The sequence below is a fragment of the Canis aureus genome, chromosome 5 (assembly GCF_053574225.1).
Source record: "Canis aureus isolate CA01 chromosome 5, VMU_Caureus_v.1.0, whole genome shotgun sequence".
NCBI classification, from domain to species: Eukaryota; Metazoa; Chordata; class Mammalia; order Carnivora; family Canidae; genus Canis; species Canis aureus.
The window spans coordinates 1,696,001-1,948,425 of NC_135615.1; the positions used below are offsets into that span (position 1 = coordinate 1,696,001).

General features: G+C 38.8%; 1 protein-coding gene and 1 long non-coding RNA gene across 31 annotated transcripts; both read right to left on the minus strand.

Moving 5' to 3' along the window:
* Nucleotides 1–91,608: 91,608 nt before the first annotated feature.
* Nucleotides 91,609–242,963, minus strand: LOC144313604 (uncharacterized). 30 transcript variants are annotated; one of them, XM_077896570.1, is made up of 14 exons: nucleotides 242,903–242,963; nucleotides 241,063–241,155; nucleotides 210,084–210,150; nucleotides 198,787–198,876; nucleotides 191,532–191,652; nucleotides 190,094–190,166; nucleotides 187,053–187,147; nucleotides 154,973–155,068; nucleotides 154,762–154,817; nucleotides 152,285–152,383; nucleotides 125,476–125,510; nucleotides 107,011–107,129; nucleotides 102,911–103,025; nucleotides 91,609–94,118 (listed from the first exon to the last, which is right to left on the minus strand). In XM_077896570.1, exons 7-12 carry the CDS (start codon nucleotides 187,063–187,065, stop codon nucleotides 107,060–107,062), a joined length of 369 nt encoding a protein of 122 aa, XP_077752696.1. In that variant the 5' UTR covers nucleotides 187,066–187,147; nucleotides 190,094–190,166; nucleotides 191,532–191,652; nucleotides 198,787–198,876; nucleotides 210,084–210,150; nucleotides 241,063–241,155; nucleotides 242,903–242,963; the 3' UTR covers nucleotides 91,609–94,118; nucleotides 102,911–103,025; nucleotides 107,011–107,059. The 30 variants fall into 30 exon arrangements, 17 of the variants coding, with proteins under 17 accessions (XP_077752696.1, XP_077752697.1, XP_077752689.1 ...); XM_077896571.1 differs by lacking the exon at nucleotides 198,787–198,876; XM_077896563.1 differs by lacking the exons at nucleotides 187,053–187,147; nucleotides 190,094–190,166 and adding an exon at nucleotides 165,156–165,262.
* LOC144313606 (uncharacterized) lies at nucleotides 224,816–240,238 on the minus strand. The gene is made up of 2 exons (XR_013379212.1): nucleotides 239,631–240,238; nucleotides 224,816–225,130 (listed from the first exon to the last, which is right to left on the minus strand). It is a non-coding gene; the product is annotated as an uncharacterized LOC144313606 (long non-coding RNA).
* Nucleotides 242,964–252,425: the final 9,462 nt, after the last annotated feature.

Here is a 252,425-nt window from a genome sequence, read left to right on the forward strand (position 1 = left end):
AAATAATTTCCAGTTTTTCAAGTTACAGGTTTGCTGGGTCTATCTGAGCATTTGCTCCCTGGAAAAGTTGTACTGTAATGGATCTGGCATCTAGACAACCATGTTAGAATGGATGTGTGACAACCCCTGTTGGTGGCATAATGACAGAAAACCAGACAAAGAGAGTCAAGGTGTACCAGTGAACCAAGGAGCTCTTATCTTTGCATTCAGCATGTATTCATTGAACTCTTTCCATAGTCTATCTCTGTGCTAAGTACATGCAATATAGAAATGGAAAATTCCAGCCTTCCAAAGGTTCAAAAACTCACACGGGAGAGATACACATAATCATCAAATACAATAGGATATAAATAAGTATTATGATGGCAGCAAGTACATAGTGTTGTCCATGTACAGAGGATCTCTGATTCATCCCCACGGTGGTAATGGGGTGAGATGGCTAAAGAAGGTCCTGAATGAGGTAAAGACTGAGATGGATCTTAAAGGTGAAATAAGAGGTAGAATAGACAGAGGTAGGGGAGAGGATTGTGCCAGGTAGGATGACTCACAGGAAAAAGCAAGTGGCACTTTGCCAAGCTGCCAGAAGTTTGCTATGGTAGGGATATAGGACCTGTGTGTGAGGTGGCAGGAAGTGAGGGCTGCAGAGAGAGGCAAGAGCCAAGCAAGATAGTTATCAATGGGCTTGACACAGGCCAATGACATGACGAGAAAGACAGAAGTAGGGGAATATCTTGTTGCATGTTGAGAGTATTTGCTTGCCAACCAAGAAAGTGAAATCATGGAGGCCACTGCACTGTGTTTTAGAGATTATATTTATATCTATATATAATATAGATATAGATATATGCATATATATCTATATATAGAAATTTGTATTCCTCTAAATTCACTAATCACTGAACCTTGATCTTTTTTGTTTAGCAAAATAGATATGCATATATCTATAATATTAATATATAATAATATAGATATATGCATATATACATAACCATCTATTACATTTATATATATAACAATCAAATTGTTCTTCCTGAGTCTAGACTACTCTTTGGGCACTGGCTACAAAGAGACTTTCCCTCAAATGTCAGTTTAAAAACAGAGTTATCATCTGTCAGTTTATCACCCATAGATCCATCCTCCACACTGACCCATAGCAGCTGGGTGGTAGACTTAATGGAGAACATGGGGGCTTATATCTCTTCTTCCTTAGGGTGCTTTGAACTCCTCAGATGGGTCCTCATCCACGTGCCTTATTTCTACAGTAAGGGTGAGATAGAGTAAGAGATTGGAAAATAGTGAAGGAGATTTAAACCATGATATGGGAGCTGCAGCTGAAGAATCTGAAAAGGTTTCACTGGGATACATGAAGTCTCACAAGAGACACTGCTATTTTTAGTATTGGAAAGATTTTCCATGTAAGAGGAAGGATTAGACTTTTCCTGTATAGCAGTAAAGTATGGGTTATCCAATTGGGCGATGCGATAGGATAAATTGATTTGATGCACAATAAAAATTATGGTGCCTATTATTTGGTGAGTGACTTAAACATCCAGGGATTCTGCTAGGATCTCTAATCCTTTCAACAACCCTATAAGGTATATGCTTTTATCCTTATTGTGCAGATGAGGAGTCTCAGATGCATTCGAGATTTAAACCTATCTGTCTGACTCTCTCTTTCCATTGCATCAAAGTTCTCTTGGGAAAAGCTATTGTACTAGGTATTATTCCCCTCCCCCCCACTGGGGTAATCAGAGGCAAAATGGACTATGTGCCAGGTGGACGGTTCCTTTTCTATCCAGTGATCACTGCCGTGGATCACATAACAGGGATTAAAAAAGCACTTGGGCTGTTGGAACATGTGGCTGTTACAGCCCTGTTTAAATGAGAGCTTCTGGGATCCCTGGGTGACGCAGCGGTTTGGCGCCTACCTTTGGCCCAGGGCGCGATCCTGGAGACCCGGATCGAATCCCACGTCGGGCTCCCAGTGCATGGGGCCTGCTTCTCCCTCTGCCTGTGCCTCTGCCTCTCTCTCTCTCTCTCTGTGTGACTATCATAAATAAATAAAAAAAATTTATAAAAAAAATAAATAAAAAAAATAAATGAGAGCTTCTAGGGTTCTGTGCCAGTCTATAAGCAAGTTGAATGCTGACATTATATGGGGCATGTATTAGTTTCCTGTTGCTGCTGTGACAAATTGCTATAGACTCAGTGGCTTAAAATAACACAATTATTCTCTTAAAGTTATGGGAGTCAGAATGTACTTTCATGGGGCTAAAGTCAAGATGTCAGCAGGGCTGGCTCCTTCTGGTGGCTGTAAGGTGAGAATTGGTTTCCTTGTCTTTTTTACTTCTAGTGGCTGTCTCTATTCTCTGGCTTGTGGCTTCTTCCATCTTTAAAGAGTATCACCCCACTCTGAATTTTTAAAAAAGATTTACTTATTTAAGGGGGGAGGGGCAGAGCAAGAGAGAGAATTTCAAGCAGACTCCCTGCTGAGCATGGAGCCTGGCACAGGGCTCCATCTCACGACCCTGAGATCATGACCTGAGCCAAAATTAAGACTCAGACACTTAACTGGCTGAACCACCCAAGTGCCCCTGCACTCTCTGCTTTTATTATTACATCACCTCATCCTCTTCTGTCATCAAATCTCCCTCCACTTACCCTCTTCTAAGGACTCCTGTGATTACACTGGGCCGGCCTGGACAATGCAGGATAATCTCCCCAACTCAGAATCCTTAACTCGATCATAACTGCAAAGACCCTTTTGTCACATAAGGTAACTTTCATAGGTTCTGGGAATCAGAACATGAACATCTTGGAAGGTGGGGGCAGAGACTGTTACTCTGCCTACCATAGCATGCAAAGGCAAAAGAATGGGTATAACCAGGATGGTGCAGTTTTCTCAGACTGAGGAAAATTCACTGAGGAAAGAATACGAATCTGCATATGTCCTTCAGACACTCAGAACAGATCCCATTAAAGCTGTTCTCTAGCACATGCATTACTGATAAAACAAAGAACAGTTCCACAGGGGAACCAAAAAGCACTTTTACTTATCTTTTCTCACAAAGGATGGTAGCATTTTAAAATTCAGATAAATAAAATATGTGCCTAGCATCAAAATCTCGAGAGGCAGATGAAATGCTAAAGTACGAAAATAACCAAGAAAAACTAATCACAAATCAGACAAAGACCAAGCACTACCATTGTTTTTCATTATTTAAAAGTGTCAACCCATTGGACTTAAGGGATCTGGGGAAGGATACACATAGAGATAGAGAATTTAATATTAACACTAGAGATGGGCTAGCCACATTGCTGATCCAACCGGCAAAGTGGTATATCTTAGAGTCCAACACCTGATAATAAAGTATTACCTTATGCTGATGCCAGTCTCCCTAAACCTATTTTAGGCTGACTTCTCCAGGGAGCTTTTTGAGTTCTCAAATTCACCATACAGGAATCTCTGAAAATAGCATTCAAGCAACAGGAGTTTGTTGAGTACCTCAGTTTGTTGAGTACCTCAGTATGCATTCCTTTAAGAGAGATGTAAAAATAAGACAAAACCCTGTCCCTGAAGAATTTGAGGTATATAAAAAGCTCCCTCAAACAACTCAAATAACAGTGGCTCATAATATCATCTTGATTTCTGTGTGCTAAGAATCTACTCCTAATTGTAGTTTATGCATCACACTGATAAAGCCATTCACAAATAAAGGCATTTGTTGGCCAATTTTTATTCATCTACTATAGAGAAGATGAAGAAAAGAAAAATGAACTGATTGAGCACTGGAGCAAAACAGACAAACAACAAACCACTTGTTGGGCTTTTTCTGTGAGCAAAACCTTGTGCCAAGCCCCGGGTTTGCATGAACAAATAGAGCTTCAAGGCCCTGCAGAACATTCTCTACCACGGAGGGGATTATAATCCAGCTGGAAAGGCTGAAAATAGGAGTGAAACTATTAAGCAAAATTAAAGAGTAAGCTATGGGTACCGAATGGAACATTTTATGAATAGACTCTTAATATTGATGAAAGATGTCCCTAGATGTTTATAAATCCTCTAGATTTGGAAATACTCTTTATAAAATACATTTCCTCTCCTTTCTAAACGTCAATAAAATATAATTGAAAAATACAGGGTCCCATTCAAAACTTAAAACTGTGTAGGTGTAGAACTAAAAACTATACTACATTATTTAAATAAATCCTACAACTAAAATGAAACTTTGACTATATTATGTATATAGAAATAGATGCATAATAGCAATACTTATGAACTTCTCTCAATATGAAAGAGAAGAAGTTTTCAGTCATTTTAAGTAACTGATAAATACAGCACAATAAAATTAGCCTTATTGGAAGTTATCTGGTTTTATTAACTAGCTTAGTTATGCCTCAATCAAATCACAAGCTATCTTAGAGTGTGGGCCTTCTAAATAGTTCATAAAATGACTAAGCTATGAATGTGACATTTCCATTTGCCTGAGATCTACAGTGCTTGAGAAATTCAAAGGAGAAGTGAAGGTGCAAGGGTTGGAAGTTGGTGAAGCCTTTGCCAAGGACAAGGGAGTTGAGATCAAGCTCAAAGGATTTACAAAGGCTATTGGATATAGTGTGGGGCACAGACGCTTGGCTTTCTAACTGAACCAAAGTTTTTTTTTTTTTTTTTTTTTTTATTTATTTATTTATTTATTTTTTTAAAGCATAGAGAGGTTCATTCTTTTTTTTTTTAATATTTTTTTCTTTATTTACTTATGATAGTCACACAGAGAGAGAGAGAGAGAGAGAGAGGCAGAGACATAGGCAGAGGGAGAAGCAGGCTCCGTGCACCGGGAGCCCGACGTGGGATTCGATCCCGGGTCTCCAGGATCGCGCCCTGGGCCAAAGGCAGGTGCCAAACCACTGCGCCACCCAGGGATCCCTGAACCAAAGTTTTTATTTTGGTAAATAGTTGGAAATAATGTTGGACTGTCATCAAGCTAATATAGGTGGGCAGAGCTTTGGCACAACTCCCATCTGTCTCAAATACCAAGAAATGATTAAATGTTAAATGGGAAAATTACAATAGCTAGGCTGAAGTACTATTAAGCATTTCCATGGACCAAAAATGAAACAAAATACAAAGTGGTGAGTCGTGTCAAACCTGTGGGTGGATGGAGTCCAGGTCAGGTAGTAGGCAATGGGAGTTAAGTTCCTACAGGGTAAAGGAGATTAAAACAAACAAACAAACAAACAATTAAATTTTAGGAGATGGGGACCAGACCCAGGGGGTCTCTATGCTTTCAAAAGGATATAGAAAAATTGTTATCAACCTCTGCCTAGGGGCTACAGATGATAGCAATTGGAAATTCAGGAAGGTAAGAGATAGAGGCACAGTCTTAGGAGCAGGAACTCCATCTGTGATGTCTCTCCTCTCTCCAAAGCACCACGGCCCCAAAAGACCATTATATAGTCCGGTTCTACACTTGGGACACAGGGGAAGGTGGAAGCAGATACAAAATGATTGGACTAGGAAGGGTAAGGATGTAAGGGAAAGCAAGAGAGAAAGAAACCAATCAAATAGGATGAACCAGCAAAACAAAATTCTAAACTATATGGAGAAACCTAGTGGTAAGAAAGGCAGTAGACCAAAACAAACAAACAAAAACCTGAGCAAGAAATTAGCATGGATGAAGTCTAGACAATGACTTATATTTATGGTACTTAAAGAGATAAATGAAATCATACAGATATAAAATACAATTAGGAAACAAAATGCAAAAATAAAACTAAAATGGGTAGATATGGAAAAGAATCATTCCTAAAATTTTGGGATTGAGGAATAATCCCAATTTATTTTAGTTAAATAAAAATGAAAATTCAAAATACAGGATAAACTCAATACTGTGGAAGAGCATATCACAGAGTTGGAAGACATTGCTAAGATACAACGTAGTCACCGTGGAACAAATGGGATGGGTGTGGAGAATGGTTTAAGAGCTTCAGTATGCATCTAATAAGAGTTCCAGGAGAGGAGGATGGAGAAGAGAGGTGGGAAGAAAGGACTGTCATGAGTATTCAGATTGAAAGTACGTTCTGTGTATCCAGAAAGAGAAATAAAAACAAATCTATAACTATTTACTTCATAATACTTGTAGATATTAAAGATAAAGAGCAAAAGCCCACCACTCAGAAAAGATAGATTATCCAGAACAAAATGGCAGATAAACAAATAGCTGAAGAAAAATAATTGTCAGCATGATTTAAAAACCGGTTAAACTACAAGGATGAGATCAAAATAAAAACATTTAAAAGCACATTAAAAACTAAATGCACTGGGTAAGTTAAAAGCAATTATAACAGAATTTGATTAAAAGATATTTATTTATTTATTTATTTATTTATTTATTTATTTATTTTTACCATGAAATAACTATAAAGTGTAAAACACAATCTAATCAATAGCCATAAGACAAGGAGAGGAGGTCATTCTTCATTAGGTGTTAAATCATACTATGTGGTTGTCATGGTGAAGAAAATGATAAAAGTATCAACGGATACAATATATATGTTAAAACAAATAAGGGTTGGCACTAAAAGAATGGAAACACGAACTACAATTACCAAAGAAGTGGAGGAAAACAAATATACAAACAAAAAATGTAGAAACGTTTTATCACAGGAAAAGGCAAAGGTGAAAAAAGTCAAGGAAAAGACAGTGAAAATTAGTACAAATATACAGTTACTCTCAATAAAAGTAAAAGAAAAGAATTAAGCATCTATTGAAAGAGAGAGAGAGATCATTCAATTAGGTATCATGAACATCTAAGTGTAGATTTCTTAAAACAGACAATTTAAAACCACACAGAAAGAGTTACAGGCAAAGATAATTTTTTTGAAAAGCCCATACAAATATTTACCAAAAGAAATTTAGTTTGGTAATACTAATCATACAAATTAGAATTTAAGGCACAAATGTTAATGGGGCAAAAATAGGACATTACATAATGCTTAAAAGAACGAGGCTGCCAGAGCAATCATGCACTGTATACATCTAACAATAAACATTGTAACACAGAAAGCAAAGATTGCTGGAAATCAGGTAGGGAGTACCCAACAGCGGTCCACCTCTAAATTTAGGAGGTGTGGTTTCTTTTGGTATATAGGTCAAATGAAGCCCTGGTACAACCTTGAGCAAGAGAGGATGCTCTAAGATCAGGGTTTGGGGAAGTTAATGTGATGGCCCAAGAATATAGGCAGGAGTAAGGAAACATGAGGTGCCACGGTACCTATCCACCAGATAGGCAGGTAATCTAGGAGTAAGTTGATGAAACACTGACCTAAGGTGGCAAGGGGTAAAAGAATTAAAAATGAAAAAAAAAAGGTCTAAAAAGCAATGACAGACAGGGTATCAGGGATAAGGAAGGGAGACCAGCCCCAAGTCCTTAGTAAACTCAAGAATGGCTGCATCCTAGTGGGGGGAAATGGAATAGAGAGAAAGTGAGCCAACTTTTGGGGAAGTGGAGGAAAACAAATATACAAACAAAAAATGTAGAAACGTTTTATCAGAGGAAAAGGCTGAGTTGAAAAAAGTCAAGGAAAAGAATGATAACTAAGATGGTGAAAATTAGTCCAAATATAAGATTACTCTCAATAAAAGTAAATGAATTAAACATCTATTGAAAGAGAGAGAGATCATTCAGTTTTTGAGTTACTGACTTTTGAGCAATGTCCATGAGATTATTGTTCATCTGACATGGAAACTTACCAGCTGTTTGCAATGGGGACCCAGAAAGCCAATCTCTGCTGCCTTCTGCTTTATCGAGGGAGCCCCCTAAAGCTCTGGCGAGGCAGGGATTCTTATTTAGTTTTGCTTAGACTGTTAGTGGCACCAAGAGTGCTTAGGAAAGAAAGGAGGTTAGGAAAGGAATTCCAGCAGCCCATGGCTTTTTATTGAGAAAGTTCTAGTATCTGTGAGACTGAAGGTAGGAAGATGACCACATGCTTTTTGGTTCATCCACCTGCAGAAAGATTGTTCAGAGCTTTCTATTCACTTGTTACTCTGGCTGGCATTGTCATTTAAAGTCTTCATTATAGGATTTTTTTTTTTTTTTGTTTTGTTCTGAATATATTTGTCACATAACTTGACCACTTTAAAAATTTTCCTGGTCTATTCTAGAAGTGACAGTTTGGGATGGATGAGAAATACTATTTCCCTAAAAGTCCAGTCATGTGATTGAAGTTTTATCCTCTGAGCAAGTTCCTGAAAATTTGAGCAATGCCCAAGCTAAATCTGATGGCCAATCTGCAAAGAGGAGGGAGGGAGAAGGGCAGGTCCTACAATGATCACAGAGGGTGATGGGGTGGGAGGTAAGAAAAGCTGTGGGAGCTGCAGAGAAAATCAGGGCTTGTGCAGAATGTCATGGAAGAGTCAGATTCCATCATAATGCAAAGTGCTTCTTCAAGCAGGAGCAGCTAGCAAAAGCCAGGGAAGAGATATACAAGCGACCTCATGAGGGTCATTGCTGCTTGAAGAAAAAAGAAGGAAGAAGGCAAAATAGCAAGGATGGGGAAACATTTGGCTGTAGAAGTTGAATTTTCTGGCATGGGTAGAATTAGTCAATTCCTCTCAAGTTTCAGAAGAAACCAGCTGACCGAGGGAAGAGCAGGCGAATCACGGGAGCTGGAAGCTGAGTCATCATCAGTACAAGGGTTGAAGAAGAAGTCAGTGTCTGCCTACATCAGTCCTGGGAACTTTCATTATTAAAACTCCGGTCATGACTCACAAACATTTTAGCTGTGATTCAGATTCCAGAGTTGAGAGTACAGAGTCAGCTTTAGCAGTGGAGCGGTTTCTGACTTCTTCTGGAGGATAAGATGAACGCTGGCTTGGTTGCGTTACCGATACCTAAGCCAAGGAGAGAAGCTGTTAGTATGTCCTTGAGGGATCACATTTACTAATGGTGACAGAGTTGGATGGACAGAAAGAAGGCACCGTTGTAGATTCCTGAACTGTTGTGGGGGTATGTGTGACAAAGGGAAACCGAAATGAATGTTCTGAAATAATTTTCTGGGAAGGGGGGGGGGAATATCTACAGGCAGGATGCATAGCTGTATTTATACATTGTGCATATTCAGAGAACAATTTATTTTTAATAATTTGCTGAGACTCACATGGTCCAAGTGTGAACACCTGGTCTAGTGGTACCCCGGGTGAAATGCTGCTTTGTGATCTCATGTGGCAGGGAAAGCTGTATTTACTTATGTTGACCAGAGTCTGAGAAGACCAGGTCTGTAAGGAAAGGACTAAAGATAGAAGAAAAAGTAGAAGTCATCTTCCCAAGGCATAACCTCACTTTCTCGGAATTGCCAAATTCTAAAAAGTGTACATCCATCAAAGATAATAAAAATATATGCATAGTTTCCAGATAAGAAAACCATAGCTGAGGAATTTTAAGTCATATCTAATACATCTGATAAATAACAAACATGTATTTTTAGTTACTAAGAAAGTGATGCCAGAGGTCCTAGTTCCCAGGAGAGCATATAAGTCTCTGATGACCCACTTTGCATTAGTAAAACTGCAAACACAAGAGGCACATTTACCTTGGGCACTAACTCTTATCCCAAAAGCAGAAGCCACTTGGATCTGGATGGTCCCAGCAGGGGACCCCAGTGGGGTTCTGGGTAACAAGTATTAGAATACATGTCCAATCACTCAACAGAGAAAAATGGGGAGAGAATTAGAATTGGAATTACACTTACAGATGTCTCTTGAAGCTTAAAGGGTAGGAAAAACAGTCAATCATGATGCTCTAAAATGACTAGAACAGGACTCAAAGAGACAGGCAGGAGCTTAACCCATTAGAGAGAAGCTAAGGATGGTGCTGGAGAAATGAATTAAAACATGCAGCATCAGCAAACTATATAATAACAAAGAACTTGACTGGGGACAATATAAAAAAGAAGGAATAATATGTAATACAGAAGGATGATGTGAAATATGTTGTACAGTTGGGAAGCTCATTGTTGAGCATTCCAATGCTCAAATGCCCCAGAGTCTTTGAAAAGAGAAAGAATTACACTTTTAATTTGTGGCCAATGAACTCAGATTCTGTTGAAACATTCTTTGAATTAGATAGCGCTCTGAGGACAGGGGAATGCTAGATGCATCTCTGGGTCAGGAATGACTCAAAAATCTAGTCTCAGATTTTCTTCCAAGAATCAAAGTCTCCTTAATCAACGCAAGATGGGTGCAAACCCTTGATTGTCTAAAATCAGGATCTATGACAGCAGATACAAAAGTAGAGCATAATGTCTTGGAATGAAAAGGGAGAGATGATCTGAGGGACCAATGAGGTTCCATGTGTTATTTGGCACTTGAAATAAGAATAAACATGCGACAGATTTCTACTTATAACAAATTGATAACAGGGAGATGCCTGTAAGAAGGGAGGAAGCAAATCTCATGGAAAAACTAGAAGAAAATGCCAATGTAAATGTCAGCCAGGTAGCCAGCACATGGAAGGCAATATTAGGGGCATAAGGAATGTGCTTTTTCTGTGGATGTCTGTTTGTTCTGTACTTTATGGGTAATGGAATTCCTTGGGCATTTTCGTTTAGAGTTACGAACTTTGGAAATCTGTCCTAACCCCCCTACCCCCCAAAGAGCATTGATATTATAGGATAAAATAAGCAAATGTCTTCATTAGACCTTTCTGTTCTAAAGCTTTCATCTAATTTTGGATAGCCATAAAGGGTGACCCATACAACTGGGTCAATTTTGTTTAAGCTCAAAGGCAGGTGAAGAATGAGAACGATCTAAGACTAAAATAAGACAAAGGCAATAAAGAATATGAGCAGTGGAAAGTACTTTAGGAAGTAGCAGTGGCAGCTTTCAGAATGACACACGGGAGGCCCTAAACTGTACAATAAAAGAAAGCAGGCTAGCAGATGGCTTAGTCAGCTCAGCAGTACCAGTAGGGCAGAACCAAGTTCCTGAGCAAGTACTTCTGATAATTAGCAAATAATTTTTGTCCACATGGAGGATATCATTTCAATACAGACACAGTGCTGGCTAGGAAGAAGCGTTGCATCTAACGAGGAAAGAGGTGACACCTAATATAAACATACAGGTCCAGGTTGTGAGTGGAGTGTCAAAAATGGTTAACTTACTGAGTCTGAATCAAAAGGAGGCATATGCATCAGAAGAGACGAATACCCACCATTTGCTTCAACGTGGATGGAACTGGAGGGTGTTATGCTGAGTGAAGTAAGTCAATTGGAGAAGGACAAATATTATATGGTTTCATTCATTCAGGGAATATAAAAAATAGTGAAAGGGATTCAAGGGGAAAGGAGAGAAAATGAGTGGAAACTGTCAGAGAGGGTGACAGAACACGAGAGACTCCTAACTGCAAAACAAACAAGGGGTAGTGGAAGGGGATGTGGGCAGGGGGATGGGGTGACAGGTGATGGGCACTGAGGGGGGGCACTTGATGTGATAAGCACGGGTGTTATACTACATGTTGGCAAATTGAACTCCAATAAAAAAATATACAAAAAAGGGATCCCTGGGAGGCACAGCGGTTTAGCGCCTGCCTTTGGCCCAGGGCGCGATCCTGGAGACCCGGGATCGAATCCCACGTCGGGCTCCCGGTGCATGGAGCCTGCTTCTCCCTCTGCCTGTGTCTCTGCCTCTCTCTCTCTCTCTGTGTGTGACTATCATAAATAATAAATAAAAAAAAAATTAAAAAAATATACAAAAAAAAAAAACAACTAAAAGGAGGCATATGACAGAAAAAGGCATTTCCCTCCCAACCTCCCAAGCTATGTTAGTTGCTATTAAAGTGTGTACATATGAGAAAGAGGGAGAGAGAGAAAGATACGGAGAAAAAAAGAGAGAATTGTATGGACATAAATATGGATGGATAGATGGATGGACAAATGGAGAGATATATACATAGACATAATTAATTTTATGATTAATAGTCATTAGCATTCTAATATCAATTGAGTGAATGGGAAATTTATAGGGGAACATAGATCTAAATCCTCTGAATTCATCACCTAGCTAATGTGCAAGATATCCTTAGTAGGGAAATCAGGTGGACACTTAAGGTCAGTACAAGATAGAGACACTGAAGGGGAGGAGAGAATGTATCAACTCAGGTTGTGCACCTTTGGATAACTCAATAAGACAGTTGTCAGAGAATAAGATGGAAGATTCTCAAAAATAGATGCTGCTGCTCTTGGTGTCTAAAGTCCGTTACTTAAAAGGGACTGTGTAAGTTTGAGAATGAAGAACATGAGAATGAAAAGAAATACTATGGATGAGGGACCTGTTGGCATGCTTGGGGGGCATTAGATCCAAACTGGGAAAGGATATTTATTATCCAAAGCATGTGGATACTAGCCCAGGACCCAACATGTGCATAGCATTGGGCCCAGTTTGCGTGTAAGATCTTCTCATGCCCCTGCACCTACCAACTGAACTCCTCCACTCTCTGTGCAGTAGTCTCCAGACCTTGTGCTTGCATTCCTACACGAGTGCTATAGAGCATAGCTCAGTCCACAGTCAACCTTGCTATATTCCATTTACACCACATGGAGAAATAAAATGTATTTCTAATTGGCTTTCTAATAAGTACTAATTAGTTCAGGCCTTTGTGATCCATAAAGAAATAAAGGGTGAGTTTGCATCCTTCCATCAAAGCGCTAAAGCTGCAGCTGGCAAAGCGTCCTGCTGCTTCCCCTGCCTGTCTTGGGGAAGAAATTGAAATTACCCCAATGAAAAATCTCATTTAGATTTTGCTAATATGTATTAAAATCTAAGAGGTGAAACAGTGCAAGCAACTGTGACAGAGTCCCCAGGAATGGTCTGAGGGGACCAGCTTGGAGCAACATTAAGACAATAACTGATTCTTCCAGGAAGTAACATTTAAACTGAGTGTTCAGTTGTGACAGGTGTATAGCATCAGCAATTTCAATGCATCTTTGTCCTGAAGGTGATACCTAAAAGTTGAAAGTCAAAGGGAGAAAGTACAAGCATCATGATGATTATTGTGGGATAGATGAACTGGTTTAAGATGGACTGAAGGAAATATAGGTCTTCATTGCTATAAGATTCAAAAGGATTTTCCAGCTGAAGAGTTAGTGTAAACACCCCAGAGGAGGTGTCTGGAACCAAGGGAAAGATTTCAGAAAGCAGGCTGTTGGTTCCACTGTCCTCATACTTATATTAGGCACCAATCCAACTCTACCAAAGTTAGATCAGTCCCAAGGTCTCAAGTACCTTCTCCATTAAGTGAGCCATGGAAACACTCTTGTGGTTTTTAGTGCATGAAAACTCCCTGGGAAGCAGCTGAGACTATCTTTCTCTTGCTTCTGCTTTTACCTGGGTCTTAGGAAATGTCCCATGCAATCCCCAATAGCAGTTTCCATAACACAACATTTCCTCAAGGCTATTCTAGGGCTGTCCCACTTCCCACTTCCTGTACAAGGTCTCGAAGTGTTCTTAAAGAAATCATAACAATAATGCCTTGTGGCATTGCTTGCTGTGATTCAAAACAAGAAGTGTTTAGAGAGGAAGGAAAAATAAAATAAATAAAAACAGAGAGGCAGGCAAACTATAAGAGACTCTATAGTTAAGGGAACAAAAAGGGTTGCTGGAGCAGAGGTGGGTGGGGGAATGGGCTAAATGAGTGGTTGGCATTAAGGAGGTACTTGCTGGGATGAGCACTGGGTGTTAAATGTAAGTGATAAATCACTAAATTCTACTCCTGAAACCAATACTACACTATATGTTAACTAACTTGAACTTAGATTTAAAAAAGACGTGTTTAGAAATCATTTGTTATATAGGAACAAAATCTAGTGCATCTTTGTTATTTGCAACCAAACTGTATAATATAGTACTCAAGCTTTAAGTCAAATGTGTTAAAATGAAACAAATCTACAAGTTAAAAGATATTGTACCAGGCTGCTTATGAGAGCCAGTTGCTGATGCAGGGCAGGAATGAAAGGTGGCTGAGGGTGAGATAAAAGGGAAGATCACACAAATATTGTGAAATACTGAATTGTATGTGAAAAATGGAAAAAAACCTCGATCTGGAAATCAAAGAGAACAGATAAATGAATAGAGTACATCTATGGAAGTGGGGGACATAGGAAAGTGGGTTGAGAAAATAAAATACCTCGGTAGTAAAATTTTAGATTCCTTGGAATAAAAAGAGAGAAGCAAGGGAGTTAGGAAGGTAGGAAGCTGGGGTTGCATACAGGTTGAGCAGGAAATTGTTTCAGCCTAAACTAAAGTCCGAGTGGAAGTGAGAAAGCACTCACTTTGTAAGATTTCTGTTCAGGAAGTGGAGCGACGGTCCCATGGGAATGAAATGTGGCCAGGGGAGGAAATGGAGGAATAATACATGATTATAAGCCCCTGAGTTTGGGAAGCGGGGAGGTGTTATTGACAGTCAAGAAGGGAAAGAAGGTGTCTTAAAAAGGAAACAAACAGGGTTCATTTTTAGGTTGGTTATTTGATGTATGAGGAGAAACATTTAAAAGTCAAGACCAGAGGGAGGACGTGTCAAGGAAATAGGGGGTAGAGGGGATTGCAACACCCAGGGCATGACTCACTCCACAAAATTTAGAAGAAAGGTCTTCAGGGTCAAATTTAGCAAGAGGTGAAAACATGAAAAACATGACCACGATTGGCTGAGAGTTTATGAGATGGCTTCATTGTCCAGATTTTATTGCTTTCTGCGCACCTACATCTGTGTACCTTCCAGTGCATTTATCTGAATCACAGAGCTTGGAGAATCTGCTTTCTTGTAGATTGAAAGAATGGATCTTTGTTGATTACAATAAAGAGAAGACAGAGGGGGAATGGTAAAACTATTAGATAAAGCAAAGGATAAAAGTCAACATTTTTATGTAGCAAGTATGATAAAACTTTATAAATAGCTAGAAGGAAGGCGGATAAGATTTTAACAAGACAAACACAAAACTGATTTGGAAAGTACAGAGGACAGGCCGTGAAGGAACAGGAGAGTGGGTGGTAAGGGACAGTGTTCTGGAAGAAACTGGGGAAACGTCTGGGAAATCAGAGGCAAATGTTTAGGATAAATGACACCCAGATGGCCAGGGCCACCTGTCTTTTTCCTAGAAAAATAAAAGCACCCCCCCCAATCCCTTTATTCTCAGCAGTTAAAAGCAGAATTAGTGGGTGAAGATTCCACAAGACAGGAAGTTTCTGATGCTGACTTCTGGTTCACCAGGGCTAAAGGTTAAGATGAGCGGGGAATTGATAAAGGAAGTGGTCAATAACCCAGAAGCAAACACAATGCATGACTTGAAGAGCCAGAGATGCTCAAAGCTGTTGCTGAGAATGCATCAAAATTTTTGAGATTGAAGAAAAGAACCCTCTGGGACTCAAGATGAGGGCTTGGGGGATCTGGGATCTAAGTGGTTGTAGTGGATACTGATCAAGAGAAAAAGGCAAGTTTTGAAGAACATAGAAGCACACACACACACACACACACATATACGCAACAGGGAAAAGATTAGAAGGTGGTTATCTCTAGATGGTGATTTCTTGAATAGTATTCATTTTCTACTTTTGTACTTTTTCATGATGTTACACTTAAATTACTTTGTAATCAGAAAATTATATATTTGGTTTTGGGATTAAGAAAGCCAGCTGACTGAAAATCAAGCCAAATGGAGGATTGGCCATCTTAATGCCCAAGTATGTAAAGCACTTAATCCTTTAAAAAATCCTTTTTCATGTAGTTCCACGAAAGAGGTGTGGCATTTTTGCCAGTAGGTAAGAACTTTAAGGCAATGTGATTTCAAACACTAAGAACAATTACCATTTATTGTTATAGTGCTCGATAGTTACTTGTTGGACAGAGTGGATTGTGAATAGAATTGAGTTGTGCATGTACATAGTGTACAGAGGTAAGATCTGGTCTCTGCTACTAGAAAGTCTCACGGAAGCTCTTCTCCTTAGGTGGGAGTTAATGGTTCGTGGAGGTCAGTCTCTATGACAAATTCCTGTTTAGGAAGGTCTCTGTGTGTGACCTCTTTGAGCAAACATACCTTCTGGTTTTCCAGGCCAGACTCAATTTTAAACATATTATCAAATCATCCCACAAACCATAGGAATGTCCCGGCAATTTCAACACTTCTGACTTTTGAACTGTCTATGACTCAGAGTGCTCCGAGAATCTGGGAGCAACACCCAAGTCCTCTGCAGATTGTGTGTTTGAAGTTCTGGTTGGACAATGTGGCAGCTGGAGTTACATATCCCATATCATCTTAGTCTCCTGGCTCCCACACCTGCTTCTGTAGACTCAGAGCAGGGTGAGATGGAACCCTTGCAGTTGTTACTGGTACCTTATGCAGAGGTTATAAAAGGCTCTGTCTTTCAGAATGACATCTTGCCATCAACACCAACATGGATGGGCCTAGAGGGTATAACGTTAAATGAAGTAAGTCAGGCAGAGAAAGACAAACACCATATGAATTCATTTGTATATGGAATTTAAGAAGCAACATAAATGGACAAAGAAAGAAAAAAAAGAGACAAACACAAAACTAGACTCTTGAATACAGAGAAAGAGCTTGTGGCTGCCAGAGGGGAGGTGGGTGGGTGGGGGAATGGTGAAATATGGGAAGGGGATTAAGAGTACACTTACCTTGATGAACATTGAGGAATGTATAGACTTGCCAACTCATTATATTATACACCTGAAACTAATATAGCACTATATGTTAATTATGCTTCAACTAAAAAGAAAAAAAAAAAAAAAACAGGCTGCTGGCTTCTGGCTGATGACTGGGCAGATTACTTTTGCCTGGGTAAAGAACCCAGGAGAGCTGGATCAAAATGGCAGAGGTGTGGAGCACCTCTTCTCACTCACCAGAACAGTATTTGGAAGGGGCGCAGAACCTCTGACGGGCACCTCCCATTTCTTTGACATTCTGCATGACTGAATGGGCTTCCTTCCTGCTCCAGGGACTGGGGGGCACCGGTGTCACCAGGAAAACACTCCCATGGATGTCTAGTTCTATACACACCACGTGCATGTGTGAGCTACAGTAAGGCAGCCCTGGTCTCGCTGCAGTAGTCTCTGTCCTATACCTGTATATTTTTCTTCCCTTGTGTGTGTGTGTCTTTTCCTGCTCATTTCCATAAATAAAATGTTCTTTCTCAGCCATGTAGCTGCTTCCCCTGATTAATTCCTACCGTGGCCTCTCTGTAATGGTGTTTCTTCTTTTGCTTAAAACAGCAGGCATCTGCTTTTTGAGTTGAGTTAATGGGGGATGGAAGGGAGTTAGCCTAGTCTCCATAGGCTCTCTGAGAATCCCCACAACCCCTTTACAAATGGCTTACTTTTCAGCTGATTTCTCTTGATTTTGTTTATTCCTCACCAAGGTGGAATATTTTATATGCCACTCAGAATTTCATGAAACAGCCCACACTGGGTTGGATTTTAAGTAATACCTTCTCGGGAATTCAGCAGCCTCCAGTTATCTTTCCTGCCATCAGAGCCTGGTTGGTCCTCTGCCATCATCATAAGAACAAAGCATTACATCTGCTTTCCTTGCCTCACAAGGCGGCTCTCCCAATTTCACTCGGCGCTTTATTATCCAGTGGTCTTCCTCTAATGCCTTATGCACAATAGGTTGCATCTATTTAAGTATCTAGATCCCTTTGGAAACAAGGCCTTCTTCTGACACACACAAAAAGGATTTTCAGGCAGCAAATCTGCAGGTAGTAATTTTAATAGCCACTAATGTGAATTAATAATTCTAATAACCCCATTTCAGATGTGTTATCGGGACACTGGAGAGGGTTGCCATGGCTGCTGTATTTTATTGCTCACAGCTGTGCAAACTCATTCTGGCCAGAAAATTTTCCTGTCTAACCTCTCCTTTCAATGGTTTGCATAATCTCAGCATGGATTAAAACAACAATAACAACAATAAGGATTTAAGGAAAAGTTGTGTTCCCAAAACGAAATAAATGGCATTGATAAGTGACAATAAGGGATCCTCATGCTTTTGAAAAGAGTCACGCAGTTATATTATTCATGAAATTAAATCATTGCTTTGGCATATTTATCAATATCAGTGTCCAAATGGTAATTTGCCAGTAAGTCTAAAGCACCACTTTAAGTGCTTTGAGGAATGAATAATATTTCTTAATAAACTATCTTAGGTATCATTGTTTCCTGCAAGAGTCCACAAATTACATTAATTCATTCACAATCTCAGGCCCCTAACCAAAAACAGACCAGTAAATGTTTAGCTAAGGGTATGGAGCATGTGCCTGAGTACTGCATGAGTATTGGGCAATCCATGAAATCCCACCTAGCCTTGTTTTATGGGAGCTCACAACTGGGCAGGTAAGATTTGTTCTGAAACAACCATAACAGGGTCCTAAACAGAACTTGATCTGTTAAGCACCTATTAATTCCCTGGTATATGATAATATTTCACATTTTCTCACTTAATCCTCACAGTGTTCTATAAGGTTGTATTGGTGGCTTTAAAACATGGCCACACATTCTTTGATACCCTGTTTTTAAATTCTCTGATACCCTTATTGAGAGGTGGGGTCTATATCCTCTCTCCTTGAACCTAGGTAGGCTTGAGACTGCTTCGACTAGTAGAGTACAGCAATAGTGACAAAATGTCTTAAAAGGCCAGGCATCTTCTGTCTTGGCCTCTGGAACATCTGCTTTTGGAGCCCAGAGCCACCATGTAAGAAGTACCCCATGAGGCCGTCACGCTGTGGGGAAGCCCATGGCTCATCTAGGTGCTCTGGGTGCCAGTCCTAGCTGAGCCAGCCTCCGATTTATCCCAACTCAGATATGAATAAAACTTCCAGGTGATTCCATTTGCCTGTAGATTCCATCTTCCAGGCAACATTGTAAAGCAAAGCTGAGCCATCCCTGCTGTGGCTTGACTGAATTCCTGATCTACAGAATCCATGAGCATAATAAAATGGCTGTTGCCTTATCCCTAAGTTCAGGGGTACTTTGCCATACTGCAATAGATAGCCAAAACACTAGAGAAACTTAGAAGTTAAGGAACTTGGGGCATCTGTGTCTTTCTGTTGGTTAAACGGCAGACTCTTGATTTCAGCTCAGGTCATGATCTCAGGGTCTTGTCAGACTCTGTGCTAAGTGGGGAGTCTGCTTGAGGATTTCTCTCTCTCCTCTCCCTCTGTCCCTCTCCTTGATCACACTCTCTCTTTTTCAAATAAATAAATAAATAAATAAATAAATAAGTTTTTCTTTTTTTTTTTTTTTAATAAGTTAAGCAACTTGTCTGATGTCACATGATGAGTAGCATACCTGGGATTCAAAACCCAGTCTGTCTGATGCTACATGTCAAGTCTTCTTATCATAAATCTATAAGTGCCATAAGAGAAGCCTATAAATGCTATTATAAAAACACGAGGCACAAGTAGTTTTCTTTCTGTCCATGGTCATTAGTGTGGACTCCTCACGGGCTTGCCAATCCTAAACATAGAAAAACTGTGGAAAACATGTTGTGATCTTTAATTAAAGTATATTTTTTAAACCCGCCCCTGTGTTCCTACCAAATCTTCATGTATCTGATTTGAAAAGTAGCCAACTCATTGACTTTAACTTTCATCTGAACCCATATGGCGATCTGGAACTCAATATGAAACCTCCAAGTTCTGTTCGGCTCCGGTTGCTCCATTGGAAGCCAATCACGGGGATGGCATAACAGCTTCCCTTCTTTGTTGCCATTTAAATACTGTCTTCTTGTTTCATTTAAAGAAAAAAAAAGTTCTAAACTTTTACAAACCTTGGCTGTTGAGATTCAGGACTGTGAAAGAAATGCAGATCTGAAGGAGTCAGACCATTTTACCATCCTCTCTGGGAGGAAAAGTCCCTGTCCACAGTGAGGCCCCTTCAGAAAGTTGTGGTCCAATAAACTCAAGGCTCATTCTCTCGGCACTCCTTCTGCCTCGGCCCCATACAGGCCCATGAATAAAAAGTAAGGCGCACATTATATTCACTTAGAGGTTTGCAGGACTCAGGAAAATGCTTGATGAAATGGAGATAATTTAATAAAAGCCTCAAACCTCATTGGAACTGAGCTCTAGGCAACATACGTCTGCACTCTGAAAACTCTTATAAGCAGGACTGGAATTTTACATCAACCCCATTTTCCTGGAACACATGCACTAACTTTGTGAAGCCTTTTTTTAATAATGAGAGGTCTCAATGCAAGGTCACAGGTGACAAAATTGCTTATGCAATTAGTCACTAAATGCATCTAGAAGCCTTTGGGAATAAAGGACTTTCCTTGCTGAGGAGACTTATTTATTGTTAATTATAATTTCTCTTATCAGCTTCTCTGTGGATTTGGTGCCTACAAAGAAAAAGTGAGTAGAAAAAATGATGAGGTTTCTGGAAAACAGACGTTCCACCAGTTAACCGTGCCCTGTTGGCAGTAGCATCCAGAAATCGCAGATGGAGTAGCAAAACAGGTGCACTCTGTCCACTGTGCGTGCTCAGCACCTCCTTGGGAGGGGACACCCAGATGAATCGCACCATCCTTTGGAGGGGCCACTCACATGTTGTCCCGTGGAAATGGTGAATGAAAACTCCAGCACACCAAAAAGCTTCTCTGGAGCCCCACGTTCTGCATCCTACCTTACAGTCTACACATCATATTTCATATTTCACTCGAACGTCCCATTTCTTGAACTGCCCTGGTCAGGGTGAGGGGTGACCATGGATCATGTTGGCCTGTCTCCAACACAGTAGGTTCTAGGACACCAGCAACTAACGTGACATTGAAATGTAATCTGCCGGGACGGACCCAAAGATCATGTGATGTCATCCTTGTCAGGATGACAGGTTGGCTTCCTTTAGGTGTGGAAGGGGGCTGTGCGCGCATAACACTTCTTAACCGACCTTGTGGTTCTTATGAGGCAGTTTTCATATAGAAAAAAACAAATGCCACTGTGCTTTATAAAATATCGAGCATGATATTAAATATTGCCAGTTTAATTTTTTTTTTTTTCCTGTAGGGCTGTCTTCTTCATGGGGTTTGTGGTATAATTCTTTGCAGGTTATAAAAGTATGTAATCACTTTTGACAAATACAGATACACATATTTTCCCACTAGCAATAAGTGGATTAGATGATATTTCAGATCTAGACAACCCTAATTAAATTACATCTAACTTTACTGGCCTCTATGGATTGATCTCTCCTTGACCTTCATAGCCATCAGAATAAATGAAAATAAAGCATTCTAATATTTTTTTCACATTTAAACTTTAACACAAACCTTCATATCTGTATAATACATATATATATCAGCCACAACCAGCAAATATTTGCTTGCTCTTTATGTGTTTCTTTAAAAACCCTATAGTATTATAAATTAGCATTATGTCAGGAAATATATACATTAGGTTACTACAAAGAAAGGTCATTTAAGTTATATTTTTCATGTTTCCACATTCATTTGAGGGAGAAAAAATATTTTTTTACATAAACATCCTTTCTTAAAACAGGAGTGTGTTTTTATCTTTTTAACAGGACAGGATAAAAGTACTGTCCAGCATTGTGAACAAAAGACATTTTCTTTAAATGGGCAAGTAGTAAACATTTTCTTTACTACACCATGTTCTAGAAATTATCTCTCATGTGAAAGGAAACTTTTTTGCTATTTATAAGGTGTCTTTGTAGTAAACACTGTTAAGAGAACATTTTTGGCATTTGCAAAAAGACATTTATGTTACACTGTTTCTTAAAAATCGTTGGATAGGGATCCCTGGGTGGCGCAGCGGTTTGGCGCCTGCCTTTGGCCCAGGGCGCGATCCTGGAGATCCAGGATCGAATCCCACGTCGGGCTCCCGGTGCATGGAGCCTGCTTCTCCCTCTGCCTGTGTCTCTGCCTCTCTCTCTCTCACTGTGTGCCTATCATGAATAAAAAAAAAAAAAAAATCGTTGGATATATTTGCTGTTTGTGTAAAAACTCAAATTGCACTACAAGATAACAGGTGTGCTCTCTTGTAAAGAAGTATAAAATTCAAAACTTACAAGTAATGTGGACTTTGGATCTGCCAGAAGTTTTTGTTTTCTTTTTCTTTCATTCTCTGCCCTTCCTTTGCTTTGCTTTCTGTAAAATAATTGGTGATTCTTAAATTAGAAGCTCTTCTTGAACATTTAAAATATAATACCGTTTGTGAATATTTACATACAAACTCTTCAGGATTACGTAAATTATGTAATTCCAAATACTCCCACCATGGGAATAATACTTCAAAGTTGTCATCTGATAAAAGTATCCATACATTTTAAGAAGCCAGAAGCAGGATTTATGTTTCATCCAGTTTGTGCGTGTGAGTGTGTGTGAGTGTTTGTGCCTTCCACAGTGGCTAAGATTAAGTCTTCCACACAGGAAATACTCAATAAACATTTGAGCTAACTTGGACCAACATATTGACCAATATGAGGGGTAATTGGTACTTTTTGTTTATAATAATAAACACAATGCAAAACATTAAATGATGGCCTTTTGCTAAGTTATGTTGTTTTGCTGAGTAAATCAGAGCAATATACATCTACCTGATGAGTTACATGGTGGATAGGCTTTTTTGATTCAGATAGACAACCAGCTTGATCATTACTTAATGGTACCTACTATCCACAGGTATTTTGATGGGGCTTTTGGCATCACCATTAGGTACTGGATCTCTTTATCTTTAGTCTTTTTTTTTTTAAGATTTTATTTATTTATTCATGAGAGACACACACAGAGGCAGAGACATAGCCAGAGAGAGAAGCAGGCTCCATGCAGGGAGCCTGAGGTGGGACTCAATCCCAGGTCTCCAGGATCATGCCCTGGGCCAAAGGCAGGTGGTCAACCGCTGAGCCACCCAGGGATCCCTCTTTAGTCTTTTTTAAAGGTACTTCTCCTAATCCCATTTTTTTCTGTCTGCTAGAGGTCTTTTTGCCATGCGCACACAGACATATACCACCGAAAATTTCTTAAGATTGTCCATTTTCAATGTCAACTATTTTTTAATTGGTATGCTTTCTTTTTGTAATTATTATTTTTGATTCAGTTATAATTCTTAAAGTGATTCTACACAGGATGAAGATTGATTGTACAAGGAAAGACATATTTTGTTTTCTGATGTTTTGATTTGGCATTCTTACATCATGCTAATTCTTGAAGAAGAATCAAATTCTTCAAAATTAATTGCAGGAAAGAAACATTTCCCTGCCCTTTGGCTCCTTCCCAAGATTCATAGTTTCTGATGTCTTGCATTTTTTCCATGATTAAGGTGGACTCTGCTGAAAAGGATAGAACATTTCACATAGAGTCAAAGAAGCTGGCAACCAGAGAGATTAAATAACAATTGTTATAAAACTGCAAAGTCAGAGTCAATGGATTTATTTTTTTCCAGTAGCTTTCTACTTATCCATGAAGAGAAATAAGTTTTATAACAGAAATAATCATTCTTACCCTAATAATAATCTTGATGTACTAGTAATTTTGCAATCCTTCCCTTTCTCCCAAAATATGATTTTCAGTTACTCTGGACTTGTGGCTAGAAGAACCAAACCAAAATAAAAGCTAAAGTACTTAACTTTTTGTATTATATACTTGTCCCCAAATTACATTCTGAAGATCATTCAAATACTCACCTCACCTTTGAAAAAATTAAATTCCAGAACTCCTTCACTACCTTTTCTTTTTCTTTCTGTCTTGTATTATACCTTGTGTAGTTCATTCAATTCTGTCTCTTTTTATTCTCTTCCTAACCAGGGAGCCTGGGCTGTCTGCTACAACCTCCTCTTTCCCCCTCTGAAAAGCAACTGAAAACATCTTTGCTTGCTGCTCAGAGGGAATTTATCCATTTAACATAAAATTACATAGGAATTCCCCAAATATAAAACGACTCCCATGATGTCAAGGAAATAGTTTCTATAGATGGTGCCCAAACTCAGGTGGTGTGTACTACGGATTTGAAGGCCGTGCAAGCTCCCCATTCAGTATACTTTTCTTGCAAAGATAATTCCACTGCTCACTCTTGTCTATCCCCTCATTCACTTGAATAATCACTAGCAGCAGAAGAAGAATAATTATCCACATCATCCACTCTGTGCTGAAATCAAGGATAAGAACGGCACAATTCATTCCTTGTGAATTCATTGCCTTCTTAATGATAACTGATGCAAACAGCATCTTATGAATGGAATTTCTGAGCAAAGGCTGGGAGCTTATGAAGTTAGCCCTGGCCTCACCTCAGTGGCGAGGATCACCTGCCCTTCTCCACTTCCTGTCAAGCTGCCAATGGGGCCTGGGGCTGACTTCTTCAAAATGCGCCTCAGGGTTGTTCACACCATATGGCAGGACTGAGAATGTCACCCGATGCTCTAGGGTATTTATTTTCCCCCATAGCTTACACAAATTGTAAATTATTATCCATAAAATAATGGTAAAGAGAGACAAGGGCAGTGAAAGGATCTGCTGTAAAGCCTCCATTAGCAAATGAGATTGGCTTTCTTATTCATGTGAAAAGTTCAAGGAGGCAATCTTGTTAAACAGCCATTTTGCATAAAGAAATAATATGCCATAATGGACCTTTTCAAATAACTTTGATGTTTTCCAGAACAATTTATTAAAACCATGCTTTGGAGGAGTAAGGGATGAAGTCTCACTGGAGGATAAAATTGGCGTGTGGTGGGCAGTTGGTCACGGCTCAGCACATTGCAGAGCTGCCTGAAACACATTCTGGTCCTCTGCTAGAAGCGAATTACTGCACGGTCCCCCCTCCCCTGCTGCACCCCTACCCTGTCTTGGCATTGTTTACATCAGAGCAGCACAATCCACTGGGGAGGAAGGGGCAGAAAGGGAGAAAGAGTGATGGAGGTATGTCCCAGTTTTACATGAGGTAGGTAGATAATTTATCTATCAGAAGTGGATGGCACAAGTAAGACCCACAATTTAGCTTCTTGGTAGGATATGTACCTCTTACACACACCTGTGTGCTGAGCTCACCCAAACTACTGCTTATCAAAATCCTTTGTAGAATTTTCCCAGTGATGCCTGCTTCTAACTACCACACAGCTTTCTGTCCCCCTCTCCTCAGGAGCTTACATGAAATAAAATGCCTCTCAAGTGCATTCAGTTTCTCTGTGTTTTGGGTGCATTGTCAGAAGTGATTACTCCTTGTTATATTAATACCATATTTATATAAGCACATTCTGCAGAGCAGTCGTTTAGTAGGTTGTTATAGAGGTCCCTTGCAAAACAAATTTGGGAAACCCTGGAAAAAAAATCAAACAGTTTCCTTACCATGGAAATGCAATATATTACAGATCTTTTAGTATGTTATTTGTTTTGTGACGGTCCTCTAGAGTTACATAGTTTGCTACTTTCTCAAACTTACTTGAATTTCGTCAAGGAGCATCTTCAGTCAAACATGTTTTGTACACTATGGTACACCACCAGGAGTTACAGAAGGAGAAGAATTGACACCCCCCCCCCCCCCCCATGATCTAAGGTGGCTTGAAAACCAGTAAATATGCTAGGAATGAGAGGGTGAAAGCTTTACATAGTAGAGATCTGCTGCCTTACCAGCTTTGATGAAGCAAACTGCCATTTTGGAGAGGGCCACTTAGCAAGGCACTGAGAAACACCTCTCCCAACAGCCAGCAAAAAACCTCAAGCCAATCACCCGGTAGGGCTGGCATCTTGCCAACAACCCTATAAAGGATCCTTCCCTAGCTGATATTTCAGATGAAGCTTCAGACCCTGGAATGACACTGACTGTGATCTGTGAGAGACCATGAAGACAAGGGAGCTAAATCATTACCTCAATTCCTGACCCACAAAAACTGTGAGGTAATAAAAATTTTAAGCCACTAAGCCTTGGGGGTAATTTACTATGCAGCAATAGGTAACTAATACAGATTTTGATCTAGAGTCTACAATAGTGTGAACCTATATCTCAGTGGAATTAATCTAAAAAGTTATAATAAAAGATATAAATTCTACAGAGTTTTGAAGGAGAAAAACATGTTACTTTTCTTAGGATAAGACAGCATATTCCAATTACATAGAAAATAATGTTAAAAAAGAAAGAAAGAAAAGAATGCTCAAGGACATATAATGTCCATCACTGCAGAGAATATTTCCTGAGAAATATTCTCAGGAAATATTCTTTTTTTAAGAGATTTTTTATTTATTTGAGGAGAAAGAAAGAGAGAGAGAGAGATAGAAAGAGAGAAAACGAGAAGCAGGGAGGGCCAAAGGGAGAGGGAGAGAGAGAAAAGCAGACTCTCTGCTGAGCAAGAAGCTCAATGTAGGAATGTAGGACTCGATTCCAGGATCCCAGAATCATGACCTGAGCCAAAGGCAGATGCTTAACCTACTGAGCCACCCAGGCACCCCTGAGAAATATTCTTATTTATTATGTACATGGCACTACAGGGAGTAGGAGAGGGAATTAGTTTTTCTTGTCCTCAAGGAACTTTATCTCTAGAAAAGAGGCAAATAAACAACTGAGCATCAATTTTCAAAAGCAGAAGTAAAATAAAAGTACAAAGTGCTGTAGTAGCTGCACTTCCATATGTGCATATGGGAGAGATTAGTTCCAACAGAGTGGAAGGAGAAAACTAAGGACATTTACTTGGAGGAAATGCCGATTGAATTGGCCTTGAGGAATAGGAAATAAAATAGTAGTATTTTAACAGATGGCAGGGGTGTACAAAGACATTCCTGGGGGAGAACATAAGAAAAGATTCAGAATAGAAGAAAGATTCAGGGTGTGTTCAGCAAATATGTGTGGGACATTGAATAGGGTACCTTAAGGAAAGAACTAAAACCAAAATTGAACACTTTTTTCCAGGTCAGATGATTTTAGTATGTACTGCGTGGATTTTTCTTTCAACAAATTATATTGAGGAAACAAGTTGGTTACCAGAATGAAAGAGCAGTCTCAATTTCAATCCTTTTGGTTCCAACTCTATGTTGACATGAGGAATAAACATCGCCTTTCAGATAAAGCCTGAGCACCCCTTTTATAAATGACCTTAAGAGGTCCACAAGTTTAAGCCTAGGGGTTGAGATAAGATGAAACTGAAACCATCCAAGCCAAAGACCATCAAACCGCAAATCACCTCCAAATAAGATTCCACATTGTCCCTTGGAAACTTCTTCTATCTGACAAGTTTAACAGCCAGACTCCTCCTCCTGATTTCATGTTTCCTACTGGTTAATTGCTCACTTTGAAATTGTGAAGATACTTAAGTCTTCTCTGAAAAGTTCTGAGTTTCTTTGACCTTTCTTTATAGGTCTTTTTTCCAAGTCATTAATAATTGTCACGTTGTCCTCTGGACCTAGTCCAAACTTCTCATGTCTCTTTAGTAGTAAAGACCCCATCTTGGCAGGGCACATTAATACTGGGCCTAACATATGATAGGGAGGGTTAAATAGTGGCTTCGCTTTCACATTTCATATTCCATGCACATGACATCATGTGATGTTTACTTCCTAATGTCAGGGCCATGTCATGGGCTCACATTTGTTCTGCCCATCATGACTCCAGAGCTAAGAGAAGTTTTGGCTCTATGAACAGCTCACTAAAGTTTTCTTCAGGGTCATAAAATTTAGGAGTTATTACCCTTCAAATGGGTTATATTATAACAAATATCCAACGTGATTAGAATTTTAATGTTTGAACCACTGGAAATGTTGCCTCCTGTTGGTAAAATGGTATGAACTTAGCTAAGCACCTTCATAAGCTTTATCACTGAAGGTCTCACAAACATCCTGCTGGGGATGTTGAATAAGATTCCTTATTCTATCATTGTTTTTCCATTGATCAATTAAGATTTAGATATGGTAATTTATTATTATGTAAGTAAATTGTGAATGGTGAACTCCTAAAACTCTAACCTAAACCAAAAAGACCTTTATGGCCCCTTTATGGACACCTGCCCCTTCAAACAAATGCTTTACCTCCAAATTCCTCCATAAATTGTTAAAACATATGAGCCCTAAATCACAAATAATAAAATGCAACTTAGATGTGGGATAGTAACTAAAATTTAGGCCAAGTTTGCCTGTATTGAGTTATTAGTTTATGACTGAAGGGATTGATGAGTGGTTTTCTTGCACATGTAGCACAGCCAGCAAGTACCTGGCCACGATCGGTGAGGTCCATGAGGATACTTGGGAGCATCATAAAAGAAGGGGCCTGGCAGAATTGCTGTCTCTTTCCTGAACAGGTAAAGCCATCGCCCTCTTGGAAGTGGTGGAATCCTGTCCCCTAATACCTAATAGTGTGTATTACACTTGGTACTGAGTGAAGACATCTGCAAGCCTACTCTCTTAAAGTGAGGAAACCTCCTTTTCACCAACTGGGCAAATATTTGACAGTAAATAATAATGCATCTTGCTGTATATCAATCACTCCATTATCTATTTATTACCTATGTATCATCTATCTATCTATCTATCTATCTATCTATCTATCTATCTATCTATTTATCTATCTCATCTGCCTACATTCTCCCAGGTCTGTGTTCTTGGTGGTAAGGTTCTACTTTGCCAGAAAGACCTGTTTTTATCTCCACCTTTAGAAATCTTAACTCCAGGGTTCTTTTTATTAAACCGCACAGTTGGTAGTGAAAATCCACTGGGAACTCTGGTGCTTGGGAGTCACATTACTATATGATTATCCTGTTTTGTAATCGTAAAATTATGTACGTCATTGAGTAGCAGGAAATCAGGAATTGCACGAAACCAGTCAGCAAATTATATTCTAAGTATTCCCTTTGGAATCAATTAAAGAACATCTTTAACAAATTAGTTCTTTTGTTTCATCATTAGAAAGGAATACATAAACAGAATATTTTAGGCAATGAAATATTTTTCATTCACATTAATTATGGCAAATTAGCTGGAGAATCCGTAATAAATTGCAAAGTTTGACACCTTATGAACTTATTAAAGTGAAAGCTCTCCTCATAGCCTTAAATTATTCATTTTCATGGCCTAAAATGATAATTTAATAGTTTTATTGGCATGTGGTAATTTTTAAATTATAAGAATATAGTTATCTCACTAGTTTTTATATATAGCTGAAAATTACCTACAGCATTTTAATAGCAATATAAAATAATGATCAAATGCTCAAGTCCAATTGGTCACATAACTTTGTAGCTCTTTTGCAAAACAAGTAAAAATTCTTTCCCCAAATGAACCACTAATTTATTTCTAAGACAATCATTTTATTGCTCCTGTTTGATATTGTGAAAATTTACTATGTATTAATTTTTTTCTTTTCCTCATTCTTTCACTTGAGCCAAACTCTTGATTTCTTCCCTGACAAAATGAGAAAACAAAGAATGCATTCTGCATGATTTGTTTAATTCCTTAATACTCCTTCATAGCAATACTTCTTGAAAGAATTTTCTATAGTAATACTCCACTTTCCATCACATTTCAGAACTCAACTTTCTCCAATCAGGTTCCTATTCCCATCATCCTCTGAAATTGCTCTTTTTGGTCACTAATGGTCATTTCTTTTTCCTTTTCTCACTTGACTTTTTAATATCTTTCAAAATACATAAATATTCCCTACTTTGTAAAACAGTTTCTGCACTTGGTTTCTTTGACACCATACTCTTCCTCCACTTTGGCAATCACTTCATATTGGTCTCCTTCCCCGAGTCCTCTTTCTCTGCTTAATATCCAAATCATAATCCCAGGCTCCTTCTCTTTCCTCGGTAATTTTAGCAAGCCCCATTGCTATAGCTATCATCTATATGATAATGAACTCAAATTTATTACTCTGTCCTGATCTCTGGTTATTTGATTTCTAAATGACTCACAGGCTTTCCACTTGATGTTTGAAACAGAATTCTTGATTTCTTACCAACAATATATTCTGATCCTATCCTTGCCAGACAAAATATCCCAGCATATACCAGTTGCTCAAGCCAAGAACCTAGGTGTCACTCTTGACTTCTTTTATTCCCCCATTTTCAGTCCTTCACAAGACCTCTGTCAACTTGACTTCCAGATCATATGCCAAACCATCTACTTCCATTTACCTCTCACTGCCACATGTCTTTATAAGCTATCATCATTTCTCACCTGAAATGCTGCTGGACCCTCTTAAGTGGTCTCCTTGATTCTACTCTTGCCCCCTCTCTTCAATCCATTCCTACACAGCAGTCAGAGTAACCTGGTAAATATAACCTCATTCCTCTTTATAAAATTCTCCATTGGAAAAAAATAATTATCCATTTGATTCCATCACACTGAAAATAAAATAGAGAATCTGTACCTTGGCTTTCAAAGATCATCTGATTTGATCTATGTTTACCTTTCTGAACTCCTCTTGTACCATTTTTTCTCTACTCTGCACACGGAACCTCCTGGTGGAGGGGGCTCCACCAGTCTTTGTGTGTGAGTGCACGGGGGGAAAAGCCCCCAGGAGCTCTATGATAAACATGTTATAATCTACCAAGATTGTGAGGTTGTTCATTTTTACAGCCTAGCCTGCCTATTTTAGCTGGTACAGGAAATCTTTTCCATTTTCATTCATAAAATACATATTTCTTGGGTATGTAGTATATGTTGGATGTTATCTTTAGAATAATGAATATAGCTGGGATAGACAAAGCCCCTGTTCTCAAGAGGTTTATAGTCTAATGAGGATGAATAAAATAAATAAGTAAAGAAATAAATGAATAAGATAACTTTTTTGCACAATGAAAATGAGCAAGGCATATCCCAACCTTTCTTCAAACTCAACCTGAGGATTACAAATCAGGTTGTGACAAGGAGGTATCATAAACAATGCAAAGCTAAGAAAGATGGTCACAAAATGTATCCAAAACAACTATGGAGTTCAAATTCTTTGAAAGAAAGATGCTAGGGACACCTGGGTGGCTCAGCAGTTGAGCATCTGCCTTTGGCTCAGAGTATGATCCAGGGTCCGGGATAAGGTCCTGTATCAGGCTCCTTACAGGGAGTAACAGTTTCACAGTATAAAGAAAAGGAATTTGAATATAGATCTATTTTTTTTAAATCTACCTAGCTGTTATTTAAATGCAAGGGTAAAATAAGAAAATTTGTAGACATTTTATAACATTAACATTAAATGTTTGATCATATTCTGGAAGTACTTTGGAGGAAATAAATGAGGAATTAGAGAAAGGAATCAAGGAGAAAGCAATGAGATATTGGAAACTGGCAAGAGAAGGGGAGAGTTCTAGTATTAACAAAAAAAATTCACAAGATATTAACAGGAAAAAAATTAACTCTATTGAAGAATATTAAATACCTAAACAAATGGAAAAATGCCACATGTTTTAAGATGGGAAGACAACATTTTGCAGATGGTAATTTTCCCTTAATTAATGTATATGCTTAATATTATTTCCATCAAAGTTCCCAGCAGGAGCTTTGATAGAATTAGACCACTGTTTAAAATTTATGTAGAAAAATAAAGGCTAACTAAGCTAAGAATATTCTTAAAAAGAAAATCTTCATGAGGATATCAATCCACCATATATTAAGACTTGTTTCAAATTCATAATACTAAAATAATTTAATGCTGAGAAATGATCAGAAAACTAGAGCAATAGATTAGAAACAGATTTATGTATATGGAAACTTAATATATAATAGTAGAGAAATGTAAAACTATTGGGAAATATCAACATTTAAATAAATGGTTCTGAGGAAATTAGTTCATCATATGTAGAAAAATCAAGAATTTTGTTATATCCCTATCTTACAATATATACCAAAATACATCCCCAATGGTTTTAGGTTTTAAGCATGAAAAGCAAAATACACATATATTAGAAAACAAAGTAGGAGCATATTTTTGGGACACTGTTTTGGGGAATTGTTTCTCTAAAAAACATGCAAAACTTGGGACACCTATATGGTTCAGAGGGCTTAGCCTCTGCTTTAAGCTGAGGTCATGATCTCAAAGTCCTGGGGTTGAGCACTATGCTGGGAATCCCTGCTCAGTGGGGAGTCTGCTCTCTCTCTCCCTCTCCCCTTCCTACTCATGCTCTCTCTCTCTCAAATAAAAAAAATCTTAAAAAAAAAATGAACATACAAAAATCACAATCACAAAATGAAACTGATGGAATATATTGAATAAATATAAATTATCTTTACTTAACAAATGTGATAGGAGACAGACTGATGTTTCCTATTTATATTACTATTAAAGGATTAATATATGAGATATACATAAAACTCTGTAAGTCTAAAAATACATAACTCAATAGAAGTAGAAAGTCAAATGGCTTATGAGAAAGTCTTATTATGAGGCAGTGAAATGCAAATTAAGGCAACAGTAAGATCTACTTAATAAGCATTAGAATAGTAAAAATGTATAAACTGGATGATATCAATTGTCAACAGAAGACAAAGAGAATTAAGACAGAGATGAACCTTGGCCCCCTTGCTGTAGAGACATAAACTTTACAGTGTTTCAGAGAGCAATTTCAAAGAGTTTTACAAATTTAAGTGTGTGCCCTCCACCAACTCAGTGGTTCTACTCTTCAGTATATATCTCCATAAAGCAGTCAGAGATTCACAAAAAGCCATATATGTGGACATTCACAATGTTGTTCGGGGTAACAGTTTTGGAATAAAACTTTAATGGTCATGAATAATAGAATGGATAAATATGAGAGACATGTAAATAATGAAATACTACATAACGGTTAAAATGAATAAAGTAGATCCATGTATATCTCTATATAAAGTCTCAAAAGCATATGTTAAGTAAAAATAAGAAAAGGAAGACAGAATATGTAGCACAATATATCACATGGATGGATGCCTTTGAAGGAATTGGGGATAAGCAAGAAGGCAAAAAGAGAGAAGAAAAGAAAGAAAAGAAAAGAAAAGAAAAAAGAAAAGAAAAGAAAAGGAAAAGAAAGAAAAGAAAAGAAAAGAAAAGAAAAGAAAGAAAAGAAAAGAAAAGAAAAGAAAAGAAAAGAAAAGAAAAGAAAAGAAAAGAAAAGAAAAAAGACAAGTCAGCCTATGAATGAACTAATGATGATAGATGATCACGAACTCATGACTGATTGTGTGTGTTTGGTCCTGAGTTGGGCATTGGCAGGCAGTGCAGGGTGGAAAGTAAAGCAAAGGAAACTGGATAATGGAATATGAGTTAAGCCTGGTGAAAAGTGGGTAGGAAGGGTGGTCAGGAAGGGTGGTCAGGAAGATCTCTTTGAGGTAATATATATGCTGCAACATGGTGATGAGCCACCAGTAACCTTAGGAACTGGCAGGTGGCTAAATTGCCAAGACAGGAAAAGATAGATGTATTGAGCCATGAGAGACAGAAGAGTAGGTCAGGGTGGGCACTGGATGGAAAATGAGGGTTTGAGAAATTAATGAGACTGATGGAACTGTGAGGGTCTTTGAAGACCAATGGGAAGGTTTGGAATCTGTTTTAAATTCAATGGGAATTAATAGGAGACCTTTAAGCAGAGAATAATATGATTTGATTTATGTCTTCAAAAGCTCAAGTTTGAGCAAAGAATGCATTAAAAGGAAAATAATGAAATAGGAGAGAAAATAGATTTGAGGCAGGCAAAACATTTGGGGTTAGATATGACCACAGTGATACTTAATTTAAGAATATGGTGGAGCAATATAAAACAAGAGATCTGAAGAAAAGAAAATGTGAGCCAAGAAAGTAGACAAAATTATACCCAGAAAAACTGTACTTCAAGTTTAAAGGCAAGAGAGATATATATCTTGAAAAATATTAGATTTAGGGAATATATCTCTTATGAACCCTTCTTGAAAAATCTAGGAAAAGATGAAATCTAGCCAAGAAAGAGAGGTGCCAAATAGGGAATTAAGGAATAGAGAAACTGTAGTAAAAATAAACAAACCAAACCATACCAAAACAAAACAAAACAAAACAAAAGCCAAAATATTCTATTTAAATATAAAACTACATTTGGATGACAAGAGAATTATGAATGTAGGCCAGAATGTAAATGTTATAATGGTATCTCAAGACTGAGGAGAAAAAGAAGGGAGGAGAGGTTTGACTATGCTAAGTTCTCCATTTTTATAGTAGGAAATCAGTCACATCAATAAATGTGACTTTGCCTTATTAATCTTTTTTTAAAAAAATATTTTTACTTTAATGTAACTTCATGTGGAACATTTAAGAACTAAGATCTTTTTTGGTGAAAAAATATTATCTGAAGTTCACCAATTTCTCCAGTTTTATTTCAACACATTTTTCTTTATTAAATTTTAGTCAGATTGGCTTTATTATTTGTTTAATGACTCATTCTCTGTTGGCATGTATGTGAATATATATGCATGTGTATATGCATATTCATCTGTCTATCATCTATCTCTAAACATGTGTGTCTAAAAAAATAAATAAAAAAATAAACATGTGTGTCTAGAATGGCATTAATGAGGCTAGTTTTGGATAGTAGATTGGGAAATTTTTTTCTCTTCTTATTCCTAGTCTATAATTTCTCAAATTAGAATTTTTTTACTTCTATTGAAAAAGATCTCAACTCTTATTTTTATAAGAGTAAATGAAAAGGAGGAAAAAAACTAGATATAAAAATACTGAGTTTATATCATTTTCTCAATGAAAATGACACATGTCAAATTTTAGGACAATGTCTTTTATTTAGTGGGTGTTTAATGAGAGGTTGCAATGATCTCCAGGATTATTTTTTCCCAGACTTCCAAGGAGAGAGCCATCTGCTGCCTCTTTCAATTTCTTTACCACAGTCTCCAAAGAATACTTGGACAATGTTTTTGCTCACCTACTAATGGAACAGGAAGGGAGAGAAAGGGACAGAAATGAGCAGACATCTTTGTTATTCCTGAAGTTTTTGGATAGGACAGGAATAAAACAAAAGGCAAAGATAAAGCAGGGTACTTAATTTCTAAAAACCACAATGCTTGAGAACATGCATTTTTTTTTAAAAAAAGAATATACATTCTTAATGTGATTTTTACAAGTTCTGTTTAAGCTTTCAAAACTAATTATCCAGGTTTCCTTTCTTTTCTGTTTTTCCGGTACAATGTTTCAATGATTTTTTTATAATCCCTATGTAAGTCTGGTTAGGTAGCTATGACAAAATACCATTGACTCATTGGTTTAGACAACAGAGATTATTTTCTCATAGTTCTGGAGGCTGGAAGTCTGGAATCAAGGTGACAGCATGGTTGGTTTCTAGTGAGATCATTCTTCTTAGCCTGTAGACAACTGCCCTCTCCCTGTGTGTTCACATAGCCTTTCCTCAAGTGCATGCACAAGGAGAGAGCAAGAGAGCTCGTTTCTCTTTTCCTTATAAGGACACTGATCAAATCTGATAAGGGCTCTACCCCATGACCTCATTTAACATTGATTACTTCTAGAAAGAACCTCTTCAGTCATAGTAGGGATTAGGGCTTCAACACATGAATTTTGTTGGAGGGGGTGCAAAATTTAGTTCATAGCATTCCCCAACTTTTTAGAAGTTGTGTTTGTTTTCTTATTAAATTAATATTCCCAGATATTAGCTTAATTTTTAAAATCTTTTCTTTTCTATTAAAATAAGAGTATAATTCTTAAATGGGTACTGTTGACGGAAAGCTTATTTTGTCACCTTATATTTTTTTATTCAGTTGTTCTTCTCTCAATCTATACCACTCTATAGTGGGAGATTTCTATTTTATTTATTTTCTTTTTTATGTATTTTTATTGAAATTCTAGTTTATATACAGTGCAAAGTTAGCTTCTGGTGTACAATATAGTGATTTTATACTTCCATACAGTACCTGGTGCTCATCACACCTCTTTAATACCCCATAAAAGACACCTGAAATGATGATTCCAACCACAGGCTCCTGCGTGGCCAACGTCAGCATTTAACCTGCTAATGTTCCTTTCTGATATCCAATCAAACTTATCCACTTTGAATTACTGATACAGAAAAAAAAAATCATCAACTCATTCTTTTAGGATCTTGCCATATTCAAAGTACTGGCATATACATCTTTTGTTTGATCAGTTCAATATCCTGAGAAGCAGGTGAGAAGATCTGGTTTTAATTTTATACAGAAGTAGGACATTAAGTAACAACAAGCCAGAGACAGAGTCAGCAATAAAACCATTTTTTTTTTTTTTTAACAGTTGGTTAGTGAGCTTTCCTTTCTTTTCTGTTTTTCTGGTACAATGTTTCAACAGTTAAAAACTGTAAGAAGATGTTGAGGAATGTACTGTAAGAGAAAAAGATGAGTAAGACATGTTTTCTCTTCCCTCAGAAAGTACATGACCCTCCAAGGTATTTCCCACAATCCAAACAAATTCCTACTGCATGAAGGCAGCCATGACTTTTGAGTCCTCCTTAAATCAATTTTCTCTGTGAGCATCCCATAATTTTGAATTATGGGTTAATGTTCATTTATTGTTAGGATTATGATTAAAGTACAGTTAGTCTCTGATATCATAGTCTCTGATAAAACTGTGTCTATACTTATTCACTAAATCAAAAATTTTGAGGATACATTTTACTTTTATGACTTCTTTAATAACTAACTTCTGGTTAATCAACAAGTACTGCAATAAATCCATGTCACTCATTGATGTTAACATTAGATTGACTTTTCTTTATAGTATTTTAAGTCAAGACATGATTTTGATATTCATATCCACTCCAATATTTTAGTGCTTATAGCACCACTCTGATTAATAAAATATTTTGGAAAACATTTAAAATATAGCTCACAACAAATCAGTATTCCACTTTTTCGTAGTTTATCCAATGCTTTACCTTTCTCGTCTCCAATGACTGAGTCTTTTCTCTTCAAATTACTTTTCAAAATATTTACTGAAACATTTCTTAAAGATTTTTTTCTTTCAAGGAAACTCATAAAAATCCATTTATGTCCACTGATACAAGCTATTTTCAGTCTAAGACCTTACCATTTGGGGAGCAAACTATGGAATCACTAACATTCCTCTTCATAACATCTAAATTACAGATTACTTGGCTTCAATATATCTTTAATGATAGAAATCACATATGCACTAGGTTTAAAATTTCCAAGAATAGTTTTGAAGACTATAGTACATTTGGTCATAAAAGGGTCTGAAAATATCAGATTGACTCAGATTTGATGAATTTGGATCACTGGGTTTCATTACAGTGTAGGTGCAGAAACTTCTCCAACTTCAAATGCCCTTGCTCAGATGTGGAGAACTAACTGCTTCAGGCCATTCAAAGTCAGTAAGATGATGGTTATACTTGAATTAAATAAAATAATCAACAAGGATTGCAAGAAACCCTATCTAAGTAGAGTTTGAAAATCTTTAATATAGAATTCTTAAAAGGAGACTATCCTTCCCACAAACAACTTGCTCCATGACTAGTAATGCTTGAATCAATTTGGAAGCAATTTGGTCATTGCTTCACCAACATGTCTGTGCCATTGCATTGATACATAGAAAGTTCTGGATGGTCTGCAATGATTTTCCTAACTTGTGCAAAGCCCATCTGGCCATGCCCAGTCAGCCCTACCTATCTACAAATGTTCAGGCTTCCACATATGGACTGCACAGCACATACAGAGCAATCAAAATCTGTTAGTCGTAGGATAATCTGTCTGGTATTTTCAGCCATCTTAATAATTAATTAGATAGCATCTGAATCAATAATGCAATGATTCAATTTGGTCAGTAATGTAACCAGGCTTTCCTGATAATTGTTCTAGGTATTTTGATTTCTAGGACTTTGTCACAGAAATAGTGAGGTTTTGACTAGGTTCTCAAAAATATTTATATGTCACAGCTATATGGAAATAATTCATACAAATATAACTGTGCCAGTGATAGGAGTGAGGATCCAATAAAACAACAATTAAGTGATTTGTTATTCATATGTATTACTTATGCACTGATTATGCCATTCCCAATTAAGATTTTTATACTATATACATCTATCTATCATCTGTCTATATCATCTATCTATCTAATGAGGGAGAGAAAGGAAGGTATACAAGGATCTTTAACACGAGGCTAACATTTTGATAGAGTTTGGAGAAAATGTTTTTGTTTTGTAAATAAGAGTAAGAGTTTTCATAAAGAAGAGCAGTGTTTATTAACATGTATATGTAATATATAATTCAGCTGTAAATATATTTATCTAAAAAATATTATACTCCCCAGTTTCACTCCTCCCCACCACCACTTTGCAGCCTAACAGAGCTAGACCTGGAGAAGTCAAATAATAAAATTTATATCAATGGGAATTAATGTACATATATATGTACATATATGTAATTACATAATTACATTTTTATTTTGAAATGCTTGAGAATAATTAGAGTTTAAAAAGAAATGTAGAGTATAAAATCCTCTAAAATAAAAAGATCAGCAAGAACATTGTGAAATTATTATTGTATTATAAAATAGTTTTTGAATGCTTTTTATTCTATGAGATTTTTCATCCGACAAAAGGTTTAGGCACCTCTTCTTGAAATACTTGAAGATAAATATCTACCACTGGCCTTTAAACAATGGTTGTCATGTTTGTCATTTATGAAACAGACTCATACATAAATTAAGTTTTCCTAAACTGTAGCTATGAATTAGAGTCCCATGAAATGTGCTATTGCTAACACACTGGTGGGATGTTGCTATCAGTTCAATTGTTTTAATGATAAATTTCCTTTAGAAAATAGAAGGATCTGTTGACAGACAAAAACGGGAACTAACAATGGACTATTTAGACTTGCAAATGATGGAACATTTAATTATTCCAAAATAGCATTCCCCAGTTAGGGTACGATCATTAAATCCATCATCCTTCAGTTTATATGCATGAAACATTTATCATGTCTTCCTCAAACAGGAGTCAGTCATCTAAATATAGATTTTTGGACCATCCATTTCAGCATGACATTTCATCGAAAGGCTGGAATTTCATTTATTTTCTGTAACAGAGATAAAGTGTTTGTAAACGATATGATAAGACCATAAAGAGAAAGTAAGTGAAATCCAGCTTCATACAGAGATAAATACAAACTCTACTAAAGACACTACCATACAAAGAGAAAAATGAGAGATAATATGTCAATAACAATATCCTAGGTAAGAGTCAATGTTCTCTAAACATGTTTTCTTTTTTTAAACGTGTAGACCGTTCTAGTACTCTGAATTTGTTTGCAAATTAATTTACGTTCAGACTCATGACAGAGGCAGTAAGAACAAGACAAAGTAAACCTAAATATGCCTGAATTCTTTCTTTCAACTTTTGGATACTGAAAATATGTTTCTCTCTCATTTGAGAGATGTCTCAGAAAACAATATTTTATGAAATTCAGATTTTATTTTTTTCTGAAGGCCCTCCTTTTTTAGGTTATATATTGTAGCTAGGTAAGTATTCTTTTAAGTCTGATTGGAGACCTGGACAAACATTTCATGGGAAGAGAAGTACAAATAAAAACCAAGTAATTTTCCTGGATGTTTCCTTCTCTTCTCCTTCTTTTTTTTTTTTTAAAGATTTATTTCTTTATTCATGAGAGTCACAGACAGAGAGAGAGGCAGAGACATAGGCAGAGGGAGAAGCAGTCTCTTCACAGGGAGCCTGATGTGGGACTCGGTGCTGGATCCTGGGATCAGGCCCTGAGCTGAAGGCAGATGCTCAATCGCTGAGCCACCCAAGTGTCTTGGTTTCCTTCTCTTCTCATGAAATGCTTGCAGCGTGAGAGGTGACAGGAGCAACTGAAAGGCAATTTTCCCTAAAGGACCTTGAAATGAAGGTTATTTTTTGGTCCAACATCACTAACTACTCTCCTTGGCTAGAGGTTTTCTCTCTACCATCATTTTACAGCCCAGCACACCAAGGCCTAGAGAAGGTAATCGAGAGGCCGAAAGCTACATGCTGATGTCAAAGCCAGGACTTCTGTTCATGTTTCCTGATACTTAATAAAATGTTATTTTAATTCACTCTTCTGCCAATGGGTTATGTGTGTTTGTGCATGTGGTGGCATACATGCCACCAAAAGGGTATCTGTGAAATTTCAACCACACTATGAAATTGGGAGCTAAGTGTCTAAGAGCCTACCGTAAATAATTGAACCAACTTTAGAAAAAAATCTGACTGGCTTTTATAAATAGTTTTAAAATACTTTTGAGAAAGATACTGAAAGTCTTCATCTTTCCTTTAAAATACTTGTGAAACATCTATATGTACAAAAAGGAAGAGAATGAGAGAGAGATAATATTCAAGAGACTCTAATTTAAAGTACTTTCAAAAACTGCAATTAGTATAGCTCACCACATGGATGCTTCCCTATCCTCCACCTACCCAGAAAGACTTAACTATTTTTTTCTGATTCTCTTTCCCACCCATCTTGTCTCTGACCTTGGTTGACTCCTACACATTTGAGGTCAGCTCTGTGTCAACAATAGCAGAAAATGAGAAAAGAGAAAATGTTTAAGATACCAAATGGTGGAACTGATACTGACTCTATTTAACTTTTTTCCTCTTGAACCTATAACATAGAAATAGGCAATCACAGGCCAATGGAACTTTCTTTAGGATTTAACTAACGGATATGTGACCTTGCTAATGGTCAGTAAATGCCTCTTTCTGATTTATTCTCTTCATCCTGGCAGAAAAGGCCTTGTTCTTTATTTTTGAGAAAATAAACTGGTAAGTAGCTCCACTGTTGTCCTGGTAGAGATAGAGAAATAGAAGATATATCTTCTTCCTTACAAAGGAGTTGAAATTAATATAGATAGATGGCATGAACTTCAAGGTACTGTGGTGATTTAGCTGACTGATCCTTAAAGAAAGGATATAAATAATTATCATTAGTGACATAAGCATAGCCCACCCATTTTCTCATAAATAGGCCAGCAAAGCCGAGAAGGCAGTAGGAGAAGATTTAAAACTAGAAAGTCAGGGAGAATGCTACCAGAAGCCACAACTGACTTTATAATGTATCCTGTTTATGAAGCAGCTACAGAGGTAAATAAATATCAATTGTGTACAATATTGCTATGTCTACAAAAGCAGAATCCTATCATTTTGATCAGTGTTTTGCATACATATGGACTGCAAGATCAAACTTGATGTGTGTGATTTCTTACAATAATCAGTACATGAATCTTCCTTTGGTTGGCATGCAGCACTCTGAAAAATGTTACATTTAGACTCTGCCTTACGTAAAATGTGTGCAATGCCTATGCCTAACTTCCAGCACCTGCCTCAGCTTTCTTTTCTCTGCCAAGTTAAAATATCTTCTAACAATGTCCTCATGTTTACCATTTTTTTTCACTCATAGAATTTCGAAAGTTTTGAAGGAAAAATCCTGTGCATGATGAAAGCTGCTTGTAGCAAACCTACACATCTACCAAAACACTTGTTTGGAAAAAGAAACAAAAAAGTACCACCAGACTTTTCACAGAACTAAGTCCTAAAATGGACAAAATCTGGTCTTAGCAAAACATGATTTTCTTCTGTGAAAAAAATCCTATCACATCTAGCTCTCTAATTCCTTTAATGATGTATCTTCTTTCATTTTTTTCACCAATTCCTCAATCTCTTCCCCTTCAATTGACTCAACTTTCAGTTTTCTGTCATTTCTCTGTAAGATGTTTAGAATCTATTCTATTGCTTCCCATAATTCCTACCCAGTTCAATTTCCACACCATTTTCCTGACACTCACATCCCTCTCTGACCCCAGTTTGTGGCAAAAGGTCACAGTCAAGGCATGATGGCAGCTTCTACCTGGATATATTCCAGTGTTTTTATTCTTTCAGTTTTCTCTACCTCCTTGGCCTCTTGATTACATTCATTCAGCTACATGTTCCCCAAAGAGGAAAAATGGGCACTCTCAGTGTGCCACTACTGCGCAGTCAGAAAAAGAAATGGGAAGTTGAAACAGATTTAGTGAAGACATTTGGGAAACTGAAAGACAAATTGTCATGATGGTGATTGGCCCTCTCAGCATCAACACACACGGGGAGGTCAAATTAAAAATCAAAGAAGTAGCTACTGTCAATGTTCAGAAGCAGGTACAGTGCTGTGAGCCATGCCAAGTGTAGGTTGAGGTTACACAAAGGATACACAGCTGGAGAGCGGCCAGTTCAGGTACCAAGGATGGCCAAACCTGCAAATGTTTTAGAACTAAAGAGGCACTGTGAGATTCTTGAGGTAGGTTATAGCCTTGTAAATTGAAGCATGAAGGACTAATTTGGGAGACTACGTTCTGATCAGGTTTCCAGAAAGAGGATGGCAGAGAGAGTCAGTGGCTTAAGGAAGGCTCTCCTGTTTATCACTTCAAGGCTGCGTCTTTGGCTTCAATGAGGGAAAAATAACTAGTATATCATAAAAATCTCATGGAAGTAGAAAGAAATAAAACCAAGGAGGAAAAAAAACACTTCCCTTTAAAAACTGATATATGGAAAATGTACAAGAATTCACATGATTTTCTTTATCTTTCTTTTAAAAACCATTAGTTTGAGTACTAAAAAAAATATTTTTAGACTACTATGTGGAAGACATATATTTTCAGCTGATAACTCATGGTGGTAAATAAGCCTTGTGGATGTATCTTCCAAATATGGGGGTATGCATTTAGCCACCACTATCAATAATGTTTGTTTCATTCAGTCTAATAGTCTTCAAAACACAGACTTGTGTTTATAGACTAAGATTAAATCAAGGAGGGACTTGGGTAATTGTTAGGCCATAATGACCTCTCTTTTTCCTGAAAAAGAAATAAATCTAACAGGCATTCCTTTTAACTAAGCCCTTGAGAGAAATGTTACATTAGTGTTTGCAGTGATTGTTAAACTGGAGCAAGAATTAGCTATTTGTTTCTGGGTTATTTTACTGTAATATTTTAATGGTGCTATAAATTTTGTAGCTAATTAACATAAGAAAATGTTCCAACCAGTTTCCTTAAACATTTTGGGACATTTTATGAAAAGTTTCAGAAAATCTTCAGATTCATGTTTTAAAACATGTCTAGTTTATATCAGAAGAACTCATGATTACCAATAATATCACCTTCCACCCAGAATTACCTCTGGCCAAGATAGAGTAAAAGGAACTAAATTTACCCTCTTGCCTGAAACAACCAAAAAACAAAAATAAAAATAGAGGAAACACACAAAACAAAAGTTTTCAAGACCTTGGACATCAGACAACAAAGGATAGTGATCCCTGAGGGATGGCAGACCAATGAGGTAAACCCTGGGATAGCCCCAGCTACTTCCCCAGATTACTTACAAGCCACTTTGTAGGAAAGGGGGAACTCAAGCAGAGTCTGGTAGTCTCATTTTATTGAGGAAATGGAACTGAAAGTCCAGGGAGATCAAGGCAGCTAGAATTCACAGGAAACCATATTGTAAGGAGAGAGCAGAAGAGAGAGAGAAAGAGAAAGAGATTGAGAGATAATTCTAGAGGTATGCAGAGGATCTCCCTCTATTATCTATCTGAATTTTGATCAGATTATGCATATGAGGAAATTTCCTGAAGCTGGGGAAGGATGGGGGGAACACCTAAAATAATTAGAAGATATGAATTGGAATTATTTTAAAAAGTGAAGTTCATCAAAAGCATAAAAAGAAGCATAAAAAGCATAAAAAGAAGGAAAAGGAAAAAAAGAACAGATGGGAAAAATAGAAAAAAAATAGCAAGATTATAGATCTACATATATCCATATTGATATTTACATCAAATGTAAATAGCAAAAATATCTTACTTAAAAGGCAAAGGCCATTGTATTACTAAAAGAATAAGACCCAACTAAATGCTGCCTATAAGAAACATGTTTTAAATATAAATGTACGGATAGTTTAAAAGTTAAAAAAAATCCACAAAAGTATATTGTGCATAAATGAATTTTCAAAGAGTTAGAGTAGCTATACTAGTATTAGGGAATGTGTATTTCAAGGCACAGGACATTAACAGGATAGAAAAAGAATTTTTCTTATAATAACAGGATTATTTAATCCAGAGGACATGGTAATTCTAAACATTAATGTATTTAATAGAGGAACTTCAAAATTAATGAAGCAAAAACTGATAAGGGTACAGGAGAAATAGATAAGCCTACATTTATAATCAGAGATTTTTATGATCTTCTCTTAATAATCAGTAAAACAAGTAGACAGAAAACTAGTTAAGATATAGAAGATTTGAAAGACACCATTACCAATTGATCTAACTGACATCTACAGAACACTTCAGCAAACAATTTAAATAACTTTTTCAATTGCACATGGTGTATTTACCAAGATAAACTATATTCTCTCATAAAAAAGGCTCAATACATTTAAAAGGATCTAAGTAACATAAAGTATGCTCTCTACTATTAAAAAAATTAGAAACCAATAATAAAAAGATTGGAAAGTAGTCAGATCATTGGAAACTAAATATATCTATTAAAGAAATTGAAAGTGTTGTTTAAAACTTTTAACAAAGAAAGCTCCAGGGTCGGATGGTTTTATTTGTAATTCTACCAAATATTTAAGGGAGAAATAATACTAATTCTATCCAAAGTCTTTCAGAAAAGGAGAGAATACTTTCCAACTTATCTTATGAGGCCAGGATTACCCTGACACCAAAAGCAAACAAAGACATTCTGAGAAAAGCTGTATAACATCCCTAAAGAATATACATGTGAAATTCTCAAGAGAATTTTAGCAAATCAGATCCAATCATATATAGAAGTAATTTTGTATAAAATTATAATAAATATGTGTTTATACGTAATATGTAACACATAAAAATATAATGGCCAAGTGGGGTTTATCCCAGGTTTGCTTACTTAACAATAAAAAAATTTCAGAATGCCTGGGTGGCTCAGTGGTTGAGAATCTGCTTTCTGCTTGGGTCATGATCCCAGAATCCTGGGATCGAGTCCTGCATTGGGCTCCCCACAGGGAGCCTGCTTCTCTCTGCCGCTCTATGTCTCTCATGAGTAAATAAATAAAATATTTTTTAAATATTAAAAATAATCGATGTGATTCATCATATTAATAAAGTAAGAAAAAAAAAACAATGATCTCAATGGACACAAAAACAGCACTTGACAAAAATCCAACATCTAGTCTTGATTAAAAACAAAAACAAAATACAAACTCTCAGCAAACTAATACTGGAAGGGAACTTTTCCCTTGAAAAGGGCATTTTCAAGAAACCTATAGTTAATATCTTTCTTCAAAAAATATTTTAAAATTTAATGAGAGATCAGTGTGAACTGGGACCCCAGGACAGGGTCTTTCAAGAAGTAGGACTGAAGATAGTTGCCTGATTTTTGGTTTTGTTCCAACTAAATTTTTTAGTGTCTAGCATCGTGATTTATGAGATCCTTTATCTGGTGTAATTGGCACTTTGAGCTGCTAGTCTGCATCTACTACCTGCAGTCAGCACCACCCTTTACTTGGCTGGTTCTGCGGAGGCTCTCTCTCCTCAGGCTGACTGCTGGGATTTGGCTTCGGAGGCAACAAGAGACAAAGCTTTTTGGGCTTCTTTTTATTAATTGTTTTCTAAATTATCAATAGGAATGCAGTTTAATTTTTATTGCCATGGATGACTTGGGATACAGTCATGCTAAACCCATAAATCCTTAGAATCTGAATCATTGTGGGAATTGGTTTGACTGTTTTCAGACATAATCTAACTAGAATCCTGAATTTGGGCTCCTGAGTCATCACTCCTAAATTTCTGAGCTAATATGAATTTTGTAACAATAGTAGTTATAATTGTGGACTTAATAAAGGCCCCTTCATCATCTTTTTTAAAAAAGGTTTATTTATTTATTCATGAGAGACAGAGAGAGAGGGCAGAGATGTAGGCAGAGGGAGAAGCAGGCTCCCTGCGGGGAGCCGGAAGTGGGACTCAATCCCAGGACCTTAGGACCATGACCTGGGCCAAAGGCAGACCCTCAACCACTGAGCCACCAAGGTGCCACGCCCCTACATCTTCATAGTGCTTGACAAACACTAACTAATTAGCCTTCCAGTCCTCAAGAAAAATATTTCTGCCCCTTTTCAAACATGAGAAGTAATGGGGAAAATGAAATTTATGGCTTATAATGTTGTAGCAAGAGTCTGGGAGAATTAAACCTAAAATGCGTTCTAGTCATGTGGGTTTGGGTAACATCCTTTCCCCAGAGAACTTCACAGAAATCATGAACCTAAGTGATTTTTTTTCCCCACAAGGAATGTGTGTTGGACATGCTGTTGCTTTCAAGTGAGGATTTCTTTTCGTGTACTGAATATTCCCTCTACCCAAAGAATTATCCTCCAGATCTTGAGTCACACTTATGTAGTATTGACCTTGTATTTTAACGAGGCTTCTGGTGCTTATGCCAAAACAAGAATATATATACACAGTCAGTATTGTGTCAGTGACAAGAAGCGCATTAAATTACAGTGCCTACAGATGTCTAGCTGCAAGCCTTGGACTCAGACCATTGCACAGTAAGAAATGGAGGTTATCTGCATGCCTGATCCAACTCTGCCAAAGGTCCTTTTATTTGTTAAGCCTAAATTTAATAACCCCTTGCCTTCAAATTAACTTTCCCTAACAACCTGGAATGTCTTTTACTTATGCTGCCTTCTTTATGAATAAACCTGGCAATCACAAGTGAAAAGCTAGTATTATTACTGCCTTTGTGTAAAATTTCAGAAAAAAAAATGCTGTCAACAGAGTATTTTCTAACCAGTGCAATCACGAGCTTATAACTGGGAAGGATATCTGGTAACTTCTTGTATTAATTTGCTTACTTTTCTAAACATGGCAATAATTGTGCCCATTATTGAGAATAAAGCATGTGGAACAGAGGTATCCACTGATTCATGCAAACAGCAGCTCAAATTTGTCTGACTCTGGCCTTGAATGCATTTGGTGACTTCCTTCCCTACTAGCAGTAAATTTCAGTGCTTGCAACAAATGACCGTTAATGACATCACCGCAATAAAGGCAGCCCATTTTGTGCTGTGAAGCTAGACCCAGGTCTTATTTAAAATGGGCCACCTTCACTAGGAGCATTTATCTCACTATTTCAAAGTGCTCAGTAAATATTGAAGAGCTTCTTCAATGGCTTTGAAAGGCATCAGAACAATGGTTAAGAACAAAGCTATTAGATGGGAAATATGAATCAGAAATCTCCTACTGAAGTCAAAATAATTAGCAGCCAATAAGATGTGTGCCTGGTGTTTATTCATTTACATATTCAGCACATATTCATCATACTATCATATTATACAGTACAGACTGTATAATCCCCTCTCTCTTAGAGTTTGCAGCTTATGAGTATATGAGAATACCCAAGCAATTATAAACAATGCAAAAGCCCCATTAGAATAAAGAATAGGGCACCTAATTAAATGCAGTTGGAGATCAGCTAGGTATAGAAACAGGCTGAACAGGGTATGTGAAAGCCTGAAAGCAAACAAGAATGTGGAATGATCTGGGAGTTAAAAGATTTTCACTCTAACAAAATAGGGTAGGAGTAGAGAGACAAGTCTATAGATATGTTGGAACCAAATTTTGCTGATTCTGAAAATGCTTTTAAGGACTTTGAACTTTTTTACTGAGAATACTGGGGAAAACTTTGAAGGATTTAAACAATAGCATATCATGAGTGGTTTGGCATTTTAAAAAATATCACTTGGAGAGCAGAGTGGAGAAATGATTGATGAGACCAGAGGCATAGGCCATTTAGGAGGTTGCTGTTATAATCCGGACATGTGATCATGGCCTAGATTAGGAAAGGAGACTTGGGGATGGGGGAAAGGAGATGGATTTATAGAAAATACAAGAGTTAGGACTTCTGGATTGTTTGAAAAGGGCAAGTAAAGGAAGCCGAGGTGTCAAGTGGCTCACAGATTCTAGCTGCTGGTTGTTGATGTTGGCACCATCTGTTGATATTAGAAGTGCAAGGAAGAGTTGAGGGAGTGGGGGATGAGGATGAGAAATGGAGATATTATTCAGCACCATGGCCTAAAGTCTATTTGAGATGACCAGTAGCAGCAGCTGGCAATATTGGTATGAACTCTAGGAGAGAGATCTAAACTGCAGATATAAGTTTGAGAATCTTTACTACAAAATGGTAGATGAACCAAGAGAATTGCACAGGGTGGAGTACATAGAGGGAGATGAGAGATCCAAGGGGATAAAAACCCCTAAGAACACTATCATTCAAGGGATATAGAGGTCTTGAAGGAAGACTAAGAAGTGGCCAGAGAAATACAAAGGAAACCAAGACAGAAAAATATCACAGAAGCTACGGAAACTGTGTTTCAAGAAGGAGGAAGAGAAAGTGGGTAAATAAAGAATTGAAATGTATAAATTAGATTTAAGAACAAAGTTGTTCAAGTCTTTGGTGAGGACACCCATTTCAGTGATGGTTATAATAGAAATCATATTTCTGTGAAATCAAGAGTGAATAGAAGGTGAGAAAATATGAACAATATGTAGAGCACAGTCGAGGAATTGAGAAGAGCAAAAGAATAGAGTAGTGTCAGAAAGTTGAGAAGGGTTGAGTAGATTGGAATTTTACAATGTAAAAGACTTATGGGTATTTAATTGGTTAGAGAACGGAACCAGGAGAAAGGGAAAAGAAAGGTGCAGGGTGGCAGTACAAGGTTTATGGAGCAAGCGGGACTTAGTTTTAGAGGCCTTTCCCAACCTCAGCTCAAACATAAAAATGTGCCCACAGCTCACATTAAGTACATTTTTTTTCCATTGAAGTATAATTAACACAGTGTTATATTAGTTTCAGGTGTACAATATAGTGATTCAGCAATTTTATACATTGCTCAGTGTTCATCAAGATAAGTGATCTCTTAATCCCCTTTCCCTGTTTAACCCATTCCCCACCCACCTCCCTTCTGATAACCATCAGCTTGTTCTCTGTATTTAAGTCTGTTTTATTGTTTGTCTTTTTTCTTTGTTCTTTATTTTCTCTTTTTTTTTCGTTGTTTGTTCATTTGTTTTGTTTCTTAAATTCTGCCTATGAGTGGAATCATATACTATTTGTCTTTCTATGACTTATTTCACTTAGCATTATACCTTCTAGGTCCTTTCATGTTGCAAATGGCAAGATTTCATTCTTTTTCAAAGCTGAGTTATATTCTATTTTATACATATACTACTTCTTTTTTAAATTAATCAATTTTGAGAGAGAGTGAAAGTGGGTGTGGGGGAGGGGCAGAGGGAGCCGGAGAGAGGGAATCCCAAGCAGGCTCATGCTCAACACGGAGTGGGATGCAGGGTTCGATCCCACAACCCTGAGATGATGACCTAAGTGACCTAAGCCAAAATTAAGAGTCAGGTGCTTAACCAACTGATGTACCCAGGCGCCCCACCACTTTTTTATCTCTGGGATGGACATGTGGGTTCCTTCCATATCTTGGCTACTATAACTAATGCTACAATAAACATATGAGTGAATGTGTCTTTTGAATTAGTGTTGAATTTTGAATTAATGTTTTTGGGTTTTTTTTTTAGGTAAATACCTAGTGGTACAATTACCAGATTATATGGTAATTCTATTTTTAATATTTTACTGGAGCTCCAGTGATATGAAAAACAGCATACTGTTTTTCACAGTGGCTAAACCAATTTACTGTCCCAACAAGAGTGCTTAAGGGTTCCTTTTACTCTACATCCTTGCCAATACTTGTTATTTTTTGTGTTTTTGACTTTAGCTATCTGACAAGTGAAAAGTGATACCTCATTATACTTTGATTTTGTATTTCCCTGATAATTAGTGAAGTTGAACATCTTTTCATGTGTCTGTTGGCCATCCATGTGTATATCTTCTTTGGAAAAATGTCTATCTTCTTTGGAAAAAATGTTTCTCTGCCATTTTTAATTGGATTTGTGGTATTTTTGGTGTTGAATTATAGAAGATTTTTATATATTTTGAATAGTAACCACTTCTTGGATATATCATTTACAAATATCTTCCCCCTTTCAGTAGGTTGCCTTGTCATTAAAAAAAATTATTCAAATTTCTGTTAGCTAACATACATTGTTATATTAGAGTCAGGTGCAATATAGTGATTGAACACTTCTACCATTGCTTGGTGCTCATCACAGCAGGTACACTCCTTAAACCCCATCACTTATTTAATCTATCCCCCCCATATGAAAGAAATCATATGGTAATTGTCTTTCTCTGACTGAATTATATCACTTAGCATAATACTCCAGCTTCATACATGTCACTGCAAATGGCAGAATTTCACTCTTTTTGTGGTGAAATAATATTCAATTATATAATTATATATTATTATATATTATATATTAATATAACACATGTAAATATAAGTATATAATATATATAACTATATATGTTTTTTAAGATTTTATTTATTTATTCATGAGAGACACAGAAAGAGAGGCAGAGACACAGGCAGGGTGTGGAGAAGCAGGCTCCATCTAAGGAGCCCGATGTGGGACTCAATTTCACAATCCGGGATCAGGTCCTCAGCCAAAGGCAAATGCTTAACCACTGAGCCACCCAGGCAACCTGATATATAACATATAATTATATATTATACAATTATATGTTATAAAATTAAATAGATAGAGGTGTATATTACATCTTCTTTATCCATTCATTAGTCAGTGCAACTTAGGCTGTATCCACAATTTGGCTATTGTAGATAAGGCTGCTATAAGTATCGAGGTGCATGTATCCCTTTGAATGAATACTTTTGTATTCTTTGGGTAAATACCTAGTAGTGCAATTGCTGGATTATAGGGTTATTCTATTTTTAACTTTTTGAGAGACTCCATCTTGTTTTCCACAGTGGCTGCACCAATTTGCATTCCCACTAACAGTACAAGAGGGTTCTTATTTCTCACATCCTCACTGATACCTGTTGTTTTTTGTGTTACTTTTAGCGATTCTGAGAGGTGTGAGATGATATCTCATTGTAGCTTTGATTTGTATTTCCCTGATGATGAGTGATGTTGAGCATCTTTTCATATATCTTTTGGGACGATTGATGTCTTCTGCCCTTTTTTAACTGGATTATTCATTTTTAAGTTTTGAATTTTGTAAGTTCATTTTTTTTTTGGATACTTATCCGTTATCAGATATGTCATTTGCAGTATCTTCTCCCATTCTATAAGTTGCCTGGCAGTTTTGTTGATTGTCTCTTTCCATGTGCAGAAGCTTTTTATTTTGATCTTGTCTCAATCATTTGTTTTTGCCTTTATTTCCCTCGCCTCAGGAGACATATCTAGAAAAAAGTTGCTACAGCCACTGTCAAAGAGGTTACTGCCTGAGTTTTCTTCTAGGATTTTTATGGTGTCAGGTCTCACATTTAGGTCGTTAATCCATCTTGAATTTATTTTTGTGTATTGTGTAAGAAAATGGTCCCATTTCATTCTTCTGCATGGTGCGATCCAGTTTCCCAAACACCATTTTTTTTAAGAGATTGTCTTTTTCTTATTGAACATTATTTCCTGCTTTGTGGAAGATTAATTGACCATATAATTGTGGGTTCATTTCTGTTTTTTTTTATTCAGTTCCATTGATCTATTGTGTCTATTTATGTGGCAGTACCATAGTGTTTTGATCACTACAGCTTTGTAATATAACTTGAAGTCGAAAATTGTGATGCTTCCAGCTTTGTTTATCTTTTTCAAGGTTGCTTTGGCTATTCAGAGTCTTTTGTGGTTCCATACAAATTTTAGGATTACCTGTCCTAGCTCTGTGAAAAATGCTGGTGGTATTTTCACAGGAATTGCAATACTTGTGCAGATTGCTTTGGGTAGGATAGACATTTTTTTTTAAATTTTTATTTATTTATGACAGTCACACACAGAGAGAGAGAGAGGCAGAGACATAGGCAGAGGGAGAAGCAGCTCCATGCACAGGGAGCCCGACGTGGGATTTGATCTCAGGTGTCCAGGATCGTGCCCTGGGCCAAAGGCAGGCGCTAAACTGCTGCGCCACCCAAGGATCCCTAGGATAGACATTTTAACAATATTTTCCCTTCTAATCCATGAACATAGACTATTTTTCCATTTCTTTGTCTCATCTTCAATTTCTTTCATCAGTGTTTCATAGTTTTCAGAGTACAGGTCTTTCATCTCCTTGGTTAAATTTATTCCTAAGTATTTAATTGTTTTGGGTGCAACTGTAAATGGGATTATTTTCTTAGTTTCTCTTTTTGTTGCTTTATTATTGGTGTATAGCAATGCAACAGATTTCTGTAGGTTGATCTTGTGACTTTATTGAGCTTATCTATTAGCTTCAGAATTTTTTTGGTGGAATCTTTCAAGTCTGTGTATAGTATCATCTCATCTTCAAATAGTGAAGGCTTTCCTTCTTCCTTGCTGATTTGGATGCCTTTTATTTCTTTTTGTTGTCTGATTGCTGTGGCTAAGACTTCCAGTATTATGGTGAGAGTGGACATCTCTGTCTTCTTCTTGACCATAGAGGAGAAGCTCTGTTTTTCCCCATTGAGCATGATATTAGCTGTGACTTTTTTATATACGGCCTTTACAATTGTGAGGCATGTTCCTTCCTATTTTGTTGAGGGTTTTTATTACAATGAATGTTATACTTTGTCAATGTTTTTTCTGCATCTTTGAAATGGTCAAATTGTTCTGACCTTTTCTTTAAATTGATGTGTCACATTGACTGATTTGCAAATTTTGAACCATCTCCTGCACCCAGGAATAAATCCCACTTGATTGTGGTGAATGATTACTGTAAGGTATTGTTGGATTCAGTATGTTAGCATTTCATTGATAATTTTTGCATTTATTTTCATCAGGAATATTAGCCTGTAGTTCTCCCTTATAGTGTTTTTTTTCTAGTTTTGGTATCAGAGTAACGCTAACATCATGTAATAAATTTGGGAGTTTTCCTTCCTTTGCAAGTTTTTTGGAATAGTTTGATAAGAATAAGTATTAATTCTTCTTTAGTTATTTGGGAGAAGTCCTCCTAGGAAACCATCCATCTCTGGACTTTTGTTTCTTGAAAGTTTTTTGATTACTAGTTCAAAAAAAAATCAAATTCTAATACTAAGAATTACTAATTCTTTGCTGGCTATTGGACTGTTCAAGTATTCTATTTCTTCCTAGTTCAGTTTTGGTAATTTATACATTTCTAGTAAGTTATCCATTTCTTCTAGGTTGTACATTTATTGTTATATAGTTTTTCATAATATTTGCTTTTAATTGTTTGTATTTCTGTGGTATTGATTGTGATCTCTCTCCTCATGCATGATTTTATTTATTTGGGTCTTTTTTCTTTTTTCTAAGTCTGGCTAGAAGTTTATTATTTAATAATTTTTCAAAGAATTTATTTCATTGATCTGTTTTAATTGTTTTTTTGTGTGTGTGAGTGTGTTTTTTTAGTTTTAGTATAATTTATTTATGCTCTAATCTTTATCATTTTATTCTTTCTGCTTGCTTTAGGCTTCATTTTTTTTTCTAGTTCTTTTAGGTGTAAGGTTAGGTTGTTTATTTGAGATTTTTCTTGCTTTTTTATATATAAGTATATACCTGTATTGGTATATACTTTCCTATTAGGATTATTTTGCTGTATCCCAATGTCTTGGGGCCATTGTAATTTAATTTTCATTTGTTTCCATGGTTTTTTTTTTTTTTTTTTTCTTTGATTTCCTGGTTGATCCATTCATTCTTTAGTAGTTTGTTGTTTAACCTACATGTATTTGTGGTCTTTCCAGATTTTTTCTTGTGGTTGATTTCTAATTTCATAGTGTTGTGGTACATAGTATTACTTCAATCTTTCTGTATTTGTTGAGGCTTGTTTCATGACCTAACATGCACTCTATACTCTAACATGGAGAATGTTCCATGTGCACTTGGAAAGAATGGGTATTCTGCTGTTTTAGGATGGAATATTCTGAAAGTCTATTAAGTCCATCTGGTCCAGTATGTCATTCAAAGCCATTGTTTGCTTGGTTATTTTGTGTTTAGACAATCTGTCTATTGCTGTAAGTGGGGTATGAAAATCCTCTAGTATTATTGTACTATTATCAATTAGTTCCTTTATGTTTGTTACTGTTTTATATATTTGGGTGCTCCCATATTGGGTGCATAAATATTTAAAATTGTTATTTCTTCTTGTGGGTTGTCTCCTTTATGATTATATGGTCTCCTTTGTCTCTTGTTAAAGTCTTTGTTTTAAAGTCTAGCTTGTCTGATATAAGTATTACTACTTTGGTTTTCTTTTGACATCCATTTTTGTGATAAATGTTTCTCCATCCCCTCACTTTTAATCTGCACGTGTCTTTAAGTTTAAAAAGAGTCTCCTGTAGGCAGCATATGAATGGGTCTTTTTTTTTCCCCCCCAAACACTATATCTTTTGATTGGAACATTTAGTCCCTTTATATTCAAAGTAATTATTGATAGGTATGTATTTATTGCCATTTCATTACTGGTTTTATGGTTATTTCTGGAGATTTTTAAGTTATTTCTTATCTTTCTCTCGTGTTTTGCTGATTTTGTTTAGTGATATATTTGGATTTCTTTCTCTTTATTCTTTGCATGGTTATTCGTGGTTTTTGATATATGGTTACCATTAGGTTCATATATAATACTTCTGCAAATAGCAATCTATATTATGTTGATAGTGGTTCAAATTTGAAAGCATTCTTTTCTTGTCTCCTCCCCATGTTTTAGGTATATGTTATTATATTTTGTATCTTTCCTTGTGTGAGTTTCTTGACTGATTTTTACAGAAATATTCATTTTTACTGTCTTTGTGCTTTCTGCATTTATACGGTCTTTTCTGGTCTCTCCTGTCCACTCAAAGAGTCTCCTTTAATATTTCTTACAGAACTAGTTTAGTGATAATGAACTCCTTTAGTTATTGTTTGTCTGGGAAACTCTTTATCTTTCTTTCTATTCTGAATGATAGCCTTGCCAGGTAGATTATTCTTGGCTGCAGATTTTCCCTATTCAACACTTTTAATATATCATGCTACTCCATTCTAGGCTTCCAAGTTTCTAGAGAGAAATATCCAGCTAAGCTTATGGGTTTTTCCCTTATAAGTTAATGACTTCTTTTGTTTTGCTGTTTTTAAGATTTTTTTTCTTTATTGCTATATTTTTGCAAAATTTTAAAAAAGATTTTATTTATTCATTTGAGAGAACGAGAGAGAGAGAGAGAGAGAGAGAGCAAGTATGCACACAGAGTGGAAGGGAGAAGCGGATTCCTGCTGAGCAGGAAGCCTGATGCAGGGCTTGATCTCAGGACCCTAGGGTCATGACCTGTACCCGAAGGCAGTTGTTTGACCAATTGAGCTACCCAGGAGCCTCTGCAAATTTAATGACAATGTCTCTTGCTGTTGGCCTTCTTTTGTGGATTTTGATGGGAGTTCTTTGTGCCTCCTGGATCTGGATGTCTTTCCTTTCCCAGATTAGGAAAGTTTTTAGCTATGATTTCTTCAAAAACATTTTCTATTCCTTTTTCTCTCTTCTTCTTCTGAGACTCCTATATTACCCATGTTATTACTTTTGATGGAGTCACTAAGTTCCCTAAGTCTATTCTCATTTTGCATAATTCTTTTTCTCTTTTGTTCTACTCCATTGCTTTTCATTCCTCTGTCTTCTGAGTCATTAATTCATTCCTCTGCTTCTTCCAGCCTGCTATTAAATGCATCAAACAGGGCGGAAGAGTAGGGTCTCCAAATCACCTGTCTCCACCAAACTACCTAGAAAACCTTCAAATTATCCTGAAAATCTATGAATTCGGCCTGAGATTTAAAGAGAGACCAGCTGGAATGCTACAGTGAGAAGAGTTCGCGCATCTATCAAGGTAGGAAGACGGGGAAAAAGAAATAAAGGAACAAAGGCCTCCAAGGGGGAGGGGCCCCGCGAGGAGCCGGGCTGAGGCCGGGGCGAGTGTCCCCAGGACAGGAGAGCCCCGTCCCGGAGACGCAGGAGCTGCACCGACCTTCCCGGGGGAAAGGGGCTCGCAGGGAGGTGGAGCAGGACCCAGGAGGGCGAGGATGCCCTCGGGCTCCCGGGGACAGTAACAGCAACTGCGCGCCCAGGAGAGTGCGCCGAGCTCCCTAAGGGCTGCAGCGCGCACGGCGGGACCCCGGGACCCGGAGCAGCTCGGGGGGCTCGGGCGGCGGCTCCGCGGAGGGGGCTGCGCGGCCCCGGGAGCAGCTCGGAGGGGCTCGGGCAGAGGAAGAGGCTCCGTGCAGAGGGGCCTGCGCGGTTCCAGGAGCAGCTCGGAGGGGCTCGGGGGCGGCTCCGCGGAGGGGGTTGCGCGGCCTGGGAGCGCGAATCCACCAGCGCAGGCTCCGGAGCACAGGGCGCCGGGACACAGCCCAGGATCCGGCCTCCCCCGGGACAGGCAGAGGCCGGGAGGGCCCAGGACAGCGAGGACGCTCCTGCCCCAGCTGAGCAGAGCAGCGGCCCCGCCCCGGAGCCTCCAGGCCCTGCAGACGGAGTTCCTGCCGGAGCTGAATCCAGGTTTCCAGAGCTGCCCCGCCACTGAGCCCCCCACTGAGCCCTGCACCAGGCAGGGGCACAGCAGCTCCCCCAACTGCTAACACCTGAAAATCAGCACAACAGGCCCCTCCCCCAGAACACCAGCTAGACGGACAACTTCCAGGAGAAGCCAAGGGACTTAAAGTACACAGAATCAGAAGATACTCCCCGGTGGTTCTTTTTTTGTTTGTTTGTTCTTGTTTTTGTTTTTGTTTTTGTTTTGTTTTGCTTTTTGATTTGTTTCCTTCCCCCACCCCCTTTTTTTCTCCTTTCTTTTTCTTTCTCTTTTTCTTCTTCTTTTTTTTTTTCTTCCCTTTTTTTTTCTCTTTCTCTTTTCTTTCCTTCTTTCTCTCCTCTCTTTTTCTCTTTTTCCCAATACAACTTGCTTTTGGCCACTCTGCACTGAGCAAAATGACTAGAAGGAAAACCTCACCTCAAAAGAAAGAATCAGAAACAGTCCTCTCTCCCACAGAGTTACAAAATCTGGATTACAATTCAATGTCAGAAAGCCAATTCAGAAGCACTATTATACAGCTACTGGTGGCTCTAGAAAAAAGTATAAAGGATTCAAGAGACTTCATGACTGCAGAATTTAGAGCTAATCAGGCAGAAATTAAAAATCAATTGAATGAGATGCAATCCAAACTAGAAGTCCTAACGACGAGGGTTAACGAGGTGGAAGAACGAGTGAGTGACCTAGAAGACAAGTTGATAGCAAAGAGGGAAACTGAGGAAAAAAGAGACAAACAATTAAAAGACCATGAAGATAGATTAAGGGAAATAAACGACAGCCTGAAGAAGAAAAACCTACGTTTAATTGGGGTTCCCGAGGGTGCCGAAAGGGCCAGAGGGCCAGAATATGTATTTGAACAAATTCTAGCTGAAAACTTTCCTAATCTGGGAAGGGAAACAGGCATTCAGATCCAGGAAATAGAGAGATCCCCCCCTAAAATCAATAAAAACCGTTCAACACCTCGACATTTAATTGTGAAGCTTGCAAATTCCAAAGATAAAGAGAAGATCCTTAAAGCAGCAAGAGACAAGAAATCCCTGACTTTTATGGGGAGGAGTATTAGGGTAACAGCAGACCTCTCCACAGAGACCTGGCAGGCCAGAAAGGGCTGGCAGGATATATTCAGGGTCCTAAATGAGAAGAACATGCAACCAAGAATACTTTATCCAGCAAGGCTCTCATTCAAAATGGAAGGAGAGATAAAGAGCTTCCAAGACAGGCAGCAACTAAAAGAATATGTGACCTCCAAACCAGCTCTGCAAGAAATTTTAAGGGGGACTCTTAAAATTCCCCTTTAAGAAGAAGTTCAGTGGAACAGTCCACAAAAACAAAGACTGAATAGATATCATGATGACACTAAACTCATATCTCTCAATAGTAACTCTGAATGTGAACGGGCTTAATGACCCCATCAAAAGGCGCAGGGTTTCAGACTGGATAAAAAAGCAGGACCCATCTATTTGCTGTCTACAAGAGACTCATTTTAGACAGAAGGACACCTACAGCCTGAAAATAAAAGGTTGGAGAACCATTTACCATTCGAATGGTCCTCAAAAGAAAGCAGGGGTAGCCATCCTTATATCAGATAAACTAAAATTTACCCCAAAGACTGTAGTGAGAGATGAAGAGGGACACTATATCATACTTAAAGGATCTATTCAACAAGAGGACTTAACAATCCTCAATATATATGCTCCGAATGTGGGAGCTGCCAAATATATAAATCAATTATTAACCAAAGTGAAGAAATACTTAGATAATAATACACTTATACTTGGTGACTTCAATCTAGCTCTTTCTATACTCGATAGGTCTTCTAAGCAAAACATCTCCAAAGAAACGAGAGCTTTAAATGATACACTGGACCAGATGGATTTCACAGATATCTACAGAACTTTACATCCAAACTCAACTGAATACACATTCTTCTCAAGCGCACATGGAACTTTCTCCAGAATAGACCACATATTGGGTCACAAATCGGGTCTGAACCGATACCAAAAGATTGGGATTGTCCCCTGCATATTCTCGGACCATAATGCCTTGAAATTAGAACTAAATCACGACAAGAAGTTTGGAAGGACCTCAAACACATGGAGGTTAAGGACCATCCTGCTAAAAGATGAAAGGGTCAACCAGGAAATTAAGGAAGAATTAAAAAGATTCATGGAAACTAATGAGAATGAAGATGCAACCGTTCAAAATCTTTGGGATGCAGCAAAAGCAGTCCTAAGGGGGAAATACATCGCAATACAAGCATCCATTCAAAAACTGGAAAGAACTCAAATACAAAAGCTAACCTTACACATAAAGGAGCTAGAGAAAAAACAGCAAATAGATCCTACACCCAAGAGAAGAAGGGAGTTAATAAAGATTCGAGCAGAACTCAATGAAATCGAGACCAGAAGAACTGTGGAACAGATCAACAGAACCAGGAGTTGGTTCTTTGAAAGAATTAATAAGATAGATAAACCATTAGCCAGCCTTATTAAAAAGAAGAGAGAGAAGACTCAAATTAATAAAATCATGAATGAGAAAGGAGAGATCACTACCAACACCAAGGAAATACAAACGATTTTAAAAACATTTTATGAACAGCTATACGCCAATAAATTAGGCAATCTAGAAGAAATGGACGCATTCCTGGAAAGCCACAAACGACCAAAACTGGAACAGGAAGAAATAGAAAACCTGAACAGGCCAATAACCAGGGAGGAAATTGAAGCAGTCATCAAAAACCTCCCAAGGCACCAGAGTCCAGGGCCAGATGGCTTCCCAGGAGAATTTTATCAAACGTTTAAAGAAGAAATCATACCTATTCTCCTAAAGCTGTTTGGAAAGATAGAAAGAGATGGAGTACTTCCAAATTCGTTCTATGAAGCCAGCATCACCTTAATTCCAAAGCCAGACAAAGACCCCGCCAAAAAGGAGAATTACAGACCAATATCCCTGATGAACATGGATGCAAAAATTCTCAACAAGATAGTGGCCAATAGGATCCAACAGTACATTAAGAAAATTATTCACCATGACCAAGTAGGATTTATCCCTGGGACACAAGGCTGGTTCAACACCCGTAAAACAATCAATGTGATTCATCATATCAGCAAGAGAAAAACCAAGAACCATATGATCCTCTCATTGGATGCAGAGAAAGCATTTGACAAAATACAGCATCCATTCCTGATCAAAACTCTTCAGAGTGTAGGGATAGAGGGAACATTCCTCGACATCTTAAAAGCCATCTATGAAAAGCCCACAGCAAATATCATTCTCAATGGGGAAGCACTGGGAGCCTTTCCCCTAAGATCAGGAACAAGACAGGGATGTCCACTCTCACCACTGCTATTCAACATAGTACTGGAAGTCCTAGCCTCAGCAATCAGACAACAAAAAGACATTAAAGGCATTCAAATTGGCAAAGAAGAAGTCAAACTCTCCCTCTTCGCCGATGACATAATACTCTACATAGGAAACCGAAAAGTCTCCACCCCAAGATTGCTAGAACTCATACAGCAATTCGGTAGCGTGGCAGGATACAAAATCAATGCCCAGAAGTCAGTGGCATTTCTATACACTAACAATGAGACTGAAGAAAGAGAAATTAAGGAGTCAATCCCATTTACAATTGCACCCAAAAGCATAAGATACCTAGGAATAAACCTCACCAAAGATGTAAAGGATCTATACCCTCAAAACTATAGAACACTTCTGAAAGAAATTGAGGAAGACACAAAGAGATGGAAAAATATTCCATGCTCATGGATTGGCAGAATTAATATTGTGAAAATGTCAATGTTACCCAGGGCAATATACACGTTTAATGCAATCCCTATCAAAATACCATGGACTTTCTTCAGAGAGTTAGAACAAATTATTTTAAGATTTGTGTGGAATCAGAAAAGACCCCGAATAGCCAGGGGAATTTTAAAAAAGAAAACCATATCTGGGGGCATCACAATGCCAGATTTCAGGTTGTACTACAAAGCTGTGGTCATCAAGACAGTGTGGTACTGGCACAAAAACAGACACATAGATCAGTGGAACAGAATAGAGAATCCAGAAGTGGACCCTGAACTTTATGGGCAACTAATATTCGATAAAGGAGGAAAGACTATCCATTGGAAGAAAGACAGTCTCTTCAATAAATGGTGCTGGGAAAATTGGACATCCACATGCAGAAGAATGAAACTAGACCACTCTCTTTCACCACACACAAAGATAAACTCAAAATGGATGAAAGATCTAAATGTGAGACAAGATTCCATCAAAATCCTAGAGAAGAACACAGGCAACACCCTTTTTGAACTCGGCCATAGTAACTTCTTGCAAGATACATCCACGAAGGCAAAAGAAACAAAAGCAAAAATGAACTATTGGGACTTCATCAAGATAAGAAGCTTTTGCACAGCAAAGGATACAGTCAACAAAACTCAAAGACAACCTACAGAATGGGAGAAGATATTTGCAAATGACATATCAGATAAAGGGCTAGTTTCCAAGATCTATAAAGAACTTATTAAACTCAACACCAAAGAAACAAACAATCCAATCATGAAATGGGCAAAAGACATGAACAGAAATCTCACAGAGGAAGACATAGACATGGCCAACATGCATATGAGAAAATGCTCTGCATCACTTGCCATCAGGGAAATACAAATCAAAACCACAATGAGATACCACCTCACACCAGTGAGAATGGGGAAAATTAACAAGGCAGGAAACCACAAATGTTGGAGAGGATGCGGAGAAAAGGGAACCCTCTTACACTGTTGGTGGGAATGTGAACTGGTGCAGCCACTCTGGAAAACTGTGTGGAGGTTCCTCAAACAGTTAAAAATATACCTGCCCTACGACCCAGCAATTGCACTGCTGGGGATTTACCCCAAAGATACAAATGCAATGAAACGCCGGGACACCTGCACCCCGATGTTTCTAGCAGCAATGGCCACGATAGCCAAACTGTGGAAGGAGCCTCGGTGTCCAACGAAAGATGAATGGATAAAGAAGATGTGGTCTATGTATACAATGGAATATTCCTCAGCCACTAGAAATGACAAATACCCACCATGTGCTTCAATGTGGATGGAACTGGAGGGTATTATGCTGAGTGAAGTAAGTCAATCAGAGAAGGACAAACATTATATGTTCTCATTCATTTGGGGAATATAAATAATAGTGAAAGGGAAAATAAGGGAAGGAAGAAGAAATGTGTGGGAAATATCAGAAAGGGAGACAGAACGTAAAGACTGCTAACTCTGGGAAACGAACTAGGGGTGGTAGAAGGGGAGGAGGGCGGGGGGTGGGAGTGAATGGGTGACGGGCACTGGGGGTTATTCTGTATGTTAGTAAATTGAACACCAATAAAAAATAAATAAATAAATGAATAAATAAAAATAAAAATAAATGCATCAAACACATTTCGAATATCATTTATTGCACTGTTCATCTCAGAGCAATTAATTATTTTTTAACCTTTTTGTCTCTGTGATAAGGGTCTCACTGATGTCTGATGTCTTCAATTCTTTTCTCAAGCTCAGTGACTATCCTTATGATTGTTGCCTTAAATTCCACATCAGGCATGTTACTTATATCTCTTCTTAGCTCCCTGGCCATAATTATCTTGTTCTTTCATTTGGTATAAATTCCTCCATCTTCACATTTTGTCTAAGCCTCCACCTTCTTCTCTGTGTTAGAAAAAAGTCAGTTATGTTTCCTGTTCCTGAAAGTAATGGCCTTATGAAGAAGAGGCCATGTAGTGCCCAGGACCTGATGCTTCAGGGAGTGTCTGGAGTGAGCTGTGTGAGCTCTGTTGTTGTGTTCTGGCCACTCTATCCTATAGGCCTGATGTCTGCAGAGGCTCCCCTTGCTTGTTGTGAGCAGTGTTTGGTCCCTGGCCTGAATATGGTGAGTTTTAACTAGGTGTGCTCTGGTCTGCTTGTGAAATGAGCCACTTCTGCTGGAACTGAAACCCTGCAAAAGTCTGGGAGATGTGGTGTTGGCAGAGGTGTTTGTGCTGGTCTTCCAGAGGAGGGGTCCACTGGGATTGAGGTAAGCATTACTGAGAAGGGCAGTTCCACTGGAGCACAAGAGTGTGGTGCTTGGTGTAAGCAAATTAGGCAGCCAGTATTGGCCTGGTGCTGCTTCCCTCAGATGGCTCTGTGTTTATGCTGAGGGAAATGGCACTGGACAGTTCTTTTGTTCCCAGAGAGATGTCTTTGTAAATGCTGACTCTCAGGAACATGCTCTGAGAAGAATGAAGAGTCTCCCCATTTGGTGCCCCAGGCATTCTTCAGATTGCTCTTTCCAGCTGTGTGCCTCAGTGTTTTTTACCTGCCTTCTCTCTAGGAGCAGGCCGTGCTTTCTAGGCTCTTTCCCAGCCAAATCTGCTGACCTTTAAAGCTCCAGGTATTAAGCACCAGTGGCTATAAGAACTCATGAAATTCAGCCCCTCTTATTTTCTAAACGATCGGCTTTGGAGAAACTTTCTCCTTATGCATTCCCCTGTGTTTCTCAATCTCTCTCTCTCTCTCTCAGTGTGTTTCTATGGTTTTGATGTCAAGGTAATGCTGACCTTGTAGACTAAATTTGGAAGTTTTCCTTTCCCTTCTACTTTTTTGGAATAGTTTGAAAAGAGTAGGTAATAATCTTTAAATATTTGGTAGAATTCACCTGTGAAGTTATCCGATCCTAGAATTTTGTTTGTTGGGAGTTTTCTGATTAGTGATTCAATTTCATTACTAGTAATTTATCTATTTAAAATTTCAATTCATTCCTGATTCAGTTTTGGAAGGATATATATTTGTTTTTAAATATTTTATTTATTTATTTGACAGAGAGAAAGCAAGCACAAATAGGCAGAGTGACAGGCAGAGGAACAAGGAGAGGGAGAAGTAGGCTCCCTGCTGAGCAAGGAGACACATGTGGGACTCGATCCCAGGACCCCAAGATCATGACCTGAGCTGAAGGCAGATGCTTAACTGACTGAGCCACCCAGGTGCCCCAGGTTATGTTTCTAGGAATGTAAGTATTTCTTCTAGGTTTTACAATTTGTTGGCATATACTTTTCATAGTATTTTCTCATAATTCTTTGTATTTTTATCATGTCAGTTATTTCTTCTTTTTTAGTTCTCATTTATTTGAGTCTCCCTCTCCCCTTCCCTTTCTCATGAGTCTGGCTAAAGGTTTATCAATTTTGTTTGTTTTTTGAAAGAACTAGTTTCTGATGTTATTGATCTGCTTTATTTATTTATTTGTTTCTATTTCATTTATTTTTGCTTTAATATTTATTATTTCTTCCTACCAGCTTTGCGTTTTGTTCATTGTTCGTTTTCTAGCTCCTTTAGATTAAGTTTTTTACTTAAGATATTTCTTGTTTCTTGTGGTAGGCCTGGATTGCCTAACTGCCTAAGATCTTCCATCTTACAACAGCTTTTGCTCCAAAAGATTTTGGAGCATTGTGTATTCATTTTCATTTGTCTCCACATATTCTTTTTATTTTCTTACTGATTTCTTGTTTGACCTATTAGTTGTTAATAGCATGTTATTTAACCTCCATGTCTTCTTTACAATTTTCCTGTTGTTGTTAATTTCTAGCTTCATGCAGTTGTGGTTGGAAAAGATGCATGATATGATTTTAATCTTTTTGAATTTTTTGAGGCTTGTTTTTTGGCCTAACATATGATCCGTTCTGGAGAACATTCCGTGTGCACTTGAACAAATATGTATTCTATTGGTTTTGGATGGAATGTTCTGAATATATCTGTTAGGTTCATCTGGTACAATGTGTCATTCAAAGTCACTATTTCTTTGTTAATTTTTCTGCCTGGATGATCTGTCCATTGGTATAAATGCGGTGTTAAAGTCCAATAATATTATTGTGTTATTGTCAATTTCTTTCTTTATATCTGTTAATAGTTGATTTAAATATTTAGGTGCTCCTCTGTCTGGTGCATATATATTTACAATTATTATATTCTCTTGTTGGATTGTTCCCTTTATCATTATGTAGTGTTCTTCCTTGTCTCTTGTTACAGACTTTTGTTTAAAATCTATTTAGTCCAATATAAGTATTGCTACTCCAGCTTTCTTTTCACTTCCATTTTCATGGTAAATATTTTTCTATCTCTTCACTTTCAATATGCATGTGTCTTTAGGTCTGACATGAGTCCCTTGTAGGCAGGATAAAGATGAGTCTTGCTTTATTATCCATTCAGTCACCCTATATCTTTTGATTGGAGAATTTGGTTCTTTTATGTTCAAAGTAATTATTGACAGATATGTGCTTATTGCCATTTTGTTCGTTGTTTTATGGTTGTTTTTGTATTTCTTCTCTTCCTTCTTTTGCTCTCTTAAAGTTGTTGTTAGATTATTTTCTTTAGTAATATTTTCAGATTCATTTCTCTTTATTTTTTGTGTATCCCAAGTTTTTAACTTGGGGTTACCATTAGGTTCATATATAGCATCTATTGCATATAGCAATCCATACTAAGTTAATGGTTGCTTAAGTTTGAACACAATTATGAGGCCTCTGTGGCTCAGCAGTTGAGGGTCTGCCTTTGGCTCAGGAAGTGATTCTGGAGTTTCAGGATTGAGTCCCACATCAGGCTCCCTGCATGGAGCCTGCTTCTCCCCCTATCTATGTCTCTGCTTCTCTCTCTTTCTGTGTCTCTCATGAATAAATAAATAAAATCTTTTTAAAAAGTTTGAACACAATATAAAAGCACTAAATTTTTGCTCTCTCCCTGCCATGATTTATGTATATGCTGTCATACTTCATATCCTTTCATTTTGGAAATGCCTTGACTGATTTTTATAGATATAATTGATTTCCTAATTTTGTGCTTTTAAAGTACCTGAAGTTAAGCCCTGCTGATTGTAAAAACTCAAAAAGTTAAGCCTCACTGTTTTCAAAGCCAAATGTTATGGGAACTCATCTTCCTAGCACAGATTCCCTATGGCTGGGGTGCCTGGGGTGATGTCTGCTCCTACCACTTCTCCATGCTTGTGATGACCCTCACATTTGAGGTTAGTCTTGATGGGAATTTAGTTCCTGACCCAGTGTCTGCCCTTCCTACCTTGAAAGTCTCTTCTTCCAGTCTTTAGGTATATTTCTGAGTTAGTTGCACTGGTATGGCTGTTATCCAGGTGGGCTTGTGGGACGATGAGGTGAACTTAGTATCGTCCTACTCTGCCATCTTTCCTGACCAAAGTACAATTTTACAATAAAAACATTACAAGGATTTTTTTTTTATGACTTTGCTTTCAAAGTTAGTGGTCTATAGATTACTCAGTTTATAATTCAGTATGATTTATTAACAACCTATGCACGTACTCAGGAGTTTTGGAAAATGGAGAGACTCTAAACTCACAAATTGTTTCCAAATGTAATGAAAAGTTTACAAATACAAGTTTTACAATGCTGACATAATATTACATTTCATATACATTCTGTTATTTATTACATTTGATTTTCATGATTCATAATTTGAATTCCATAATTTTGTTCTTTGGATGCATGTCTGTAGGTACTTGAATAGTTCACAAGTCCCAGGCAGTTTACCTATATTGCTTAATTCCTGAAAAGGTCTAAAGAACAAGGCCCTTGAGGAAGTGTGTGTGGGGGGGGGGGGGGGGGAGGGGGGGGCACAGTGAAGAGCAGAAGTGAAGGACTAGTCCTGAAAAGGAATTTCTTCTTCTTTTGTACAAAAAAAAAAAGGACAAAAGACATGAAGGAGTTGAAATGCTTTGCGTGCACATGCAGTGTGTGTGTGTGTGTGTGTGTGTGTGTGTGTGTGTCTGTGTTTACGCAAACTTCTTGAGAAGATAGGACAAAGATATTTCTTTTGGAAAGTCTCCTAGAAGTCAACAGCTCAAAAATTTTCTCTGCTGATGGTGTTTGGAACTTATTGGCTCTTTCCCATTGTTTATCCATCTAGGTACCATTTCACCTCTGTGTTTGGGTGTAAATAAGTACACAGAAGTGCTACTTCCCCCTTGTGAACTCAAGAGATTACGTTATTGTCTCACTTTTCTTCTCAAAGAAGCACCTCTTTCTCTACTCCCATATGATAGGGAACAAGGGACTGATCATTTTCTTATCTACCTTTGCAATAATACTCCATCCTTTTTAAAATCTTTTTTAAAATAAAAAGGGGCAGCCCCAGTGGTGCAGCAGTTTAGTGCCGCCTGCAGCCCAGGGCGTGATCCTGGAGACCCTGGATCGAGTCCCACATCAGGCTCTCTGTATGATGCCTGCTTCTCCCTCTGCCTGTGTCTCTGCCTCTCTCTCTCTCTGTCTCTATGAATAAATAAATAAATAAATCTTTATAAAAAATAAAATCTTTAAAATAAAAAGAAAATATTTTAATATGAACCTTGAAACCTCTGTTTTATCATAAAATGCTACATATTTCCTGTAAAATAATTAGAAAATGTAGAAAAAAATTTAAATGCCATTATTGATACATCAACTATATTAATATGTTGTTATTTCTTTAAAAAAAACCCACAGAATTTCATTATAGATGATGTTTTATAACCTGGTTTCTTTTTATTTCAAATGAAATATTGTGAAGGTCAATAAACATACTTTTATAACATAATGTTTTATAGCTACAGTGTATTCTATTGTTAAACTATTTTCATATTGCTGAATATTTGTTTCCAAAATTTCAGTATTATAAAGAACATTGTGGTGATTATCCTTGTATAAGTATGTGTATGCATTATTGATTATACTTACTGAGGATAACCTTTTAGTAGTGAAGTTGCAAATTATAAGAGTTTGTACTTTTTAAGGCTTATGATACATATTCATCTTGAGTCAACTTTAACATCATCCCTTTAACTCCTCTGAAGATCCCCAGGGTCTTGGCATATATTTTCATCACTTTCTATACAGAAAAAATTTCAGAGGTGACTCAACAAATTTTGGAGTGACCTTGGAAAAAATCAAAATGTCAAAAATCCAACATTAAAAAAAAACATTCAACCCCTTTAAAAATTTGAATAACTTCTGTTTTTAAAGATAACTCCACAAAATTATGTCAAACTCCCAAACTGCAAGCATTGATGCCAAATAATCCATTTCAGTAATGAGATGCCAGTGTTGTTTTCAGCATTTGTATGAATTGAAGGTCATTTGTTGTGAGAATGAGGTGTTCTCTCCTTAAGCATCAGTACCATCTCACTCACCATGGAAATGTTGAAATGCCTGTGGGGAACCTGAAAGCATCAGCCAGACACTATTATTAAAATCTTCTAATTATTTAAAAAGCCATTTGGGATAATAGAGTAGGTTTACTTTTCTCTCATTAATGTCCTTGGGCAAGCTATATAGAAGTTAGAAAGTCACAGTTTTATTGCTTTTGGCCAAAAGCCATTGCAATTCTTTCAGATGGAGAGATAAAACAGGTACAAAGTTTTCTTCAGAAAAGGTTATAAGCTTGTACACAGGACAGAATTAGAGTACAATTCTGAATGAACCAAAACACAATATTTTGGTATTGGTTTTCTGAAGAGAATGTCAGATGAATATACTACCATGTCAAATTGATTGTGATGTCTAAAATAACTTCAAATCTGGCTTACAGAAGAGCGAGTGGGAAAAAAGGAAAAAAAAAGTGACATGAAGGTCCATGTTGGACAACAAATATTTATCTCTAATGGAACAAGTCTTGATAACATTTTGGATATGTTACACTCATAAGCTTCTGGAATTATTCAAAATGCATGTGATAGAAGTCCAGAGTAATGAGAAAAAGTGCATGTATAATTCAGTATAAGAAATTGTGTTTGAAAAAAAAGAAAAGAAAGAAATTGTGTTTAAGATCTTTGCATCGTATAAATTTTTTTAAGCCATATAAATGATTACACCTTTATTTCTTTTTTTTTACACCTTTATTTCTTATAATTTATTTTATATAGCAAAATTAGAATAGAGCAGTATTAAAGGGAGAGTCTCTTGAAGGTCACAACAATGTGAAGAGGCTGGCTGTGTAGAGTGTCAGCTAAATAACCCATGGGGACTGAAGAAATAGGAGGATTTTTTTCACAAAACAGGACTGGCAAATTCCCATGAAATTAGGTCACTAGGCAAACGTTCCAGGGTTGGCAGTATACTTATCATTCTCATTCTCCCTTATAGGTTGTTATAAAAAATAAAAAGGTTTTTTTGGCACTTAGATATTCTGCTAAGGCAGTATCTGAAATAACAGAATGGATTGAAGGGACACCAGATGAATGCTAAATATGAAGAATATATAGAGTTTAGAGAGATCCTTAAGAATGAAGAGAGAAATTTAACTACTAAGGCTAAAGGGCAAAGTTAGAAGCTTATTAATCAACCAGTGAATAAGTATTTATTTACAATGCACAAGATACCTGATACCATAGTAAGTACAGATGGTGAGAAGTGCAAAACTTAGGTTGGGAATCTGTCTTTAGTTCATTTGGAATTTAGAAACAGCCCAAACAGGGCTGCTGTATCAAAACAATCCACATGGCCCATTCAAGTGCACATTTAGAAGGTGACTGGCAGATAGATGAAGTAAATTGTTGAAGTCTGTGGCTCTTGTATTGAATTACAAAGTTCATGATCTTCTCACATGTCAAATCTCAAGTTCTGTTTTTAGAGACTCATTTTCTGGCACATTCACTTCAAAAGGTCTCTAAACAATATCAACTCTAAACACCACTGGAAACCCATCATTGTCTAAGTAATTTTTTCTAGCTAGTAGCACACAGAAAATACTTCCCTCTTATGTCAAATGTTTGTTTTAAACTTGAGATATTCCTTAGCTTGGTTAACTGGTTATTCTTCACAAACTAATGATGTTATACCTTCTTAGGGAAGACAAAAGACTTCATGGAATAAATGAGTGTCCCTATTGCCTACACAATAAGGATAGCTCTATGCCCTTCTATGCCGTGGCCTCGGCATCAAATCCCATGGAAAAGTAACTTACATTCTTCTAACTATATAGGTGAAGATTTTTTCCTATAACAAAGACAGAAAAAGGTAACAAAAGTTAACTTTCTATTGTACTCATGAATGCATAAGTATCCTTTATCATTTGACTACTCAGTTTATGATTTTCTAGAGTTGTTATGTGCAGACATGTGCAGAAGCCTGCCCATGTAAAAATACTTATCTGCTTCAGTGGCTTTTTGTCAATGCATTTAGATAATCAACAATAATAATATACCGTGATTTTTTTTTACAGATAATCTTGAATATTGGCAAATTATTAGCTAGACTCACCAAGAGAAGAGAGGACTCAGATAAATGAAATCAGAAATGAAAGAGGAAATATTACAAATGATATCATAGAAATACAAAGAATCATAAGAAACAACTAGAACAATTATACCCCTACAAGTTGGAAAACCTAGAAGAAATGGATAAATTCATAGACGCATACAATCTTCTAAGACTGAGTTATAAAGAAATAGAAAATTTGAACAGATTAATTACTAGTAAGGAGATTGAATAAGTAAACAAAAACCTCCCAAAAAACAAAAGTCCAGAATCAGAGAGCTTTACTGATTTCCAGCATTCAAAGAAAAACTAATATCAATCCCTCTCAAACTTTTCCAAAAAATAAAAGAGAACACTTCCAAACTCATTTTAGGAGGCCAGTACTTTCCTGCTACCAAAATGAGATAAGGATGCCATAAAAAAGAAAATTACAGGGAAGTAATTTTGATGAAAATAGATAGAAAAATCTTCAACAAAATATTAACAAACTAATGTCAACAATATATTAAAAAGGAACACCTGAGTGCCTCAGCAGTTCAGTAGTTGAGTGTCTTCCTTTAGCTCAGGGCATGATCCTGGGGCCCTGGGATTGAGGGCCCCCTACAGGGAGCCTGCTTCTCCCTCTGCTTGTGTCTCTGCCTCTTTCTCTCTGTGTTTTTCATGAATAAATAAATAAAATCTTAAAACAACAACAACAACAATACATTAAAAGGATCACACACCATGATCAAGTGGAACTTAGTACAGGGATGCAAGGATGGTTTAACATCCACAAATCAATCAATGTGATACACAAATTGATTAAATCTTTCACAAATGAAAGATAAAAGTCATATGATCATTTCAATAAATGCAGAGAAAGTATTTGATGAAATTCAACATCTATTTATAATAAAGACTCTTAACAAAGTAGGCATAGGGAGAACATAATTCAAAATAAAAAAGACTGCCGCGCAGTACAGCAGTGCGGCACAGCAGCCCGCCGTGGCACGCCGCTGCCGGCACGCCCCGGCTCCGAGTTCTTTTTTAAAAAAAAAAAATTTTTTTATTTATTTATGATAGTCACAGAGAGAGAGAGAGAGAGAGAGAGAGAGAGAGGCAGAGACACAGGCAGAGGGAGAAGCAGGCTCCATGCACCGGGAGCCCGACGTGGGATTCGATCTCGTGTCTCCAGGATCGCGCCCTGGGCCAAAGGCAGGCGCCAGACCGATGGGCCACCCATCGACCCCCGGCTCCGAGCTCTGCCCGGGCCGCTGTGCCGCCGCCGGTGATGCGCCCGGAGCCCCGCCCAGGGCCGCCCCCGGCACCGCTCCTCGCGGGGGGAGCGCACGGAAGGAGGCGGCGCTGAGCCTCGGGCGGCGGCCGGGCCACAGCACTCTCAGGGAGAATTGGAGAATGAAAAGAAGTGGAGGAAATACCCACAGTCCCACTACTCGAACATAATTTTCCACGTTTGTTTATTCCCTTTCAAAAGATGTCTTTTAGCTTTGTTGACTGTTTCTTTTGCTGTGCAAAAGCTTCTTATCTTGATGAACTGGTGCAGCCACCCTGGAAAACCGTGTGGAGGTTCCTCAAAGAGTTAAAATAGACCTGCCCTACGACCCAGCAATTGCACTGCTGGGGATTTACTCCAAAGGTACAGATGCAATGAAACGCCGGGACACCTGCACCCCGATGTTTCTAGCAGCAATGTCCACAATAGCTAAACTGTGGAAGGAGCCTCGGTGTCCATCGAAAGATGAATGGATAAAGAAGATGTGGTTTATGTATACAATGGAATATTCCTCAGCCATTAGAAATGACAAATACCCACCGTTTGCTTCAATGTGGATGGAACTGGAGGGGATTATGCTGAGTGAAGTAAGTCAATCGGAGAAGGACAAACATTATATGATCTCATTCATGTGGGGAATATAAATAATAGTGAAAGGGAATATAAGGGAAGGGAGAGGAAATGTGTGGGAAATATCAGAAAGGGAGACAGAACATAAAGACTCCTAACTCTGGGAAACGAACTAGGGTGGTGGAAGGGGAGGAGGGCAGGGGATGGGGGTGAATGGGTGATGGGCACTGAGGGGGGCACTTGAGGGGATGAGCACTGGGTGTTATTCTGTATGTTGGCAAATTGAACTCCAATAAAAAAAAATTAGTTTGTAAATCACAGGCAATGATGATGTTTTTCCTGGTTCACACCACTCGTTTTCTCGGTTACTGCAGACTCATCATAATGATTATTATTTTTAATAAATGGACTGTTTCTTCTGAAAAAAATAAAATAAAATAAAATAGACCATATATTACAAGCCCACAGCTAACATCATACTCAATAGTGAAAAGCTGAATTTTATATATTATATATATACTTTATACATATATTTATGAAAATAAATATTATATGTGTATATAATATACATATATAATAGAATAGTATTCAACCATTAAAAAAGTGAGAGCTTACTATTTGTGCAACACATGTGGACCTTAAGGGTATTATGTAAAGTGAAATGAGTCATACAGAGGAGGACAAATACTTTTATGATCTCACAGTGGAAACAAAAAAAGAAACAAGTTCATAGATACAGAGGAGAGATGTTGCTTTCCTGAGGTGAGGGTGGGGGTCCACAAAATGGATGAAGGGAGTTAAAAGGAACAAACTTCCAGTTATAAAATAAATGTCATGGGGATTGAATTTATAGCAAGGACACTATAGTTAATCATACTGTATTGGTTATGTGAAAGTTGAGGTATCAATTATACCTCAAAAAAAAAAAGGGGGGGAGGGGGATACTATTACACATCAATTAGAATGACTAAAATCAAAAGACTGAGAATATCAAATACTGGTAAGGATGTGGACCAACAGGAGTTCTTGTTCGTTTCTGGTAGTCTTACCACACAATCTAGCAATTATGTCCTAGGTACTAACCCAAAGGAGTTGAAAACTATTTCCACATTATAACCTGTACATGAGTATTTATTTCAGCTTTATTTATATTGTTCTAGATTGGAAGCAACCAAAATGCCCTTGACCAGGAAAATAAACAAATTGTGGTAAATCCTTATAATGGAATATTATTTAGCAATAGGAAGAAATAAGCTACTGAACCACAAAAAGACATGGAAGAAACTTATTTCTCATTTTTTTCTAAATGAAAGCCAGTCTGAAAAAAAAAAAAAAAAAAACTACAACACTTTATAATTCCAACTACATGACATTTAGGAAAAGGCAAAACTGTAGAGTCAGTGAAAAGACCAGTGACTGCCAGGGTTTAGAGGGTAGAGGGATGGATAAGAGAAGCACAAGGCATTTTGGGGGCAGTGAAACTGTTCTGTATGATACTCCAATGATGACATTACATGTTTGTCAAAAAACCCATAGAACCATACAACATAAAAATGAAACTCTAATGTAAATTATAGGATTTAGTTAATAAGAATATATTACTATTTGTTCACCAATTATAGCAAATGTTACCCACTAATGTAAGGTACTAACAGGTGAAGCTGTGTGCAGGAGAAGGGAACATATGCAGATTTTCTAGACTTCACAATTTTTTCTGTAAACCTAAAAATGCTCTAAAAATAAAGTCCATTAAAATGTTTAAAAAATTGAAGGGGAAATACAATCTTGGACTCAGATTCTAAACTGTCTTAAAAAAAAAAAATAACAAGAGGTTGTAGACATTAGCCATTCTTGGTTAAAGTTTGACACCTTGCTGTTAGAGAAATAGTCCTTCAATGATGGAGATACTATAATTTCACCTGCATATTCCTTTAGTTCATCATATTGACAGCATATTTTTATATTACTTATGAATTTTTTATTATTCCTTCATAGAGTAATTCTGAACTTCACATTGCAAACCTAATTATTTTTAAGAAGAGCTTTATGTCACTTATGACTGGCTGCTTATCTATAATATGCAGAAATACTAATCTTATTTGGAAATAACCAAAAGAATCTATTAAAGTATGAATCACTGTATGCCTAATTATAAAAGTAGTGAGTAAAATATCAAAGAAATTTGTTTGGGGAATTCCAGTAAGAGAAAAAAAAAGCTACTAATTTTCCTAATAGAACTTTGGAGGTAATTTCTCCCAATTTTATGGAGAAATCATTTCATTATTATTAATGTGTTTAATTCTCAAAAGTTAGTTATAATATTTTTAGTGTAAGCTTGTTTGGAAAATGGAATCCCTGGGTGGCGCACCGGTTTGGCGCCTGCCCTCGGCCCAGGGCGCGATCCTGGAGACCCGGAATCGAGTCCCACGTCTGGCTCCCGGTGCGTGAAAGCCTGCTTCTCCCTCTGCCTTTGTCTCTGCCTCTCTCTCTCTCTCCTCTGTGACTATCATAAATAAATAAAAATTTAAAAAAATAAATAAAAGGTAATTAAAAAAAAGGAAAATACAGGCAAAATGATATAATTATGTGAACTTTATTATCTCTCCAAGAAATGAAAGATTAACAGAAAGACTAATTTCAGATAAGAATAAGGACATCTAGGTTCTTTTGCTCTACCACTAAGCAATCTTTGGCAAATTACTTTAATTTTCTAGAACCTGATTCCCACCATCCATAAAATAAAGAGGCTAGAAGTATATCACTTTTGACAATAATTGTGAGATACACTCTACAAAAAAAGTGATTTTTGGTCAAATGATGTGGAAATCACTGTACATTATTTCCTCTATAAGATATTTAGAAACCTCCATGAGGGACTTGCTTATCTTTGTTTATGTAAAAATTCTCCAAAGTGATTTGGATGCAGACTTCTTCCTCTGGTTTTAACATACTTGGAACACACTTTGAGAAATGCTGGCTAGATGATCTACACGGTGTGTTCCAGACCCCAAATGCTACTGTCTTATATAATTCAAGGCAAGACAATGAAACGCTGAGTCTCATTCTTTCTATGTATACATTAAACTCCTATAATTCTTCCTAATAATATCTTAATATTCCTGCACTTTTAGTTTTCAATACCAAAAGTCCTAAATTTCATACATACCCATGGACTACAACTTCCTAACTCACTAAGACTTTTGAGACACTAGTAAATTATCACTCTTAGGAACTTTACTTAAATACTCAACAAATTTCAAAAAGCAGAAAAAGAACAAAGAGTTAAAGCCCTGGAGATCCAAACAAAACCTTTATACTTCTTAAATCACTGTAGCAAATCATTGGCCATATTTAATAAACACTTAGTGAAAAAATATCATATCACATCACTATGACACACATTCTTAGGTAATGAAGGAGAAATGTTCCCCTATATTGAAGGAAATTTGTGTCTAGCAGGAGATGAGATCTAATAATACAGCAGTAAAAATAATGCACTATTACCTTATACATATAAAATAATTATAGCAAAGAATAACAATTGCTACTGTTAAGTCCTTACTACATGGCAGGCACTATATATACATTATCATATATCTTTTAAAAAGTTCCTAAAACATAAATTCTATTATTCTCATTTTATAATGAGGAAACTAATGTTTAAAGAGGTTAATAAGGGATCCCTGGGTGGCGCAGCGGTTTGGCGCCTGCCTTTGGCCCAGGGCGCGATCCTGGAGACCCGGGATCGAGTCCCACGTCGGGCTCCCGGTTCATGGAGCCTGCTTCTCCCTCTGCCTGTGTCTCTGCCTCTCTCTCTCTCACTGTGTGCCTATCATAAATAAATTAAAAAAAAATTTAAAGAGGTTAATAATTTGTTCAAAGATATAGAGCTGCCAAATGGCAGAAAGAATTCAGACTCAGTCTCTATGAGTCTATGACTGCAGCATCACACTAACTTTTAAATCAGGCTTAAACATGAATAAATGGAGAAAAGAAGGGATTAATGTGATGGAGGAATATTGGCATGAGAAGAGGATTAATTAATATGACTGGTTGTCATAGGAAGGATCATATCAAGATTACCAGGAGAGTGAGTTGATCTTGGATATAGAGATGGATATCTCTTTGTCCAAGACAGTAAAAAAAAGAAATGGATGAAGGAGGAGATATACTGGAAGCATGGGGAGAAAAAAAAAAAAAAAAGGCTCCAGACTTAGTACTATCTCACATAAATTAGGAATTCTGGGAACAATTCTTAATTTCATTTCTTCTTAGATATACATATTTAAACTTGACCTGCTTTACTACTTAGCATGAGCCCTATCACAAATGGACTCAAGGCCTTTCTATAATTAATAGCTATTAAGCCTAAATTATGCAATCAAATATCAGAAATCCCAGCCATAGCTCTTCAAAACAACAACAACAAAAAAACTGAAAGAGCAGCCATAAATGTGTATATATATATATATATATATATATATATATATATATATATATCAGAATCCCAAATAGCTGAAAACTATTCTCCCTAGTTTCATGGAGAACTGTGGAGGACATATGTTCTCTGTCTTGTTATTAGGGAAACATTCAAAGCAATATACCCATTTGTTCTTAGAGAACATTAATTTATGTTGAAAGCCTAGAGAAAGAGAAACTTCCTTTTTTTTTTTTTTTTGAAAGAGAACCTTCTATCTCAATCTATTGGAAATGTAAAGATTTACCTCACTTTAAAAAGAAGTCTTCATTCTTGGTTTGTTCTGGGCACACAGATATCTTAGAAAATGTCGTAATTGATGAGTGGTAGCTTGGGGCCAAAAAGCCTTCTCTAATCCTTCATCCCCTCTTCCACTTACAATTTTTGAACCTCATGGGATTTAATCAAAGTATTAGATTCCACCATGACTCAAGGTAACGAAAATCTTTCTCCAAGGCCTCAGATGAGCAGCAAAAAGTAAAGACTGTATATGAATTCCTTGGGTCTACAACACTGGGCTGTTCAATGGGCATTTGGAAAGGCTCTTGAAGCATTTTATTCAGGCCTCATCCAAAGGTAAGCAATGGTTTGGGACCCAAGTGCTCTGTGTTCTAGTCTCAGCTCTGTTGCTAATTCTCTGGGCATTTAGAGAGATTGGGTTAAATCATCTCTTTTAAAAAATCCTTCCATTTCAAATATTCTGGGTTATTAAGTGAAAAAAAATAAAATACCTGCATTCAGGGAAAACTCATCTTTGGATGTGTGTGCACATATCTCTCAAAGACAAAGACAGTTTTTCTTCTGGGCACTTGTCCAGAAGTCTTTAATCACTGGTGATTAAAGATTGCATAAGCAAAAATAGACTCATTCATGAGCATTATATTAACAAATTATGTAATTGTATAAAAAGTCCAAGCAGTATGCATGGCAACAATTTTTCAATTAATGACACTTAATTTTGACACTTTTCTATAAAGTGACAAAAATCGTACTCATTGGGCTACTCATTGATCCTCTGAGAGAATCAGCAATTACCCTTAGGAGTTTGCAAGTCAGAAATTCTGTAACTCTGGTGCCTGGGTACTTGCTGTGGTAATCCCAGACCAGTTCACTCTAACTATAGGAATCTATGCCTCCTTATTTTGCAACAGGAAGTACAAAATACAGTTTTCCCCCGAAGGAAGGCTGGGACTGAAGAAATCTTAGGTGTATCTAGCACTTAACAGTATTATGAAGTAAACAATTTACCAAATTAAAGCGAAAAGCTTCCTGTGCCTTTACTGTGTGTTTTCTAATAACAATTCAATATTTGGGTAGAACTCTTCCTACTTACACATTTCCTATGTGCTGCATACATAAAAATTTGGAAAAATGGTGGCCTGAATTCGGCAATGAAGTATGTAGCCTTGGGAGAAAATAAAAGCTAACTGGTTAATTTAAAGTTTAGGTTTATAGTTTAGTTTTGTTAAATCCATACTGTTGTGAGATCAAAATAAACTCTAGGAAATTTCATTTTCCATATTTTAGCTGCCATTTTCTACTAATTTCCACCAGGAGTTCTACATGAATTGCTTTCTCTCCTTGAGCAAAATTTGTATTTTTTTCCCAGACAGACTTTCTGCCACATGATAGGAAAGCTCAAAATAAACTAGATTCTAAATGACATGAGAAAATGAAAATATCTCTCTTATCATCTGACCTGATATGAACCCTGGCCCTGGTAGATGCTTACTAAATGTTCACTGAATAAAGTTGTTGAATTAATGAAATAATGGAAGAATCAAGAATTTGTAGATCTTAACAATATGTGAATATATGGAGTTTGCAAATATATCTGTGATTCATTTTGATCCTTTGTAAAATGCTGTAAGTTTGGATTAGTGGGTGCCATTCAAAGACTGGCTCTCTAGCATTACCCTACTGGATAATTATAAATTCCATAGAAAACCTGAGAACATCCTCTCTACCAATTCAGATTGGACCTGGCAGACTTGAAGCTTTGTGAATTCTTGGTATGACAAATTCTCATCAAATGCCAGCAAAACGCAGTCTAGAGAAAAATGTTCTGTTAGGTTCACTGAAAGTGAAAACAGCATTTTTTTCACTTCGGTTCTTCCTAGAATAATTTATTATAGCTATAGAGCACCCTCTTCCCCAGGATCATTTCTAAGGAAGTTTAAGTTCAGATTTTTCACTCAACGTCTTTCAGTAACTTCTGCCGGAGTGAAAGATATTGTGGCCAAGTGTACTTTGCAATAAATAAACATGGAATCAAAAGAAAACGACTTCTTTTCTCCCTCAATATGTCCAGTTGTAGCATTGGCAATTCTGGATGCAATTAGTAGTAACTCTGCCAGCACCTTGACATCCTTCTAGGGCCAGACAGGGAGGAGCAAAGATGATCTATTTATATGATACCACTGCCTTTGTCTTTTCTCCCCCTGTTCCTGTATACCCAAGGACTCAGCACTCATTACCTGTATCTTAGTTCCTCTTTGTTGGGTCAAAAGTTAGTGAAGAGTGGTTGGGTAGCTGGATGAACAACACTTTCATTTTCAGGCTTGAGGATCCTCAGCCTCATTGGAGAGACCAAAAAAATAATGAAGAGACTTTTCCTATGAAGTGAATTAACAGCTTTCATGTGTATAAATGACTCAATTATTTTATCTTCTAAAAAGTTTATTCATAAAAAATGAGAACAATATTTATTTTCCCCTCTAAGGAATAATAACACCAGGCTATAAGAAACATATATAGTGTGTGTTTATCTGGCAAATATTTTTTAAATACTTATTATGTCCCAGGCATGGTTTTAGTTTCTGGGGAAGAAGTGAATAATATCAAAACAGGCCCTGTCGTCAAAAGAGACATATTTTGAAAACAAATAGACTAATAATTTAATGTAATTTTAAAAGATGTTATGAAGAAAAGGAGAAGTAGGGTAAAGAGAGGCTGAGTATGTAAATTTGTTTGTAAGGACAATATTCAAATGGCAGAACCTGAAGGACATAAAGAGAGACAAAAATGAAGGCCCTCTGATGCTGTGAGATCTGAAGGTGCTCAAAAGTTAGGGAGGAGGTGGGTGGTATAGATGGGGGCTGATAAGAGCTCGGCACCAATGGGTTTTTTAAGCCAAATTGAATTTTATTTTAAGTGTAATGACAAGGCATTGAAGACTTTGACAGGGAGTGATGTAAAATCTGATTTCTATTTTATAAGATAATTTTGGCTCTTTCATGGGGAGAGAGTGATAGCAGGGAGCTGGCAAGGAGGCTTTTCCCATAGTTCAGGCAAGAAGAAAATGGTGGTGAAAATAGCAAAGTGTCACCAAGTAGCCTCATTAGAAATCTCTTCATTTGGTTTGACTGGCATGAATATTTCTTCATAAATTTTGTTCCAGAGTTGTACTATCTCACTCTCAGAAGTAAGAATCCTGACAAAAGCATTTTGTAATCATGTTTCATACAGTTAGGTGTGTAAGTCATTTTTCCTTTCTCACTAATCTTGGTTAGATGATAAGGATGTTTATGTAACCTCCTGAAATGAAAGAATAAAAATGAGGCAAATTATGTCACATAAATGAAGACACATGATAACAGAAGGGGAGTTGTTCAAATGGAGAATGATAATTGTGGGCTAGAAGGAAAGACTGTGATGTGGGGATTTGGATACACTAACCAGTCCTCAACACTCCTAGTAAAGATATCAATGGCTGAGAAAAACTAAACAGAAACACAGACAGAAAATGAAATATCCCATTGAATGGTATAGTGATTTATTACATTTTCAACACCAAAAATCTGGAGAGCATGCCCAAAGAAAGGATTTCTGTTTGTGTTTGGCAGCGCAGGAAATGTAACTTGAACATTGAAATATTGGAATTGCCAGGAAATGTTCATGGCTTTACATAGATAAAGGAACAATGTTGTTAATTTGGGACCACTGAAGAAAACTGGGTATATACAGACATCTGAACCCTATAGTGCTCCTCCTTAAAAATAGACGTATTTCTACCATTTCTGTCAGATATAATCTTGGTGAAATGAGAGACTTTTAATTTCTATTTTAATTTTTTTTATTTATTATAGACATAGAGAGAGAGAGAGAGAGAGGCAGAGACACAGGAGGAGGGAGAAGCAGGCTCCATGCCAGGAGCCTGATACAGGACTCGAATCCGGGACTCCAGGATCGTGCCCTGGGCCAAAGGCAGGCACTAAACCACTGAGCCACCCAGGGATCTCCTCATTTCTATTTTATAGGCAAGTGAAACACAGAGAAGTGAGGAGAGTTTTTTCCAATTCCAGATCAAGCCTTGAACCTCCAGAGGCGTTTCCTCATTCCCTACTAGAGCTAATATGGAGTCTGGTCATTTAACAAGTAGCTGCAAGTCATTGTATCCTGCCTTTTTTTTTTTTTTTTTTTTTTTTTTCACATTGTTTCACTTAGCAGAGGAATGAGTTTCCTTGGCAAAGAAAGTGGAACAAAAGGGAAAAAAATGTTTATTTGCCAAAAGAAAAAGAAGTTTTGAAGCCGCATATATGTCTCAGGCAAAGACACACACACATATACATGCACACAAATCATTCATCTCTTAGAAGCAGTATGCCTTTATCATATTTTTTATACTTCTAGCCATGTGAAGATCTACTGTTCATGTAATTCAGTAAGGAGCCAAATAAGTTAAGAGGTAGAGAATGAAACACAGGGAAAAAAGATTAAAATATATTGAAAAGCTTAATTCTAAAGGACAGAGGCTGAGAGATAATTCCACAGCATTCTACAAATATAACAATTTGTACAGAATTTGGTGGCCAATTTCTACCATTATCAATTATAATTGAATCTTCACATTTCTAGTGTAAGTATTCTGATTTGGTGCCATGATGAACACAAGAATGGGTTGAACTTCATGATGAGAATTTCTGGTTTATTACAACTAAAACTTCTGGGAAGTAAAACAACTGTTGAACACTAGGATGCCTTACACTAAATGAAAACATTACCAAGTAAACTATTCCTCTGTGGCCCATTGCAGCACTACTCTCTGTCCCAGTCATTTCCTTCTTTCTATTGCTAGATATATTGTCCCATGCTCTCTTCCTTTTTTCCTAGGTTTCCAAGCCCTGATGTATTTCAAATCATAGTTCAAATCAGACGATACTGAAACTCCATGATTTTCACCTTTTACGAATCTCTGCAATAAAGTAGAACTTGAGAATTTATAGATATACCATCTATAGTTTTGACTGTTGCAAGAGATTTTGATTCTTATTACTTTCATTAGGCATGGATTAGAATCATGATGTGCAGGAGGAAATCACTGATTAGTGAGGAAAACTAGTCCACTGTCGAACATCTATAACTTAATGGGGTTTTGCTGTTCTCTATCTTTGTGCACACAGTAACCTCTGAACATGAAATTTAGAATCTTTGAGTTTCTTAACTTATATCTCCGGCAAATCTCAAGGATCTATTGTACCTAAAGCCTGTATCACATAATGTTACCCAGGGTCCAGAAAAGGTCTAATTTGTATACTTCTTCTTAGGAATTCTGGAATATGATGGATGCCTCTTGTTCTTTGGTTTACATATAAAAGCATTTCAGCCAGTGAAAAGTGGATTTAAACTTCATTTTCATAGTTCCAGGTTAATTTAAATTAAAAATTCTGGGGAAAAGCGTTTTGGAGAGTTTGGAGTTCAGTGTACAATAGTGAGTCCAATAATCCTACCAAAACTGAGCAAAGAAGGCATATTGAAAGTGTCCTAATACTTCAGCATGAAGAAGGATTTCAATTCTGATCCCAGAGAAACAGTGGGAATGAGTTCCACTTTCAGTCCTGGAGAAATGGCAGGGAAACAGAAGTAGGAAAAGTAGGAAAAGTAGGAATCATTCCATAGAAATTTCTATTGTCTAGTTCTATGAAAATTTTGCCTAAGTTTTTTAAAAATGATCTCTAAGAATATCAAACTAAGAGTACTGTACAGAGTCCACATAAGAATTGCAATTTTTGGTGAGGTAGAAGTTCTAAAAGACATGACCAATAGTGGGAAATGGGAGCCTCAGAATTGGGAGAAAACTGACCCATTTTGCAAAAGTACTGAATTGGCTAAAAGATAAAATACCAATGAGAAATATAATAATGATAATATGCATCGATTGAGTTTTTTTTCTATGACCAACACTATGCACATTGTCTCATCTAATTCTCACATAACTATTGTTTGAAGTGGCATTACTAAGTTATTTCACAGAGCAGGAAACTGAGGTGTAGAAAATTTTAGCAACTTAACCAAGAACCACACTGGGTGCAAGTGGCAGGGTCAGAATTATGTGATTTCAGGGCTCCTGTACATAATCCTCATGATCTATGATTTTTACACAATGGTTCAAAAAAAAAAAAGGGCAGAGGAATACTCCTGTGTTAAAGAACAAAACTCATGTAATTCCCCCTCATAAAAGGAGCCTTAAAACTGGCCACCTAATAATAGAGATGAAGTGGGGTGGGGGTAAGAAATAAGAATCCTGAGGAGGGACCTCAGAATAGAGCTCAGCTTTGGATGTTCCAGTAATAGTGATGGCCTGGAAACTCAAGTTTTCCTTATATTTTTCTCTAATCATTTAATGTGTGGTATGCATCTAGTTATAAATTCTCACTTTCAAAAAAAAAATTCTCACTTTCAGCATGAGAACTTACTGTATAATAATAATATTTATTTAAGAATACTTAACATTTAATTAATAGATTCTCATTTCTCTAAGATGAGAAGTTGCATTATGGTCCTATGGTAATGGAAGGCAGAAGATTGACCATAATTACTTTTAAAAGGCTCTTTGGTTCCCAAATTTCAGTTACATCCTCATTTGTGCAAGACATATAAGAAAGAGACTCTTAAAAGAAATTTCCTGGACGACACATGTTTTTCTCTCAAGATAGCTATAACCTTCACCCTTACTTTCGGTTCTAAACTTTTAGAGCAAACAAGACATAAGCAACTCATGACCAAACAGGCAAATCATGCATATGTAGATTTATGTAAATATTCATGCAAATAAGGCAGAGCCACTGGGCTTCTGGGAGGTTACAAATGGAGCCCTTGCTACAGCAGAGGTCAAATATCCTTGGTTTACAGCCCAAGTCTACATGCAGATTTTTATAGGACAATGGCAGCCCCTAAACACAGTAGTCTTTAAATGCTGTGATAATTCTATGCTTGAGTAGTTTTCAGTCATAATTAGGAAGAGGTGACCTGGTTCAGAGAAAAATGAAGAGCAGAATGAAACTGAGCGCTAATATTCTAGTTTATTTAAACTGAATGTTGATTATCTCCCAGCCCCTGCTTTCCTTGTTTTTTCATGTGTCCATAAAAAACAGCTTTTTAAAATTTCAGTTGACTTTGAGTACTGAATTTCCCTAATCTACCTAAAATCCAAGAGAATCTAAAGTCACTGTTCTTGAAAAGGCCTCAGTGCAGAGGAGCCACTTGCCTTGAAGTGTATGGACACTCTCTGCAAATGCTACATCACCACTACAAGTGAAATTATAAAGGCAACAGAGAACCTGTGATTCTTACTCTTACAACTAAGATTACTGAGAGCTGTGGATTTTAATTCCAGTGAATTATAACCTGTGAAAAAGATCCTTAAACCAGAGTCTAAGAATATACTTGTGGGAACTCACTGGATGGTCTTGGTTACAGTAGGCCAGATTAATTCCAGTCCCGCTGTCTCATACACAGCAGAGAAGGTGTGTAGAGCATGTGGAGTAACTATGCCAAATCAGCATTGGATCTGGATGAATGGACCAAAATGGTCTTCTGTCATCCATGTGTGCATATCAGCTGTTGAGTTCACAACCAGGGACTTTGCTCCTACTGCAGGGTTCAATTAGTTGTGTGGAGTAGTTAGACTCTGAGCTTCACCAACACTTCGTGCCCATAAACAAATTTCCTGCAGGGTGACTTTAACAGTTCCCAGGGCTGGCTATTCCCAATCTACTGCCACACAGCACTGCCTCCTTATTTCCCCAAACACTTTGTCTTAGAGTCTGACAGTGAGAATATTCCTGTTCTCTTAACGTGTTTCCAGGACTGTGGCCAACGGCAGATACCAGGTCATTAAACACATTCACAGCTGAATGACTAAAGAAAAGACATGATAGTTTTAATTAATTCTTTGCAATTGAGCCCTATGTTCCTTGGATAAGATTATTACTTCTATGTTCCTCTGATTCCACATCTATAAAACTGAGATCAAAATGCCAATTTTCTTCAATGAAATGGTCTGGAAAATAAGAAAGATAAAAATCCAAAAGTATTTACAAATATCTATTTTTAAGTTGAGAAAAGAACATTAGTGAGTTTAAAATCAGTCAAATTCCATGAGGAGTTTCTGTAAAAATTTAATTGGGATAAGAGCAGTGGTTCTAGAGAGGACAAAATGTGAAAACAAAATTAAAGGAGTCGGGGCGGGACAACTAAAAGTCAGATGGACTTTGCCTTGTTTAGTACAGACACCCAAGCACTCGGGGCAAAGAGGGAGTGGTGAGGGAAGCTTTTCTTTAATTGAGAAAGGAAAAAGTGAACCAATTATGCCATGGATAAGGGGAATGGATTAAAACCCAGCTTTCAGTTTGCCAGATAAGCACTTTCAGTTAGACTGTAAATAATTCTCACCTGTGCTTAGGTATAAACCATGTAAGCAATACCAATATTTGAAAGAGAAAATTGTTCTCACTTCTAATTAAAAGGTATTATATTCTCAGTCGGCTGTGTTGTCCAAGAACCCATTAATCAAAGAAGCTATTACATCTCTACTTACATTAATTCCATTATTGTATCACGTGAGTTATGTTCAAACATTTATTGCCCAATAATTTTCAGAGAAAAATGTAATAACTTGGGTGGAGATGTCATTAATGTGAAGAGATTTTTGGCACAGGAGTTAATGAAGTGCATGAACTAACCCTCCAACCCCAATTATAATGAACTTTTCCAAATTCCAAGGCTAATGGATAAGCTCCAAATGCTGTAAATGAGATTGCTGGATTCAAACAGCACTCTGTGAATGTCAATTTAGTCCTAGACTTTTATAAGGATATCAGGTAAACAAAATCAGGGACCTTTCTCAATTTCCAGAACATTTGAGTCTATTTCTTACATGCCCAATAATTTTTTAGCATCAGCTTCCATTATAAGGAAATTTATATGTATATATAATTATAATAATAATATATATTATTATATATTATTAGCATTATATATATGCTTATATATAATAAGATAATTATTATCATCATCATTATTATGGTATATATATACACACATATATACATATCTTTCTAGAACAGTCAGTTGATTCTTCCTTTTTAAAATCTCAGGTGGTTAAACAAAATATCATTACAAAAATAATACTAACAAGACTTTACAGGTTATTATAAGAGAATTTATCATGTGTGTTGCCTTTTATCACTGTGCTTGTCAAACTGCAGAGTCATGAAATAAATGTAATGGCAGCCAAGTAATATTTGCTCTAGGAAGTCTGAGAAATTATAAAAAGATACTGGAAAGCTGATAACTGATACTTGGTTCCAGACTCTTGAAATGGCACAGGTGTACTGCAGATCTGAGGCAGGAGAGAGAGAGAGAGTAAATGACAACATTTGGATTCGGGCTCAGCCACAGTATCTGAACATTTGAAGTGATCTCAGGAGTTACATAGACCAGACAGTTTTCCCAGTCAGATATGAGGTGAGGCTGGAAGCAAAGAAATGCAATTGCCTCAGCCCTAGGCATGCTGGAAGATCAGGGAACCCCCAGGTTCACAGGGAGTAGTTTTCATTGTTTTAGCAACAGAAAGTATTTTAAATAAAGTAATGGGTGAAATCCCAATGTATAAAACATATGGAATAAAGATGCTTGGGATAAAGGCAAAGGAGATGGAGAAGAGCCCCATTCTCCCACCAGAGTCTATTCTCCAGCTCTACTGCAGATTTCCTACGGGGAGTGATCAGATGCTCAGATCTCTGGGGAACCGCATGAGCTAGGACTCTTCTGGCTGCAAAAGAAAGAATTCAATATGGGTAAGAATCAGATCAAGCAAAATAATGCTGCTGATGATAATAATTATCTCATAGGCACAGAGGAGCAGTGCAGCTGAGTTTGAGGGAGGGACCAGAAATGGGATGGTTGGTCATCAGATATCTCTGTCTTTGTTGTTCCCTTTAAATACACATGAGCACTTCCAAATTCCATGAGAAAAGATTAAGATTGTCCAATTTGGATGGGACCCAACAACTACAATGGGAGGCTGGAATTGGTTATACAGGAAGAAGGAGAAGGATACGGTCACGTAGTAGACACATGGCTGTCTATGAGTTAAGTGTCTGTTCCTAGACAAGAGAAGCTGGTTAGGTCACCCAGAAGTTTGAAAACCACTGAAACAATATGCTGCAAGTAGAGATACACACACTCACTGGAATAGGATGGGGGCTTGGAAATCAACTGAATTACAGGAAATACAACTGGCGAGGCTGGACATCTGTGGATAATATTGAGATCCATGATTGCAGCCAAGGCACTGATGTTTACCATCTGAGAAGTCCGCAGGATTAAAGATCCCAGCAAAACCGGGACAGACACCATAAGCAAGCAGGCTGACAGCAATGGAAAGCTTTGGAAGCATGTTCCTGGAGCCTTGGTTCTCACTGAGGTTCAGAGTCTGAGCTCCAGATGCTGTAGGCAAGGATAGCTGAGGATGGGGAAGGTGGCCTTGGAATACTGAACAAGACAGAAGCCCAGCTCTTTGCCTACAGCTTAAGGTTGGGGAAGGGAGCAGCTGGACTATTGAGTTGGTAAGTCCCATAAGCTACCTAGCAAGGCCTTTGAGACAATGCCGACCAGTTCAGGGTTGCTTGCTGAGTCGGGACCAATAAACCTACAGGAGTCAGTGGAGCTCTGTACATGTGGCCTCTGCTGGGAGACAACCAGACAGGCTATTAAAACCTCCCATAATAGCTTTCTGCTCTGAAGAATATTTGTGGGGAGAGGACATCTCAGTGCCTCCTGCTCTCTCTTAACCCTTCCTAATAAGGTGAGTGATCTGTGACAAAACTATCCAGCTCCAGTAACATATAATGTCTGAGCAAAAATGAAGGGAGAGATACTAAAAATATGTGTTCTTGGAACATGAACAAACACAACTGGTCTACACCTTCTTTTAAAAAAAAAAAGATTTTATTTATTTATTCATGAGAGACACACAGAGATAGAGAGACAGAGACATAGGCAGAGGGAGAAGCAGGCTCCATGCAGGGAACCCAATGTGAGACTTGATCCTGGGACTCCGGGATCATGCCCTAAGCCGAAGGCAGATGCTTAACAACTGAGCCACCCAGGTGTCCCAGTCTACATCTTCTAAGCTAACATTTTTAACCTACATAATCTTGGGTGTATAAAAATTTTCTAAAAAATATCTCATGAAATAATTTCAAAAGTTGCTCCCATATATTTACCTTGGGATATTTTTCATGCATCAAAAGGCTAATACATGATGCTTGTCTACATGTCAGTGTGGCACATGTTTTACTCATCTGCTCAATTTGTTGAAGATTTTAATTACATATGATTGCTCAAAGAAGGACGGGGAAACGTTTAGAATCAGGACTCAGGGTTTTGACTTCAAACGTCTCCTCCTAATGCTTCTGCCAAGAAGTAACAAAATATTTGTCTCGAAGATAGTTAACCTCTCTTCCATACACAACCTACAGCACACTGCATTGGCAAGCATGATGTAATGCCCCTCCTCTTCTAGGGAGAATGGAAATCTTTTGGCTTCGGTTTTCAGCTTTTCTCACAAAGATGCGAAACACCAAGAACACCGTTCTCCAACAAGTGAGTTTGTCTTGAGGCAATTTTTTATCTAATTTAAAGGTAAATGTCAGAGCAGTGTTTAACTTTATGGGAACTAAGGAACAGAAATTCTAAACATATACAAAAGCTGTTTTCTGCGATTCTGGAAGGTGCGGGGCTTTTATCTGCACAGAACTCTTCAGTCCCCGGGTTTCAGTGCCCAGAGGAAGAGTACACATCTCCATTGTCACCCTAGGGTGACACAATAGAGCATCTTCTTTTTTACCCCCCCCCCCCCACAACCACCAATTCCTTTCTTTCCCCTAAGGACTCTGTATGTATTACATATAAAACCAACCCATGGCTTTCCTGACATATTTTGCTCAAGTTGCAGTTATACACATGTGCCAATCACCAGTGAAAGGTGATTACTTATTCAGTAAAGAGGAGCTTGAAGAACAGTGGGACATAGTTCCATATAAATGACACGTTTTATCTGTTTTTCAAATAATTCATGGAAAATACTGACATAAAGTGCCAATTATTTTTTCCCCATGAATAGGGCTGGCAGTCTTATTGTATACTTTAAAAGTCACTTACAATTTGCTCACATTTTTTTTTAATTCCCCAGGGAAAAGTATCTATTTTCTTTGCTCTAAAGATTAAAGTTCGATTTGACTTCATATTTTGTGAAAGGGACACTTAAAGACTTGCATACTCATATCCTTCCAGATATCATTACAAGCTATAAATTGGTGATTGATGTCTACTAGGATAGCCTCCAGAGGCTGCATGCTAGTTAAAATAATAAAGTGCTCCTTATCCTCTGGATGCATTGGAAAGAATAGCAGGTGGTCATTGTTTACCCTGCTAAAGTGAGCCACTCCATTTGAGACAGCTCATTTTGGACCCAAGCTTAATGCCATGCCTGAGTGATTCTACTTCTAACAAAGCTGCCAACAGACTCATTCTCGTTGTTTAATTTGAATGAGAATTAGCTGCTGCTGCTGCAATGCAAGCCCAAGACCCTCTATTATAAACTGGTTTGTTAGATGTGTTTATTGAAGTCTAGTGGCTACAGAATTTGGAGGGTAGTGGAAATGATAGCCCCTGGAAGACGCTCTTCATTCCCAACCCCACTACTCTACGTTAGACTCAAGTAGACTTGGCAGCAGGAGAGGGAGAGGTGGTAACATCTTGTGTCACAGGCAGTGGTATCACTTAGATTCCCAGGGAAGGATGGGATTCAGGGAAAACAGTGGCCCATATATTTTCATTAAAGAAAGGGTGTACAACCACTCAAGGAGCCATCAGGGTAATTGATACAAAGCCCTTCCCAAAGAGTGTTACATCAGCATGAGCATAGGGCCCATCTGTGCCATGACTGCCTAAGTTTCAGTTGAGAGGGTCAAAACACACACACACACACACACACACACACACTTGGAATTTGCAAGACACTGTTCCATAAAGTATTGTCCTTTATACTGTTGTATAAAACTTTAGGATGAGCAGTATCTTAATCCTGGACCATTGGTAAGCCTAACAATCTGGAATGTGGACCATTCTAGTCTTGTGCCCTAAAGCATGCATTTTATAATGTGATCTAGAGAATCTGAGTTTAAAGACATGAGTGTCAGAGTGCTTTTAGAGAGGACTCATTGGGGTCCTGGTGTAAACTTTAGGACCAACGCAAGAATCAACACTCCTGCTTCTAAGCAACTATTCCTATCCCAAGGACCAGCTTAGTTTCATAGATTTATTTGTGATACTGTTCTCCAGTCTCTACTTAGGAAACATTCAATGTCATATTTCTCTTTAAAGGAGATAAATCATTTCTCTAAAACCAGCTCAGGGTGGTCACAAAAAATTATTATTGAAGTACTGACAATCAAGGTAGGAATGCAATTGGTATTGTTGAAGAAGAATAAAAATAAATGCCATAATTCAGGGGTACCATGGAAACCCTTATTTGCTTATTAATTTATCATCACTTCAAAGATTTTTTTCCTTCGGTCAGTCAATGCAGTTTTGTAAATATGTATACTTTGTTTTTCATGGCATTTATTTGCTCATTCAGTGATTTTTACCAATGATGTTGGGCATTTCAAGGTTTGGTGTAAACATGCATGTGGACAGGCTTAGTGTCCTCTATGACTTTCTGCTGGGATAATGCAATTTCTAGGAGCACAGTACACCATTTCCTTCAGGAAACAATTCTCTACCTATTGGAGGTCTCCTTTTCTCTAGTTTAAAGAGCCTTAACTATGCTTATCTTTTTTCTAAGACTTATTGTCAATCCCTATTCCTTTTGATTAATCTCCTTAGAATTCTCCTACCAGCTATACGATAGTTCTGTAAAGGCTTCAAGAATCTCCCAAATTGCAATCTATTGGTGGCAGTTTGGGGAATAGGTTGAGAAATTGCTTGTGTTTCCTGGAAATATTGTATCTTGTTTTATGACTCTCATTTTCTCAGAGTCTGGCTAACTTAGGAAGTGAGAAAAACAAAACAAAACAAAAAACAACAACATTTACTAGGTCTTAGCTAAGAACAACATGAAGGTGCTCCTCCTTGAGAAGGTAAAAAATGTACCAAAAATAATAGAAAGGGCAGTTTTATATCTAGCAAATAGAAAGCAGCCATTTATTCTTTCCCAGTGAAGTCTATGGTAGGGGAAAGTGCTCTGGCTCCTGGGCACCTGGATGTTGTTCCATTTTTCATTGTTTTTATGAACTTTGTATAATGATGCACACACCAGGTAGGAAATTAGAACCCCAAATCTGCAGAATCCAGGCCTTTAGAGAGTTGTGGAATCCTAACAGATGAGAAGTCAGAAATTGGAATGCAAGCATATTCGGGGTGGAATAAGACAGAGGCTCAGAAATCTGTGGACATCTAAAACTCTCTTCTTGAGGCACGTGGGACAAAGTTTGCAACTCAGTCTCTGCCAGAAAAACCCTTAGAGAACTAGTTTACTGTTGAGGCAAGGCCTGAAAATAAGGGCTGATGATGATGGGGATATGATGTAATATTAAAATGACTTTATCAGACAAGTGCATTTGTCATGCTCTCCATCACTAAGAGGGACCTCCTTTCCTGTTATTTATTTTTTTCCAGCTTTATTGCTGCATAATTGAAAAATAAATGCTGTGTATATTTAGAACGTACAATATGATTATTTAATACACATTTACATTATGAATGCCCAGCAAACAAAACTGCAGGATTTCCAACTTCCATCTCTTCAGGCCACTTGAAAATTTGAGAAAAAAACAAGAGAAATTTTTAGATATAAGACATCTAATCTTAAGGCATGTCATCCATATCAACACATAAAGTTCAGCTCCTCCTGAGCTTCAAGGAGCCCACTATCTCCAATACCTTTCATATGAAACAAAAGTGGCTGGTCCCACTCTCAAACTTTCCTTGGGAATAACCAGGATCATAACAAGCACTTCTGTCTAAAGGAGGGAGCTAGAAGAGAATGGAGGTAGGCTGAGACTCAGAAACAAAAAAAGTAGGTGGTGATGGGGAAAGAGACTTTTAATTACATGAAAGCAAAAAAAAATTTAAAGAGACAATAAAAAGTACATATACTTATTCAAACATTTATTGGGTGTTTTCAGTGTACCAGGAACTGCATATATAACCAGATACCAAAGGATTCAATAAGAAAAATATTGGTCACCTCTAACCATCTCCACATTGAGAAAGCAAGAGTTTCTGGAGAAACTGAGACATCTAGAGAAGGATCTAGGCAGATTTAGAGAGATGCTCCTTCTCTACCATGGTATTTTGGGGAGTACATACTAAAATGTTGAGTACTAGACTAAGGTCTGGTTTTCAGTTCTAGTTTTATAGTTTTGAGTAAGTCTGTAAATTTTGCTGACTCTATTCTAACCCCAAAGGATGAGATGGTTAATCATCAGAGTTCAGTAGGAAGATGTCATTGTCTGTGAGTTGTTGGGTGTTATAAAAGAGTATGAACAAGTAGAGGGAGTCATAGAAGAGAGGCCAATTCTTTCTGGGTGAGACACAAGAGCAGCTTTACAAATATTTGAGTTGGGCCTTGACCAAGGAGTACAAATTCATAAGAGAAATAGTGATGGCGAGCAGAATATTTTTGGCAAAGGGCAGAGGAAATAGCATTTATCAAGGCCCTGAAGAATCCATTTCTTCATCCATTCTTTCAACTAATTAGAGAGAATTTACTCATTAGTTCATATTTATTAGTTATGTTAATTTTATTATTAATATCTAATGCTGTTCTAGACACTTTAATATGACAATAAATGAGACAAGCAATGTCTCTGCCCTTGAAGTATAAAATCAAGTGAGAGAGAAAGATGATAAAATAAGTAAATGTATAATTGTGAAATAATATGACATAATAGGAAAGTTTCAAATAATAAGTGCAATGAGAAAAATAAAGCAGGGTATCATAGATAATGAGGTGAAAGGTGAATAATGAGGGCTTCTATAAGAAAGTAACATTTGATCCAGGATAAAAAAGAGCCTGCCATGAAAAGATCTGGGGGAGTTCCAGGGAGAGGGTTAGTAGCTCATGTAAAGACACCAAGATGGCTCTAGCAGGTTTGGGATTCTCTCTCTCTCTCTCTCTCTCTCTCTCTCTGCCTTTCCTCCTCCCTGCTCAGCTTTCTCTCTAAAAATAAAATTAAAAAAATTTTTTAAAGTTAAGAAGTGCATGATACATGAAGATGAACTTTGTCCTGTAGGCATTGAGGGCCTAATATGATCAGTTTCCAGTTTTTGAACACTCACCCTGACAACAATGTGAATGGCTCACAGGCGAGCAAGACTGGAAAAAGAAGACTAGTCAAGAAATCATCATTATTAATATAAGGCAAAATTCAGAAAAACCAGTAAGCCAGAAATAATGGGAATAGAAAAAAGCCTTGGACCTTTTGGGCTCAAGACACCAACTGTCACTGTAAAATAGAGCCAAGCTGAAGACAAAGACCTGGGCTGGTGACACTGATGTGGAAGTCATCAGCATCTGGATAAAAGCTGCAGAATCATGGGTAGATGAGCCAGCCTGGGGGATTAAGATTCAGAATTAGAAAACAAGAGCACTAAGGAGATATTCTTGGGAACAAGGAACCTCGGAGGTTGTCAGAAGAAGAGAAGCCTGCGAAGAAGGCTGACTTGGATGGGAACATTCAAGCTGTTTGAGTCAGCTTGGATGGCTATCACAAATTACCATAGACTGGGAAGCTTACAAACAACAATAATTTATTTTTCACAGTTCTAGAGGCTGGAAGTGAGATCAGGGTGCCAGCACAGTTGAGTTCTGATGAAAACTCTTCTGGGTGGCAGACTGCCAACTTCTTGTTGTACTCTCACATGGCAGAGAGCAGAGAGAGGAGGCAAGTTCTCTCATGACCCCTATCAGGGCATGAATCCCATTCATGAGGGCTCTACCTTCATGATCTCATCAAATTCTACTTACCTCTCAAAGGACCCATGTCCTGAAACCATCACATATGTAGAGTTTCAACATATGATTTTTTGGGGGACACATTCTTCCCTATAGTAACTATCAGCTCTAATATTCTATAATTAACTCTAACTTAGAGCAGGTCAAGAAATGGATATTGAGGAAGCAAGACAATAAACATACTACAGTATTCAGACATATGCAATTGAGGTGTCAGTTTTGTCCAGAGGTTAACTGTTTACCCTGAGTGTGTCAGTAATCAGAGCCTGATTTATTCATTGGGAGATGCAATACCATGTTGTAGAAAGGTGGGGAAAAGGCACAGAAGCAGAGAAAGGGGGTGAGTATATGATACATCATAAAGCTGATCTTTACTAAGGATGACTGATTGTTGGGTCCATCCTTCGAGAAGCCGCATGGACAGTTCAGGACAGTTCATCTGGGAGAGAAAGGGAGAACATTTATCCACCCTCTCCATCTTCCACTGATTAAAGTTTTGGCTCAGGGCACATTAACTCTCTCACTCTTTAGGTTTTACATATGTGGCCTCTGGACAGTATCAACAGGGAAGCCCTTGGGTGGAAGGTGAGCACACAGTATGGGAATGAGGAAGGTGAGGTCAAGTTATGCAAAATAGTCCAAAACTGCAGAAAAGGATGATGCTCCATGGATGCCTGGAACAAGAGACAGAGAACAAGCTCTGAAATGGTACTTAAGAGTTATTAATATAGTAACTAAGTACAAAGCAGAGTCAGGGGTTTTCAGGTCTTCTATTTATTCAGAAGTATTATTGAGCACTTGATGTCCTTGACACTCTTCTAAGATCTTTGAAATATATTTCCATGGCAATCCTCTAAAGTAAGGACTATTACATGGTCATTTTACCAACAAGGGAACTGGTGCTTAAAGAGTTAAGTATTTTGGCCAAGGTCATATGCTAGTAAGGGGCAGATCTGGGACTTGAAGCCAGATCTAACTCCTTTTTTTCCCCTTCAAATTTTTATTTAAATCCTACTTAGTTAACATAGATGGTAAAATTGGTTTCAGGTGTAGAATTTAATGATTCATCACTTAAAATAACACCTAGTGTTCATCACAAGTGCCCTCCTTAATAACAATCACCCATCTAGCCCATCCCCCACCCACCTCTCTCAATCAACCCTGTTTGTTCTCTATAGTTAAGAGTCTCTTATAGTATGTTTCCCTCCCTCCCTCTCTCTCTCTCTCTGTCTCTCTTTTCCTTCCCTTACATTCATCTGTTTTATTTCTTAAATTCCACATATAAGTGAAATCATAAGGTATTGGTCTTTCTCTGTCTTATTTCATTTAGTATAATATACCCTAGCTCCATTCACGTTATTGCAAGTGGCAAGATTCCATTCTTTTTGAGGGCTGAGTAATATTTTATAGTATCTATGTACCACATCTTCTTTATCCATTCATCAATCAATGGACATTTGGGTTCTTTCCATAGCTGCTATTTTTGACAATGCTGTTATAAACATCGGGGTGTGTGTACCATTCAAATCTGTACTTTGTATCCTTCAGGTAAATACCTAGTAGTGCAATTGCTGGATTGTAGGGTAGCTCTACTTTTAACTTCTTGAGGAACCTCTCTACTGTTTTCTAGAATGGCTGCACCAGTTTGCATTCCCACCAAGGGACATGAGGATTCCTCTTTCTTTGCAGCTTCAACCACACCTGCTGTTTCCTGTGTTATTGATTTTAACCTGACAGATGTGAAGGCATCTCAAAAAAACAAAACAAAACAAAACAAAAAAGCCCAAAGCAAAGCAAAAACCTTTTTTACTCACTAATTTCAAATGTAAGTTGGAATTATATTTTATTTTATTAATGTAAAGACTTGTTTGATTCAATGTTGATGAGAAAAGGTCTTCCTGTAGTTTAGAAACCTAAACAGCAGTCAGTGTGCAGGCTGCATGTTCATTAAACTTAACATTCAGTGCTATGTTAAGATCACATCTTTATTTTTGATAGCACTCTCTTTCATTGTTCTCTTCCTGCTCTGTGATCTCCTGAACTGTGTTCCTTCAGCTAAGGATTAAAAAAAAAAAAGTCTCTAGATTCTCCCTGGCAAAATAAAAATCTTAGAAAATCAAATTCCAACTTAAGAAATCTGGTTTAGATCACAGAAACTGAGTCATTAATCTGGATCTTTCTGCAAAATTGGAGCCAAACCAACTCCAGGCCATGATATATATGGAAGAAGCCAGATATTTAGAGGGATATTAATTCTTCCTTATTGTTGATGTGTTTGTGCTGACAGAAGAGACAGAGACCAATGGCAGAATACTGAAAGGCTGTCTTTGGGTATTTTTAGCTTGATTAAAATAGGAATGATTTAAAACTATTTTAAACAGCTCTTCCCACAGAACACTGCAAAGCTTCCAGCCTGATCTCTGGATGGGAGAAGCTTGGCCAAAGGATCTGAATGATGAAGAAGAACCTCTCCCTTCAAACCAAGTCAGAGATTTTACCCCATCAGTCTAAACAACATTTTTTTGTGATGTAAACACAGACCACAGATGGGAAATGTCTTTCGTATCTTAGATGGGAAATCCCAGTGGTTCTCGTGGATTGCTTAAAGACATTAAAAATCATACTTCCATTGGCAATGTGACTGTTTACCTTCTAAGGAACATTCTCAGGTGACAGTCAGCCATCATAGGCGGGTTTGAATCATGGAATGATGCTAATGTGAACTAAGCTTGCATCCCTGGAAAAGCCTGTTTCTAGCCCTCTCATGCTGCTTCATGACCAAAAGGACTGGTGTCCATGGGGAGGAGTGAATCTTGGGTAGCCAGGAGTTCCTGCCTTGCTACAATGCTAATCCTGCATTTTCTCCATTGGATCCATGAGAAAGCCTGGACAAAGGAGCAATTCTGAAGTGGATAAAGCAAAAACACAATCATTACCTTGCACCCATGTATCTCATAGGTAACTTGAAGACACATTCCATTTCAGCACCTCTGATGGTCTGACTCATTTCCTCAACCCAGAGGAGAAGCACGGACCGCCTGGACAGTGTTTACCATTCATAGTCAATGAATCGGGCAGTTCTCCAGATTCTGAGAAGCTTGAATGACAAGCCCAAACACCTGTTCTCAAATGGAGTTCTTTCACCATTGACTCTATGTACAGTCTGAGATTCATTTCAGCGATGTGGCTAATCCAATGCCTTATGTGTGAAAAAAGAATCAAAGTTCCTTGAGAATAAAAACCAAGATCTCCCCCGTCTTTCTCTGCCCTAAGATTCTTCAGGCACAGACGGAGATCAGGTGAAAATTCACAGCATTGATCAGTGACAGCATATTCAAACCTAATTTTAGCCAATATTTATTAACAGCCTTTGTTAATATTGACACACTTGGCAAAGCAGAGTTCTATAGCAAAACAAAACAACTGATCTACCCAATCCTGTACCTCATCTTAGAGATGATGCTGTCTCTGAGTCATCCAATTGCCCAGTTACCAGAAAGCCTCAGTGTTTACCCTTGGCACATGTAGGGCCCTTGACCAGTAATACTTCTCTGGCCATGAGTTCATCCATTTGGTTTAATAGTAACACAGAATTGATCCCAAGTACCATTTTCAACAGATTTTTCTCCTTTCTAAATGGACATCAACCTTAGAAGTTTATATGACAATTGCCTACACATACTGTCCTCCCTTCTTTTAAGAATTAAAAATAAATTGTTTTTATTTGAGAGATGTTTAGGTGGGTTAATCACCCAACTCTTGATTTTGGCTCAGGTCATGATCTCAGGGTTGTGAGATGAGGCCCGGTAGGGCTCCAACCAGGTGTGGAGCCTGCTTAAGATTCTCTCTCTCCCTCTCACCCTTGCGCTTGCTCCCTCTTTTCCCTCTCTCTCAAAAACAACAACAACCCAGAAAGAAAAAAAGTACTTCCTTTGGGGACAGATCCAACCAGAGCTTGTCTCTGGGATACCTGAATTGTAACTCAATGGACACATTTGGAATGATCAGGCATTCTATCATACAGCAATGAAACCTGAAGATTTTCAAATCAGACTCCAGCATTCAAATCCCAGCTTCACTATTTTGTATCAATGGGCAAATTCCTTAGCCTCTCAAAATCTTAGTTACTTCATTTAAAAAATAATTATAAAATAATCCCTGCTGTGAGGATTAGGTGAGATCAAGTCTGAGTGCTTAGCATCCTGTGTGTGGTGAGGGGTAAGTATGGTCCAATAAAAATTAACCATTATTATCATTTCATTATTATTTACTTAATCTGGAAAGGATGCTGAAAATACAGTCGCATTTCCAGGACTAAATTCTCATTACGACTTGTTGTTTCTCTGAGAGTTTGGGAAGATCTACTTTCCCTAACATGAAAGAGAGCCTTTTCATAATTCCCCTAATACTAGTGTGGTTAGAGGGTAAAAACTGGGGTTCTTTATTATATCAGAATTTGCCTGGGCAGTGTCAAGAGTGTTGAGGTGAGATCAGGGAGCAGGCTCTCTACATGCTCTAGCTAATTTGTGTTTCAAGTCTCCTTGACCTGCTGAGGGTTCCCTAGGCTGCAAAGTGGTGCCAGATGATGACGTCGGCAGCTACATTAGCCGTGTCCTCCTGCTTCTGTCCCAAGGTTGTCCGATGGGGATTGTGAATGTCAGGACACTGCATTTCACAGTTAATGGATATAGCTAAATAGACAGAGTAAGTGAGCTTAATTGATTTTGCCCAAGTTATGGGTGGGGGTAGTTGTGGGAGGGAGGCAAGAATGAGTTCCCAGAGAAGAGTAAGCTTAAGGCTATCAAAAAGAGATAAGAAACTAAAAGATTTTCATCTTCACTAAACAAGACCTCAGCTAGGACCCCCTCTCAAAAAGCAACAAAACAAGATTAGAGAAAGACCAAAGGATAGATCTTATCAAAGATAAATGAGCTCTAAGACATAGTGTATTTGAAATGTTTGGGTCTTTCTTGGCAAGAGACACACTCTCATCTTGCTGCTGTCTCCTTCCCCTTTACAGCTCTCATTTATTATACCCGGAGATGGTCTGTTTGCCAGGAATACTCCCCTAAAACATTTTACTCCTCTCTATTTCTTTTATTTCTTTAAACTACAGGTATGCAATAGACATTTTATTTCTGAAAGTGATTTATTTGTGCTGACATCATTAAATGTCACAAGAAGAAATTTGACTTCATGTCTGAGATTATTAAAAATACATACTTCTTATCCTTAAAAATAGGAAATCATGTCTCTCTTTAAGAAAAAGAATTCACCCCTGAAAGACTTGGGCTGTATTAGATATTCTTAGCATATGATTTTGAGGATCATCTAAAGAGTTTGCTCTTTTCTTTCATTATAACATTCCCATAGTAAACACATTAGGGCAGAAATGCTCAATGTGTGGGACAAAAAACAGGCCAATTTGATTCACATTCTAAATGTTTCAGTGTATCCAGCAAACATCTGGACCAAAGTCTTTTCCCAACCTATAAATAAATAAATAAATAAATATTCATTTGTTTATGTCTTTACACCTTAAACAAAATGAATTAATGGCCTTTAAACCCTTTGCACTCAAAAAGGAAAGTGCTTCCAGCCTGACAACTTAAATGATAAGTTGCAGCCCAATGTGTTTTGAAGTAGACCAAACATAAATCCATCTTCGATAGGGAGTTTTAATTGGAAGCCACACTGACCCTTCACTCTGGTGGTGCTGCCACACAGCTTGCAATAATGAAGACTGACAAATTGTCCTAGCTGGATGTAGGCTTGCAATATCCTCCCCTCATGGCCTTAGCCACACCAAACATTGGAAGGAGACACACTTTTTCCAGGTGTAGAGAAGACTACAAAGGTTCACTTTAAACTGCTGGATGGAGCCTCCTCATGGAAGCAAGTGTTGCACTGGAGGGAAAGCAGGGCTAGGGAGGGAGCAAACCTATCTGAATGGTGAGAAGTCCAGCGAAGCACCTCTGAAATTAAAAGCATCTGAAATTAAAATGAAGGAGGATGTGGAAGAGGAGGAAGGAAAGAAAAGAAACAGTCTTTTCTCAGGGAGAATTCCTTCCGTTTGTGGCCTTGGGAATTAAGTTATAGAATTTTCTTGGGTTTCTAAGGTTGGTGTAGGAGGAGTTGCAAATCTCCAAAGCTCTGATGATTTTTTTTCTGAGGAAAAGCAAACCAGAAAACAAGGAGAGTTTCTGGTTTAGTGTGTGCTGTTGAGCAAAGATTGTGATATTGAGACCATTCCAGGAAAGGAAGTTTTAAGGCCAAAATTAAAATAGCACATTTGTTCCTTGCAATTTGAGTTCAGAATCCCCCAAGGCTCCTTCCTTGGGAAGCCTTATTTTTCATTTGAGAGATGTTGTGCACCATATGTTTTTTTTTTTGGTTTACATATTACATTTGCCAAGAATGTCTTATGAGACACAGCACCTCATTTTCCATGGGGGTCCCAAGAGATAGCAGATACCTTCAGAGCTGTCTCTATTTGCCTAGTAAATGTAAACATGCAGAATAAAACAACACTATTTAGCAAATAAAATGATACTCTCATAACTTTTAAGCTGTGCAAATCATAATTACAGCAATCTCAATAATTATTATCATTTAATTTTCAAAGAGCACCAACCTTCATTTAGACACAAACTAAAATTGGAATCTAGCCTTGACATTAGTCTATTAAGACTCAGAGAGTCTCAACAGAAGGCATATACATGTTTGAGCAGTTAGACTTAATTTATGGGTGAATTCAATCAATGTGTCAGTTTGCAGTGAGCTTACAAGTTGCTTGACTACGTTGCTTGAGCAAATTGACCTATTGTGTTGTCACCTATCCACTGCAGACATACAAAACTAGGGATCAGCTATGGGGAGCATGTGAAATGAAAAAGGAGAGTATCTAAAGTAGTCGGGTGTTGTTATTCTCTTTGCAATTCTTCATATTTGTTGCTGGTATATTTTTAGTTATTGGCAGTTCTTAAAGGAATGAAATTCACCAAAGTGGACTTAAAATGGAGTTGTCGAAGTGTTGAATTCCAGGGGGAAGCACATGCAGCCCTCCACTGACAAGCTCCTCTAGAGTTCTTTGGCTCCATTTCTTTATTGCTGGCAGTCTTAGAGTAACAGACTGTCTTATGATCTTTCAGCATCTTCTCTTTGGCACTCAGGCTTACGGGGTATTGCAATTTGAATCTGGAAGACTCTTAGTTGTCTGGATCTTGGTTAATGAAGAAACTGTCTTCACTTACTAAGTAACTTCCTAAATAGGCTTAAAGTTGAGAATAATAACTCTTGCTGTCTGATTTTTTTCTGCTGAATCACTGACATTTCATCCACTTAACACACTCCGAGTGACAGAACCTGGAGAAGGTACAGGCGCCCTGGGCCTTTAAAGATCTTATATTTTTGTTCATAAATGGTTTATGCTTGTTTGTTTCTATAATTTGCACTTAAAGTACTCTAATCTGCACATTTCTTAAGGAATATTTCAGGAAATGTCAAATACAGATATGTGTGTATGTGTGTGTGGGTATATATATATATATATATATATACCCACACACATAATTTTAAAATTATCTATATAAATAAAAACAGCAAATTGTTTTAAAATTATCCATATAAATAAAAAGAGCAAATTGTTTTATAATGCAGTGATAGTCACAGTAAATTGTCAAAATACGTAGAAAACTATTGTATTTGGCACAATGACTCTAAGAAGTAATGGAAATGGGGTGGTGGTTGAGGAATGGTGACAACAGCTTAGCTTAACAAAACTCACTAGTTTGAAAAATCTCGCAACAAGCTATCTCCCCAATACTCTGCAGTAACTGTCTTTGGCCATTCAGTTCCTATTTCTAATCTGTTGGCTTTTGTAACTACTAGTGTCATTTAAGGGTGGTGAAGTGGACAGAAATCTAGCAAAAACAATGGTTCAAACTAAAAGAGTAAGAAATGGTGGAGTTCTAAGACATAATTGCATAGCTGTTACTTACTGAGCACTATGTGCCAGACCCCATAGCAAGTGCTTTCTACATTTTACTTCATTTCATCCACACTACTTAATGAGTTTTCACACATAGGGCACAGCTTTTGGGGTCAGACAAAATTTGCAAATGTAGCTTGGCTGTGCCATTTACCCAGCAATGTGAACATGGAAAAGTTACTTAAATCTCTCAAAGCCTCTGTTTGTTCAACCATAATCAGGTACTAAACATCACCTGATAATTCCTGAAAGCAACTTCATAAGTGAACATTTATGTGTTTTGAATTTCTATGTATGACATTATACTGTGTAAAAATGCTGCTTACTACCAGAGCTTGCCTTAGCCTTCACCATCTTCTTTCCAACACCCAAAGACTCCCACTTCCTTTAGTTTTCCCATGGAGCTCATTTCCAATCAGAGTCATCCTCTCTTTTTTTTTTAATCCTCAAGTCCTCCATAGTTCATTTTAGATGGGCCCCAAGCAAAACACAGCTCCCTAATAAAGGTCTGTCTGAAGTTGAGGGACCAAGAGGGGTTAGCATGTGCTACTCACATGCCATCATGTCATGCACCTGTATGCTAATTTCCAACATAGTCTGTGAAGCTGGGTGCCCTCACGTCCTCATGAACATGCTGAACTACAGAGAAAATAAAAGCCTTGTGCCCACATTGCACAGATCCTGAAGCAATTTAGCTTCCCCTCCTCCAATCAAATTTTAATGAAACCCCAATAAATACTCTGTCTCTATTTGCTCTTTTGAGGAAACAACAGCAACATGCCCTTGTCAATTTAGAATGAGTAAGATGTTGGCTTTTTGTTTTATAAGTACATAAATAGTGTTTAAATTTTTACGTAGCTAAGGGTAGATCAACCCTAGGCAGAGTGCTAGAAGTATAATGATTAGAACCACATTGAAGTAAAGTACAAATGCAATTTGCAAGCAAAACTATTCAGTTCAAGTTTTCGGTGAGGACTGTTTTCTCGTTCACTGGAGACTTTTAAACTAGTATCAACAAGACCATTTAAAATAGAATAAAAGAAAATTAGTTCCTTAGTCATGTTATATTAGGGACTATTTAGGTTGAGTAAAGAAGAACAAAAGATGCATAGCATGTAGGATTCTGGAAGTATCTGTTTGCATGCAATTCCTTAATGGCATGTCATATCAACCTTTTGCATTCCAGTATTTTCTGTGTTGGTATATAATGTCCACTTATGTTATAATTTACCTAGCAAAATCCTATGCTCCTATTAGAGTTTGTTTTTGAATGAGGAAGATGAAAATAAGAGATATTTCATCTACATCTAAGATATCGGCAGAGGTCTTGGCTGTTTCCCAGTCCCGTAAATTTCCTAAGTATGAAGAAGTCACCCTAAGAGATGCTGATTTCATTTAAACATCAAAGAGAAGCTTTCCATTTTGCCTGGCTTTTTTCTGAGTCTCTGGCAAAGAGTATTTGTAAAGATGGCTCACCAGCATTCAGGCTGTTGTCCCAGTCACAGGCCTACTTTTTGCCTTTGGAAACATAGCTTTTCCTCTCCTTTGGTGGCATTACTCCCTGGAGGGCTTTGCCTGCCTGGTGCTTTCCCTACGAGAGTCAAAGCAGCAGTTTCTTACTTAACAAGCAGCATTTTTAGGGTTTCATCAAATCTACCAAAGACAAAGTTCTAGAGGTAAAAACCTTCCTCCATAAGCAAGGGAATATCTACCCATCTCTGATGTCTCCAACTTCCCTCCGCAGAATAATATAATGCAGTTCCTTGAGATGCCGGCTTGTCCTCAGAGAAGCCCAAAGTGCTTTCGGGGTCAGTGGAAAGGCTGAAAGTTCAGCCTTCAGCTTCCCTGAGCACTTTGCCCTATGTTGAGACTCTCAGCAATGGTGACAGTTAACAGCCAGATTCTAGGTGACGTGGAAACTTGATCACCACTTCAGCACATAGGCCATCAAATATGTGACCCTGAGGTGAAAGTCTCTATGTTATGTTACCTCTCCCCTCAGCCAGGCCAACCCCCTCAAAGCACTGCTTTTCAATTTATATTTATATCCTCCTACCCTCCTTCCTGTTCTCTCACATGAGGCAGTTGACAATGGTAATAAATGTGGTCCTACTCAAAGATGGGGCTGTGACAGGCTCAATAAGGAGCGGACTGATTTGTTGCTTTGGGGTTGAAAGCTCAGACTTTCATGAAACAAAAATATTATATTCAGGGTAATGATTTATGGTCTTGACTCCTGTTTGATTGCAGACCATAAATACTAGCAAACGGTACTTACAGCATCTCTAGAGGACATTAGGAACACACTCAAGTTTACTTTATACAGCAATTACTGATTCAGTATAAGCATGGACATTACTTGAAAAAATATTATTTTTACCCCCAATAAGTCTTTGGAAATGATAATGCTCAACAATGATTTTCACACACTCCAACTTTAGCCATGTGACTCTAAAGTGCTCAAAGAAATCCAATGACAGATCAACCGGTGAGGCAAAAGCTGATGCCAATCGATACTATGACAAGGATGTCTTTTTTTTTTTTTAATCCTGTAATAACCTTGCTTCCCAGCCTCAATGCACAGCCTATGACTAGCATTATCCCATTAAAACTTAGAAACAAACAAGTCACCTAGGTGCAAACTTGCTGGCTGGGCTCACAACATGAATCTTGCTCAAGTCCCTTTGATTTTGTTGTGCCTAGTTTCTTAGTGGTAAAACAGGAACATCTGCTCTAGTGGGTAGTGTGGGTTTTGATCACACCCATTCCTATCTGCCTGCCATTGGGAGTGTGGTCTTATACTCTTCCCATCCCAGAGTAGGTCCTGATTTCTCTTGCCCATTTGACTACCCCAAAGTTTTAGAGCCACGTGAATGAGATACCATCAGCCATTTATAACTGAAGCTTGTGCCAGCCAAAATGAAGAGGAGTGTCTTGTGAATAGAAGGCTTTATTTATGTTACAAAAACATTTCAGTCCCAGGAGGAATTTATTTATACTCTCTATACTTAGTGCTCAGTGAATTAATTTATTTAAAGCAGTGAATGATATTTTTCCATGATACAGATTTGATCCCTACATGGAAAAGAAAAAAGACCTCCCTAAAAGCTTCTTGAATGGTAGAAGTTGGATCCAAAAGGTGCTATTTGAAATGCTATTAAAGGCAAGTGTCCCAGAAGATAAGGGTAGACTCAGGAGCTACTTTACATTTATTATTACAGTAGGTAGCCACTTTACCTTCCCTATCTTGTTTGAGAGACTTCCCAGAAGATAAAAACCAATTAACTCTTTATTTTGGCAGCAATCATCCTAGGTGTTCTTTTAATGGGTATTATTCTTGCTAAATTATAGATGAGCTTGATAGTAAGACAAATGCCATTATCCAAGTTATTTATTCATGGGATGTCGTCTGTAACATGCCCACAGTAGTTTTTCTCGAAGTTCGGTATTGATCAATTGCTTTAATCAGTTGTACCAAGGGATGCTAAAAGACTCGGCAATCACAGCTTTGAATATCAGCATCTCTCTCTGGGTCTCTACCAGGCTGAGTGAAAACTGTGGCTATTTTCAAACTCTTGGTAACAAGAACACAAAGTACAAGTGGATGGACGGCTCCTTACATTTAGACGGGAGAATGCATATCATTCCTCCAACTCCACGCACAGGAAGTCATCACTCGAACAATGCCGTCACATTTTTGCTAGCACATTTTGTTCAACTGTGCTCTTAGTTGGAAGGAGTGCAGACATCCATCTCTGCTCTCTCTTAAAGATACCCACATATCTTTTCTAACTTTGCTTTCAAAGCATAGAACGAACTCTGCTGGCTCCCCAGAAACACATGGCCAAGACCTCAGTAGATAACCAGCATTCTGTTTAGAGGCAACTAAAGATGATATAGTTGGGGCTCTATTTTTATTTATACTGTGTAATGAGGCTCCAAATTTAAAAAGTTATATCCTAATCTCCATTAATGTAAGGAGTTGCAGTCTTGTGAGTGCAGTGGTCCATATTTGGTGACAAATTTATCACTTTTACAATTTCTTTCAGTGCCAAGATTCAGCATTTCCCGAGGACAAGTGCTGATAAAACTAGCAGGAGTTCTACCCCCTTCTCTTCTTGTCTTACCGTGGAAGTGGGTTTCGTTTGAGCAATAAGACCTGACAGACTGTGCATTTGTGGACAATTACCTACCACCTTAGGTGGTATTAAAAAGCATAAGGTCAGAGATAGCTTTACTTCCTAAGAAGTGCAATAATGACCCTGAAATGCACAGCTTGGGCACCTGATTGCAATTGTAAGATGGAATACATTAAAATAAAGAAAACAAGGAACAGAATGGAAATCGGTAGAGAGGGGTATGAACTCAATGTCAATCATAAGTTGTATTTGGATTTCTTTTTTTTTCTTAAAGATTTTATTTATTTTTGTGTGTAGGAGAGAGAGAGAGAATGAGAACAAACGAGAAGATTCCCTGCTGAGCAGGGAGTCCCAGTGGAACTTGATCCCAGGACACTGAACCAATGGCAGATGTTTAACCACTTAGCTGATTGAGCCACACAGGTGCCCTGTATCTGGATTTCTTTTTTTTTTTTTTAAGATTTTATTTATTTATTCACAAGAGATGCACAGAGAGAGGCAGAGACATAGGCAGAGGGAGTAGCAGGCTCCATGCAGGGAGCCTGATGTGGATCACACCCTGAGCCAAAGGTAGCTGCTCAACCGCTGAGCTACCCAGGCATCCTGTATCTGGATTTCTAAAGGCATTTCCAAATGGTTATCCCTTTCCATAGCTTTGCCGTTTTCTCATGCAAAATCAGAGACCTCTTGTCCCCAAAAGAGCTTCTTACCAGTTCCTCTACATTTTTTAATGAAGTTGGTGAGACTGGAAACAGTTCATTTGAGCAGGGGACTATGCCAAGGCCAGTGCCAGTGGGAGACTGCCTCAGTTTTTAGACTTAGGCCAGAGGTCTGAATGGGACAGAGGCACTTGGGGAGAGACAGACCCCCTTTGGGTCAATAAAGCACTGTTGAGTAATTACTGAAAAATTGAAGGCTGTCTGTATAAAGGTAAACCCTGTAGTAGGCTGAAAAATGACCCTTCAAAAGATATCCATGGCCAAATCCCTGGAACCTGTAAATGTTGCCTTATATGGTGAAAAAATTAATTAGTTAGTTAATTAAAAAATCTTTGCAGGTGTGATTAAGTTAGAGACCTTGAGGTGGAGAAATTCTCCTGGATTGTCCAGGTGGGATCTAAATATAGTCACGTTTCTTTGTAAGAGGGAGGGAGAAGGGATGCCTGGGTGGCTCGGTGGTTAAGTGTCTGCCTTCAGTCCAGGGCGTGATCCTGGAGACCTGGGATGGAGTCCCACATTGGGTTCCCTGCATGGAGCCTGCTTCTCCCTCTGCCTATATCTCTGCCTCTCTCTGTGTGTGTCTCTCATGAATAAATAAATAAAATCTTTAAAAAAAAAAAAAAGAGGGAGGGAGAAGATTCTACACAGAGATGCAGAAATGAAGAGGACATGACCACAGGGCAGAGGTTGGGGTGATACAGCCACACTCAAGGAATACCTGCTCTCTGGAAGCTAGGAGAACAAGAGACCCATTCTCTTCTAGAAACTCAGGAGTGACCATGGTGCCTTCTGCCCTCCAACTTTGACCCAGCAATACCGGACTTCGGGCCTCCAGAACTGTGAGACAGAGAAAAAAATATTGTTTGAAGCCTCCCTTTTGTGGCAATTTGTTACAACAGCTACAGGAAATGAATCCAAGTCACAGTGGGCTTGGGGCTTCCAATCTCTCAGGCCCCACCCCTTCCATGACTATTCTTCAAGGTTACCTCATGGATTTATGTCTTTATAATACTGTATTTTCAAAGAATCCAAAAGAACTTCTTGACCACCACATCGATGCTGTCTCCCCTGCTACAGTTTTTTGAGTGAATCTAAGACACAGTTACAAACCTCACAAATACTCCTTTTATAAGCCCATGTCTTTCCTCACCCTTGTTACACTCTGGCCTCCACAAAATTTTACTTTCCTTTCCAGGACTACTTCTTTCAGAGAGTCTTCCTTGAGGGTCTTAAGGGAAGTCTCCTCCTCTCCCAAATCACCTCTATCTATTTTAATCCTTCTATGGCTTTTGCCACAGAGACACATGGCCATGCAGCCATCTTCCCGGTGAATAGCCCCCATAGAGAAAGAACCTTTGTATCCTCCGAGGTGCTTTGACCAGGCTTCACACTCTCAATCCAACTGCCAGTAAGAATGCCCATCACATGGGTAGGAAGTCCAGCCACTCTGTATTCTCCCATCAAGTGAGAATTAGATCAATGATCCCCCAAAATCCAATAGACTCTTCAGGGTCTTGGAACACATGACAGATTAGGGGAGGGAAGGAGGAGAACTCTTAGTATAAATGGCATATACTAGTGTTGTGCCCAAGATTGCGTATCCGAGAAACCACCAAGGAGCTGACACCTATGCAAAGGCACGAGGGTTGATTTACAAGCTCGAGCTTGGGTCCAAGTATACCTGACACAGCAGAGCAGGGACTTGGACCCTGAGGTGGGTTCCAGCTTAGTTTTATGGGATGGTCTAGGGGACCTCCAGAAGGAATGGAGGAATTTCTCAAGTTCTGTTTACATTCTGATATGGGGCTTTCAAGGGCATTGAGCTCTGTTCTCATGCTAATATGGGGCTTCTAGGGCCTTAAGCTGTAAATTGGTTTTTTTTTTTTTTTCCTGTAACTGAAGTAATGTAAAGTTCAGCTCTTATTCACAGGGGCCTGGGATGGCTGTACTTGTGCTAACGTTGAACTTAAGGTGGAATGGCCTTAATTTTTCTCAGCCTCCACACTAGACTTCTGTGAGGTTAGCCAACTTTAATTCTGGGTGAATTCAGTATTCAGTTTGGGACAGAAGTCCAAGAGCCCTTGTCCTAGGAGGACAATGTATATAAATCCCCTCGTATCCTTGAATTGCTATGACAGGAGCAGTAATGGTCATGAATGAAATAATCAGGCAACTTGTCTAAAGCACTGCCTGAATGGAACCAAGGATACTTCAATGCACCACCACAGTCCAGCTTATGGGGGCCTAATGGGCTCTGCACCTGGTGACCATGACTTCACTGGGTAGATGTAATGCATGTGGACGGAGGCAAGGATGTGTACGATTAGCTTAATTTAGGGTCTCGGAAAAATCCTTTGGCCCAGGAACACTTGCCCGGAATGTGCTTTGTTTCACATGCAATTCAGTAGTCTGGAGAGGGGGGCAAAGAAAAAGAACAGTTTTGCTTATTTGTTTATTTTCTAAGGTATGGTGAAAGAAAATCCATGAATAACTGAGGCTATCAATCGAAACGTATTTTTAGGTAAAGCTCTCTCCTTCACATTTAGGTAACAAGTGGAGCAGTGACAGAAGAGAACTAAATAATAATGATGATGATTGTAATAGCTGATAATTATTGAGTCTTTGCTTCATGCTAAAGATAATCATCTTTCTTCAACCTTGCAATAGCCATGTGGAATTGGCACTATTGTTCATCCAGGTAAGAAGCCGGGGTCAGTGAGGTTAAGAGACTTGTCAAGGTCACACACCGCTAGTTAGTGGTGGAGCTGGGGCCGGAACACAGCAATCTGTCTCAGAATATGCTCTCCCTGGGATACACAGAAAAACAGGATTTATACTTTTGTAGTAAGTATAAATCTTCGTCTATAAACTCAGGTGGTTTACTGTCCATAAATCAACTTAATATCATCTCTGAGTCCTTTTCCCCCTGGGCTAGAGGAAATAAAAGCTCAAACCACTCTTGAGGCTTCCTCATCATCCTCTTCAGCAGACCTCAGTAGGGTTTGGGGAGATCCAATGGACATGTCAAGATAGGTTAGGCCTCAGTTTCTCTGTCCAGTTGCTGCCAAGAGGTGGCCCAGGCCATCTGACAATCTCTGCTCTGTGGCTTCTGTGCTAATCCTGGAGCCAAAGGTATTTAGTGTTTTCCCAGGGTATCCCACATCCACCTCTTCTAAGACCGCTCAACCTCAGGATATTGCCAAAAATAGGGACCAGGTCCTAGCTCTCCTAAACTAGGGAAATCTGAGTTGCTTTGAGAGAGACCCATCTTCATCCTTTCCTCCATGCCTCCCTCATTCTTTTTCTCCCCGAGAAAGATGGGCACTCTTGTTTGGGTCACTGCCCTTCTCAGTGGTTTTGGAATTTTGACAGGTTATACTTTCTCCCTTGCTGCAAATCCTTAGCAGGTACAGATCTTGATAGTTACTTGAACAGGTGAAAATAGAGGCAGAATACAGAGTGAAAACTTAAGTAGATATTGCAAAACATGACCCTTCCACATCTCCCTCTTCTTTTTCTGTTGTCAGTGACTGACATAAGCCCATTGCTCGACCTAGTGCTCACACTCACATACACATATGTATGGTGTTCATAATTGTTCATTCTTTTCATATTAATTGTATTTCTTCTATCAAGTAAAGCGTACGTTATCTAGGCTTTGTCTTTGACAATACCAACCTTGGTATGGAAATACATTGAGTGTTCCTTAAAATTCCCAACAAATTGTACATTACAGCTGATGCCCATGAGGTAGTGTGTGGTGCGTAGGGGACTTGACCAACTTTTTCCTGCATGTCACTTCATATCACACGACTTTTTAATATATCTTACAATGGACCTTTTAACTTATGAATAATCAGAGAAGATCTGATGATTTGGAATTCATGCTAATTTATTCCAGTTATTAGAATCTTTAGAAAGATTATTAGAGGAATATTTAAGTGTCTCATTTCATGGAAATTAGAAACACCAGGTTACAATGTAAATATAGTTATCCAGAAAGTGTGTGGGGGGAACCTCTAGGGAAGATATGATATTTACTACCCACATTGGTTGCATTATTGCCATGTGTGGCTTTAAAAAAATATATATTGTTTATATTTTATCTTGTGTACCCCTCTCCCCTGAGTGAATTCCTGGACTATTCATGCATCCAGGACACGTGTAGGGATGCTTTCTCAGTAGACCTCATCTTCAGGGATCATTTTATTTCCACAGTTTAGTGCCTCCTTACTAGAATAGAGCACTCCATATTTTTTTCTAAAGATTCTATCAGTCTTGATCCAATGTGCTAGGTGATAAATGCCTGAAAGTTGGCCGCAGAGGGGAAGTAAGCAATGAGTCATGCTGTCTCCTAGTAACCAGTCAGTAAATAGCTTCCAGCAAGTATTTTAAAACCCAAAGCATACTTACCTTTGGTATTATCCTTAGACAGACTATCCTAATCTATATCTGTACTCTCATCCTTCTTTCAGAACTTCCAAGAAGAGGGGGAAAAAATGGGATCAGTTTACATATGTCTATTGCCTTCTTCAAAATTCAAATAAGGACATACCTACACAGGGGAGACTTTCCCAAAAAACCCCTGTCCTTGATTTGTTTTTTCTGTGTTTTGCTTGCTCTGGAATGTGATGGAGCAGTTTTTGCTATATGCTATTGCTTTGCTTATAGATAGGTTTCTCTACATAACTCTTAAACCAATTCCTATTGATAGATAGTTCCATAATTCAGAGCAAAGGTCAGCAAAACTTGAGGCTAGAATGTTGCAGGAACGTATCTTCCTTATGTGTCATATCCACTGAGGATTGCTTAATTTATTAAGTTAATTAATTTAATTAGTTAATTTAAATTTATGAAGATTATTCAGAGCACAAATTATTCCTAAATGATAAGTAGGAAAGGGGAGAATCAAGTCTATTAAACTTATTCGCCTTTTAGAGCATTTCCTCTAAACCTTAAAGTCAGATCCGAGGGAGTGGAAGTCCTTAATAGGGATATGTGGGAAAACAAGGCAGGTAGTTTGGGAGTGTGAAGCATTTGAAGCAATGCCATGTAAGCTGAGCTGACATAGAAGGAAGCTTTGGTTAGGGAGACAGCAGCAAAGGACTAGCCCCAGGAACCAGTGGAGGAGGAATAAAAGGGGGAATAAGTAGGGAAGATGAGTGGCAGGGGCAGAAAAGGCCATTGCAAATCATCTTAGAAGGACCTGTAATGTGCGGTTGCAATTCTCCAAATTAAACTGTAAATGCTGGAAAGGTATGATTAATTCTGCTTCCTTGTTTTCTTCTGAAGCTCTATAAAGAATAAGTGTGCCAGAAACATTTGCTGAGCAAATACACTTCCACTTTAAATAAAATGAATAAGCGATCCTCAGACAGAAAAAAGAAAAGTCTAACAAGAATGTTTGTCAGGATTATAAAAGGTAGCTCTGGGATTTTACCAAGAAAGCTTTTCGGTTTTGGAAAAGTGGTCCCCAAAGCTAGGCTTCCTTGGATAAACCAAACCTCAATCCATCTCTTTACATTGCAAACCTAAACTCATCTCTTTACATGGTAGTTTCATTTTATTAATGGGGAGGAGTCTCAGTTAGCTGAGGACTTTGCTTCAGGTCATACAGAAGGGTCAATAGGGATGATGGAGGCCTTCAGATCTCCTCATCTGGATGGACCTAGCTTAGCTTAGCTTACCTAGCTTTGGAAGGTAATTATGGGGTGCTTGGCTTCATTACCAGGGATAAGAAGTCATTGCTATATGGAAGAAACTGCTTTGCTCAGTTTAATTAGGTCTCTTTGTTAATAAAGCACCTACCTAGTTGAGCACTTCTTGCACATTTCAAATATCCTATGAGCTTTTCAATAAATGATCTTTTTAATCCTCCCCCAAATTTCATGAGGTGGGCATTTGTTCTACATTTATCATCAGAGGCTTAGAGGCACTGAGCAAATCTCCCAGTGTCACAAAACTAATAAAGCACAGAACTGAGAATTGAACCAAAGTTCTGGTTCTGAAGTTCATGTTTTTACTATTGTCATATAGATTCTCTTCTGTGAGTCTCAAGCCTCAAACAAGTTGAAAAAATTCTCTTGCATTTTTATTAATCTGGCTAAAGAGTAGTTGGAGATCTATATGATAATCATAAAATTGTGGCTTTGCTAGGAATACTAGAAAGCATTTAGGCTTATGGTTGTTAGCCTATGGTTCTCAGATTCTGCAGAGGTACTCAGGAGCTGTCCAGGGGGAAGTGGAGGTAGGAAGGCCAAGCATGCAGGGCTCCAAACTCTCAATCCCCTTTCCAGAGATGGAAGCTTCTGTCTACTTTTTTTACACTGAAGTTCTATATAAGATTTCATTGGGTGGGTGGGGAGCAGGGAGTGGTGATTACCATTCTGAAGAAGATGGTTGACAACCACCAAATTAGTCTAAATCTTTCATTATATAAATGAGAAAACAAGGACCTGAACAGTAATTTAGCTAAAGTCACTCTGTTAAAATCAGAGCATCTCTGAGCTGGGAGCATCCTTGAGAGTCATCTAATCTCACCAGGGTTAGCCTCCTAAGTCATGTGCACCCACACAACACAAACTCCTCCAGAACTGAGGGCTCACCTTCCACCAAACCTGCCCACCTGTCTAGTTCTTAAAAAAACATTTCCTTTAATAAGCTAAAATCTGTCCTTCCATCTTCCTAGGAGCCAAATAGAATAATTAGAGTCATTCTTCCACATGACGATGCTTCAGACATTTGAAGATACCTAACGCAGGTCCACGGAGTCTGTCATCTCCAGGCACAACATCTCCATTTCTTTAACTATTCCTCAGGCAATGTGGTTTCTTTCAAGTCTGGATGCCCCACCTCAGAAAAGAGTTAGTTTCTTTATATATCCCTTTTAAAGATTCAAATGCAGAATTGAACATAATACTTCTATAGCATTTTAATTTATTCGTTAAGCTTTTTTTAAACTTCTAATCTTTACACAATATCATGTTAACTCTCTTAAAGGGAGTGAGGATTGAGAACAAGAGAAGTAATGTGTAGATGCCATTATCTACAGGCTGGGTTTGTCCAGACAGATAAAAATCCTTGCACACACTTTCCCTTCTTTCTTAAAAAGAGCACCCTACACTAATCAAAACCACCCCAGTGGACTAATGGTGAGAATTCCTTCATGAAACAAGGCTTTTACTCTTTGCCATTAGCTATATGTGCTCTGCAGAAGGTTTATAAATCTGAAACAAGGGGCACTTGGGTGGCTCAGTCGGTTAAGCATCTGTCTTCAGCTCAGGTCATGATCTCAGGGTCCTAGGATGGAACCCTCATCTGGCCCCCTGCTCAGAGGGAGTTTGCTTCTCCCTCTCCCTCTGCTGCTCCCCTTGCTTGTACTTTCTCATGAGAGACACACAGAGAAAGGCAGAAACATAGGCAGAGGGAGAAGCAGACTCCTTGTGGGGACTCTGATGTGGAACTCGATCCCAGGACCCCGGGATCATGACCTGAGCCAAAGGCAGATGCTCAACCACTGAGCCACCCAGGTTCCCCAAATAAAATCTTTTTTAAAAAATTGAAATAAATAATCAGAAGGCTATGGGGAAACATTGAGTCAGATTTAGTTCACTCTACTTAAGCCACATCCAGGATGGCAATGAACCTGTCTATATAATAGATACCAAGATGATCCACAGCAAATTTGTTTAGGAATATGAACCAATTTTAAGTGCCTTTAGAGATAAGACTTGCAATAAGAGGATAAAGAAAAATACATGAAAAGCATTTTCTAAATTTTATGAAATATAATTGGTCATCTCTTATCTCAGCTAATGGAGAAAACTGTTATATAAATAATCCCAAGCAGCAAGCAAAATGCCATTAAACCATAGTTCTGGAGTACATTGGAATTTACATTTTGGAAGCAATAGAAAATTACTAATAATAGAAGGTTTTATTAAATATTAAAAGTGTCCAATGTTTCCTTGAATTTGTTCTCACTAATCCTGATGCATTCTGTTTGGCAGGGGAGTCAACCTGAAATGAAACATATGCAAGAAATAATCCACCAAATAATAACCTGCAAATGCTAAATCTAGATATGATTATATTCTACAGTTACTGTTTGTTTTTTTTTTTTTTTTGAGCAGTTATAAGAGGTTTATTGCTCATTCTCATGTTGCTTCTCATTCAGGAAATCCAATGTGTTTTATGTACATCATCTTATTTACTGTCACCATCTCTCTGGTGAATACAATTAGCTCTATTTTGTATTTGGAAAAATTGAAGGTTCAGATGTTAAGAGTGAATATTTCAGGTTAGGAAAAGGGCAAATCTCACAAAGAATATTCAGCAAGATTTAGAATTCTTGAGTATTTCAGTTTGTGAAGAAGACTCCAGGATCATCTAGGTAACTCATTTTAAAGATGAGGACAGGGACAGTGACACTATTTCAATGTTCTATTTAATGAATTTAAGTACTTTTCAATTGCATTTCCATTTCCTGAGTTTAAAATGAGAATACTTACACTAGCTTTTTTCTAATAATAGAATTCTCATAACCATTAATGGAAATGTGCCAAGATGAATGGATCTGTCTGTCCATCTGACATCTAGCTAATTTGCAAACTGGCAGTATGGCATGAGGGATGTCACCCCTTCTGTGACTCCAGCCCCACTTTCAGTAAACAGATCTCAGACATGTTTTTGGACCTCAGTATCTTCACCTCTAAAATTAGGGGTTGGACCAAATCTTTTGAATGTTCTTAGGGTTCTAATGTGCCACGATTCTCACTTTCTTTATATAATTTTTGCAAATGCATAATAGATACATATGTCATAGAAATGAAAATTCACAGACACTATAAAGAGAAGAAAGAAGCAGAAATTAAAAATGGAAAATTACATTATATTTCAAAGCTAAGTAATCCCTAAAGAGAAAAATGTTGATTCGGTATTTTTTAATGTTGTACTTTATAATAGACAATAAATTCTGAAGTGACTGGTTCCTCTTGGGGTATGTTCATTTTCTGTTTCCTTCATGGGTTTTGGGGAACTCGTGTTCTGAGATAAGCATCAGGTTCTCTTAGTTTGATGTGTTGTGGCTACTCTTGCTCATGAGAGCGTTTGGACACATTGCCTCTGATACGTCAAGGAAAAAAAGGATGGAGCATCTCTTTGAAAGAGTCTTTTCCAGTTTGCTTGGAGTTTGGAGCTGTAATTCTCAGCTGGCAATACTACCACATTCCTCCGATAACCGATTATGTCAACACAAACAGAGATTTATGAGCCCCGACTCTAAAGAAGCAGAAGGCAGGATGAATTATGAGAGGTTCCAGGTCTGCAAACACTTTCTTCAATAATTAGCCTAAGGTGGGGAGGAGAGAGAAATTAACCTCACTAAACTCCCATTTTACACAACCAAATAATACATTGCTAACATCTGACTGAACACAGAAATCCATCTTGAGGTGATAGAGTTTAAAGCCCATTTGTAAATTCCATCTGAAGGGCTTCAAGTGAAAAATGCATGGTGGAGACACAGCCTCTCTGCAGGACTTAGTAGGGCCTTTGCAGCTCCAGAGATGCTCATTGAGATGGCCCACAGGTACACAAGAAATGGTTTTGCGCTCTAGAGGGAAAGGGGGAGTTCATCACCACAGATGCAGGCTCATGTACTTCCCTGATGCAAACACAGGAAAGATAATTTGCAGAGGCAATAGTGTCTCCATGATTGTGTGTGGCAGCCTGAGTGTGCTGGCTAGCGAAGGTAAGGGCAGCATGCCATCACCCAGAAACACACCATTAGCTAAAAAATTGCAAGCAAACATTCAACTCATGATCATTTGTTCCCTCTTGTGAAAAAGCTGCAGGAGGGGTGCCTTGGTGGCTCATTAAGTGTTGGACTCTTGATTTTGGCTTAGGTCATGATATCAAGGTCATGAAACTGAGCCTCATTGGGCTCTGTACTGGGTATGGAGATTCTGTCTCTCCCTCTGCCCTGCCCTTCTCTCTCTCAAAAAATAAATAAATAAAACAAACAAGCAAACAAACTGCAGGAAAAGGTGTCTTGGGAATCCATTAATCTACCAATGAATATTAATTGTGTATCCACCACTTGACATAGATTACTATGAGACTTGGTAGGGAATAATAACTAAGTAATATATAGTGTAGTTCCAGCTCTCAAGATTCTTAGAATTTTTCACTGAAATAGAACAAATGATACTAAAAATGTGTGTGGACTCAAAAAAGACCCTCAATAGTCAAAGCAATCTTGAGAAAAAAAGAACAAAGCCAGAGGTATCACACTCCCCAATTTCAAACTATAGTACAAAGCCATAGTAATAAAAACAGTATGATATTGGCACAAAAACAGGTACATAAATCAGTGGAACATAATAGAGAGCCCAGAAATAAACTCATGAATATATGATCAATTAATTTAAGACAAAGGAGCCAAGAATATCAATGGGGAAGGGACAATCTCTTCAATGAATGGTATTGGAAAAACCAGACAGTCACATGAAAAGAATGAAAATGGGCCATTATCTTACACCATACACAAAAATTAGCATCAAACAAGATTCTTCACTATAGAGAACACACTGATGGTTACTGAAAAGGGAGGTAGGTGGGTGGATGGTTGAAGTAAGTGATGGGAATTAAGGAGTGTACTGGTGATGAGCACTGGGTGTTGTATGTAAGGGTTGAAGCACTATATTGTATAGTGAAACTAATATAATACTGAACATAAACTATACTGGAATTTTAAAAATAAATGCAAAGTTAAAAAGTTAACTCTAAATGGATAAAAGACTTGAATATAAATTCTGAAAATGTAAAACTCCTAGAGGGAAAAGGGAGTAATCTCCTTGACATTGGTCTTGGTGATGATTTCTTGGGTTTGACCCCAAAAGCAGAAACAACAAAAGCAAAAAATAAACAACAGGCACTGTAGCAACCTAATAAGCTTCTGCACAGGGAACCATCAACGAAATGAAAACGCAACCTACTGAATGGAAGAAAACATTGGCAAATCGTGATAATAGGTTAATATCCAAAATATAAAAGTCATACAACTCAATAGCAAAATATCCCAAACGATCCAACTTAAAAATGGGCAAAGGATCTGAATAGACATTTTTCCAAAGAAAACATACTGATAGCCAATAGCTATATGAAAAGATGCTCAACATCACTAATCATTGGGGAAATACAAATCAAAACTGTATTTGTTAAATGGCTATTATCAAAAATATAAGAAATAACAAGTGTTGGTAAGGAAGTGGAGAAGGAATACCATGTATTGTTGGTGGGAATTTAAACTGATGCAGCCACTGTGGAAGACAGTTTGGAGGTCCCTCAAAAAATTAAAAACAGAAGTACTATATGACCCAGCAATTCCACGTCTGAGTATTTAGAAGAAAATGAAACACTGCCTTGAAAAGATATTTACATCACCATGTTCATTGCAGCATTATTCACAATAGCCAAGATATGGAAACAATCTCTGCGTCCACTGATGAATAAATAAAATTTTTAAATGTAATATATATATTTATGCATATACATAATAGAATTCTATTTGGCCATTAAAAAAAGAATGAAATCTTGCCATTTGTAACAACATGCGTGGAGCTAGATGTTAAGTGAAATGAGTCAGATAGAGAAAGACACTGTATGAGTTCAGTTATATGTGGATTTCTTAGACACAGAGAACAGATTAATAGTTGCCAGAGGTGAGGGGTGGATGTGAATAAAATGGGTGAAGGAGTCAAAGGTGCAAACTTCCAGTAATAAAATAAATAAGTCATGGGGATGCAATGTACAGCATGGTGACTAAAGTTAATACCATATTGCATATTTGAAATTTGCTAAGAGAGTAAATCATGAAAGTTCTCATCACAAGAAAAAAATTCTGTAACTATGTATTGTGACAGGTGTTAATGAGATTATCATAGTGATTATTTTACCATATATACAAATATTGAATCACTGTGTTGTACATAGGAAACATAGGAAACTAATATGTTGTATGTCAATTATATCTCTATTAGGCAAAAAAAAAAAAAAAAAGAATCTTCCAATCTAGACCGACAATGTGAGTGCTAATGACAGAAAATTGGATGGAACTCAAGGGGGTAAAGAGCCTAAGGGCTATGGAAATCAAGAAGTGCTTCCAGGGGCACCTGGATGGTGGAGTCTTTTGAAAGTAAGATTCTTGATTGCAGCTCATATCATGATCTCAGGGACATGGGATAGAGCCCCATGTCACGCTCCACACTCAGCATGGAGCCTGCTGGAGATTCTCTCCCTCTGGCTCTCCTCTCATGCTCTATTGCATTCACTCTCTCTTTCTCCAACCCCCCCCCCCAAATAAATATATATATATGTGTGCTTCCAGAAATTGCTTTTGAGAAAGATAATTCTGGTAGATGGATGAAAGGGAAAGCCTGCAGTGAGCATTAAGTAGGATTGTGGTAGATTAATCAGGAAGAGAAACGGAGAGAGAGACAGAAGTAGGTAGAAAGCAAGAGAATAAGCAAAGAGCTTCTTGTGAGTGTCACTTAACAGAAAAGTGTTGAGTAGTATATAAGGAGGGACTTAAAAACCTAAAGACAATGTTGGAGAAGGTACTGAGAAAAAAGAAAGAAGATGAATTGAATAGTTATTAAGTACCTACTGTATACAAGTTACTGTGCTAAGCATTCTATATATATTATCTCATTCAATTGTTTAATCCTTGGAAACCTCATAGGACTAGTATCATTGTTCCCATCTTACAGATGAAACAATAAGGCTCAAAGGTATTCAGTGCAGCCAGAAGTAAGCCCTTGTCCTTATGACTTCAAACCCCATGCCGTTTCTACTATATTATCTCCCATATTCCTGTATCCCCCTTGAGTGCAGTTTCATTATCTATCAAAATAGGGGATCAGACTAGATAAGCTGTAAGGTCCATTTTAGTCTCAAAGTACTGTGCGTCAATTATTTTAAATAAACAGAGAAGAAAAAACAAACAGAAAAGGTACTTTAGGAAAAAGTGGGAAGCTGGATTGCTACACAGAGATCTGAAAGATGATGTTAGTGAGGAATTCTGACACTGAGTAGATCCACTCAGTGGATCTCCTTCTTTGCCACTGGTCTCAGAAGTCTAGGCTAGTCACAATGATCATGAGACAGCTACCCTAAATGTGACTGTCCCCGTCAACCATACAGGTCAATCCATAAATGAGTTAGGTTGGTTTCTCAGGATTGCTTCAGAAGGCAGACCAGATCTCCTGCCCGGGGCTACTGCCAACCTCTACTTCACAGCTTCGCAGAACTGGCTGGGACTGACTGACCTTTCCAAAACAGAGATGGCTAGAAGTCACTGGGGCCTTGTTTCAAGCATATTTTCATCTCCCCAGCAGATGACTGGAAAGAATAAGAAATTCTAATGAGAGACATATTGAGGAAAGAAAGGTGTGAAATGGAGAGGGAAGCGTGAATCCTGAGCACATAAGAAGAGGGGCGTGGAAAAGAAAGTATCTCAGAAATACCAGACAAAGTGTAAAACAACAAAAAAGAAACGTCTATAAACTTTTATAAACGTGTCAAAATTAGCAATTTGTTCACAGTAAAAGTGAGTAAAATCAGAAGAGAGAGCCAGAGGTAAACAGGGTAATGTTAACAAAAAAAGTGACAAAATGCTCCACTTCGAGTAGGTAAATCCTCCTGATGGCCTTGTCCAGCAAATATAATGTCTTTTAATCTGAAAAGGAAAAAAAAAAGTTTGTTTGCACTTTGCATACGTGTGCTATGGAACTCTGACCATTCAGGCAACAAGAATTGGAGAAATGACTATAAATGCTTGGGTCATTCTCCACTCCACCTGCCACATACCAGTATTTCTTTCTTTTTGAAATATCTAGATTCTCTTGAGAGGAAAGCCCAGAAAAAATCCAAGAATACAAGCTACTCAAGGCTCTGGCCATCACCCTGCTGAGCTGGAGCACTCAAGCTTCTAAAAGGGTATATATCAAAATATTAAGACTAGTAAATCAAAACAAAGAACTAATCCATAATTTATCCTTTAAATGTTCTAAACTGCTGGGGAAATGAAAGCTGAGCCAACATTTCTTCACCTGGCCTGGCCTCAGTGCTCTATTTGTTTCCTCACCTGCCTTCAGTAACTTTGGAAGTTGGCTGCTAATGGCCGAGTACTCACTGAGATGGAACCATATTCACCCAGGACTGACCTGAATATAATGAACTCTTTGAGGATGTGGCTTCAGTTCCTTAGTGCGAATACATGCAGGAAGCCAAGTGAAATGCCCTGGTGCGAATTCCTTTCCTTTTTTTTCTTTTTCTTTTTCCTTAATGGACATTTGCATTGTCAGACTTGCATTACAAGGGAGTTATAAATATAGAAATGAAATATTGATTACTTGTCTCAACCCATCCCCAACTTGTGCGAAATCACAAAGCACAGAGCAGCAGGCACTGTGGTGGTGGGGGCTGTGAGCACTTTCAGGAACTAAACTCTCTTGAAGGGCTCTTTGGCTGAAATTCATTTTCAAAAAGTGTTTTCTCACTAGACTATTTCAAGAACCAGTTTGAGATAGACTTTTTCCCATGAAAATTGAGGCCTTGTTGTCCCAAAGCTCTTTTGGTTCTCACCCACACAGCTGGTCAGTCTTCATTCACTGGGGCACGGCAGGCACACAGACGAGCGGGTGGTTGCCCAGGAGGTGGCTGGGAGAGGCCCACTGCCACCCAGGCGTTGACACAACTCTCAGCTGGGAATAGCAAGCAAGCAAGCAGGGAAAGAATGACCAGGGCTTGTTTTGATTCCAGGCAGAACGCAAAGAATGCATTCCCTAGATGTTAGGTCAAAACAACCTAACAAAGGAAGAGCAAAATGTTTAATAAAAGCAAGCTGCTGATGATTCCCCTAAACTGGTTCCTGGAAAGAAACTATTAGTTTTTGGGTGTAAGCCTGGTGGTGCCCCCTTAACCAAACCGTAAAACCTGATGTTTGGACAAACTGATATCAAGAGACTCCTGATATGGTTCACTGAGAAGGATGCAGCATCACTTTTGTGTTATTCCTGACAAAAATTCATAACCACAGTCTAGGCATATCGAAATATCAGCAAGCCTTATTTGAAGGATGTTCTACAAAATAATGGACTTGAATTCTTTGAAAAAGGTCAAGGTTAAGAAAGACAGAGAAAGGGCTAAGAAGCCTTTCCTGATTAAGGATACGAAAGAGACATGAAACAAAATGAAATGTGTGATTTTGAACTGATGAAATCTGAATGTGGACTGTGGGTGGGAGGACATTACATCAATATTAAGTTATTCGACTATGATCATTGTATGTGATTATGCAGGAGACTGTACTCTGTTTTGAGGAAATACACAACGAAGTAGTTACAGAATGGAGATGATGTCTCCAACTTAGTTTTCAATGATTCAGGAAGACAAATTATCTATCTACATCTATATAGAAGGAGATGAAAAAAAGAGAGAATGATACAGCAGATGGGACAAAATGTAAAATGTTAGTAAGTCTGGATAAAAAGTATAAGGGAATTCCTTGTACTATTCTTTCAATTTTTCTGGAAGTTTGAAAGTCTATCATAATAAAAATTTCCAAAACAGTGTCCCTAACATTGAACCTATCAGGCTCAGAGTTATAATTATCAGCTTTTTCTTCAAGAATAAGACTTAAAAATCCATCAGCAAGCCTCCCCCTCCTTGGAGATGGAGCACTCTCCACCAGGGCTGTCACTTGAACAACTGTTTGAAGCCTCTAAAAAGTAAATAGTAGCTGACAGGTTGAGGGATACGTCTGAACTGGAAGTACCACTGAACTGGTGGTGAGTTCACCATTTGGTTTCTCCTTTGGTGTATCTCCTGGCCTGAACTCAACACAGCCTGAAACCTGGGAAGGGGCCTCAGGACACTGTCACAGAGAGCTCCAGAAGGTGACCTCTAGCTCTGGCTCTAGGAGCATGAAGGGGAACTTTTGACTCTCAGAGAGTGTGGGGAGAATCTTGTTATTCTTTTTATCTTTTTTGTCTTTATTTTTTCTCTGTTCCCTTGCACTCCAGTCCCAAAGTCATTGAATGTTTGCACTGGTGGCTGTAACAATGGGATTGTGCAAGAACCTAAAACTCTAAGAGAGAGACCTGTGATCCTAAGAGGACAGGGCAATTCTGATGGCATTTTTAAAGTCTGTCTTCCTACGACTTGGCCCAGGATAGAGTCATGTCATAGGAAGTACATGGGGGTAATTTAAGTGCTTGCTTGCTGGCTCCCATGGGGAGCCCCAGAAACTGGAAAGTACTGAAGGGTCATGGAGAAAGAGAAGCTTAAGCAAGCAACCTTTAAAGTGAACTCTCCCCCAATGCCCCCTTAAGCTGCTCATGTCTGGATCTACAATTAAATAGCTGGATCTTGCAAGCTAAACTAAGGAATCACCTGTGTCCCAGAATGGCTTCCAGGTGGTACACATATGGGATGGTCTGAGTGGCAAGTGCTATAGAGATTTTGAAATCCAAACTGACAACTCAAATAAGATGGGTCATGATTGAACCAAATCAAACGGTTTGCTAAAACGAAAATATCAAAATTCCCAATAGCATTTAATCAAGATCTAAGGCCCCATAATATGACATGACAGAATTTAAAATTATATGACATAGAAAGAACCAGGAAATATTAACTCACATGGAAAAAGAAAACCAATAGATGCCAACAATGAATGGAATAGATATTGGATTCTCTGACAGTCTTTAAAGCAGCTGCTCTAAAAATCCTTGAGTGAGCAATTATAAACATTCTTGAAAAAAACTTAAAATGTAAAGTATTATCAAAGAAAAACAAGGTATAGGAGACCACACAAAAATTTTACAACTGCCAAATACAATAAACAAAAACTTTTCCTAAATAGGCTCAATGGCAGAAAAGATAAGAATAGAAAAAAAAAAAAAAAAAAGAATAGATTCAGTGCACCTGACAATAGAAAAATAGATATTATACACAACAGAGAGAAAAAAGATCAAAATGATGAAAATGAGTCAGAGGCCATGAAACAATACCAATTAAAAAAAAAAAAAAAAAAGGTCTAAGGCCATGAAACAATACCAAATTAAAAAAAAAAGGGGGGGGGGTCTAAATATATGTCATCAGAATTCCAGAAGGAGAAAACTGATATCCAGAAGAAAATTTTTGAAAAAGTAATAGCTAAAAACTTCCAAGATTTGATGAGAGACACAAACATACTGATTGAAGAAGCTGAATGAGCCTTAAATAAAATATAGGATGGGCACCTGAGTGGCTCAGTCATTGAGCATTTGCCTCTGGCTCAGGTCATGGTTCCAGGGTCCTCGGACCAAGCCCCATATCAGGCTCCCTGCTCAGTGGGAAGTCTGCTTCTCCCTCTCCCTCTTCCTCCTACCCCCAGTTCATGCCCTGTCTCTGTCTCTCTCTCAAATAAGTAAATAGCATCTTTTAAAAAAAAATATAAAAAAATACAGGAAAATAATTACATACCCAGATGCATTGTATTCAAAGTAAGACCTAAAGACAAAGAAAAAAAAAATAGGAAAGCAACCAGGAAAAAGCAATAAATTACTTACAGGGAAGCAACAATACAAATGACTGGAGATTTCTCATCAGAAACCTGGAGACTAGATTAGAAAGGAAGAAATAAAACTTCCTCTGTTCACAGATAATATGACTGACTCTCTTTATAGATAATCCAAGGGATTTACAAAAATACTCCTAGGACTAAAAAATAAGTTTGGCAAGATTTCTGGATACAAGGTCAACACACTAAAATTAGTTGTATTCTACATAAAAGCAACAAAGAATTGAAAACTGAAATAAATAAAATGTATCACATAATAGTTTTTTAAAAATAGAAATATTAGGTATAAGTCTAACAAAGATTTTGTGTAGAGTCTGCATGCAGAAAACATAAAATTCCAGGGAAAGAAATCAAAAACCTAAATAACAGAGGGACATTATCATGATCATATATTAGAAGGCTCAATGTAATAAGATAAATTAATATACAGATTTAATGCAATTCCTATAAAAATCCCAGCAAGATATTTTACAAACATGGACAAGCTAATTCTAAAATTTAGAGTCTTAATGATAGAGAACAAACTTAGAGTTCCTGGAGGGGAGAAGGAAGGGGAATTGGCTAAATGGGTGATGGACATTAAGTAGGGCACTTGTTTTGATGAGCACGGGGTATTATATATAAGTGATGAATCACTAAATTCTATCCCTGAAACCAATATTACACTGTATGTTAACAAACTAAATAAGTTTTGAAATATTAAAAAATAAAATAAAATTATGTGTAAATAGAAAAGAACTAGAATAGTCAAGACACTATTAAAAAAGAAAAGCAAAGTTGAAAGATTCATGCTAACTTATTTCAAGACAGATTTTTTAAAGCCATAGTAATCAAGACAAGGTATTGATGAAAGGATAAACACATTGATTAACGGAACAAAATTGAGTGTCTTGAAATAGACACACACAATTATGGTCTATTGATTTTTACAAACATGCAAAGGCAAATCAATTGGAAAGGATAATCCTTTCAATAAATGTTTGGGACAATTAAACATTCATTTTCAAAAAATTAAAATAAAATTTGACCTAATCCCTAGATTGTATAAAAAACTTAATCCCCAAATGCATCATAGATCTAGAAGTATAATGTAAAGCTAGAAAACATTTAGAGGAAAACACAGCAGAAAACCTTCAAGATCTGGAGATAAGCAAAGAGTTTTTACTCATGACAGCAAAATCTGATCCATCAAAGAGAAATTCAATAATTCGGTTTCATCAAAATTAAAAATATTCATTTTATGCATAATATTCAACTCTAAGAGCACAATCTAATTTTAAGAATGGGCCAAATATTTAGACACTTCACCAAGGAGGATATAGACAAGGGAAAAATGCATATGAAAAAGATGCTCCACATCATCAATCATTAGGCAAATGCAAATTAAAACTACAATAAACTAGCACTACACAACTATTAGAGTGTCTAAAATAATAACAAGTACTGCCAAGCATAACTGAGCTATAGGAAATCTCCACACACTGTTGGTGGGATGATGACTCTGCCACTCTTGTAGACACACTTTGGCAATTTCTTGTAAAGCACACATATACTTACCCCATAATCCAGCAATCCACTTCTGGGTACTTTACCTAGAAAAGAGAAAAATATGTTCACACAAAACCAGTACACAAATTTTACAGCATTTCTGTTTATAATTGCCACATGCTGGAAACAGCTCAAACTTCCTTCAGTGGATGAGTTGGTACCTTCAATGCAATGGAATATTACTCAGCATTCAAAGGAATGAGCTATTGATACATGTAACAGTTTTGATGAACATTAAAAAGTCATTATGCTGAGAGAAAGAAGCCAGTCTTAAAAGTTACGTACATACTATTCCGTTCAGATAACATTCTCGAAAAGACGAACTTTAGTGACAAGCTATATCTGTGTTGGCAGAGGTGCAGAAGTAGGAGTGGTGTGACTATAAAATGCTGGTATGAGGGAGTTTGAGGAGACAAATGAAACCATTTTGTTTCCTGATTTTGCTGAGGATCATGATCCTGTACATGTGCTCCCATTTGTAGAATCGTATACAAAAGTCAATTTTGCAGTATGTAACTTTAAAATTAAAATAAAATAAAAACAATTATGATTTACTTAGGAATAAATTTACCTTCTAAGTGGAAAGATAAAATTTGAGGTGGTTGGGTAGCTCAGTTAGTTAAGCGCCTGTCTTTGGTTCAGGTCATGATCTCGGGGTCCTGGGATCGAGACCCGCATTGGGCTCTCTGTTCAGTAAGGAGCCTGCTTCTCCCTCTCCCCCTGCCATTCCCTCTGCATGTACTCTCTCTCTTTGCTTGTCAAATAGATAAATAAAATCTTTAAAAATAAACAAATAAATGGAAAGAGAAAATTCAAAAGAACCATCAACCAAAGATCAGCTGCTCTAGGTGCAATCCATTTTGTTGTCAGGTTGCTTTGGGTAGTTGGGAGGGTAACATCCACCAACAAGAATTGAGTCACTTTGGAATTCAATGATGACTTAGTTGCCTGCTGAAATCAATCCCCCTGTAGCTTGCAGAGGAGGAAGCTAATGTGGATGTTCTGCTGGTTTGGGATATGGGTTCCTACAGAAGAGAGAGCTTCCTAAGGTGACAGAGGCTGGAGCACTTGTAAATGGAGGTAGGGCTGGGAATAGCCAAGGAGGACCAGCTGCCAAGTTTCCAAGTGTCCTCACAAGAATGTATTCTCTTAATGAATCCACCATGGTACAGAATAGGACTCTCAGACTTTTGGAGTCAAGAGATTTGATCTAGTCATTGCTTCCCAGTTGACTGGGTACGGAGAATGTAGGGAAGGTCCTTCAAAGTCTCTAGATACACTTCGAATTGTGAGTTGATACTTGTTCTTAGAATCATCCAACCCCCTTTGCCAGATTGATGCTCAGCCAGCAGCCTTCTGGTAATCCATTCTTTTACTCATTCATTCACTATACATTTCTCAAGCACCTTCAATGTGACAAACATTACACTGGGTGCTGGGCATACAATAATAAATAATGCCTAGCCACTGCTTTGAGCAGCTCATAATTTTGCTGGGGGGAGAGAATATGAGGACCAGCTGACAGGTATTCCAGGCCCTGTAGCAATGATTTTCCACATTGTGATTTAACAAGATAAGTTTAGGTCAGTCAGCCACTCTTTTGTGAATTTGCTTAACAAAAATCATTATCCCTGAATTTTACTACACCGAGAAAAAAGTGATGAAGCCTCAGGACTGGACCCCAAACCGGATGACTTCAACTCGAATTGCCCATCTGTGAAATTCCAGCCCATATCATATCACTAATGATCCACCTTCAAATCTAAGGCTGCTTTTATACTCAGTGCACACTCAGCAATTTTATTCCAACTCTGATCTCTCCTTCTTTGCTTCTTTATGTCATCTGTAATACAACACAGCATCCTCACCAGGCTGCAGACTGAGCTCTAGAGCTGAGTTTCACTCATGCTTTTATTCTGTTGCTTCTTCCATTCTCTGTGGCTAGTTCAGTGCCTTTACAATAAAATTGTGGAGGAATTGTAATTTATGTTTATGAGAAAGAGGGGAAAGAATGGAGAGAGAAAGACAGAGAGACAGGAAGAAAGGGAGAAAGAGGGAGGAGGGGCTTAAACCACTTGGGATTCGGAGTTTCTTTAAGTAAAAGCTTAAGTAAAGCATGTTTTTAATAGACTAGTTCAAGAAGTACACTTTTCAATGGAAAAAAAAATGAGTTCTAATTTTGGCTGCCACCTGTTAGCTATGTTATCTTTATAAGGCAATTATCATCTCCAACCTCAGTTTTCTCAACCATAAATTGAATGATTGGGCTAGAGAATTTCTAAATCATTCCAGTATCTGTTGATTCTCATATTTCTCAAGACAAAATCCTCTTTTCAGATCCTTCGCTTTTTTGTTCCATGATTTGTTTCATGTATCTCTCTTGACACTTAAAAGGATTTTGTGAAAGCTACTAGTTATGAAAAAAGATTTCCCATAAACATCATATCATATATGTTTCCTATTAGGGCTTCTGACATTCCACATGTTCTCAAAGGTAATTGGAAATACTGGAGACAATTTAAGGGTCATTATTGTGTTAGCCAAGAAAATAGCTAATGATGACTTTAGCTACCGGACTATTCAGCCGATCATAGAACCCATTAGCTCAATTAAGTAAATCAAATAGGAAAAACCATTTAGACTTAAGAAAACTGCCCACCACTAACTACTATTTGCCAGTGAGGCTTTTATTTCATGGTGAATTCAGTTTGTGCCTTCTATGAAGAAGAAAATGACCAGATCATCTGATTTAGCAGATGTAGTGATTCAAGATCACTTAGCATATGTAATTATACACCAAAAGTTCCATTAAATTGTAATGGCAAGAAAGCAGGTAAGACTAGAAATCTTCTGTGTGAACAAGACTTGAGCTTTCTGGAGTGGTGTATTATTCACTGAGGTAGGTTTGGGAAGAATCTGCATATGGTCTTTTCTGGTTGTAAGGAAAATTTCCCAATCCTGGAATGATCTATAGGTCCAGATTAGGGAGAAGGCAAGAGACTAGCATCGGGGTTAAGATTCATCATCCCAACCACCCCAGTTCCAGTTGTTTACAGTGTTCAGATATGGAATACACATTTAAGCTTTCAAAGACCAAGCCCTCCAGATAAGTTAAAGCTTGTTATTATTCAAGTTGGGTGGGTCACAGGATTTTTGAAGTGACTCATGGAGAGAAAAGAAAACCGCTGCTCATATTATTTAATATTTATATTCAGGCCATGCTCTTGCTGGACAGAGTTGGGCCATTGAAAGAATGTTCAAAATTGACACGGTGAATATTTTATTTGATTGTAAATTTAGAAACTAATTGTAATGTTTGACAACTGACTTTCCAGCACTGCTTTTCATGGTGTAGACTGATACCAAGCTACCGAAGTGATGTCATCTGAATTGCACAATTGCTAGAAATTCAGCAATCAGCTCTAGAGAGCCAGAGCAAACAGCACCAGCACACTGCTGGATGTGATTTAAGCTAACAAATGTGGAAAAGAATGGTGGCCTTACATGTAATTGGCATTTCAAGAAAATTATTGTTAGACAAGACATCTTTATTCTAAATTGAAAGAGGGTTTTGGGTCACTTTTTCAGAAGACCTCGGTGAAGGATCCCTTTGGAAAAAGGCCAGACTTCAGGAAATCTACATTCTAAATATCAATGCCTGCTGTGTGACCATGGGCAGGTCATCCCATTTCCCTGGGACTCATGTATAAAATATATAGATTTCCTATCTGAGAGGCGTAAGCTCTCTTCTATGCCTACTACGTTGTATGCAATTTAGTCCAAAAGTCAACACCAGCACAGATAGTCAGTGGCTACTGAAACATGAATGATCACTAACCAGAAATGAGTGGGAAGTCTCCAGTGCTTCCCCAGGGGCTTGCTCAGATCTTGACTACTTCCTAAGAGATTTTTTTTTTCTATTGCTCATGTGTAAAAAGGAGCAGTTCTGCTTTCTCCCAGGCCTCTCTTCTGCCAATGATTTCCTCCCTCATCTCAGCCTACCCAATGTTCTGCTTAATCCTGCGTCTTAAAAAGGTGACCTTTGTCTCTATCTCCACTTCTTTCATCTACATGTCACAAGGTAGTCACGTGTATATTCTTTCATATTCATGCTGAAATACTGCTGGAGAAAATACCAAATTTGTAAAAATCACATATATGATTTAGGTTCTCTAAAATAATAATGTACTAAAATGAAACTAGTCACTTATTGTTGCCTATGCAATTGTACCTTACCATTCATTATTTTTATTGATACTTAGCCATTTAAACATAGTTCCATGCACAATCTAATCAACATATATCTGTTGACTGAATACATTAATGAATGGCTGACATTATCTGTCTGAATGGATGACATGGACTCTATAGTTCATTTTCAGGTTTATAGTGCTACAACAGATTTTTTTTTCCTATTTCCATTTTCTTCTTTATGTCCTCCGTTTATTTCTAGAGAATGGCAAATCACTTCTTGCACTGTGGGAAGGGGGGAGGGATTTTGGCAGGAAAATCATACTCTTTACCTGTCAGCTACCTTCCAGAAATACATGAAATAAGAGACTGAGAAAGTAGAAAACATCCTATGCAATTGCTAACAGTTGGTGGAGCAGCAAGTGCACTGGAGTGGGTGGCATTTGTCCCTATTTCTACGCTCTGATCTGAAGCTTGTACAACAGATGTACTGGGGGCTGGAGAATGGCGGTGCTCATTTGTGGAGGTGAAATGCTAGGAAATGCGCAGGCTATGACTAGCAGTGGAAGCACAGAGTCGGAGGCTAATGAACCTGTTGGTCCTGCTGCGTGGTTTTCCTTCAGCAACATTTTTAACCATTTCCAATGCTAGAAGCAATGGCAAGTATTGCTAATGTAACATTTCTTTATCAGGCTAGAGTGCCAGTACTAGATTGCATGGAACGTTTTGAAAATACTGTCATTTTTATGTTTATTTGAGAGTGAAATTTAATATCCAACTTTACAAGATAATCATCCCCAAAATCTTTTCTGTTTTTGTTGTAAACCATAAAAATGGCATGACAATATAATTCTAATGTTACTTAGTAGTTTTTTCTGTAATCACCCTGATATCTTTTCTATTTGCAAAGTATTTAATACTGTTTCTTATTCCTACTTTTATTTTTACTTCTTTATTTTATTTTATTCTTATTTGAGTTTTCTTTTTTCTCACACGTGCTTATATTTCTCCAGTAAAGAAAAAAAAATTCTAAGGCAGTTGTAGGAATAATCATATATTTAACATAGTAAATACATTCTTCACAGAATCTTATGAAATATTTCTGAAATAAAGATGGTAAAATAAATATCCTTGGCAAAGGGATAGTTTACTTATAACTGTTATAAAATTGGAGTTAATCCTTAAGTTCATATTTTAATCGATGTGTATATTTAGTTTAAATTAGTTTTCTGATCTTTATTTGACCAATAAAAAGTTAAAATTGCATACATTTTTGTGTAGTCCCCAAATTTTAAAAAATGAGAAGCTATAGAAGATACAGCATTCTGACTTTTTGAAAAAGTTAGGAGAGAGAGTGTGTCTGTTTCTAATTATGCAGACTATTTAAGAAAAAGAATTTAAGTCAGCTGATATTTTTCCTTTCATTATTTATGATTTAAACCAGCTCATCTTTTTCATTATTTACATGACATCTAATAACTGGTCTGATTGAGTTTAAATATTTGCAGTGGGTTGCTCTTGGCTCCATGTTTGTAGAACCATGACTAAAAGAATCACGTGAATCACCAACAAGAATTTTTTTCTTTTTTTTTTTTTTCCAACAAGAGTTTTATACTCTTCACAAAACACAGTACTGCAGAGGGCAAATTCTCTACTTTCCTCATTTTGATTCTCTTCTTACACTCACAATACAATGTAAATTACATCATTAGTTATTAACAACACTGTCAATCGAGAGTAAAACTAGTAATAAACTATAGATTCCTGAGCTCAACTGACATATTTCCTTTTAGAGGAATGCTTTATCATTGGCAAACCCAACATATCTACTCATAACCTGGATTCTGAATCCAATGAAAGGATTACGTATAGAATCTGTAGTTGAGGGATCCCTGGGTGGCGCAGCGGTTTGGCGCCTGCCTTTGGCCTAGGGCGCGATCCTGGAGACCCGGGATCGAATCCCACATCGGGCTCCTGGTGCATGGAGCCTGCTTCTCTCTGCCTGTGTCTCTGCCTCTCTTTCTCTCTCTGTGACTATCATAAATAAATAAAAATTTGTTTATTAAAAAAAAAAAGAATCTGTAGTTGAATAGAACTTTATCTGCTATGACTTAAATGGTCTTGAAGGCCTTCGCACTGTAGCTAGTGGAGACGGATTTACCAAAGACACTACCCTTCCTCTACAAGGCAATTCCTTGCCCCTTTCACACAGTGAGCTCCTGGAGAAGAGAGAAATGTTGTAGACAGAATAATTGAAAACTCTTCATGATTGTGAAACTGAAAAGAGATTAGGCTGGCAAGAGTCAGAAGGAGCTTTTTTGGGTTTGGCCTTAAAGTGTGGCCTTCTCTCTCATCTGCACACAAATTTATTAACTGCAGAGATAGGGGGTTGGGGTTACCTCTACCTTGCATTTCTATGTAGCTACAAATTAATTCCCAAATGCCAATGTGCATATGTTTTCCTTTTCATGCATCATATTTGGGGGCACAGCTGGAATTATAACTCTGAGTGCCACATGCATGCACTCAGCACAATCTCTTACTCACAGAGTGGGGTACATGGTAAAGAAAACATTATTCCATCCTTTGCTTATCTTAGTGTATGGACAATAAATTGTCCCTGTCCCCAAACTGGTACAGATTTCTAAAGTAATGAAAACAAAACAAAAAAATGGAGAAAAGAATAGAATCTGTGTCTTTAAAAAACTAATGTTTGTATTCCTTCAGTCAGTGGTTATTGAATTTTACGAATGTTAGAGATCTTTTAAAGAAGTGCAAAAGTGAAAATGAGTTGCCTTGGTATAAAGTAAAAACGTTGAACTGAGGATCAGAAGATCTGGCAAGTCAAATATTTTATGAACAAAACAAGTTTCATTGTAGTTTATATGACTGCTCTAGGTCATTTTTCTAAATGTCAAGATGACACCACATAATGAGTATAAAATAGGGATCAAGCTTTGAGAGCATAGGGCAGGGATCTTCAAGTTCTTGAGAATTATAAGCTTCATTGTAATTTAATTTTTAGATGTTTCTCACATACCTTGAGGTGCTTTACAACACATTTTAAAATTTTAAACTGGACTCAAATGAAATACATATAGTAAAGAATCTATTTGAATTAAGAGAGGAAATTAAGGGAAATGCTTTATTGCGGTTATGGAGTATGTATTTTTGAACAGTAAGCCTTTATTAAAGTATAATTAGTGTAATAAAAAGCACTGTTAAAAGGAAGAAAGTAATCTCTTACATGAGAGAATACTATGATATTTATACACCTTTACCTCTATCCCTATACATCACTTTGAGTTAATAGTATGAAAAAATAGAGAAGTAAAATAAAGAAAAAGAACACAATCACATGTGTTTGCCAAGGCCTACATATTAATACTGTCTTGAGAATTTTGTCTTATTCCTTAGACAACTAGATCCATCCTGGACTGATTTCAAATAAAAACTGCCAGTCTCTGCTATAGAAAAATAAATAAATAAAAATGCAGAGTACATCTGAACAAAGAATATGTCCCTGATTAAACAAGAAAGTTCTAAACTCATCATTCCTCTTAGATAGATAGATCTCTCAGGAATACTTTTAATTGATATGAATCATTTATCTGATTGTTCACAGGGATTTCCCAGTAAGATGCCAAAATACCTCCTTTTGTTAAGTTAGGCCAAAGACCAGAAGTCATCCAATATCACTGTCATTACTTTTCCTCCTAGAAAGATGGCAAAATTCTGGGGAAATTTTAGTCCTGCCATGAAATTTAAGATAATTCTGAGAGTTTAAGAAACTATGGGATACCCCAAAAGTACTGTTTTTTTAGGATTCCAAGCACCTAGGAAGCTGTTTATAAATATTGACTGAAAGATAAATAGAAGAAAGGGAAAGAGCAAGGAAGGAAAAGAGAAAGGAAAGAAAGAAAGTAGATGGATGCCAATATTTACACGAATTACTTTGAATGGAAACGATAATTTTTTTTTTTGGAAATGATAATTTAGAAGTAGCCTTATCACCACCGTCAAAGTAAGCAAACTTCTTAGGACACAGTTTTCTCTTCTATACCCAAATAACATACTCTATGCCTAGTGTAGGCCTAAGAAGAACCCAAGGATTTATCAATAAATGTAAACAATGCCATTCATGGACATGAAAAACCAAGTCCTCATGATGTATTGTAGACACTAAAGGTATGTTAAAGTTGAGTTCATTTTTTTTGCCCCTATCATATGCCATTTTTCAATCTTAAAGTCATATATATCCACTCTACACAAAATGATCTCATGATTTTTCAGGCAGCGAGTAAGTACCAAGAAGACAAAGTAAGCAAAGGGGAAAAGAAGAGAAGACTTGTGAGAGAAAAATCTGTGCTTAGGAGGAGTGGTTGGTGCAAGGAATAGACAAGAAAATACAGGTAGCCTGGTAATTAGAGAAAGATCAAAGAACTGTATGTTTCGGTGGTAGTCAGATTACATTTAAGACTCCTCAGCCAGGAAAGTCTGAAAGAGAGAATAGACTTAAAATCATGCCAACTCTCTGCCTAGGGAAAATTTCCTGACTGTGGCACAGGAAGCTAGAGCCCTATGCATGGCATGATGATCTTTCTGAATGGAGAAAGTAGAAATCAAGTATAAGGCTTTTAAAGTCACTAGAATCTGTGATGCAGGGTTCTGGGAAGGACAGCTGTGCAGTGGAGTAGATCCCAGAATTTTCCATGTGGTTTTTCCACAAGTCCTTGGCTGAGGGTTTAGCTAAGTATGCACAAGGTGAACAGGGAATGGCTTACTGGAGAACAGCAATAGAGTAGAAATGTAATTGAGTTACCAGAATATGAGCAGTGCTGGAAGATTTTGAAGTTCTAGTCCAGTAGAAGTAGAAAGACCTTGCTAACATGTTGGCATCTGTTTGACCCAGCAGAAAAGCCACTTGTTTTGGGAAAAGAACCATGTCCCAGGGTCTACCCCAGCTATGACCTTAAGAAGTCTAAAATAAGACCATCTCTATACAATTTCAACTTGATTAGTTAGTAATTGAACAGTCTACCAGAATAAAAATCAACATTTTCCAGGAAAAAAATAATAGAATCTTAAGACTCTAAGATGTATCCTCTATCTATGCTGTTGAGAATGCAATAACAATTACTAGACATGAAAAAAACCCACAGAAAATGTGACCATTAGTCAAGAATAAAGCAGATAATGTATCTCAAAGGTGAAGCAGATTTTGGAGTTAGGATACTAACAAACATTAAAACAGATATATATGTTCAAGTATTTAAAGAAAATTTTTTTCTTAGTTATGAATTATTGGAGAATCTCAACAGAGAGATGAAAACAGAGAAAGTAAGAAAGAAACAAGGAGGTGGAATTCCTGAACAAAAGACTACAAAGGTTAGGATTTTAAAAATTCATGAGAAAGAATTAATGGTAGACTGAAAATAAGATAAGAGTCAGTATCAAGAAGACAGACTAATAAAAATAACCCAATCTGAAAAATGGAAAGAGAAACAGATGGAAGAAAAGTAAAGATCCTTGGAAATTTGTGGCACAATATAAAAATCTCTAATTTCTATTGGAATTGGAATCCTGGAAGAAGTGAATGAAAATATTTTAAGAAATGAAGAGCTCTTCTTCAGCTACCTCAGATGCCTAAAGGAAAGAAGGCTAAGGGGAAGAAGGTGCTCTGGCCCCTGTTTTCATGAAGAAGCAGGAGGCCAAGAATGTGGTCATTCCCCTATTTGAGAAGAGGCCTAAGAATTTTGGCGTTGGACAAGACATCCAGCCCAAAGAGGACTTCACCTCCTTTATCAGATGGTCCTGCTACACCTGGCTGTAGTGGCAAAGGGCAATTCTCTAAAAATGTCTAAAAGTGCCTCTGTGATTAAACAGTTCACCTAGGCCTTGAACCAGCTGCTACTAACTACTTAAGCTGGCCCACAAATACAAACCAGAGACAAGGCAAGAGAAGTGGAGATTGTTGGTCTGGACTGTGAAGAAAGCTGCTAGCAAAGGGGATGTCCCCACAAGAGGCCATCTGTCCTTTGAACTGCTGGGGCTGATACTGTCATCAACTTAGTGGGAAACAGGAAGTTCAGCTGGTAGTGATTGCAAATTATGTGGATCCCATTGAGCGTTGAGCTGGCTTTCTTCCTGCCTGTCCTGTGTTGTATTATGGGGGTTCCCTACTGCCTTATCAAGGGGAAGGCCAGACTAGAGCATCTGGTCCACAGGAAGGCCTAAGGCATTGTTGCCTTCATACAGGTTGACTTGGAAGATAAAGGAGCACTAGCTAAGCTGGTAGAAGCTGTCAGGACCAATTACAATGACAGATATGATAAGATCCACTATTGATGGGAAGGCAAATTCAGTGGATCTTAGGGTCCAAAGTCAGTGGATCACATTGTCGAGTTGGGAAACTCAAAGGCAGAAAAACTGATCATCAAAGGGCTAAGTGTACTCTGTTGAATTTTCTGTACATAAAAGTAATATAAAGGGGTACCTGGGTGGCTCAGTTGGTTAAGCATCTGACTCTTGATGCCTGCTCAGGTCATGATCTCATTGTTGTGAGATTGATCCCTAAGTCAGGCTCCATGCTCAGCAGGGAGTTTGCTTGAGATTCTCTCTCTGCCCCTCCTGCCACTTATGCATACACTCTCTCTCTCCAAAATAAATAAATAAAACTTTTTTAAAAATGATAAAGGGAAAAAAAAAAAAAAAAGATAAAGGGTTCTTTTTAAAAAAATATATATATGACTCATATGTTCCTAACTTTGATGGAAAACATCAACTTACACATTCAAGTATCTCAGTAAACCATAAGCAAGATAAAGGCAAAGTAAACCACATTAAGAGCATTACACTCAAACTTCTAAAAGCCAAATATACAGAAATAAGCTAAATTAAAAACAATTATATACAAAACAATTATATAACAACACAAATAATGCCTCATTTCTTATTTGATCCAATTAAGTCCAGAATACAATGCAACAAGATTTTTAAAATGTTAAACACAAAATAAAATATAATAAAAAATATTCAGAAATCTAAAATACATTCTAGAAAAGATAATCATAAAGACATTTTCAGATAAATGAAAACTAGAAGAATGTAACATAACTAAAACATTTTCAAAATTAACATAAAAAAAGACATTTTCATATAAGTGAAAGCTAGAAGAATGTATTCTGATAGGCCTGGTCATAAGAAAAAATTATGGATATTTTTAAGGCTGAAGGGAAATGATATTACATGGGAATTTGGGTCTACAAGAAAGAATGAAGAACACTAAAAATGGTAAATGAATGAATAAATTTAAAAAGCTATGCTTCCTTTTCCTTTTATGATTACCTAAATGACAGCTGATCATTTAAAATGAGGATAATAAAGCCTATCATAATCATAATTACATTAAATGTAAATGATCTAAATGCTCAAATAAAAAGGATGAGATTATAAAAATGAATTTAGAAAGTGCAAGACCTAGATATATGCTATTTGATGAGATATATTTTAGATATAAAGATACAGTTGAGGTTGAAACTAAAAGGATGGAAAAAAATATATCATGAAAACTATAAACAAAGAAAAGCAGGTATGGCTTTATTAAGATGAGACCAAATGAACTTCAAAAAGAAGAATATTACTAAAGATGAAGAAGAACTAATTCATCAGAAATATTTAATTCTACATGCATATTGATCTAATCATATCTTCAAAAACCACAAAGCAAAATTTGGCAAAAGAGAGAAAGTGGCAAATTCACACCATAGTTGAAGATTTCAACATTCTCCCACAGTAATTATTAAATCATATATATATGATTACATAATTTATACATGTAAGTAATACATATAGGTAGTAAGGATATGGAAGATCTAAACATAATCATCCAATATAAATTAATAGGCATTTATAGAACACAATGACCATCTTCAGAATGCACATTCTTTCTGACTGTACTTGGCTCAACATAGATCATCTATTGAACAATATAATAAAATGTTATCAATTCCAAAACATTGAAATCTTACACTACATTATCTCTGACAATACTAGATCAAATGAGAAATGAAAAATATACTTAGAAAAGCCAAAATATTTGGAAAGTTAATAAGATATTTCTAAAAAATATCCATGGACTACATTTTTAAAATTATAAGTGAGAATTTTAAATTTGAGTTGATTTACAAAGAAAACACAGCACTTCAAAACTTGTAGGCTGTAGCTAAAGAAATACTTTAAGTGAAACTTATCATTTTAAATGCCTTAATAGGAAGGAAACAAAACTTAAAACCAACTCAGTTTTGACTTTAGCTAAGAAAAAAGAAGAGCAACTTAAAGCGAGATTAAGTAGAATAAAAGAAATAATAATAAAACTCAATGGAATCAAGACAAACAGAGTCAAAAGTTGATCTTTCAAAAGGCCCACAAAACTGATAAGTCCCTAGAAGAAATAGTCGGCGATCTTGCGATTAAAAGATGGTCACCTTACTATAGATCCTAGAGCCATTACAAAGATAATGAGGTGATATGAAGACAAGTTTTTATGATAAATTTAATTATTAGAACAAGTGGACAAATTATTTGATGAATACCACTGACTAAAATGGATTTAAAAATTAAAAATCTGGGACACCTGGGTGGCTCAGTGGTTGAGTGTCTGCCTTTCTCCCAGGGCATGATCCTGGTGGCCCTGGATGGAGTCCCACATCAGGCGCCCTGCATGGAGCCTGCTTCTCCCTCTACCTGTATCTCTGCCTCTTTCTGTGTGTCTCTCATGAATAAATAAATAAAATATGTTTTAAAAAATTAAAAATCTGACTTGTTCTATATCTGTTGAACAATTTAGATTTCTAATAAAAACTCTTTCCACAAAGATATATTGATTCCCCAACAGTTTCACTGGTAAGTTTTATCAAACTTCAAAGTAGGGAATGATGCAAATGTGCACAAACTCCTAGAAACTAAAAGAGGAGGGAACGATTTGTAGCTCATTTAAAAAGTTTGGAATAACCAAAGCACAAAGACCTGACAGAGAAACTGTAACTGTATGTGTCAATTTTATTTAAAGTAGGCTGGAGGAGAACTAGCAGCAGAAATGAGATGCTTATTTCCAAGCATAAGATTTACTGACCTCAGTATCTACTACCTTTTCCAACATGTTACTGTTTCAACAAAAACAATGTATTATCAGGCTAAGAAAAGACAAGAAAATACATAGTTTGAAGAAGCAAAACAACCGTCACAACCAGACTGACATGACACAGATGTGGAATTTAAAATAACTTATTAGTGTATTAAAGGATTTGATGGAAAAGATAGACAACATGCAAGATCAAATAGGTAATGTCAGCAGAGAGAAGAAAACTATGAGAAATAATTAAATGGAGTGGGGGATACAGGCTTTCAGTTAGGGAATCAATAAGTCATGGGAATCAAAGGTAGAGCATAGGGAATACAGTCAATGGTATTATAATAGTGCTGTATGGTTACAGATGGTAGCTACACTTGTGGTGAGCACAGCATAACATCTAGCCTTGTTGAATCACTATATAGTACACCAGAAACTAATGTAACATTACATGTCAACTATATTTCAATAAAAAGAATAAAATAGAAGTGCTGTAAACCAAAAACCATAATAACAGACATAAAGATTGCCCTCCATGGCCTCATCAGTAGGCTTAATACAGACCAGGAAGGAATCAGTGACCTATTGAATAGAGGTCAATAGAAATTCTTCAAATGAACTGCAAAAGAAAAAGTGTGTGTGGGAGGGATGAAGATCAGAATACAGCATCTAACTGTTTCAGATGATATTAAATGATCTTAAATATCTATAATTGAAATAGCAGAAAAAAAGAATGGAACTGAAGAAATATTTGAAGAAATTATAGCAAAGGGTTTTCCAAAATGAATAACAAACCCCAAACCAAATATTCAAGAAACTCAGAGAATACCAAATGGGATAAATACAAAAATAAACACACAAATAAAATCATCTAAGCATATCTTTTTCAAATTGCTGAAGATCAAGACAATAAGAAAATCTTGAAGGCATCTGGGGAAAAAAAAGAAAGAAAGAAAGAAGAAAGAAAGGAAGGAAGGAAGGAAGGAAGGAAGGAAGGAAGGAAGGAAGGAAGGAAAGAAAGAAAGAAAGAAAGAAAGAAAGAAAGAAAGAAAGAAAGAAAGAAAGAAGAGAAAAAAGACATATTATCTGCAGAGGAACTAGGATAATGGTTCCCGCATGCTTCTCACCAGAGAACATGTAGTAAGAAGACAATGCTGTGGCATGTTTGAAATGCTGAAGAAGACTGTCAACCCAGAATTCTATATCCACAAAAAATAGCCTTCAGAAATGAACTCAAAACCAAGACATTCTCAAACAGACAAAAGCTGAAAGAATGAATGCATTGGTAGCAGATGAGCTTCACATGAATTGTTGAAGGAGCTTCTTCGGGCAAAAGGGATAAGAAAGTGCTCAGAAACTTGGAGCGACACAAAGAAAGGAATTGCTGGAGAAAGAATAAAAGGAAGTAAAACATAATTTGTATTAATTTCTCTAAAAGAGAACTACTTAAAGCAAAAGGTCACAACAATGTATTGTGTATTTACAGCCTAAATAAAAGTAAAATTTATGCCAATCTGGAAGATGGTGGGAGGGAGGAAATGGAAATAGACTGTTCTAAACGTGCTTACCCTGCACGTGAAGCAGTATAATTTATTAGAGCCAGACACAAATTATTTTAAAAGTATATTGTAAATCCTAAGATAACCACAAATAATTATTTTAAAGAAGTTAAATAATTCAATAGAGGAGATGAAACTGAATTATAATTGCTTAATTAAACCTACATGCCTTAATTAAACCTACAAAAAGCAGAAAAAGAAAAAAATTGAGAACAAATAGAAATCAGATATCACAATGTTTGGTTTTCCCCTATCGTTTCATAAACTACCAAATGTAAAAAGGAGGAGGAGCTGCATATTCAGTTCCTTACTCTGGCTCTGGTCTTCAGGTAAAATATTCTGGAGTTAGCTATTTTATTCCCAAAACTCTGTTCTCCAGAAAAGCACAGGATCTCTATGCAAAGCAAAGCTGGTGGTGTCCCCCTGAGTATCGTCTCTGAGAGGTACTGCAGAGTATAGTAGAAGTTGCCTAGGGTGGAATTCAAGGTTGGGGGACTCTGGCTCAATAAGACTATCCCTGGCCAATTTTAAACATTTTGCATTGCAATCAGATTCCTCTACAATCAGGGAAGAGGGAGCTAGCTGCCTGGAGAACAGAGTCCAGAAGGCTTTGCACAGAATCAGGACTTGAGCTGCAGTCAGAGGTTGCAGCTGAGGGGAGGACCAGGAGATAGTGGAATGGGGACCCCAGGCTATCTGATTTTGCCTAAAATGTGGCAGTGATGGTTGACCCTACATAATCCAGTTAGAATGTATTTGTCAGTATTGCAGACTTGTCTCTCTTTGCTGCTAGAGGGGCAGCATCTGAACACAATTATTACAGAGTCTTCCATGGCTATTGGGTCCCTTGTATGAGACCTTCAAAATGAATTTAAATCACCTTCATTTATGATGGTTGGGAGGGAGGTAGGGCCTTCGGATTACTCTTATTCTTACCCAATGGTATGGCCCATCCTTTTGTTAAATTTATTTTGCTGATATGGAACAATTTATGCTGTCTAATCAAACAAATTAAAACACTGATTTTGCTTTCCTCAACTCAGTCAATTTTTAATAATCATGTTGTCATTTTCCTCCAAACTTGGCACCAAAACTTTATTCATTCTTCTCAGAAATTCTGTCACCAACCTAGTATAAAAACTGTCATTATCTCTCAAAGTCACAATCCTGACATCTGTTAAAGAAAAGTTTATTTTACACTTCAAAAATCAATCTGCACAGCTGACTAAACTCCTTCAGAATTTTACAGCTTGCTCTTGTCAAATATTTGGGAAAATAAATTTTGCTTTTAGAAAAATATTTGGTTTTCATTGAAAAGAAAATACTCTTTGTTGATTAAAAAAAAAACTACCTTTTGTTTCTTTCCCTGGAAAAGAAAAAAAAAATCCTATCAAATGGTCTTTAGAAAAAAAAACATAAAAATTTTTAAAAAGTTGGAAGAATTTCTGTGTGCTTTATTTCAAGTAAATAAATTTCTTTCTCTTCATACCCTTGATGGTTGAATGGATCATCTAAGTTCTAGACCTACTATTAGAAAGATAAACTCAGCAATGTGGTTGGCCCTTGAAAATGAGGGAAGAGACTGTTGCTGCCTTCTCCTTGTTCATCTGGGTGCCCCTAGGCTCTCTCCATAGCTCCTGTTTGACAGATTTGAGTTTGAGCCATGGTTCTCTGTGCCAAAGATCCTCCCAAACCCCTTTCAACCCTGGGGGGCAAATCTCCACTTGCTTTCTAATGCCTCTGGAAACAGAGCAAGGGAACAAACATCTAATAGAGTATCTGCCTTGTATTAGGCTTTGTGTTAAGAACTTTCCATGTGCTACCTTGTTTAATCCTTACAATGGTCTTATGAGATAAGTATTCTCTCCAGGTCTCAAGTCAAAGCTTGTGTTTTGACTCCTGATCTTCGCTTCTTCCCAGCAGCTACCTAATACCATATGTGATCTGTTTACCAATATACCCTTTTCTGGTTTTACATCTCACAATTTCAAGCTTAAGCTTTTTTCTAATGAGAATGCATGTCTATGCAGCTACACACATTTGTGATCCTGTACATTCCTAACCACAGCTTTGTGCTTTCGAAGTCTTTCAGATTGACTGTATTCTGGGGATGCTACTTTCTTCCTTATGTGGATCCACTATCCAATATAAATAGCGGTGGGCGTGAGTGTGGAGTTGACAAGAATGTTCATAGGTGAGTTCATGTGTAGAGCTTAGACAATGTGCCTCTGCTGCTGACACAAAAGTCATGACACCTGCTCTCACTTCCCACACTCCAGGTGTTACACCCACTGTAAGAGGTAAAAGAAAGAGCAAGGCACAGGAAACCAGAAGACCTGGCCTCAGATACTTGTTCTGCCATTAATTAGCTATTTCACACTGGAAAGAAATCACTTGGACTCTTCCAACTCCATTATCTTTTTGTCGAATAAAGGGAAGATGATAGTGCCTACCTCCTTGGTTGCTATAAAAAACAAATGAGTCACATGCAAGTAGTTTGAAAACTGTAAAAGACTTTTAGTGATGCTCCAATTAAAATCATTCTTAATACACCTTGGATAGAACCCTTCAAACTTCTGTTGTCCTTTAAATTAAAAACCAACCTTCTTATCATTGTTTACCAGTTGAGAATCTGGGTTACAAGGAACTGGAATTAGCTCTGATGAACTTAGACAGTTAGAGAAAGTTTGGAAGATGCTAGCAAGCCCACAGATTCTCTGGGTGATTTAGGAAATAAGAACAGAGGGGCCTCTGGAGGCCAGATGGAAGGAATAGTCTAGAAGAACAGGGCACCAGATAGTGCTACTGCCACTGCTTAATGTCATAGTCTAGAAGAACAGGGCACCAGATAGTGCTACTGCCACTGCTTAATGTCATAGGATGCCACTGCAATGAGTGAATTCTATGCTTTTCCTTTGACTTTGCATTTCTTGCTTCAGATTCATAGACTCAAGGTGATCCACGATGAGTAATTGGACAAACACAGTTTCCATGGTCATACCTTGGATGCCAGAGGATGGGAAAAAGAGGATCTCCCTCCTTCATTCTCCATAACAGGTGATAAGAAATATGGATCCCTTAGATGTTGTGCATAGTGGGAGATGCCCCCAAATAGAAAGAAAAGTTGAATGGTAGATGGTAAAACTGAAGCAAAAACAACTCAAACCTATATGTATGACCTCCTGCATGATCTGGCCATGTCCCACTCATTAACCTCATCTGGCTCCAGCATCCACTTCCACCCCCATACTCTACTCACTTGTGTTATTTCATTTCTTCTTTTGTGCCAAATTCTTTCCATCTCAAGGCCACCCAACTGCTCCTCTGGAATTCTCCATTTTCTACCTTCTACTTTGGCTACCCCCCACCAGCCTGTAAGTTTCAATGTCAATGAAATCTCTATGGAAAATACTTTTCTTGCCACCATCATTGTGGCCAAATCAAGGTTACAAACCCTACTTGCATTGTATACTCCCATATAAACTTGTGATCCTTTGTCATTGCACTTATAGTTAAATAATGTGTGGCATTATTTTGTAAATGTCTGTTTTATCCAGTAGATTACAAGCTTCATGAGTATAAGGCCTTCATTTATTTTGTTCACACATGTATCCCTGTTTCCAGTACACATTCAACAAATACTTTTTGGATAAATGAATGAGTCAACAGACAATCATGTTAGGAAGTGGTTAGCAGCAAACTGCAACCCTCAAGAATGTTCATTTTTCCCTTGAATATTAGCAGGCATGATCCTCCCCTCCTTCCTATGGTGCTATGAGATCCTAAAGGACAATGACTATGTACTTCTTTGTAGACTTCTTGTTGGTATATTTCTCTCTCTCTCTCTCTTTTTTTTAAGATTTTATTTATTTATTCATGAGAGACACAGAGAGGCAGAGACACAAGCAGAGGAAGAAGCAGGCTCCCTGCAGGGAGCCCAATGTGAGACTCAATCCTGGAACTCCAGGATCACAACCTGAGCCAGAGGCAGATGCTCAACCACTGAGCCACCCAGGTGCCCCTTGTTGGCATATTTATAGAGACATTGAATAAATAGATCAACAGATGGATGAATGAAGTAGCTGGAGTTACAGTGAAGAAGCTCTTTCTACTAGTCTCTGAGTCCCTCTGATATGTCTCAGGCTAAATTCCTTTTGTTACTTCAAGCTAGGAGAAAAATGAGCCCAAGCATCTTCCTTTATCAATCAATAGATGTGGACTAGATTTTCTGTTAGGTACTACAGGGGTTAAAAGTAATTGAAAAACTTCATTTTTTCCTCAAAATAACTTGCCATATAATTAGGAAGACATGTCAATAATACATGAGGAATTAAACAAAAAAGGTTGAAGAGAATAATACAAGACAGTAGTAATGAAAATGTTATGTGATGCGTATCATTAATTGCCAATAGAGTATAAACAAGAATACTATTTCTTCTAAAGAGAGTGAGGCTTTAGCTTTTAGAGTGGACCTTCCTTCTACACCTGATACCATTTATACAGATAAGAAAACTTTCCCCAAAGGAATTGTACCTTTTAAAAAACAATTGTCTCTACCTTCCTTCTTCCATCTCCTCCCTGACTTCTCTACCTTCACAAGCACACTTTGAGTTGTGCATCCTGGAAACAATTACCTTTTCGTGCTCTAGGCTTCGGCTCTAACTGTGTTTTTCTCAAGAAACTCCAAATGTGAGCCACTGTCAACCTCTAGGCCCTGTAACTGCTGTTCTGTATAAGATCATTACAGAGGGAGGTGCAGACAGAAATGGTGACTGGTTAGGAGTGTCCATAATTTGCTTTGGCTACATAACTCATTCATAACAAATTGTTAGAAGTTGCCATTTTTCACCTGGTTTTGTTAACTAGCAATGGGCCTATTCCCAAGAATCTTTCCTCTCGGGTGGCTTAGTCAGCTAAGGTCTGCCTTTGGCTCAGGTCCTGATCTCAGGGTCCTGGAATCAAGCCCCGAGTTGGGTTCACTGCACAGCAGGGAGTCTGCTTCTCCCTCTCCCTTCCCTCACTCATGCTCTCTCACTCCATCTCAAATAAATAAAATCTTAAAAAAAAAAAAAAAAAAAAAAAACATTGTTCTCTCCATACATGTTTGTACGTTCAGCCTGGGCATCTTGGTAGAAGCTGGGGTCAAGTCCAAAGACAGACTGACCAGTTTGAATTCTGGTCCTGCCATTTCCTTGCCATGTGTCTTTAATCTTGTTAAGCTATAAAATGGACATTGCCAAAGGACTTACTTCACAGGCTTATCGTGAACTTTAAAAAAGAACATGCACGTGAGGGCTTAGCATAGCACCTGGCATTCACCCCAGTGAATTTTAACTGTCAGAATCACCGAAGCCGCAGCCTCTTTGGCTGCCTTAGCTGCTGTGCACGTGAGTACAGTTCTTTGTGTCCTTCTACTCTTTCCCACCATGCATTTCATAGAGAAAATTTGCAACTGTGCAGCAGAGTCCCTTAAAACCATCCCTCTGCCTTGAGACCTTCCTGGGAACAAGCCTCCATGAGTCCTTCCCAGCCGACTGTAGCACAATGCCTGCTGATTTAAGCTCAATTTGCTTAGGTGGACTTGTTAGTGGAATGGGTAGGCCATGAGGAGTAACCTTGAGGACAAGAGTCGGAGTCAGAGTGTAAATACTGCAGAGTGAGCACCCCACCGCAGGAGGAGAGCTCCCAGGTCAGGGTCTTCTGCAACCGTGCAGCCGGTGCCCACCTCCTTTCTGCTCATGGGGGTCTGGTTAGTCTTGCTCTTTCCTCCATGCTTTTTCCCATCCAGGGTCACAACAATTCTCTAGAACAACTACTCTGTTGTGTCAGTAATCCCGAATGGTGCTCATCTCAATAAGATTAGAAGAAAATTGCCCAGCGCAGGCTGCACTGCGGCAGAGTACACGAATTGAGAAAACAATTTCCACCTGGCTGAGCGGACTTGAGGACAACAAACGCTGTGTCATTTTCAGGCAATTAGAGATGGTTGCTCTCCCTTCCCTGTGCATGTTAAATTGTGTGTACAGCGTAGGGCAGAAACACTGAGTGCAGAGGACAAAGAGACCTGAGATCCTCCTTTTAATTAGCTTCTCCTCTGACACTGCTTGTGTCTCCTCCGGCCCACCCATCCTAGGTCCTCTAATCATTTCCTACCATGGGCAATGAGCATATGTCCTTCCGTTCCGCTACAGGCACCTGTCTGCACAAGGGGGCAGATCAACCCCCAACTCCTCCCTCCCTGCCAATGGAGATGGTGAAGCTTCAAATTTCAATTCGGCCGCTGGGTCTGAGGCCCAGTTTTGAACAAGTTGGCATGGGGTGGGTTCTGGTGGTGTACTTTTTAATTGCATTATCCTGGGCGATGAAAATCTTTTCATTCTTCATGCATAAAGCACAGGCTGTACCGGGCATACACTTCCCATCGTGACTTTGAGCCCGGGCCCAGTTCCCTCCCAGGGCCACTTTGTCAGCAGTTCTAAGATCTTTTGTCATCTCAGTGCTATTAATTGCCCTTGAGCAGCACCAGGCTTTTTAATTCAGGTTTCCCTAGAACAGCAGGAGGGAAAATGGAATGATTGTAAAAGGGAGTTGATGTTAATTGCTAATGTAGGTACAGGTTTTATTGTTGTTTAAGATAGGCCTTTAAATCTCCTAATCTGGAAATAAAGAAGCAGAGATTGGATAAAGAATCACAGTCCTAGGGCCTTCTTGAGAAGCCGTAGGAGGAGGAATGAATGGGCCTCCCTTTGTTTCCTTGTTTTATTGAACCTAATTGTCCCACAATCAAGGCATCCAAAGATCTTGAGTCAGAAATATAAAGGATGCCTGTGAGGGCCACACTGTGCATGGCCCGATTCAGAGACTCAGGGGGAAAAGGCACAAAGATCTAACCTGAGCAATAGAAAAGAAATTTTATATAGACACCTTAAGAGATTTAAAATACGATCCATACTGCTGACGGCAGGTGAAACAATTATGAAAGAAGAGGGCCTACCATTTGGGGAGTTTGAAATCGAGTCGAAAGATCAGGCTCTTGACACAGACCTTAAAGGTATCACGATAGATTTTTAGCAGCAACAGGTGAGTTAATTTAACACCTTGATACTGAGGGAAGGAGGTCGTTTTCTTTTTTAGACAGTTAAAATGGTGTTTTAACTATGTCCATTATTGTATCCTTATACAAACCTTTTGTATAAAACATTTCTTTCAGGCAATGTTAAAAAAATACCTTTGTTTTGTGGAAGGTGGATATTCCTCTTTCCTTAAGCAGTAGCAATAAAAACAAAACAAAACAAAACAAAAACCCGAATAAACCCAAAGGCGTGTGGTTTTTCATACTCACTAAACTGCCATTCTGGGCTTTTCACCCTGGTCCCACTCTCACCCTACCCCTCAAATGAGAAAGCAGAAGCCCCTCAAGCACACTGTGGCCTATTGGCACCATTTTGGAAGTCACAGATTTCCTCTGAGACAACCTTCAGATCTCTGTTCCGAGGCTGCAGGCAGCTCCAAGGAGGCCCAACCCAGGAAATGATGAGCTGGCTCACTGTTGTCACACTAAGAAGCCTCTCAGAATGATTGCAGGTGACAGAGGTGTGTGGAGAGCAAGTCCCCTAGGGTGGCCATGTTAGTCACTCTCCTCTGTGAGTGCTCTTGGAGCTAAACTTCAGGACTGAAGCATGTAGCTGAAAAGTGGCAGGAACACCTTCATGGCTGAAGCAAAGTCACATCTATAAGCCTGAAGTGCAAGGAGCCAAGACCTCATAGAGGACCCAAGGGGACATGACTTGAGATCCTCCAAGCAGAGGTTCTTTTGAGCAGAAGTACTCCCAAGCTAATCCCTATGGCAATCAACATCCTCACTGAGGTCAGGATCAAAGGTCCAAAAACCTTATCCCAAAAATGCCTGGCACCAAGGCATGGTATCCTCTCCCAATCCAGTTCTCCTATGTGGTTAAAGACCTGTTTATGTCACAGGGGCTTAGAACTACCAAGGAATGGGTGATTCGAGGAATTAGTTCTTTTTTTCCATCTTCTGACATTGTTAAAAACTTACACACTGTCACACATGGTGGTTATCTACTTTGCAAAGGCACAGCTCTGTGTCACTGTGGGAAAAATAAAGTGTCTCTTAGAACACTGTACCTCTCCAAGTTAGAGGGATTTACACTTTTGTTTCCAACTCAGCATACCACTGTTGAAGGCCGGTTACTCCTGGTCACTGTATTCCCTTTCCAAACTGGATGGGAAGACCCTACATGTCATCATATGCATGGAAACCCTGAGAAACTGTTCCTTCCCGGGAAAATCAGCCAACAAGCTGAAGCTGACAATGAACTCCTGAGTCTGCTGTTCACTAAAAGCCCTTCAAAGAGCCACCAATGGGTTCCAGCCATAGACAGCCATTGAGGCTGTGTGGTGGGGACTTCCTGGAATGTCAGGATCCTACCTTGAGGATAGCTGTGGCCATGGCTTAGGGTGAGGACCTAGGCATGGGGGGAGACAGAGCCTAGCCACTTCCTTACTGTGTGGCTCTAGGCAAGTGACATAACCACTCTGTCTCAGTTTCCTCATTCAGGTAATGAGAAGGATGGCACTTGCATGGTAGGGCTGATTTAGAGATTAAAGTAAGGTCAAAGTATGTAGAATTATGTCTGGTGCACAATAGGTGCTCCGTAAATGTGGGCCAGGATTGTAATACTGGGCAATCGGTGTCAGGACATTGTAAAATCTCAGGCACAGTGTCCTATGTAAAATTTGAGTGACTCTCCGGAGAGTGGGAGGGAGCACTTCTCATGATTGCATGAGGACAAAGGCATGGCAGGGACAGTCCCAAACCATGTCCTACTCCCTACTCTTTCAGCAGGGGTCTTGCCTGGTGCTTTTAGGAGCGCTTCTCTTTTGAACGAGAGCTACTTTCAGCAGGACTTCCACTTCCTGGGCTCAGATGGATCGGATTAAAATCCATGCAGTCTCCGTCCTTCTCCCCTGGACCCCGCCTAAGAAAGCCCAGCTACCCAGGCTAGCTGACAGACCAGTGGGTTCTAAATGCTAACAGTGCCCTGTAGCTAATGCAAAGGGCAAAACCATTCCTAGTGTCTAGCCACTGGCTCCTGTCATCAAGATAAGCCCCTTCAGTAGGGAATTCTAGCCACAGTAGTACTCCTGGCCGCCCCCACACACCAGCCCCTCTCCATCAGCCTGCAGGCCTCGCAGCTGTGAAAGCTGTAAGTGACAGAGACACTTCACAGAGGGGATCGATGTCCTGTTAGAGCAGAGCCACTTGAGAGCAGGCAGGAACAAAGGTGCTCTGGTGTTCAGACACTGCTCTGCCTTCCAGGGAAAGGTGAGAGAACATTCTGCTCAAAGAGGTTTCCATACCTGCCTACCTGCCCCTCCTGATCTTCACTAGGGGAAAAAACAAACAAACAAACAAACCTCTGCAGTTGGATTTAGTTTTCTGTGATCGCCATACCAAATGTACTGTTGATAAGGTGAAGGAAAAATCCTTAGAGACTTAGAAAAAGTAGATTTAAGTCAGATTGTGTTAAACTTAAAATTCTTGGATTAGTAGAGAGTTTGTAAAATTCGCTGTTTTTTCCCTTTCTTCCATGGCTTTTCTTGATGTGCACATTGCATTTTCTCCCCTGGCTCTCTGTTCCTTCAAGTCGAAAACGAGAGTTAATAATGCCTGCCTTACCTGCCTCCTGGGATTTTCTGCACAGATTGATGGCAGTAAGATAACATAAATAATCTATGTTTAGATGGCACTTTACAGTTTATAAAGAAAGCCCTTTAATTTCATTCTCACAGTGACCCAGTGAGGTGGGTAGTCTGAGCTATGTGTGTAAATGTGGGTCAAGAGAACTAAACAGTATAAGCAAAGCACTGTGCTCACTGAGGGCGCAAATGTCAGGAGTGATGATAAAGATGTCCCTGTGTCTGGTTCTTTCAGGAAGGGTGAGAGCAAGGAGTGGCTGGGGTCTCACCAGTGGCCTGAGGGCTTCTCCTCAGCCCACAGCAGGCCATCCCCAGCCCAGCATCCTGGGTGGATCACAAAGCTGTGTTAGGCTTGATAGAGGAAGAGCTGGACTCTGCCCTGTGGGCTTGTGACTGCAATCCCCAGTGAGCCCTCCCCTGGAGAGGTTGGGAGCAGAGCCAACGGCATTCCTTCTACTCCCGGTGGCTTCATCACCACCAACCTGTTGGGCTTGGTGTGGTCCACAGTGAGAGCTCAGCAGTCAGATGTGCCCCTGGCCCACGACATGGGGTGAAAACCTACTTCCAATATCACTGGGAGAGTCCGCAAAAATGATCTCTCTCCTTCCTGGGAGGATCAGCCCAGTGATCCACACGAGAGGGAGTGAGGTGGCACAAGCAGTATCTCTTCTACCTCTGACCCTTGAGGCAAAACTTCTGAAAGTAACTGGATTTTTCCAACAATCATTTGAGTTTTCAGTTCAATTTCCAACCTGGGATTCTGCTCCTTCACTAATGTCAGCTACTGCACCTGGAATCGCTATTCCTTTAAATGTCGAATGTCACTTTTTTTCTAGAAGTCTTTGTGGTGCTCTCAAATCTCCCATGGCACCTTGGGGTCACCCTGCTCCTTGTCCCTTCGATCTACCCCAGGAGACTATGAGCTTCCTGAAGACAACAAGTATCAGCTTTCTATTTCAGACATCTAGCACACACAGTTAATGTGTAATTTTAGAATAAGTCAGTAAGTTTAATGAATTAATTAAAGCAAGGGGGAGAGGAATGGGAGTAGAATTGGACATATTCCTGGCTTGCATGTACCAGCACTAGTCATCAGTGCCCATTCTGATTCCTGTGTTTGCCAGAATCAAAGTAGTTAGAATCCATTCCTCACTCTCCAAGTTATCCTGGCTTCATACCACCTTTAAACTACAAAACCACCATTCCTCAGCTAACCAGCTTGAACGACTATTTTTAAAAAGGGTTGAGAGTGTACATGAAAGTTTTTTGGTTTTGGTTTTGTTTTGAGAGAGAGAGAGAGAGAGAGTGCTTGCATATGCAACACAGGGAGGGCAGAGGGAGAAGGAGGGAGAGAGAGAATCCCAAACAGACTCCTCGCTGATCAAGGAGCTTGATGTGGGGCTCCACCTCACGACCTGAGATCATGATCTGAGCTGAAATAAAGAGTCAGACACTTAATTGAGCCACCCAGGCACCCTGGAAGTTTTTTTTAATTAAGTTCTTATTTAAGGGGGAAAAAATGAAAATGATCACAGAAAAACAAGCTAACATTTTCTAATACTTGCTTCCCTAATTTCTTTGGGCCCATGAGAACAGAGATGTGCCCACTGTCTTTCCTAACTGGAGCCAGTGGCTCAGAGTGACAATCAGGCTACTCAAGTTGATGTGGCTGCTGAAGGGCGTAAGTGGACAGCAGGCTATCAAGACACAGTGCAGAGGCTCTGGCTCTGACCCCTATCAACCAGTGCCCAATATTAATGAGTGATCTCCTGGCTTGATAACCACTGTCTAGTGCTATATATTCCTAACACTCATCTTCTGTCACATTTCAGTTATTTTAGACAAGCCCCACTTTGCATGATTGATCATTATTTTTACTTTCATGAGGTTTAGGTAGGTGGGAAAAAAAAGCCACAGCAAAAGAGCATGGCAGGAAGTTTCTTTGCAGAGTCATGTATTACCTTTGGGTTATGGTTTCTTAAAACCCAAATTTCTTAAGTGTTCTGAGGTTAAAAGCTTCCTATTTGCCACAAAGTTGAAAGATGATGATTTAGCTGGTGTTATTTTACAAGCACATTTTTACATTTGGCTGTCTATAGATTAATGAGTCTTTAATTTTCACTGGGGAAGGTCATTATGAGAGGAGTAGATTCTGGATCCTGACAGAACTCATTTGGGAAATGAAACTGAGGAATTGTACTTAAAATGTGCAGCCTACCTCTTCCCCAGAAATGTTCTCGGGTGGGGTGGGGTGGTGTAGGCGGCGACAGGCTGAGTCATCCTGGTCTGCAAGTTGTATTAGGCTCTTTCTAGATTGCTTGAGAAAAATAGAGACAAGGATGTGATCATAACCTTTAAACTTTTCCCTTTATTTTCTCTGCATTTCCTCTCAATAAATTGAGAAAGGAAATTTGAATTCAATGAACCTAACCATATTTTATTAACTTTATAATTACCAAAAAATTATAATTACCATTTACTGAACACTTCTTATGTGTGTGTCATAGTATGAGTAGCATAGTGACTGAGTACTAGTGACGCTGCATTCCAGAGGTGGGGTAATTTACCTGCCTAAGGTCACACATGATACATGGCAGACCTAGGATAGAAACTGAGGTCTCTCTGACACCGAAGACAATGCTGTGCATGCTTGCATCACATTTTCTCTCTTGTTTAGAGGATAAGGAGAAGGATGTCCACAGGCACTAGTGGACTTGTTCTAAGTCACACATCATATTAGTAGCACTGCTGTGATAAAAACACAGGTCTCTTGACCCAAGACTCTTATTCTACTTTAGCACTGATGCATTGTATTCTCACATGGAACCATACAACCATAGAGCTTCGCTATGCTAAGAAACTTCCAATTTCTTGTAACTTTTAAATGTTTAGTAAGAACTCTTTTTATTCTATATCCAAATCATGTGTTTTTACAGATTTCTCTTCTTTCTATCAGTAAATCCATTTCTTAGAAGTACCTTTTTTTAGATCATGTGGCTTAATTTCTGGTTGGGAAACATGGCCACTCTCCAGGGTTGCCCCACATAGAAGTTTGGGACAAGAGTGTGTGTGAGGGATAATTATGTTACCTGAAGAGTAATCAGAGCAGGTGGGCACAAAGTTAGAAGATGAACTGTAAGGACCGCTGAAGACTGACCTGATGGATTCAGTCCCATCTGCTCACTGTTCCCCCCACCCCCCCAAGAAGTCTGAAATTTCTGGCATTGGAGTCACTTCTTTGGATTAAGGTATCATATCACCAGTTAAGACAGATACATACTATGGTCTGTTGTCTGTAAATATTGAACTTGATGGCACTGAACTAGATATCCAGTTGTCTGGGGAAAAGTGGAAGGAGTTAGATATAGGGGAGGTAGATTGGCATAAGAAGCAGAATTCAGGAAAGAACCACGGCAGAGGAGCTCAATGCCTGGTAAAGATCAGTCCGTGGGGGACTTCGAGTTGAAGCAAGTAAATATAGAAGGAAGAGAATTTGTCACAAAAAATGGTAATGATTCTCTTGCTACCTAAGATACTGTAGGAAATATTCATGAATAGTGTGGATGGTTGGTGGATGACGTAGCACTGAGTACTTAAGGTAGAGAATGTGAGACAAACAAGAGGGATCTAAAACAAGTATGCGAGTGGCAGTGGGTGCTGAGCCACTGACCCTCATAGTCTCTACAAAATAATCCATTCCCTGGGCTCTAGCTTCCTCCCTCTTCTACAAAGAACGAGGTATCTGCTATGGCATTCTGCAAGTCTCTCTCCACTGCTCATTCTGGCATTGCCACACTGTTCAGTGTTTACCTAGAAAGGTGGGCAGGCACTGCCAAGGGAAGCAGGCGAAGGATGGTCATGAATGCCACCATGCATATGTCTACCACCACCTCATCCATCCTTCAGCCGAGATTTAATCAGCTACACAACAAATAACACTGCATTCCCATCAGATTAGTTTTCACTTCTTCTAAGATGTGGATGAACACAGTTCAAACCAGAAATTAGGCTCCAAGAGTGCCTCACTGCTAAATTGGTTGGATAAGTGGCAAGTGCAGCAAATCAGCCCTCAGTGAATTTAGAATTTGAGAATCATGGTGATTATCCCTTGATGGGAAAAGAGGGAGAGGATGAGACAAGATGCCAAGTAACCTATCCCTGACCCCCTGTTGTTGAGTAATCATGGCCAATCACAGACTCTTGGTGTGCAGAAGAAGGCTTTGCTAATCACGGTGTGTAGAAAATTATATTTTGGCTAAGGAGAGCCTCTTTAGTACATGCTTTGCCTATTGTGCAAGCTCAGGGGGAAATTATGTAATAAGAAGAGGTGTTGCTCACAGAAATAAAGTGGCAGCCTCTGTGATCTCCCACCACTTCCCTTCTCCTAGGTCTGCCAGGGGCAGGCAGCAGCACAAAGGCTCCCTCCCTTGAATGCTCCTGGCCAGGTGGGCTTCACACGGACACTCTGGTTCATATTTGCCCCCTTGGAAACCACATAGGTTTATGCTTTCCTATTTGCTCACATTTCACCAGTTATAAGTTTATCCAGGAGCACTTTCCTGAACCTGAGTTTCGCTCTAAAGCCAGAGGCTCTTCCTAAGGTCCAAAGGGCATGTGCCCATCTGAGAGTCCAACAGAGACTTTGGCTGCCTCCTTCAACAAGTAAAACTCCCAACTCTCTGTAGAAGGACTTACCCTGTCCCTGAAGATGGCAGGTTCTGGGCCACTCCTTCTTCTGCTTTCTGGATCACCTTGCACAGGCGTGGGACATTCAAAACAAGTTTAATAGCATCTAATTTCAATAAAGATAATTGCAAAAGTATTTTGGGGGACTAAAAAGAACATCAGTACAAATTAACAAATATCAAATGACATTTTGAAGCCAAACATCTTAGGAAAGTAATACCGTACTTGTTTTTTAAGGTAGTCCAGGCTTTGGAAGCCTCTCTCTTTAGATGATGGATATGGGTGGGTTCTCCGGTGCAGCAGCAGAAACATGGAGCTGTGGAGAGAGAAAGGACTGGGTGGCTTTCTGCAAGCTTTCTTGCTCCTTTGGGTGGGAGGTTGGACTGAAGTAAGGAGAAAGTATCACTTAGAAAGAAATGAAAGAGCTGGGGACCAGCCCTAGCTAAAGAACACAGGCTGCCAGCCCCTCTGTCCCTGACACCTCTGCCCTGCCCCATGTGAGACAAGCAATGGCCTGGACTTCTGTGGGAAAGCACAGTGCCTATTCCTAGTGATCCCCAAGCCTTCCTTAAGGAAGGACTTCATTAGCACCAGACTCTTGGCCTTTGTCTTGCCTCCCTTTCACTCATTCGTCCAGAGATAAGCACTGCACTACCAAGAACAAGGCAAACACATTTGAATCTCAGTTTTGTTGGTTGCATGGGCACTGGGGTAAGAATTCACAACATGCCTCCAAGCTCCCAGATTAACTTGGAAGTTTTTTCATATCTAGGGTCATATGGTAGACTTCTTTGTAAGTATCTCCCCAAATTCATTCTTTTCATTTAACAAAGTTACTATTTTGGGCAATGCCAGCTAACTTTTCTCTTTTGCGTTTCTGTTGTATTCCTTCAACAGGAGGCAGCCTGGCCCTAGGGAAGCAGCAGAATCTCCTTGGTTCAGCAGAGGCACCCAGGTGGTGTCCGGCCCCTAGCTTCCTACTGACCAGAAAGCTGCTGGTTGGCTGAGAGGGCTGGAAGACTCAGAGGCTGGGCCAGGGTACATGGACAGATGTATCAGGCACTCCTAGTATCTGCAAAACCATCAATTGCTGAGGAAAGGCCAAGTTTCCCAGGCCCCAAGCAAGCCACGCAGGAACAGGTCACAAGTCCATCAGCATGGTGACCAGGAATGCTTTTTGAACCTGAATCTGTACCACCAGCTGAAGAAGAATCAGCTTCAAATTGGGGCCTCATGTATTCCTCCAGTGACACAACTCTGGGCAGCCTCATCCTGTGTTCTGAATAGCATCTCAGAGATGCTATTGTTCCAGATGGGAACAATCTGGATTGTGCACTTCTACCAAAAAGACTAAGTTAAATCTCAAAGGAGAATGTTGATCATTGTTGCCATTCAAGATGTAAATCGAATGAAAGCATTCCCCTCTACTACCTAAGCAGATGGGCTCCCATCTCATAAGAAAGAGAAGGTCAGTGTTAGATCCAGTAGAGAATCTCTACCTTCTTTACACATCCCAGTTGTAGTAAGAGTGATCTGAGTACACCCTCATTCCTTCACTTGTTTATTTAACAACTAGTTATTAAGGACCTGCTACCTGCTAAGAATTGGGCAGGGCACTCAGGCTACTGAGTAAAGTTGTGAGAAGTAACAGATTGTTTGCTCCAGGGGGGCAATGGCTGTCCAGACCTACCATTATTATAGAGCAGTCTTCAAATAAGATGACAAGATTGTTACCGTATGCTGGGAAGGATGGGCTCTGCTTCGAAGTTGTATACCTGAAATAGTTGAATGCTTCTAAAGCACCACCTCCCTGGTAAAATCATGTTTATACTATTTATAATAACTGGCTTGAGGCTATTGCTACAACATTCTCTGCAGTTGGATGGAGAGAGAGAAGCATGGACCCCAACCAACAATTGGCCTGAATTTTTGTTGTGTCCTGTCTTCAAGTCAAATGTATCCTTACTGAACCATTTCTTCTTTTCTTTTCTTTTCTTTTCTTTTCTTTTCTTTTCTTTTCTTTTCTTTTCTTTTCTTTCTTTTCTTTCCTTTCCTTTCCTTTCCTTTCCTTTTCTTTTCTTTTCTTTTCTTCTTTTCTTTTCTTTTCTTCTTTTCTTTCTTTTTTCTTTCTTTCTTTCTTTCTTTCTTTCTTTCTTTCTTTCTTTCTTTCTTTCTTTCTTTCTTTCTTTCTTTTGAACAAAACCATTTCTTAAAGTAATGGGAGAATCAGGTAGATTACAGAGACCCAATTAGCTGTTCGGGTTTTCAAAACGCCATTATAAAATTGATGAATCCTGCACACAGGAGAAATTATAAAAATATGTGATTCTGATAATTGGTACAAGAGGAAATACAAATAAACACAGGGAAGTAATTTATAGCTTCACAAGAATAACAAAAAAAAGTGCATACTAAAGCAAACCAAAAGAGCTGCTGTCATCGGAATTAGCAAAACAATTGTATCAGGAACTTACTTTAGCACGTTTTACATATTTACTGTGATATTACTGCTAGCATCATAAATTGATATAACCTTTTTTGAGGGAAAGCAAGATGACAAAGAATAGACAAAGCAATAAAGGTGTCCATAAATTTTGACCTAGTAGTTTCATTCCTAAGACCTGATCCTAAGAAAATAATTCAGGGAAACAAAAGCTCTATGAGAAAAGAGAATTTTCTCTAACATTATCAACATGAAGGGAAGGAAAAGGGACATGATCTGAATGTCTAACATCAGGACAAGGTGTGTACATTGCACAATGAACTGGCATGCGGTCACACAGGGAAATAGCTAAGAAAACAGTGAAAAATGTGATGAAACTGTATTAAAAGGAAAAACAGAGTTAAAAATGGTGCTAGGGTTGCCACTACATAGAGCATGGACACGTATAAATAAGCAGAAATGGTAACAATTGCACTGAGATGACATAACCATATTTCCCAATATTTTTAACTGTTACATCTCATTTTTAATGAAAAAACATTCACATGAAATCTAAGGCCTCCAACAAATAGCACATGGTCGTGCATGGTCTCCTAAATCTCAAAAATAAGCCATCACATGTGTGAGTGATAGTTGCACTTCAGGGGCTAGGAAATGGCTTTTAACCAAGATCTATAATGAGGATGCTGAGTGGTTTGAGATGTGTCAGAATGGAAGCAGCACATAGAGAAAAGTCATTGCTTCTTCCAGGAACCGCATTAGCCAGCTTCGTATCACTCAGCACATCGGACACAGCCCCAGGCTTCCCAGAACTCCAGCATTCTGGTGGAAATACGCTAGAGAAAGCATGGAAAAGCCAAACCAACAAAGCCAGACTGAAAGGTTTTTAATTAGATCAAAAGGGTTGAGTGTGGTCTGGGTTTCACATGAAACATATTCTTTTTCTCAAAAATACTATCGTGTTAGTAATCTCTGGGATACATTCAGCCTGGTTTATTTAATTTAATATGATTTTGTTACTTTATTTTATGTTTTATGATATAAATGTGACTCTTTAGAATTATTATTATTATTATTATTACTATTATTATTATTATTATTATTTCCTGGGAGTTTGAAAAGGAAGCTGTCAGGATCCTTCACCTAGGCTCACTCACACACACACACAAATCCTCGATTTTTTCATTCAAGTAAAGACAGACAAAAGAACTGAACGGGGCCAGGAGGCTGGGCCATCCTTTTGTTAGTGATCAGCACTTTTGATCCTAAGACTTCCTGAGAAGAGAGGCGGCACAAACCACCCATGCAGCAAGGCAGTTCGGCTTTCCTCAGGAGGAGCCTTTGGTGGGACCGCTCTGCTTTCCACAAGAAACATGGGGACCTGGTGTGTCACTGTTTTAATAGTTAGAGCTACCAAAACCCTCTGATTGACACTATGAAACCTTTCCTCTGTGGAAGGAGGGTTTTCCCTGGCATCCCCCCAGTCTTGTGGACCGCAGGGGACTTCTGCACCCAGGTGTCTCACCTCCCTCAGCTTGCTTCCTCCCCTCAAGACCATGTGTGAACAGAGAGGAAATGAAGTTCTGCCTTTGAGCTAATGCTCACTAGTCCAAACCAACAGGTTTTCCAAGAGCTTTCCTCTGTCTCTGTTACTGAATAACAGGCATGGAATCTAATGAAGTTATCACATTTGATGTATTAATGAGGATATTGAAATTAGACTAAAATTTCCTAACCATCCAACTTACATCATCTTCTATATTTTGCCTTCTGACAATCACGTGAAAATCCCAAGGACATCGGATTTTATGTGTCTGTTATTAGGCATCGGCATGATTCTTCCCGTGGAATCATACTCCACTTGGAGGAGGGGCACCAGTAATGTAGCTTCAAAATTGCCTCCAAAAAATGTGAAGGGAGAGGCTGTATCAAACCTGCTATTTGCTGCAAAACCAGTACCACATCGTCTGAGCATTTAATGAGTCTCTGAAATCTGGCTAGATGAAATTGCTCTCATACTGAAAAATCCAAAGCTTAGAAAAATCATTGTCCTTTTTAGGCTAATATCCATTTCCTTAGCTCTAGAACAGAGAAAATCCCATTGTTATATATTTCCACTCTGTTCTTTGTCAATTACCAACATCTGATTTTTTCAACAATTTTTCAAACGTAAATTACTTTATACACTATTATAAAATGTCAATTTAATTTACATGCATCAGAATAAAAGGCCTGGGAGTTTTTAGGGGTCATAATGTAGGCAGAAAGAGGGCAGGTACGGTAACAAGGGAAGGAAATTCTGGTATTCTGGCCCTTTCTATGCAGCAGGGCTTAGATTGGCATGTAAGAGCCTCTCACAGAGCCCAGTTTACTAAGTGAGCCGTAAAACAGCCGTAATCCAGAGTATCCTATGAAATTTTGTTCTTTACACAATATTTCCTTCCCAAATTCACAGCTATTTATCCAGAGCTATGAGTCCTTGGTAATTGAAGAGCTTTTATCACTTGAGCTATTTCATATCAAGACCAAAAAACATGAACAGGTGTATCTGTGTTTTCAACCAGAATCCCTTATGATTCGTTCATTCTATGACCCTGTACCTTATCACTAGTATCAGGTATAGTCAGAAAAAAGTTCCTATTCGGTTCTAAATAGGACTCTTAACCTATATGAGAAGTAACAATTTTTAAGAAGTAACCTTTAAAAAAAAAAAAAAAGCTGTCTTTTCAGTGTACTGAAATACCAGAATAATAATTAGAGTCTTTCTACTCCCTTCCATCTTGTGGAGTGAGGAGTTCAAAAGCAACAGTGGTTGTTGGCAAGAGGTTTTATTGGGTAGGATTTCACCACCAAATGTGCTCCTCTTTCTCCAGTATATAACTCTGCAATTTGTACGCTGCATCTTTTATTGTCTTCTAAGGAATTGCTAAGCTTCTCACTTTCTAGTTTCATCTATAAGTCCTCTTTTCTAGTTACTATATCTCTTTAGATGTTCAACAAAGCATAATCAACCAAATTCTCTAAGGAAATATGTCAGAGTAATTGTATGAGAACAGAAGATGATCTTATTCATAGCGTCATCTATTATTATTAGTGCATGCATAAAAATGCTTAATATTGTAACTCAGAGAGAAGTAAGATTTTGAAAAAAGTCAATTCTTTAGAGGGAGGAGAGTAGGAGAGGGGAAGAGAGGGAAACATCTCATCAGAACTTACTGAAGACATTATTACTAAAAGCAGGCTAGAAATAGGGAATAGGGAGTAGTCCCATAAGATTGCCGGGCTTCCAACTGAAAAAAAGAAGTCTTCTACTTTATGACAAGAAAATTTTATATGCTGTTCCTTGGGGAAGATACAGTCACTATTAAAACCACCATCATTAAAATATATAAAAAATCATTAAAAAATATATATGTATACTATGATTAATAGCATCAGGCCCAGATGCTAACTTTCAAAACAGATAAAGAAACCCAGCTTCTCAAACCTAATGTAATTACTTGTAAGGGAAGATGGTAATAATTGCACATACCCAAGATCCTTGCGGGTATAGTTTGAAATTACCTGCTATAAGCCAGAAATTTCTTCATAGTTTCTTGTTTTCACTTTAAAAAGCTTTGTGAATTGTGCATTCTACCCCATAACCTACCCATGCTTGTTTTAATATAAAAATAATGTTTTCAATTCCCATTTGTGTATCCCTGGCACATTAAGTGTCCTTGGTACATAAGTGCCTCAATTTAATAAGTACGAAGGGGAGAACATAATTTTTATCTGTACAAAGCACTTGGAAACCTTATTAAAATGCAGGTTCTGGGGCGGGCACCTGGGTGGCTGAATCAGTTAAGCGTCTGCCTTCAGCTTAGGTCATGATCTCAGGGTTCTGGAATCAAGCCCCAAGTTGGGCTCCCCACTCAGCGGGGATGCTGCTTCTTCCTCTCCATCTGCTCCCCCCATGCTCTCTCTCTCACTCTCTCTCAAATAAATAAATAAATAAATAAATAAATAAATAAATAAATAATCTTTTTAAAAATGTAGGCTTTGATTCTGTATGTCCAGTATGGGATCCTAGATTCCACATATCTAAAAAAACAGTCAGGTTGTTCCTCTATAGCTGGTCCAACAGCTGCACTTGGAGGACTGAAGCTGTAGATCAGTAGATTGAGCAGTATGATCTCTGACCAGCAGCTTCAGCAACTCGTAGGAACTTGTTAAATGTAGACTCTTAGCCCCCGTTCAGATCTATGGACTCAGAAACTGGGGGGTGGGGCTCAGGAATCTGTAGTTTTTAACAAGCCCTCCAAGAGATTCTGATTTAGACTAATTAAGCAAAGTAATAAGAATTTAGTCAGCCAAGAGTAGAGATTATAGGTATTTAGGTCCTTATAAACCTGAAATACACAGATGGCTTCAAGATCTATGCAGATGACTTAAAACCAAGAAAAGAAAATCCCTGCATCTGAGTTAGGAGTCAAAAATCAGAGTTGAACTCCCTGCAACCATGGTGGTTGCAACACAAATATACCACACGGTAAAGAACCAGAGGGGATAACCCGGAGATGTACCTAGACAGGAGACCAGGAAGAAGACGCTAAGAGGAGGTAGAAATCCACCAGAACAATTTCATCCACGTGAATTTGGACTGCAGGTGTCTGAGTTCAGCACTCAAGTCTGAGAATATTCCTTTGGAATCAATGTGCTATCAGACTGTAATTAACCTGATACAGAACATCAACCTCTACACATTCACCATTACTCTTTGTGAAAGCTTTGTTTTGTGTACTTTAAAATCTTCACTAGTTTCTTAAGAAAAATTCCCAACTTTGTCCTTTCTTACCTTCTAAAAATATTTGTATGAACTTTTGCTTAGAACAGGAAGAGCTATGTTCAAGTCAAACTTTAAATAGCTGTAGAGAGAGTACCAGAGGTCAGGTCTGGGGGACCTACAGCCCCAGGGGGCGTCACTGGAGCTTATGGTGGTGGACAATCAGAAAAATCCCAAGCCAGGCCCTGGAGGCAGCTGAGACTGCTGCTCCCTTCTTGCCCAGAGGTACCCTCACATGGACTCTGTGCTGCTAAAGATGGGCTGCCTTGCTGGAAAAAAAACAAACAAACAAACAAACAGAAAAAAACACCTGGAATTTCTTTCAGCTTGGGTAGAAGTCTAAGCCTGGAGTTCCAAAATAAACTTGGTATTGGTGCTCACACAAATAAGGTGTTTTCTGTAGAGATACAAGGTGCAACCTGGGATTTTACCACCATGTTTCATTCTAGACGGTAAGTGACAGAGGTAATTGCTCCAGCAAAGGATTGCTTTTTGTTCCATTTTTTTTAGTGTTTTATGTCCTAAGTTTTTAGGGACAGCCTTTTAGTTCATAAACAGTCTGTATATTGCATGAGCTTTAAGGGATACCTTGACTACCCATCTTTCCCCAACACCTACCCTTCCCCATGGCCCACTGCTCCCATTCTTCCTCTGCCCCATATGTAGATTGTCCCTAATTCTCCTATAGAGGATGTCATCTAACCCTGGCCAACTGGCATGACTAGACTCTCCTTTGCTGTATGAGCAGCCCTGGCCTTACAAAGGGCCCCTTGAGGGTGTAAGACATGGAGAGCAGATCATGGGGCTGTCATAAGCCCCAGTGAGGGGCTTTCTCTTGGTCCCAGTCCCATTTCTGTTCAATATCCTCTCTCAAAAGCCCTTTATCTTCTTCACCAACTTCCACCATCCCCAAAAGATACTTTTGGTTAAGAAGGGTGAGGTTAAAGACAATTGCTCTGAGAGAATTTGGGGAAAATATTTATATAGAAACATATATAAAAACAGGTTGTGTCATTACCCTGACCCTCAAATGCTCCATTGAAAGAATATAAAGATTTAAGTCAAAGAGGTTAACACTTAAGACCCAACAGGATATTTAGAATGAGAACATTCAATAATTAGACATACACTTATCAAATTGTTAACAGGCGTTAGATACTACAGTCTACAAGGAGACGATACAGCACATATGCACACATGTACATTAAGTCACTTTCCTTACAGCTGTTTCTAGTTATGCTAAATTTTTCTACATTCTATACACTTAGTTATGTAGGGAAACAAGGCCTTTAGCTTTAATGAAGAATTTGAATTGAAGCATGAATCAGACACCCAAAGGAGCTGACCTGGTTTGCCAAATACAAATATTATGAAGATAAAAATTGAACCACACAATTTGTCTTGTTGTATTTTCAAAAGAAAAACTCATTAACCAGAATAGAATATGTGTTTCCTAATAATCACAATATGAGGCATAACATTTCTTGAACAATTACTAAGGGAAAGGCACTGAGCTAGTTGTTTTAGGATAAATTCCATCCTCACAAAGAACTACAGAGTAGCGGTAGAACCAGGATAGGAACTACTTGACTGTCAGTCAATCCCACTGGAATGGAAGAACCCAAACCAGTGAATTTCCAGTTTTACATCACCCCCTCACATCCTCAGAATGAGTTTTTGATACATTGAGCCCAGAGCATGTGCCTGTTTCTTGGCTGTGTTGTGGTTGGGAATTGCAAGAGTCTCCAGGGACATGGTTGTCTTTTGAGCAGGACAGCAGTGCTCCTGCTGTGCCACCTAAGCTGAGCCTGATGGAAAGGAGGTGAGTCCCAGGGGAAGATCAGAGCACCATTAAAAAGGCAAAATGGGGCAGCCAGGGTGACTCACCGGTATAGCGTCGCCTTCGGCCCAGGGTGTGATCCTGAAGTCCTAGGATCGAGTCCCACATCGGGCTCCCTGCATGGAGCCTGCTTCTCCCTCTGCCTGTGTCTGTGCCTCTCTCTCTCTCTCTCTGTCTCTTATGAATAAATAAATAAAATCTTAAAAAAAAATGTTGAATGCTCAGGAAAGGAAAAATGTCCACTTCCAGAACCCCAAAACACTTAAAGAGGTGAAACATGTTGTCCAAGTCCACATGACTAAAAAATGTTCACCGTTCACCCCTGGAAAAGAAGACGGAACACTGGAAGCCCCGTGCAGGTTCTACTTGTAACTTTGAAACGACTTTGGAATCCCTGTACAGAAACTGAAAGGAAAAGGAGCATCATTGTGTTTTGTAGACCAACTGATTCATTTCAAATACAGCGGCCGTCTTTCCCTTGCCTCACTGAGACAGAAAATACTTTAGACCAGCCAGAATCCCAAAATGACAAGCTTGTGTCATGAAAGTAATAAGTAAATAGTAAATAGTGAAGATTTTGAAAGGCTCATATAGATTTAGTTTTTTTTTTTTGTTTTTTATTGGAGTTCAATTTGCCACTAGCAAATAGCACTGAGGGGGACACTTGGCGGGATGAGCACTGGGTGTTGTGCTATAGATTTAGTATTTAACCTTCCCCCCAGTACCTTGTGAGTTCGAATTATGTAGTTAAAGCAGCTTTCCCTTTAGGAATTGTTCAATAAGTGTTATCATTTGGAAATATATTCTAATCAGATGAATGAGTATTTCTTTTGAAAATGCAGCAGTTAAGGATGATATTCATGACCTTTGAGTGAACAAAAATGTCCTAAAATTTCTTATGTTGAACACATCAGCCTTCATCATAAAAGTATAATAAATTGAAATACATGAAAAATTAAGAATCTATGCTTATCAAATGAATCAATAATGAGACGGAAAGCCAAGCATGGAAGAAAATTTTACAATATATATACATGCAGCAAGGACTAGAATATTCTAGACTCAAATCTAGAACCTGTAAAGAACTTCTTATTTATTACTGCTGCATGCTCCCAAAGTTAGAGGCCTAAAACAACAAACATTTATTCTCTCACAGGTCCAATGAGAACCCATCCACACATGGTTTAGCTCCAAGCCTTTGATGCAGGGTCTCTCATGAGACCACAGTGCAGCTGTCAGCTGGAGCTGTTGTCCTCTCAAGGTTTGACTAGAGGAGAATCTGTTTCCAAACTCACTCATGTGGCTGTTGAAGGCATCAGGTGCTTTCTGGCTGTCACCTGTACACATCAGTGTGGCTTTCAGTAACTCACAACCTGGCGTCTGGATTCCCCTAATCAAGGCTCTGAGACAGAGAGAAACAGAGAAAGAGAGAGATTCAGCAAGACAGAAGTTACCATCTTTTTATAGTCTGTTAGAAGTGACATCTTGTAACTTTTGTCATATTCTATTCATTAGTAGTGAGTCACTAGGTTTAGTCCACACTCAAGGAAAGGCACACAAGGATATGAATACAGAGGTGAGGCTCATTGGGTCATTCTAGAGGTGGTCTACCATGCCAATAAGAAGGAAACAGCACTATAGAGAAATGGACACAGAATTAAACACTTTACAAAATAAAGTATCTAAATTGTCAATAAACATAGGAATATGTGCTCATCAGTCATGAGGGAAATAAAAATTAAAACCAAGATGAAAAATAAATAAATAAAACCAAGATGAAATTTTCCATTCAACTAACAGAGTAGTTAGTGATAAAAAGATAGAATATACCAAGCTTTGTCAAGCATATGAAACAAGTGGAATTTTCATACACTTCTGGTGGGAGTGTAAATCTGTTCAAATACCTTAAAAACTGGTAGTATTTATTAAAACTAAACTACACATATTCTATGACCCAGCATCTTCATTCCTAGTTAAAAGCTTAAGAAAATCATATACATGTGTATACCAAGGGACATGTATAAGAACATTCATAGCAGCTTTATTTATAATAATCAAAAACTGGAAACCTATCAATAGAATGGATACTCTAAGTTATGATATATTTATACAATCAATTATGATAAAGTAATGAGAAGAGGATAAACTGCTATGCCTTAACAATATGAATGAACCTCATGAAATAATTTAGGTAAAAGAAATAATTGGGAAAATACATATATATTCTGTGCAATTTTATTTATATAAAACTCAGAACCTCAGAGCCAAATTAATCCATGCTAAGGAAATTTTGGAGATTAATTACTTTTGGTAGGACTTGACTGTGAAGGGGCAAGTTTGGAGAGTCTACGGGTCTAGTAAAGTCCTATTTTCTTGATCTGGTGATAAGGATCATTAACTCTCAAAATTCAATATACTATACATTTATGATTCATGCACTATTCCGTACGTGTATTTCAATACAATATTTACTTAAAAATAATAAACTTTCTTCCTGTTGTGCAATACAGAATGGCAACTGTGAACGAAATTTATTAATAAATAAATTTATTGAAAATTGAAAATCCGTGTCCACTGGAGCTATGTCCTGAGTCCTAGTCCCTAAGGTCTTAAAGACTAAGGCTTAGCTTTTAATTTAATTCCTGGAAACTAAAAAAAAAATACTAATATTGTAATATTGTGGACCTTTCTTTTTCCTGTCTCTCCCAAGGGGAACATTAGAAATGTTCTCCAGTTTGGAAGGTCAAAAGCTGATCTCCTTTCCATCCTTAATGAGTACACAAAGCCCTGCTCTAACATCTCAGTCTTAAAATGAGGAAAGGAAGAAGAAATGGAGGAAGGGTAGAGAGATAAGGAAAATGGAAAAGGAAAAAAAATGATGAAAATTGTGTGTGTGTGTGTGTGCGCGCGCGCACGCATGTGCATGTGCATGCGTGATTGTGGGATCAGAAGAAACTGAAAGAGGAGTGTCAAAATAGGAATAGATGAAGTAGACAAGAATAGCCAGAAAAAGAAAGATATGGGGAAAAAGGGAGTTGAGACATTTATTAGCCATATATTGAAATTTCAAATTTGCTATCCTATTGCTCTGTGTACTCTATAGCACATCTTATACATGTCAGAACATGTCTTGATTCTTTAGGTTTGGAAAATAATGTCCTGGCTAAGGAGCTCCAGAATCTTCCATGTGAAATAATTTGCACTTACTACGTGGTAATAAAGAAAACAGAACTGTGTAAGTTTGATAAAACTTTGTTGTTGTTTTCTATGAAAAGGTGTGGATGACATAAAAGGACATGACAGCAAAGAGTGTAACAAAAATTTGGCCATATGCCACATTTTTATGCCTTCATAGAACTTAAGACTTAGAATTGACCTTAAAATCCCAAATCCAAAAGCCTTACCCCAAAGTTGAATTTCATAACTGCCAAATGGCAGAATCATAGTGGGGGAACTGGATGCAAACTGGGTAAATGCATGCATTCATGATAGGACAGTTGGTCCTTTGAGGGTCTATGATTTGGCCATTTCTATCAACTGCCACCTTTCCCTACCCCAGTATGAGACTGATTTTTCCATGAGATTTGATGGTCCATTTTTTTTTTTTTTTATAGCATCAACACTACAGAATGGCAAACAAGTGTGCATGAACAGTGAATGAGCTGTATCCAGTACATTTAGGGGCTACAAATATTTTTGTTTTTAAGCAACTTTAACTTATAGCTATTGAAGAGTAAATATCCCATTGGCCAAGCCATGGAGGCTAGTGCTATCTTAGAAAGAAAGCCAACTTTAAAAAAGGCCTTCCACCAACACCATCACCATTCTTTCCCTAAACCCTCGCCCTCCCTTTCCATCATAAATGTTTATTCCTAGCTTCCAGCCATGGTAACACACAAATGATGATGGGGGAAGCTAAACTGTTATCTTTACCTTTGTTCTGCTTTTTCTAACTTGGTAGAAAACTCAGCTCCAGAATGAAAGCTTTCTACATGCATTCAACATTAAGAAATCATTTAAAAATCTACCCTATAAATGATTCTTAGTGAGAAGTATTTGCTTTTGTTTAAGATTTGAAATCACTACTTTTAAATTAGAATTAATGTTTTTACATTGAGTTGTAGGCATCCATGGAAGAAAATTAATCTTTCTGGGGAGATACTAATTTGTCAAATAAATCCATGCATGCTGTATGGTATGCTCTGTGTACTCTATAGCACATCTTATACATGTCTCTTGGGAATTATATATAGATGGTTAAAAGCCATATTTTTTTCACAAATTACCTATGGCAAGTACTTGTTTTCTACAAATATGAAGGATGTACACGCATGAATGCCATATTTGAATATAAGCCTCATAGACCAGCCTGTTGGATTCTCAGTGGTGTATCCAGGAAATATTCAGTTGGTTGGACCTTTTCTAATACTTTCCATTTTTATCAAAAGCAAAATGAAAGCTATTTTCAGTGCAAAACCAAACTCTAAACAACACTCACTAGAATTAGCAAAGCAACATTTCATCAGAAAATCACCTGCAGAATTTAGAATGCAATTTAGAATTACTAATTGGTGTGTTAAATGGATACATTCAGAAAGTGCTGAGGAGATGAGTCAACACTCCTGAAAGAACTATAATTTCAGGATTCCCTGAGTGAGAGCTCCAAATTCTAGCCTACCTATGCATTAGTGCATGGGTTAGAGAAGTCAGTTCACCCAGACATTTGTTGTGTGCATAATTTTAAAAAGAATAAATACTACTTTGGAAATTGCTCTGGTTCATTTTGCCAAAAGTAACACCCTTTCTGGGCACATAGCCATGAGATATTTGCCCTGCTTTGTTTGTGACTATGGAACTCTGAAACATTATTTGCAATTTTATCAAAGGATTCATTGAATCAGAGGATAATCTGAGAGAATATATTACTGGCTATTAAAATGTAGCAAGGTGAGCCTGAGATTTCTCAGAAGAAAGTTAGCTTTTATCTTAACATAGTCTATCTTTTTAAGTATATATTTTAACTGGAATCCTATCATCTCACTACCTCTACTAACCACACAGCCATCTCTTCTTATCTCTTTTTATCCGCCCTACAGCAACAGCCCCCCAGATGGTCTCCTCGCCTCAGCCTTGCTCATTCCAATCTGTCTTCCGTACAGTGGCCGGCAGAGCCTTCAGGAGCTGCTTAAACAGCAGATGCTCCAAGGGAGGAGAGACAAATCCATATCAAGAGTAAGTCTCCATCCCCATGAGGACAAACCTCTGCCAGCCCCAGATGGGAGGGGCAACTCATATAGTCAACTCACCTCTACAGTAGCTGTCGGTTTCTCTGTACCATGCCAGGGACTCAGCATTGGGGTCTGTTACTGACAAGCTGGACACTCAGAGCTAGTAGTAGTGAAACAGGCCTTGGGAAGTAGAGGTTCACGCTATTGGACTCATCTATAGCCTGTTTGTGCCATCACGGCCACTCTGTTCATGGGCCTGTCGTGCAAGTTCCAGGTGGCTGATGACAAAGCTGGCCAAGTGGCCAAGTCCTTTTTGTCTACTTAGTTATTTGGTGCCTTTTCTAGAGTGGGCCTGAATGTGTGATACAAACATCTTCACATCTGCGCCTACTCTGATTTGTCCAGCCACATCCCCCTCTCCCAGAACAACTTGCTCTAAAACCTCCCAGTTCTTTCTCTTCTTGCCTACTGCCTATTAACTGGTATACATTCTCATATCAGGCAATGTCAGGCTCTGCCTTAGGCTCAGTGCTCCACTCATTGGAAAATTTTTCCCTTTCTACTGCTTCTAGTCACCCAGGAATGTGGCCGTAATGCAGCCTTTGTTCACTTTTGAATTGCATACTGAGCCAACTATCTAAAAACCAACCTTGAACTCTCTCTGCCACCTTAAGCTGGTCCTATGTAGTAGGTCTACTGGTACTGCAAAATGGGTGACAGGTAGAACAATTTAGCTCTGAATGAAAACTGTAAGTGGATATTTTACTCCTTCATTCTTACTTATTTCTTCTTTTGAAATGATAGATCTTAAACAGTGCCTTGGTTGACTGCTGTCTAAGGCAATGCTAAGAAAAATATAGCCAAATCTACTTCTGGCCTATCACTTTTTTTGTAAATAAAGTTTTATTAGAACATAGTCATGTTTAGGCTTTTTATGTTCTCCCCTACCATCTGCCAGGGAAGCTCAGGCATTTCGCCTTTGCTAAGAGTTGGCCACCATTTTTTCTAGGCTTTTAAAATGTACCCCTGAGACTTTACTAGGGTAATAAATCCCACATCTTGAGAAAATGTCTCCAAATCAATAAATAATTGCTTTATCCAGCTTGACATTCTATCCTCCTTGATCAATATCCTCAACACCCATCCCAGGAGCACTTTCCTGGGCCTTGACAGTGTTGGTGGACAGTTGTCTTAAGTCTTTAGGTATATAGTCTCTTTCTTGCCTTATTAGGCCCTACCCTGACCACAACTAGATTATCCTGGTATTTAACCCTAATTATTTATCTGGCAGTAGGAGGGAAGATGGGGAGCACTTGTATCTTATGGAGAGGAGGGTCTGGCAGCATTTTCAGCCTAGCTTAAGTCTTAGCCCTTACTGGGGAAAGGTAGCATCCCTGTGCATGCCCAGAGGGAGGGGATGGGGGTGTTGTAGAGTCAACATCATGAGGCACACTCATCCAGGTTTCCTCGCCTTAAAGAGGTATTTGTCTTTGGAGCCCTGCCATTCTCAAAATTAGGTCTTAACCTTGCCTTTTGGTTAAGTCTGCCCTTCACCTATAGGTGATAAGGACCTTCTTATAGTTACCACCATTACCACTGGAGGCTTTATGTCCTAACATTTGGCTGTTAAGTGCATGTTAAAAGCCCTGTCTCCTTTGCAGGGAGTCAGTATATCTATGTTTCAACCCAGCCAATTGGGCTGTCTTTGTTAGCACTGTTCTCTTATTTCCAAATGCCATATCATTATACCTAATATGGCATTTCCATCCATAGGGACATTTTCAAGGGTCACCATCAGTGAAATATTTAGCAACTGAACCGCATTTTACACCAGGGACAGACATGTGCCCCCTTCCTCTCAAGGAGTAGCTGAGCTAATTTCTGCCTTCATCCCACTGTCTGTTTTTTCTGACCGCTCTTGATACAACTTCTGTTAATCCAGACCCTCTGAGAAACAGACATGAAAACAGGGTTAAAAATGCAAGGATTTCATTAAGGAAGAAGCCTGTGAGAAAAGGATTAAGGAGACAGCCAAAAAGTCTGGGAGAGACGTCAGACTCCAAGGCAAGTGTGAAGCCAAGAGAGAAAAGGTTGTGTGGATCACCCTTGGGAGCTATGCAGTAAAGTGAGCTCAAAAAAGATGACAAGGATTTCTTTGACTTCAAAAGGTCCAAAAGAGGAGTTCCATGTCTCCCAGAAATAAGTCTCCTTCAGTAACTCCATCACTCTCAGCCCTTGAGTGGGGAGCTGTCCGTGGGAGGCATCATCTGGCCTAAATGAAACAATGGATTTCAAAGGACAGCATCTAGAGCCCTGGGTCAATTATGCTTCTGGTAGCAGGAGATTCATGAGGCACATTTTTCCTGTTTGCCATATAGATTTAATATAATTTCAAGTAAAATTTTATGAGGATTTTTTTTGTGTGTACAAATTGATGAGCTGATTCTAAAATGTACATGGAACTGTAAAGGACTGAGAATACTTAAAAGAATTTGTCAGGGAAGGACACAGCTGGAGGACACACACAACCTAATTTCAAGACTTACTATAAAGCTACAACAACCATGTATACATTTAAATCAGTGAAACAGTATACAGTCCGGAAATAAATACACGGTCTATTTTTTTGAAGGTGCTAACATTAAGTGGAAAGGATATTCCTTTCAATAAATGATGCTGGAAAAATTGGATGTTGATATGCAAAACATTAACTTGAACTCTTACCTCCAACCACAGACCCAAAATGGACTAAAAATGGACCATGGATCTAAATGTGAGATAAAAAAAATATAAAATTTCTAGAAGTGATCTGAGATAATCTTTGTAACCTTGGCTTAGGCAAAAATTTCTGAGGATATAAAACTCATGATGTATAAAATTAAAATTTAATAAATTAGACTTCATCAAAACTAAAAAACTTACTTTTGAAAATACATTCTTAAGAAAATGAAAAGGCAAGAAACAGATTGGGAAAAAATATTTGCAAACCATATATCTGGAACACACGCAGAACATATAAAGAGCTCCTACAACTCAGTGATAAGGCAAATGTCCAATTTTAAAAGAGGGAAGGTACAAAAGTTTTAACCCGACACTTCACCACAAAGGACATACAGATGGCAAATAACATGAAAATATGCTTAATATCATAAAACCATTTTAAAAATACAAATTAAAACCACAATAATATGCTATTATATATGCACTGGAATACCTAAAATGCAAGAGACTGATGATATCACATGTTGCCAAGGGTACAAAACCACTGGAATGCTCACATATTGCTGGTAAAATGCAGAATGGTGCAACCAAGTGGGAAAACAACTTGGTCAGTTTTATAAAGTTAAAGATGCACTTAATATGTGATCCAATAATCCCACTCTTACACATTTGATAAGATAATGGAAAATATATGTTCATGCAAATACATAAATTAAGGTGTATAGCAGCTTTATTTATAAAGACCCCAAAGTGGAATCAGTTTCTTTTTTTAGCATATCTCTATATTCATACAATAGAAATACTACCTAGCAATAGAAAGGAGTGAACTGCTGATATACTCAACAACATAGATAAATCTCAAAAAGACTATGGTAAGTGAAAGATGCCAGATACAAAAGACTATATGATTCTATTTATATGAATTCAGGAAAGGCAAAACTGCAAAAGCTGACCAGTGGTTTCTAAGGCCCAGGGGAGATTGGTGGGAAAATGAGCACCGGGGAATTTTTTTAATGTCCTATATGCCATTAGGGTGGTAGTTACTCAGCTCCACATATTTGTCAAAACTCACTTAATTTTGCACTTAAAATTGGCCATTTTTGTTGTATATAAATAATACCTCAATATAGCTTATTTTAAAAAGGAAAAGAAAATAAAATAACATAAAAAATGGACCCTAGAATAAGAAAAATTGACTTATTTAATGGACAATAAATTTGGTTTTAAGGTTTCTAACTGGATCTTGAAAATGGAAATTCAGTCATTTGCAACATTTACTATTCTTGGTTCCAAGGCCAAATAGGAATCTTCCTCTATGCATGAATCAGAACGATATTTGGAATCAAAACGATATTATTGTAGTAGAATCAACAGAGTCTGAACTGAATTATCTCTCAGATTGACCCATTATAGAGGCAACCTAGTAAAGCAATTTGTACGAACAGTCATTAAAATACCCTGTAAATAAACAGTTCTTTACTGACTTGTCTTAATTCATTATAAGACTTTAGAATATCTAGTTTATGGAGTACTTTGTGACCTCTGATATCTTTCCCTCAATATATTTTTTTCAACAGGACATTTTTAAAACACTGGCAATGAGCTCAAGGTTGCATCACTTGTCATGGACAGTGATGCAAGCTACTGAGTGAAACGAACCAGTGACCACAGTCCCCTGCCCAGCACTTGAACATGGCATTGAGCTGGAAATAGAGGTAAGTTCTTTGTGGAACCCTGGGGCTCTAAAAGAGAGATACTTTTTATACCTTAAGCAATATTCTTCTTCTGTATTTCACATAAGAAATATGTAGGAGTTAGTGGCTTTTAGCTGTTACCTTCTCTGCAGAGACTGACAAGATTGAGTCAATTGTCTTTACGAGGTTCAAATACATTGAAAAATGAAGATCTGCCCAAACAAGTCTCTAAATACTGTGATAAATTTAGGTGTTAATAATTAATAACTTACTACAAATTAATCATAGTTTGTAAATCTTGTCTGTGTTTGTGTGACTGTATGTTTACCTTCATTTGGAGATAACCTCAGAATTTAAAATGAAGCCCATTTTGAACAGGAAGTCCTAGACAAATATCCTTCTTTGCAGCCATCCACCCCACCCCACATAGCTTTTGTCCTTCTAGAATAAGACATTTAATTGCGGCCAGCAAAATCCTATGAAAAGGGAATGAATAATTTTCTTTAAATGCCAAGAACTCTTCTAGATGCTTTACATGTATTAGCTCATTCTTTTTTCATAAGTGTTGTGAAAATGGGGTTATAATTATGAAATAAATAGTAGATGAGGAAATCAAGGTACAGAGTAATTTGTAACTTGCCAAAGATCACAGCTACTAAGTGGGAGAAGCTACAAAATCCACATTCTTAGCCATTATATTACAGGTTGAATCATGTGAAGTGGCCAGTTGTCAATCATTTGTGGTCTACAAAATGAGCAATTTCATATGGTTCCACTTACTATAATGCTGAGATTGACTCAAGCCACATTCACGTGAGCATGCATATGTGGGATGCATTTGCTTCAATTGCGATTCAAGAATACACATCGACTTTTTATCTGAATTTGGCAAATACAGTATTTATATCTGAGTAGTTTTTGCTCCAGGGCAAAGATATTTTAAAATTCATGACTCCTTTGTGAAGAGGTGGGAGGCATAATAAAGCTGATGAGGGCTTACAAAAAGAGAAACTTTCTAATGACTAGTGCTGTCAAAGATGGGTTGATGGCCACCGTAGGCAGTGGTGGGAGCTCCTTGCCTGAGAGGCACACTCAGAGGTGGAACACACTAGCATCCACAATGTTTACTAAGGTTTGCTTTCTTCTTACAGCTCAGCCAGTGTGGGAGTCAAATACCCACCCCCACCTGCCAAGAATGTGGCAAGCTTGCTCTCCTGGCCACGACACTATGGATGTTCTGATTTTTTATCCAAGACGTCAACATTTAGAAATCAAAGGAAAGGAGATTCCATTGGAAAACAGGGAGGTTCATTTTGCTCCAGTTGAAAAATGTGGTATTTTAGAAAACATTAGAGAGAAATAATGCTATGTTGACAGTCCTTAAATTGTGTAGCATAGTCTTGTAAAGATAATTCTTTTCTTGCCTCCAACAGCTTACTCTGATTTCTTTCTTCTGGACAAAGCCCATGGAGTTCTTTAGATGCCAGCATTGGGATTTAGTTTCACTGAAATTGCTGTAAACTGACTTTGGAGGGTAATCTGATCATGACCATTACGTTGATCTGCATTTGACTGATTGACAGTGCTTACCTGTGTTTACCTTCATAAAAAGGACAAACCCAGACCTGCTCTCAGCAGCCAGCCAAACCCACATGGGAAGCCAAAGTCATGGTCCAGATTTCACAAATTGGTTCAATTGGCTCAGCCTGACTAATAGGATCAGCAGTAGGAACAATGTCTGAAAAAACAAAATCAAACTGTCCTCGAGGCTGCACAGAAAAATATGGAGCCCTTCTGCAGGGTAGAAGTTTTTTCTTCCTTCCACACATGTCCACACACGGATCCCCTGAGCCAGGTGAGGATAGCAAGTATCTCATTTGCTGTAAAATTTGGTTTTACTGATTACAGCTTGTAATGATCATTTGGCTCAGTAGATCAGATCTTACTTTTCCAAAAGCCATTTTATGTGGGCACTAATGCGTTTGTCCCTCGCTTATCCTGATCAGTAGGGCATTCAGTTATAAGAATCAGATTGAAAATAATGTCTCTGATTTTCCTTTGATGTTCTCAAAGCAAGGAGAGATAGTCTACATCCCTCTGAGTGCTCTTTGATGGTATGGGGATCCCTGGGACAGCTAGGGTGGGGGTGTCCTATTTTTTTTTTTTTTTTTTTACCACTAATCACTTGATTGGCCAGTCAAGATGCTCTGCATGCCCAGAGCTTTTAAAAATGTGTCTCAGCCATGAGTCACATGACTTAACCCTGAAGAAAGTCATCTTGTTTTTGGAGCAGCTCTTGGATCTCTGGAGCCAGGATAAGGGTTAGATGTCCACCACTGCCTGCCTAATTTGCTCCCGTCAGAGGCTGATAGACCAATCACTTTCTGCTCATTACCTTTTCTCTGTGCTTAAAGATCCTAAACAGAAGCAGCAGCCAAGAGACACCCCCGCCAAGAGAAGTGACCAAGAGCAGGACAGTAGGACCCATCCATCCTGCACTCCTCCCTGGGCTGTTCTGCATGGCTCCATGCTGGCCATGTTCTCACTTCCTCATGGCTGGGAAAGGACTGCTCTTCTTGCCTGCTGGCCCAGTCCCCCAGAGCCCATGCAAGGTCTCCCCATTCCCCTTGTGTCACCCTACCTCTCCACCCCCAGGATTTGGAGCAATAATAATTTCTGGTTCCCTGGATTGGCTCTATTCTGCAATATATTATTCACTCTCTTCTCCTTCAAGTTTTCCCTTAATATAGTCCCTGTTCAAGGCTGCTGTGAAATCTTTATCTCAGTAGAATTTTCAGGTGTTAAGAGAAAAAAGACTTACAGAAAATTCCTTTCCCTGCTCCCAATCAGGTCAGAGTTCTTGATAGGATCAAATAAGAAATATTAAACTGATGCCAACCATCATCTTAGAATAAAGGCCAAGAGGCAATCATCTCTTTGTGTTGGTGCATGTTTATATTTTAGTCAACAAAAGAAACTGCCATGCTCCAAACACCCTGCCTTTATGTGTATACAACTGGCCCAGCCCAGAGGCAGGATCTGAGATTACATTCCATGAGATTGCACCAATACCTTCAATAACCACATCTTCGTTTACATCCAGATCACATTAGAAACCCATTTACTTTATTCAAAAGAAGTGTGAGATATTCAGTCTTGAGTCTTCCGTTATTGTTGGCATTCATACATGGCTGAGCACAGGAACCTAAGCCTCTGCTCTTGTCATCACACATTTATGCACATTTTGAACTGTGATTTTTACTTTTTAACCTGGGGCTCTTCAACTTTCCTAAAGGGAGGAATCCAGATGATAACACCAGACCTTATGCTATCATATTAGCCGTATAAAGGAAACAATAGGGAGTGAGAATAAATGAAATAACCAAAGCCAGGTGAGATAATTAAAACCATCTTAATCCTTTCACACTGAGAGAGGGATGTCAGCCCATTTCTTTTCCTTCTTTTTTCTTTTTTTAACCGTGTAAGCTTCAGCTCTTATTCATTTCAAACAGCTCTCCCCATCAGTGCTTGTTTTACAGATGTGAACCCATGGAATGAATTAAGTTTTGCTCAAGGCATTTAGTATAGTAATAATGTGCTTCTCAGAGGAAGGAAAATAAAGGGGAAAAATTAGCAAAGAGCATCCACCCTACGATGTCAGGTCTTTAATGAAATCTAAAGATGCTGAGAGAAAAGTTTCCCCTAACCAAAGCAGATCTATTATAATCACATTTCAACATTATCGTTGAATCCTACTAGAAAGAGGAGGAAGAATCCCTCTCAAAAATCACTTGAAGTATAAAAGTGAAATGAAAGTCATCTTTTAATGACTGTCTTTAAAAGTGGAAGAAGAGTAGAAGGGTAAAAGGCAGTCATTAAGGGACGTTGATGAAGAAAGTCTCCAAAAAAGCATGAGATCCCAGGCATGTGACATCATGGAAGACCTATCATGAGGAAAGAAAGCCATGTAGCTCAGAGTCCCAGGTGGATGATAGTGTCTTTATTTTAACGGCCCGTTGGTGTAGTGGAAGAGCAACCCAAATCAGAAGATATAGGGTTGAGCCCAGGCTCCACCATGTCATGTTTAGAAGAGAAGCATTATGCCAGCCAGCCAATGACACAAAGAATCTGAGTCTTTGCAAGGGGTGGAGATAGAAAGCACTAATGTAGTTGAATTGAAGTTGCGCTCAAGCAACTATGATTTTATATTAAGTTGGAATGGTCTTTCTTGGCACACTCTCGAAGAGTAGAAAGTAGAAGATAGAAAATCATACTTTATTGAAGAATAGCTGAAGGGTGGCAAGAAGAGATTTTTGTTGTTTTAGCTCTCGCAAATTTCAGAATAGTTCAATAGATTTTTTTTTTTTTTAATGAAAAGTTCAAAGAGAAGTAGCTTGAGTCATTTTTCCAAGAGGACATCTGATCACATTACTCTGTGTAAAATCCCACAGTAGTTTCCCCAATATCTTCAGGGGAAAAATTGAAATTCCTTGGCACAAAGTAGATTTCCTACTGTGATTGAATGGATAAGTGAAAAACTAGTACCACTGGCCACTAATACCTGGTGACAACAATAATTAATATGAGATATGAAAGAATATTGATAATACTATAGTCTGCTCTGAGCCTAAGAGAGTTTTCTTTTTTTGTTGTTTTAATGGGAGATTAACATGGTTTACAGAAGTGCTAAGGACTCTCCAGAACAAAAATGAGAATTTTTCTTTGATTAATTTAACAGGATTGAAAGAGAATTTATAAGACCAGCCTTGACACTCAGGGGCTCCATCTTATTTCATATATAATCCCTCAAAAATCATCAGTGATCTCTCAGATGAAGCCACTTTTTCTAATTACAGAGTCATATGTATATGTTTAATTACATACTGTCATACAACTGTGTACTCTTTGTAGCTCTTACATCACATTTAATTTTATGTTGTCTTGTGTTATATTTGAGTAGACTATAAGTTTCATGAAGGCACAGAATTTGGTATTTTGGTCACCTATTGTATTCCCAGCACTGAGCACCATACTTAGTAGAGTATGTGTTTGATGTATAATTATTGAGTGAGTAGATGAGCAGTAATTACAATCTTGTAATCAGCTGAATAATGTCTATCTTCTCTCCAAAGGGCAAGAAACACCAGTCTTTTACACCAATACTTCCTTGGGGCAGAGTGGTAAGCAAACAGTCCTCAATATATCTGTGCTGAATAAATGAATAAATGCAAATTATGTGTATCTGGAAACTGTGACAAAGATAAAAAGTTAGTTCAGGTAGTAAGTAGACATAGGTTGGGATGCGGCTCTGGCATTTAGCAGCCAAAGCCCACAGCACTTCCCTGGCAGGGACCCACTTCTATTTTAACAGTGCATTTAGTACGTCAGTCCAAAGTTGAGTAAAGTCATCGTTTAGGCACCATGGCAAAATCAAGAGGAGATGCATCTGGGAAGTGCAGAGATCTCTTCATTCTGCCTTTGAGGCAGTTATTTTCCCCATCCAGCAATAAGGTCAGTACAGATGGGAGGAGGGCTGGCCCAGATTGCACTGAGACCCCTCTCTACACATTTGGAGCATAGTCAGTTGAACATGGAAACTAACCTGGAAGGGAAAAATAAAGGGGAACGAATAGAGAAAGGTTAAAGCACATATTGATGAGAGAGGGAGTTTGGGGGGAATGTTGAGAAGGCAGTCCCACCTGCCATGTCTGGTTAATGTTGGAGAATAGGCTTTCAGATCTAATTGTATATGGATCTCTGTTTTGTTTTTTGTTTTAATGTACTTGCTTTGTTGATATTGTTTTTGTTTTATTATTAGCAGATCACAGAAGGCTTCCTCAAGAAAGTGATTGGGCTGAGAATCTGACAGTCCTGTCTAAGAGGGAAGATCATTTCAGTTAGAAGAGATGGTTTGTACAAAATCCCATTAAGAAGGAACGTGGTAAGCAGGAAGTCAGTGTGGTGAGGATGGAAGCAAAGAGAATTGGATGCATACAAGAGATATTTAAGAGGTAAAATTCCAAAGAACTTGGTTGGATAAACAAATGAAAAGGATGACTCATTATCACAACTGGGAGGGTGCTCGTGCCATTCACAGAGATAACAAACACTGCAAGAAGAGTGGGTTGGATGGGGATGTGGGTGTTAAGCTTCATACCTCACATTCTGGATTTGGCAGATGAGGTCGTGAATACTGGAGGAGGTTTGGCTTTGGAATGTTGGAGATCAACACGGTTTTGAAAACATTGAATTTGAGGGGCTTATAGAGTTCCCTTATACCTATAAGATAGTTTAGTTTGAGGGCCTAATACACAGGTCTGAAACCGGCAGGGGGGAGGCAACCTTGTCCATATAGGCCACACAGGCAAAGGCATACAGGCAAAGCCAGAGCTAATCTGAATCTTAGCAGGAAGCCTTATAATCATCTGAGAACAATAGAGAGGGCAGGAGCTGCTCTGAGTCCATCTCCTGTTCCCTCCCCCCCACCCCTCACCTCCTTCTCTTCTCCTAGAGATCATCTTGAGATAGCTACCCATTACCTCCAAGGTTCTGTCAAGGTAGGAGTCTTCCTGTCTTGCCCTCCTCAGAAGAGAGCTCCGGAATACAAACCTACTTAGCTGTAGTCTAGAGTTGGCTCCTCAGCAATGGAGTATCCCATGACTCATGGTATTGTCATCAGCCCCTTTTGTTTCAGTGTAGGCTTGTTTGGTGTGTTGGACAAAGATTACAGGAAGCTAGCACCTTTGGCTGCTCTTTCTTTTTCTGTAATAAACTGTCTCCCTCTAAAAGTAGCTCATTATATCTTTACTGGTTCAATCAATGAAGGCTTGGCTTTCCCATTGCCTTTTGACAAAACCAGGAAGACATAAGGGTGAATAGATTTGGAAGACATCAGTCTGCTATTAGGATTTTTGTTTCTGATATGTAACTCAAATATGGTAAAGTGCACAAATCTTAGAAGTATAATAGGGTGGTGATTTTTTACATATATGTATACCTGCACCCACTTTGCAGGCCATGACATAGGACACTTCCAGCCCCTGGTTGATACTCCACATCCAGTAGTTACTGCTATTCTTATCTCTTCACTATAGATTAGCTGTGCTTGGTTTTGGAACTTTACACAAATGGAATCCTACAGTGTCTAATCTTTGTGTTTATATTCTTTCAGTCTACATTATATCAGTGAGGTTTATCCATTTTGTTCCTTGTAGAAGTAATTTGGTTTTTCTCATTTTTCATTGTATTCCACTGTGTTTAATATAGCACAGAAAATAGCATTTTTTTTTTTCCATTCAGTTGTGATGGATATTTTGCTTCCAGCTTTTAGCAGTTAAAAACATCATTGTTATAAAGATTCCAGTGTGGGGCAGCCCGGGTGGCTCAGTGGTTTAGCGCTGCCTTCAGCCCAGGATGTGATCCTGGAGTCCTAGGATTGAGTCCCATGTCGGGCTCCCTGTATGGAGCCTGCTTCTCCCTCTGCCTGTGCCTCTGCCTTTCTTTCTCTCTCTCTCTCTCTCTCTCTCTCTCTCTGTCTCTCATGAATAAATAAATAAAATCTTTAAAAGAATAAAAATTAAAAAAAAAAGTTTCAGTATGTGTATTTGGTGGGCACAAGTATGCATTGCTGTTGAATATATAGCCAGGAGTGAAATTGGGTAACTAGATTACTAGGTAAAAGGATAGATAATAGATGATAGATGATAGATACATACATACATACACACATACATACATACATATCCTTACTAAAGACTGTCAAACAGTTTCTCCAAAGTAACTGCAATAGGGAGAACTGGGTGGTTCAGGAGTTAAGCGTCTGCCTTTGGCCCAGGGCGTGATCCTGGAGTCCTGGGATCGAGTCCCACATTGGGTTCCCGGCATGGAGCCTGTTTCTCCCTTTGCCTAAGTCTCTACCTCTCTCTCTCTCTGTGTCTCTCATGAATAAATACATAAAATCTTTAAAAACAAAGTAACTGCAATAATTTACAGCTTTGCCCACTAAATATATAAGAATGTCGGTTATTCCACATTCTCTCCAACACTTGGGATTGTCAGTCTTTTAGTTTAAGCCACTCTGATATAAGCATTGTGGTATTTTATCATGGTTTTAATTCATACTTTTCTGAGGCGTAAACACCTTTTCATATGTTTTTTATTTGAGTATTCTTTTTTGTGAAGTTCATGTTCAAAATATTTTGCTCATTTTTTCAATTTAGTTGCCAATCTTTATCTTATTAATTAGTGGAAGTTATATACGTATGGTAAACACATGTCTTTTGCTGGATATCCTTTTTTATTTCTTAATGTCATCATTTTCTGAATGGAGGCTTTTATTTTTAACAAAGGACATTGTCACATTCACATTGGTGAATTTCACCAATTTCCATTTATTAAATTGTAATGAAATTGTTTTCTTTTAAGAAATCCTTGCCTACTTGAAAGTGAAATCTATAATCTGCTTCTAATTTATTTATGTGTATGATATGGGAACAATATCAGAGTTCATTTATCCTCCTATATGGTTACCAAACTGGCCTTCCTATTTAAAAGGACCATTTTTTTTCTTACAGAATTATAGCCATGTAGTGGTCATAAATCTGGTGTGACCTTATAGAATTGGGTGTGTTTCTGGGCTATTTTGTTCCACTGGTGTATGGATATATCCTTGTGCTATGCCACATTTTCAAATATTTATTATATTATATTATATTATATTATATTATATTATATTATATTAATTATATTAATTATATTAATTATATTATATTATATTATATTATATTATATTATATTATATTATATTTTCACCAAACTTAATAGAGTAAAGCTTCCAATTGTGTTTTTCTTCAAGATTGTCACGGTTGTTCTAAGTTCTCTGCATTTCCACATACAGTTTAGAATAACCAGCAATTACTAAAACAAAGTACTTCCTAGGAAACCATTGGATCTTTAGATTAATCTGGGGAAGAATGACATCTTAAAAATATTGAGTCTACCAATTCATTAAGATGGTAAAACTTTCAATTTTGGGGTATTCTTTAACTTCTCTTAGCTATGTTTTATAGTAAAACTGAAAAACATAGAAGTATCTTTATCTTTCTTCTTTCCTTCCTTCTTTCTTTTCTGTATATATTTATGTATTTTTTGCAATTTCCTTGTTTGATTTAATGCTGGACTAATAAAAATGGTAGGAAATATTCTATATTTTCCTGTTCTCTGGCAAGGTTTGTTTAAATTTGGTGTTGTTTCTTCTTCATTGTTTGGAAATATTCATCACTAAAACAACTGGGGCCTAGAGTTTTCTTTGTGTGAAGGTTTTTAATTACAGATCCAGTAGATCTGTCCCTCATTTGAATGTAATATCTTTTTTCTTCTTGTGTCATTTTTGAGAAGTTGTTTTTGTAGGAATTGGTGTATTTTATCTAATTTTAAAAATTATAATAGCCACATATTACTTTTTAACATCTGTAATACCTGTATTTTTGCCCCTCTTTTGAGTCCTAATATTATTAATTTGTGTTTTTTGTCTGTGATTTTTATAAGCAATCTTCCTAGGGGTTTACCAATTTTATTAAACTTTACAAAGAACCTTTTTTTTTATTTTTTTTATTTTAAATTCTGCTGTCATTTGTGTGGTTTTTGATTTGGGTTTTGGACTGTGTTTTTTTGAACATAATATGCCCCTGATATACTATATGACCAGTTATTAGTCACCTCAGCACGTGATCCTGGGGTCCTGGGGTTAAGTCCCACCTTAGGCTCCCCACCAGGGTGCCTGCTTCTGTCTCTGCCTCTCTCTGTGTCTCTCATGAATAAATAAATAAAATATTTAAAATAAATAAAGTGCTGTATTGTAAAGAGTTTATAGTTGCTTTTCTTATCCTGTCTGATAATCTTTAATGTAATTATTAACAAAATCGGATTTAAGTTTACCATCTTGTTTATTTATTTTTCATTTGTGTTATCATCCCACTCTTGATTGATGCCAGGCGTTTTGTTCCCCTCCCCCCCCCCGGCCGCCCTGTTTTTAAGGTGTTGTACATCAGTATTATACACATGACAGCAGACACAATAATTTAAATGTCTATTAGTCAAGTATATATAAAGCAAGGGGATTCCTTGGATAAGGAACAAGGGCAGAGCAAAAGTGATTTTTGAAGACTGCCTGAGGAGGTCTTATTTTCAGATAGCCTATTCCAATCTGGGGAGATTCAAATGGGCATTCCTGGGGGTTGTGCCTGCACCTTAAGAAGATACAGCAGAAGTTAATGACAGTTGCATTTATCAGCACCCACTTGGTAAATTCAGGTGACCATCTAAGTTTTCACATTCACTCTGACAGGTGTTCAATGGCTTAATTAAGTGATTTGATAAATCAAAATTTATTATTAAAAATATTAGACTATTATTAAAATAGTATCTGTGATTTTTCTGGGGGTGACTCAGGTCTATTTCTTTATAATTGGTACTTTCTGTTTTTTTCTACTCCTTTATCACTCCCTTCCTTTTTTCTTTTAGGTTAAGTAAGTATATTTTAATTTTTTTTCCTTTACTAATTGTTCAGTTTTACATCATTGTAACTTTAACTTACTGTAGTTCATCTTAAGTTAGTATTCTTGTTACTTCTTCCAAATTAAAGAACTTTATAATGATGTATCTCCATTTACCTCCTTATCATTTGTTGTAGTATAATTTTCTTCTATATGTCATTAACCCACAGATACTATTTTTAATTTTGCTATACATCATTAATATTTTATATGAACCATATGTACCCCTATATTCACATTTTTAGTGTTCTTAATCTTCTTCCAGTTTTATGGTTCCACCCGGAATCATTTTTCTTTGATGAAAAGAACATTCCTTAATATTTATTATGTTCCAATTGTCAGGAAAAAAAAATTTCTCATCTTTTTCTTGTCTGAAAATGCCTTTGTTTTGTCTTCAGTTTTGATTTCCATTTCACTGCCATTTTCCCATAGAATTTTTTTAATTAATTAATTAATTAATTAATTTTTACTTTAACACTCCAAAGGTGTCATTCCATTCCCTTCTGAGTTCCATGATTCCCACTGGAATGCCAGCCATAAATTTCATGGTCCCTCAATTGAATGTAATATCTTTTTCCTCAGGCTACTCTAAAGATTTTTTTTTCTTTGTTTTTGGTTTTTAGAAGTTTGACCACAATATGCCTAAGGGTGGTTTCTTTATATATATTCTACTTAGGAGTATTTTTTGGAATCTATTGGCTCTTTTCATTTTGAAAACCTCAGCAACTATCACTTCAAATATCTCTTTGAGCCTATTCATTCTCTATCTCCTCCTGGAATTCTACTCACGCATATTGTAGACCTTTTACTAAGCCCCACATTTCTCCTATGCCTTATCTGTTTCCTCCATCCGTTCTCCTCACATTGACCCTGCCCACCTTGTGTTTCATTTTATTTTTTATTGATTCATCTTTGGGTTCATTAATCTTGTATTTTAATATCCTTGGTCTTCATATAAATCCATCCAAGAGGATCTTAAATTTGAATACTGCCTTTTACATTTCTAGGCCATCTATTTGATTATTCTTTATGAATTACAATCTTCTGTTGAAATTCTTCATATTCATGTATTTTTTTACATTACTTTAAATATTTTCTTTAACATATTAATCATAATTTTTAAAGCCCTTGTCTTTAATGTCCATGCGTGGTTTTCTATGAGTCTCTTTCTGCCTTTTATTCTCTATTGAGTATGGGTTTCATATTCTTATAGCTTCAGTAGTCTAGTAAGTTTTGGTAATATGTTGGACAATATATATTTAAAAAGTCACAAGGGACGCCTGGGTGGCTCAGTGGTTGAACATCTGTCTTTGGCTCAGGTCATGATCCCAGGGTCCTGAGATCAAGTCCCATATCCAGCTTCCAGCAGGGAGCCTGCTTCTCCCTCTGCCTATCTCTACCTCTCTTTATGTCTCTCTCATGAATAAATAAATAAAATATATTTTTAAAAGTCACAAAAGCTCCAGATGTCATCTTTAACCAGGAAGTATGTCCTTCTGTTTTCCTACTACACAGATAAGGTAATGGGCTAATCACCCTAATACAGTCATAGATTGAGCTCACATGGGATTAACTTCATCTTTTATCCAATCTCTTTTGGGAGAGGTGAATGGCCCTTCTGAGGATTTTATTAAGAGCCTGATATATTTCTTCTTCCTCAACCCTGGAATATCACAGGGAATTCAGTTCTGCACTTCGAAAGTTGTAGATTTGGGTCTTTTGTCTCTTGCTTCCCTCTAATACCCTACCTTCCCTCCAACTCTCCTTAACAGCACTGAAATCTAGTACATCAGTAAACAGAGGCAGAGATGACCTATTTCCCTCTAGCAGAGCTTTCTCCCTTAAGCCTCCTAAGAATATGGAACATTTAACTGAGTCTTTGAGAAGAATTTGACACTGTTTTCAAGCCTTCCATATGCTATTCCAATTATCTATTGCTGCCTAACAACCAGCCTCAAAAGTTAGTTTCTTAAAACAGCAACAATCATTTATCTTGGTCATGAATCTATAATTTGGGCAGGGCTTGATGGAGTTGCCTCACCTCGTCCCATGGAGCATCGAGTGAGGGTGGCCCAACTGGGTTTGGAAGGACTGTCAGGTTTAATCCGATCGGTAGTGAAATGGAATAGAGAGGCCAGGCAAAAGTTGGTTGAAACAGGCTTTTAATGGGACGCGCTCTCGGGCGAGGTTCCGCAGCCCGCAGGGGAGGGAGAGAGCAGAGAGCGGGGAAGTCGTGGGCCTAGGAAGTCTCGCCCAAGCAAACTGCAGGGGGTCTATAAAGAGTTTTTGGCTGGAAGATGGGGGCAGGGCAGCATTCCAGTTAGGGCAAGGGTTACAGGTCTTTGTGTGCTAAGGTAGGGTAGGGCGGTAAGGCGGCCTTATTGGGAGGTTGTTGACCTGGGGTCGGCCGTTTTGAGGTCCCCAGTCTCGCCAGCCCAACAAGGACCTAGATCAATGATGGCTTACTCAGATGTCTACCAAGTTTGTGCTGACTGTTGGCTGAGAGTTTATCTGGGACTAATGACAGATTCCTCTTCACCATAAGCTTTTCCATGGATCTGTTTGGATATTCTCACAGCATGGAGTCTGGTCCTAAGAGGCAGGAAATGAAACTGCAAATTTCTTAAAGCCTGGTTTAGAATTTTTATAACATCACCTCCATACTATTTTATTTGTCAAAGCAGGCACATAACTTCCCTAGACTCAAGGGTGGGGGACTCAGATCCCAATTCTCAATGTCTAAGAAATTGTGACCATCTGAGTTCATCATGCTCATGCCATCCCACAATTTAATTAATATTATGAAAGGAAATAAAAGATCATATTTTTGGATCTCTTAAATTTCTAATGTGATATCTCAATATTTCACCATCAGAAGCCTTAGTAGTTTCTCTTTCCTTTAGGAGAGTGCCCCTGAGTAAGTCTCTTCAAATGTAACCCTCAATCTGGGCCCCAAGACTGAAGATATTCCCAGATTACTAAGGATCATCACTCACCTCTGAATAACATCTCCTTGGCCGGAATTCAAGTCCATCTTTGCTGTATCCATAACTTCTCAACAACTTGAAACCATGGCAATGACTGAGACTGCCTAGTAAAAATGTATAGAATAAGTAGAGAAGGGGGTCTAAGAGAGAATTCCAAAATTAAAGAAACAGAGATAAAGATTAGAGTGAGAAACAACAACCAGAGAGATAGGAAGAAGACCAGAAGAGCACAGTGTCACAGAAGCTAAGATTGAGTATTGAATAGGTGACAGTGGTCTACAGTGTCACGGAGAGTATGGTAAAATAAGGAATAAAATCTTGCATTGGATTTAGGGACAGGAAGGTATTTAGATGCAAAGAGGCTATAGTAGCCTGAAGGCCATGCATAAGGAGTAAATAAGAGGTGACTGATTAAGCAAAAACAATATGAGTGGACAACTCTTTCAATGGATCTCACTGTGAAGATAAGGAGACAAGATGATAGGAGGAAAAGGATAAGATTAAGTGGAAGTTGAATTTTTATTTAAATGTAGGATAAACTTGAGTGTGTTCAAATGCTAGTGGAAAGATGCCAATAGAAAATGGCTGAAGTATAGGAGACAAAAAGGATAACTGATTAATAACAAAGTCTCTTGAGAAGCAATGAGAGATATGACTCAGAGGAGATGTGAAGAAATTAGCCCCAGGCTAGGATTAGCATGACAGAAGTAAAGAGGAAGTGGGTAAATTCTCTCTTCAATCAAGAAGCAGCAAGGAATAGATATCCATGCAGCTAAGTTTTAGGCAGGGTACCAGAAAATAGAGGGAATTTCTGTAAGATGGATCCCATTTTCTTAATGAAATAGGAACATAAACATAGAAGAAATTATGCCAGGGTAGAATATTTGAGGGTAGATGAGGTTTGAAATAACCACTGTAGGGAACAAGAGAGAGAGATAGAAAGATTGCTGGACAGCTTTAAGCTAATTGAGGTTATAAATCATCATCAGCAGTCTGAAAGTTTTGTGAAACAAAGAAACATAGACGTCAAACAGTTAAGTTGATTAGGAGTTGGAGTTTTATGAGGTATTTGTGACAGAAGAACAATAGATCAAAGGAACCCAGAATTTTGCCAAGTGAGTCATTGAAACAATGGTCCCAGAACTCTAGGCCAGAAGGATGTAATACTGAGATAAAGTGGTTGAATAGAATAAATTAGAGCAATCATGGATGCTTGGATGAGGCTGAGTAAAATGGTGATTGAAAAGCCATTGATGCTGACCAGCTCAGAACTTCAAAGTTTGCTTGCTAAACTAGCAGTACAAGTGAAATCGCGTAAAATGCTGATAGGATTAGTGTTGATAAAGACCTGGGACCAGATTCCCAAGTATATCATTAGCAATTCACTCCTGCCCAGGGAGTGAATAATTTCAGCAGCTGAAAGAGCAGATGAATAGATGAGGCATTGACTTACTTTCACAGAGCAAGGGAGAGGACCAGCATAGTTTTGGACAAGGTATTGAGCCTCCAGAAGGAGGAGGACTCCATCTTCCAAGCCTATGATCCATGGAGTGAGGGCCCATGAACACCATCATCCTAAGGAGCCACAGGCAACAGGAATCTTCATGGATAAACCAGGTATATTTTCCACAAAGAGTTCTTCCTGAAACTGTTGTCTGCCCTCTGCTGACTTGGGGAATAGCTAGACAGGCCTTTGTTGAGACAATAGGCTATTTTCAGATGTGTGCTTGTGACAGCTCACCTGACCAAGAGGAAGCATGAATGGCAACAATCCCTCTCCAAACCCTTTACCCCTTCTGAAGATTGCAAGGACCTCCCAGATCCCGGAGCTTGGAGCTTGTTCCTTCAGACAGGGCTGCACACAGGGAAGTGGCCCCTTGTCTGGACAACAAATAGCTTCTCCCACCTGCTCTTCTCATTCTTTGCTAAAGTATCATGACATTAATTATCATGGGCTATCGCAGAAGAACAGACATACATGGGTGGATATTCACATCATGAAAGACCAATAACTCATTGACTTTTTCAGTGTCAAAAATTCATTTTGATCCTGACACAGAAAAGTGAGGCAAAGGTCAAGTCATCCCATGCTCCCTGTACTAGCTTTGATAGGGCAAACTGATCAGAGTATGGTAGCAGTGGTCTTGACTAATTCATACATAGGCAATGTGGTTTCTGCCAAACCAGACTGGACATCTCTTTAAATGAATGATGCTCATTTGAATCTCATTGGTTTTAATAGGTTTGTTTCTGTTTTATTTGCAGATTTTTTTCTTTTCTTTTCTTTTCTTTTCTTTTTTAAGCTATAGGTGTATCGGTATTTGTGCATTTTTCAGTAGCACTGTAATTCAACACTGGAATGTGGATTATCTTTCTGGAAAGTGGGTCTATCTTGGCATTATTCTATTTTGATAAAACAATAGTATAAAGAAATCCAAACAGCACAGAGTCTCCGTTGAAGTTCAATGACAGAGACCATACTAGGCCAAGCCTTGCAGTTGCTCTACATTTGCCTGTGAGGCTTGAAGATGAGATCATAGGTCTTTAGAGTTTTTGCTCCAAATGCCTGGGAAACAAGAGGCTCAGCTTTGCAAACATTGTCTTGTTCATGCGCTGCTGCTTTAGCTTACTAAAGAAGGGGGTGGGAGAGGGAGGGAAGAGATACTTTCATCTATGTCTGGAGGTACCCTAGGGAACATGTGTATGGAATTACACTGTCTCTTACAAGCACTTTTCGTCTGCTATGCCTGCAATTCAAGGATGGCAGAATGCAAGATAGCCTATACTATCAAGATGGCCTCAACTCAAAGTGCCTGGAAATACCACTTGTAATCTTAAAACAAAACCTACCTTCCCTCTTCAAGAACAGTCAGCAGTTTAATTATGCTAAGTACTTTTCACCCCAGGAGGCTTAAGGTTGCTGTATTAAGCAAGAGAACAGCATTCTTTTGAGGCTTAAGGCTATACTTTTAGAAAGCTGATAAGTGTCTCACATCAGAAAGCCTAAAGTCTTTTAGGTAATTTCCAAGGATTGCATTTTACAAACTCACCTTCCAATTCAAGCAAAGAGATGTGGGTACACCCTGGCTCTTTACAAGTGATCCTTGGCCTTGCTAAGTTTGCCTAGATAAATATGGACAGAGACTTTTAGAGCCAACAAAGACAAACATTTGGTTGAACATGTAAATGCAATTATTCAAGCTGTAAATTAAATTCAATTACGTACAGAGAGTAGTATCTTAAGCCTCTTACTAATTATACTTGTGAGTTTCAACTCATTAAACCCGGATAATGCTCAGAAAGAAGGAATCTGGCAGCAGCCAGCCATGCATCCCACCAGCCTGACCCCTCTGTGGCTTTCATCACTGTAGTTCAGCATGTTGGCAAAACCGACTCACATCCAAAGAGTCGAAGAAAAAGTAGAGAGACATCCAGAATGTGACAGTGGAGAGTGTGGCCAAGAATACAGGGCTAATGTGCCTCCTACAAAGGTATTGAAAACATGTTTCTTTGGGGGTACAAAAAACAGAGGAGGCCTTCGAAGGGAAATGCTGGTACTGGGAGGTGATGAATCTTTCCTCACATCTAACCATCCCCGCCCCCAGGGCAAGAGTCCAGATCCAGGCAGATTTCGTTCCTCCTCTCCTTGAAGGGAGCAATCAGGCTCTTAGCTGGGGCTCTTCTCGGGAGGCAGAGCTGATTCAGCCACAATGGGAAGTGTGTGCAGCCCCCTGTTTGGTAACTGGGACCTTGTCACCCTTCAGCATTTCTTGTCTTTTTTGCTGTTTACTCTCATCCCAACTTTGACCCCTTGGTGACCGAAATATCTGACAAGTGCATTCACAGGAAAAGAATGACAGTGTGCTAACCCAGCCAGGAATGTTTGCATTTTTTAAAAGCCTCACGGGGAGCACAACTTCAGCTTAGAGAACAATTTGCTGATGCTGAAATTTCAACTCTTAATCAAGGAGATGTGTGGAGAGAGGAAGCCTTTCATACAACCTTCAAATCACATTCAGTGGGTCGTTCCTGACACCAGGCTAGCCCTGATCACAGGCACTGGATTTGTTCAAAAAATGTTGATCAAGTGACTCCTGAAAACCAGGCATTGTACCAAGTTCCTGCCCTGGAGAAGATCTTATAAGAGAAAGACAGACATGTAAGTCTTGAAGAGAAGACAGGGCTGAGAGTCCAAATTCATTTTAGCCAATAGATGTTGTCACATCCTTATTAAATGTCCAAGAAAATCTCAGAGATTCTTCACAGTGTTTTGAAGACTTGGCATTGTATCACTGTATCACTTATCTATTGCCACATAGCAAATCACGCCAAAACATAGTACCTTAAGACAACAACCACTTAGTTGGCTTATTATTCTGCTGAGCAGTTCTTATTTGGGCCCCAGTGGTCTCTGCTGGGCTTACTCACATGTCTGTCCTCACTTGGTAAGCTGGCAGGAAGCTGGCTAGTACCAATGGTCTTACTCACATGGTTGGCAGTTGGCAGGTTGTTGACTGGGGCAACAGGGGTGACTGGGCCACGTGCTTCTCACTGTCGATCAGGCTAGCTTGGGCTCTTTAGCATGGCAGAGGCAGGATTCCAAGAACAGCTAGAGGGCAACCCCAATGTGAAAAAAAAAAAAAACTCTTCAAATATCTGCTTGTGTCAGATTTCTGGCAGCCCATTGGCTCAAGCAAATCACACAGCCCAGTAACACTCATGGTCAGAAGAATCTACCCAAAGATGTAGGTACTTGTGCATTTCTACTCATTAAACTGACATGATGCTCAGAAGGGAGGAATCTGGCAGCAGCAATAGGGACCATTACAAGAAAATCGACCCAAGGTACATACTACATATACAAGATTTTAAACAAACAACACAAAACTTAAAAGTTCTGCCTTCTAAAACAGGGCTTTCCAGATTTTTGAGTTCTTTGGACTAACAATATTTAAGAAGAAATAGGAAGATGGGAGAAAAATATAGGTTTATTGAGATTTTTATTTTGTTGGCTAAGAATATTAAAAAACAAACAGGTAATCACCATCTGCTCTCACCATTATTTTGATAAAAGAAAGGACATAACAATACCAAAGTGGGAGCAAGACATAATTTTGAATACACTAGTTCTCTAAATAGAATATATTAGTTTTAATGAAAATCTGTCTACATTGCCTTCATTTTTCTCATTTCACTGAAGATCAATGGAACCTCAATTAGAATGGCCTTAGTCAGGTGACTGACATCTCAGAGCCACTGGGCTAAAGAAGATAATAGATTAAGGCAGGGTTTGCTGATGTGTAGTCATTAGAGTATCCTGAAAGTGCGTGCTAGCACTGCCTCATGTACTTTCCAGGAGTGAGACAAGTGTAAGACAGCAATTTTCCTCAAGACACTTGTAGTTCAACCTGGAAGTGAAAACTGGAAGTTGGAAAGTAGAAATTCCAAGCGCAGAAAAGAATTGCAAAAAATAATAGAGATGAGGCTGGACTATGAGTGTGGTGCCAGCCATCGGAGAGAAGGCAAGAGAGAAGAATATCTTGCTAATTCAACTAATGTTTAATCCATTAATCCCAGTTTAAAGGAAGGCTTCCTCTGGTCACCTCAAAGACTATTTTCTTAGGTATCTCCAGTATTCTAGCTTGTCAGTTCAGACTGTAGATCTCCAGACCAGAAATATGTCGACTTCTGAGCTGGGGACAGCAGTGCCCTGGATTGCCCTGGTTGCATTGGAGCTGCTGTCCTCCAAACAAGCGTTGTTTTTACATATGAAGATTTGCTGATCACACTGAAATGAAGATTGAGGAAATGGAGTTTCCAAGTCCGTTGCTCTTTAAGATTCTTAGAAAAGATTCTTAGAATCTTTCTGCAGAAGTCGTGCCACTCAAGATGGCACATCTATGAAAGAAAGTTACCATTCTTCTTCTTTTTTAGATCCTCTAGTTAATTTTTGTAGTGTTATAAAGGGTAGGTGAGCCCAGAGTGGTTTTGCCTAAATTAGGGAGGTTTTCCCTAATGTCTTGACTGTGTTTCTGCTCTTCAGCATAGCAGATTGTAAGATGGAGGTAATGCGGGTGGGCACTCCCTTGAACATCAGCCCACCAGAAGCTGAAGGGCAACCACTGCTAAATTTTGATCACTGAATTATCCAGTGTCATTCTACATTCAAATCAGATGCCTTCTCCAACCTTTTGGGAAAAATCTAATTTTAGAATGATTATAATACAAAAATATTCAGTGCAGCAATAGAACCTCAGATCCCATTATTTTGTTCCTTTATGTAAATATCATTCTTTTTCAACTCTTGTCTCTTAACCAAAAGAATGGCACAGCAGCTAAACTCCTTCACTATTTCTAAGTTAATGGATCTTTGCTACTCAGAATGTTTTTGATTGTAGCACCACGGATTTGTGAATTTGGAAAGATCTAGCAAATTCCAAATCATGTGTCCTTAATTCTCATCATTGATAGAAAAAAAAGATATATATATGTCCATTTGAACTGTGATGAGCTAGTCCAAGTTTGCCACTTTTCAGACTAGGAAACTCAGATTCTAATATCTAATGTAAGAATTGGAATCCAGGTCTTCAGCACATCAGTGCATTATTCTTTGAAATCTCTTCTCAATACCAGGCTCTGCCTGAAAAGAAAGCCATGGCAGAAATCACATGATGTATTTCCACTTATTCTGAAAGCCTTAGAAAACACTCTCAGAAACAGAGCTGTCTGCCTCTATAAACTATGCATCTTGTTCACCTCTCCTAGTCCATTCGCCCAGAAGCAACTTGTCCCCACAGTCACAGATGACCAAAATCTGACTGCTGGCAGCACTATTTCAATTCATAAACTCAGGATTCTGTTAGTGAAAGTCATGAATTTAACCAACAGTTTACCTCAGTAATTTGAAAACCTAACCAAAGGGATTTCCCTTTCAAAGTGTTCTGCTCTGAGATGCTTTCCTCTAGCCCGATATGTCTGTTACTCCTGTGAGTGAAATCACCCACCTGTCTAGCTCTTTTAAACCCCTACCAAATACCATTTTCAGAATACTCACTGCCAGAGGCCTGCATTAAACATCAAAAGATCATTTAGTCCCTGTCAGCCTTTAGCAGGAATACCCTAGACACTAACAGAAGGCCTTTGTTACTCTTCAGAGTGACTAACTTTCTGGAGAGGTCACTGTGATCAGAAGGTAGAAAAGCAGTCTCTTCTCATGTGATTATGGACCTTCTTCTTCCATGAGGCTCCTATAGTATTCAAATCACACTTCAGTTTTAAGAATTAGAAAACTTTACACAAACACATTTTTTTAATGAGGATATTGGCTCAGAATCCAAATTTCCTTTAATGGTGACTGAGTAAAATTGTTACTTTCAATCCTGGAATGAGTGTCTGGTTTTTCCACATCTGTCTATAATTATTACATCGAAACTTGAGTATATGGAAAGTCATGCATAGATCAGTGGGACCCAAGGGCTTCTATGGCACCATGGTACACTGAAAGAGGGTGCTACTATCAGTTCCCTTTTCACACTTGTAAGAAACATTAGCCATTGCTTCCTTTTAGTCCATTACCACCCTCTATCTTGTGTGAGGTCTGGCAATGGTTCAAGGGAACTTCAGATTTCTACTTGTGGGGATTTACCTATCAGTTTAAAACCCAGAAAAATCTAAAGACTCTCCTTTGAAAACAAATCCAAATTCACTGCATTCTGAAATAAAGCCACTTTTACTACATGATTGCATTTAAAAACATATCTCCTGGTATCTTAGTCGCATGGCTCATCCACAATGGCTTTTGTGGATCTTTGATATAATTGGGGAAGATTGAGGGAAGAGAAGGATTTCTTCTCCATTATTAGGTTCCTGCCAAGTTGACAGCTGTCTCCTTTTTCCTTTAGCTACTCTTGCTCTCAAGATTCCCTGTAGCTGATAGGGAACATAGCAGATACATACATTTTGCCCCTTAGTTAAATGCCCTATAAATAATACCTCAGATTGCACAGAGTCTAGGAGTCCAGAGATGATTTCTTAGCATTTTAGGAGATAAGCCAATGATACAAGTTGCTTCACAACAGTATCGTGCTGGGTCAGACTGTGAATTGGACATATTGTGATGCGGCAACCTTTAAAGAAGGGAAGCATGGAAGTGAGCCTTTGCATGAGGAGATACAGCATGTGGAAAGGCGTGTGCAGTATGGTACATGGAGATGGGGTGACTGATATGGAGCTGAGGAAAAATTTTCCAAAGGAGGAAAATACCATTCGGTTAACAGAACTGGGCTTTGGAAGAGGTTCTGTATGTGATCTTATGGTTCTTATGCTTTGTTAGTGGAAAAAGAATTTATTGAATAAGTGAAATTAGGCAAACACATTGTTGTCAGCAAAAAAAAATACATGCCTCAGTCAGCAAGACACTTAGAGTCTCAGGAATAGTAAAGAGGAAGGAACCATAGGGTTTTGACATCTTTGCAAAGAGGAACTAGAGAGGGATTCGGTAGGAAATTTGTATAGCAGGCACAAAATGAAATCACTGGAGAAGAATATGAGCAGTGGACCATAGGGACATCAGGCTTCATACCAGAAAGCACTGTGGCCTTTTACCTCTCAGGGACCTCAAGTGGTCCTTGAAGGCATGCTTACCATCACCATAAATAAGCCAAGTTTTGAAGACTCTCTTTGGCTCAACTGTCTGCTTCACGGGTCCTCTGAGTGAGGGACGGCAAAGCTCATGCGTAGCAAGCTTCCAGAGTTGGCCTGAGTTGCTGAAGAGCCAGAGGAGGCAGCCTACTCCCTGTACTGTCATTGTCCCTCCTCCTTCATATGGAGGCTTGGATTGCCTTACATGAGAGCATCAGCGACATGGCTCATTCTTGTTTGTTTGTTTTAATGGACATATAGTCGACACACAATATTATATTAGTTTCAGTTGCACAATATAGTGATTCAACAATTTTATACATTATGAAATGCTTGCTATCGGTGTGTAGTTATCATCTATAGAAAAAAACAAGTGTTGGTGAGGATGTGGAGGACAAGGAAGTCTCATGCACTAGTGGTGGGAATGTACTTGGTGCAGCCACTATGGCAAAGAGTATGGAGTTTCCTCGAAAAATTAAAAACAGAAATACCATACACTCCAGTAATTCCACTTCTTGGTATTTACCCAAAGAAAATCAAAACACTAATTCAGAACGTTATATGCACCTCTATGTTAATAACAGCATTATTTACAATAGCCAAGATCTGGAAACAATCTAAATGTCCATCAACAGATGATACTACCAGGGGCAAAAATGTCACTCAAGAGGCATAAGTAGCAATCCACTCACAACTATTATCTATTCATACCCATCTTAGGTCCTCACTTTAGTTGGCAAAGCCGAGGGGAGAACCATCATCATAATTGCTAATGTCTGGGGGCTACTTCTCAGTTTACATACATTTTCTTGGACATTATTTTAGTTGGTCATCACAGAAACTCAAGAGATAAGCAAATCCTATTTCTCCTTGCTGATGAGAAGTCAAATACTTAAAAGAGTAAGAAGTAGTATGTGGCAGCCAGATTTGGCACCTGAGTCTCCCGACTCCAGATGCCCTTTCCACATATGTCAGGTGCAGCTAAGTGTGGATGAACGTGGAAGGGTCATAGAAAGGAGCAAGGGGGTCTGTTGGGGAGAAAGACCAGATGGGACACTGAGGAAGTGGTGGGAGTAGGAAGAGTGAATCCTGGGTTCTGGATCTGAAGGTGGTGGGAGGGCAGAGGGGGGGAAGGGGAACTAACCAGAGATGAGGAAGGGGCTGTGGCCAAAGTTAGAAGTCACAGTCACCAAAAGAATTTGGGGAAAGCCTGAGTATTTGGGCTTGAAGATGGGTAGAATAGTACAGAGGGTATCAGACAGGGTAAGAGAGCTCATGCTGGCCTGGCTTTGCCACAGACAAGCCTGGGCATATGACTAACCACCTCAGCCTCAGTGTCTTCAGGTATAAAGCAAAGGACTTCCCTAGGATCACCTCTAAGGTCATGGGAGGTCACATAGTTGTGACCTAGGTCCATATGCACATATGACATGCACATGAGGGAGGTGTGTGCTGAGAGAGGCATAGGGCTAACATGGGTCCCAAATAGATCTTCCCAGTTACTCACTTCATGGTTTGTTTCCAGCCAGGCCAGGTGGGCCTAGCCTCTGGTCTGGGGGATCTAGGGATAGGATCCCAGTGATCATACTTGAATGACACTGGTGAGAAGAAGTGTCACTTTCACCAAATGGGAACTAAACATAGATCATTTTCTCAATGTGAAGTGTCTTTATTTGCCTCTTCCAGATGCTTTGAAGAGCAGGACAAGAATAAAGGGAATTCTGAGAATATGAGTTAGAAGCAGCCTTGGAGCCCTGGGGAATTTGTCTGTCTGGGCTCTGCTGCAGGGTGGAGACATTGCAACATCCATCCAGCCTTCCATCAGCCACCTTTGACCAACACTAAAAGCCCCGTTACCAAGAAGAGAGTGAGAATCATTTCTCTCCTATTAGTCCTTTCTCCTTCCCAAATGTGGTGTTAGCCACTGGGAGTTGTAATTGCAGACATCACCAAGGACTATGGATATAAATTTCACAAAGGGCAAGACCTTCCATTATGAGTAGGAAGATGGCTTTAATTAAAAAAAAAAAAAAAAATCAATATATTGTTTCCAATCATTAGAATCCCATGTCAGTGGCAAAAATCAATCCTTTTCATATTAAAACGCTTACATTCACACTCTGATGTTATATTACACATGAGTCATTGAGGGAGGTGGGAGGGGGTCCACCTGAGGCCCACCATGAGTCCCAGCCATGTCCTTGCTTAAGTCATGGGCAGTTGGTGAAAGTCCATCTTCAGGAAACCTGTGAACTAGGAAATCCTACACAATGCCACAGAGATTTGAAATTCTATACAGTGGAAAGGGTGTTCTCTTGACAGATTCTCTCCTCATTCTTCCAAATCCTCCAATGAAAGCAAAAAGAAAAAAGAAAAGCTGGAATGACATCTCAAAGATTGGAGACATTTTCATCTTGTAGTGATTCCCCTCACTCTGCCATGTTGGTAGATTTTTTACCACAGGGTTCAACCAACAGGCACCAGAGGATTCTAATGTTAACAGAGGGCTCCATTTTTAAAAGATAATTAATCTCTTCATGCAAGAAAATGCCTTGATTTTAATCAGCGGCACGGGTTTGGTTCTCTCCTCTCGTTTCCTGCGACGTAGGAGCAAATGGAGACAGGGCAGATCTCCCAGAGAACGTCACATAGTACTGAAATAGACTCTTGTCAGCATTAAACTCCCAGAGGTGCTATCCTGTTTCCCACACAACATAATAGTAATGATCTTATGGAGAAATTTTGCCTTTATGGAAACTGTTTATTTCTAAGAACACTCTAACGTCAGGCTACGTGTGAAGCTTCCCTAATAAAGAAGGAAAGGAAAACAAGGGTCCTAATTAAAAACATTGTTTAAGAAGACACTTGTGAGATAAAAGAAAATCACACTTTACATGGAAAACTTCATCATGTATATTGCTAGTATGCACTGCAGAGTGTTCGAGCCATTCTCTCAGCCTCTGTTCCTTGTCACTGGTTATTATACTCCTCAAGCCCGATGCTTCTGGGTCGGTTCTCCTTCTCCACATCAGCACTTCCTCCCTTTGAAGTCAGTGAGAACCTGATGCCCAGAGGGGAGCTACATGGTTTGGGAATATCTCACCTACTGGTTTCTTTGTCTCATCTCGCTGGGTTTGGAAAATGATGGACCAGTCTTATTGTCAGTCAAGTGCTGCCCGGTTGGATCTTCCATCTGTGGAACGGAGCAGGCATGACTGTGTGCTACCTGGGCACCCCTCTGTTAGGGGAATGAAAATGGTTTTATTAGCATTCTAGGGAATCGTGGGGCTGGTTTCAAAAGCTCAGATATTTGCCATGTCGTGCTTTTTTCTTTTCTTTTCTTTTCTTTTCTTTTTTTTTTTTTTCCTGCCCCTGGGAACTGGATTCTACCCTAGTTGTTCCTTGCTGCCATAGGAGCCTGGACTCAACCTGGGTGGATTCGAATAAGAGCATTATTCCATTCCTTGACCTTGGGAAGTGACGTTACCTCCCTCTGCCTCATTGCTTCCCCTACAACTTGGGATGATCCTAGTACCTGTCTAACAAAAGCTTTTTTGGTATTGAGTCATCAGATTCATACAAAAGCCATTATCAGCTAATATTATCCCCATGCCACAGAGGAGGAAGCAGGCTCAGAGATGTAACTCAGTCACCCAACACAGAGGGTTTTGTATGAATTTGATGGCACACAGTAGGGTTGTCACCTACATAGAAAGAGTGGGATACATGTTAACTCTTATCAAAATTCTTTTAGATCATCCCAGTATTTTAAAATAGTGAGCAGAAAAGTGGCTACAGAACTAATGCTGGGGAGCACCAACCTTTAGAGTGTGGGTGGAAGAAGACAAAAGAGAGTTATTGGTAATATGGATACAACAACCAGCATTTATATTTGCTTAGGTCTGCTGGGCTTCCCACTGGCCAAACCCAACTGGCAGCCACAGGACAAGGAAGTCCATTGAGACAGCTGGTATAGTTGAGCTTCCCAGCAAACAGAACAGGGTGCAGGAGCAGAAGAGATTTAAAGGAGTACAGGGATGATATCCAGCAGTGACCCAGAAAAGTTAAGCAAATTAGGGATCAAACATTTACTACTGGCTTTAGTGACCCAAACGCCCCTGGTAACTTTGTTGAGAATGTTTTTCAGTGGAGACATGGGGTGCTGGAGAAGTCCACAGGCCATGAGCTGAACAGTCCATGGAAAGTGACACAGTACAGGCAGTAAATAGAGACTGTTTTCAAAACCCAGTGACTGTGCAGGAAAAGAGAGAGAAATTGTGCGTGGCGGTCGGGGATAATGGAGGGAAAGAGAAGATAAGTGACAGTTGAACTACAGATGATGGGCAAGGTTTTTTGGAAGTTGAAGGAGCTGTGATCAGGACACCTGTTCTCAGGGTGCCTGGGTGGCTCAGCGGTTTAGCGCCTGCCTTTGGCTCAGGGCATGATCCTGGAGTCCTGGGTTGGAGTCCCGTATCAGGCTCTCCGCAGGGAGCTTGCTTCTCTCTCTGCCTGTGTCTCTGCCTCTCTCTCTCTCTGTGTGTCTCTCATGAATAAATAAATAAAATCTTGAAAACTAAAATTAAAATAAATGTAAAAAAAAAAGGACACCTGTTTTCATGAAGTAGAAGGAAGAAGAGAAAGAGGAGACACATCTTTATATGGAGACAGATAAATGTGTTCTCCCGGAGTACAGGAGATAGATATTGTTGACATTAATTATTTTCCTATATAAGACTAGAAATAAAGTCATCCCCTGGGACTGATGGAGAAGGCATTTTGGAAAGTATATGAGTGGAGGGTAGTGCTTGAGGGAAACTTACAAGAAACAGAAGGAATGAATTGCAAGTAAACAGAAGGACCACCTGGTTTAGGTAGGAGAGACAGAATTGCAGAAACATGGATTTACTGCTTTTTTTTTCCTCCAGGGAATCTCTTGGCCTAGATGGAGGAGAGGAGAAGGCAGAGAAGGCTTGGCATTTTCTCAGGCTAGGACAGCAGAATGAGGATAGAAGAATTGAGGGTGTTGGTGAGAAGCAGCATAAATCCAGGTAGATCCTGGATTCTCAGCTGAATGGGGAAAGAAAAAAAGCAAAGTCCAATTGAAAGAAAACAGGTAACCTGGTCAGCTTGGGGGCCAGGGGAGGGGGGAGGTGGCTAGAAGTGTGCACTTGTCCAGAGTCCGGTTGACAGGTTGAGAGGTGGAAGCACAGAAGATCATGATCAGCAAGCGGGATGCTAGAATTTGCAATTTGAAGGGAGGATAAATTCTTAGGTATGGCTGTGAATTAATGTCATGTTTATTTTTGTCTATTCTCCATAGCTTATTAATGCTGTAGATGAAGACTGAGAGGAGAATGTCAGCCAACTAGAGTGAGGTGGGGAGGAGGAGGAAGGCCCAGCTTGACATTCTCCAGGCCCTCTGGTCTGGGGATGGCACTGCACCCCCAATGTCAGGGGTCCCCAGTTGGGAGCATGGAGAGTTTCCCAGTCGCTAAGAGCTGTGGCCACAGCTGGTGGGGGAGGGAGAGCTAGAGGAGGGACAGACAGGACAGCGAGGGTGCAGGGGAACCAGGGTGTAGGTGGGTGTGGGGCACAGAAGCATGGAGAGTGTTTGGGAGGCACACAGTCTGCTGCAATGCCTTTAAGGCACTGGAATTTCAGCCAGAGGCTGTGCACTTAGGGCAGCCCATAGGAAGCCCAACTGCGGAGAGAGCAGCAGGTACCATGAGCTCCGCGCTTGGAGGAAGGGAGGCTGCAGAGGGCCAGGCAAGGCAAGGATCCCCGGCACAGCACCTGCATGTACCACTCATGGGCTGTGGGCTCTGAGCTGGAGCTTCCACCTGCAAGCAGGGCCCAAGCACTCCCGGAAGCTGTGCAACAACTTCAATCTGGATTTTCATCCTCTGAAAAGAGCAGGCCCTCTTCATGACACATAGGATAGAATTTGACCATGTCTCTACTGCAGACTTGCAAAGAAGAATTTACTCTGGAATATTGGAGATGTCACTACTTATTTTAAAGTTTCTCTTTCTTGTGAGGGGTTGGTGGGGAAAGTAATCAAAACATTGCTTTAATTAGAAGAAGCCTAAAATAAAGAAGGGGGATCAAGATTTAATTGCTGCATTTTTTTTTTTGTTTTTTGTTTAGCAAAATGTGTCCCCAATTAAATGCAGTTGGGCAGCTCTGGGAAGAAATGAATAAACAGTGGGTGGGGGAGATGAGGAGGATGCAGAGGAAAGAGACTGTTCTCAAGCTGGGATTTTGTTTGCCAAGTTTCCATGAAGAGCAAAGCTTAGCTCTGAAGGAGAAGCCCTGGAGAGATGGGGTTTAGAATAGTAATGCAAAGAGAAACCCCAAATGAGGTGAGATGAGGAGACATTTCTCTAATGCAGTTCATCCTTAACAGGTGCTGGCAACATCTGTAACGAGACTATCCATGATAAAAAGCCTCTCATACCTTAATCCACACTATATTACATTCACAAACACATTGCCATCCTCTTCAATCCTCCTCCCCCCGAGATGCAGGAATAAATAATGTACTATTAAATTCACATCTCTGCTTTCTGCCTAAGAACATTAAAAGTAAAAAAAAAAAAAAAAAAAAAAAGCTTCCACCATCGCATTATTCCCAGGGGAATGCAAGTGGTAAACATGAAGATGTATTCAGGGTGATCCAACAGAAGCCCTCATATAACCAGCTGCACTGGCCTATTAAAAAACTGGAAGATTATATATTGAGTGGATCCTATGAAAGATATAAATAAGTGAGGAATCTTAATTTAATTCAAATGCTATTACTCTAATGCAAATGCCCATGTTTGGAAAATGGAATCCATTTCTTCCTAAGAGATGCACAACAACATCAGAACCTGCCTTCCTTCTATCTTTCCTTCCTTCCTTCCTTCCTTCCTTCCTTCCTTCCTTCCTTCCTTCCTTTCTCTTAAAACAAATATGTACTCATCATTTATTATGTGCAAGACCCAACGGTACAGGATTTCAATATCTAGAAAAACTCAACGAAGCCCTGTGTGTCATTAAGTTTTATAGTCTATGAAAAAAAGAAGTGGCTAGTAATTAAATATTCTCCTACCTTCCCACCTTAATTTACCTACCTCTACTATGGGCTTACTGTAAAATTCAGTTATCCAGTTTCCAATGTATCTGAAGGTAGAGATTCATAGCCTGGCACATGGGTACTCCATAAAAATGGCACAAGATGACTAAACTTCATGGTATTGTTCCTTTTGGTCTAAAGAAGATATGTAAGCTTTGGCTCCCTTAGCCATACTATACCTCGCCTTTGAGCCATTCATTCACACATTCATCAAATGTATATTCCTCATCTGCAGACCAGCAGAAAAGTCTTGGTGCTGGCAATATAAACATGAATAAGACAGAGTATCTTCTTTAAAGGAGCTGATTGTAAAAGGGATACAAGAGGATAGACACATCTCTGCCCAAATTCTTACAGATGCTGGGAAATCCTAGGCACAGTGGAACCCAAGAGACAAGAAACCATGGGAAGGTCAGGGAAGTTTCAGAAAGTGCTTCAACAAGTTCATGGTTTATGCACTGAATTTCAATGACAAGTAGACATGCGGGGTGATAAGGAAAAAAAACATTTTAGGTGAAGGGAATTGTGGAAGCTACGGCATGGGTGTGTGAAGAAACAGACTGGCATGTCTGCGGAAATGTAAACATTTGTTCAGCCAAATCGATGGATCCAGAGTGGGTGGAAGAGGACTGGAGAAGTGGGAGACAAGAGGATCCATCGGGTGATGATATTGGGAGGGAGGTGAATGTGGGTGGAAGGAGGGAACCCTTGCTTAGGGACAAGCTCTTTCTGCTACAATGGCAGGGGTGCCTTTACTCATGACATAATTTGAGCCCACCTTCTTAAAGATTTCTAAAAAACTAAAATAGATTTATAAAGAAATATGGAGGACCTAAGAGATAAGATTATTCTGAGATTATCATTTAAAGTGATTCCACAGTTTATTGACTGGAACACTTTGAGCAATTGTTGATATAAAAAGCCTATAGTTGCTAAACAATTGACCTAACAACTTCATCTGGCAAAATAGAGTTTATTTACCAAACCAACATGAAGTTTTTAAAAATTAGGTGTTGATTGATCTGTAAGAATATAGAAAATATTTTTTGAATATTGAAGTAAAGGATATCGATAAATGGCCACAGAAGAATAAACAAAACTATATAAATCCCATAGATCTCTGTGAGAGTGTATATACTATGTACATAAACATATTCGTTAGTCTATTTTCATACTCACCGGTCTGCTTTTAAGACTAATACTGCTACCTAACTGACAAAACACACAAGCTTTAAAACTCAATCCCAATTTGTAGAAAAAACAGCAATAATGAAGGTGAATGAAGCCTGAGTCAAGCAAAGTTCTGTTTACATACCATGAACAAAAAAGGCACTGGAAGTTTCTATGCCCAGTACATATACACATATGTTCAGTGTTACAACCACATATTAACATTGCTCTGGGTGTTTTCATATTCAAAGTGCACTTGAAACATTTAGTCTGAGTCTATACCACAATCAAGCATCTCATAAAAGTGCTGTAGATGGTAGCTCAAATTTGAGCCACCATTTTGTTTCCTTATGTCTTCCTATGTGAGTCTCTGCTAAGGAAGAGTCAGAAAAAGTGCTTCAGACCAATGTCTCCAGACTTCCTGAGATAAGGACTTTTTTTGCATTTACATTTTTCAAATGTCCCTTTTGTCATTTTCAAATAAGCATCTTCTATATTATCAGCGACATTCTGAGCCACGAGCATGGTATGTAGGTCAGGTCTTGGAACGCACCAGGCCTCTAACAGTCACCAACTGACCGGCTGAATTTTGATCAGGTCTGAAGCATAAAACTTTATGCTTGGTGAGTTAAAGACAAAGGATAACATGATATCATTTCAGCTCAGCTTAAATTGTTGTTTCTACAGACTTCCAAAAGTACTAAACAACTTCATCTAGCAGATCAATTTGCTGAGGTGACCTGAGAACCTTTTGCACTTAATTCAGTTGAGCAGGCCCACTGGTGGGCAGTGCTGATCAAAATCAGATACACCACAGGATGAAACTCTTTATCCAAAAGGCAGAAAGCTAGAGATGCCTGTCTCAGATCTTCCCAAGCTGCAATCATGTTTGCTTAGTGTTGGCAACATCTCTGGGATCATTGGTATTGGAGTCACCTGGGCATTGACTAGAAAAAAACAAACAAAAAAGGCAAAACTCAAAAGTCAAACCTAGGTGGCCCCAGACTCTCTGGAAGTGGGGCCCTAGAATCTGAATTTATGAGAAATTTTCGGGAGGATTATTTGTTCACTGAAGTTTAAGGATGATACTTCATGGCGTTCAAACAGTGTTGTTCTAGACAGAAGGGACAGACCCATTCTCTACAGAAAATGGTGTCCCTGTCTGCATAAACCCCTGTAGTCCACCTCTTTGGAAACGTGGGTGCCCTTCCCATGTCATAGCACACACAAACTGTCAACCACACTGCCTTCTCAGGTGTCTTCTGCTACTTTGGCAGTTGTCCTCAGAGAAGCTCCCAGTTCTACCAGAAAATCACTATCCAATCTCTCACATCACAAAGATGAACATTTTCATTTTCCTCTGACCATTCTGAAGATACACCACATTGTTAATCTCCTTTCATCTGAATAATCTTTCCTCAACTTTTCAGTAATTATAGGTTACCAGGCTTGACATTCTAAAATAGGGTGATGCATTTACCAAGGTGACAGGGTGTTTGTGAGGCTTAATTAATTAAGGCCCGGAGAGTGCTGAGAGAAAGCTTTTGTACCAGCATTCAATATTATTATTTATTTGCAATACAATTTAGAACTTTCTCCATAATGGGGAAAAATTACAAACATCCATTTAATTCCTCAGGGTACTTGAGAGTAAAAAGCTGGCCATGGGAGAGCAGGGAATTACTGCTGTCTCTCCTATAATAACCACCAGCATGGAAATGGAATAAGAATACATTACCCCAGGTGGAAGGTTACCTGAAGCCCTAAATGGGCTTGTTGCTGATATACTCATGGCTGGCACAAGCAGAAGACCAGACACTCAACCCCAGTCCCTGTTTCCCCTTCAGCCCTGAAGCCCAGAAACAATGAGTGTGTGAAGATGTCAGTGACAATAAAATATTTTTTTTCAGTTAATGGGCTTCATGAATACATAGATTTCAAGTTAAGGCAATTATCTAATTTCAACTCACCACTTGCTAATTTACTAATTCATTAACTCGAAGAAATGGTCATCCTATGCGATGCTGGCCTCCCGACCAATAGAGCTAAGTCTTGGAAGGGATTTATTTCCAACAACACCAGGGACAGAAAAGCCTGAGATATTTTTGAAGAATAATAAAAAATGGATTAAAGGGAAAAGAAATAATTTATCACGTGCAGATGTGCAGACAGAAAAGATGGTGGCTTTGCAGCCTGATTTTATAAAAACAAAATTACAGTGAAGGTATCTCACCAAATCAATGATTTGCTAACACAGGGATCTAGATGGCTGATGAGCTATCAGGTGTACCAGCTTTCATAAAAATCACGTCATCAAAGGAATAGTCAGTAAATTTCTCCTCTTCTGACTAACCAACCCCAGACCTTGCAACCTTGATAAGAAGGGAAAGCAACACAACTTTGGCAGATTCTTTGTTGAAATCCAAAGGCTATGTGTGCATGTCAGTGCCTCCCTCAGGAGGTTCACGACTGCCAAATGAATTGAAAGTCCTAGACAAGTTCTACTCTGAAGGAAAGGATGAAAAAGATACATCCAAGAAAGGGAGGAAATATGGATTGATATGACTTGCTGCTTCTAGAATCTTCCAAGGAGGAGAGCACTTTCAAAAAACATTTTACAGGTACTTTTCTGCATCTGAGAAGTAAATAAGTAAATAAATTACCCAATGAGTCTACTTTCATACATATTATTCTTCTAAGATGTGAATATTCTGTATCTATTTATTTAGGTTTTCTCTAAGTCTTTCCAGTTATGTGTCCTGTTTTTCCACAAAAAGGTACAGCACTTTTTTTGCTAGATAATTTTTCTCAGATAATATTTGATACTGTTGTAAAAGAAACACATATATACAGCAAGATATGCTACACATTCAGAATATATTTATTTTAAAACTCAAACCAGAATCAAAGAGACAAAATTCCCATTAGCCAAGACCTAGAGGAGTCCTTATAAGAGAGGCTACCCAAAGGGTGACTAAAATCATAGAAGGCACTCGATCTCATTATCACCAAGAAAATGCAAAATAGAACTACAACGAAGTACCACCCCTGCCCCCAAATTGCTAAAATTAGAAAGATTGACAATAACAAATGTTGGCAAGGACATGAAGCAATGGAGAGCTCTCACACACTGTTGATGAGACTGTCAAACTTCCTTCAAAACTGGTTCGATACTCTTTACTAAAGTTGATGATACTTATACCCTATGACCAACCAATTCTACTCTAAACAATGTCCTAGAGAAATCTGTGTATTTGTCCTCCAGATTTACATATACAGGAATGTTTACAAGAACACTCTTTACAATACCCAGCTACTGGAAAGAACTCAAATGTCTACGGACAGTAGGATGGATGAATAAATTGTGGTAAGTTCATTCAATAGATTATTATGCCAGAATTGAAATGAACAATGTATGAGTACACATAAAAGCCAGGTAAATCTCACAAACATAATGTTGATTGTAGAAGCCAGACAGAAAGTAATAAATATTGTATGATTCCATTTATATCAAATTTAAAAACAGGCAAACAGTGTAAAGAAAGGCAAGGGGCTAATCACTACAAAAGTCAGCTCAAAGCAGGAGGAACCTGTGGCTGAGAAGAACCAGAGGTTTTGGTTTTTGTTTTTAAGATTTTATTTATTTGAGATACAGCAAGTGAGAACAAGCTAGAGAAAACATGAGTGGGCGGGGGATGGGGACAGAGAGAGAGAGAAGCAGACTCCCCACTGATCAGGGCGCCTGATGCAGGGCTCCACCCCAGGACCCTGGGATCAGGACTGAAGCTGAAGGCAGCCGCTTAACCAACTGAGCCACCCAGGCATCCTGAACCAGAGGATATTGAGGGGTTGGCAATAGTCTCTTTTTTTAAACTGGGTGATAAGTACAAGGCTATTGGTTCCATAAAAATCAAATAAAACGTACATTTATGTTTCATGTAATTTTCTCTATAGGACTATATTATAAAATATGACAATAAATATGATTTTTGCAATTTAATTTAAAAAACAGAGAATTACACATTGTATCTCATTTTTTAAGGTTTGTGGATTGTATCTGCAGGACTGTAAATACAATAGGGAGATTGCATGTTGGCACATTACTTTGTATCCTCAATTGTTCATTTACCAATTTAATAATGAATAACTTTTATTACATGAACCTCTTAATTATAATACCCAGCTTTGAAAAAATTGCACCATATTATATATGTCAACACATGTAATTTTAATTAATAGATGCATGCCAATAAAAATAAGGATTCATACTTTTTTGTATGAAGGTTAATAAATAGGTAGAGTTGACAATGAGACTCCTAGAAGAAAGCATGTGTCCAATTAGATTCTGTTTTGCATTTTCAGTTGGATACTCATCTGGTTTTTAAATTTATAAACATTTAGATGATATAAGTATAACCTCCTGTAAAGCTGTTGAATAACTTTTAGGAACCAGTAGAAATAATAATATTTCCTCAGTGGCTAAAATAAGACTTCTTGTAGTCTTCATAAATAACATCAGCAACAAAAATGATTGAACAGAGTGGATGTGTATTAGAAATACACAATGTTGGTGGTGCCTGGGTGTCGTAGTCGGTTAAATGTTGGATTCCGGGCTTCTACTCAGGTCATGATCTTAGGGTCGTGAGAGGAAGCCCAGAGCCAGGTTCTATGCCGGGTGTGAAGCCCGCTTATAATTCTCATTCTCCCTCTCTCTCTCTCTCTGCCCCACCCCTACCACATGTACACATGTGCTCTATTTCTCTCTCTGAAAGAAAGAAAGAAAGAAAGAAAGAAAGAAAGAAAGAAAGAAAGAGAGAGAGAGGAGGGAGGGAGGGAGGGAGGGAGGGGGGAAGGAAGGGAGGAAGGGAGGAAGGAAGGAAGACACAATGCTGCCTGAATTTGGAACATACATTTCCCCCATTTATAGCATCTGGGGAGCACACTATTTTCATCCTCACCCATCTCTTGTAATAATGTCTCTGATTCACAGAAGCAATTACTCACAAAGCAGTGTTATTTCAAATAGTGATAAATTACTGGTTGATTCTGAGCAACCTTTTGAAGGAAGAAAGGAGAGAGAGGAAGAAAGAGATACAGAAGGAAGAAAAGAAAGAAGGCAAGGAAGAGTACAAGAACTGAATAACAAATTATAGCACAAAGAATGAATGCACAAAACATTGAAGAATCAGAGAAAAAAATGAAGGAATGTATAAAAAGTTAGATGAATGAAAGAATTAGTAGCTGCTTTAAAATCAGTGGATAAATGAAGAAAGAAAGCATATAGGAAGTGTAGAAATAAATGAATGAAAAAAAATGGGTGGGTAGGTGAATAAATAAAAATGAGTGAATGACCGGGCACCTGGATGGCTCTGTCGATTAAGCATCTGACTCTTGATTTCTGCTCAGGACATGATCTCAGGGCCCTTGAATGAGCCCCACAAGGGGCTCCATGCCCACCCAGGAGCCTGCTTGGGATACTCTGTCTCCCTTTGCCCACACCCCTGCTCAAGCATATATATGCTCTCTCTCTACAAGAAATAAAGAAGTAATTAAAAAAATTAAATGAATGAATGACAGAAAGTGTAGTGGTTAAATGAGTGAAGAATAAAATAAGTAAATTTAAAAAGAGTGAATAAAAAATGAGAGAATGAGTGAATATTTGAAAGAATGAGAACCAAAGAGATTAGTTTAATGTCTTCATTTTACATAAGTGGAAACAAGGGGTCAATGTGAATAAGTGATTTGTTTTTAATGGTGACCAGAGAACAACTAGAACCCAGGTTTGCTGAATATGAATCTTACACAGTTTTCATGGAATAATTTAGCTTGGTGTTCCCTAAGATCAGAGCCTGAGACAAGGACTTTGTACAGGCAGTGGAGTGAGTTTCATGGTGAGAGAGAACCCACAAGGAACTATCTATTCAGAGGTGGTAAAAATCAGAGATGAGATTGTGAGGATGTGAGTCACACCAGAAGCACTCTAGCACACTGTTGTGTTCTAGGAAAGTTCTAGAAGGTGTTAGAAAATGTTATGGAAAAAAAAAAGAAAAATGTTATGGAAACGAAGATGACGAAACAGCCATAATTTAGTTGTGTCATTAATTAATACATACCCAGCCACAGAAATACAATCAGGTTGAAGTCTGTGTTTCTTTCAAGCTCCAGACACACTTTATAATCCTATGATAAATCATAGTAGTAGTAATAGATTGTTATAATAAAAGTTATTTTTCTTTTTCTTTCAACTCATAGCAATTATTAAATTTGAAGGAAAAAAGAGAAGGCTTTTTATAAGGTAAGCCTACATATAGAAACATTAAGGAAACGGTAACTATTCCCCCTGCTGAGAAGCCTGAGCACATTGAACAACAATGTGTAGATCTTATAGGTGTATGGAAAAAAAACTTTTCCTCTATCTTATATTTGTGCCTGGGGCTTGCAAATTAAACTGACAAAAGACAGATCCACAGGAGAAAAGGCATACAGATCTTATTTGACGGTAATATTTCAATTTTACATGCATGGAAGTCTTCCTACAAAGAAAACACACAAAAAAGTGAAGATCCAAAAAGGTGGCGTTACCTGGGAGCTTCTATACCATTTTCACAAAGGGTGACAAATTTGTGGAGAAGCGACAAGGGAAAGGGTAAGTAAGAGGCTTGGCCTTCTGGGAGCCATAAATCGTGAGAAGATAAACCTATAGGGAAACTAACAGAAGATAAAGCTTATTTTTGTAAGGTTTCTTTGTGTAGACCCATCTCAGTGCTGACTTTCCACCTCCAGCCGTAATGGTTGCTCTCCTTCTTCCTGGTATGGGAGAGGAGAGGGAGCAAACCTTCTAGAAGGGAAATTCACGTCCCACTTTTAGGCAGATGGGGGAGGGCAGAGAGCTCTTTCTGAGTTTGCTGTCTCATTATTGCCTTCAGCTCAAAACAATCTTTATGCCAATATAGCCAATTTTGGGGGCATTTTTGGATCTCTTTCATAGGTAAAGCCAGAGGATACCTTCAGCTCTGCATGTGGACATTGTTCTAATGCCCAAACTGATAATGCCAAGCTCAGGACCCTACCAGTTTGCACATGCTCAGAGTAAAAAAGGAATAGGGCATTAACTTTTTATGAGACATGCTCCATTGAGCTCATCCTCCCTCCCCACCCCACTTCTTTTCAGGGTTCCCCCAATCATGCCTTCATGATATCTGCTTGAACCTTCCAATACATTCTCACCTGTCTTCACTGATAAGGGCTGGTGTGGAACTCTGTCCTCCTTCAGGAAATAGTAATGACTTCCTTTCACTCTTGAGGGATCCCCTTGCCAGAGAGCCAACATGATAATCTCTTTTAAACTAAAGCATTTAACACTGGTCAGGGCAAAGTAGGCCTTTTTCCAAAGCTGGGTTTATATTTTAACATGAACTTTGCTGTTGTGATCTCAAATAACAAAGAACATGGAAATTGCTAGAACTGTCAGGGCCAAAGAGGGAATCCTGGAGGTCATGAAATATTTTTTTTAAAAGATTTTTTAAATTTATTTATTCATGAGAGACACAGAGAGAGGCAAAGACACAGGTAGAGGGAGAAGCAGGCTGCCTGCAGGGAACCCGATGCAGGACTCCATCCCAGGACCCTGGGACCACGCCCTGAGCCAAATGCAGACGCTCAACCACTGAGCGTCTGCCCCCATGAAAGATTTTTTTTGCCCCAAATGCCCATCCATGAAATAAGCCTTGCCTGGGCCAGTAATTTTGTTCCGAAATGCTCATTCTACTGAGATCCTTTTCCTCCTTTTTTCCTGACCTTTGTGAAAATCATCACCCCCAGCTCAGTTCTGAATCCAGAAACATGGACATCAGTGTTCACCTTTCCCTTTTCCTGACTTTTCCCCATCCGAATCCTGCCAGTTTTCCTGCCTGTTCATCTTGCTGGGTGGTATGTTTCTCTCTCTTTTCACTGCTTTAATTTAAGCTTCCAAAAAGGTCCTCGTGAAACTTCTATCTGACCAGGGCACTGTCTGCTGAGGCTCATTGCTTCCACTCATGACCGTCAAAGCTCCATTCTCTGCTACATGACACATCTGCCTTCTGGCGTGAACTTCCACCACCCTCTCCCCACTCTGGAGACCATACATGCTCTCTCTTGGCTCTGGGTTTTCACACACACACGTTTACTCCTACATAGATTATTTCTTTTCCTTCTCCTCCTCCTAAATATACTCAAAGCTTATCCTGCATCTCCATGCTCCACCTTCACGTTGCCTTCTCTTCTGTGTCTCTATCTTCTCTCTTACAACCAAGAATACTTTTCACGGCATTTAGGCCCCACTTATACAAGCCAGAATTATCTCCTCATCAAGATCCTTAACTGAATCATGTATGCAAAGATCACCTTTTCCAAATAAGGTAATGCTCTCCAGTTCCAGGGATTTAATGTGGAAGTATTGGGGAGGAGACATTTTCAAACTACCTCTCTGGTACTACTCTAATGCACCAGTCATTGTCCCTTCTAATTATTGCTTATTAAGTTAGTTGCCACTCTACTAGACTTGTCAGCCTTGTTGGTCTCTGATCTCCATCAAAAGAGCTGCTCAAATCTCCATTTGAAAAGAGCTGCTCAAATCTCCTTAGGAGTTCAAGTGCACTAAATATTTAACTTCAGCAGACTCCTCAAAACTGATTCTCTCTACATGGTCAGCCTCCATTCCTACCCTGAAGACACTCCAAGTATTTGCTTTCTCAACAGATTCTTCCAGGGCAGAAGCTGAAGGAAATTTCCTCTCCACAGGAGGGAACTTCACTAGCAGATGATCCCTCTGTTCAGTAGGAGCTGGAAAAGGTCTTTATTTTTCATGGGGTTGACTTGGCCTAGCCCAACCTGTTTCTTCTCCTGAAGAACTCCCCCAAAGAAGTCGACATCCCTCTAAAGACCATCACGTGAAAGAGTGCAGGTCACTGGTGATGCCAAAGTGGTCCCATTTGCCTCCCCATTAGGACCAACAGTGGCCTCCTCCTTCTTCCTTGGCTTCGAGAGGAGCGACTCCATAGAGGTACAACCATGCTTTCCATTGCTGGCCTCACTCAAGGCATCTGACATATGCACTTTCTCAAAATTTCCCAGGTATCTCCCCTCACTTCCCAATACTCACCAGCAGACAAAATTCAAGCTCTCTTCAGTCTCCATAGACACTCTTCGGAAAAAATATCAATTTCAACCTTAAATTCAAGGGTTTATTCCAAGACTCTCTTCCTCCTTTCCACCTCTCAACTGAGCAACCAACTAGTATTTTGTCTCTTTATTGGTGGAGATCACCAGCTGCAGGGATCCTGAATCTGTGCCATCTTTAAGAAGTCTCCCTCACACTTTCAGGGCCCAGGGGATGTATGTTCCTGAATTGGGGCATAGAGTCAGGACTCCCCAGTGTCCCGATCTAGAGAGTGCAAACACCCTTCGTTGCATCCTGTAGACTCTGTAGCTTTTAGCTATGTGGTGCTAACCTGGCCAGGAGATCACTCAGAACTGGATTTTTGTCTAGCTCCACAATCATCCAGCTGTGTCATCTTCAGTACATTTATTTAAGTCTCAGTCTCCTCTTCCATTCAATGGAACAATACCCACTCACAGGGTTACTAAGAGTTTTGAATGAAAACATGATTGCCTAACAAAGAGGAGTTTCTCCAAGATACTTAGAATGCACAAGATGGTTTGGTCCTTTCTACTGAACAGGTTTTGCCAAAGGGGCATTTTTCTTGGCAACTAACGGCCATTTCTTCCTGGTTCTCACACAGAATACCTTTCAGAGCTGCAAGCAAATAGGAGTCTTCACGTAGCAGCCTTCTGAGTGGGATTTTTTTTTTCTGCCACACAGGTATTAGAGAATAAAATCCACCAGTAAGTGTCAGGAAATATTAAGTGCTCCATAGTCTTAAATAAAATCGGATTATATTTGTGACTTGTTAAAGACTGAGATTCCCTGCAAGAAAGAGAAACAGGCATCTTCTTTCCTTCCTAGAAGCTTGCTGAGCTATTAAACTTTGAATCCGGGGATCCCTGGGTGGCTCAGCAGTTTAGCACCTGCCTTTGGCCCAGGGTGTGATCCTGGAGTCCTGGGATCGAATCCCACATTGGGCTCCCTGTGTGGAGCCTGCTTCTCTCTCTCTCTCTCTCTCTCTCTCATAAATAAATAAATAAATAAATAAATAAATAAATAAATAAATAATCTTAAAAAACAACAACAAAAAACTTTGAATCTACTCTACTGCTGCCAAGAGCCTGGAGAGGAGTTAGTTAGGGGATTTCTTTTGGAAATCAAAGGAGAAAGAGGAAAGGGAAAAGCTTGACACAGGTCCTCAGGCACTTAGATTTGCGGTCAACAGAGAGAGATCTCTAGAACACCTGGAGATTTCCAAAGGCAGTAGGCTTGCTGGGAAACACTGAGAAAAGGGTTTGAGAAGGAGTAAGTGAGTGATGGGCTTTCAGTTCTCCAAGGCCTTTGGAAAGAAGACTTTGGAGTTTCTATAGCTCCAAAGGAGGTATCGTGGCAATAAGAGAAGACTAGGCTGTAAGTGAGAACTGGTTAGTGTACTGGTGAGGAGGCCAGGTGAAGAAGGACACAGCCACCCCTCCTGATGACGGGTCTTTAACACAGATAATAAAACTGAGTTCCCACAGTGGAGACCTCCATTCAGCAGAAATGGAGGCAAAAAAACCAAACAAACAAAACAAAACAAAGGGAATGCAGACATTTACCCACCACTACTGTGCTAGCAGTTATAAAAGATGGCACTCTGTTCCTCTATCACCCCTTTGCCCCTCCACCTTCAACTCTTCAAGAAGGCAGGAAGGAAATATGGATAAATATCTCAGGATAACAGTGCTGGAGTGAGAGGAGGAAGGAAAGAGCAGATAAAGCTCCTCCTCACTCCACGTGCCCCTAGCCTCGCACCAAATCTACCCTAGGGGAGGAGGGCCTGGGATTTATATTGAGTCTGAGGTTGGCACATTAAGCGGAATAGGTTTCTTTTATTATATATATTTTAATTGCAATAAACTGTACATAACATAAAATTTATCATTTTAACTGAAGTATGTAGTTCAGTGGCATTAAGTACATTCACATTGTTGTGCAACCATCACCAAAACATTTTTCCTCATCCCAAACTGAAACTCTGTACCCGTTTAACAATTACTTCCTATTCCTCCCCCAGCGCCCCCACCCCCCCGCGCCTGGTCCTGGTAACCTCTACTCTACTTTCTGTCTCTGAATTCGCCTATTCTGGGTCCTTGCTGTAAGTGAAATCACACAATATTTGTGTTTTTGTGTCTGGCTTCTCAGCAAAATGTTTTCAAGGCTCATGCATTTTGGAACATGTATCAGAACTTGATTCCTCTTCAAGGCTGAATAAATTATATGCATATGCCACGTTTTATTTAACCAATCATCTTTTGGTGGGCATTTGGGTTACTTTCATGTTTCGGTAAATAATGCTGCTATGAACATTGGTGTATAGCATTGCTAACTCCTATGATAATTCTATGCTTAACTTTTTGAGGAACTGCCAGGCAGTTTCCCACAGTGGCTGCACCATCTTATATTCCTAAATGCACCGGGTTCCAATTTCTTCACCATCTTCCCCAACACCTGTAATCTTCCATTTTGGAATAATAGTCATCCAAATGGTGACAAAGACTTTCTCTTTGACCTGATTTTAGTCAGACTCCTCTGAGCCCTTTTTTCGACTGGGCTCATCTTTGGATCTTTTTCAGCCTGGATTGCCTAGATCAGTTGTGGCAAGAATCCCCTACCTTTGGTGTCTCCTCCTAGTGACTTCCCATCCATTGAACACCACTCTGCTTGATGGCTATACATCCCCAACTGTCTGTATTTGGAACTGAACAGATCTCTCTCCCCTGTTACAGTAGTCTGGACTCTCATGGCAATAGTCCTGAATTAATTCTTACTTCTCATTTTAACAAGCTTCAGAACAGTTTTTTCTATAGCAAGGGGTGTGAACTGGCATTGCATTGTGGTTTTGATTCCCTAATGGCTAGTCATGAGCAACTGGATGGGTTTTAATATCTGAAAACATATAGAAATTATGGCATCTGCGCTAAATTTAAGGGACAGGAAAGAGATTTTTGACAGAATAAGGTTGAAGTCAACATACCGAAAAGAGAGAGAAAGAGATAGACACACAGATTTATGTTCACCTTCCACCAAGGTGAGACTTCTCAGTAACTACTCCCCCGCAGACCGCCCTTCTCCTCACCTACAGACAATCTCTGTGGGGCCACCTCTCTCCTACCTCATTCCCAAAGTCTGAGGTCTCCATCTAACTGCTTCTCCCTCCTCCCTAAATTTCAGGAGTACCTGTTTGGACCTAACTTTTAAAAGGCCAAGATTGTTAACTGTTCTTTGAGAGCAAGAAATACATAGGCCTTCAGCACTCAGCTAATCTCTTAGGATGTGGCCACACAACAAGAAAACTGGATAAAAAATGAGCGGCATGGTGACATGGCTTCTCGCTGACTCCTTCCCTGAGCCCAAACCTGAAAGCGTTCTTTCATTTTCATTCAAATGACAGCACCTGCCCCTGGAAAGCAGGACAAGTGGGACAGGGGACTGGTGGGGAAACCCCAAAGAGAAAGCCAGTGCAAGTCTAGTTTTATTGCTGATAAAGATGAGAGTGGTTCACCAAGAAGGCGGGGCAGTGTTGGCTATTGGAATTGCAAACCTAAGAACTCTCTTCAAAGAAAACTATTTCATAATCCCCTATGGGACAAATGTCTGCAAAGTGGCATTGGCCTTTAATGTATTGTATTAATTACACTCTTAAGCCCCATGAAAATTGCAAAATCATTTTTTCCAATCGGGTTAATAAAGCCCGTTTAGTACAGGCACACTGTCTGTCAGCAGAAAATCCACCAAGCACATTGTTTGTAGATAAAGAAAAACTCGGTGGCGGATTTTCCTGGGTTATGATTGTGATACGTTCTGGGATGCCTGCTTTGCAATTTTTCCTTTCTGTGAGTGAGATCTATATCCTTCTGGCATAGCTGGACGTGCAGGGGACTGTCACACTTTCTGATGGTGTTTTATCTATCACTGGGGAGCTGCAAATTCATTCTCAAAGTCTCAATACTGAGAGATGTTATTATCACTTGGAAACTTCCACTGAAAATAAGACAGCCTTTGAAGGTGGTTGGCTGCATCTTGACTGCTCTGACCTTCTGACAGCCTGGGCCTCCTTTCCTCTTGATCTCCTGGCAGCAAAGGAGAAGGTACCCCTCTCTTACCTTCCAGCTCACTGTAAAGAGACCCCAAACCCATAAGAAGCAGAGTTCCTCCACAATCTTCTGACCTCACAGTCTGGAAAGCAGTGGATATGAGCTATTGGGCTTGTGCTTCCCCGATGTTTCCAAGTATTTAGGATACCTTTGTGAAACTTAGAAAAAAGATATCTCTTCCAGGCAGGGCAGTTGCAATTAGCCACGACTCTGGGAAGCACCTCTCTCTGTGCTGCTGCCAGTAGGAAGCCTATCTACTGAAGGCTTGTGTAGTTTACAACCCTCACGTCTGTTTCTGGCAGCCTTTCTCACAAGGACAAGCCACAGCATGCAAATGGGTGAAGTTTGTCGTTTGTGTTTTATAAACTCCTTATTCTTTATTTCATTTCCTCAGGGCTGTCATGGTGGAGTGAAGTGAAGTGAAGTAAATTCATATTAAAGCAAGAATGGCTATTAATGGTTTATTGTGCTATCTCCCAGATGACTTATCTTTTATTGAGAAGCTCTGAGAAACATTCGAATGTTTCTGGTTAAAAAAAATGAAAAAAGATAAAAATTTGGAACTACCTACCTGAAGGTCAGCCAGTGAGGGAACCGTGTTTGAGTGAAGGACTTTCTGCTCCAGCCTCTCAGACAAGACAGCTCTGGCCACCCCCAATCAATGCAGGAACATGTCAGCTGCCTCCGCTCACCACCAGATGGGATTTGGAGTTGACTTTCCTGATATAGGTCCTGACACCAAGGTGACTTGCAAACCATAGTTTTTTCCTCTTTCCCCTATTTGCTATCATGCTGATTCATCCTTCTCTCCCCCAAGTGTGGAGTCTCAGAATTCTTTGCTTCACTTTGGCCTGAAACTTACCCATATTCTCTCTCAAAAGGTAGAGTTCTCTTCTCCACTGCACCTGCTGCCGACTGGAGTCCCCTTGCAAGAAAGTTGATTCTTCTTCCTTCCAGATCCCTAAGTACTAACCCCCTGGAAAGGGTCTGCATTCAGTTCAGCATGAGATCAGCCAGCTTCCCTAGAAGACCCAGCCTGCATCTTGGCTAACTTCTCAGCTTCTTGTACTGTCTATCCCAATATTCCTCCTCCATGTAAGACTCTGGATGTTCCAGAATGTCCAGTATCTTGTGTCTGGTGAAATTAGTATTAAACAAGCCTTCTCAATATGGTTCCTCAAATCACATATGGTTAGTTCCTGAGCTAAGTAAGTCCTAGGCTAGTACAGGTCATTACAAAAAAATTTATTTATTTTATTAATTTTTTAAAAAGATTTTATTTATTCACTTTAGAAAGAGAAAGCAAGAGGAGGGAGGGGACGAGCAGAGGGAGAGGGATAAGCAGACTCCCCACTGAGTGCAGAGCCCAATATGAGGCACCATCCCAGGACCTTGAGATCACAACAACCTGAGCCAAAATCAAATCAGACACTTAACTATTGCCACCCAGGTGCCTCTACACAAAAATTTATGATTACCATCTCACTTTATCCTCACAACTATCTGAGTGTGGTAGGATACTCCAGATGAGAAATAATTACTGATAAGCAAGTGGAGGTTCAAAGTGACCTGTCAATGATCACACAGCCAACTGGTGGTGAAGCCACCTGGTAAGAGAAGCTAAGTCTCCTGGCTTTTGTCCCAATGTCCTAACTCCATGATTTATCACAATGCCAACCTCATCTCACCATCTATCAAGGTCCATTTTAATCTAGAGAGATTATTCCCATGGGAGAGCATGGCACAGTGAATTCCTGGCTCTACTGGCTGAATATTTTACATTTAAAGATTTCTTCCAGTTTCACAAAAGATAACCAGTTTTCCAGATGAAGGTACTAGTTTCCAGAAAACATAGGCAGTGCCATGTTGGAAGATACTTTAGATTTTTGAATTTAGAAGCAAGAAGGGTCATACTTCCTTCATGCTTCCACCTTCATTAGAGAACCCACAGGTGCTCCGTGTTCTTGTTATCTAGTTGTTATCTAGTGAAATGTCACACACTAAGGTTTAAGTGTGTAGTGCCTCACTTGCCTGCACAGCTCTCTCCATGACATCCTTTTTTTTTTTTTTTTTTTTGGAAGATTTATTTATTTATTTGAGAGAAAGAGAAAGAGCACAAGCTGGGGGGAGCAACAGAGGGAGAGGAAGAAGCTGATTCCCCACTGAGCTGGGAGCCCAAGGCATGGCTCAACCCCAGGACCCTGAGATTATGACTCTGAGCTGAAGGCAGATGTTTAACTGACTGAGCCACCCAGGTACCCCCTCCATGACATCTTAAAAGAAATGAGACTGCTCACTCTGGACTGACCCAGGGACGCACATATTTTTAAATCCATGAGTTGTGGGATCGTGAGAGGGAGCAAGGTGCCCAAAAGTTGATGAATAAAGATCTGAATGTTGTGGAACATAAAATTTTTTTTACCTATATTTGCATTCTAAGTCCCAAGGTAAATGTCATTTGTTTGGTTAATGTTGGTCTTATTTTACCTAGTATAGTTTATTCTGTTGTCAGCAACTGTTTTCCCTAAGGGACTAGTTAATATTTTAGCCTTTGCAAGCTATAGGGTTATGTAAGGGTGTGGCTCTGCTCCAATAAAGCTTTATTTACAAAAGCAAGTGGTAGGCCAAATTTGTCCTGGGGACATAGTTCACCAATTCCTGTTTTAGAATGATACTGTCTGTGCATTTCTAAATTAAAAAAAATTACAACATTCATTACCAGCAAGGAGCATTCTTATAAACTCCTTCCATGCTTGCTCAAAACCATTATTCCAAGCATAAAGGTCTCACTAGAAATGAAAACCCACTGACATCCAGCAAGAAAATTCTCTTACCAAATTCAGAAATAAAATCTGTTTATCATTCCACTTCCAAAATCAATTTATTGCTTGATTAAGAGGGTATACTTCCATTAAAGATGAAATTAATGGAAACTATTTGCATTAGGCGAGAATTTTATTTATTTTTTAAATTTTAGAATTTACAACAATGTGAATGTACTTTTCCTTGTATAGGGAAAGTTAGAGGGTTTTCATTCACTGACACAGTTTACCTTATCTAAGTAACCCCAGTAAAGCCAACTGACAAATATATGTAGTTAATAAATTTTAATTAACTTTTCCAAATTAGCTGCAATTTCTTTTATAGCCTAAAAGTGTTAAGTAATAAATAAATAATAAAACCCAAATTTTATAGGAATGTAAATATATAAGGATATGTAATACATCCTAAGGATATATAATATAAAATATATAATATTTCTTAGTGATTCAAGGGAACTGTAGCACAATAAGCACTTGAGTAGTATTTGAATGGTCTGAACAGGTCCCCACATTTCCACCTCCTACAGCAGACAGAAATCTGACTTCCCACCTCTCTGTTCTACTGCCTCCCAGAGGTGAGGGATGTTATTAATGGGACTATGCTGTTCAGGTAAGTGGTGTCAAGAATGAAAAAAGGTTTAAGAAGCTCTGCACTAAAGTGATTAGCTCCTGTGCCTCGGTGATAATGGGTGGACTTTCTGCATGTGTGGGTTTCCGAGCAGAGGCTCAGACCCGGATCACGTTCAGGTCCAGTCTCTTCTCACTGCAGGTGTTCCCAGTAGGTTGAGAACAAAGGCCACCTTGGACTGCAAAGCCCTGAGCTCAACCCTTCAAAGGCTGCCAGCCTTCCCTGTGTCAGACATCAGTGAAGAGATGGAAACACGTGAATAAAGGCAGGGCTGTAACATACAAGGCTTAGTGGGCAGCACCGAGGGAACCAAACTAAAGGAGATGGGGCGACAAGATGGGGCATCCTGGAAGGGCACCCCGAATCAAGTCGGTGTGCTTTTGTGAGGCTCTGCAGAAAACTGAGTCCAGATTGGGAAAGGTGTTCATTCCCCACTCGTAGAACATTCTTGCTCTCTACAGATTTCCTAAATCTATACCTGTGGCCTGAAGTTAAGCTCCTCCCAAGACCAGTTTCAGGGTAAGCCCTGGTTCCGTGCATTTAATTAACTACCTTGGTACGTATTTGAAATACCCGAAATGAATTGCGTGCACCAGGCATTCTTGCAGGCAGACAGACCCCAGCTTCAAGCAGGGAGGGTGCTCCTTCCCTATCTCACTGGTGGTGGTTTAGACAAGTTCTTCATGTAAATGCACACCCTGGCACACGCAGAAGAAAAGGGCCGGGCTCCCCAACAACTTGCAAGGTTTTCAGCAGTCTTCATTGAAATAAATGTACTGGAAACAGAAGTGGCAAATGGCACAAAGGCGATAACGTTTGCATAAAGAAGCCATTAGGAAGGTGTGCCAATGGAACAATTGTGTGATGTTGCATAACAAATGCACACTTTCGTTTAGTTATTTTAAAGATTCAGTTTATCTAGTAGTTTTTTTTTTTTTGCATTTAAAGAGCATGATGCTGAAAGATTCTCCATTCCTGAGATGCCAGCAGTTCTTGAAAAAGCATTCAGAGAATGATTAAAAGCATAATAAAAGAGTAAATCCAATGTAATATTTATCCAGCCTGAATTTTCAGCTTTAATACATCCAAAGTCATCCCGTTCCCCAATTTGTGCAATCACAACTTAATAAAGGACATATTTTAAACACAGGCTGTTAAAAATCAGTGAGAGAAACCAGAAACAGAACCACAGAACTCTCCCCAAATGCCTCCAAGATGGAGACCACATAGACTCGAAACTGGATGGAACCATCTAGCAACTGCCTTTTAAGTCCCTCTTTAGGGTAGGAGCTGAAAGGTCTTCATCCCACTGAAGGTGGAGGAGGGGTGGTCCTGGGAGAAGGCTAAAATCAGCCCGCTGCCCACAGAAGACTTCATGCAAATGCTCAATAGGCGGCCTCATCAGTAATTAAGAACACAGATGATAAGGAGAAATATGTTTCTTGTCCATCAAATTAGCAGCTAGCACACCACCTGCTAACCGGTTTTGCTTCCATACTTGCCACCCTATAGTGTTAGCTAAGATGCATACGGCGGCCTAAGTAATGCTGATAAAATTTGCACAGCACAGTCTGTCCTCCGCCTAGAAGCTTCGGGACTTGTCCCACTAGGAACAGCCCTCCATCACTTCCTGCCCACTGGCTGCCACTCCAAATACCTCCTCAGCTCCTTCCCCCTCTTGCTGCCCTACTTAGTAGCTTCCTGGCCAGCCCAAGAAACCAGGCCCACAGTGCCAACCTCAGGGCCCTTGTACCTGCTCTCCCTGCTGTCCGGACTGCTACTTCCTTGGATCCTCACAAGGCTTCCCTTCTCTCTGTTCTGGCCTCAGGTGTTTCCTCAACTGCTTAGTTTCCTGAAACAGCATCACCCCACCAGCCCTTTGCCTTGCTTTCCCTTCTTCACGGAACTTATCCCTGAATAACAGTCTACTATGTATTTATTTATTTTCTCTGTCTTCCCACAGGAGCTGAGTGTCTTGAGGACAGGAAATTCTTTTTGTTGTTGTTTGTGGCTGCATTGCAAGCACCCAGAAAACTGGTACCAAGTTACTAACCCCCAGTAACTAACAAACTGGTACCATTTACTAACCCCCCAGTAAATATATATATGCCAGTGGAATGAATTTAAGTGGCTCAACCCAGGATCATCAAGGCTATTCTACACAGGCAGGGATGTCGGCAGAATCATGATGGCAACTCATCGGGCAGACTTATCTACCACCTGCAAAAAACTTATATGTTTTTTAAAGATTTTATTTATTCACGAGAGACACAGAGAGAGGCAGACACACAGGCAGAGGGAGAAGCAGACTCCCCGCAGGGAGCCTGATGTGGGACTCAGTCCCAGGACCGGGAGATCATGACCTGAGCCAAAGGCAGACACTCAACCGCTAGCCACCCAGGTGTCACAAAGTTCCTATTTTTTGATTCAGTGTACCCAATTTTAAAAATGTCCACCAGAGAAATAGAGATTCAGACAGATTTATACACAAAGATATTTATTCAAGTGTTGTTTGTCACTGTGAAAAGAGGAAATGACTGGATAAATGGTAATATTCCTTCTTCAGAAGTTGTTACATGTTGGGTAAAAGGCTCAGTCTTTAAAATATTCTACAAACTACCTATATCCCATTTACAGATGAAGGCACTGAGGTTACTTGCCCGGGACATCATTTGATCAGCTTTGCCAGGAGGAGAGACTCAAGGTCTCTCTGCCCAGACGGAGCTGAGAATCAATACACCACACCGTCTGCCCGTGGCAAACAATGCCAAGCCTTGGGTCTCCTTGCGGGGGCTGCCAGGACGCTCCAGCCGCAGGGATCGCGCTGCCCTTTGAGCTCTGAACAATCGCAATCCCTGGGCCCTGCGCGGGGGACTGGATCCCATTAGTCCTCCGACGTCCCGTGAGTGCAGCCCCAGGACTCTTGCAAACATCGATCGATCGCTGACCTTCAATAGATCAACATTAACCAAACACACTCTTTCCCTTACCCCCGCCCCCCCTTCCCCCGTTGCCGGGTCCCGCTTCCTCTCCATCCCGCAACTGCTCTCCGCGGAGCCTCGCTCATTTCCTGGCGTCCGATCTGTAGATCTGCAGGCAGAGGCAGGCCCAGGAGCCGGCAGGCCCGGGCTCTGTTTCTCCTTCTTGTCTTCACTGGGGGTGGGGGGTGGGGGGTGGGGGGTGGCACCGACTCGGGACTCGGGGACCACAGAGCCTGCCGTGGGCCTGTGGACCGGGCGGCTTCCACCCCGGGCCGCCTCCCCCGCCGGGCCTTCCCCATCCAAGAGGAAACTCGGGGCCCATGTGCTTGCAGCTTTCTTGACCCTTCTAGTCCTTGGCTCCAGATGGTCTGGATTCACTTTTCGAAATGGCTCTGCCCCCAGTTCCCCATTTACTGTCCCTGTGCTCATTGCAAGATTGTGTTCCATTCAAAAAAAAAAAAAAAAAAAATCACATCCCATTCCACGTTTCTACATTTGAAATTGTTTTAATTTAAAGCTGATGCTGTTCGCTGAGTAATCAGACTTCTGCCAGCCACATGCACACATACATCCTCTGTTGAATTTTAGTGTATGTGCACGTACGTGTGAGTGTGTGTGTGTGTGTGTGCGCGTGCAAGAAAAGGAAAATTCCTTTCACATGGCCTTTTGTCCCCAGAAATCTAAAAGTTTCTTTGTCTTGGCATTGTCCCAGCAACACCACTCTCTGCCCTTTTCTTTGGCCTATTCTCAGGGTATTTTGAAAAAAGCCCAAGGGTTTTGCAGGGCTGATTTTCACAACAGCGACAGAAACAGGACAACCAGGTGGGTTGGGGAAAGCCAGTTGACCCAGCTGAGGTTCCGGGCAGGAGCTGCGAACCCTCCCACCGCCTTGTTCCTCCACCCTTCCCCGATCCCTTCCCTGCGCCCCTCACTTCGATGGTCAAGGACCCTGACAGGCGGCAGAGGCTACAGACCCTTCTCCTTCACCTTCCTTCCGTGTTATTCCATGGGGTCTTTGTGGGGAAAAAAATAGGATTAGTTAACTCAAGAAGCACTTGTTCAGAGTTGATGCCCAATAGTAGCCCCAGGGGTAGGCCTGGCATTTAACGCTTTACCCTAGCACCAGCCATATATATATTTAAATTTTTTTATTTAAATTCAATTTGTCAACATATAGTTTAACATTCAGAGTTCATCCCATCAAGTGCCCTCCTTAGCAGTAGCTTAAGCAAAAGGTCATTTGTATGGATCCTTCAATCTGAGAAGAGTGGGCAAATATGTGTGAGCCAACTCACTTCTCTATCTGTTGGCCTCTCCCGTGGCTCCTGACCATCTTGTACTGCCTGCCCAGGCATGAGGCTGCTGCCCCTGGGAGTCTGTGTTCTTGGAGTTGATGCCACAAAGCCCTCTGGGGCTGCTCTGCTCACCACGGACCTTTTCCTGCTCACCTGCATGTTCAAATGGATGGTTGGAGGATCAAATGAGAATATGGATTTCATTTCTAGTAGTGAAAATCAAGCAGGGATCTCCTCCTTATTTTTGACTGTAACCGACATTTCCCTTTCTCTTTGTTTTTCTCAAAGCAGAATGAAACAGCAAAGGCAAGGGAATGATAGTGAGGCCAGAGCACAGGGCCTCCTTTTAATACTGTTTTTGTTGATGAACAGCCATCAAACTCCATTTCCTGGCTCTCTCCCCAGCTGCAGGACACTCTGTTATATTTTCAGGATTGTGTGCCACAGAGATCACCCTGCTCTATTCTTTTAAAAACTGGTCAGGATTTCAAACAAAGGGGAATGTGTTTTTAAGGAGGAAGAAGGGAGTCAGAGCTGCTGTGTCTTTCTGCTTGCAGGAGAAGGACTGGTCAGCTTGCAAAATCTGCCCAGCTGGTATCTTTGTTCACATTTCCATTTCTCCAGCACGGAAGGTTGCCCTGCCTCTCTGCTAGAACAGGCTCTGCTCTGAGGATGGGCTCCCCGGGTTACTAGAAAGACAGAGGCTACAGACATGTGGACCAGTGTGCAAGGCAGAGTAGCAGGTGACCAGGCCCCCATGGTGTGCACACACCAGGGCAAGCCGTCAACTCACACAGAAAAAAACAAAATCCGGCCAAACTAATCTGCCAAGGCCAATAAGTTAAGGCTGGTTGATTTGTGTGACTACAGTGTGATAGACTGGATGGAAGGGTCAGTAGACCAGAGACCTAGGTTTAATTTTTAGCTCTGCTGTCTGCTACCTGCAAGACAGGAAACACACCTTTAGCATCCCTCAGAGTCTTTGTTTCCTAGTGAGTAGAATAAGGATGGGAAAATCCTGCCCCAGTGGAACCATTAGGAAGATCACATAAAATGTCACCTGTGAAACATTAATTTTAACTGTATGTGTTAAGGATAGATAACCAATCCATCTGTGTAATAGGAAGTAGTTCAGAGTTAAGGGAACATCCCCCATGCCCATCCCACAAAAGGGAAGGCACCCTGTTGGGCTCCCGGGTTTGCAGAGAGAAGATAGCACACAAAGTTTGGTGCCTTTGACAGTAGCGTAACCCTTTCTAACTTTAAAGGAAACCACACATTTCCTGTATAGTTTAATGGATGTTCCAGGATCAAATGGGTCCATTCTGAGTCAGAGATCCAGGCTCAGCATTGACCATGTTTCTCAATGATGCAATGCCTCTGAGAAGAACAATCTCTCTCATACACACAGGGCTTCCCATGGGGCCTCTGTAGATTGGGTAACATCAGGCTATTCCTTCTCTGGAGAAGAGAAAGGAACACGCATGATTTATGATAACGCAGAGTGTGATTCACTTGCTGGTGCATCATCTCCTGGCAAAGTAGTTTAGCTCTCATAACTACTAGCTAAGCATTTCTCAACTAAACTTCATAGGCCTATGAACCAGCTACTACCAGAGGGATTAGCTAACACACAAGGCAGAGTGGCCCCATCCAAAATTAGTTCCAAAGATACACCTTGGGGATTCATAGAGGCAGTTTCTTAAATTTTAAAATATAGCACCAGTTTTCTGTACTTGAGTCCTTTTATGTTTTCTTGTTACTGAATGCTCCTTTGAGACCAAAGGTATTGATATATTCTACCCTGCAGGGAAATCAATAAAAACTTTAATCACAAAATTAAATAAAAACCAAAGCTACTGACATTACACTCAGTAACACTCACTGAAGCAACAACTTGAAGTTTTATGGTTCTCCTGCGGCTGGACTTATTATTTGTAGGAAAATCAATACCATCTTTAGAGTAATTTGGGATGCATCTTGTCATTATAGAAAACAAGTTACTGGTAGGCTTTACTAAAAAGGTAACAATGAAGCATCAAAACGTGTTTGCCCACACAGAAAGTGATTATTCCTTGATAGCAGGAAAAAGTACAAAAAGGATGTCCACAAATGGCAGCTCCAATTGTCTCTCAAAGCACATTATGATGCCGGGCTCTGGATCACCCTCCACAGACACGCTCTGCTTTTGTCAATGGGTCACAGGCCTGTTTTGGAAAGATTAAAAGCTTGGGGTAGTACATAAATTAAAATGTCCCCAGAAATCAGCACACGCTGCATGGAACGTAGAGTAATGTGACTTTCAGGATGTTAGGTAACAAAGGATCCTATTTCACATTTGGAAAAATAAATAAATTAATAAATAAATAAGCAAGCTTTTACAAGTCACGGGATCATAGAATGGGATGAAACCTTAAGAGGCATTAAGTCCAAAAGCCCAACCTGTGATGCAGAGAGCCTTCCAGAGTATCCCTGGAGGATACAATTCCTCTTAACTGTTATGCTTTCTTTCTCATCATTTATGGCAATGCATATCCAGAAATATGTCTATGTATACAACCTTTTATCTTCATGAGCTACACATTTTCCAGTTCTAATGAATTATTAGGCTGCAAGCTTGTTCTTTCCTCCCTTAACTGTCTGTGTGGTCAGCCACAGAGTGTAAAGTGAAACCATTGGCAGCCTGAACCATGCAGGGCTTCCCAGACAGTGATGCGGTAACACTCTTTCAATGAACTTTTAAGAGAACTCCGTGTTGCTGCAAGGGTTTACGGGATTCTAACTCAACATGCTTTAGTCCCTGTGCTCTTGTGTTAGATCTTCAAAATGGCTTTTTTCAGGACTTGGGACTGTTCACTTAGAATGGGAAGCAGAAACTGACAATAAGGCCTGCAACTACATGGCAGGAACTTGTTGAATTAACAGTGGAGGTTTTCAAAGTCAGGAAATGAAAACCAAGAGATTTTGGAAGGCTGAGGCCAAATACTAAATCCAGCCAAGGTCAGCATTTATAGGCTTGGAGTCATCAACCTTGGATGAACGAATCAGGGCTTAGAACCCAGAGACTATGTATAAGGACTATTTTGGAAGGCAAGAGTCAAGATCTACTGCTGATGATGCCATTCTTGGGAAGCAACAGAGCTCTTCGCTTAAGACCATGAATCCTAAGGTGCTCAAGGTCCTTTTACTGCTTATAGCAGGGATTTCTGATCATGAATTAAGGTGGCAGGTAGGTGAATAGAGGGTGAGGAACACTCCATGTCAGTAAGAACAAAGAAGTCAAGAGGTCAATTAGATATTTGTTGGCATCTGTGTCGGTACCCTAGGGCATCAGCATGTCTGTCCTAATGTTCTTCTCTTTTTGAACAACTTCCCTAATTAAATAACTCAGGCCACTTCAGGATAATTTTCTAAAGAAAATCTGGTCCAGGAGCTTCTCTCAAATGCATGATCCACATCTCCTTCATCTGTTGTAACCAGGTGTCCTCCAGCAAACCTACTCAGGTGTGCTCATCCCAGCTCTCAAATCTAGTCTCCAGCTCAAGTTTTCTTTTCTTATGCTAAATACAAACAGGCAAACAACAGCAAAAACTCTATGCATATTTCTGTCACTAAGCTTAACAAACTGTATTAAAAAGATTATATCACATGAAATTGCCTATATTAATCATTTTTGACATAAAAGTGGTAATTTCATATGGGGATTCAAACTAATAATTATCTGTTTCTGTGGCTATATCCTCAGCCAGATCATTTGTTTGATTTTCTGTTTATATAATCAAATTTAATATGTCTTTGCACATCACTGGCTCTCAGTCATTGGCAAATGAATGAATGAATGGATGAATGGATGAATGAATGAATTGAGAGCTGGGCTTCAGGACCTGGTCCATCTTCTTAAGGAAGACTACTGGGACTGCATTTTGACAATGAAGTTATGTGATCTAGGAACAACCCTTCCATTCTAACAGAACTATAAACAGTACACGTCTGGATAATCTATTTCCTCAATAAAAACGTGACCACACTGACCAATAAACATAGTATTTTATGCTCCTGCCAAACAATTTTTCTCTAATATTAGCAGATCTTCCAGCATCTCATGGGATGGGAGCCAGGCCTTGGGTCCTCCTTTTTCATTTGGTATTTACATGTGGTCCACTGACAACCAAGGCCAGGCATTTTGGCCAAAGACACTGGGTTTAAAAGCTTTTGCACAGCATCACATGGGGGCAAATATGGTTCCGGTTCAATGCTGACATGTGTGCAATTCTTATTTCCTTCCCTAAGTGTTCTCTTTATTATCAAATTCACAATCATGCTATTTATCTTCTGCCCCTAATCCAGTGAGCCCTGGCTAATTTGGTATTTATAATCAGGCTACCTTAATCACCAACTAGCAAAATTTCTGAGGAATCTTTCAGAAACATCTTTAGTCAAGAGACTTTCTTTATGATTATGTTCAGACTTTTTCAAAATCAGATGGAGACACTCTTCTAACAAAACACAATAATTTCTAGTGCAAAGCCTTATTGTGACAAAGTAAAATTATCTCAGATTTAAGATCAGCAACCTCTTGGGAAAAGATGCAGATGGACAAGGAAGAGAAGTAAAATTTCAGGTGAAATTAGCATATTTGTTTTTCTTTCCTTTTGCCATCATTTTGTTTTTCTTTTTGGTAGTATTATAGGAATGGGTTGAAAAATCCAGCAACTTTGGAAAAAAATAAATAAAAGTTCTTGATCTTAATGTTGAATTTCTCTCCTAAAGTTGATGGGACAATTGTTCTGATCAGGCATCTTTACATCATCAGCAATAAGCTCTGTTTAGAGTTTAAGAGTCAGACACTACCAAGAATGGGGGGCCAGGGAAAGCAAGTGATATGTGGGGAGGATGTGCCCTGTTTCTGCTTCTGAGGCTCAGGGCCATTACTATTCTAGATTGAATTTCAGTATTCACACTGCTTGGTTCAAAATGCCAAAGAGAAAAATAATTGTAGAGTTAAAGCTCCAAATGCTTCTATAGGCATATTTCACACCAACCAGCTGACTTGCACTTGACATTCTCATCTTCAGCACCTTCCCATTAGGAATCAAATCAAATTAGCAATTTATTAGTACTGAGAGTTCTGAGTGGGGTAACTAATAGAACATTCAGCCCACTTTAAAGTTTCAAGTAGACAGTGAAAAAGAGAGTTCTGTTTAGAGACAACAGAATTTTGTCTTCCCCTGTCCCTCTGCATATGCCTGACTTAGGGGATCAAGAGTAACAGGTGGTGAGATCTAGGATAATGTGTATATTTGTGTTGTATTTATGATTGGATTTAGAAAACATTGTATAACACCTAACTCCTGGTTTCTCAGGCTCTATCAGTCTGGAGATCATCCAGGTCTTGGGTGACAATCACATTGGTGTTTATTGTTGAGACACTACCCCACTTTGTTACTGAATTCCAAGTCCTTCTACTGAGAGGACCCTGCGACCTGGGCTTCTTTGTGCTTCTGTCACCATATCACTGCTAATCCCAGCAGGTACCACAGATGACCTGTACACTTGGCACTCAGCATTTGTTCTGAGGACAGAAAGATTAGCAGTGATTAGCAGTGATTGAATCACACCAACAGTATTCCTTATTGATATCTTGGAAAGGGATGTATGTTCTTCAAAGTCTCTACCACGTGGCAAGTTCTTGTCCTTCTAGAGACAATCTGATTCCTCTTTCTCACACCCATTCAGTTGAACTATTTTGTGCTTCTCTTTGTGTTCAAGCATCTTAAGAGTCTTAACTGAGTATTCCAAGAGCCTTATCAGGCATCTCAAAATTCCTTTCACCATTTCTCTCTGGGGTGGTAGGAGCACAGGTATTTTATACATAGAAAATCTTCCTTGATAGGCTTGAGTTCTTGAATACAGGTGACCTTCTCCTACTTGTATGTCTAACATGATCCCCAAAACCATTTCACATATCAAAACATCCAGTAGAATTCTCCCAGGAATAAAAACCAATAGCTCTGTTTCATAGAAAAGGAAACGGAAAACAAATGCTGTGGTTATATAAATAGTGAGCAATTTATACGGATTGGTCATTCATAGAAATTGTCCAGTTAGCAAAGAAGGCAATATGAGTCGCCTGTCATTTGCCTGACATACACCTGCCTGAGAAGTAGAAGACATTTCTAAGATTGGATAATATTGTCTGCAATGGAAGTAAGGCAGGATTGTCACTTGCCTTCTCTAAGGAAGACTAGGCTTTCCTTTAAAAGACATTCCAACTTTAAAGAATGGCTTCAGAATTACTTAACCATCAACTAAATAGAGACTGGTATCTGCAAAAGATGTTATATACAAACTGAATGGTAACTCTAAATCAAAAACCAATAATAGATATGTAAAGAATAAAGAAAAAGGAATCCATGTATATCACTAAAGAGAGCCAACCAATGATGAAAGAGAGGAAGAGAAGAAAGGTTCAGAGAAAAACTATAAAAACAGCCATGAAGCAAGCGACAAAATGAAAATAAATACATATCTATAAATAATTACTTTGAATGTAAATGGACTAAATGTGCTAACCAAAAGACAGGGTGACAGAGTTAATAAAAAACAAGACCCATCTATATGCTGCCCACAAGAGACTCATTTGAGACCTAAAGACACCTGCAGGTTGAAAGTGAGGGGATGGAGAAACATTATGCAAAAGGGTATAAAAAAAAAGCTGGGTTAGCAATACTTCTAGGAACAAAATACACTTAATTTTTTTATTTAAATTCTGTTATTTAACATTCAGTGCAATATTGGTTTCAGGAGTAGAATTCAGTGATTCATCGCTTACATGCAACACCCAGTGCTCATCACAAGCCCTCTTTAATAACCCATCATCCACCTACTCCATCCCCCCAACCACTTCCCTTCATCAATCCTGTTTATTCTCTATCATTAAGTCACTTATGGCTTGTTTTCCACTCTCTCTTTTTTTCTTTTTTTATACACACACACACAAACACATATATATACACACATACGTACATTATATACATCATATACATATATACATACACACACACATATATAATGGAATATTATTCAGCCATCAAAAAGAATGAAATCTCGCCATTTGAAATGATGTGGATGGAACTAGAATAAATTTTACTAGGAGAATAAAATAGACTTTAAAACAAAGACTGTTAACAAGAGGCAAAGGAGGACACTATATAATCATAAAGGGGACAACCCATCGAGAAGATATAACAATTGTAAATATTTACACATCTAACATGGGAACCCCCAAATACATTAAGCAGTTAATGACAAAACTAAAGGAATAATAAATAGTAATTCAATAATAGTAAGGTACTTCAACACACCATTTACATGAATAGACATGTCAATCATGAAAACACAAAATCGACCAGGAAGTGAAGCAGTAGCTTTGAATGACATGCTGGGCCAGATGGATTCAATAGATATATTCAGAACATGCTATCCTAAAACAGCAGAATACACATTCTTCTACGTACACATAGAATATTCTCCAGAATAATCACATATTAGGCCACAAAGCAAGTCCAACAAATTTTTAATTTAAATTTTAAATTCAAAGTCATACCATGCATCTCTTCTGGCCACAATGGAATGAAGCCAGAAGTCAGTGACAAGAAAAAATCTGGAAAGACCACAAAGACATGGAGGTTAAACAACATGCTGCTAAACAATGAATGGGTCATCCAAGAAATCAAAGAAATAAAAAATTACATGGAGAGAAATGAAAATGAAAACACAATGATCCAAAATCCCTGGAATATGGCAAAAACTGTTCTAAGAGGGAAATTAATAGCAATACAGGCCTATTTCAAGAAGCAAGAAAAATGTCAAATAAAAAACCCTAATTTATACCTAAAGGAGCTAGGAAAAGAATAACAACAAACAAACAACAAACAAAACCCCAGACCATCAGAAGGAAAAGCAAAAATAAGTGATATAGAAACAAACAAACAAACAAAACACCAAGAGATCAATGAAACCAGCAGCTGGTTCTTTGGGAAGATCAACAAAATTGATAAACCTTTAGCCAGACTCATCAAAGAGAGAGAGAGAGAGAGAGAGAGAGAGAGAGGATTCAAATAAATAAAGTCAGAAATGAAAGAGGAGAAATAATAGTTGACAACATGGAAATACAAAGGATTGTAAGAGAGTATTATGAAAAATTATATGCCAACAAATTGGACAATCTTGAAGAAATAAATAAATTCCTAGAAACATATAACCTCCCAAAACTAACACAGGAAGAAAAGAATATTTTAACAGACTGATTACTAGGAATGAAATTGAATCAGCAATCATAAAACTCCCAAAAAAGAAATTTTTGGGACCAGACAGTTTCACAAATTCGACCAGACAGTTTCACAAATTCGACCCAATGTTTAAAGAAAAGTTAATACCTATTCTTCTCAAACTATTCCATAAGATAGAAGAGGAAGGAAAACTTCCAAACTCATTTTATAAGGCCAGAATTACTCTGATACTAAAACCAGATAAAGACACCACAAAACTAGAGAACTATAGGTCAATATCTCTGATGAATATAGATGCAAGAATCCTCAACAAAGGATTAAGTGTTAAGTGTCTGCCTTCAACTCTGGTCATGATCCTGGAGTCCTGGGATCAAGTCCTGCCTCGGGCTCTCTGCTCGTGGGAAGTCTGCTTCTCTCTCTCCCTTTGTCTCCTGATTGCTCTCTCTCCCTCACCCTCTGTGTCAAATAAAAAAAAAAAATCTTTTTAAAAATCCTCAATAAAATACTAGTAAATCAAATCCAACAATACGTTAAAAAAATTATTCATGACTATCAAGTGGGATTTATTCCCAAGATGCAAAGGTGATTTAATATTTGCAAATCAATAAAGGTGATACATCACATCAATAAGAGAGACAACAAAAACCATATGATCATTTCAACAGATGTAGAAAAACCATTTGACAAAGTACAATATCGATTCATGATAAAAACTCTTGACAAAGTAGGTTTAGAGGGAACATACCTCAACATAATAAAGGCCTTATAAGAAAAACAGGTAACATCATACCCAATAGGGAAAACCTGAGTGTTCTTACCCTGAGGTTAGGAATAAGATAAAGGTGTCTACTCTCCCCACTTTTATTCAACCTAGTAATGGAAGCCCTAGCCATAGCAATCAAACAAACAAACAAAAAAGAAATAAAGGGCATCTGAATTGGTAAGGTAGGAATAAAACTTTCACTATTTGAAGGTGACATGATACTTTTTATATAAAACCCTAAAGACCACCAAAAAACTATTAGAATTGATAAATGAATCTAGTAAAGTTTCAGGATACAAAATCAAAGTACAGAAGTCTGTTGCGTTTTTGTACACTAATAATAAAGCAGCAGAAAGAGAAATTAAGAAAACAATCACCCCCCCAAAAAGAAAACAATCCCATTTACAATTGCACCAAAAACAGTAAAATTCCTAGGAATAAATTAACCAAAGATGTGAAAGACCTATACTTTGAAAACTATGTGGATGAAAGAAATTGACAACAATAACATAAAGAAATGGAAAAACTTTTCATGCTCACAGATTAAAAGAGCAAATGTTAAAATGTCTATACTACCCAAAGCAATCTACACATTCAGTGCAAACCCTATCAAAATATGTTAGCATTTTTCACAGAGCTAGAACAAACAATTCTAAAATTTGTATGGGGGATGCCTGGGTGGCTCAGAGGTTGAGTGTCTGCCTTTGGTCCAGGGCCTGATTCTGGAGTCCCAGGATCGAGTCCCACATTGGGCTCCCTGCATGGAGCCTGCTTCTCTCTCTGCCTATGTCTCTGCCTCTGTCTCTGTGTGTCTCTCATGAATAAATAAAATCTTTAAAAAAATAAATAAATAAAAATAAAATAAAATTTGTATGGAAGCACAAAAGGCCCCAAATAGCCAAAACAACCTTTAAAAAGAAAAGCAAATCTGGGGGCATCACAATTCCAGACTTAAGTTATATTACAAAGCTCTAGTAGTCAAAACAGTGTGGTACTGGCACAGAAATAGACACATAGATCAGTGGAACTGAATAGAAAACCCAAAAATGAACTGATAACTATGTGATTATTTTTTGGCAAAGCAGGAAACAATGTCCAATGGAAAAAAGACAGTCTTTCCAATAAATGATGTGCCTTCCTAACATGCTCATGACATATATTTTTTAAATTTTTTTTAAAAGATTTTATTTATTTGTTCAAGATAGACATAAAGAGCCAGAGAGGCAGAGACACAGGCAGAGGGAGAAGCAGGCTCCATGCAGGGAGCCTGACATGGGGCTCGATCCCAGGTCTCTAGGATCATGCCTTGGGCCAAAGGCAGGCGCCAAACCACTGAGCCACCCAGGGATCCCCATATATATTTAATATATATAAATAATACATATGTTACATATATATTTTATACACACACACACACACTGCAATATTACTCAGTTGTAAAAAAAAAAAAAAAGAATGAAATCTTTTCATTTGCAGTGACATGGGTAGAGTATCATGCTAAGCAAAATAAGCCAGTCAGAGAAAGACAAACACCTTATTTCACTCATATGTGGAATTTAAGAAACAAACAAACAGGGATCCCTGGGTGGCGCAGCGGTTTGGCGCCTGCCTTTGGCCCAGGGCGTGATCCTGGAGACCCGGGATCAAGACCCACGTCAGGCTCCTGGTGCGTGGAGCCTGCTTCTCCCTCTGCCTGTGTCTCTGTCTCTTTCTCTCACTGTGTGCCTATCATAAATAAATAAAAAAAATTTAAAAAACAAACAAACAAACAAACAGAAAATGAGCAAAGAATAAAAAGAAACAAACCAAAAAACAGACTCTGAACTATAGAGAAAATAGTGATGGCTACCAGGGCAGGGGGCGGGGGTGGGTGACTTATGTGATGAGGTTTAAGAGTATACTTGATGAGCACTGAGTAATATTTGGAACTTTGGAATCACTATTTTGCACACGTGAAACTAATATAACCGTGTATATTAACTGCACTGAAATTAAAATTTTTTAAATTAAAAAAATATGTTCCTGCTTTTTTTTTTTAAGTACAAAAAATAACTGGCCAATAGATAATTATGTCTTAAAACATCTATTTGGTTGTATTATCTATCATATGGTTTTTAATAGGTACATCACCTCAGGCTAAAATAACATTTACATTAAAATCTTTGGACAATGTGTAAATGTTCAAGAGGTCATATAAAATGCCTGGGCTTTTTTTTATGTATTTGACTTCTCAGCATGTGAAAAGTCATACTTGCCAACCATGTTTCATAGTATCCCAGAAATACTTTGCTTGGGCTTGACTTTTAATTTTGAAAATTTTTCTTACAGAAGTCCAGACATTTACGTGGAAGTGAGAGCCATGCTTGACCAGGGGTGATGGAGTATCTTCCTAGAAAGCATATGGGAATTTAAACTCAGGCTCTCAATGTTGTAGGGGGCTTACCAAGAGTTAGAAGAAGCCACATGGGATGGACTGGCCTGAGGCAGAGCTTCAGCCTTGAAAAAGCTAAGGCCAAGAGTTTAGAAACCCCCCACCCCTCCTTGGAGCCAACCTGCTGGGAGTGATGGAGCTCATCTGTGAGCTGGAACCAACACTGGCCTTTGAGCACAATTACGGAGTCAGCACAGCTTGTACTTAGCACTTCCTTTCATCATCTTCTCTGTTCGCCTATAACCACTGAGCTGTCCATATCTACACACACTCTCTTCTTAGCACTGAGAATAAAGAATAAAGATCTGGCGAGTCAGACCAGTCCTTCCCAACCACACTGTCCATTCGTGGGTGCCTCTGCTGCCCCGAACCCATCTGTGCTCCTGCATTGTCTCCTCTGAGGATGTGTGTCCATTGACACAAGGGTCAATTGAAAATAGCCCTTGAAAAGAGCTATTTGTCGTCATCCAAAAGGAGTCCAATCACAGAAATGTGAAATGCTGGAAACACGAGTGGAGCCGCATTTGGGGCCAGGTGAACCCCTTAAATTACAGCACATAAGTAGCTCTCTCCTCTGTGACCGGCTTTCACACTCGGAGGAGGTCATTTCTAAATCCCCATGACACCAGGGATCACTGTCAGTGCCATCATTAAGAGCTGTTTCTGCTGGGAGAGCAAACAAAACCCTTCCTCACCCAGACTGTCCAAAAGAACAATCTGAGTTAGTGAAGGGTGAACACTGGAATATGTTCCATTTTCAAATGTATACGATTGATATATCTAGATTTTTTTAAAGTCTAATGGAGGTCCTGGGGAGCTTGTTTTAATGAACAGATAAGAATGATTTGTAATTCAGGCATTAATTGCTTATATGTAAATAGCTGCTTCTAAAATGCTTAAGGGTCTGTTTGAAGCCAGTTTGTTCTCTTTAAACCTTGGCCTGCAATTTAATTTGCATTCTCAATTTACTACCAAACCCCTTATTTTGTAGATAATGCAAAGGTAAATTTCAGCTAAGTGATCCATACATGAGGTCCACATTTCTGTGGTTTTTACAGAGTTGCTGGGTTTGAATCCTGGGGTATCTGGTGTTTTATTATGACTAATGCTCAGTTTTAAGGCATATTTAAAATATGCGATTTTGCTGTCCTTGCTTCTCAATGCTAATTTTAGCCAAGGCTGCAGTGATAAAAATCTACATAAATAAATACATAAATAAATAAAATCTACAAGGCTTCCTGGAACTACCATTTTCTTGAGACAATAGTTTCCAGAAATGATTCTAATTAGTGTTCCATTGGCTGCAGTGGACAGTTTTATAGATGGTTTTCATTTGCAGGAACTTGTTCACAATACACGTACCACTTTTGTAAACACGTGTGCGTGTGTGTGTGTGTATGTATACTTTTTGTTGGTTTGTTGGCTTCAGGATGTGCCATCCACAGTTCAAATTATCCTGAAGCGAAATATTAAATATGGATTCAGTTGGGTCCTGCTGACCCTCACAGTATATATCATGGTGGAAACAACACAGAGCTCTCTTTAGAAGATCTGGTTCCTGATAAATCTGTAATCCTTTTTATAACATTTCTATACATTGAAAAATAGGGATCCGGGATCTCAGAAATACACACAATGGAAATCCCAACGGTAATGAAGGGGATATTTTGCAGGTGGCCCCCTTTAGCTTGGGAAAGAGTCGACTTCCCATGTAGTTCTTCCAAACAGCTGGAGAAATCCAACCCCAATGTCAATCAGATTCCAGTGAGGGGAGGTCAGCGCTGACATCTGGCTAGCCTGTCTTACTGCAGCGTATCCTCACGCTCTGCTCTTTCCTGCACGTGTTCGCTCTTCAGGAAATATTTTATTTATTCCACCGTCTGCAAAACAATATGGCCTCTGGAGCATAGATGAGAATTGGGCCTCTTCTTCAAATTTATCTAAAGTCTGTGAACAACTGCACCACAGAAACATTCTTTTTGCACTGACAGAGTGATTAACAATGCTCCCCTCTCTTTTTTCGGAGTTAGAGCTTTTATTACGTCTCCTATGAGCAAAGATTAAACCATGAACTTGTAGTGATTTTCTTTTACAGGGTGCGAGAATGACAGCATCATATCAATTAATGTTGGCATATTACCCAGCACAGGAAAAATGAAACTCAACAGCTTTCCACGGTAAAGCCTCAGGAAAGTGCTCACTGTCAGAGTTATCCTCAAGGCTCAGGACAAGCAGCAGCTTCACAAAGGTCCCCACAGCTGAGACTTCCCATCACGAGCCCTCTTCTGATACAGAGAGAGGGGCTGCCAGGGAAGCTTGGGCAGTGGATGGGCTCTAGGCAGGGGGATGTAAATTTGTTTGTTTTGGAGAAGCACCATAGAAATATTGGCAGATCATGTAAGGGTTTTTCTTTTGTTTTGGAACTTGCTTGAACTGAACCAAACTCTGCTGGAATTCTCGTCAGAACAGGCACTCTCTCATGGTTTCTAGAATTTCCTGTCTCTGGCCAGGCTGCAGCAATCTGAACAAAGCTTCTCATGGTATTTTATCCTGTTTGGACTCAATTCCAGTACAAACCTGAGATCAAGTTGGGGCAATGGGGAACCGAAACGACAAAATTGTTGAGGAGAAGACTGGCCCGGCGGTTGGTCCCTGCTAAAAGAGTGAGAAAGTGGACTATTGTTGATTTTAGCCACAGGTCCAAGAAGGCGGAAGAGCATCATGTTAGAAGCTGGAGACCTAAGTCCCAGTCCTTTGTCTTGCTGCCGATGGTTGAATTTGCCAAGCTCTTTGGCCACATCTGTAAAGTACGCTGGGATGTCTCTGAAAGCTCTTCCAGATCTCACAGCGCATATTCTGAGGGCTGAGGCATCGCGTTCTGAAAATGCTTGAAAATTTGAAAGTTTTCCTCCCCTGGTCCCCAACCTTACATGGAGACTACATGACTCGGCATTTTCACTTTACTACCAATCGTAATAATATTTCAAGCAGGTACCCGGGGATTAGTTACAAACACATTATTTCTAGCTGACTGTTTCAGTGATACAGAAAGATACGCAGCTTTGGTCCTTTTTATAATAAGCAAATCTAATATCAGTTACCCCTTAAAATCTTTTCCTATATAACATAAAAAGAGAAAATAGTATGGATGCCCCTTCCCAAACTCACCCAGGGCCTCTCTGTTCAGCTCGGGCTGACGCTAGACAACTCCAGAAGGTTCTTTTCACTTGGAAAACTATGAAGTGTTGCGTTTTGGCATCATGCAGAACGATGGCCTTGCCCTCACACCTTCCTGGTCTAATCCCGGTGTGTTACTTACTTTTTCTGCAACAACTTCCCTGCCTCTATATTTTTGTCTACAAGGCTCCCTCTGTCTGAAATACCTCCACTATCTCATTAAAACTATTGCTTTAGTCCACTTTCTCAAACACAATGAAATCCTCACAGGCAAGAACTCCGCACCATGCCTCACGGCACAGATAAATAAAAGTCTTTGGAAAGCATTACATCTTGCTATGTTTTGCCCAGTTTACACTATACAGAAATATGACTAATGAAGAGAAGGAGAGATTAAAGATTAAATGTCTAGTGACATACAATTAACTATGCCTTGTAGGAATCTATCCAAACACATTTTATCCTGTCTCTTCTTGCTTCTGATGTAACATTCCCAATCCAGTCAGAGTTTGTCTCCTCCATTGTCTTTATTCTAGCTTGTCATCAAGGACCGGAACTTTTAGGAAATTCTAAAGGCTCAATAGCAAGTCCCCATATTTCTTTTGGTTTCATCTACCTTCTATTATTCTACATATTCACATTGTAAGTGCATTATGGTACCAAGAAAACACAAAACAAAAAAACAAAAACCCAAAACCATAAAAGAAGACCCACAGGACACAAAATTTCAGGAAAGTGGGATAAGACATAACATATAAAGCAGTGCCCGAGTGGCTCAGTCAGTGAAGTGCTGGCCTTCGGCTGCGGTCATGATCCCAGGATCCTGTGATTGAGTTCCATGTGGGGCTCCCTGCTCAGAGGGGAGTATGCTTGTCCCTCTCCCTCTGTCCCCCACACTTGTGCTCTCTCTCTCTCTCTTGCTCACTCTCTCAAATAAATAAAATATTTTAAAAGAAAAGACATAACATATAAAGGAGTAAGTGAAGATGAAAGCCACTAGTAGAAACTTAATATTAGCAGACCCTCTGCAGGGACGCAGCCTAGAGCAGCAGCTAGGGTACCACTTATTTACCATCCCTGAGCTCAGAGTTCCTGCCTCTAAAATGGAATAATAGGGTTGTTCTAGTAGTAAGTGCATTAATATACACAAGTGATTCTCAATGTCTGCAGTTATCAGTAGTATTTATATTCTATAAAGTGCTGAGAGTTCTGAATTAGCAAATAGTGGGGCATGGCTCTTAGGAGACATGGGGTTAATTTCCTGTGAACTCTGGTGACTAGAGTATTTTCATCAATTGGCCAATACACAGCCTTGTTTTATGTGTGCTTCTATTTAAGGATACCTTATTTTGTATATATTGTTGACTCATTAAAATTGAACTTTTGCCAACAGCACTGTAACTCATGTCCGAACAGAGCTTACCTGTCGCACATATTTTCTCAATAAGGCATGTCACAGTGCTCAGGAATGCTGGGCAGCACTCAACACTCTGCTGGGGCGACATGGGGGCTGCATCTGAAACAGCAAAATCCACCAGCAAAAAACAAAATTACAAAGTAGCATGGCATTAAAGAGACAGCAAAAAGGCACTTGTTTACAGTATGAGAGCCAAAGCAAGAAGGCAGAACGTCACTTTGCTCAACCTTAGTTGGAAACGTGCAGATCAGGTGACTCAACATTTTATCTGTGTCCTCAAATGATCACCAAAGCACCACAAGCATTGATCCTGGAATTACGAATAAACTTTAGCAAGTAGGTGAATTTGCATATACCGAATCCACCAATAACGAGCACCAATTGTCTATTTTAAAGTGTCAGAATAGTTTCTGGTACATGATAAGTCCTACATATGTGTTTGCTATTATTAAACAAGGTATATTATATCAGGTAGGTACATGTGTGATTGCTATGAAGGTTAATTTTATATGTCAACTTGGCTAGGTTATGGTACCTAGATATTTAAACAAACACTAACCTAAATGTTGCTGGGGAGGTACTTTGTAGATGTGATTAACATCTACAATTAGTTGACCTCACATAAAAGAAATTACTCTCAAAAATGTGGGTGAGCCTTGTCCAATCAGTTGAAGGCCCTAAAAGCAAAAGCTGATGTTTCCTAGAGAAGAAATTCTGCTTCAAGTTTGCAACATCAACTCCTGTCTGAGGTTCCAACCTGTTAGATTGCCCTATGGTTTTGGACTTGCCAGTCCCTCTGGTCACATGATTTCTTAAAGAAAATGTCTTAAAATATCTCCTATGGGTTCTGTTTCTCTGGAGAATCCTGGCTGATATATTTGCTATTGATCATTTTTCTCTCTTGCGGTGATACCATCAAGTGAGAGGGACACCTAATTGGAAATAAGGAGGTCCAGGATCCCTGGGTGGCCCAGCGGTTTGGCACCTGCCTTCGGCCCAGGGCATGGTCCTGGAGTCCTGGGATCGAATCCCACATTGGGCTCCCTGCATGGAGCCTGCTTCTCCCTCTGCATGTGTCTCTGCCTCTCTCTCTCTGTCTCTGTCTCTCTCTCTCTCTCTGTCTCTCATGAACAAATAAATAAAATCTTTTTTTTTAAAAAAAAAAGGAAATAAGGAGGTTCAGATCTTTGTCTCATCTTATCAGGGATTTCACCAGCCAACATGGTTGGACTGGCTTTGAACTGCATGCCTTTCTAGTTCCAAGATCCCCAGGCAGAGTAAATAGTGTGAGCAAAGCCTTCCCCTCTCTCTACCCTGTCTTCCAGCTCTCTTCATAGAATCATAGAGTATGAGAGTTGGATAGGACCTTCAATATTATATCATCCAAACTCTTTGTTTGTCTATTCTCAAGTAAAAATGTAAAGATCCCAGTCTCACATTCAGTTTTTTTTTCCTCCTAAAACTGAGCATAAACTCTTAAAAGACTTGCTCAGTCTGTTGCCAAATATTCCGAATCCTTGGCAAGCCCTGCCAAGTGCAGCCTCAACAACAAAAATTAGGAGAAATGAGTGGTGGGGGCGGAGGGGGTGGGGAAGATAGGATTCTTTTTAAAGCCCTGAAGTGCTAGCAGAAAATTGATCAAAGCCGAGATGAATTTCACCCATCTCCTCTAACAAGCTGCTAATATTGTAGTGTCAGCCCTGTCAGGATAATTTGTCACACATGTCCCTGTGTGGGCTGAAACCCCTTCAGCATCATCTCCCCAACCCACTGCCACAGGCAACTTGTCTGAAACAAAGCACTAAGACATGATGGAAAGGGAAATGCAGGGGGCAGGGGGAGTTACCAGCCACTGATAAGTCATCCAGGTCTGCTCCCCCAGATCTGGCAACCTCACCCAGACCTACCTTCATTATGCCTGAAGAGCCTGCTGCCACTTCAGTTACATTTGTGCTGCTGTCACAATCGCAGTGCCCACTGTCACAAAGATGCTGTCCAGAAAGAAATACCACCTCCTGAAAAATAACATGATGTCAACACTAGTTACCAGACCAATAAAAATGGTGATAAGCGAGACTCCTTGCTGAGACAGGCTCGGCAGTGGTCTCTCAGCCAGGGCAAAGTTCTCCAGAGCAGAATGACTGCCTGTGACCCCAGAGGGACCTGTGTCCAAGCATCAGCTGTGGGGGGCATGGCTCCCACAGCGAGTCCATCCATCAGATGGGGACCCTGGCACTTGCTTAGGTGGCTCTTGGGCCTATCATCAATTGGCCAACACTCTTGTCACCATCAAGCTTCACAAAGATCCCATTCTTTCTCTCTGCTTTTTACATAAAAATACCAACAAAACATCTGTTGTTGGTAGACCAGAGAACAAGGAGATAAAACAGAATCCAAGGTGCAGTGGGTGTTGGGGGCAGAAATAATGCCCATGTCCATAGGCCGGACAGTTTCTTCTGAACTAAGCCATTCAATGTCAAAAAAGAAAGGCATGATTTCCCCTTATTTTTCCATATATTGAACATCATGAGAAATTATAAAAGAAATTGTAGGGCAGCCCGGGTGGCTCAGTGGTTTAGCGCTGCCTTCAGCCCAGGGCGTGATCCTGGAGACCTGGGATCGAGTCCCATGTCAGGCTTCCTACATATGGAGCCTGCTTCTGCCTGTGTCTCTGCCTCTCTCTCTCTCTCTGTGTGTTTCTTTCATGAATAAATAAATAAAGTCTTAAAAAAAAAAAAGAAATTTAAAAGAAATTGTACTATTTTTTCAAGGAAGACTTCTAAATTATATGTTTATGTATCTATGTACACCTTGCTCAAACCAAAATGCATTTAAAGAAGCATCATTTCATAACAATGTTATTGCATAACCTCTTTATGTGGAAGCCACTTATCTAATGCAAGTTAAAGACAAGTGACACTTGTCCTAGGATGTTGCAATTGGAAGGTGCCTTAAATACTATCTGCCAGCCCAACTCCATCGTTCATCAGAGAAGTGATTTGCCCAGATAGGCAAAGTGACTTTTCAAACTCAGATTCCTAGTGTGTGGCAGGACTGTGTTTCAAACCTAGATGTCCTCAAAGCCCCATGTTCTTCCTAGCACTACCGGGTTAATTTTATATGAGTTAAGAGGAAGTGAAAGTCCAAGGAGAGCTCTCTGTGGATATGGAGGAGTATGTTGGGTTCAAGTCCTCATTCAGGGCTCAAAAAGTCAAGCCACTTGGGCTGGAAAGGCAGCTAGGAAGTCAGTATTAATGCCAGGAGTGAAAGAAAATAGGACTCTAATTGGAAAGAGAACTGAAAATAGAAGCAGCGAGGAGGTAAAATCAAATGAAATAGCTTAGCAGAGAAGGAGCTAGGCTAATATGTAGTGATCCTTGAAAACTTGAAAAAAAGAATTATTCAGGTTATAATATCACGAATTCCAACTTAAATCTTACACTAGGAAAAGCTGAGTCCATAACCATGGTGCATACCCTTGAATTGCAAGCCTCTTCTGATAAATCTGTCCAATTGCTCACTGTTAATCAAGCAGTTTCATAGCCTCCAGATGCAAAAATGGGCATATCACTCATGACCAGTGACCTTGAAGAGAGAGAATATGACATAGAGAGGTCCCCACCCAAAGGTGGGTGGTGACAATGTCGGTGAAGAGAGAAGAAAAAACTCTGATAAAGTTGTAAATAATCTTCCTGGAGGCACAGTGAGTCAGTATTAGGCTTGTAAAGCCACGAAGAGGGAAATGTATTCTTGCCCCCTTTTACTCTGCTCCCTGACTACTCTTCTGTAGTCCTGTGTCTTTTTTTTTTTTTTCCATTTGGGTTCTATAAGGAAAGGGAAGAGAAGGAGAATGGAACCTTTGTGAAGCTCGGTGGTGACAACAGTGTTGGCCAATTGATGGCCTGCCTGAGAGCGACTTAAGCAAGGCAAGAACAGAGAATGTATAGCAAATTAATTTGGCAGGCAATTTTTTTGGGGGGGGGGGGGGATTTGGAGAGCAATACTCCTCTAACCAAAGGTTGGAAGTCAATTTTACCCATTTTTCTTCCACTGTACATTTTCCCCCTTTGGTCTTCCTCCTTAGTCAGCCAAAGTAAACAGAATCTGGATGTTAAAAATCTGTGTGCAGTGGAGATTTAAAGAGGCCCATTTATCATACACCTTAAAAGCAACTGGGAGGTGGAGGAATAAAGGGCTCAAAGGCACGACCTCAGCAGCTGTGGGTCTCTATGTGTTGCAGCTTTCCCCAACAAAAGAATAGTTGCAGAGGTTCTCATTTCCTCTTGACCCTGCTGCTTCATTGCTGAATTTACCTGCCACCTTCACTGACCTAAGAACAAACCACCCTCAACTGCAGGGCACACAGAGAGGCTTGAAAGAGATAAATAAGGTAATGAATGGAAAGCATAGGGCCCTCACTTGTAGTAAGCAGTCAGGAAATATTCACTGCTTGTTGTGGCCATTTGTGTCATAATTTCTGTCCTCCCCCTCCTCTCCTTCTTGCCTTTCCTCCTCACTATCTTTAACATCATCTCCAACCAGCAACCTGGCTGTCGGGTCAAATGTTGTGTTCCAGTTTTGTTATCAAGTATGAAGGAATGTTAAATCCTATTATAGTCATCCAAATATCTCTAGGTCTTTTGATGAGTAACTAGAATGAATTTGGGGAGTAGCTCAGAGTTTCACAGATGCACAGTGATCTCTGTCTATAATCTAACTTATTTAGTGGGAAGATACAGGGTACTGAATATTTTGAACCAATATATGACTATATGAGATCACACATCTTAATGCTAAATTTTCCCTTTCATGGTTATAGTATTGTTTTAGTGACCATTTTTGACAAATAAAAGCATGGATTACTTTACATTTAATTATCTTTTTATATTATTTTAACTTTCGAACATTATTCCAATAATACATAACTGCAATCTCCACTGCTTTTTTGCATTCTGTTTCTGCCTGGAGATTATCTCCTTGTAATTTTTTTCAGAGGTCTATGAATGATTAAACTTTTTGCACTTTTCTCCTGAAAATGTTTTCTTCCGCCTCTTAAATGGTAGTTTAGCTAGGTATGGAATTCTAGCTTTTATAAGTTAGGAATTGCATTTGGCTCAAGGACTAGCAATTTGGTCAATGAGGATGGCATGTGTGGCAAGCCTCCTGAATCTCTCTTTTTTGTTTTTGTTTTTGTTTTGTTTTTATGTAGTAAGAAGCTGGAAATGGGAGGTCTTAGGTTATTGCAGTTGCTCAGCAAAGCCATCAGAAATTCCTTGTGCTTTACTAGTCTGCAGTGCTCACCATGTTGTTTTAGTTTAGGTTGTCACGAATGGTTCAGATATCTATAGTCATTAAATCTATGTTCTAGGCAGGAAGAAGGGGAAAGGCTAAGGGCAAGGACAACATGTACAAGTCAGCTATATCTGTCCCTTTTTTACTAGCAACACAGTAGACTTCCAGGGACTACCACCTAAAAAACTTTCTGCTTATATTTCTGTGTCTCATGGCTGATCCTAGTTGGGGAGTGTGGGGAAGTTAGCATTTTAAATGGGTACATTGATGGTCTAAGTAATATTGGAGTTTTGTTAACAAGAAGTTAGACTAACAGCTATGCAGAAAACTAGCAGTGTTTGCCACACAGATTCACAATGATTTTCTTCCTGTGTAAAATATTACTCCATATTTTTTTTTATCTACTATTTGTAGATGGGACTGATGTTGGTCTTTTTCTTTAAGCCTTCTTCTAATTGTTCTGTTGATATTGTAGTCTTTTATAATTTTTTTCCATTTGTCGATGCTGTTGTTTCTCTTTCATAATGTTGACTATGTCAAATATTGGGGGATTCTCACATGAGTGCCTATTTCTGTATTGAGATTCTTGATTCATCTTTTGGTTGTTTCTGCTGTGCTGCCACTTAATTTGAGCTTCCAGGGTCCAGCAGGGTCTGCTCTAGCAAGGGCATCTCAGCGTTTAATCTTCATAAGGTGAAACCCTGCAGTTTCTGGGAGTTGCAAGCCAGGTCAGGCTCTGCAAATTATCTCTTTCCTAAGATCCTACAGTCACTTCTTGTTTTGAGTTGATACATCTGCTACTACTTGTGAAGTAAAAGAGTAAAATACAGGCATAAGCCCACTGGCCCTTTCTCCTGATGTCTTGCAACTAACTACTCTTCTGGTAACTCGGGTATATTTTATGCCCAGCTTCTACCCCCTCCAGTCAGGGAACTCGTACATTGCAGCTTTGTCCTATGATTGTCACAGCCTCCAGCCTCTCTTTCCAGTTGATGTGCTGTCTGCTGTTTTTCATTTACATTCTTTTAGGATTTGTCATCATTTCTGGTTCCCTGATAGTTTTGTCTCTTTTTTTCCAAGGAAGATAATGCATATGCACTTATTTCCATGAAGCTGGTGTGAGAAGAGGGAATCTACATTTTGTTTTTCCTGCCAACTCAAAGACTTTTAAAATGTATTACGAAACACATTTCTATCTATTCTTTTACAAGATTTTCTCTGTTATCCATAAAGTAGGTTGTGCAATTATCCTGAGATCCAATTCACAAATGGGGCAACTGAGAGAGTAAGATTAATCATACTCCCCCTTCATCACAGAAACACTTTTCTGTTTGCAAAGGACTTTTGTTTTTATAATTTCATTGCTATATCTCTTTCTGATTAGATTTTCACTCCTGAAGTCCACTTGTTGTACCATTAGGGAAACTTGAAAGGCAAAAAATCAATTCCTTCCTTTTTGAGTGATAAATCCTGGGTACCAAATGAGTACTTTAAACCAAATGGTATACCGGACCAAGTCAGGCCTCACAGCCTTCTGTTTGGCATGGTGTTCTTGCTTCTGCATGGATATTTCTACCTTGATCACTTCAGTGCCCTCTAAACTCTCTAAATTTACCTCTCCTGTGTTTCCGGTCCCTCTCTTCCAACTAAAAAGAGTTCAGAAATGTAAGTGGTCTTTGGGTTTGGCACATGGAACCAGAGTTTTAATAGTGTAAAATTCATGTCCTGAATACTCAAGGTAGAAGGAGTCAGAAATTAATATAATCCTGTCCTTGAAAAATTTAAAAGGAAGAAATTCAGAAATTCAAGGAAACTAATAACAGTTGTTAATCCCAAGGCAGAAAAGTGATGTTAGAGAATTAAAGTCAGCGGTGAAGAGTAAAAAGCTAGTAGAACAGGAATTAGCAAAGAGCTTCAAAGAGAAGAAGAAGAAAAAGAGGAAGAATAACAAGAACAACAGGAGGAAGAGGAGGAGAATGCAACCATGACCAACAACACTATGACCACGGAGTAAGGGCCCTAAGCCATTTTCTCACAGTGGGTTGTAGTCCAGGGGGCTCATATGGTCTGGCACCTGGTGATCTGGTCCATGGGTGGGTTATGTCTGTGTGAAGATGCAGGGTTAGGGGCAGCACCCCTCTCCTTTACTCACATCCTTTCTATCAGACAAAATAAGCTACTCTGATGAATTCAAGAGAAGATTAACACATTGTCCTCTTCAAGGTAGTTACCTAGGAACGTGTCTTTAATTCACTAATGAAATTTGGGGGATTTTGTAAGAATTCTAAAGTAGGTCTTTTGGAAGATGTAATAGATAACAGTGCATATTCTTTAGAAATTTGGAATTATTTTGTTCAAGGTGAAACTGGCCATAACCAACAGTGATTATTTACAACTATGCTAGGTCCCCTACAACTGAATGAAGATAAGGTGTGTTTACATCCACAATAAATTAATGGAAGATATGCCTACTTGGCTATAAATACCTGTTTCAACATAGGGCAACCAATATCAGATGTAATATGATTAGTGGGAAGAAAAATATTAGCACTTTAGAAGCTTTGTTAATACTAGGAGGTAGATACTGACAGGCAGAGTATATTTTCCCAGTTTCACTGTGAGAGCTGTTTCATCTTAATTATTACAGACAAAAGCCTAATGAACCTGAGGGCTAGAAGACTGACATAACATGCTGTGTTCCTAGCATATTCTATACTAACGATGCCTACTTATAAATCTTACCATCTTTCCTGGTACATATGACTCTTACCTTCAACCAGATCTAGCAAAAAAGTTTACCTCCTAAGAGCTTGTTTTTCTGACTCCTAGATCTTAATATTCCTGTGGTGTCCTGAGCTACAGAGCAAGCAAATGGAAATTAAGATGACAAAAACACACCCAAAGTAGAAAACTCTATTCTCTAGATCCCTGCAAAATCTCCCAGCTGTGATCCAGAGAGATGCCCATTTTGCATATTTCTTCAGTAAATTCCCTCAGGTGTACCCTAGCACCACCAGCTTTGTTATGAAATGACCCCATTTTTCCTGTGGGTTCCGGAGAAGAGAGCCTGAAATGACCCAAGGGATAGGCTAATGGTCCCAGAAAGAACGTTTAAAAGGATTGAGGTTGCTCCAAGCTTACTTAAATTTCATCTCCTTCATAAAAATTTATCTGACTACCCAACTGAGGATGCTTTTCCAGTTCTCTGAATTCCTAAAACCTTTAGAATATATTGCATATTCTAATTTTTAACTTATACTCCTAAGCACCTTTTTTTCTGGTTGCTGTCGGCTCAGAACCTCGTCTCTCCCCACTCCCAGTGGATCATCTTTCCATGCTTAGGAACGACGAGTCCCAGCTCTCAGGGCTGCAGAGTACCCAGAACACTGGGCACAGAAACTCAGTAAATACTGGTTCACTTGATCTCAGAAAAATGATCTCAATGGTCCTCAATTCAATAAGCTTTTATTTAAAAGAAATGGAGCCATTTTTAAAGTGTTCAGAATACAAACAAAAGGAGTTTGCCATAAACCCAAGCAGGAGAGATTCCTCAGTCAGATCCAGGCTATATGCAAGCTGTGGATGGCGAAAACAGAAATGCTGTGTTTCACAGCATGCTGAGGAAATAACTGAATATTAACTGAAAATTTCTAGGGCAGGTGGGAGGCTATTCCCTAACTCTGTTGATTTAAACCTACCTAAATCAGAGAGTAGAAGTATAAAGGGGGTGTTAAAATAATGTTTAGCAAATAAATTCAGCAAAAGGAAGCTGTATTTTTATATAAAACAACATTGTTGAGGTTGGCATTATAATAAAATGGACATAGAATAAAATGGACCCATTTAAAGTCAGTTCAGTAAGTTTGGACAAATGTAAACATTGATGTACCCAACACCCCAATTAAGATATAGAACATTCTTGAAGTTCTCAAAGATCTCTGTTCTTTTGCAGTCAATTCTAACTTGCCCTTTACCTCAGATGCAGGCAACAATGGATGTGCTGTCTCTGTAGATTATTCTGATTTTTTTCTGGATTTTCATATGGATTGAATCATATAGCACATGCTTTTTGTGCAAGGCTTCTTTCACTCAACATAATGTTGATGAGACTTACCCGTATCTTTGTATGTATTGATAGTCTGTGCCTTTTTATAGCTGAGTAGTATACCACGGCATGAACAGATCACATTCTCTTTATGTTCACAATTGATAAGCATTTGAGTGGTTTCGTTTTTGTCTATTAGGAATAAAGCTGTGATAAACATATGTGTTCAAGTCTTTGTTTCATTTGTCTTGGTTAAATACCTAGGATACAATTGCTCGGTGCTTGGTAAGTATATTTGCAACCATCAATCTGTTTTTCAAAGTGGTTAGATCACTTAGATCTGTCTTTACTATCAATATATGAACACTTCATTTGCTCCATATTCTCATTCATATTTAATATTGCTATTTTTTAAAAAATTTTAGCCATTCTGGTAGGTATGTAGCGGTTTCTCATGTTTTAATTTCTGTTTACTGATGACTAGCAATGTTGAATATCTTTCATATATTTGTTGACCACTTACCTTATTTTTGAAGTGTCTGTGTCTTTGCCTTTTTAAGTTTGATCATTTGCTTTGTTATAATTGTATTGTACAAGTACTTTATATATTTTGAATGTGACTTCTTTAAGATATATAGGTGTTCCAGATAATTTCTCACAGTCTCCTTGTTTTTATATTTGCTTAGTAGTGTCTTTTGAAGCATAAATACTTTTAATTTTAATGAACTCTAGTTGTTTATTTTTTGTAGTTAATGTCTCTTAGTACCCTATCTTAAAAAAAAAATCTCTTCTTATTCCCAAGTCACAAAAACACTTACATGTTGTTTTGGTTCAGTGGACAGCAAAAGTTTTCTGTAAGTGACGAGAAAAATACTTTGGCTGTAAGGAACAAAAGGTTGCTGTTGCAACTATTCACTTCGTCCTGGACCACAAAAGCATCAACTCACAACGCATAACAAATGGGTATGGGTAGATTTGGCCAGTGGGCTACAGTTTGCCAACCCCTATTTTGGAAGTTTTATAGATTTAACCTTTATACTTAGATCTATGATCCATTTCCAATTAATTTTGGAGTATGATGTGAGTCATGGACTGAGAATATATATTATTTTACATTTTGCCATACATATATCCAAACATTCCCGTAGCATTTGTTGAAAAGATGATTCTTTCCATTAAAAGATGGACTAAAAGAATCATAAATCATGATCAAGTTGAATGTATCTCTTGGATGCAAGGATGGTTCAGCATACGCAAATCAAAAATTTGATACATTGCCTTAACAGAATCAAGAATAAAAATAATATCATTATCTCAATCTATGCAGAAAAAGCATTTGACAAAGTTCAACATTCTTTCATGATAAAAATTCTCAACAATTAGGAATAGAAGGAATTTTCTGCAACATTTTAAAGGTCATATATGACAAGCTCACTGCTAGCATCATATTCAATGATGAAAAAGCTGAAACTTTCTTTCTGAGATCAGGAACAAGACAAGGATGTTCACTCTTACCACCTCTATTTAGCACAGTAGTAGAAGTTCTAGCCAGAGCAATTAGGAAAGGAAAGGAAATAAAATATATCCAAATAAGAAAGGAAGAGGTAAAATTGTCTGTTTGCAGATGATGATCTTAAACACAGAAAACCCTAAAGACTCCACCAAAAGATAGTTAGAACTAATAAACAGGCAGAAACCAAATATACAAAATCAATACACAAAAATCACTTACATTTACACTGATAATTAACTATTTGAAAGAGAAATAAAGAAAAAACAATCCCATTTACAATAACATGAAACACAATAAAATATTTAGGAATAAATTTAACCATGGAGGTGAAAGACTTGTATACTTAAACCTATAAAACAGTCTGAAAGTAAATGAGAAAGACAGAAATAAATGGAAAGATATCCCGTGACTATGAATTGGAAGAATTAATATTATCAAAATGTCTATACTCTCCAAGTGGTCTATAGAATCAAGGCAATCTCTGTCAAAATTCCATTGGCATTCTTCACAAAAATAGGA

Bases quoted from the DNA above. Each gene is read 5' to 3' on its own strand.
- LOC144313604 (XM_077896554.1), bottom strand. The intron at 155,069-165,155 runs GTGAGTTTGGAA...CTCTCTCCACAG, and splicing joins TGCCTTCAACAGCCACATGA to CTCCATGTTTCTGCTGCTGC. The intron at 152,384-154,761 runs GTAAGTCCTTCT...ATTTTTCTCAAG, and splicing joins CTGCCATCTTCAGGGACAGG to CAATCTAGAAAGAGCCTAAT.